Here is a 252720-nt window from a genome sequence, read left to right on the forward strand (position 1 = left end):
TGTTTTACAGCAGAAGTATGAACAGAGCCCTAATTCCAGCATTTACTTGTTGTTTTTCTGCTTTGTGAATTATCACTTCTATAGCACATACATTACACATTTGTTCCACTTAAAGTTATAAAAACATCAAAATCCATCTCTGCGTTGCTAACAAATATGATGGAAATGCTCTGAGCTCATTTTATAAAAAGTGAATAGCATCTCTTCATTTTATTTTTTTTAAACGGTGTAAGGGTCAACTTGGACAAGAGTTCAATGCTGCTTTTTAGAAATACTCTTCTTTACAAATTAGATGGGCTCAGCATTTTATTTGATTTGGGTCAGCTTTTCACAAACAAATACCCTAAGTATAATTTTTCTACTCTGTAAGTTTAAAAAAAGAGAGAGAGAAAAGGTTGAGAAGAAGGAAGAGTAGGAGGAGAGTGGTCAAATCAGTTGAGAATATGTGGCATAGAATTTCCCTGTGGTATTCACAATGCAATTGGTATAGGAGAGGCCCTTAAGAATCTTCCAGTAAGGAAGCCCATTTAACTGCGTTGGGACCAGGGATATTTTACTCTGTGTGTAGCACAGCTCGTAATAAAGGGAAGCACTCTGTCACTTTTCTTGAATGAAGCAGTATTTCCCACACTTTATTTGATCAGACAATCCTTTCTTCTATAACATCTGTTCAACAACCTGCCTATCTGTTCTCAGAAACTGCTGATTTAGGTATTAAAAAATTAAATCAATGCACAGACGATTTGGGGGTTTTTTTAATGCACAGTTTAAAAGCAAAATTGGCATTGCCCAATAAAGAAGAAAAGGGGAAATTTTTATTTTAAAAAAATCACTGAATGCCCTACTGTCAGATGTAGTCACGTCCTTTCTCTGCCATTTAGAGTTCAGCTAAAATGTGGTGAGTTTAGCTGTTTTCAGATTTGGGGACTTTTTGTCTTAGATATCAGGAAGTTCATTAAAATGATATCCTGACTTTTTACCACTGTCATTTCATTTTTTAAATGACAGGGCAAAAAAATAACATGAGAAGCTACAAATTATATATTTTATAGGGGTTGGGAAAGTTCAGTTAATCACAGTCCTTAATTTTAAGATTGATTTTCACAACTTATCTGGTCCCAGAAGGGTCTGGAAATAGGAACTGTCAAGATAGATTAAGGAAGCTAGTCTTCAGCTCTGTAGAACAATTACACAACAAGGATATCAAGTCTTGTGGTACAGCTTCATTCTTTGTGGGGAGGTGAGCAGTAGGAGAGGGTTGAAGGGGTTGCAAGGGTTAGGAAGGCTTTTGGAATCTAGAAGCATTGTCCCCATGGGAAGGCCCACCAGGATGCATGGCTCTCAGTTTCCCTTATCTCCTTGACTGTCCTTTCCTGTCAGAGTTAGGGACATTGAGGAGTCCTACAGGAAGGTTCAGACAACATCCATTTGCCTGCACTCATCAAAAGCACTTCATGGTTCCTCCTCTGTCATGCTGGTTTCCTGGTGGATCACCAGACACAGGAGGGGCGAGTGCATTGGTCTGTCCCAGGCTCATCCCAGAGAGCCAGCCACTCAGGGTTGGGGGGGGAGGGGTCACTTTCCTACAGGATAAAGGAATTCTTATAAGAATTGGTGGGAGGAGCTTGGGAAGTGAAGATGTGAAAGAGCAGGAGAGTTGGAAGATGAGAGGAATCACCAATTAGTCAAATAGAGGAATTAAACCCATTCTGGTGATTGAAAGGGGACTGTGAAGTAGGGCTGTGGGGACATCTATGGGAAGCTCTTGTCTTGGCTGCTTCTGTGGTCTGTAGCCTGGGAGCTGGTGGCAGGCTTAGGGCTGCTATTGGTCAGCACGGCCAGTGATCTGGAAGGATGGGATGCAGAGCAGAGTGAGGATAAGCTTTGTCCATCCGTCACCATACATAACCCCCAAAAGACCTTCAGAAAGCAATGGCCACTGTCTCTGTCTTCTGCTTTTCAAATCTCATGCAGGTTCCACCTCTGGCCAACTGTACCCTGGACTCATGCAAGGAAGGGGATTTGGGGAAACGGTTCCCAGTGAGATAGATTGACACAGATACAACCCACCACACGGTCTATACACTTGGCAGGCTGAAACCTTCAACTACGCATGAGGCCCCATTGACCAGCATGGCCAGGTCACGCTCAGACTCTGTATGGATCCATCATTCCGCCATTCATGGTCTTTGTGCTCCTATCATTTCCAGGGTGGCCCTGGAGACATCATCTCTGTTCAGTGTCACTGATGATCAGAGTACTGCCAAACCTCAAACGGAGTGTCAACAGAGTATCTTTCATAAAAAATATTCTCTTCTCTCTAATTACTCTACTCCAGACTCTCAGAAGCCCATGGAGACGTCTATCTCGCTTCCATGGAAAAAGCCCTGGCTGGACTCAGAGACCAGTCCAGGCCTTTATTCACAAACAAAGTTACCTGGTCTCTGTCTTAGTTTCTCTCTATATAATTTGAGAAGATGTAGACTATCCCTAAGGACATTTCTAGTTCTAACATTCTATAATTCTACATTTGTGGAACTGTTATGTCTGGAGAGGCAAGTCTGTTGCTTTGCACAGAGGATGAGACTCTGCCAATGAAAACCTCCCTCTTGTGGAAAAGAAAAGGCAGTAGTCATCTTTTCTCATTAGCAGTACCAGATTCCGCTACCTCAGCTGCAGGCTGGTCAGTCACCTCCAGTAATAACCTTCATCTCAGCTCCAAGCGGCTGAGGTCTGTGGCTATGAGTCACAAGTTCTTGGAGCCAAGAATCTCAAGGAGACCACGGAAGGCAATTTGCCTTCTGTAGCTGGCTTGCTAAGAACTGATTTCTTCCCCACAGAGAAAATAGTATTTGTGGTTTATGAAATATCACACAGTATTTCCTCCTAAACTCATAGCTCCAGAAATGAATTCTAATCCTCCAACTGGAAAAACTTAGACTTTGGCTTTAGTTATTATGATCAGTTGCTGGATCCGCAGCTCCTTCGTGGGACATTAAGTCATAGCAAATGCCATGCTCAACAGAATACAGTCATTGATACAATCTGCTCCCGTCTGGGAAGTCTGATGAGCCTACTTGTCCTTTTGGCGTTGTCCCTTTGCTCGGTTTTAAGACGTGGGTTCAAACAAGGCTTGGCAACAGCAGCATACCTCTAAGGCCATGCTTCCCTCCCCAACAGTCATGCTCACTTTATCTCCTTGCTGGGCTTCTATGACGTGTCTAATAAGTACTCACGGCTAGTCCTCTCCCTGCAGCTGTTACATGAGACGTCAGGAAGGAGGTGGGGCCAGCCCTACTTTTCACTCACCACACCCAGGTCAGCCTCCGCTGCCTGATTTCCAAGTTTGAGAGGAAACAGGAAATGCAAGTTGCAGACTATAAAAAGAGTTTGGAGAGGATCAAAGGTTGGTAGAAATGGAAACCCAAGTCGTGTCTCCTGTAGAACTAGTACAATGGGCCCCAGGGAATGAGTTGGGGGGGTGGGGGAAGTGTCTTCATGGACAGTGTCACTGCCAGAATTTGGCTACGGGAGATCAAGGGCAAGGCTGAGGGTGGGAGTGTGATCCTGGAAATCCAAAATGAGTACATGAGAGGACAGAAGCACAGAAAAGAATGAGGGAGGAGGCCAAGGAGAGGTGAGGAAGAGCACAAGGAAGCAGTGCGGAATCTAAAGATCAAGCGAGATGCTCCATGATCAGTGCTCTTGCTGAAAGCCTAGCTTCTGAGACATCCCATGGGAAAGGGAGGGGAATGGAAGGTTTTCCCAGAAGATCAATTTTCCTTCCAGCTTCCCAGGGGAGGTGACATCTGTGTTGGTCTCAAAGACTAAGTTGGAGTGACTGATACCACACAGCATAAGAAGCCAGACTACGGGGCTCCAGCCTGTCCCCACTGTGTACTGGCCGTGTCATCTTAGACCTAGCTGTGCCTCGATTTCCTCATCTTTAAAGCTCATTCACTCAACAACACTTTGTTGCTGAGCACCGCAATGTACCGGGTAGCATTCTGATGAAGAAAACAGAAATCTCTACTCCCTGCAGCTTACATTTTAGTGGTTGAGAATAATAGTAGTAATACCTACCTCGTGAGGTTGTCTTGAAGATTAAGGAGCAAACACACGTTGAGCCCATAAAACAATGACAACATATAATAGGTGCTCAACGATACCTATTATTATAGTATTATTATTGACAGTCCCTGACTTAATAATAATGGTTCAACTTACAATTTTTCAGCTTTTTGATGGTGAGAAAGCGATATGCATTCAGAGGAAATCATGCTTCAGATTTCGAATTTTTTTTTTAAAGATTTTATTTATTTGTTTGACAGAGAGAGATAGTGAGAGATAGCGAGAGCAGGAACACAAGCAGGGGGAGTGGGAGAGGGAGAAGCAGGCCTCCTGCCGAGCAGGGAGCCTGATGTGGGGCTCGATCCCAGGACCCTGGGATCATGACCTGAGGCGAAGGCAGACGCTTAACGACTGAGCCACCCAGGGGCCCCCAGATTTTGAATTCTGATCTTTTCCTGGGTTAGCGACATGTGGGGTGATACCCTGGCATGATGCTGGGCAGCAGCGAGATGCAGTTCCTGTGCAGCCAGGCGGTCGTGAGGGTAAACAACTGATACACTTACAACCACTCTGCTTTTCACTTTTAGCACAGTAGGCAATAAATCACATGAGCTATTTAACCCTTTATCATAAAATATTAGATGATTTTGCCTAACTGCAGGCTAATGTAAGTGTTCTGAGCACATTTATGGTAGGCTAGGCTAAGCTATGATGTTCGGTAGGTCGGGTGTATTAAATGCATTTTTGACTTGTATTTTCAACTTATAATGGGTTTATCAGGATGTCACCCTATTGCAAGTCAAGTAGGACCTGTGGTATTATTATTGTTGTTGTTCCTGCTGATGCTGCTGTTTTTGTTATTGTTACAGCAAGAAAGGTGAGAGCCTTCTAGTCAGAGGTGAGTATGGAAAAAGCAAGAAGTTAATTATGGCCACCTTGTTGGGCACCTGGGGTAAAGATACTTGGCCAGTTGATCTAAGAGCACAGTTCCCTGAGCCCTCACTACTTCCTTCTGAGTTTGAATCTCAGATCAATTACTCACTAACCTGCTTACTGTGTGACCTTGGAGAAGTAACTGGAGCTCTCTGTGCTTCTGTTTCCTTCCTCATCTGTATAATGTAGATAATAAGATTTCTTTTACAAAGTTGATTGAGGATTAAGCAAATTAGTATTATGAAGCTCTTAGAAACTTGCTGTTATAATTCAGGAAGCATTTAGGGGTGCCTGGGTGGCTCAGTCGTTAAGCGTCTGCCTTCGACTCAGGTCATGATCCCAGGGTCCTGGGATCGAGCACCACATCGGGCTTCCTGCTCAGCGGGAAGCCTGCTTCTCCCTCTCCCTCTGCCCCACCCCCTGCTTATGCTCTCTCTCTCTCACTGTGTCTCTCTGTCAAATAAATAAATAAAATCTTTAAAAAAAATAATTCAGGAAGCATTTAATAAATCTAAGACACAATTAATCATTGTCATTATTATTTCTATCATCTACCTCAACTCTCCAGTTTACCCATAAGTTCTACATTTTCCTTGTTCTTTGCCTTTCTTTCCTTCTATCTCCAACACAACTCACCAGGAAGCTCTGCCTTTTTCCTGCGTCAGGTCTCTCAAATGCCTCCTTTCTTTCCCTGGGCTGCTTTTCCAGTCTAGGCTCTCACTGCATAGTTCCAAGGATAGAGCAGCAGTTTCCCAGTTGGCCTCTTTTTCTTAAGCTCTCTTTCATCCCAGTCTGTTTTTCACAAAGCTGCCAGAAAAAAACCGTTCTTAAAGAGCATTGTCCACATGTCCATGAACCTATATTGTCTATTGCATATCTTAGCTTTATCCTAGCATTCAAAATAATTTCATTAGCCCTGCTATCCCAACTACCACTGCCACCGTCCTACACCTCCCCTACCCCGCCAGGATGGCTAGCTCAGATGTGAGATAGATAAAGCCACCCTGTTCTCAAGATATTTGACGGCCATCTGCAGCAAAATTGTTGCTATCAGCCAGGGTCTCATCAGGAAACAGATGGTACATTCAAATTGGATAATTTACAAAGCTATGTGCAGGATTTAGGGGAACAAACAATGGAGGGTGTAGTACTCCAGAGCCTGCAATGGTCGGGAACCATTATCACCCACGAGTCCTGAAGGTTCAAGGGCAGGAGGTGGTTATCACAACCTAGAGGAAGGTAGCTGCATGAGAAGAGCTGTTTGATAAGAATTGTGACCCTTCAGGAGAGGGTCAACTCAGAGTGACCTAGCAAGGAAGAAATGATCTGAAATGATCCGAAATGATCCCACCTCACATTCCTCTTGCCCCCTCTCCTCTGCATTCAACCAGAAGACAGATAGCAAGGCAGCCCCTTGGGGTAATTCATACAGGTCTACTTCTTAGGACACAGAGCAAGGAAGGGTGGGACAAGTGGACCAAGAGGAGCAAATGGCAGACACTCAATAGAACTATGATCATAAATATAAATCTATGATGTCCCTACATTTGCACAATAAACAACTTGTGCAGCCCAATGCCGCAGCCCTGACACCATGTTGTGACCAGGATGACCTCCACCTCCAACTACATTACAGTCCCACCATGGTAACCTTTACCAAGGCCAGTGCTTGACTCAAAGGTGTCTTAGTGCAAATTAGAAAAAGGCATGCTTTGGGGCGCCTGGGTGGCTCAGTCAGTTGGACGTCTGCCTTTGGCTCGGGTCATGATCCCAAAGACCTAGGGTCGAGCCCCAAATCGGGCTCCCTGCTCAGCAGGGAGCCTGCTTCTCCCTCTCCTTCTGCTATTCCTCTTGTTTGTGCTCTCTCGTGCTCTCTCTCTCTCTGTCAATTAAATAAAATCTTAAAAAAGAAAAGAGAGGAAAAAAGGCATCCTTTTTCAAGACACTTGACTCTTACCTGATGAAAAAGTTTGGGAACATTCTGAGTTTATTAGAATAAAATATCTCACAGCTATTTGCCAGAAAAATGTTTGTTATTATAAATACGCAAATCTACTATATCTACAATGTGAATGAGGTCCATCGCTTCGGGGTGGCAGCATGAGGAGTCCCAAAGACGCCCACTCCAGAGAAACAAACAAACTGGTAAAAACTATTAAAACAACAACAATAACATTTAAAGTCTCTGAAAATTGTCCAAAAGGCTTACAGCAATTAAAGAAACCTTTATTCAAGAAAATCTACTAAGATTTTATTTCAAAACAGAAAGATCCTATAGTATTTGAACCACAATCCACTTTCTCCCTCCACCTCCCCCTCCATTTCCCCTATGGCCAAAAAGATGGGGATCCCTCTCCCCTCAGCTCTCTATCAGGGATTACCATATCTCACCAGGAGAAGCAGGCCACCGGCTTATCATCTCTTATCCGCTCCAGCTCTGAGTTGCAGAGGCTAAATTCCTGGTGCATGCAGCTGAGAGGATGAGGGCTCTCTTCTACCACCCAGCAGCCTCTCACAGGAGGGGCTCTGCCTATGGCATGCAAGGCCAAGGATCTTGGGACCTGATCCTCCTCACCCCAACTCACCCATAGGGCAGAGGTTCTACCCCAGAAAAAGCAAGCTGAGAAGACCGGAGGCTTCTCACCCAGCGCCCTGTGTAGTGGCTTAGAGAATTTGACCAGGGGGAGAGAAAGTCCTAAAGAAACTGGAGCTGCAATGCTTTTTCTAAAGAAGTTGACTTCCTAAAGAAACAAAATGTAGGAAAGTTCAACTTTAAGCGTGCTCTTGAAAACAGTAGCTCCTCTCAATTAAGAGCAACAAGCTAAACCATAGATCATGGAGTTCGCCAGAGACAACCAAGGAAAGAGACAGCTAAAAAGAGCCTTCCTGGGATTAGAACAAATCCCAAAACTACCCCTGCAAAAGGGCCCAAATTTAATTTGATCAGACTGCTGAATAATTTACACACCGAGCACTATGGGGAAACAATACATCAATCAGCCAGGAAACAGTGGACCTTAACAGCTGAGTGTGGTACCAACGGAGGCAGATGCTTCACAGATTGATCAGAGAAAGAGCCAGAGAGCCCGCTGAAAACACTGTCATACGAGGGGGATGGGGTGCACACTCGCACACTCATCCCCACCCTCTGAAGACCAACACTGGCAGAGGGTGAGACAGAGAGGGAATCTAAATAAACATCACTAAATAAATAAACAAGCAAATTACAGAAGCGATCCCCAGAGATGAGGGAAGGGAATCAGTATCCAAAGTTGCTACAGTACATAACCTAAAATATCCAGTTTTCAACAAAAGATTACAAGACAGGCAAAGAAAGAAGAAAGTATGACCCATACATAGGGGGAAAAAAAGCAGGCAACAAGAATTGCCTTTGATAGGACCCAGATGTTGAATTTAATAGACAAAGTCTTCAAAACAACTGTTATATGGATATTCAAAGAACTAAAAAAGGAAACCACATTTAAAGAAGAAAAGGAAGATACGAGGACCATGTCTCATCAAATACAGAATATTAATAAAGAGACAGAAATTATTCAAAATAATTAAATGGCAATTCTCACATTGAAAAGTGCAATAACTGCAAGGAAAAATTCACTAGAGGGACTCAACAGTAGATTTGAGCTGGGCAAATGAAGAATCAGCAAACTTGAAGTTAGATGGATAGAGATTATTCAATCCAAAGAAGAGAAAAACTAGAATGCAGAAAATTGACAGAGCCTCACAGAAATGCTACACACCTTTAAGTGCAGCAACATAAGCATAATGGGAGTACCACAAAGGGAGGAGAGAAAAAGAAGAAGAAGAAATCATGCCTGAAAACTTCCCCATGTGACCGACACTTTAGATGTGATACATCTTGTGTGGTGCACGACATATACAGCCGTACACTGCAGTCTAAGTTCACGGCCACAGCTGCCACCACCATCACCATCTCTTCATCCCTTTTTCTTCTTCAGGAGAGCGGTTCTGTGCTGGTCGGGTCAGTCTCCCAAACTGTCACCTACACTTTTCTTGGTCATTCTAAGCTACATGACTTTTCCCTTGACATTTCCTATTCTTGGATTACCTTTCTTTTTATCAGTACAAACCCATCATCTCTCCCAAGCCCCCAAATTCATGTATTTTTATCTAATTACTTATATTGCTTACCTGTGTTATGGTAGTTTTTCTATCATTCTATTTAGATGTCTACAAATATTTATCGAATGCCTATTATATTTCAGGCATCCTAGCGGGAACTAGGAAAGAACAATTCAAAGGGCCTGTCCTCATTAGCCCACATCCAAGTAAGCCATCAAGTAGCCTAAGAGTAGTATAGATAGCAATAGGTACTGTGTCAGGTGATAGAGACGACGCGGGGAAGGAGAGCTGTTTCAGATAGTGTCCAGGGAAGGCCTCGTTAATATTTAGGTGGCAGACTAAATGAAGACAAGAAGCCAGCCAGGTGAGAACATGGAGAAAGGACTTTCCAGTCAGGGGGAACAACAGGGCAGAAGGCCTTGGGGCAGGGACATTTGAGGTGGGTATGGAGAAGAGCAAATAGGACAGGGTGACTGGAAGGCAGTGAGCCAGGAGGAAGGGGGTAGGAAGTCGGGGTTGGAGGGATGGTGGGAGCCTCCATCATGTGAGGCCATATTGGTGTGCCTCGCTCTCCTTGGGATGTTAGTCTAGGATTGTAAACCACTTCCTGAAACACTCAAGTTCTACTTCATTCTCCGCCCAGGCCCAGTGTGTCTAGGGAAAGAAGGGTAATTTCCATACCCAGGCCTCAGAGTCCCTGCTCTTAAAAATGAGGACTGTTAGAGCCAAGACTGCCTGAGGAACAGGAGGAGGGGATCAAGAATGATGAGACCCCTGCAAGCTGACAAAAGACATTTCCTGTAATACTGCTTACTACATACTTGGTCTGTGTCGAGACCTCTATATACACAGTGCCATTTAAACTTGACCACAAGCCCGTGACATAGGCACTACCATCCTATTTTATACGGGAAGAACCTGAGACACAAAGATTCCCCACAGTCGCCCTGTTGGTGGTAAAGCTAGTTTAATCATCTGTGTGCCTCCAAAGCCCAAACTTCTAATCGGCCACTACCGCTATGCCCTGGAAGCTCAAAGATTTAACTTAAGAGGACCATGAGAAAGAGAGGAGGAAAGAAAGCAAGCAAGGCATTGAAGAGGAAGAATTCCTCAATTCCTATGACCTGAGAATGTCTAGATAACATGAAGTAAATATTATTGTTTATGGTCAATCTGTACTTCTTGTTTAGCATAAGTAAGCAATCAAATGAGAATTGACTTGAGACTACAGAGACCAAATCTGAGAGTTTTTATTTTAAAACCAGCAAGAAAGTTTTTAGGTTTCCTTTTTGCTTGTTCTTTTTTTTTAAGTTTAAAAAACACAAAGAAGGATAAAGAAGAAAAGTTAAATCACCTAGAGAACACTCATCTATTTGTAAGTGCTGACTTGATGGTCTAGAATCTTCTGGGACCTCATTGTAAATTCTTAGGAGAATCTGATTGGAACAGTTTGGAGCATATGCATCCCTTGATCCAATGACCTGTAGCCAGGGAGGGTGAGGATCATATCTTAGCTGTAGGGATCCACCTCTTTGGGTTTTTAGAGAAGAAGGTCATCAAGAACCCAAAAGAGGTTCAATTAAATCTGCTTTGGGATGGCTATCTCTGAAAGCAATGTGGGAGACGGATTGGGGTGTGCAGGACCAGAGCCAGAGACATGGGGTGGGGGCCGTTGCCATGATCTAGGCTAGAATAGAGGCTCTTCACCTAAGCAGGGTCTGTGGGGAATGAAGGGCTGCAGAAGCATCTGAGGGAAAATTAGTGAGTGGAATCAACTGTCTTTGGTGAGTAATTTGATATGGGAGATGAAAGTGGGGTTAGTAAGAGCACATGAGAATTGGTGACAAGATCACGATTTTGAGGGGCCTATGGGGCATGTAAGCAGACATGTCCAGTAGGCAACTATGTGCCTTCAGACCTTAGGAGAGTGGCCTGGGTTGGAGTGAGGTGGGGTTAAAGCCATGTGTGAAGAGAAGGTAAGAATGTGAGAGGGAGAGAATGTGGGGAGGGAGGAGAAGGCTGAAGCTAGAACCCAGGGGAAACCATTAATGTGTAGGCGACAGATAAACTAGGGAAGAGCTGCCCACAAGGGAGGTTGTGGCGTGACTGGAGGAGGAGGAGCACCAGGTTGGAGTGCTGTCATGGCAGCCAGCACGGGCACTGCCGGGAAGTTAACAGAAAATGCTACAGCCAAATCAATCATCCAGCGCCTGGAAAGAGCCAATACAACTCAGCAGCAAGGTGGATGCACTGGAGGCGGAGGGATAGAGGATAGAGCCCGACCTCGGGGCGAATGCGCAGTGAGAATGGAGATGATATTCCAGAAGCTTGCCCATAAGGGAAGAAGAGAGGTTAAGGGCAGAAGCTGGAATGGAAGGGATCCGGAGGGAGGGGTGCATGAGTGATCGCGAGAGAAGAATGTGGTCTAATGCATTTACGAAGCCTCATTGAGGGTAGGATGCCAGAGATGGAACCCTGAGAACACGGGGAAATGATGTATCCAGGGCTGTAGACCAAAAAGGAGGAGAGATGAATGTGGGTGTAGCTAAGTGTGTAGAAAAAGGAGCAGCAGGCTGAGGGATCTTCGCCTTGAGGCCTCCATTTGCCCAGTAACCAGACAGAGCAGGTCATCTGCTGAGAAGGTGGGAGGAAGGTGGAGAGGACCTGAGGAGCATGAATTCTTTGCATTGTCAATTGAGGATGCACAGAGACATTTCCCACTGGTGTTGGAACCCAGGATGCTGTGGTTCCATCAATCTGAGCCTCGGGATTTCTCTGTAAAACTCAGCATCTGGGGCAGAAGGGAAAAAAATCTGCACAATTAGGTCGATCTGCTTTGGGGTTTTGCTGAGCGTGGGGACAGAGTATCAAAGGGGAAAGAGGGTGAAGGGAGGAAAGGGCTGATGGACCTGAAGAAGATGAAGTAGGAAGTGGGAAAGAGGTATGGCAGGGACCAAGGTGTGACTGAAATGGAAGACAGAGCTCAGGTGATTGAAAATAATCTTGCTCCACCCACGTGTGACTGTATTGGAACAGCTGACAAAGCCCTTTGGTGCTTTAGTGTTGTCGCTCTGTAGTAGGCTTAGATGGTCTGCCCTTGGCTACGGGTCTCCTGCCCACAGCGATAGTGATAAAATCATAATGAACATTTGTGAGCCCTTCAGAACATGTGCGCCCCGGCTTCTCACATTTTACGTTATCTAATTCCCATGACGATCTTGTCCTTATGTTCGGTACTGCCCTCATTTACAGAGGATATTTGGACTCAGAGCTTAATTAACGCCAACATCATGTGAGCTTGGCTGATTTTGTAAAATAGCACCTTCCCCCAAATCAACTGCAAATTGGGTGTTTGCTTCACCTATGGAACATTCTACCAAAGTTCCGACAGCCTCGTATCTCTCCAAATAGCCCCAAATCGATCAAGAAATCTCAAAGGATACTAATTTCGATTTGCATGAATCGAAAGGCCCTGGAAAGAGTGGTCCTGAAGCCCATGGGGACAGGGCAGGGAAGCAGGGCAAGGGACAGGATAGCAAGCTCTCTCAGGGTGCAGACCATGCCCCCCAGAACCGCAGATTCTGAACCCAGTGTATCTGGCAGGAAAGCCCCAGAACGCCTAAAACCTTGAACCCTTTGATCAGTGGCTTTTCTGAAAACTGTTCCTCCCTCCGCCTGCCCGACACATGGAGGACCGAGAAATCTTATTAAAGGCCTTTCAAAAAAAAGCTCCATGTCGTGGAGCATCTGCTTCTGGTGTGCGAGAGATTACACACGAGTGATCTTGGCCAGGGAGACCCAGCCAGCTCCAGGCTCCACCGGGGAGACAGGACTTCAAAAGGGAGGTGCTCAATTAAGGAAGCAGCCTTTCCTGGTCGTGGCTCTGAATCTCATTTCCAGCCTAGGCTCCTCTGGTTAATGATAAGAAGCCAGGGATAAGAGCCTGCTTGTCGCCTGAATGGCTTCCTTCCTGAGGGAGAAAAGAAAAAGGAAAGAAAAAAGATTAGCACAAGTATCAGGCTCCTGATTTAGCTTCCCTTCTGGAAAAAAAAAAATTACAAAGAGCCCTTTACCATCTGAGGCTGTTTGGATTTCTCTTCTTGCACTGCCCCATTCAGGTTATGTTTTATTTCTTATGGTTGACCCTGTGCATTGTGGGGCATTGTGTTCTTTTTCTATGGCAGGCACTTAATGGATTAAACTGAAAAGAGTCAGTGGTAACCAGACATCCATTAGAAGGGTCTATTTACATGCAGTCACTCCTGCCGGTTTTGAAAGGCACAGAATTAAAAGAAAAAATGCCTGGAAAATACAATCATCAGAGTTCTTTGTCCCTCTTGGCTCCACCTCTTTAAACCCCTCCATCTGCTGAGGGGGAGGGGAAGGCACCCGGTAAAGATGGGACCTTGGGAGCATGGGCTCGGCTTCTGGGGTGAAAAGGACATTCAGGACCAACGAGGAGGATGAGGCTCCTCCCTCATAATGTTTTCCATTCCGCTGCTGCTATCATCTGATCTTTTCCCCTAAACTCACAGAAGCTGTCTTGAACGGGCTGGTTCAGGACAACTCCTAAAATCCTTTTTTGGGGCGCCTGAGCAGCTCAGTTGGTTAAGTGTCTGCCTTTGGCTCAGGTCACGATCCCAGGGTCCTGGGATCGAATCCCGCATCGGGCTCCCGGCTCAGCAAGGAGTCTGCTTCTCTCTCTCTCCCACTGCCTCTTCCCTCTGCTCATGCTCTCTTGTGCTCTCTCTTTTTCTCTCAAAAATAAATAAATAAAAATGATTTAAAAGAATAAAATAAAATCCTTTTTTTAATGATTTATCTATTTAGAGAGAGAAAGAGAGCACAAGTGGGAAGGGCAGAGGGAGAGGGAAAGAGAGTCACAAGCCGACTCCTCGCTGAGCACGGAGCCTGATGTGGGGCTCGATCTCATGACCCTGAGATCACTACCTGAGCTGAAACCAGGAGTCAGACACTCAACCGACTGCACCACCCAGGCGCCCCTAAAATCTTTACAGAGAGCAAGGTAGCCTGATTTGAAATCTGATTCAACCCTGTACTTAATATCAACGGGATCCTGGGCCAGAGAGTAACTGACAAGGAAATTCAGGAATGTTGTAGCTCTTACTCCACGGAGGATTTGCACCTATGAATCCTTCATCGAAAAGACTTTTATGATTTGTAATGTTTTGAAATCTACACATTCAGGACTCCGTCTTTTTCGCTTTCAGTGTGCTCTGTGATCTCCGCATGGTTAGCATGGTTGTTAACAGGACACCACTTACTCATTAATGGAGAAGCCTGGTAGCTGACACCTGAGTTACCTTTTTTCTGGGTGACACGCATTATGGACACAGAAACACTCTCTTTGACTTCCAGAAAGCACAAAGCTTAGAGACAAGGCAGAATCAAGGTTCTCATTTGTTAAAAAATAAATTGAGGCGTATTAAAAATTTTAAGAATTTATTGGAACAAACATCGATTTGAATCAGGCAGCATCCAATCTGGCAGGAAGAAAGGAGCTGTAAAACATGAAAGACTTTTACAGCCAGAACGGAGCAGAAACAAGGAAGTTACACTCGGCAAAAAGTGGGTTGGTTGTTGCACTTTCCCTTACGGAAGGGCAGGGGTCCACCGGGCAGATTACCTAACTAGTGCTGATCAGGCAATTCCGGGCTGACTGGTTTAAGATTCTGTTTCTGGGAGAGCCAAAACTGTAGTAAGTTATAGCTTGGTTTGGTGGCTCAGAGCTATAAGTGACTCCATTCTGGGTCTGTTGTCTTTTTAACGCATCTCAAATTACTCTTTAAAGTAGAAAAGCTTGAGGGGTATAGAATTTAAAAATAACAAAAATTCAAAGAGCTTCTGTTAAGGTGTGTTGACAGCCTAAAACAAAACGCAAAACAAAAATCAAGTCAACAAGTATTTGTTGGCTAACTATGCTAGTTGCTTCTAGGAATACACAGATAAATTGAACATGAATGAATGTCAAGTCCTACATTCAGATTCAGTCAATTGCACAAACTCACACTACATGGGACATGGGTGAATTAATCTAAAGTTGACATGAAATAGGCCTTGAACCTTTGATGTGATGGGAGCCAAGGCTGCCCCAGTTGAAGCACAAGGTCTAGTACAAAAGAGGGCTTTTTAAAGAGGACTTTTACAGGGGCGCCTGGGTGGCTCAGTCGGTTAAGCGACTGCCTTCGGCTCAGGTCATGATCCCAGGGTCCTGGGATCGAGTCCCGCATCAGGCTCCCAGCTCAGCGGGCAGCCTGCTTCTCCCTCTGACCCTCTCCCCTCTCATGCTGTTTCTCTCTCTCTCAAATAAATAAATAAATAAAATCTTTAAAAAAAAAAAAAAGAGGACTTTTACAAAGTAGAACCTATGCAAAGGAAGGCATACGTGTGGCTAAAGGTCTTGGGAGACCTATGATATGAGGAACACTTGAGGGAATGGAGATCGTTTAACTTTGAGAGGATCGGAGTTAGGAAAGGACTAGAATCACAGAATTGACAAGAGAGTGACCTACTTTGCATTTTTTCTTTCTAACCCCTGTCTTTTACAGATAAGAGAACAAACCCAGAAAAGGGAAATGCCTCACTGATCTCCATCTGCAGCCTTGCCCAAACCCGCTAGTTTTATTTCCACAGTATCAACTTAGCCAATTCCAATAGGCACTGTATAGCTCTGTTTATGCTTCGGGTCGATTATTGGTTGATTCTTGTTGTCGGAAGGATGGACCTTCCCTGCCTTCAAAGCTATTTTGAGTGTTGGAAAGAAGAGGAGCCAAGAGTCCAATTCTTCTTCTTCCATCATCTGCCTGGCAAATACCTGTTCAACCTCCAAGGCAGCTCAAACGTCATCTCTTCTCTGAGCCTTCACTTACAGCTCTGCCTTAAAAATTAATTACTCTCTCCTCTCATTTCCTTCTGTCTGGAAATAAGTCACTGTAGCATCCTTCACACTGAATTGTAATTATTTATTATAATTACATGTACATTCATCTTTCCATTCGACTCTGAGCACCTGGTCTAGCATGGCTGAAAATCCAGGCCCAGCTGGCATGATGGCTGGCACCTCCCACCATGTCTCAGTGCGACCAAGGCTTCCTCACAGCATGACTGCCTCGGGCCACTCAGTCTCCGAGGGCAAGTTCCAGTGACCAAGGAAGAAGCTACGTGGCCTTTTGTGACTTTGCTTCAGAAGTCGTTCTCGCCATGCCTGCCAAGATTCAGGGTGTGGGGCATAGACCCTACCTCTCTGTGAGAAAAGTGTCCAAGAATTTGCAGCCGTGTGTTAAGACTGCCGCAGGTTGACAGGAAACAAACTGAGAAATACATAAAGTACTGTGTATAATATGTCTAACGGCGATACATTTTATTAAGAGGAATAGAGTAGGGGTGTCTGGGTGACTCAGTGGGTTAATCGTCCAACTCTTGATTTAGGCTCAGGTCATGATCTCAGGATCTCAGGATCGAGTCCCACGTTGGGCTCTGTGCTCAGCACAGAGTCTTCTTGTTCCTCTTCCTCTGTTCCTCCCCCTGCTCTCTCTCTTCCTCTATCTCTGAAATAAATAATAAATAAATAAAATATTTTTAAAAAAGAATTGTGTAAAAAAAAGTGGATAGAGAATACTGTGACTTGAGGAATTAGGAGTGAAATTCTAGGTAGGATGGTCAGAGAAAGCCTTACTGACAAGATGGTGTTTGAGCAAACGGTTTTCACTATTTGGTCTTTAACCCATAGGCTCAACTATCTTTCTTCCACGTTTTTAGGCCATGTTCTTATTGATTTCACAGTACTCAAAGTTGTTCCAACTATAGACTTTTTAAATTTTTATTTTTGTGGCATCGCTATAATAGTCTGCAATGTGGATTCCTTTCTGCCTATTGCTCAGGAGATGCCATACAAGCAATCCTTGTTTTGCACGACACTGTGTTAACAGAAACTCATGCATCTCTGAATCGTGTCCTTGCTGAGATATGTCAGCTACTACAAAACCATGCAAAGGGAGCACACCTTTTCTTCCCATTTGCGTGAGTTTCAGGTAACAGGATACTGTGCATAGCAAAGGAATACCTGTATTCTTTCATTTGTAAAAAAAAAAAAAAAAAACATTATTTCAAGCTTCTCTTCAATACTTAAATATTTCTCTTTTGCATGCACTGCTTGGCATTTTTGAGCCAGGATACTTAGATGTTTGGAATGTCGGGTGTCTTCAAACATAGAAAAGTTCACAAGAGTGAAGGTAGGATAACACATAATATGAACTAAGGTAGCCCCGACCGGTGGATGTTGTGTGTGTGTGCATTTTGGGTCCTCCTACGAGTTCAATGGGGTGTGGTTTTCTGCATTTACCTAGTATTTCTCACAGGTGAAATTGCACATAAGCAAAGGCAAAATTCATGTTATGCTGAAATGATTCCCTAATGTATTGATCATATAAGAACAAATTCACAATTTCAAAATACGTGTTATAGCAGAACTGACTGGATCGACTTTGAGATGCCTATTGTCACACAAGTGGAGACATGCAAATAGGCATTTGTCTCAAATTCAAGCAAGAAATCAAAGTTAGATATATAAATTACAGAGCCATCAATGCCTGAAACTTATGAGTAAGGAAAATAAATTAAAAAGCCATCAGTTTATACATATACTGAAATCCATGAGCTCATACAGAGATTGAGTAGAGATAAAGAGACTCAGGCTGAGGGATTCCAAAATGTAAGGGGTAATGGGACAAGGAGCAACCAGCAAAGGAGACTGAAAACGAGCAGCTGTGAGGTAGGAGTCAAACTGAAGATTGCTTTAGAAACAAGGTAAAAACGTGTTTCAAGGAGAAAAGAACGATCCACTTTGTTCAGCCCTGCTGGTTAGCCAAACAAGATGAGGACAGAGAATTAATCACTGCTGGAGGGGTAAGAGCCAAAGATTAACTGCAGAGAGTTCAAGAGAGTAAGGAAGGGAAGAAACTGGAGACAGCAAGTGCAGATAACTCCACCAGGACTTTTGCTCCATCAGGGAGAGAAGAGAATTGGGGTAATAACTGGACTGGAATATGAGGTCACAAGAGATTTTTTGAGAGGGGAGAAATTATAGCAGACCCATCTGCTGCTGGAAATAGTAAAGGGAAAGGGAAAAATTGAGGACGCCCTGGGAGGAGAAGTACTTGACGGGGGTAAGTCCTTCAGTATAGAGGAAGGGATGGATGAGATTCGGGATTCGGTGCCCAAATTGGGGGCTTGTCACAGATAGGGGTGGACAGTTGAGCTGGGGTAACAAGACGGGAGGCAGAGAACATGGGTACAGGTATAGGTAGGTATGTAATGAGGTGGTGGGAGCTTTCCTCATAGCTCCTTTTTTCTCAGTGAGATAACAAGCAGGTTCATCAACTGAGTGAAGATGGGAGGCATGGCAAGACTGAGGAAAGCTACAAAGGTGTTTAACTGTTATCTGACAGGTGGGAATGAAATAGGAAAATGTGGTAAGGGGTCCAGTGGAGACTAGGGTTCATGAGATGGTAAATTAGTTAATAATCACAGAAAGTGCTTGGCACAGTGCCTGACCCATCACAAGAATGCAATCACTGGTAGTCATTTGTTGTTGTTTTGTTATTATTATTATTATTATTATTATTATTATTATTATTATTATATCGCACTTTTTACTCGAGAAATTTTAAGCAATCTTAAAAAGAGGGGAGAGGAATTTAATATTAAACTAATGGAGCCTCCTTGCGAGAATTTTCCATTACCGCTTGCCAGCACAAGGCTCTGCTTTTAATGAGATCAGGGTTTGTCTACTGACTTAGTCACTTCCCCTCGGGTTGCTGCGCGGGCTGTGTGGGCACCTCCAGGAGTGCCGTTTATATTCAGTATGATGGAACTTGAGCTCTCAGAGAACACCGTGATGCCGGGCACGGTAGTCAGTCTCATGGTAGATCCACGACCCAGGGAGATTCTTCCCCTGTGTTGCTATATAGAATTGAGAGAGAGAGAATTTTCTTTCTCTTGGCATGCCTAAACTGGGAGATGCTCTATACCATTGCCCAGTAATGCTTTCAACAGATCACTGATGTATCTCCAACAGATGGTCTCCATCCCTTCAGAACACCCTGAATAATGCCCACGGTGCTTTGATTACTCACTTGTGGCTTCTAGGCTAGTTCCTTGTTTTCTTATTTCCGCTCCTATCAGTCGAGTTATATTTCTATCAAGAGTCGATTGCATTTGTATCCAAACATGTTTATGATACCTGTTCTTTCCACAATTATGTAACATAGTGTATGCTGTATAAATCAATGATAAATGAATGTGTAAAGAGAATTGTGCCCATGAAGGCTAAGTCAAATGCTGAGGAAAGACTTGAGCAAAGCAAAGCACTACACAGAATATAGTTCCTATCAATTTTTTAAAATTTATTTATTTATTTATTTATTTGAGAGAGAGAGAGAGAGAGGGAGGGAGAGGGAGAGAGAATCTGAAGCAGACTCCATGCTGAACACAGAGCCCGACACAGGGCTCAATCCCATGATTGTGAGATCATGACCTGAGCCAAAACCAAGAGTCAGATGCTTAACTGACTGAGTCACCCAGGTTCCCCTATTGTTGCTATCAATTTAAGTGTGGGCAAGAAAAGATAAGAGATTGAAAGAATCATAAAAATAGGTTTAAAAGCGTCTTTAAATCCTCCTTCCATTATAAAGAAACCAAAATTTAAAATGATAAATTATACACAGTGGAATGGTTTATGCAAGAAAGACGACTGAGAACTGTAATCAAAGAGAACTTGACTCTTTATTGAAAAGTTGGTAAATGAATGTATACGAAAATGTTTTAGGTTAAAATAGAATGTTTAAGAAAAGTACATATCCTTTTTATGATGTTATACTATAATCAACTTTTTAATTTACCTACCAACTCCCAGACCCAATCCCATAGGATGAGCATAATTCTATTGCAGCTTTTGAAAGCTCTATGGTTCCAAATACACTAGGAAGCAAAATATAGACAGTGGGGGATTTTATTAAATAAATGTCATGCAAGAGCAAGCATTGAATGGAAACCTGAGGTCAAGGTCTGATCAGAAGTCCAGTTTACATTAATGTCAGGGATATTCCTTGGTGCCCCCAGAGACCTAACTGGGAAAGAAAACAGTTTGCAAGAATTTAGCAAAAGCTGGAGGGTAAGTGTTTCCAAGAATGATATGTAGATGCAGGAGGTGATGAGACAGGCAGCTGAGTCCCAAGTCAGGACTCATGAGTCATGCAAGCAAAGTGCAGGCATGGAGGTGAGCATAGACCCTAAGGGAGAGGCTTTTTGTTGTCTGCTCCATTTTATGCTGTTAATGGAAGCTACTAACCCTGGGCCTCAAGCTGCTATCCAGAGCCAGAAGGATGTAAAAGACCCTCAAGGTGAATCTTGACCCCATTTGAGAAAGAGCTAGAGATGCTGAGATTAATCACACTGTGAAAGCTTTTGACATTAATTCTTAGTGTGTAGGCTAGTCTTGTTGAACAAAATTATTTGAAGTAGGAAAGCAAGATATTTTCTATTTTGGAAAAATCATTCCAGGACTTATTCATGACTGATAGTTTTCTCTACTTAAAGACAAGTTCATCTATACTCAATGCCAGCAGGCCTAGGAAAGAATTTTTTTAATTCCTTTTCAAAACCATATTAACAGAGCATACCTCACATACCCACCTTGCACTTAATCATTGTCTCCAGAGATAAATCAAACATGGTTACAGGCTTTAAAGTCCTCATCACTTTTACTAAAGAGTCAAAAGACCCTGGGTATTTTGAGTATCATATCATAAAGCCAGATTGCTGACTGATATAAGTCTAATGAATTTTTCTCTACTTTAAGATTAACTCTCCAGAGTTTTATTAGGCTTTCTTAGACAATTTGGCTACTATTTAGGTATAATATTATTTAGCAATAGATTATTACTTTTCTGAAGACATTCATTTGCTATTCATCAAATTAGATAGTTACTGTGGGATCTGCATTTCTTCTTATTTCAACAAGCAATTTAGCAATCACATATGTTCTGTTTTCTTGGACAGATACTAACTTGCTGAGCCTCCTGTTTAGCATCCTGACTAATATTTATCTAAGGCTCTGTGAAGTCAATTTGTCCATCTGCAGGAGAAAGTGACTATAAAAAATATACAGGAGGATCTGGAGGTGTAACAGACTAAGTCCCCCTCTCGCCAGTGTATTTAGATTCACTTCTCAATGGAAATCTGGCAACATAGTTCAGAGGACAAGTGACAAGTTCAATCGAAGGAAGCTTCATAATGATCTTAAGACTGCAATCGAATGTTTTGGGAGCAGTTAAGTTGTAATCTTTTATTCATCCATTGGTTTTCTTCCTTCAATTTTAAACATATCTAAAGGTTTTATGCGCAAGATGTAAAGACAAGATAGAACATACTTACATGGATCTTCGAATGGTGCTCAGTAACATAAAAGCCAAGGCGCAACAAGGTAGTCCATTTTTAATTGCTAGTCATGTGGTGTTGGTCAGTGAGTGTATGAATTAGAAGGACGGAGGAATCCTCATAAGCTAATGTGCAGGCCAACATCTAAGACAGCCTGGAACTTGAGCTGGGTCTTGAAGGAAACACTGGAATCAGGGAGGTGAAATGCATAGGACGAATGAGGAGAAGGAGGGAACAAGGTATGGGCATGGAAATGACCATGCTTGTTTAGACCGCATGGGCTAGCCCAGTCTATCTGCCCGTGGTAGCTGTCTAATATACATTTGTTGCATTTAACTGCTGACGCTTTGGAGGACAGTCCTGGATGCTGGCCGGCAGTAACAATGTCTGAAGTCTCTAGGGCATGGGTTGGCAGGATGCAGTTATGTCAGTGTGGTTCAGGAACAACAGAACAGTGGTCTGGATTGGTTTGATCAGTGCATCAGCCACAGCGATTGGTTCAGGAAAATGGAAATATGTATCAAATTTATCCATTCAAAGTGACCCCCAACGTTTTTGTGTGATGCCTGGAAGACAAATACGTCTCTGTTGTGATGTAGTTCTAGACAATCAGAAATAAATGGAAGTTTTGGCAGAGGGCTCCCAGAAAAACTCCTTTAGAGGTTGGATTCAATAAGCATGTACCATTTTTGCTCTTTTTGTTTTTCCCTTCATTCCTGAAAATGGAAGTGCTGACTGGAACCAAGAAAAAAGAGCCAAGAGGCTCACTGCAACCTTGGCTTTGATGATTTTGAGCCACCCAACCAACAACAGCAAATACCTACCCACCTCCTACCTATTACACGAGGAAAAGTAGAGACTTTTTTTTTTTTTTTAAGATTTTATTTATTTATTTATCAGAGAGAGAGAGCACAAACAGGGGGAGCGGCAGGCAGAGGGAGAAGCAGGCTCCCCGCTGAGCAAGGACCCCGAGGCGGGGCTCGATCCCAGGACCCCAGGATCACGACCTGAGCCGAAGGCAGACGCTTAACCGACTGAGCCACCCAGGCGCCCCAACATGAGGAAAAGTAACGCTTACCTTGTTGAAGCCAGTCATTCGAGTTTTCTGCTACATACAACCAATTTCACCTCTGCTAACTTCTCTTCCTTGATTTTTCAATCTTAAATTTCCAGTTCTCCCCCATCCCATTCCCTTATCCTGCCCTTGCACTGCTGCTCTGTCACGACTCTCTGGTTTCCCAGCAAGCTGTGTCTGCTCACCTGTAGGCCTTGCGTATGCTCTTCCTTCTATTTCTTGTCTCTCCCTCAGACTCGTCTGGCCAATTCCTGTTCGACCTTTATGTCTCCGCATAGGTGGCATTTCTTCCTTGATCACCACCACCTCCACCCCCGCTTCACCCCCATCCAGATTTGAAGACTTCCTATGCATTCCAAAGTATGTGTTACTCTCCATAAGAGAAACAACACCTCCAAGGGGCTGTTCTGAGAACGGCATGCCTTTCAGTAGGCTCACTGTATGCGAAATACAAGGGAGCAAGGCTCACACATCCGCGTTTGCCATCTTCCTTCCGGCTCTCCCAGAGAGCCTCACGGCCTGAAAGCCTGCAAAGAACATTGCAGTGCCTGATTCCATTAGTCCCCAGAGGACATCTTTTACTCAGTAAAGTGGACAGCAAGAAATGGAGCCACTTTGTTCTTATCTTTTATCATTTTGATGCCATAGTCAATTCAAAACATAAGCAGGTTGGGCCTATCCTTTTTCTCCGGTAATTGAACACCAAGCTCGCTCCCTCTTGGTGTGATGTAAAAATATCCAGCAGATTCTGGCCTGTTTTATCTTGGTTTCAACATTTACATCCGTTTATTTTCCATCTAAAAAAGAGGGATTGTGAATGGATGATTTTCTCCACCTTGTATTCTTTCCTTTGTTCTTCCTTCTATCCAAGGAAATAGTCAGTGCTGTTCTCATGGTTTCTAGGTAGGTTTGTAGCAGGGCTGGAAGAGAAGCCGCTTAGAGAAAGGTCTGGCTTTGTCTTACAAAAACCTGAGTCTTAAGGAAGAGGGCCTTTTCTCTCTTGCTTTCTGTCCCTAGATGAGAAAAGGATCTTTTGGCCTATTTGCGGGGAGAAAGAGGAGAAAGAGAGAGAAAGCAAGTGAGCATGAGAAAGGAGACAGAGGTGAAGTCTGAGAGAGGGAGGGCCATAAGCAGAGGGCACCTGTGCGGCTCTTTCTAGAAGCCCTGAGGGGAAATGGCTGCATGGTGCATCTGGGCAAAGGACCACGGGCTTCTGAGCAAACATCCCCTGACCCTAAGCATGTAATGGAAGCAGTAGAGGGCCACCTGTCCTGCAGCAATATGTAGACAAGAACAATGAACATCAGGGGGCCACGTGTGTGGACAACCAGAAGTTGTTTCCCTGCCCTACCGCCTCCCCTTCTTGAGGTCTTGGAAATTCACAGAATCCAAGAACAATGGCACCTACACTGACAGAACTGGGGAGAAGCCCAAGAAGGACGAAGGTTGTCAGGACTACTACATCCATTTGTGCTTGTTGTGTCTTATACAAAAGTGCCTGGCCAAGGGGTGAAGCTGCAGCCTGGGCAAACTCCATGTGTTCCCTACATCCCGAGCCCTGCACCTAGAGAAAGGGGGCTCTGGTGGTTTGTCCATCTAAGGTGTGTTTTGCGATTCTGCTACCTGGAAGAGGGGCTTTTTGGAAATTAGTTGCTAGTGGAGCTCTGAAGGTTTACTCCCACCAACCAAGAGTCGGAAATTAATGTGAGTTCTAGACAAGCTCTGTTCTTCCATACTTACCCTGTAGACGAGATCCGTACCCACTGTGTGACATTTGCCAGGCCGACCTGATAGATCACTGAGAATATCAAATGAGTTCATAGATATGAAGAAAGTGTTTGAAAACTGGTGAAATGCACACAAGCTTAAGGCATTATTATCAACAGCTTTGAGCTTTAGGGCCAGAACACTTTTTTGTGTGTATGATTCATGTGATCAGTATAAAACATTTCATTTCTCTTGGTTGCACTTGGAAGTGTGAAGGAAGGGCTTAGCCTACAAAATTGCATGTGTGCCTCATGCCATTGCATTTGGCCTGTGGAATGGTCATTCTAGGTCCTTAGGTCATTTATTTGTTTAGCAAAGACAATGCATGTTCTATGCACTTATTAAATAAAATTGATGATGGTGACACTAAAATTAAAAATATAAAGCATCATGAAACCCAATTAAATTGTTCTTACAGGACTCTGAAAAGCAATGCCAAAATAATTTCCTCCGTTGGAACACCAGACCACGTTTAAAATGAAAATATTGTATGCATATAAAACTACATGGTTTTGCCCTATACCGACTGTCACAGTAAGATCTGAACCTGGGGACTCTATTTTTGAAACTGGATCCAATAAAACTTCTATTTTGGCCACATAAAGGCCTTTCTCTCTTTCTTGTTCCTGTCTCATTTTATTTTTTAAACTATAACTAAAATTACTTAGTAGAAAAATGTTTGGAGACATGTGAATTCATTTAGAAAGTAGTTCTGCTGTAAAATATCTTTTTGGCATCATTTTCAGTGAGCTCACTCTCCCCTTTTTCTTTTGTTTAAAGACACTGGAAACTCGTAGGAGGAAAAAACGAATGGTGGGGGGAGGGCTGGAGCCCTCAGGACAGGCCGTGGCAGGAAGTCCCAGTGGAACAACCCACAGTTACAGGAAGTGAGGAGCCGTTCTTCCCAGAGTCTTCTGCAGCTGTATGGTTCGAGGAGGCCACATTCCTGGACTGACCTCCACTTAATTACTCTGACCAACAAAGCCCCAAACTTTGTCCTCAAAGCTGTAAGAATATTTTCTGACTGTAAAAAAAGTTTTGACTCCTCACCTCTTCCAGGCCAGCCTTGCCCTGGGCTCCGCCCTCTGATGCAACTCGGAGCCTCTTCTCCCTGAGTCAACTGTCTTCTGGGACTGTTCCCAGGAGGGGGGTGGGGGAAGAGCTTGGTGAAACCAAACAGCCCTTAAAGAAAGATGATCAGACTGAAAGTCTGCCCAATTTTACACATTCCTATTGTCCTCCATTTTCTCTTAGTAAAAGTGTGATATCTCAGGGGATTCCAACCAGTTTTGATAAAGATTTGTATTAATAAATTTTTTTTGATGTTTAGTAGTTAGAGGAAAAAGAAGTTGTCGACCCAGAGTCTGAAGTTACCTATATTGGTCATTTCATTATTTGACTTTTCTAATACCCTGGACAGGATAAAATGTCCCAGCAGGATATGTTTGCCTTTGGCCTACAGAGAAGAAAGGGTTTCAAGCCTCTTCGACGGGAAAAATACCTTTAAGCAAAAAGAAACATGCTGTGTTGAGAGCAGAAGTTTTTCAGGGCTGGGAATGGGATGCTTTTAAAATTCTTGCCTTTGTTTCCTACATTACAGTGCTCAACTACCAAATAAATCAGGGCCTTTGGGGAAGCCATAAAAATTCATCACTTAAAGGCACATTAATTCTTCTAGGTCACTGGGTGTCATTAAGTAAATCACTGGCCCCAAACATCTTAAGGTGCCTTTGGGGCCTGAAAGAATATATATGCTTTCCTCAAAGAAGAACTCAGCCACTGAGAGCTGGCCTGCCTGCCCTTCCTCCTGGGAAAATCAGGACCAGTCTATTTGAAACTCATATTTAATTCTAGGAGGGTGCTGTATGTCAATGCCAGGAGCCACCTTTTGCTGAATTGCAACTGTGTGCTTTGTACAAGGGCTTGATGCACTGATTCCTCACCCTGAAAGTTTCCTAATGTTAGACCAATGTTTCTCAACCTTTTTTTTCATTATTGCTCCCATAAGGAGCCCTTTTGACATTTTTTTTTCCCTCTTTGCTACTCTTCTCCCCAGGAAATTAAATACCAAGGAACAAAGGAATAAGATTTTTGTCAGGCTAGGGTAGAGTCATTTTAATATTTAAGTTACTCTCCTTGTTGAGAATATATGCTTTAGGCCAGCGTCTCAGCTTCACCACTACTGATACCTGGGACCACATAGCTCTTTTGTGGGGGGGGCGGCTGACCACCACACAGTAGGAGGTTTAGAGCATCTCTGGCTCTACCCACTGGATGCCAGTAATTCCCCATTCCTCTGCTCCTATGTGACAACCAAAAATATCTCCAGACACGACCAAATGTTCCTGGAAGACAGAACTGCCCCCGTTTGAGAACCACTGCATTAGACGCATAAATAGGAAGAAAAGCGCGCCTGGGTGGCTCAGTTGGTTAGGTGTCTGCCTTCGGCTCAGGTCATGATCCCAGGGTCCTTGGATCCAGTCCCGCACGGGGCTCCTTGCTCAGCGGAGAGTCTGCTTCTCTCTCATCCACCTCCCACCCCGCTTGTGCGCACACGCATGTGCGCTCTCTCTCTCTCACAAAAATAAAAAGAAATAAGATCTTTAAAAAACACAAGATGGAAATACGTCAATGTGTATGAAAAGTCAGAATAGCATTTTTGGCAAAATTCAGAAGAGACGATTTTTAAAGTGAGAACTAAGGGAAAGACTAGGAAATAGAAGGTGAAATGTAGAAGACAATAGTGAGAAAAGTGAAGTGCAAAAGGCAATGCTGGGGGTGGGGGGTGGGATGGCAGGGAAAGGGAGTGGTTGGGGAAGGAGACCTATTCACTATTTGTCCTGGAGGGTTGCACGCTGATCTCACTCTCTTCACCCAGTCTGCCTCCTCTGCCCTCGGGCTCCCAACACATGGAAGGCCTGGTGCCAGTTTGTTCATTTATGTTTTATTTATAACTCTGTGGATTAGTTTCTTGACTTTTAATCATTAACTCTGCAACTTTGAGAGGCAGAGTCTGGGGGAAGTATTGGCAGTTTGTCCTGGATTGGATTGAGTTGCTAAGCAACCAGGCCTCAGTTTATAGCTGAAGTTAACTGAAGAGAACAAGAATCTTGACTTCCTTGCCAAATCTCTTTTCATAATCTGAAGTATTCATCCCTATAAATTGATTCTCAACAAGTAAAGTGATGATCTAGACCAGTAATTTTGCCTATGGCCTCACCCTTGCTTCAACCAGTACAGCTGGGCTTTGATCTGTGTGAGGTATATTCACGAGATTTTATTTTTTTGAAGAAATAATTCCTCCACTTGAAATGAAAGCATTGGTCATTTAGAGATGGTGTGTGAGAACTTAGAACCTCACTTTGCATGCAGTGCTGCGAATAGAGCTAAAAGTATCAGCGCAAGCACCAATAAGATGCTGTGCATCTGCCTTCTTACATCATATCCCAAGGTGGAATTCTGAGAGACACCTTTTGAAAGCCAGCAATCAGAGGGTTTTGTTGTTAAGGAACCCCGATACTGATGACAGACTCACCCAAGAATGGGCATCAATGGCTAGCATCCCCTAGAACAGCCCTATTTAGATTGCTGTGAGTAGATTTCATCTCTACCTGTAAAAGTTGTAGAAGACTGAGAAAGTTTAGGAAAGTACAGCAGAAATGGGTAGAAATAAGAACCTGAAGGAAAAGATTTAAAAATATCAGTTTTCTTGAAAGAGAAAGGCCAAGAAGTGATTTAATGTAGAAAAGGGAGGAAGACAGTTAATAGTTCAAATGCTTTCTAGGTATCATGAACCTTAGTAATGTAATCTTTACTATAAACTAGAGAGGAAGGCTACTGTTTGCCCCTAATATTCATTCTTTCCTTCTTCCATGGTAATAAAATTTTCAACAGGGCTCATAGCCCTCCAAATATAACACTATATTTTCCAGTCACCTTGTATGTGGCTTTTTATCTGAGTTCTGGTGATTGGGATAAATATTTTGTAGTAGACTTTGAGACTGCTTCTCTCTCTGCTTTTTTCCTCGTTGCTGCTGGACGGAGAGTAGACATAGTTGCTAGAGTGGGAGAAGCCATCTTGGAACTTTAGGGGAGTTTGGGAATGATGTCTTCTACAGACATAGTTGTGAGATGAAAGGAACCTGGGTCCCTAGTATCATGGATTGCCATACTCACTCAGGACCAACCGAAGATAAATAAACTTCTATCTTGTTTGATGCTTTATTATTTGAGATTTTTCTGTCACTCCCAACTTTACCCAATTTCAACTGATAATCCTAGATATGGCCACTATCATCCTTTCAGATTAGGCAGTTGAGTCTCAGAGGTGCTAAATAACCCAGTGCTGAGTCGCTAATAAAGTTCATAGTGCTCTTTGTCCAACACCAAAGTCTATGTGCTTTGTATTACATTACATTTCAACTGCCATATAAATTTACTGTTGGGCAGGTCTTTAGGTAGAATAAAGATTATTTATTGCTATTCTCCATATCAGGACAGAAAGGACATCGGTTTATCTTCGAGTAAAAGCTTGGTAGACCTATCTTATTGCCTGATCCCTAATTAGGAGAAGTCAGACTCCATTATTGAATTTGTATCTGTAGTTTAAGTATAGACTTGCTGGATGAAAAGGAATAATCCAAATGTATCCAATCATCTTGGAACAAATGTCCAATGAGCATCTTCTAACTGCCAGGCACTGTTCTGACACTGGGGAGAGAGCAATGAACAAAGGAGGAGAAACTTTTTTGCCATTATAGGGTTAATTTTTTTTTCTAGTGGAAGTAAATAATAAACAAAATAGTAAAATGATAACATTTTAGATGGTGGTAAGTATTATAAAAAAAACTACAACCGTAAAAGGGAGATAAGGAATGCCAGTGGTGCTGGTGGGGGAAGGAGGAGGGGAGGGTGCCTTTCAAATTAAGTGGTCAGGGAAGCGCTCACTGTGAAGGTGGCAATTGATCCAGCCCAGCCGTGAAGGAGGTGCGGAGCTATGCAGGGTGGACATCTGAAAGAAGAGGGAAGAGCCAGGACTAAGGCCTTGAGACAGGAGTGTATCTACTGTGCTTGAGCACGGCAAGGAGGCAGGTGTGCCTAGGGCATGAGATACAGTTAGCAAGATGATGAGGGAGCCGGACGGTGAGGGACTTGTAGATCATTATAAAGAATTTGGCTGTTATTCTAAATGTAGTCATAAATAAGTGAAGGGTTCTGACCAGAAGAGTGAAGTGATGTGATTTAAATATTAAAAGGCTACCTTGGGCTGCTGGGTAGAAGACAGACTGAAGGGGCAACAGTGGGAGTGGGGAGACCCATCAGGTGCCCAGGGTTATACTCTAGGGAAGAAACGATGGTGTGTTCTGGTTCCAGGAACCGCAGAGGAACACGTATCAGACTAAAGCTGTCATGGATAACAGTTATAAACTCTGGGCAGAATGTTTTTTTAAAATGTAAGCCACTGTCAAGTGGTCAGAAACAGGCAGAAACTGGAAAGAACTGAACCCTTGAAAGAAATCATAATCTGATTGAAAGAAAAGAATCATGAGAAGTGAGATTGTGGGTTTTTCCTGCACAGCAGGCTCCAGTCCGTATAATGGGGGCAGCAAGAACTCACTCAGAAAGCACAGTCTTACTGGTTTGAGGAGTCAGAGGACAGAACTTAGGGACTGCAAGAGCGGCTGGGAATTGAACAGAAAAATCTCAGAAAGAAAGATTCCACAGAGTGGGGAGCCCAAAAATCTACATATAAATTCCATTCCACTCCTTGAATGATTCCTGAACTGTAAACATACGGGGTAAAAATGCCCAGGGGAAAACAAAGGAAGAACAACATAAGAACTGACTGAGAGAGTGCCTGGGTGGCTCAGTCGGTTAAGCGTCTGCCTTCGGCTCTGGTCACGATCCCAGGGTCCTGGGATCGAGCCCCGCATTGGGCTCCCTGCTCAGCGGGGAGTCTGCTTCTCCCTCTGACCCTCTCCCCCGCTCATGCTTTCTCTCAAAAAAAATAAAATAAAATCTTAAAAAAAATTAAAAAAAAAAAAAACAACTGACCAGAGATGTTTACTACTCACAGAAGGGGAGGCAGAGCTTAAAGTTTAAGTTTAGCCAAGTGAATTGTTTGCTAGAATAACTGGATAACAGAATTCAAGAGTCTGCACAATATATCATCCATAATGTCTAGTTTGAAATCCAGATTACTAGATGTGAAAAAAAGATGAAAATGTGACTCGTGGTCAAGTGAAAAAGCTATCAGTAGAAACCAGCTCTGTCCAGATACTGGAATTAACAGGAAACAAATTTAATGCAGCTATTATAACTGTGTTCAAGTACTTAAAGGAAAATGTGGCCATAATTATTGGTGAACCTCAACAGAAAAATGGAAATTTATTAAAAAGGAATAAGTTCTAGAACTGAAAATTATAGTATCTCAAATGAAAAATTTACTAAATGGGCTTAATGACAAGATAGCAGAAGGAAGAGTCTGTGACGTTCAAGATAGAAATTATAATCCATGGAACAGAAAGAAATTAATAGAAATTATCTACTCCATGGCACAGAAAGAAAATAGCTTTGAAAAAAATAGTATTGAAATGACCTGTGAGATAGTAAATGGTGTGATAGCTGTGTACTAGGTGTTCCAGAAGGAGAAGAGAGTATAGAATAGCAGACCTGCACTTCTAAAATGACAAGAGAAGATTTTTTTTTTTTTTTTTAATGAAGAGAAAGGACACCAGATGGAAACAGATTTGCAGGAAGGAATGAGAAGCACTGAAATGGTAAATCAGTGGGTAAAAATAAAAGACCACCTTTTTTTTCTCAGTTTATCTTAAAGATTGCTCACTTTGTAAAGCAAAGAGTATATTGCATTATAGTATTATGGGATTTATGACATATGTAGATATAAAATGTGAGGATAATCCAATTGAACATCAAAATATATAATAAAAGTAATGACATATAATACAACGGGTGTGTCCCCAAGTTCCTACCATTAAAAACAAATGCATAATACATAAATAAATGGGAAAATAGGTAATTTCTTCTGCACAGAATGTTGGCAACTAATAAAGGTAAAGGAATGGTGGATTTTGAAAATCATCAATAGAAGCTAAAACTAGTGGTTGAAAATTTGATGAGAACAGCATCTTTATATATAGTTTTAAACATCTCCCTCCAAACTATTTATGAATTATAAAGGGAAAAATTACTTATTAATTATAAACTTAAGTATATCTTCACACTGTAAAAACAGGTAGATACCACTTTACTCAAGGTTCAGAATAAAATATATGCATGTATATTTATGTGTGTGTGTGCGTTATGTTTGTGTGTTTGAGAAAGGGGAGAAAAGAAAGATGAGTGAATGTAAAGTAATTGAAGGAAACTGGAAAACATTAATGAATCTGAGTAATAGGTATATGGGAGTTCTTTATACAATTTTGGCAACTGTTTTATGTGTTTGAAATTATACTGAAATAAAAGAAAATGATGACAGCTTGACCCCCAGTGGTAGTCATGCATGTCCTAAGAAATGGTCAGATTTCTGAATACATTTTGAAAGTCAAAAGTATTTGCTGATACATTGCCTTTGGGGTGTGAGAGACAGAGAGATATCAAGAATGATCCCAAGATTTGGGATTCAGGCCACTGGAAGGAAGAAGTTGCTTTCTGTTCAGATGGGAAAACTGTGGGTAGAGAAAGTTTGTGGAGGTGGAAATCAGGCACTTGGTCTGGGACATAATAAGTTTGACATGCCTATTAGCCATCCAAGTAGAGCTGTTCAGTAGGCTCTTAGAATTTATATGTGGACATCAGCAGAGAGGTCTGGGCTGCAGATATAAATCTGCTAGTCAACAGTTTATTTAAAGCCACGAGATGATGCAGGGGATCAGCATAGAAGACTGAATTGGGAGACACTCTCGCTGAAGACCTTCCTGCTCTAAATCTACTGACAATACATGAGTCCACAGTCTGTGTTTAACTATTTGCAGACTCATGATGCAGTTTAATATGTTGTTTTGTCTAACTTCCTCACTTAAACTTGATGAAACAAACATTTATTGAGCATCTTCAGTATGCAAGGCACTTGCATGTACCTCTAGTGCAAGTACCAGCACGTCTAAAAGAGTCCACCTAGGTAACATGAGTTTGTAGGTAGCATAAATAAACAATCCAGAGTCACGTATCTTGTCATGCTGCCTAACTGATTCAGAGAAATTTATTGCCCCGATAAATTACAAAGACGTTTTAGGTAATATTAAGCAATGCATTTGCAAGAGAAAACACATAACTCTATTTTCTCACTACTTCTGGGAGAGCCAGGGACGAACCTTATCACTGTTTTGTTTACTTATTTTTAAAAATAAACCTACTGCTCAAGAGAGGTTACAATAAATTGGAGGAAACTTAACCCAAAGTCCCCTAGAAGTGAGTTTTCTATGTCAAATCAACCCATGACCTCTGTGAGGCATTGCCCTCCCAAACTAACAGTTATGGAAAAATTCACTCAATCTTTTAGTTATTTTGTCCTCTTCTTTTTCATCTCCTTTTTAATTTGATTGTAAAATAAAACACTAATGCAGAAAACCACACACATCAAATATAAGGCTTTCTGAATCGTTTGAAGGCCAACACCTCCAAGGTCATGAAACAGAATTTCACCGGTCACCCCAGAAGCCCTTCAAAATGTCCCTCCTTTCCCCATTAGGTTGCAAAAGGGTGATAGTCTAAGTATATGTTTTTTCATTTATTAGTTAGAATACTTTCATAAGAGACACTTCCCTTCATCCAATATTTGGTTACACAGTGATACAGTTCATATAGAGAAGGGAGGATAAATGCTTAGTTCTCTAGCTCTAGATGCCAGGTTTCAAGTTAATGATTTGGCTTCCTATCACCCTCCAAAAAGTAACAATTACTTTTCATAGTTTTATGAGATTGTGGATTTAAATATATTTGCTGAATTTCAATCCACTGCAATTACTATTATAAACTCAAAATTTTCCATCTTTGACCAATGGGAGCCTCTTCAAGTTGACTCCAGAGTCCTTTAGACATAACCCTCATAGTCTTTGACAGCTTCTGTGCCACCTAGTCTGACAAGATGCCCCAGGATCATCTTGCTCATTTCCTACCTTACACCCAGAATCCATCATTTCTCCAAAGAGACCTGGTCCCTTGTAGTGAAAAATGATATTGCAAGACCACAATCTGCATGCTAGAGATGCTCATTGCTATTGTGTAGTTTATTGTTTCTAGGTCTTTTCAAAGGACATATTTGGAAGTAAAATAAGATCAAGTACTTCATGGGTTTATATTGATAGCTCCAGTTTTGAGATCAGAGTTTTTACTTAACCTCTTCTCTACTACTTTAGTATCTTCTTTCTTCCATATCCAGAATCCTGGTTCTTAAGGAACCAGGGATAAATGAGATGATAGAATTGCTCTCAGGTATAAAGGAGATGATAGGATTGAATATCTTGTTAAGTACTCATTTGTTTTATCCCATATTATACACATAACAGTCTCAGGATAGCAGTTATAAGACTAATACCAATGTGATTACTGAAAATATTTTCTCCTCCATTTTGAAACATTTGTATATCTATGCTATCAGAGGATCCAGCTCTGAGCATTGTCTCTTAGCATTTAGTCAGTCAACTTAGTTCTAGGGAAACTCTGTACTGAATGTTCACCAAAATTTCTTATGTCAGACAGTATCTGTCTAGTTATTTTGTTGTTTGAGGTTTATTTTCAAGAAGATTTCACAGGAAGAGCTCATGGAAACATTTTGAGTTCTATCTGTGCCCATTATACTTGAAAGTTACGCTTGATTTAAAAAGTCTTTGATTCACACTAAATTCCTTGAGGATCTTAAATTTGTTAGTCCATATTTTTCTCACATAGAATATTAGTTTCAAAAAGCATAATAATCTAATTTTCTTTTTCTTATAAATTACCTACTTTTTTTTTCTTTTAGATATTCAAGGGATATCTTCTTTTTTTTAAAAGTTGTGTCATCTTAGTAAAATTTTTCTTGCTGTCAATATGGGTCAATATTCCCAGGGTAGATGGTGTGCTCTTTCAATATTCAGTTTTAAGTCCTTTTTTTTTAAAAAAAAATTTTTTCAGGGAAGTTCTCATAATATCCATATGTTCTATCTTCTTTGCCTATCTTTAATATTTATCACATTTTCTCAAATCCTTTTATGTCTTTCATTTCCTTTTTCTCTTCTATTTAAAATACATGGAATTTAAGAAACAAAACAGATGAATATAGGGGAAGGGAGGGAAAAATAAAACAAGATGAAATCAGAGAGGTAGACAAACCATAAGAGACTCTTAACTACAGGAAACAAACTGAGGGTTACTGGAGGGGAGGTTGATAAGCAGATGGGGTAACTGGGTGATGGACATTAAGGAGGGCACATGATGTAATGAGCACTGGGTGTTATATGCAACTGATGAATCACTAATCATTTATTGCATGCTTGGTCTTGACCCACTCGATACCCGTAGCACGCTTCCAGTCTTGACAATCAAAAATGTTTCCAGACATTTTCAAAAGCCCCCTGAGTGAGAGAGAGAATCAATTTCAGCTGAGAACCACTAATGTAAGTTACATATTTTTGGCAAGGATACCACACAAGCATTAGGTATCTTCATAGCATCCCACAGGAGGCATGATTTGCTCCATTACTGGGAAGGTTAACTTTTGATCACTTCATTAAGGTGGTTCTGCCAGAATTCTCTACTGTAAATTTAGTATTTTACCCTTTATAAAAAATAATATGTATCATGTAAGATCATGCAAATACAGTGTTTCTCATCATACTTTCACCTACTAATTTTGGCATTCATTGATTTTTGCCTGAAGCAATCACTACTATAGTTTTTGCCAACATTTCTTTCTACATTTATTACTTACATTTCTACTTTAAGAAAGAGCTTTCCTTTTTCCTCCATTTATTTCTTCATTCAATTATTTATATCAGGATGGACTCATGTATTCTTATTTTATGGGTTATAATTTGTTACCATCATTACACATTTTGTTGCTCAAATTGTCCCCGGTATGGCCATCAGAAGCCTCTGAAGTTGGCTTTTTTAAAAACGTCACTAATTTTATTGATGTATAAAATACAATCCAAGGGGGAAAAAAGATAATTTCTCAATCCCCTCCATTGATTGCTGTCTCTCCCATGTGGGCATTCTGGAGCTGTCCTATTGCCAGGCTATGGGGTTTGGAATTTATTCAGTAGGTAATGGTGATGGGAGTCTTTTTTTTATGTCAAGAGCCAGTTGATCAGGTCTGCAAATAAGAAAACATGGCTCTGAGACAGCCTGAAGTTGGAGACTGAAGGCAGAAAAGGCAAGCACACTCAAGCAGGGGAGTGATCACAGGGAGAAGGGCTTGTTTTAAGAGAAGGGAGGTGCTACAGTGTGGGTACCATAAAAAGAGGTCTGTGATATCACATAACACACAGAGGAAATGTACATGGAGGTCTCGCTGTGCTCCAGGTGCTCTGCCAAGCCCCATCTCACCTGCTCCTCCCAAGAAACCTGTGAGTTCAGTACGATCAGCAGCTGCACCACACACAGCCACCTCTGATGTTTGCCCTGGCACCCTGGCTTTTAGACCCCTGCAGCAGCAGATTGAACTAATCTCTAATAGATCTTGAACGTTGCATTGCTCCCCAAAGACTCCAACTTCCATGAGGGTCTGAGTCACTGTGAAGGTCCTATGGCCACAGTATAGCTCCCAGAGAGGAAAAGATATCTGTGGCTTTACTTTCTGTGGTGGGTCCTGCCTTACTACTCTCTTGTATTTACCTCTAAATGGAAAAGATGTCTGGAGACTGGGCAGCCAAAATGAAAAGGTTGTAATCCAAAATTATACACTTGATCTTAGCCAAAAGGCCGAGAAGCGGTATGTAATCCAAAATTATAGATAATGATGAAAGGAATAGCTTGTTGCTTATTTATAGAATGTTTTGAATTGGTATGACATATTTCACATATCTAGATATATATCTATATATATGTACATATACATATACATATACATATATACATAAATATTTCTAGATCTAGATATATATGTATATGTAGATATAGATAGATAGATAAGTATATATTTCCTTCCAAAAGGATTATACTAATTTGTGTGTAGTGTTTGATATCATGAATTGGTTGATCCACAGTACTTTCCAATCTTTTCTTCTCTTGCTACTTTCTACTGTACAGGCTGGAAAACCAAAGCACTTGAGTTTTCTGGTGCTTTTGCTGCTCATAGTGACTTTCTGATACAACGGGATATAAATAGAAGATTGTGGGGAGGATACTGAAATTTTTTTAAAAAGATGTATTTATTCATTTGAGAGAGAATGGGAGCATGCATGCATGTGCACGTGGGGGTAGGGGCAGAGGGAGAGAATCTTCAAGCAGACTGCCTGCTCAGCGTGGAGCCAGACACATGGCTTGATCCCAGGACCTATGAGATCATGACCCTAGCCACAACCAGGAGTCAGCGCTCAACTGACTGAGCCACCCAGGTGTTGCAAAAGTTTTTGTTTTCTTAATATCATCCTAGGTTTTTGTGTTTTTTTTTTTTTCTGTCTTGAATGCACATGTGATGTCTGGAGATACAGCATCCACTTTGCAACCACGTGGCAGGAAGCAGGACGGAAAGGCCAAGAAAATCAGAGACGCTGCTGTGACATCAACAAGCCAGTGAACCCAAATCAGGACCTACCCCTCCAGGTAGCTTCTGTGAGAAAATAAACCCTTGTTTTTTTGTTCATTGTTTTTGAAAATAACCCTTCTTGGTTTGATTTACTATATAGAGAAACAGAACCAATAAAATGCGTATGTATATAGAAAGCAATTTATTTTCAGAAATTGGTTCACATGATGATAGAAGCTGACAAGTCCAAAATCTGCAGGATGGCCAGCAGGCTGAAGACCCAGGGAAAGACTGGCACTGCGGTTCCAGTCCAAAGGCCATCTGTTGGTAGAATTCCCTCTTGCTCGGGGAGGTCAGTCTTTGTTCTATCAAGGCCTTCAACTGATTGCATGAAGCCCACTCACATTATGGAGGGCAATCTGTTTCACTCAAAGTCAACCAATTTAAATGTTAATCTCATCCCAAAACACCCCCACAGAAACATGCAGAAGAATGTTGGACCAAATATCTGTAGCATGACCCAGTCAGGACGACACATGAAAGTAACTATCACACTCACTCTAATTCAAGTTTGTGTTACTTGCAGCCAAAAGCATTCCTGATACATAGTGCTATTTGAAATATTAGATATTCAAATATTTCTCATCCTAGTTCACCTCAGTCCCAACCACACAAATTATTTCCCTGCTCTGTCTTTATTTATTCTTTACCTCCTACCTTCTTAGCTAAGATCTATGCCTCTGAGAATCCCATCATTCCATTGTATATTAATGTATATTGTATATTAATGGCCCTAGGAAACATTGGATTTAAATGTTAATGATAAAATCTACATATTTTTAGACAGGGGATTAATTTTTTTCTCGTTTTGTTCAAATGTTTGCTATGATATAGGCCTGTGATAATGTATAGGCTTCTAATACAGTAACCATTAGCTACATGTGGCAATTGAGGATTTAAAATGTGAGTAGTTTGAACTGAGATGTGCTGTAAGTAGAAAATACACATTGGATTTTGAAACTTTAATTCAAGAAAAAATGTGAAATATCTCAATAATTTTTTACACTGATTTCATGTTGAACTTTTTAAGATTTTAGATACAGGGGGTCAAATAAAATATATTAAATATATTACTAAAATTAATTTCACTTGATTCTTTTTACTTTATGAATGTGGCTACCAGAAAATCTAAAACTACATACGTGAATTGCATTTGCGGCTCACATCATATTTCTCTTGGACAGGGCATAGAATTTTCTGGAAAATTCACTGTCATTTTTGTAGTTAATTTATCAATATTGTATGTAAATTTTACTTGGGTTTAAAATTTTATTAAGAAATACAAATTGACTTATTTGTTTTAAAAATGGATAGCTGTAGCATTACTCCAAGTTCAGAAGAATAAAAATTATGATGAAAAATCCTATGTATAATGAAAGGTTTATAACAGAGAATCAGCACTTTCTGTCCAAAAATTTAGCAATTTTCCCAGCTAACTGAATTGTGGGAACTCAGCTTTTCCAGGGAATAAATATGCTATTTTTAACATTTTTATTATACAATTTGTCACAGGCTGCCTCATGAGAGTATCAACAATCAGTTTCAGACAGAATCCAACTACAAACACTTCTCCACATGTGACTTGGAACATCTGGTCTGTTCAAGTCCCCATCTACATCAGGCGAGGGCCAGCCTGACCTTGATTCTTAGGCTCCTAAAATCCCTTGTCCCACTTCCCACACTGGGAATGAGGTGGGGTGAAAACCATCTTCAAGGGGCCGGCCCGAAGCAAGTCTGAGTGCGAGGCTTGTGTTTCCCCTCACTTACGGCTGCAAACCCTTTCTGAGGGAGGCATGTGCTGCATTCCAGGGATATCATGAACTCAAAAATGTATGTGGCGCTTTCCCTAACGGGTTGAGAGAAACCTTTTTTAGAAAAACTTTAGCCAGCACCTCCTAGCCAAAGAGAGCATAATACCTGCCCTGAGCAGAATGCTTCAGCAGGAAGTAAAAAAGTCTTGAGAGGTACGGGCCTGCTGTGTTGACGACATTTTTAAGTAATGAAGAAAAGGCTCATGCGTGGAAAAGTGAAGGAAGACGGGCTCACTTAGGTGCCATAAAGCAATGAAAGACACCAAAAGAGGGTGATCTGTCGGGGGCAGCGGGGGTGGGAGGATTACGTAAAGGGAATGCAGGAGTCTTACCCCTCCCCGCTTAAGCAATATCAGTCTTTCTGAGAGTTGGAAACTCAGTATTAAAAATTCACTGATGTTGCTGGCCATCTAAAAAAGCCCCATGGGAAGTTCTTTCCTAAAGGGAAGGGATCTTTAATGAAGCAAAACTATCCCTAAATATGTTTTCCAAGTACAGTTCTCCATACCAGTTTTTCTTCAAATGAGGGGCACATGTAGAAGATTCTAGCTCATAGAAGTGGTAGAGCCTTCAGAATAACACATACTTACAAGTAAATGCTTGTTTGACACTTAGGCTTACCCATATTCAATAGGTGGGACACACCACATTTCTCAACACGCCATGATTGGCACGAGCATATACACACTGAGGTGTTTGCAGCCATGATAACAAGACTCATAAAGCATTTGCCTAAGCAGAAAGCAGATTTCATTTTCAAGAAGCTCATTATCAAAATATTTGAAAATATTTACGCAGAATTGATATGTCATTTCTTCACCATCTTAAATATAGATATGCATGTTGCCTTTGCCACATCCATAATTGTATGAAATAAATGATAGAGAAGATATCGAAAGTTTCTTTTTTTTTAATTTTATTTATTTTTTAGTTTATTTTTTTTTTTAAAGATTTTATTTATTTATCTGAGAGAGAGAATGGGAGACAGAGAGCATGAGAGGGGAAGGGTTAGAGGGAGAAGCAGACCCCCCGCCGAGCAGGGAGCCCGATGAGGGACTCGATCCAGGGACTCCAGAATCATGACCTGAGCCGAAGGCAGTTGCTTAACCAACTGAGCCACCCAGGCGCCCGATATCGAAAGTTTCAATTTGAGTTAGGCTCAATTTTAAGTCCTTGCTACCATAACCTTTAAATTCAGTATTTAACCTCAGTGACGATCAAACATGCTGTATATATATGTGTTTTGTACACAGGGCACGATTTTTATTTTCACACTTTTATGGGGAGTGTTATACACCTTTTATGTTGTTAATTGGTCCTCATAATATTCCTCTCTGTGAGTTTTTGATACATGAATGAATAAATGAAAGGGATGTGATAAGGCAGGAAAATAAAGAAAATAAAAGAAATTCTGTAAAAGCAATGTAGCATTTTCACTGGGAGAAAGTTTTCACAATACGCCTTTCAATTTTAATACCTAACAAGAATTCACATGACTTGATGAAAAGTTTGCCACCTTTTCTAGTTGGTGAATGGTATTCCACACCAACAGAGGTGATAGAAGTTGTGTTGTGTTGGTTTTTTCTTTCGGAAGAATAGACGTCTGAGTCATGGATGGCCAGTAACCCCGGAAGGAGACAGTCCTAACACCTATGTTGCAAAGTCACCATCAAGTTCTTCCTCTTAATAATAATATTCTTGGGGCAGTGAGTAGGCAAAATATTTGCATCGAGTTTTTAAAAAGCCAAGTATTAACACTGCAGTGCTTCTTTCAACATTTCGTTGGGTTTTGCCCACGCTGAAATCCCATCTACTCATGCAGATAGAGTATATTTCTAGAGTTAAGTTCATTATTAGACACAGGAATATCTTTTCTCATAAATTGTTCCAAGTGGTAGTTGGGTTCCTACGCTCACATCCAAAGCTTATTAATATTATAATGTGGCTGAAACACCTCACATTTGCAAAGACACATAGTTGGAAATAATATTATATAATATTAGTCATTAAGAGAGAAAAATAATGAAGTAAAAAAAGGAAATATTTCCGCTTGAAAGCTGGCACATAGGAGAGTTTTAATTAGAAAAAGACAAGGAGATAGAATGCTTATTTTTCAAGAATTTTAGAGCTTAATCATACCAGTTTTTTACGATGCCTGTTTTTAGTTGCTTTTTCTTTTACTTAAAGGAAGACAATTTGATGCATTTTTCAGGTAGAATATAAGCTTCAGGAACTTTTATTTGCTTCTTTTATTTGTCATTATAGCCCCAGCACCTAGGTCAGTATCAGATATATAGTAAGTGCTCAATAGATATTGCATTTATCATTCATTTAGTAATTCAGCAAATATTTATTGAGTATCTATCTGCATTTGCCTGCCACTGTATTGAAACTGGGAAGTTTTTTAAAAAAAGGAGTGAGAAAAATCAGTCTCCACTTTTACCAAGTTCCTCTCTTATACGGGAGAAGGAAACTCACAAAAGACTCTCACTAATGAACTTGAACATTTAAAGATAGCTAAGTGCAAGGGCGCCTGGGTTAAGTGTCTGCCTTCAGCTCAGGTCATGATCCCGGGGTCCTGGGATCGAGTCCCGCATCGGGCTCCCTGCTCCGCGGGAAGCCTGCTCCTCCCTCTCCCACTCCCCCTACTTGTGTTCCCTCTCTCGCTGTGTCTCTGTCAAATAAATTTAAAAGAAGAAAAAAAAGATAGCTAAATGCTCTAAAGGAAAGAGGTACTGAGCCATTACTAGGACACATTTTGGCTCATAAATATCATAAAGATGAAGAAGCTACGTAATTCTTCTGCGAAAACTGAGAAGCTAAGGGGCAAGAAGGAAGGAAAGTCTAAGAGTGTGTGCAAGCAGAAGAGAATAAACTTCTCAGAGTTGCAGTGAACCAAGCTGAACCAACGGGAAGGCAGAGATGAAATGCCACTCCGAGTGGTACGACGTCACTGGGAGGGAGTGGCTGAGAGGAAGCAGGTGTGGGGAGGGGATGTCCTGTCCGCGCACAAAGCACTGTGGCCCAGAGTGGGTCAGCGAGAGTCCACCGGTGGAGGGATGACAGAGGCAAAATACAACCTTATTTAATCATATAGGATGTTTTGTCCCTTAGGAAGTTCCCACATCGTCTTTTTGAAAAGTTAATTTTATGATTTAGACAAATTACTTTTGATTTAATAAAATTATTTTTGTAACTGAGTTCTGGAAGGCTCGTTGGGAGGAGAAATGTAAGGATACAGTGTACACCATTTACTATTTGGAGACTATGGCATCCAACTCAAATGGCCTCTGCCACCACAGCAATGTTCCCTCCCACTCGTCACCAGGCCAAGCCCACATCCTTATACCTGGTAGGTCTGCCTTGCCTGCCGCTCTGGTCACACAGCTTGGCCACACCGCGTCCCTATCTCCATGACGTCATCCTTGGTTGTCCCATCTCTCTTACCCTCTTCTCCACTGGTCTGTCAGAATGGCCTAGAGCCACGCAGGCTAACGCACCAGTCCGCCCTGCAGAGAGCGAAGGAGCATCTTTCGGACGACATGAAAGGAAGCTACATTTTTTCCAGTAGCAGGGAAGGAATTAACAGTGACCTCTAGGGGCCTGGCATCTGGACTTTGGTCGAGGGCGGTGGATGCAGTCCAAGCTAGCATCATGGAATTCTATTTTGTTCTCTTTCTTTTCAAAATTTTAACCCAAGTGTTATGATCTTTGAGGGACAGGACGCGTTGTTTTCAAGGGAAGCAGAAAGATGCAGCTTTATGTTGCAAAATAGTTATAAAAATATCTCCAGTACTTCCTGATTCGAAGCATCACAGATGAGATCTGCCTGTCTGCAAGATGAGGTCAAAGTTCAAAGAAGCAAGCACAAAGCAAAGGTTTTTTGTTTTGTTTTGCTTTGTTTTGATGTATATCCATGTGCCTATGCTCAAGTGCACACACACACACACATGCACCATCCTCAGAACTGAGGGTTCTGGTCACTTTCTATTTTGGAAAACAATTTAGCCACAAGACAGACTGAATCACATGGTTTCAAAGAATCATATACCTTTGCTTGTTTTAAATATCCATCTGTCAGTCACAAGCACATGGAAATCTTATGAACAGTACTGCTAAGTCAAGAAAGGCCCCACATTCAAAATTTAAATGCAAATAAGGCTTCCCTGTTGAATAAGTGCCAGAAATAGAAGGAGTAAGAGTCTCTACAGTTAGCTTCTTTAGCATCTGAGCCCCAAGGCTTTAAAAGGGGAACGGTAGTAAGCTATTCTCTACAAATCTGAAATGAAGCAGAAATTAAGCTCTGCAGATGCAATTATTTCTCTTTATGGTCCAAAGCACCAGCTGTGTGGGTTGAAGAGCCATTTGGTGCTCAGGAAGCAGTTTGCCGCTGTTAGCTGTCAGTCACACCACGTGCTGAAGGACACGCTTGAGATGCTACAGCCACCGTTCTCTGACTCCATGCTTCAGGAGCTGGAGAAATATGTCCAAAGCTGTAGCTCTTTTAGTTGGTGGAAAACAAATATGATCATATTATTCTAATTTTCGTCTACAGCAGAATTATTTTATTAGGGGGTCTAGAAAATAAAAGGGATCCAACAAAGAGAATAATGTCTTCCTTCTTTAAAAAATAAAAAACAAGAACAAAACCACAAAACCACCATGTGCTATGCAGAATGTCCTCATCAATAACAGAATTTATCCGCAGGAGGAGAATACAAACATGTCCTTCTGAGGCATGTTCTGGAAAGGTTAGCATTTTTGCAGATCTTCTTTCTCCTCATTTTATTTTTTAAATTTCTTCCTGATCGCCTGTTTCTGTTCCTGATTTTTCTCTCACTGGAAGTGCAAACATGTCAGCCCGTCCCGAAAGGGAGGAGGCCAGCTGTCACGCCGAAGGGCGCCCACCGTGCGTAGCTCTGGGGCTGCGTTTTCGGGGGGCTGCTGACTGCCTCGCACGCAGGGCACGCAGGGCCAGAATTCCTACCATTCGGGTGAAGAAACAGGGCTATCAGACCCCCACTTCTAAAAGGAGAACACGATGCTGCTGTAGGTTGAAGACAGGTTTCCCCAGAGTTGCTTTAGGAGAGAAGCAAGGTGGACGGCACGGTGGCGGTTTTCATGCCATAGCTCTCCAAACTGTCATCCGTAGCACCTTTTACTGTGTGCTGTTTTAATCTTCCTCGATTTATGATCAATTTATCAAAATGATGAATTTTGGGCTTCGAATTTCTTATGAGAACGTGGTGAACAATCCTCCTTAGGTATCTCAGGATTGCTTCCGGGCCAAACGCCAATGGTGAACCTTTGGGCTCCTGCTGCTTTGTGCCTGTGCCGAGGCTGCAAGGGGCAGGGACTCGAGAGTTGACACAAGTGAGGAGAATAACAGGGCGAAATCTGCAATAGCGAAGGTTTGCCCTTAAAAAACAAACATGAGTCAGGGTGTGCTACCGAAGCCCTGGGCTGTGGGTGTGTGTTTATAAATCAAGATGAAGAGCTAATGGAGCCGATCAACTCTAGCACGAGCTTCTAAACTGCTCCAGAATGCTCCTCCTAGAAGATAAAAACTGTTAGGGCCTCCGAGTTGAAGTAGTGCGAATCTGTACAAATCCCCGTCACTACTTTATCAGAGGTAGCAGGCACTGGCTTATTTCAGACTCACAAAACTCAATCTGTTTCCCTGATCCTTCTTGTTAAATAAATGGTATGTTGTAGCATCCACAATTGTGTGTGCTTTTTAAAAATAAAGTGCGAAGTCTCATTCAGACTTAAATACTATTACTTTACACACGGTCAATACCAAATAAGCTTAAAATCACAGTTCTCTTTAAGAGACCAAATATCTAAATGTCCCATGTCTTTTCAGGCAGCTGAAGATACCTGCTCTCTCCTCTTCCCTACGGGAGAGATCAGAGGAGTATAACCTGGACTTGTCTGGAAGGGCACTGAATCCCGGACTCGATTAATGCCTGGCTCTTCCTGACACAAAGCGCTCCTCCTTGGACATCTCTGTTGGCTCTTGCACAAAAAAAATGAGTCCACTGGGACTCAAAGAACAATTTCATGGACATGAGGAAGATGCAAATGTGTTTCCAAAATGGGTGTTCTTGCTGCAGGATAGTTTTATGTACAATATTAAAGATATAATTTGGTTTTGGAATATTCACCATCTTAATTAGTTTAGAAGTAACTCCTAGAATATTAGAAAAAATGAATAAAGACCAAGGGAAAACTTCTTTCATTGTTTATATCAATGTTACATTCCTTAGAACCGTAAGAAAGTTTCTGAAACGTTTAGGAAACGAGAACAGTCCGTTTGTTTGTACTACTTCCTGCCACAGGGATGGAAGGTGAGTCCAATAAACAATTATTATACTGTTAAAGTTATGGATGGTGGGGAGAGTGGACAGAGGTAGGAACTGAATTATTATAGATAATTATCTTTGGGAAAAGCAAGTTTGAACATTCAACTGTGTAAGAGTGAACAATGCAATGAGAGCTTCCAGCTTGGGGGAATTGGAAACTCAGGGAGGGCAGAGGGTTAGTTATGGAAAAGAAGTTGTGTTTCCATCTGCTCTGTTTATTGAATAACTACTATGGGCCAGGCACTACCAGTTTTGGCTTCTACACTGGGGTCCCATCTTTCCTGCTTACTTTTTGTATTGTGGCATCTTCCATGAATAGCCACCACCGTAAATTCATAAACGACAATACAGGAGGTTGAGTATCTTTTCCTAATCCTGCTAAGGGAGCCTGTGGTGGGGAATGGAAACACCAGAAGATGTGGATTACAGTCTAGTCCTGCCAGTGACCATAAAATGTTAGAACAATCACATCATCTCCCTGGGCCCTGATTTTTCTTATTTGTAAAGCAGAGGGATTGGAGGATATGGATGCACAATTTCCAAACATTGGAGTTTGTGCAAGGAATCTAGGAGTCCATATGAACTAAGCCTGTTGACTGTATTAATAAGACTTGCAGACATATGTAATTCCATTTTGCAAATGTGTTGAGAGGTGCTATGATTAAGAAAATGCGTATTTACTTAAGTCATGCACTTACAAAAATTACGTTATTTACAGAGTCAGAAGATGCTAAAAGCCTGGCCACCACATGCCAGCATTCATGAATAAATTAAGAAGGGGTCTCCATATTAGAAAATGTTGGGAACCACCTTAGATGACAGAGATAATTTCTTAATATTATTTCACTGATATTCTTGAAATTCCATTGTGTAAAGGGAAAATTCTCTTTTTAGATAAGAGTTGAAAGTCTCTTTCCTGCACTAACACTTGTCATCCTCAGCATCCACGGTCTCAATCAAGATGGCAGCCTTTCAGACACGCTCTAAGCACCTTCATTTGAAGGGCAATGTAGTTTCCACCATGCTGACTGGCAGTTTTGTCTAATGATACACATTTGACAAGACTTGTTGAGGTAAAGTCTAAGAGCAAAATGAACCATTCAGGGATCTGATTTTGGTTTAAAAAGTACTTTATAATTGAATATTGAATACATTGAAAAGATCAAGTGGTGATGTAGTTATTGAAAAATAAGTGACTTGATCACATCACAATAGGATTTGGTGGCAAAACTGGAAGAATTCAAACCTCTACCCTCAACATAAAGCAGTTCCTATTACTAGAATGTACCATGTCTCAGCAGAACATAATAAACAAAAATGCTGCAGCGGTTGCCCCAAAGATGAAGTACTGGAAGACAGGTTTGTTTGGGAGGTAAGTGGCAACCATGTGACTAATGAGGGCTTCTGAGCAGACTTGTACCAGTTTCCTAATTAGCCACATATACCCGTCACAAATGGCTTTTTTGTTGTTGTTGTTGTTATGAATGGTGTGTCTACATCTGTATGTATCAAACCACATTCGTGAAGTAAACTCTTTCAAACTGTGTGTGTCTGGTATGGTCTGACGGCAGTTCGAGATGCCACACATGGCATCTTCATCTGTGGGGCTTTTTTTCCAGTGGGAAGAACAAATTGGTGGGTGGATTTCCTTCCCCTTTTATAATGTTTCAGCAACAGCTCCCAAGTGCTTTCCATTTAATGTTACCAGATCCCATTTCTTTTTCAGATCCAAGTCCAAATTGTGCGAGGAAGTAAAGACAGCTGTTACCCGACAATCCAAGATCATCACAAAGGCTAAATCCCAACTATTGCCATTTTCTGGACCACTACCCTAATTTGTGCCAAGTCTGTCTATAACAGTACCCAGACATAAGAACTTTTCGCCCCATTTAACTACGCTAAAGTGAAGGTGTTTTCCAACAGAAATATACCAAAATATCTAAGAATATCTTTCTTTTCATTTTTGTTTAGTCACTCAATTTCTACAAAATAATGCTCAAAATACGAGTAAGTTCTTTCCCCTCCTGTGCAAATGGTATGTTTGGGAGCATTAAACTTGTAAAGCCCTTTTTGAACTTGATTCTCAAAAACGGTCAGGTTGGTCATCTGAATAGAAACTGATTTTCCCCCATCAGAAAGTATTAGGTAGTTTCATTTGAATAAAACAGTGCTGAGTCGAATCTAATAGATACAGTCTTATATTCTGAGAGTTCTAGTCAAAAGCTGTTTCAAACTTTAGGAAATTCGTTTTTGGTTCATTCTTAAGGGCAAAAACGAGAATAAGTTTTGATTACTCTGCTTAAATAGGACACTGCCCCCTTATTAGAAGTTAGGACTTACATAGTGCATTTGTTGTGATGAGCACCAGGTGTTGTTTTAAAGTGTTGAATCACTATGTTGTTCACCTGGAGCTAATATTACACTGTATGTTAACTAGAATTTAAATACAAACTTAAAAAAAAAAGAATGTATACTTGGGAAAGACAGTATCTTTAAATTGTAACATTCATATTCAATATCACAAATAAATATGCTGTATATGTATATTTAATAAATACTGGTGTTGGAAATAATTTCTTAAAAAGACACCAGAATAGCAGTATCACCATATACGTTATATTACCGAATAAAAAAGGAAGGTTGAATTTGTAGGTGAAAGACTACTTGCAGGTTTCGTAAATGAAGTAACATTTTTATTTTCTACTATGCAATGCCTCAACAACTCTGTGGTGACCCTCTGTGTAGGAGCTTAGATTGATACAAACTTACCTCCTATTTGACTTACAGACACTGGAACCTTTCCAGGCAATTGATTTTTATTGTTGCATATAAGATGAAAGGTAAGCATGTTTTCCTTTGCCTACAATTTGCCCCTCTAGGAAAGAAAAGATGCATACGCCTTTAATGCTCCTGAAAAACATGCTACTAATTGCCTTTTCAGTGGTGTTCCTCTCTGTCAATTAAAATTTCAACCTTAGGAAAGCTGAATTTGTAGTGATCATTTTAGAAAAGGCAATTCTGAATTTAGCTCCTAACTGCACACAAGGGATTGGGTGATTACTACGAAGTTATTTAGAAACATTTTTTTTTTTTTTTTAATTAAAAAGAAAGTGTGAGGGTACTAGAGAAGGACTTCACTTCTGGCACCAGCTGACCTCATCTAAAAACTATTATTGCACGAGATAATCAGTTGTAAAAGACTGTAAAAATAGTGTAAAAGTTTGTTAAAGAATTAGAAAAACCACGGAGTTCTCTCACGACCAAAGGAACCACATCTGAGGAAAAGTCTTACCTGAAAACAAAAGGAAAAGGAAATATTCACATGCACTTCTGTAAAATAGTAGTTTTATGAAGATTAGAGAGAAAATTTAAAGTAGGGATAATTAATAATATGGATAGAAACTATTGTATCAATGGAAAACCAAAACAGCATGTAAAATTAGACTTACTTTAAGGAAACATTTAATATTCTCCCCTCATGATCCCATTAAGAACTCCCATGCCCAAAGCCCTGCGGCTGAAGAAAAGGGCTATGTTCATATTTTCAGGACTCTGATGAACTATCACTACTCCAAATACTCGCATGTGTATTTATTAGTTTTAATGCATTATTCCCTGCTTTCATAAGAGTATAGGACCTCTGAGTTACAAATTTCACTTCTACATGACCAGGCCAACAAGTTCTAGAGCTGTAATAATTAACACGGTTTAGTACTGAAACAAAGATAATTAATTTAATATAGAATCTAAAAACAGGGCGCCTGGGTGGCTCAGTTGGTTAAGCGACTGCCTTCGACTCAGGTCATGATCCTGGAGTCCCGGGATCGAGTCCCACATCGGGCTCCCTGCTCAGCAGGGAGTCTACTTCTCCCTCTGACCCTCCTCCCTCTCCTGCTGTCTCTCATTCTCTCTCTCTCAAATAAATAAATAAAATCTTAAAAAAAAATTAAAAAAAATTAAAAAAAGAATCTAAAAACAGTGCAGTGAGGCAAGGATGGCCTTTTTAATTAACGGTACCAGGTCCACTGGCTATCTATATGGGAAAAAAAAAAAATCTTGACTCCCTACTTCACATCATTCAAAAAAAAAAAAAAATCAATTCCAGTAGACTAAAGAGCTAAATATGAAAGGCAGAACAATAAAGCTTCTAAAGGAAACCACAAATACCTTCATAACCTTGAGCAACAAATATTTCTTCAACAGGAAACAAAAAGTATGAACCATAAAGCAAAGAACTGGTAAACTGGACTACACTGAAATGGAGCGTGTTCATCCAAAGACACTGGCAAAAAGGTCGCTGTAGACCGTGCGGAGATACATGCCACACACATATCTGATAAAGATCTTGTATCCAATATATAACTACAAATCAAAGAGAGAAAAGACAATCCCAACATAAAAAAATAAAGGCAAACTACTTGAACAGGTACTTCACAGAAGATGATGTACAAATTGCTAATACTGAAAAAGTATTTGAGCTCATGATCACCGGGAAAATGCAAATTAAAGCTAAGACCCATCAGGGGGACCAAAATTAAAAAGACTGATGACACCAGGTGGGGCAAGGATGTACAGCAAATGCAACCCCAGCAGGCTGCTGGTGCGGAGGTCAACTGGTAGTTCCTTTGGAAGTCAGTTTGATGCAGTCTACTGAAGGTGAACATAAGCTTCCCCTATGACCCGGCAGCTTTATTCCTAGGTATATTCCCAGCAGATATGTGGACGGATATTCACCGACGTGTCCAAGAATGTCTGCAGCAGCAGATGCGTCATAGCCAAATGCCCGTCAACAGCAAAATGGATTACAAAATTGCAGTCTCTGCACACTATGAAGTATTATAGAGACAGAACAAACTTTAGCTACAAGCAACGATGTGAATGAATTCCAGTTATAATACTGAATGGGAAAGGCCAGAGGAAGAGCATATATTGTATGATTCCATCTATATGAAGCAAAAACAAACAAGAAACAGCAAAAAAACAAAACCCAAAACAAAAAAGGACAAAATTAATATATGGTCCTAGAAAACAAGAGAAAGTTACTTTTGTGGGGACTTGTGACTGGGGTGGACAAAGGACCTTCTTGTTTTGGGTGCTAGGTACATGGATGTGTTCACTTTGTAAAAATTCTTTGATAGGTATGTTTCTGGTATGTGTACATTTATTTGTGTATGTCATTTAAAAATACATGTTTCTAAAGAGAATATGCCAGATCCACTAATTAGTGAGAGAAACGAAGTAAGAAAGAAGAGAAAAGGGAAGTTGGGGTGAGTATAAAATAAGTGAACGACCTCGAGAGTAATCTTAAACGTTCTCATCACAAGAAAAGAATTATAACTATATGAGGTGATAGATATTAACTAAACTTACTGTGGCCATCGTTTCACAATATGCGCATATATCAAATCATTATGTTATCCATCTAGAACTAATACAATGTAGCATGTCTATTATATTTCAAAACTGGGCAAAAGAACATTTTTTAAGTAAGTGAAGTAAGGTGGCTGGCTGGCTGATGTTTCTTTCACTCAGTACTGCCAGGCCTTTGGGTGAATATGGAAATAATTCTGTTTTCCTTGGTTACAAAGCTAGATTTTTGCTGGATTTTATGGAGCTGAGCAAAGATCTGGCCACCATGGCAGCAAAAAAAGTTAATGAGGAAGAGATTGTGGTTTATGCTGTACTGTGATTAACTCCAGATTTTGAAAATGATCTTCAAACCAAAGAGAAGGAGGCAAACAATTCCAAGATTTGCAGGAAACCAACTCAAAAGCCATTAATTTTCTACTGAGTGGCTATTGGATTAGAAGCTGATGAGACCAGAAAGTGAGTGCAGGCTTGTCAAGGCCATGGCTTCCTGAAGTTTCGAAAACCAGAACCTGAGAATGGACAGCACATAATGGAATCACTACAGGGAGATCCAAAGAAAGAGCCCCTCCAGTGATAACATATTAACTCCTCAGCATTATACCTTCAAATGGACAATGAAAACTTACAGCTGTTTTTCTCACCAGGAGGAAAGAAGAGCAAAATGACTCTCCCTTCTCTTCCTTTTTATCTCTTGCACCTAATGGTTTGAATGAATCTGAGTGCTGCAGTCGTTAGCAGAAAAACAACCCCCAGCTTAAAAACAAAAGGCTCTTACTACAATGCCTTCTTGTAAAAACGTAATAAACACATTAGGAATTTACAAAATCTTTCCCCAGCAGTATATACCATTTTAAAGAGTGTTTGCGATTGGAGTAGGTTAGAACCTAAACATCTTACCTATTCTGTGCAAAGCAGCATATAAAAGATGTTGTTGTCTATCCTATTTAGACCAAGAATTTTGAACCATATTCTAATTACCATAATTATACTTAATTATATGAATTTGAGAGTTCTCACTCAGCATACTAATTGAGATGGCATAATAAAACCATTTATCCTCCTAGGTATCAGCCAAATCCTCCATACTGACGAGGTGCCTCTGATTCTCAGAACTCTTGGCCCTGGTGCTTTGGTATCATGGAAATACCCCACAACCCCTGCGATATGAGAAAAGGTATTCAAACTCGAGCTCAAGGTTTTACATCCGAGTACCAGGTCCAAGTTATTATTCCAAGAGTGGGGAACCCAAGACTGTAACCAGTCTATTTAGATAGTCACTTTCCCATGTTGCTTCTTGCCCCGTGGTATGTGGAAGTCGAAGTCAAGGATAGCGTGTCACCCACACTGCAAACTTGGGAACGACCATGGTCTGATATTTGGTACTCATTACCTCGTTACTTTTTTTCAAGCACAGTTCTCTCTTCATCTGGGCCTACAGGTCACTCCAGGGGCTGGGCAACGAAGTGGTGGCTGAGAACAAGTTAGGGCCGTGTGGCCAGGCCAGAGCAGAAAATGTGGAGTGCCGCCAATACTTCCATTCCCCATTGCAGGACAGGGGCAGAAATTCAGAGATAAGGGAATACCAGCTGCTCCCCCATTATAATAGGGCAACGGCACGGTTTGTCACTAACCGCTAGCCAGGCACAGGGGGCGGGCGGGAAGCACGGGTAGGGCCGGCCCGAGCTGCGCGGCTAGAGACGCTCCAGGCCAGTTCCAACACCAGAGGGCTGCAGCAGAATCACCTCCCAGAGGACTTGTTAAGACACATGGCTGTGTAGCTGCCGAGAAGCGCTGGTATTTTTCTTGGTGGTTCTCAAACTCCAAGATGCTTAATCACCTGGTGATTTTCTTGTAAGCGCCTATTTCCAAGCTCTGCCCTGGAGATTCTGATTCAGTTGGGAAGGGCTATAGCCCAGGTATCTGCATGGTTGTTTGGTTGAGTTTTAAAAACAAGCTTTCCTTGTGATTCTGACCCCTCTCTAATCTCATGACCAAAGACCAGGGTTTCATATTCTATTTCTGAGCTGAAAATCTCAAAATAATTGCTTGCAACAATTACATTTATCCTAATCACTAGCGCTTGCTCCCTATGGGGAAAAAAGGAGGCAGGGAGGGGGTGGGGGGACGGAGTAATGGGGTGATGGGCATTAAGGAGGGCACGGGATGTAAGGAGCACTGGGTGTTATAGAAGACTGCGGAATCACTGACCTCTCTCTCTGAAACGACAGTACTACACTATACGTTAAGTAATTGAATTTAAATTAAAAAATTTAAAAACAAGGCATCGCTACATGTACTGAAAACATTAAGAACTCTCACTTCCGGTCTGTATTGTTCAAGGGCGCTCTCCCCAGCTGGCGGGCTTGGTTTAGGAAACTCTGAGGAGGCACATTTCACCCTGGTGCACACAGAAGCTTTCTTGCTAAGATTTGGAAAAGCTTTTTCAAGTCAAGTCACAACCCACCCAGAATGAATTTCGTGACCAAAAATTATTGGGTATTTCAATGACAAGACTAGAAGTGATGGATTATATGCAGAAACACTGTCATTTAAAACTACTTTGTAGAGATATTTTTAAATCCATGCAGAACACCTACCACAAAGTCTGAGATTAAATGGCTTCTCTATTGGAAATAAACTCTGGGAAATGTATTGTTGCTAACTGCTATTGTTGCTAATCATCATAATGAACAATCTGCAGAGACGGTATTTAGGAAAATTTAACAAGTAGACCCATGAAATATTGGTCCTCTCTGTCGTGGACTTAAATTTCCATTTGGGAAACAACCCAGTGATGATCAGGAGGGGACTGGATAAACTTATCCATACAACAGAAGACTGTGCCACAGTCAAAAAGAACAAAGATGGGCACCTGGGTGGCTCAGTTGGTTGGGCGACTGCCTTCGGCTCAGGTCATGATCCTGGAGTTCCGGGATCGAGTCCCGCATCGGGCTCCCTGCTCAGCGGGGAGTCTGCTTCTCCCTCTGACCCTCCTCCCTCTCATGTTCTCTGTCTCTCATTCTCTCTCTCTCAAATAAATAAATAAAATCTTAAAAAAAAAAAAAAGAACAAAGAGCAAAAAAGACAAAGTAAAGAACAAAGTCTATATAAAGTATTAGCTTTTGTCTACTAAAGCAGGAGGTAAGAATCTATATTTTTATTTTGTTTTGGAAACATATGCATAAAGCTGTGCAAAAGCAAGTAAAGACAACGGTTAACTTGAGAGGGGGCATGGGAACTGAGCAGATGAGGGAACGATGGGATGGAAAATTTGCATTGTATTTCTATCTATCCTTACTTGCACGTTGAACAGTGTGAATGTATTACATATTTTTTTAAACATTTTTTAAAAACACCTCAGTTCCAGATTTCTAATCACCTATTTCAGGAACTACCAATCTACCGCTCTAGGTACATGATGCGGTAGACTGAGAGAAAGTAATGCTATCCTCTACCAGCACCAATAAACACAAAGGCTTCTGAGAATTTCTTTATGGGAGCGATTTTTTTCAAGTTCAAAAATTAAAAGAAAGTGCCCCCCCCCCAATACTTTCAATGAATGTTTCTGGTTTATAAAAGGTCAGTGAAATTCAATTACACAGAAAACATATAATGTTTGAACGGTAAAGCCTTTCGGTGCAATATTACATTGACACACAACATGAGAACATACCTTGAAAAACAAAAATACAGTTGTGATCCAGGAAATGGCACCAAATTAGAACAGTTTTATTATTTAACATACCAATGTATATACATTATCCTCCCAAATAAGAAACAATTTGATTCCAAAGTTTAAAATGTAGTTTCCAAAAATGAATCCTTATTGTAAATTTGGAAAAAAAAAAAAAAAAAGTCCTGCAAATTAACATACACAATTTTGATCCTTGACTAAAATATGCACCCTGTACCAATCACCCTCTCCTACAAAATGTATATTATAAATAAAACTTTCAAAAAAGATCTTGGATGTTTATTTCACATCATACAGAATGCTTGCCATTATCTGAAAGGCTTTCAGCCCTTGACTGTATTAGCTGTTTAAAATATTTACTCAAATTTGGGTGAAAACAACACTCTGCAAATATTAGCCTATGTAGGATCATATATGAGGCTTACCAGAAACAGGAAAATATAATCTTATTGGACTACTTCTGTCACTTTTTCTACAATAAGAATGACTCTGTTTTCTACTGTTAAAAGCAACGACAAGAGCCGAACAAATTAAAAGTCCTGTTGCAATGTCAGTTTTCTCTTTTCAAATAGAAACCACATGTAGGGGCATTTTACCCGGTCATACATTTCTACTTCCTAGGACCAAGCCCTTCTTGAAGTGGACTGGTTAAGATCACACTACGGGATTCGGAATAATGCTGTCCATCAGCAATAGGTACTGTTTTGGTTTCAACGTCTTCAACCTCTCTTAGCCCTAGTCAGGACAGCACAAGCCAGCCAGATGCCGCGGCCTGAAAAACAAAAAGGCTTCCTAGTCAGTTTTCACGCCATCCAGCACCGTGCCTAGCAAAGAGGAGGCACTCAATAAATATTTGATGAACGAATGCAACTACCGCTTGGGACCATTTCCTCTACTTAGAAATAGTAATGATTTATGAGCAATATGCTGATCGCGGGTACACAGATCTAACATGATGGCTAAACAAAGAACACGTATGACATGGCAGAGACACTGTTAGCTTCTATAATCCTGTCCCAGGACAGACTGTGTAATTTAAGGTTTAAAACTATTCCAATAATAAAAATTGATTAGTCAAATATTTTTTTTTTTTATTTTGCCAAGGGTCTCTAACAGTATTAGCCTTTGGCAATTCCCAAACATACAATGAATCCCAAACAAAACAAAACAAAACAAAACAAAATTGCACTGTTACAAGGAAACAAGTCCGTGAAAGCAGAGAGGAGGAGCCAGTTAAGGAACAGCGACTTCCAGGAGACGGTTGTTTTTTCGTTTGCACGTTGGGACACTCCCATTTTTCTGGTTGCCCTGAATAAACTTCACACATACTTTATCCTGTCTGAACTGCACCAGGAACCTAGAAGAAGAGAATAGGACAAATTAGAGAAAAGCACACACACAAGAGCGGATGATGATACTAACATGAGCTTTTGTTTCTTAATGGATAGTGACCTTGACAAACATTCCTACTTTCTTTCAGCACTTCCTGAAGTCACCACTTAGCCCCAAGGAAACCGAAGTTCATTAACTCACCATATTCCAGCAAGGGGAGAAGGCCTAAGAAGAATTATTTCCATGTTCCAAATGGAAAAAAATCTCCCATTTTTCTCCATTTTTGCATAGCAAAAATATAAGCTGGGGGTCGGGTCCTATTAAATTATCGCCAATTTCAGAAAATGAAATGAAAAATTTCAGGAAAGGGGTCTAGAGATCCTCCAGACTATGATTTCCAGACACTGGTTACTCACCTATTTCCTAAACAATTTTTGTTATATCCACATACTATGCTAATAGTTGTTTCTACCATAAATAAATATGTTTCAAAATAGCTGTGACCTATGGAGTAATAATAATAATAAAATCACAAGTTCAATCTGCCCCTTATGTTTTTCGATATCCACCAAATGGATATTAAATGGATATTAAAATATATATATAATTTATATATATACATAAACTATAAAGTTTACAAAATCTATCAGTGTACACCCAAAGCCCCCTCTTACCCTACCCGTAGTATGTGTGGGACACCGTGGGAAACCATATTCTAGTCCGAATCTTTCCTGTCACAGACCGTCAGGGATCAAGTACTTGTCCGTAAGATTACCCATCACACCTTCCTACCACACACATACCGCCTTCCTCCTGGGCTGGGTGCTGGCTGGGTGCTGGGCGGGGGGAAACCCAGACCTATCCAATGAGGTCCTTGCCCGCAAGGACAGCATATTTGCGGAGGCAGGAGAGTGGCATGGCTGGTCCAGAACCCAGGCTCTCCCAGCTCAAAGCCAGTGCTCTTCTTTCCACCAAAGAGTTACAGCACAATGTTACCACATATCCAGTATGCTTCTCAGGGAACAGTTTTCTGAGTTGTTGGCATATAGCTGAGTCACTCTACCAACCATGTGACAGACTACACGCTCACTGGATCCACCCAAGTGCAAACATCAAAACAGCTCTGTTCTGTGCACATTAGTCTCAGTGTCAAGGTCTACAGAGCCCGTGCTTTGCAAACATTATCTACTGGACTGAAATGTGACACATAAACTCCTGATTTATCAGTTGCTTTAGCAGGATAGTACTTCCGAGCTTCTAAATAGGCTGTTCCTTTTCAACTTGAAGGCACTGAAAAGAAAGAGCTATCATTCTAAAATCGCATCACAGATATAGATACTTATATCTACGCACCTCAAAGAAAGAAAGCACCTTTCAAGTCTAATGCCAATACACACATTTAAAAAATCAGATATTTTGACATTTTAATTTTCAAAGACTACTTTTAGTATAATAAAAGTATAGGGAGTTCTTTTCCCCATAACTTTAGCATTGGCTGTCTTCATGTTCACGATTCATGAGTGCAATTCACTCCAGAAACAACAATAATAGCGAAGATACACAGAGTATTTGCCATGCACGGCACTGTTCTTAGTAAGCTACATATATTAACGCAACTTTGAAATAATCCTATGAGGCAAGTAATGTTTCTATTTCATAGAAGAGAAAACTGAAGCATGGCCTACAGGAAGGACACGGTACTCAGAGAATCATATTCTCCAGCAAACAATAATGTTGAACGCATCCTTTCATAGCATCAATACTAGCAAGAACTTCACAGCGAAAACAATTTAGATGATTCGATTTAAAATATTCACAGAAACAACTGTACCAGTTAAAATGATACGTCTGTGTGTGTATGCATGTACATATATGCACATGTGTTTAAAATGTTTAATAGAACAAATTCACTTTGGGTTTTTTCAACACGTTCAGGACTTCATTTTTAGAAATTTTTTAGAAGTATTACACATTTAAAGTCATCCTTAAAATGCAATCTATTTATGGACTGAAAGGTTTGGGAGTTGAAGGACTGGGAATTACAAAGGAGGTTAAAACTGCTCTAAGGAGTAAATAGGACTTTGCCTCTCCTCCTGGAAATCGACATCCAGTTTATCCAGAATGGCTATGGAGACTGGGTTTGTTAAAATAATTACTTCTACTTCTGAGAAGGACACGCTGAGGAAGGTTTTGGTCACTGAGCTGCACACCGTTTATAATACTAATCTGTAGAGCCGGCACTGAAATGGATTAAAGCCACTTACGGCTGAAAAAAATACATGGGCAGGGGTGCCCATGACTTTATCAAATTTTGTTTAAATTTAAAATGTTCTCCAAGGAGGCGTATAATCCCTGCTCATGAGCTCTCAAGGTCAGGAAACGGGCTCCCTGGGCCCTTGCTCTGCCCCACAGCTCCCTTGCTGCCTGGGCAGGGACCCACCATTGCTACGCGGGGTTCCATCAGCTACTCTGTTTCTGTGAAACCAACCAACAATTAGGAACTGGAGAAAGAAAGGTGTTATGGACTGGTTTACAATGCTACCAAATGTTTTCTTTTCTTCACACGGCCACCCTGTCAACTTGCACGCACACAAGCATGTTTACTGCAAGCTGACACAACCAGAACATCATACCCCACCCCCCCGCCCCCATGACAAGGCAGGGTCTCTGCCACCCACGAGCGAACTCTCCCACAATCATGTGCCTCACCCACAAACCGTGAGAACCACAGAAGGGGCTCTGTGGTTGATTCTGTATGAGGAACACAGCTCACGCTAGCCCGCCCAGCCCCTCAGGAGAGTCATGATGTACGACAGGATGGTGCATCTGGGAAGAGCTGTAGTAAAGAAGGATTATAAATTTCTACCAATGAATACTTTCTTCACAGCAGAGGCAGTGTTCTTAGAATACCAGCTTGGGAAATGCTTTAAAAGTAGCAATCCTTTGTGCCCTGGATGTTGACGTGGCTTTCTCTGTAAAGACAGCCTCGTTAATGGGGTGAGCCAACCAGGAGGCTGCGTCATCCATGTACCAAGGAGCTCCTGCCTCTGGAACAAACAGAATCTTCCCAGGATTGGTGGGAATGATCAGTTCCACCAAAACTGAAGCCCTGCATCTCAAGCTCTAACAAATTTCAGCTAAAGGGAGTTTAAAGTTCTAACGGGCCCTAACAGTTTAAAATCTTAGCTGACTGGAGCATGACTAGTCATTATATTTTTTTTCCCCTAATATGAGAAAGGATCCAATGACAAAAGTTATCTAGTCCAAACTGCAATTTCCAATGTAGAGGATACATAAAGGTCAATCTCCCACCAACTTAAACATCATTCTTAATGTACAATGAGAACAGATGATGGACCTAAGGTTTTGTAAATCCCAAAACATCAAGGAAGGTTAGTCTGGCTTATGCAGGGATAAGAATGGGTATGAAATTATTTTAGAAAGAATTTTAGAGGCACCATCAGCATCACCAGGGAGCTTGTTAGAAAGCAGAGCCTCAGGCCCTGCCATAGGCCCGCTGCATAGGAACCAAACAAGATCCCTGAGTGATTTGTTTGCACATTTAGGCTTGAGAAGCACTGACCTAACCTATCACTCATTCTGAAAGAGCTATTTAAAAAAATTCCTCAGTGATTTGGTTAAAAAAAGGCGTCACAAATATAACACATCCAAAACAGCACTCTTGACTTCACGCCCCCTGGCCACCCCCAAACCCCTCTTTCTTCAGTGTCATCTATTGCAGTAAATGGTACCACCATTTGGGCTGAGGCCCCAAACCTAGCATCTAATCTGTTAATAAGTCCTCTTGTTTTCCTCCAAATTACATTTGGAATATGACTACTTCTCACTACCTCCCACTCCCACCCTAGCCTAAGCCACATCATCCTAGACAGCTCAGAGAAGCTCCTAACTTTTTTCTGCTTCCACTCTTGCCTGCCTAGAGCTATTTTCCACGCTGCAGCCAAAGCGATCTTTGAAAATCACAAATTGGATCATGCCGCCCCCTTGCTTAAATCCCGTAATGGCATTCCATCATCCACAGTAAAATCTCAGCTCCTTAGCTAAGCTCCTCCAGCTCTACATGGCCGGGTCTCCGCCTGTCTCTCCCGAGTCTTTTCCTACCATTTCACTCTGCCACTTTCACTGCTGTCTCAGGGCCTTATACCTGCTGTCCTCTGCCCTGGAAGGCACCTCCCGGGTTGTTGCCTGGCTTGCTCCCTTGATTCCAGTCTTGACTCAAATGTCACGGCATCAAACAAGGCTCCCTGACCTCCCTATCAAAAATAGAGCACCCTCTGGCCCTTACCCTGCTTTGTTTCCCTCCACAGGCACTTGTCACTAACCAAAGTCATATCTCCTATTTCTTATTTATGCCTATTTATCTCTTTCACCAGGATGTCCGGGACATGAAGGCAAGAACTAGACCAGCACCATTCACTGCCCATCCACCATTTAGAACAAACCCCAGACACACTCGCTGCTTAAAGGGAGCGGCTGTATAAACAAATGAGACTGAAGTGCTCGACTACAGCAATAAAGCTAAAAGTGAGATGGCACATTCAAACGATTATGTACATACTCATCAGAAATTTCGATATTGAGCTTCTGTTTGGTTTGGCTGAGAGTCGTCCGATACAGCTTGGTGGCCATTTCAATCAGGTGATCACTACTGAAGAGAAAGTCTCCTTTACTGGCTGCTTCAGACCCCTGCAAGGACAAAGCAAGAGGTAGACTATCATAATTAAGGATAGCTGAGGAGGTAAATGTTTACAAGCTTGGCTGAACACATATTTACAGTCTCTTGAAAACATCAGCTACTGGAGTCCACTCTTCCAAATAAACGATAACAACAAAAGCGGCATTTCTTCCAACTTGCTCCGAGCACTCTTAGTAAGGTTACCTAACCCTGTGCTACCCAAAAGTTGGTAGATGGACCAGAGGCACCATCAGCATCACCCGGGAGCTTGTTAGAAAGCAGAGCCTCAGGCCTTGCCGTAGGCCCGCTGCATAGGAACCAAACAGGATCCCTGAGTGATTTGTTTGCACATTCAGGCTTGAGAAGCACTGACCTAACCTATCACTCATTCTGAAAGAGCTATTTAAAAAAATTCCTCAGTGATTTGGTTAAAAAAAAAAAAAAGAACAACAACAACAACACTCCCAACAAATATCCGAGGGCAGTGACTCTTCACCTAAGCTACACAGGGAGCTTGCAAATAGTAGGATGGTTTTGTGCCCCATTCCAAGAAACTCTGATCTGGTGGGAGTGGGGGGTGGGTGGGGTATGGCCTGGGCATTAGCATTATAAAGTGTAATCAAAGTTGATAATCACTGTCTTAGGATTGGATATGCCGCTTTTAAGTTAAGACCCACAGGAGGGAAAACAGGCTGAACTGAGCATAGAGGATTTTCCTAAGCGTAGAAGCAGCAAGACAGGTGGGCCACCAACTAGATGCATGTCCCTAAATATGATTCATATTTGCTGACATCTACTTATTCAGGGACTATTTATTATATGGTAGGCACCATACATAGTGTCTCATTTACTCCTTATAACAACATTATGAAGTAGTACTAGTATTCTCTCCATTTTAAAGAGGAGAAAAAGTACGTAGGCACATGGAAGTTAAATGACTTGGCCAAGGTCACTGTAAAGTTAGTGAGACCAACTCCAGAGCCTGCATTCTTAGCTACGCCATTCAGATCAGGAGGTCCTAGGTTAAACTAAAAAAGCACAAAACATTAAAAAATCTTTAGGTCAAAATTATTAGGCAATTGTTTTATTGTGGTTGCCTTCTTTAATAAAAAACTCACAAATTAAAGATGAACAAAGGGACATTTACTAAGTTGGTATATAGAATAAACAACAGGAGGAAGCATAAAATATCCTGATACTTCCATGGTTTTTCTCAAAATAATGCACATCACAGTGAGTGCATACCAAAGCTGCTCAGTGAAATTAGAACTCAATGAACAAGTTAATAAATGTGATTAATCAATGCAATTTCAGTTAATCAATTTCAATTACTGAAAAACCAAGCCTGAGATTTTACGTGAGAGTGAATATAGCCAAAATCTGCAAATTAAGGTTATAATGTATAAACTTCAAGTAATAACATTCTTCAGATGTGGAAAATTTTAATTCAGTGGCTCAGAGATTGGGAAAATGCAGAAATCTTTAGGTCAAATCAATAGTTGAACCTTTACCTCTTTGAGGTGGACAGCAAAGAAGCCATCGTTTTGTGAGCTCATCGATACTTTGGTCACATCCACCAAGGGAACCTCTGATTTGATCTGCCCGGACTTTTGATCAGCAAGAAGGAGATTATTATTTGTTAAGAGGAAAATCCGAGATGTGCTCTAAAACAAAACAAAACAAAACAAATAAGGATGTAAAACCAATGATCAAAAATACCCCAAGTGGGTCCATGAGTTTTAAAGCATTCGTTATTTGCAGAAATGCCCATTTGATTCCGTTATCTTTCAGCACACATACCTAGGTAAACTGAGAACACACTAAAAACATAGACAATAGATCTTAAGTCATATAAGTTTCAGAGAACAAGCAAAATTCCACCTAAACTTAAAGGTAAGGGGAAGCAGCTCCCTTTATAGGAACTCTGCTGAGAATATGAAAGGCGAATCGGAATAATCAGAAAACGAAAGATGACTGTCCCAACTGATAAACACTTCTTACAGGTCTTCAGGGTTAGCATTTTTACCTTCCCATTGGCACGGTTAATTTTGTTCACAACTTCAGCAATGATAATCTTTTCTTCAATGGCATCCTTGAGTTTCTTATACTTGGGATTCTTGTTGATTTCCAGGTAAGCTCCTTGGAATGGCTGCCCAACGCTATAGGAAAAAATTCCCTCACATTAGAAACAGTACCAGATGGAGGCATTACTGGAGAAAGGTAACACGTCAGCTAATTCTGAAGCGCATAACTTCATCAAAGTTAATTTTATCCATTTTATTCGTGTCCTAAATACAAGTTGGAAATGAAACCTGGAACCTACTTTAAATATACTTTTGATGGGATCATGGCATTTTGTAGGTAGCACTTTGATAAAAATCTTATCGTCTGGAACAATCAAGCTAGAAACCAGTCACAAGAAAGAGAGTCAGGACCCACGTGCATGATCTCATGTGAAGGGAAAGGCAATTCCTTCCAATCTGGTAATAGAAAGTTAACAGCTGCCCACAAAGGACTTTTAGTGCCTTTCAACAATATGTGGCAATGGAAAAAAGGGCACAGATCATTACCAACACCTGTTTCAAAGGGAAACTTTATTTTCTTGCAGAGAATAAGAAAACCAAGAGGCCGTCCAGGGGAGCATAGATCCAGAGCGAGCACTTTAGAAGAGAACTACAGAGCACTTAATACTATCATGTAACTCTGGCTCTAGATCAGGCCTTTCCTCCAAGGACATGCCCCTAAATGGACAAGGTAAACATTCAGAACCAGAGCGGTTTTCTTTCAGACAAACTCCATCTTACAAGCAGCACAATCATGTACTAAGATGCCCATTTCCCTAAAGGCTTGTGGGGTGACACTTTCAGGGAAGCCTCTTCCAAGACACCAAAAAAAAAAACCCCACACATACACACACACACAAAAACCACCCAAAAAAACACAACCGTGGCTTCATTTTGAGCTATAAAGTTCTGGCAATTTGCAAATACAACTTTAAATGCTTGTGTTGTGGGTGGAGGATCAGGGAAGAAAACTCCACGTAGGTGGTCAGTGTTTCATGGCTCCCAGCATATAAAAGGCTGACACCCACCACAGCGTGAGGGTGTCACTATTCCTCCCCTCCGACTACTGCTGGCTGAGCGCACCACCATCCCTGAAAATGGACAGAATTACCCCAGAAGGACTTGGCTTGACGTTAGTATTTGTTTCCTGTTGTTCACATTAAAACATGTTTTTAATAATAAAAAGTGCTAAGAGCCTTTGAATTTGTTTCTTCACAAATGTATTTTTCTCTTTCCAGTTTCTGAAGTGTCATCCACAGGGATTGTTAATTAAGACAATTACTCTACAATTTAAAAATCTATAAAGAAAAAGTTAAATGAATTAGTTGCTGGAGAGAGTATATAGGCCATTTTCATGTCTGAATGTGCTTTATATAGCAGGCACTTTGGACAACTTTGGATTTAGATGCTACGTTCGACTCAAAGGGAGTACAGACCATCAGCTAACCCAGCAAGTTGGGTCATTTAAAATATTTAAACCACATGAGCCTGGCAACAATGTTTATTTCAACTTTTCAAAGGAAGAGCTTTCAATTGTGTGTAAAGACACTGAGAATATAAACACAGCATATGTAATACATGTGAATATACTTAGCATATAATGCTTTTTCATTTCTAGGCCATCCTTTGGGAGAAGCTAAAAGTTGTTAGAGATTTGGCTTGAAATTGTCCAATCTAACTTTTTTTTTTAGAAACATTGGATGAAAAAGGGGTATGAACTCTGGGGGAGAAATGATGAACTTGGGAGATGTAAGGATATTCAGGTAAGCGGTCTTTACCAACGATTTCACTTGGCAAACTTAACTGGTGTTCCTTCTTTTATTGAGCACTTGGTGTCTACAATAAAGGAACAGATCTGACTGCACAGGCCGCTAACATCGTACCCAAGGACTTAGCCAAGCGAAGGCCATCACAGACCAGGACTGCGGCAATATTCAGAGGGTGATGGGTCACTCTTCATTATCATGCAAATGAGCCTGACCCAGCTTGTTCGAGTAAGACTGGAATGGGATGACAGTAGATTGCCCACAGAAATTGATCCCGCAGGTCTCTGAAAACAATGGAGAACTAACAGGAATTTACAATGTAAATTTATCTTAATAGCCTATGTAATTTGTATTTTAAAGGACAACTTCTAATTATTTAGAGAAGTGTTCAGGCTAACGCCAATGAAGTAAAACCAACAAATGTAATCTCATTTCATTAAAGTATGCTATGAAAGCCATTGCCCAAATGTGTTTATGTATATTCATATCCAGCTGATCATAAAATAATTCATAAAATTAAAAACCTCTTGTGGATTACTAAAATCAAACTCAGCTAGACCTACAAATACATTTGAGAAACTTTTAAAATGCTGACTTTTATGGGTAAAGCAAAGCCATAATACCTAGATGGGTATAAAGCCTTCTTGTCTTTGAAGAGTTCACTGGCTTCTAGTTTTTCTTCATAAATAAGTTTCTGCTGGTCTGTGAATTGGTCCCTGTATTTTTTACACTGTGAGAAATGAAAAAGGGGAGGGAAAAAGATAATCACTTATATAAATAAATCTTTATTCATTCTTAAATATGCTAAGTCCATTTAACAGCATCAAGAGTAAGACTAAATGTGTACAAATACCCATTTAAAAAAACCAAGAGCATTTTTCCTTTCTGGGTTTTAAAAGGTCGGTCTTAGAAAATGTCATAAAAACTATTGTTTGTATTGTGGAACTTGGGATGCTTCTTCAAAACACACAGGGCCTTGCTGCGTGGGTCCTGCTGGGAGTACTGATCCTCCCACTATGATGTCAGCTTCCCCCCAATCCTTTAATCCTTATTAGTCTGTCACACTCTTTCACAAAGACCCGCAATAACAACAACACTGTACATTACAACTCACTGCACACATTTACACACACACAGACAGACAACGGACACAAAAGCTTCATAAGACAATACTTTCAACACGTCCTGTACCCCATTATTTTTATTCTACCATATTTCATTTTACAACCCTGGTCAGTAATCTACTAAAAACTGATTTCATGACTCACAAACATGCTACAACCATTGGTTGGAAAAATCCTTCTCCGCACCCCCCACTACCATCTTAAAGTGTGGACATGGGACCTGAGAAGTCTCCCCTCCACCTGGATTCTGAGATGGCACTGGAGGGAGACAGGGGGTGGCTGGAGGGGCAGGCCAGGTTTTTAGATGAACTCGAAGAAATTCAGGTACAAATGCAGCTGAGAGCCACCGATATAATCGTATAAAGGCACGTCAGCATTGTTGGCCGCCCTTTCAGGACTAAACACATCCCTCTCATTCTTTACCCCCAATGCAAGGGAGGTACGGGCAAGATTCAGGGGCCAGGAGCCAGTGGGGAGCAGAGGCAGAGCAGACCCCTGGCATGAGAGGCTCCCCATCGTTATTCCTGAAAACAGTTCCACCGTCAGACTCCAAAGGGGGGGAGATGAGCACGGAGACATGATGCATCTCACCGAAGTGACTCACTAAGCGAGGGGACGGAAGTGAGAGTCTAGTTCCACATGTTGAGCGGGTACCAATATGACACTAATCAGTGATAATGTCACTCTGCATATGTGACTCTGGTAAGGGACAAGCCTACAGTGCCCGGTAGAAAAGAGCTTCCTGGGAGACATGTCCATCAATCATTCACTTACTAACTAGAAGCCCTTCGACCAATGATACTTGTACAGAGCTAGCATTTAATACATCAACTGACCAAATTATTAAAATAAAGTCAACATCTATACAAGTATCCCATGTACTCACGCTGGGCAACACCTAAACAAAACAGGATGTTTTCATAAAATTAAGGAAGCTAAATTATAAGCCATTATCCAATAGATTTCCAGCTTCCCTTTAATTCAGGTAGAGGGAAACTTGAATCTCTCGAATGTCTCGTGAGGCACTCTAAAGCCTTCTCTTCCAGTCCATCAAAAGGTGGGCACCTTCTCACGAAGGTATCCAATAGGTCTCAGAAAGCAATCTCTTACGATCTGCAGGATTTCACTACCTCGGGTGAAGATGTTCAAACTGTATTATCCTATCTCTGGCAGTATTCCTTCAGATAAAGATGAAAAAAAGAAACAAAGCAAAACAAAACAAAAACCTGAACTCCTTTAAAGCAACTGGAATGTGGAATGAAACCACACACTCTCCGCTCCAGCCAAGGGTGAGAGGAGACAGCCACGGGAGCTCCTGGCTGCTCTGGGAATTCTCACAGAAAGCCAAGTACAAGGCATGGTTCAAAAACACCGTAGTCCTCAGGTGCAGCTCCTCGAGGCTACAGGAAGAATGTGGTTAAAGTGTGCTTTTACTTAACACTTCTCAAACACTCAAAATACACGGTAAGGAGTCTCTGGAAAAAAAAAAAAAAAAACCTAACAAGGCATTTTTTACCCTCCACAGGTGGAAAATCCTTTTTAGCTCCTTGTGAGTAGAATCCAAGAATAGGTAAGGTCTTGGTGGCCAGTTCTTGTCAACTGGGGATAAGGAAGGCATCTTATTTTTCATTTCCAAGAAGTATTTTTGCACCTATGTTGGATTTGACAAAAAAAATGCCAGATGAGTAAAATATGCCAGGATCAAACAGACCAGTCTTTAGTGGAATTTAGCAAGTTTTAGGTGATACAATGTTGTATTTCCTCTGGAAAATCTCTTTTCTACTCTCTGTCTTGGTTGGGAAAATCAAAGCTCCACTAAATGGTTAGGGGAAGAGAAGAATGCTAACACTAACACTAATGTTAATATTAACATGAATACTTACACTAGCTAACACTGGAAAGCTGCATCGTTTAAGAGGTAGCCACTACCCACATGTGGCTGTTGATATTTAAATCTTAAGTAATTAAAAAAATTAAAAATCCAGTTCATCAGTCATATTAGTTACATTTCAAGTTAGCCACACGTGGCTAGAGTTTCCTCTATGGTACCATGAGGATATAGAACATTTTCATCACTGCAGAAAGTTCTATTGGGCAGCACCACTCTAGACTACTGGAGATGGGCCAGCACTGTAAGAGCTTTCTACGACCACAGATGACAAAGTGAGGCTCACAGAAGCAATCTGCTCACGTCACAAATCTGCACGTGGCAGAGCAAGCTGGCTCCAGAGCTTGCACTCTCCACCACTACATACACTTGTCTGGAAGACAGAGGGGAATGTTGGACCCCACCCTGGTTGAGTGGCTCAGCCTGGCTCTCCTTCGCCCCTCCGCCCACTGCCTTGTTTGCCGCAGGGCAGGGGTGGCAAGATGCTGGCATTCTCCTCAAATCCCTATGTTGAAATCCTCGCCCCGCAATGGGACAGTATGAGGAAACGGGGCCTTGGGGAGGAAATTACGTTATAAGGTCACAAGGAGTAGTGCTCCCAGGATTAGTGCCCTTTTCAAGAAGACCCAGGAAAGTGCTTGCTTCTCTTTGTCTTCTCCTGTGAGGGAACCAGGAAAAGGCCCTCACCAGAACCAGAACATACTGTCATTCTGACCCTGGGCTGCCCAGTCTCCAGAACTGTGAGAAATAAATGTTTACTGTTTAAGTCACACAGTCTGTGGTATTTTCATTATAGTAGCCCGAACTAAGATACCTGGCTTGCTTGGGTTCACCTTCCCTAGACTATGTTCTCTCTGTCAAAGAAGAACATTAAAATAAAATGGCACAGGGGGAGGGAGAGGGACAAGCAGACTCCCCGCTGAGCAGGGAGCCCAATGCGGGGCCTCGATCCCACAACCCTGAGACCATGGCCTGAGCCGAAGTCAGATGCTTAACCGACTGAGCCACCCAGGAGCCAGAGAAGAACAATTTATTGATTATTTTATTAATCATATGTGGGCCACTGATAACTTCCTCACACAATTCTACCTGAATTTGGGGGGAAAGGATAAAGAAGACAGAATCCCTCAGTGTCAAAGCTAGGATTTAACCGTTACCAAACAAGTCACTTATTCTTGAGGTGATGCTATTAACTAATTAATCCAATAACGCTAATCAGCTATATAGAAAGTGTAAGGGCGCCTGGGTGGCTCAGTTGGTTGAGCGACTGCCTTCGGCTCAGGTCATGATTCTGGAGTCCTGGGATCGAGTCCTGCATCGGGCTCCCTGCTCGGCAGGGAGTCTGCTTCTCCCTCTGACCCTCCCCCTCTCATGCTCTCTCATTCTCACTGTCAAATAAATAAATAAAATCTTTAAAAAAAAAAAAAAAAAAAGAAAGTGTAAACTTACAATTCTCTGAAGCGTAAATTCATAAATTTTCTTTCCAGCATTGGCTCTGAAGAATTTCCTGTACTCCCTACGTACCTTTAAAAAGAAGCAGCAGAATGTAGAGGTTAATGTGTGGCCGGCAGACGCCCATACGGATGATGCACCTCTATTAGAAGTGAAAACAGGTGGAAGGAGTGAAACCTCTAAGCGATTTTCTGGATACAGTCAAACAACTGAAGCACATTAAGACAATGGATTTTAAATCAGAGAAAAAGAAATTAAGAGATGCAAAGTGGTAATACCAGGGTGTTCTGATGTTTTAAACACTCTTAACTGGTTTTTACAGAGCCTGATGATCTGACAAGAAACACTCTACAGACAGAGCTGCAAACTCATCACAGATCAAAACACATTTCAGAAAAAAATTATCTAAGGTCATTTTCACAAAGATTGTTCTTAAAAGGTAAAAAAAAATGCCTGAAGAACTCCTGCGGTTTCCAAAAGCCTCGCATCCGAAGACAGGACTTCGGTACTGCACACTGAGAACTAAATGTGCCTAAAAATAAGAATTTAAAAAGCAGCTTGTGACCGAACTACCATTATCTTCCGTTTAATTGCATTAATATTTCTCTAATCTCTGCTCCTGCCAAAATTTCTACTAAGTACTATCACAGCACTTAGGACATCACAGTACAGTTTTAGTTCCCCTATTTGCTCCTTGCTAACACTGTCACATTTACTTTGCATACTAATGTCTAACAAATAAAATAACTAGGTGAGGTGTTTACTGTTTGAATGAATGAATGGTACAGTTAAATCTTGAAACTAGGGGAAAATATTTAAAATATTATCATCCAGCCGTAAATGAGAACATTAGATTTCAGCAAAACATTAGCCTATTTGAATAATTCAGACATTATGTACCTTTGTCTTTTGTCTTTAGTTTTCTGGGTTTAACTGCCCATGTTCAAAATATTTCTACATTAGGGCTTATAAGCTAGCCACCTACTAACCAAATTCAGTTTGTAGAAAAATGTTTTATTTGCCTATTTTTAAATTAAGAACTTCACGGGCGCCTGGGTGGCTCAGTTGGTTGAGCGACTGCCTTCGGCTCAGGTCATGATCCTGGAGTCCCTGGATCGAGTCCTGCATCGGGCTCCCTGCTCGGCAGGGAGTCTGCTTCTCCCTCTGACCCTCCCCCCTCTCATGTGCTCTCTCTCATTCTCTCTCTCTCAAATAAATAAATAAAATCTTTAAAAAAAAAAAGAAAGAAAGAAAGAAAGAAAACTTCACATAGGAATTCAGACTGCATGTTTCTCTTGAAATTTTTCTAAGATCTAGCAACAGTGAGCCCCATTCCTACATAACGAGGCCTACGTGGGCCACAGGAGCCGTTGCTGTCTTTACGAGACAGGCATGCTCCAAACTCCTCGAGGCCCCACCATTCCTAATCCACCCGCCCTCTGCTGCTTCCCTCATCCATGTGACCTCCCCGGTCCCGTGGGGCAGATGAGCACCAGACCCATTCTCTACACTTGTGGATTATTAAGGTCTAAAACGTTTCCCATCCATCATACAGGCAGTTTTTCCTTTTGCTCCTATTCTAGGTTACTGCTTATCGTTTTTTCTCTTAGCCAAGGAGCTCCTAGATTCAGAACCATTTCAAATCTCAAACTAATGAAGTTGGAAAGGACAAGGAGAAGAAAAATGAAAATTATTTATTGGCTCCTGGAATTTTAATAGTGTAGGAAAGCAGAGAAGGTAAAGTGAGATTTCATGTAAACACATCCATAGAAATACAGTGGAAATCCTACTGTTTAGTTGAATGTCACTGTGAGTTCACTGTAACATGTTTTTTTTTTTTAAAGATTTTATTTATTTATTTATTTGAGAGAGCGAGGATGAGAGAGAGAGAGAGAGAGCACATGAGAGGGGGAAGGTCAGAGGGAGAAGCAGACTCCCTGCTCAGCAGGGAGCCCGATGTGGGACTCGATCCCAGGACTCCAGGATCATGACCTGAGCTGAAGGCAGTCGCTTAACCAACTGAGCCACCCAGGCACCCTGTAACATGCTTTTTGATATTCACAGGAATATTTTTCCTGAAATATTCTCCGGAATCACAGCTATATACAGAAAAGGCCTGGTGACAACATGCTGGCTACGTGGAATGGGTTCCCCTCGTGGGCTCTGACAGTCCTGAAAGAGTCCACTGAACTCTGTAATCAATTCCACAAGAACTTAATCATTTAAAAGGACAAAACTACTGCTCTTATCAACATCATTCTTTAAAAAAAAGCACAAAATGATTACATTCTTGGACTCCAAAGAAGTCTGACCTTATTTCATAACAATAATAATGGTAACATATTAAAATACTTGTTTTATAAGGAAACTGGTGGAAAAAAAAGCATTACGTCTAGAGGAAGCCCAGTTACCTCCAGCTAAAACCTACAATTCACCTACAAACTGAATTTGATTTATAGGCTGCTAGTATATACCCCTAATATGAAGGTATTTCTGAAACCATACACAGTTAAACCCAGAAAACTAAAGATAAACGTGATGTTGCTGGTAGAAATCATGACACAGAGTAAAAATCCTGACTCGATGTTTTGTTCCTTCTTTTTACGAAAATCAGAACGCAAATTAGAACAAGTGAATAAAATGGGAAATAAAATCCTTTAAAAAAAAGCAGTTATAGAACTTATTCAGAATTAAATAGAACATCTTAAGTTCCTGTTTAAGTTACTTCTTAATTTAAAAATTGCTTGATGAATATTCAGTATAATCAAAAAGGTTAATTTACTAAGAGTTTATAGGCTAAACTTTTAGGAGAAAATGTGGATTATTCAAGAGCAGAATGTACAGATACTGCTAGTGCTCTTTAGATCCAGAGCCAGTGGTTTCCTGGATGGTGTTTAAATATTTAGAAGAAGATGAATTGTTATACTATTACAGCAAAAATAATAAAAGAGGAATAGAATCAAAAGGGGGCCTAAGTATCCCCAAAAGACAATCTGGATGGCACCCTATGGCGATGAGTTATTGAATACTAGGAAGACAGTCTTTACACTGCTTAAAAGTTGTTCTCAAGGTTTTCTGGGGGCTCAGTCATATTTTACCTAAAGGAGTAAGCACCACTTTGAAATGAACCCTGCCCTTAATTAAAAGGCATCTGAATCTAATCTGAATGATCCACTGCCAGGCTTATTTGTCTGAATCTGTACTTTTATGCAAAATCCTTTGGGTTCTATGCTGAACCATGAGAATGGCAGTCCCTCCGCAGAAAGCTCCGCTCCAGGACCCATTACTGGAGCAGAAGAGTCAGACAAGGGGAACCAAGAGCCTGATATCCCCCACGCTGGCCACTGTAGACCGTGGGTCAGCTTTTAAGCTCGTCTACTAAAACTCTGTCTCATGAATTAAAAACAAAAAACAAAACACAAACTTCATCCTCATAAAGATAACATGGAATAGAACTTGGATAACAAAGTGTCTTATTAGATAAAACACGCTACAGTGATATGACTTTAAACCGATTGTTTAAAGAAATACACCACAATAAAATCAGCAAATATTAGTGCACAGGTTTGTTCTCAAAAAGGAACGCAATTAGGCAAGATGACATCGTAAAAGACTGTGCAGACCATAAGCAAGCATAATCGATCATTTTCTCAGGGTTAGTAAGTGCTAGGCTTCGTTGAGTTCACCGTGGGCAGAAAGAAGGGGTGGGGAAGTACCTTCAGTCCAAGCCAGTAAGCCCAAATGACAGCAACTGCATGCTTACGCCTAGCCTCCTCCTTCAAGCGTTTCAATTCCCTTCGAGCCTAGAATGTTTTAGATAGTAAATAAAAGAGACAGCCCAATGCAGACAGCACAAATGACCAGAAAAAGACACCCCACCAAACAGAAGAGCCAACTGATGAGTAAGGATTTCAGAATGATAGAGCAATCGGGCACAATCGTTTAAACCCCAAGAATCAGCGTAAGGCCGGGGCAGGCCCTTGTCTTTTTAGGGCACTGAGCCTCTGTTCCAGGGGAAGGCGATCTGCATGGTACCTGAGGTTAGCACGCCTCTGCGCCCGCACTTCCCTTTGTTTTCCTTCTTCCTTCTGTGGTCTCTCTCCCTCTTCCACTTCCCTCTCTCTCTCCCTTATCCAAACCTTCGAACTGTGAGTGGCAGCTGATGCCTTCAGCAGACTTCCCTCTGCTGCCAGTACACAGGGCTAAAGGGGCTATGAATTTCTGTGTTCATTCATTCAGACATTATTATAAAAAGACAGCTCTTACGAACAAGCGTTTGAAAATAGAAGGAATATGGGCTGTTTCTCTGAAGTTCAAACAAAAAAACAAAACTCAAAATCCTTTCCCATTAGAAAATCAGAAGTAGCCCGTATCGAAATTCAGTGTGAGCTCAAGGCCCCCAACAGTGAACTACACTGACGATAAAAAGTGAAAAGACTTCTAGGTTTAAAAATCAATCCTAGGGAAGAGTCAAACTGAGGCATGTTACTGTGAAAGATGAAACAGGCAGTGACTTTTCATTACCCGGTAGTACTGACTGGGAAATGAGCTCATTCAGCGGGGAAAACCCAGAGATAATTGTCAAAGCGTCTCTCTGCCTGTGCTAGGACATTTCCCTCCACTTACTAAAGGAACTAATCTGTTCTGCACAGATTTTTCAAGCAAAAACACAAACGAACAACGCTGGTGAGTGCTTTCGGCAAATTAGGATCTTCATACAGGCAAATGTTGACTTTTCTCATTTTTCTCACAAGATGGGCTTCTAATGCTGACAAGGCAAATTTAAAAACATAGGACTCTGTTGATATTTATGCTTCTAACCGGAATACACATTTTTAGCAGAGATGACCTTTGATTTCCTAAGTAACAAAAACATCTAAAAGTCTCGTCCCTTGGGGTATGTGAAATGTTCACAGAGCCCACGACTCTGCCTGGGGATTAGTGAGAGTATTTCAGGAGGCCTTTGTTTCTGAACACAAACAGCTGATGCTGAAATTCTTGGGATTCTTCAGTGGCAATTATAGCTAGCTTTGTATGAACACAGCTTTCTGTTAAATCACAAATGATCATTCTTTCCACATACCACATTTTGCTCATAATAATCAATGGCTGCCACAAGGAGCCTACAACACATTTCATTCACGGATTAATATGTTTTAAGGCATGCATTAAAGGTGGTCCTATCATCATCATGTTGCAGAAGACCGACCGAAGCCCAAACCTTAACATTCCCAACATGCCCCCCCGCCCCCCCACCAAACAAAAATCCCTCAAGAAAACTGTCAGTGTATGTTGGGGGGTTGGAGGGAGGGAAGGGGGAGGGGGAAAAAAACCCTAAACTAAACATGCACGTTACTTGAGAGTTTTTTTTTAAAAAGGAGCACTTATACTGGTGCCTCATTAAGAAGCAAGTGGGAGTCTACACATTCGGCCTACACATGCTTAGGGATCCTAATGGGTCCTCTGACACTACCATCCCAGGTTTATCAAATCCGGCTGCTAGGACATGCACCAGTGGGAGCCACCGTTAGCTGGAGTCATTCAGCCCGACAGGCTAAAGATCCAAACTGATCGTGGCGGATTCCGGGACCGAGGGACGGGTTGTGCGAATCAAGTACCTTAGATCCAAGCCAGTAAGCCCAAATAACTGCAATAGCATGTTTATTCCTAGCCTCCTCCTTCAGCCGGCTCAGTTCCCTTCGCGCCTGTGATGCATTTGAAAAGGAGTTATAGAAAAGTTTAAGGCAAGAAAGGTTACTGCTGGTTCCCAAAGGGGAAAGAGGAAGAGAGACACCAGTCACCATCACACAGTGAACGCGAAAGCGTGTGCCTCCACCCCACACCACAATGTCGGAGAGACAGGCAGCTAAAGGCGTGCTCAGTAGCTTAAGCCAGGGAAACATTTCTGGCCCCCGAAGGAGAGGGTCCGTGGCCCCACACGTTACTCCCGACCCACTGCCTTCCCGGGGTGGGGGCGGCTGGGGGGCAGTCTCTGGCCTACCTGGGTCCCACGCCAATACGCCGCAATGGTGGTGGCTGCTTCCTCACATCGCTTTTGGTGCTTCAGTTCCCGCAGGATCTTCCGGGCCTGAGGGGAAGCATCACCCAGGAAAATAGAGAGTTAACCAAAAAAATGGAATTCCATAGTGATTTGGGAAAAAAAATACTTGAGGAGACAGTCATCATATCCGTTCTCAAGTGAAAGATCTACAGCTTAAAGAGAGAAAAAGGAGAACTTGCTTAGTAGGCCTCAACGGACCAGGAGAAGGTGGTAAATGAGGCCGTCGTCGAGCACGACAGTGTAGCCGCCACTCAGACTGAGGTAGCGGCCTCCTGTGCCCTCACGTGTGACAGGAGGAAAATCTGAGCACAAGCAATGGAAGCTGGCGCACATCGGATGGAAGGAACCACTCTCAGAACGTGGTCGGAGGGTCTCCAATGATCCTCCAAAATCTCTTTATCACTTTCATTATTGTTGTATACAGAACGTAACCGGAGCTGTACTTTTTATTCAGAAGAGATGTTTAAAAACTTGCTAAAATAATCTCACTGGTCCAAAACCAGCAGCTCCTTCCCAGTAGCCACCAGGAACTGACTTTGTGGGGGCCAGGGCAGCGCGTGGTTTGGAGGTGGACTCTGAATGTCTGAAGTCTCTAGACTGGAGTCATGGCCCCATGACCCAGTAATGAGGTCAAAGAAGAACTGGCAGGCAGTAATTGCACTTCCTCTATGTGTTTGGATTTGTATTTTGGCATCTGCTGTGGGACAACGACCAAAGTGTCCCACGGGCCTAGACGAAAGTCAATCGATGCCGCTGGACTCCCGGCCCAGGGCTCTACCCTCTGAAGGGGCCCTGGGCCTGGGAACTACCTTGGAGTAGCCCCTCTGGACCCAGCTCACCCCACAAAATCTCCCAATAGGAAAGTGGTCAGGAGAGGCCCTGAAGGATCTTCGACCTGGAGCAGGGGTCAATAACCTTTCTGTAGAAGGCCAGACGGGTAGTATTTCCGGCTTTCCAGGTTTTACGTCTCTATCACAACTACTCAGTCCTGATGTGAGAGCACTAAAGCAGCCACTCGCAAGATGTAAATAAATAAGCAAGGTTTGTACCAATAAAACTTTATATGAACTTTGTAATTATATTTGTATATATATTTATATATGTATTTTATATTTGTATATATATTTACACAAAATTTGTATCCCATATAATTTTTAACACCTCATGAGATGGTTCTTCTTTTGTTTTAAACAATGCTTTAAAAAATATAAAAGCCGGGCGCCTGGGTGGCTCAGTCGGTTAAGCGACTGCCTTCGGCTCAGGTCATGATCCTGGAGTCCCGGGATCGAGTCCGGCATCGGGCTCCCTGCTCGGCGGGGAGCCTGCTTCTCCCTCTGACCCTTCTCCGTCTTGTGCTCTCTGTCTCTCATTCTCTCTCTCTCTCAAATAAATAAATAAATAAAATCTTTAAAAATAAATAAATAAATAAATAAAAAATATAAAAGCCATTCTTTGCACAAAAACAGGCATAGGCTTGATTTGGTCCAGAGGCTGTAGTCTGCTGACCTCCGAACCAAGCTTGTAGGAAGGACCTGGAACTCGGTGATGGGTGCGCTGTGATCCCCACTAGAATGGCCAGAGCTCAGGATGTTTTGTTCATTACGGGGCAGCCCACAAGACAGTCACCAGGAAGTTACGGAAGGGAGCCAGGCTGGGGGTGCTGAGGTCCGGCAGGACACACAGGTACAGAGGCAACAGTGTGAGAGACAGCCCTCTGGGCTACACTTCCCTGACAAACAGGGGGCAAGAGGATACTGAAATCATGTACGGTATTATTTTAAGGACTTCCTGCTCAGAGAACAAAGCTCTTGAAAAGAGAGCCGGTTGGAAGGATGCAGCCAAGACATGGTCACAAGGGCCCCAGCGTCGCCCATAATATTTATTCTTTCTATCTGACTGTTTACAGGGTAGGCAGGAGACGAGGAGCTCTCCCCTGCAGGGTGACCTTAAAGACATCATCCTTTGTGAAGAACCTGAAAACCCCAAATAAATAAGGCTCACTTCTTTCAAACTTACCTTCCAACCCCGGATATAAGACTGAATTACCAAGGCAGAACTCTTGATCTGCTGATACCTCTTTTGTTGCTGTAGGACGAAAGGGAAAGATATTAGTGGTTCTATTTACACATCTGTAACACACACACTGCAAGGATTGAGAAAGAGGACTTGCTCACTTAGTGAGCAATTAACCCTTGCAATTAACCCTTCATCTCCCATATTCCTTCTGGGAACCAATATGTAAAGAAATCAAAATATCAAACGATCCAAAATTATTACAGTTAATCCAGAGAATGCTTTAAGGATGCTAAATATAATTCAATGATCATCACTTTAATAGAACTGTGGGGATATAAACGTGAATCCAACCCCACTCCTGCACCCAAGGACTTGCAGTGGACACCAGTCGGCGATGTGAAACAGAAACAGCATCTTGGGAGAGTCGAGTGAGCACCAAGTAGGTTCAGATACAGCCAAGGTCGCCTCCGGGTGGGGAAGGTTAAAGCAAACCCAGTGAGCCTCCAAGAAGGAGGCCCCAGGCCAAATGTTGGCACAGCAAGCTCAATGCCCGGAGGCCCTTTTTAGTTCTAGGGCTGATGCCTCAGAGAGTGGAGGCGATTGGAATCCTACCCCTAGAAACGTGAGCTCTTACTGTATTTAATGTGGAATATTCCCTGGCACATGTGCATCTGGGGTGAAATTTCAGCTTTTCAATGTACTGAAGTCATGTTGTGCTTCTTTCACTTTGGAAATGCTAGATTGCTCAGCTCCCTTTACTGGGGGGGCAGACATGCCTTTTGGCACCCTAGGTTGTATTTTGGAAGCTCAGAGGAAACACGGTGATGTGATCAACACATGAGCAGCAAAGCAAGAGAACACCAGAGACAAAGACCTTGGACAAGTCACTACCTTCTCTGGGTCTCCATCTCCTCATCTGTCAAATGAGGAGCTGCAAACCCCTCCCCGCCCCCAGATTCCTCACAGAAGAATATTCCGTGCTGTACAACAAACTACACCCACCGTCTCTGACCATCACTTCTGACATCCATTTGGTACCTCACTGTTCTCTTCTGAAACTCCTAAATGGCTTGAAAAGAACTCTATCTCACTTGAAAATTCATCTCATAGAGCCATTAAAAAGGACAGAATATGGATTTTAAAATAATCAGCAACTGAAAACAGGCATGGAGAAAGTGTTGGGAGTTATCTGATTGAGGAAAAATACTGAGTTTAATCCCTGGCGTGGATAACACGTAGTTAACTGGTTGAGGTGTTTAGCTCAACTTCTGAAGCAGATTTAACACTAGGGCAAAATTAATACTTTCTCTGAAAGTTAGGCTATTATTTGTTTCTATTCTCCAAATCAGTATTCATCGTCACTCTCCCCATCATGATTTAATGGTACATTACATGGTGGCTCTTTTATTCGTCTGGAGACACAGGGAGGAAAGGCCACAGATGGTACCTGCTTTTCCTGGTTCATTGCCCTGTTTCTTCGCAGACTTCTGATGAAATGCCGCCTTCCAGAGGTCTTCTTGACCTTGCTATCTAAATTTGTATCTTATATTTACATCCTAATTCTCCACTATCCTTTATCTCAGTACTCTTGGTTTCCTTCCTAGCACTGACTACGATCTGTAATTGTTCCGATTATTCACTTGCTTACACCCATATTGTCCCTTACTAGATATAAACTCTAGGAGGTCAGGGAATTAGGTTGTTTTGTTCATGGTGCTCTCCCCAGAGCCTGGAAGAGTAGGTGTTGGCAAAAGCATTCGTAGGATTCAAGGTAGATGAATTCACTACACTCCCAAACGTGGATTTTCTTAATGATCTCAAAAATAAATGATGAAAAGGGCCCCTGAGGACTGGTGATTTCTCAGTCCCCCCTTTCTCAGGCGAATACAAAATAGAGCATTATGAATCTGCAGAAATGCCAAGTGCCATTGCTGTGTGCACGGAAGAGAATCCACCACAGCCAGGTTGCTGACAACCGTCCTCTGCGCCTTTGCAGATTACATAGGAATACAACCATCATCGTGACTGGACAGGTCCATACGTCCACACCCATACTACTGGTTGTACCCTTTCGACTAGAGGAGGCAATTGTAAAGGTACTCTCTTAAAGATCAAGCAGTTTTTTTTCTTTGGCTTAATCATTTAAGTATGTCCTTAATTTCTCAAACTTGGACGTATTACGCTAAAACACATGACATGAGACTAGGTCAGCAACACTATGTCCTGGTTACACACCGTCTCCTAGTAAGATGTTTCTAGAGCAGAGAAACAGAATACCCTAAAGGAGATCTGACTGCAAATTCAATTCATCTTCCGACTCACTCTCTAGAGCAAACGCATAGATTGAAAAAGCACTTGGGAGTAGTGTTTTTATCACTAAAATTCATTTGTGAGAACACAGCCCAGGTTTAAGCTAGCCTAAAGGCAAACCTCCGGGCTTCCGTCAAACATGTTACTCCTTCAATGAAACATCTATAATCAAGTGAGAAAGAAAATCCCAAAAAGAAATGCCATGTCTATTAAGTAAACAAACTGTATTTTTGAGTTTTTTCCCCTAGTTAATAAGACCAGCTATCTGAGGACTGAAGGAAATTGAACTCTTGCACCAAACCCAGAATTCTACTACAATGGGGCATTAGTTTTCTGGAACGAAGCCATTTTCAGCGCTGCTACAATACACAGAGAACAGCCAATTATTCTGGAAAATTGACCCTACGATATGAAGAGAGTTAAATGACACTGCCTCTTCAAATGTGATGAGCAATTTCAAGATTTCAATCTCTCACTACATGTATCTATATCAGGGAAGGCAGTGTCGTGACATACTAAACTTGAGCTTTAAAGTTGTCCTGGATGCAAACCTCATCTCTGCTGCTTAGTGGCTGTTTGCCCACGGGCAAGTTACTTGACGCCTCATGCCTCAGTTTCCCTGTCTTTAACAAAGGTACCACAAGAGCACTCATTCCATGAAGTTGCTGGGGGAACCGAATATGTAAAAATGACATACACAGTTAACTACATAACGAATACTTGCAAATAAGCCTCATTATTACAGATGAGAAAGGTCGGAGGCTCTTACCGCGTATCTCCTATACCAGGCGGCTACCACGATCTGGCTTTTTCTCATTAGCAGGAAGTGTGTACGGCATTTCCACCCCCGATAAATCTTCTGAATGAGAGTGGCCAAGTCCTCAAGACGCTGTTTCCTCAGGTCTTCTAGTTTGAATAACTAATAAGAAAGGGTAGATGGATTTATCAAAAGTCTACCAAAACCTTATGACATGCATGAAAGACATCTCCAGGAGGAAAAAGTTCACAATGTTAGAATCAACCACATTGAGAAAAAAAATGCATAACCATCTTAATTACAGATGATAGGAATAACAACCCACGAGAAGACCTATTTTGATGAATTCATACAAGATCCACTATTTACAATAGGGCGATGTAGAATTTGACGAATCAGAGAGGGGCTGAACTGGAAGCTCAGATTTACCTTCACGCTATCCACGGGAATGCAACTACTAAGCGCAGGGGGATTCTGATAATGTTTCTCTCTTGAACAATTCAAACATTTGCCAAATTCTCCAAATTACCAAAGACACTGCTATGTTAATTATACTTCATCCTAGTCTATATTCATTTACAAAAAAACGTTCCCTTGGAGTTCCTACGTAGAATTTTAAGTGTCCTTTTCACCTTAAAAATTTTTTCAATAGGAATGCTTTCACGTACCTTAAAATAACAGGGTTGTCTTTCCTAAAATTATTACATAATTCAGCTATAATCAATACAGACTGAATTTACCCCCAATTCCTATGAATTAGGGAGGTTTTATTGCTGTAATAACCGTTTCTCTAGTAAGTGGTGTACAATCTATCAGTTCAAAGATTTTGATGTTTCATTAAAAAAACCACGTTAGGGCGCCTAGGTGGCTCAGTTGGTTAGGCGACTGCCTTCGGCTCAGGTCATGATCCCGGGGTCCTGGGATCAAGTCCCGCATCGGGCTCCCTGCTCTGCAGGCAGCCTGCTTCTCCCTCTCCTGCTCCCCCTGCTTGTGTTCCCTCTCTCGCTGTGTCTCTCTCTGTCAAATAAATAAAATCTTTAAAAAAAACGAAACAAAACAAAAAAAACCCACGTTCTTCTACTGCCCTCCTACTTGCCCATCCTCCTGGAGGTCTGCAGAAAAAACAAGAATGTGGGCCTCCTGGCAGCATCTCTGGTGATGTTATGAAGTTAAATATCCTTTAAGGACTTGCCTATATGATTATAACGTAAGTTCAGAGTGTCAAGATTTTGGTTACTTACTGTTCTCGGGTTCCGGATGAATATCTTTGATCTACCAAAGGAGTATTCTTCCACAGGAATCTCTAATTCATTAAACAGAACCTCCACGCCAGCCCTATAAAAATAAATAAAAACAGTGAGTTTTCTGAGTTATAAAAAGAGGTTATCTTCTCTTCAATCATGGTATCAGGTTCTTAGCAGCATAAAAAAATAGCTTTATTTCCAAGTACAATTGGTCTTTCAGTAAGCAGTCTTTTGTGAAAGATTTTTCAGACTGAACTCCACAAATTAAACCAAATCCAGTAACGCTGAAAGAGTAAATTTGGGTTCGGAACTATGTAGTCTAGGAAAGTACGGCATTAAAACCAGTATCTTGATTTCATTAACAGAGGCAATCTTTGTATCAAATATACCCATAACAAAGCCCCAACCAGGATCAGGAGGGGATACAAGAAATTCACATCTATTTTTGAGCCCGCTCAGTTAATTCTTGAAAATATTTTTAATATTGCGCTCATGCCTCACAGCATGGGCAGAACCCAAGAGACAGTGCTAAGTGCCAGATCAATGGGGTGGAATGAAGCAGAGGCCTTATGCGATGGGAGCAAGGCCTGAGCTGGGCTCTGACTTCTCCATCCTGGACCCCGCTTTCAACATCAATCTTTAACGAAACTTCAGCCCTCCAACTTAGGGCCTAGGTGCCAAGCAGAGATTGAAGGCATGTTCTGTGCATTATGGTAAATACTGACCATTCTACCGTGGCAATTAGCAATGGGAACAAACAGTACGCAGATCCCACACTGCCTGGGTATTGACCTGTGGCATCGGAGGCCACATCATATGTCTGGAGTTCATCTCCTTGTAATACAGGGTGAGTGTCCTATTCCAGGCCATGTCCAGTGAGAATGTGGAGGCAATACCAGTACGGTGAAATCAAATCCCTAGTGCCTGCACAGGCCCGTAAAACAGACACGGCGGCCTTCCTGTGGTGGTTGGGAGAGCTTCTGCCACCTGTAGAGAAGGGGCAACTTCTCCGCCAGGCAAGAGCTGAAGAAAGCGCAGTGGACAGCCGAAGCCTGCTTTCTCTTCTGCAGCAGCCCCCTGGCAGTACACAGGTTCTGTCTGCATGTGGAGAGCTCACAGGGGCTGCTCCTGCAGGGGTCCGTCGCTCTGTCTGGGACTAGATGCCTGAGTGCAATTCAGCGAAGATGGGCGGAAAGCCGCAGGACCTGGATTCCACCATGTTCTCCAATCCAGCTTCACCAGCAATAACACTGACTCTGAGTCCTATCTGCTCCTGTATCTATTTCTCAGTTGGTGCAGACCCAGGCGAAGAGTAAGACCCTCACCCCCACTCACCGTCTGTCTCTGGGGTTAATTCCCCAGAAAAAAAAAACCCAAAAAGCAAAGAGCAGTGATCCGAGATGCCTCTAACTCCTTTCATGATTCTACACAAATATATTTAGCAATTACAAATCCCCTCCTACGAACTTGCCACAGCATATTTTTAAAATTCTATTGACATACAAGTTCCAAATGTGGATAAGCCCTGTTCAGACCTTACAATCGAGGCCTCTATAATCAATCACTGATTGGCACAAAATGGTACCCTAATGGAAGAGGGTCCAACACAGAGGAAGCATCCAACTTGCCACAGAATTGTTTTACTAACAGCAGGTGAAGAAAATAGCATGGGATTTGTAGGCTTTAAAACTTCATTATTAAATGTGATCAATGCATTTCTTACCTTGCTGGTCCTTTCCAATGAGGCCATGTTTGTTTACAAAGCATTTTGTATCTTTCTAGGCACGGTTCATAGGCCTGCCTGAAGGCGTAGCCTGCCCTCCTCACTCGAACATTCTCCAAAAGACCCAGGTACCTGATCTGATGACACACTAGAGCCTCGGTGAAGATGTGTGCTGCTTTTTTATCATTTGGTTTGATGCACCTAAAATATCACACAGATTTTAGGTTTTAAACTCTGTCTCTTGAGGATAGATCTGTGTTTTACAAAGTAGAGTATATAATTATTTTGCAATAATTATTTATTATCCTTGGGAAACCTAGTCATATCTTTTTAAATTATTTTAAACTGTTTTACAGAAACCTAAAAATGAATATGACATACATACAAGGCACTTAAAGAATATACTAATACATACAATAATAACAGGGATGAATATCACTGACGTTCTGTTGATTGAAATAAGTTTGACATAAAAGAGTATATATTTTTTAATTCCATTTATATGAAGTTCAAGAAAAACAAATCTATGATTAGAAATCAGTATTGCTGTTACCTCTGGGGAGAGGTAGGGGTGCAGATCGACAGAGAAGGGGCACAAAGGAACCTTCGGGGATGATGGGCACAGGTGTATACATATATAAAAACTTCAACAAGCTGTGCAATTAAGATTCATATACTTTACTGTACCGTATGATATAACTCACTGAAACTATTAAAAACACTACTGTTTCCCTATTGCCCTGTATCTCCCTCCTTTTTAACAGGGCATTTTGCTGTCCAAGGAACAACGAACATTTCCCAGCCTCTTTTGCAAGTAGGTGTGGCCATGTGATCAAAAGTCTGGCCACCAGGATCACAACAGAATTAATATATGGCATTTCTGAGTGTCCTTAAAAGGAAGGGACTTGCACTCCCCTTGTTCTTCTCTAACCGCTGGCTGGGAATATAGAGCCATGGTAGAAAGCCATCTTTGACAATATGGATGAGGGAAACACCCTGGGAACCACAGAGCCACAAAATAGAAGAAAATGCTGGATTAGCTCCAAAATCCTTATACTCAGAAGTTACATAAGGAATAAGTGAGTCTTGTTTAAGCCATTGTTATGTTTGGATCTTATGGAAGCAATCTCTATATCTTAATTAATACACTATTAAACATTTATGGTTATATCTGCCTACTTACAAGTGTTAAATAAATTCACACATATATAATATGTGAACAATTAAGTCTTACCTAGTTTGACTTTGGTGTTTTTATGCTTCTCCTTTTACATTTACAAAAAATAATGTCCACCCTTTGGCTTAAAAATAGACAACCAGATCAATGGGAACAGCCTAGTGAGTTTAGACCTAAACACTTACACATGTTTTCAACTGATTTTCAATAAAGGCATCAAGATAACTGAATAAAAAATAGCGATTTTTTTTCTTTTCAATATATGGTGCCAGAGCAACAGGATATCTATATGGAAAAATATGGACCTTAACATGAAATCTGAAACTACAAAGACTCTAGAAAAAAATATAATATATTCACAAGCTTATAGTTTATTAAGACTTCTTAGAGATACAATAAAGTCACTAAAAAGGAAGGAAGATGAAGGAACATTCTGGGGTGATAGAATATTCCTTATGTTGACCAGGGTGGTGGTTGTCAAAGTGAATACAACGATGAAAAAATAACTGAGCTATTCACCTAGGATCTGTGCATATCACATCATGTAAATTATTATTAAATAGTAACTTTTTAAAAGTCCACTTAATTGAGAATAACAAAAGCAACTGACCACAGAAAGTTTCCTGGGCTTTTTTTCTTTTTTGAAACTAGGATCTTTGCCTGCTATATGTTCCAACCTGATTGCAATCAAACCAGGGGGTTTTGACTATTTATATTTGTTACCAATATAAATATTAGGTAAACAAACCACACAGAATGTTCTTCCCGCTAGGTTCCTCACAATGGCATTTTCAAAGACAGTTATGGAAAGGATGTGTGAGTGTGTGTGCGCTATACGAAACCTGACCTGTTAGATACACATCCCCCATTACCTACTTCACCAAATACACAGATTGAAAACTCCAATCCTCATTGGGCTTTACTGAATCTTGAGATCTAAGGTGCCCTGGAAACAGGAAAAAAAGACCAGATGCTTCTGAAGGAATTCTTTCTGTTGCTTTGAAAAATTTAAGAATGTTTTGGGAGTCATTCCTTTCTCCAAATCTGTAAGTCTCAGGAAGAAAGAGACATATTTTCTAACACCAAAGTTGGAACTAAAGCCCCACTTGCTTTAATGCTGTGCTCTAAGTTAATGTAAGAAGATGAATCCAACAGAAGAGTTTTCTGCAAAACCTTTACCAGAAAAAACGCTTACATTTCTGAACATGTCATGAAACAAAGATATAAAAAGTGAAAAATCCTATGTGCGAACAATGCAATTTCATTAAATATCTATCCCCCCCGCTTTTTTAAATTCCTTGCTTGAAGGGGTGGGAGGGGCACTGGAGTATTTTTTAAGCGAACCCAAGATACCACATTATTTGATGGGTAAGAACTTGGGTTATCCTCTGTGGGGGTTATATTCTGATTTAGGCAAACAGGGAAATGATCTCCCTTGAAAGCACCTTCCTAATGAACCTGTCAAAGCATTTTATGTGCCAGAAATACCTAATGTAGTTTGGATTCTTGGTCTGGAGGTTTTTCATCAGTGTGGCCACAGACGCCTTGAACTGAGAGCCTGCTGTAGGAGGCCTTTTCAGGTTGATCTTGGCGGGGTTCCCTTCGGGGAACAGAGACTTGATGAGGGTGTGGCCAGCTTTCCACATGGCTTGGGACAGGTCTCGATAGAGAAGATCATTGTTTTTGTCAACAAATCCTTCCACTTGATACAGCACCTATGAGCAGCACATGAAACTCAACAGCTGACATACTGCAGTCCCGGGCATCACACAACTGTTAAAAATATTCCAAGACTATCTATAATGCAGCCTCTACTTTCCCCATCAACCCCCCCCCCCCCCCGGCACATTAGTCACACTCCTAATACCGAATTAGCCTCCAAGTTTAAATTCCATCTGTCTAAATCACAGAAGAGTTCAAAATAAATTCTATTACACTTCAGGATTTGCAAGAATAAACTCCAAAAAATGCTATCGTAACATTTTCAAAGGATTGTAGGCTTTTTTGGTGTTTGAGCACATTTTTGAGGTTTTCCTTTTCTTTCTTTTTTTTTAGTTCACATGTGCCAATTCTAGTCTGCTTAAAAGTAGGAGAAAATAGAGATAGCACTGATATTTTCAGACCTCCTAAGCGGGCAAAGAAACTGACCAGAAAAGTAGCTTTTAATAACATAAGCTAGCAAAAAAAAAAAAAAAAAAAAGAAGTACTAAGTTTCAACTTTTTGAAATTAACAGAAATTTGGGTACCATATACTTAATTTTTACTAAATATATAAATAAGAATGTTTTCCTCTTTGGAATTTGCAAACTTATGTAAAAGAAAGGAGGTATTAACGTCAACTGATACTCTTTCAGGACTCTAAAAATTAAGCTGTTGTCAAAATTGGTTTTAACATTATCTTTATAGATCTTAGGTGGCATAAAATTAATTCCCTCAAATATTAAGCAAATGAGTAAGTGCTTTTTTTTTTTAAGACTGTATTTATTTATTTGTCAGAGAGAGAGAGAGCACAAGAAGGGGGAGAGGCAGAGGGAGAAGCAGGCTCCCCACTGAGCAGGGAGCCCGATGTGGGACTCGATCCCCTGAGCCGAAGGCAGACACTTAACCGACTGAGCCACCCAGGCATCCCAATAAGTGTTTTTTTAAAGAAGTAGGTATTTTCCCCACTGTTGTTTCAAAATCTCAATCTAAGAATTCATTGTTTTTGCTAAGTGATCTGTGCTTCTAAAACCTTACTGTCAGTCGTTAGTGACTCCTAATTTTTACTAGCAAGTCTCCTTTTATTCATGTTGAGAGATCTATTTTTATAGGATAAGAGAGAGCTTGGAAACAATAACATCGATTTTTAAAATACATTTGAGCTCTTTCATTCAGACCACTGGCTTTTCCTTTCAGCTCTCAGTTAAGATTTTGACTCAACACGATCCAGATTCTACCTCTATTAAACAATTTACTGATCCTACGATTTCAGCGACTCATCCTTACAAGTTGGCACTGGTCCAAATGCCACCTGAGGCATGGCCTCCTCAAGGGAAGGACGACTGCAGGCCCACTGGGTGCTCGCAGCTCCCCCGTACCTTGCCAGCATAGTGCTGAATTCTGAAACAGCTGTGAGGCAGGGATGTGTCATTAAGAAACCTAGAGCTCTTGCTCATCCTGCTCTCAAAGTGCTGGTGAGTGGCGCAGACTTGGTTGAGCTTCTCCAAGAAGGTCTCATCGGTGACCGTGCCAGGTCTCAGGCACTCCTCATCCAGCATGGCCAGGATCCCATTTGTGTTCTGCGAGAAAGGAAGTAAAAAAGATCTCTTTCCTTCCTCACTGTATTGTTTAAATAATTATTCCTAATTACACCGTCAAACACAATTAACTTAGTCACAAGAAAATTCCGCTCGGTTACAACAAAAAGCAGAGAATCAAAACAAGCCACAAAAAGCCACAGGAGTCCCGGCCCCCTTCCACAGTCCCAGGTGTGTGTCCCTGCTGGGGGCGGGGGGGAAGGATCTCTATCCGTCTCCCTCCCCCACTCTGCCCCCCCACCCCCCCACAGAACAGGACTTAGGAGTCACCTCAGCTACCTCAGTGGGCTGATGACTGAAATCCACATTGTTCAAAAAAGGCAAATCAGACCTCGTATTCCAAACACACTCAAACACAAATCTAAACATCAGAAACTACATGTGACAATGCAATCTCTACGACATGTGGTCATAAATCACAAAGCACAGTCTTCTAAGGCCATTATTTGATCCATAGCTTCAGAAGGAAATTGGTTTCAGATGTTTTCAGATTGTTCATGTGTTCAAAATAGTTTACTTTCTAGCAAAAAAAAAAAAAAATGTGATTTGGGATCAAGGCAATCAAGTTGTGTTTCAAGAATATCTGTTTAGAATAAAATTCTTCCACATAAAATTTCGAAATGAATGTTGAACACGAGTGAGAATTTGTTGTGTATTCAGACCTTATGGTCCTATTTATCCTAAGAGCAGTCCGCCCAGTTAAACTGAATCAAAAATCCAGAATCTTCTACTTTGCTAAATAAAGGCCGCTCTTCCTTGGATTGCCCCTATGGGCCCATATGTCTCCACTCCAAAGAGAACAATCCACTTTACTGACCATCAGCCCCACCCACTTCCACCGGGCCAAAGCTCCTGGTTCCTCTCCCCTTCTCCTCACAAGGCCATGACATCCTCTGACCAGCATTTGCTCATTCCACACAAAACCCCAGGGGAAGTGTGGACTCTCAAGGATCAAGTGTGGTCACAACAGCCCCAGAGTAAATATTATTGTTAGGTAACACCGGAAGGAAACATTTCCTTTATGTACCCAGGCTTCTACGTGAACCTGAGTTTCTTCAAGCATATATGCAAGGGGATTTGGAGCTGAGATAATCTAGTTAAATTAAGTATATTACCATGGTTCTCTCTCTCTGTTTTTCCTTCTTGAAGGGAAAATAATTAAGTTCAATGTTATATTTATGAAGGAAAATGTACTAGTCATGACTTCTGAAAGTTAAAGTTCTCACAGCAAATTACTTTGGTCACAAAATTTACAAGCAAAAAATTTTCAGTAAATTCACTGATTTTTCTGGATATTAGAGTTTTGAATTGCTTTAGGTGGAATGTTAGCATTCACCTTCCGAAACTGTTCAAATATTTCAAAGCAAAGTTTACTTAAACAGTCATACTTCAGAATATTCAATTTAATGTTCCATTTAATTCAAGGTGCAGCCTTCAGGAGTATCTTAAAAACCGAGGGAAGAGATACTGGCTAATTACATAATGTCCAAAAGGTCTTGTTACAGATGAACAGAAAGTGACTTGCTGGACATTTAGAGCCTGTGATTCTATTCCAGCACTCACCTACCACTGACAACTAAAAAGACTGCAGGACAATAAAGTTTACGCATTATTTCAAACAATTTTCAATAACTTTGTTATTGAGGCCAAGAGTGTGAGTAATCTTAAGCCTAAAAAAAGGGCTCCCAAGTTTTCACATACAAATTAATCTTCCTGCAATCAATTCATTTATAATAAACTACAGACTACGATGTAAAAAAAATATTTAGTAACCTTTTGGAATCTAAGATTTATCTGGTAATTTTTCACACTTTAAGCCTTTTCACATACATACAGCCATAGCTGGTCACCTGAAAATTCCCGTGGCCCTTGGCCACCTGCAAAGTCACACACACACAATATCCCCCACGTAGGCAATCTGAACCAAGGCCGGGTCTGTAGTGGAGCTGCTCCTGGGGTCCCACTTAGCTCAGCTCCCATGATTGTCCCTTTATCCTCCTTTATCTTAACTCAAAGAAGTGTTTTTTGTTATCTTACTTGAACATGTAGCTGGAAGAGCATGCCCCTTTATCCTCCTTTACCTAAACTTGAAGAGCATGTTTGTTGTTCTTTATTAATTTATTTTAACAATGTTTTCCAGCTTTAGTGAGATACAGTTGACATATAACACTGTAGAATTTTAAGGTATACAAGGTGATAATTTGATATACTTTTACACTGCAAAATGATTACCACGATAAGCCTTAGTTAACACCTCTATCATGTCACATAGTTACCATTTTTTTTTTGTGATGAGAACATTTAAGACCTGCTCTCCTATTTTCAAATATATAACATAGCATTGTTAACTGTAATCACCATGCTATGTATTAGATCTCTGGAACTTATTCATCTTGTAACTAGAAGTCTGTACCCTTTGACGGACATCTCCCCATTTCCCCCACCTCAGCCCCTAGCAACCACCATCCTATTGTTTCTTTGGCTTTTTTAGATTCTACATATAAGTGATATCACCCAGCATTTGTCTTTCTCTGCCTAACTTATTTCCCTTAGCACAATGCCCTCAAGGTCCATCTGTTTTGTCACAAATGGCAGGATTTCCTTCTTTCTCAAGTCTGAATAATATCCCATTGTATATACACACCACATCTTCTTTATCCATTCATCTATAGACGGACACTTAGGTTGTTTCCATATCTTGGCTATTGTGAATAATGCTGCAATTAACACGGGAGTAAAGATACCCCTTTGAGATCCTGATTCTGCTTCCTTTGCATATATATATACCCAGAAGTGGAACTGCTGGATCACACAACAGTTCTATTTTTAATTTTTTGAGGAATTTCCATGCTGCTTTCTATTATGGCTGCACTAATTTACACTCCCAGCAATCGTGCACATTTTCACACATCCTCACCGATAATTCTCTTTTTGGTAATAACCACTAAACAGTGTATTAAGTGGTTCCTGGAATTTTGGAAATGAAATGGATATATGATTGGGCAAAAACGTTTTGCCCGAGCCTCCTCTGACCAGTGCTCATATTCCCAGGAGCCGGGGACTGGACCTGGGCTCCCGGCAAGAATGGGGCGTGCATTGAGGGCATGGCATCTGAACGTCATGCATGGGCTCTGTGATGTGGCCATGGGACGAGACTGAAAATCCTAGCCAAGGATCAAAATGTCCAGCTGTCTATGTGTGTGTTCAAGAACCGTGCATGATCTCTGATGGCTATAATAGAGTCTCCAGAACTCTGCAGTTCTGTAAAGAAAAGTGTCAAAATAGCAAAAATGCTACAGCTTAACACCGAAGCCTGCGAGATCTTCTGTGCAGGATATTATTACTAAGCAATTTTTATACTCACATTTTCTATTAGGTCACAAATGATAGCATTATTGAAATAGTCAATGTGTGTCCATTCTATGCCCTGAGAAACAAAAGAGAACAAAATCAGATTCCATATGATGAGGCCACACACCACCATCTATAAATCAGCCACTGTGCCACCTTACTATGCTTCATGTCCTCTCTGGGTATTTCCTTTATAAAATCAGTGCTGCAAAATGTCATCTTCCGGTTCCCAAAACTTCCTTAATTTCAGCGGTCTACCACTAACATGATGTGACTAAAGTGCACGCCCTTGACCTGTTCTGAGACCGCCTCCCATTCCACTCTCCCATCTGTGGCAATTTCCCATGCACTTCATTGGCTCTGTGCCAAACATTTACTCAACAGGCCCTTGGGTCAATATTACTTTGTGTATATTTACAATGTTTATAAGGAAATAAGTCAGAACTTGATCCCAGGAATCTAAGGCCCACATTTTTTCTGTTCTTAATTTGTAACCACAAGGAAAAATTAATTTTAGAGTCAATCCCATGTTGTAGGGCAGTTGACTATTCAAATGTAAAAACATCCCAGTGCTAAGACAAAATATTTCTAATGTAAGGAAAGACATAAAAATCGACCCACTGGTTCTGAGGCTAGCTACAAAGCCAAATCTGTGAGGCTAAATGTCATCATTCTGGATCTGCTTACACTCTGCCTGTAAGTGTAAACATTTATTTTTCTTCTAAGGGGAACTTAATTCATACAGCAAGCTAGGGATCTCCCTATATATTCTTAGACATGTTTTAGACAATCTGTACCAACTGTTTTAAGTTACAGATCAAAGTTTGGGCAATCTATTTATGATGAGAAGACAGGAAGAGAATGAATCTGGCTTTTAGGATGTTTACGTTAAAAAAGGTGCCAGCCAAGTATGAAATGTTTCTAAAGCATGGTGATCATTCTAAAAGAAAGATGAAATATTTATGATTTAGCTTTCGAGTACCTGGGTTATTTTATTAAGACACTGGGGATAATAATCACATTAGAAAATTCTGTACTGAAGCAAAAAAAAGGAAAGAAAAAAGGATTCAGTGTCTTTAGTGATTTACAGTTAACACTATAGAAAATGAAAAAAAATAGGTAATACCATTATTAAAATATTAAAGCAAATAAATAAAAAGAAACAAAAATGTAATACAATATAGACACAATACAATAATTCCTCCTTTTGTTTGAAATAATTTTATACTTCAAAAAACATTATTTAAAAAATGAAAGCGTGAAAACCACACATGGTCATACAATTAAGGATGAAACTTCATAAACATTACTTCTGATTATTTTCAAATTACATTAAGTGAGATCATTTACACAGTGCTAGTACAACACCTGGCAATATAGTAAGCACTCAACAAATATTACCTGTTCTTATTATAAAATCTTAGAAAATCAATGCCGCTTTGCCTTTTCTCGAACAACGTATCATGGAATCCTAGGATACACAGACTTTTGAATCTGGCTTCCTTCCTTTAGCATAATGCATTTGAGATTCCTTATGTCACTGTGTTTATCAATTGCTTGTTCCTTTTTTTTTTTTTGACAGTGGACTGACATTTTTATTATTTTTTTCTTTCATTTTTAATGCGTTTTATTCTGGAGTAGCCAATTCTTCAGATAAGTCCTTGATCAACTATATGTTGGTTTGAAAAAAAAACTGCTTTTGAGTATAGCTGACACACAGTGTTACGTTAGTCTCAGGCGTACAACACAGTGATCCAGCTTCTCCATACCTTACGCTGTGCGCTCCATGAGCGCAGCTCCCGTCTGTCACCATGCAGTAAGATTACAATCCCATGGACTGTATTCCCTATATGCTGTGCCTTCCATTCCTGTGACTGGCTCATTCCGTAACTGGAAGCCGGTATCTCCCATTCTCCCTCACCTGTTTTGCCCATTCTCTACCCCTCTTCCCTCTGGCAACCATCAGCTGGTTCTCTGTGCTTATCGGTCTGATTCCACCTTTTATTTATTCATCTGTTTTGTTTTTTAGGTTCCACATGAGTGAAATCATATGGTATTTGTCCTTCTCAGTCCGACTTATTTCACTTAGCATAATACCCTCCAGGTCCATCCATGTTGTTGCAAATGGTGTTTGTTCCTTTTTATTGCCTGGTATGGATGTACCACTGCTGTTTGCTCATTCATCTGAATCTTTTTTTAACACACTATTATTTTACATCATTACAGTAGAATCCGCTAAGACTCGAGCCAGTCAACTGATACTTCCTGAGCATCTACTATGTGCCAGGCACTGTTCTAGGCTCTAGCAGCAGGGCAGTAAGATAATCCCAGTGAGCTTAGATGTCCTAACAAATGCACTTTTAAAAGACAAAATATGGCTAAACTTAGATAAATCTGATTTTAGGGTCCTGTTTATAGCGACTTCTGAATCCACAATTTGTATGATGAGTAAAAAAAGGAACCTTTAACAAAATGTACTTTAACATTACCTCCCGTATATATTCCTCCTGCTCTTCTTTAAGAGTCAGTTCAATGAAGATTTGTTGTAGCTTTTCATTACAATAATTAATAATGAACTGCTCAAAGCTGTTGTCCTACATGGAGAAAAATGAAGAGCGCGTTATAAGCCATGCCATTAGGTCTCACACAGCAGTGACACTCTTACCACCGCAATCCACAAGAAACGTCACACACACACACCGTCTGGCGGATTTAACTGTGGCCCAGCACACAGCTCCCGGGACGCCGAGGCCCAGCACACACAGGCTTGCACGCTGCAGGCACTCGAGAAATGGTTCATGAGTCAAGCGGGTGAATGAAGTATACACAAGTTACGTAGTATTTTGAAAGATGAGGATTTTTAGTTGACAGAGAAGCACCCCACACATGTATGTATAAATAAATAAATAAATAGTTTCCCCAAAAGGATCCAAAATGGAACAGCGAAATTTATAATCTCTGTCACCCAAGTTCTCAATCGGCCATTCTCGGGTGAAACTCTGCAACTCAAGAAAGTCTTCTTGACCTGACCGCTTGTTCCCCTATGCAGGGTCAGCTCCCTCATTCTGACTCTTAGATACCAGGACTTTCTAAAAATCACGCTCTGTGTATATGCGTGTGGGCATGTGTGTACACGTGTATCGATTAGTTTCAGCCCTGTCTCACTAGACGGGCAAGGACTGACTGCGTGTCTCTTCTGTTCACCAGTGTAAGCCCGTGCCTCGCACAGCACTTTGCGCCCAGCAAGTTCTCCACATGACTTGATGAGTGAATGAATGAGCGAAGTGCCGAAAAAATAGAGATTCAAGGGAATCAGCACATCAAAATCATTTCCCTAGTGAGAAACTCTCTTCTCAGAAGGCTCATGATTTATTGCTCGTATGGTTCTCAGCAGCTTCTCCTTCATATTATAGTTATCTCCTAAAACTCCGGTGAAGATTCATGCCTAAATCATCTCTGGACCATCCGCAGGGCTTAATGTATTGCCGTAGATACTGAGGGCACAAAGTCCATGTCTGTTGAATGAATACACCCCACCAAGAACCACACCATCCAGGAAGAGGTAGATCTGGTAGTAAGACGTGTTATTTTCACCTCGGTCGTCTGTCTTTGTGGAGAGGAGATGGTGGCCATGGGAGCAAGGGACAGTACGACCCCACCACTGATAAACCTGACTCTTCTCCTACCGAGGTGGCCAGTCCTGGCCCTAACGAGCTGCGAGCCACGAGCATCCCGGCGTGAAACTGAAGCTCATCGCTTCTCATGAATACCCAGAGCAACTGACCTTCAAATCTCTCTGTAAATGATGAAAGCAAAAAAGTCATAGAGCTTTTCAAAAGCTGAACTTTCAAAATCAACTTTGCTCCTATGTAGGACAAATTTTAAAATGAGACTTATGATGCTGATACCTGACTACATTCTTTCTTGGAATTCACCTAAGGGTTTCCTATCGCCAGTGATGAACTCATTAATCAGGGAGAACTTTTAACTCTAAACCATAAATGACACATACACACGATCATTGGTTAATCTTTCAAATGTTAAGTCCGGTCAAGGAAAAGAGTTTTTTGGTTTTTTGTTTTTAATCATGAAGGTTTTTACTAAAGGGAATACATTTCTTTTCAATACTTTCAACAAATGGTCTGAGACACAAAGGGCATTCCCCATTTTCACAAAGTTTTAAAAGCCATGCGCTCCAATCTTCGGAGCTTAACAATTTTGCTTAGAAGCTGATGTCAATCTGGCCTAGATGCCTTATTACGATTATGATCAGGATAAGGCCATTTCTCTACGAGGGAGTCTGGCTTTCTTTGTTTGGTAAAATATATCCTTATATAATACTACTACCCCAATTTAAAAACTTATAAATAAAATTAAAGTTTTAATGGTTTATTTAACGGTTAAAATCCTTTCTGTTATTTAAGAAGTCTATACTCATGGAGCTATTTAAACAAAATTATGCTAAGTCTTCAAATGGTAACTAATGAGGAGAAGCAAGAGCAGAATAGTGTCCTGAGACACATGACACGGCCTGAACAGCTGGAGGTATGCTTTGCAACAGGACTACGAAATACACACAGGCAGGTTAGAAATCAGATGCAAAGCTTCACAATTACAACACAACTTCAGGGGTAAGTTAGACCCAAGCTAGATTTCCCCTCAATATTTAAAAATTCCTGTATGAATTCTATTTCATATCCGCACACAGGTAATCAATGGCCATTTACTGCAAAATCCACACAGCTGGAGAAGCCAATCACACAGGAGCATGCAACAGACTGTCACTGCAAACAGTTCATACTTACTGCATTCTGGTGCGAAAAGGGACAGATTACACAAAATGCAGTCAGTTCTTAATTTGCAATAAACCTCTAAAAGTAAACACTTATTGACAGTTATTCATTGGTGCAAATGACAGATTTCACCATTCAAGCTATGTTTCTGATTGGCATAAAACTTGAAATCAAGACACATGTCCAATCAGTTCAAAAAACGGGCCCCCGATACCTACATGCGGTGTCTGAACTGTGGTTCTGCTAGGTGTGAGCTACGCAGGATAAAAACAGTTTGACTCAAATAATGCCTCACGTAACTTGCTTGAAGTCCCAAGCCTTCGGGATCTAACGCTTCTAATTCTAAATTCTCAGGAAAAATAAATGACACATCCCCCTCCCCAAAGAGTCACTGAAAGAGGCAAATGGCAGGTCACAAAAAGAACGAAGAGATCCAGCAAAATCCAAAAGCACCTCCTCTTTCTCACCACAGCAACCCACCCCGTGCTGTCCCTGCGAGGTCTCCCCTCAAACATAAACAATGTGGTAAGGAGAGAACGTTCTGGAGACGGCCTAAGAAAAAAACCTGTCTCTCCTACCTCATCCTGCTGTCTAAAGAACAACAACAAAAAAACAGAATAGCACGAGCATCAAGGCAGAAACCAGCTGACTTCCCCTCCGAAGTATCTCTACATCTACTGCAAACACACCTCATGGTCTGCAAAACGTGTCACGAATCACCAGAGCAATCGTCATTGCCAAACGCGAAGGCAATCCCATCTCTCATGATCTATGTTTACATTGTGGACATCGTCCTATGTTTTGGGAAACGGGACTTCACAAATCATTAAAAATAACATACAAACATTTATAATTTGCAAAAAATTAAGGAACGTCCTGGTAACAGTTCGTATAGCTCCAAATCGCTTCGGTCCAGAACATGCCTTCATGTACACAGGCACTAAAAATCACTGGGGTTTCCTCTTGGGTCATTTTCCCCTTTAGAAAATAGCTAAACTGGGTCTAGGAACCACCCCATGAATCTCAAGACCCCAAGGTAATTTGGTATTTGGATACTTTTGTGTCAAGAACTGTGGGTGGCAGCGATCCCTGAGGCAGGCGCTGTCTCCCACATGTCAGTCTCATGAATCAAAGTCTCCTCAGGAGGAAGTGGGCAGGAGCTTGAATGACTCAGCTCCGCACTCTCTCTCTCCAGTGTTCTACCCATGCCCCACGCATGGAATGTGTCTCCACTGCCTAACTCATATTTATCCCTAAAGGCTGAGGTTATGATAAAACTAAAACTTTGGGGAACATCTTCGAACAAGCATTTCCAGAATTTTCCATCACACAGTCTCCCTGTGTGAAGCCCAGAACCATCACCACCCCCACCGGACTGCTCTAGGGAAGACAGATACACAGCAAGGTGTCTAGGTTCTATGCTGTTTTATACTGTATTCACCAAGTGTAGACTGGGGTGGGAAGAACTTGCTAGGTTTAGAAATAAAATAATAGACCAAAACTTCAAAATCTAGGGCTTCTTTAAAGAATTCCTGAGTTCAGGGCGCCTGGGTGGCTCAGTTGGTTAAGCGACTGCCTTCAGCTCAGGTCATGATCCCGGAGTCCTGGGATCGAGTCCCACATCGGGCTCCTGGCTCAGCAGGGAGCCTGTTTCTCCCTCTGACCCTCTCCGCTCTCATGCTGTTTCTCTCTCTCTCTCTCTCAAGTAAATAAATCAATAAAATCATAAAAAAAAAAAAAAGAAGAATTCCTGAGTTTGAGTCCACCTTTTCAACATCAAACAAACAGAAAACCATACTCCCAGTGAAGTTCACAACTACTTTATACTCTTAAGTATCAATTATGAACTTCCCGCCTGGAAGGATTTTGAAAGATGGGTCAAAAATACCTGCCTGTTACTAATTTATCTGTATTTTCTCGGCAATAGAGGCGGCTAATGATACCTTATGCTCTTTAAGACAGGTAGATATTTAAGTCTTGCACTCTCTAAATACATAACATTTTTCTTCCTAGTACATATTAAAATATGGTAAATTTTAAGAAAAACAACATTATAGTGCTTTTCTTATATAAAATAAGCTTTGACTTAAAAAGCAAGAGTCATGATGTACAGATACATATTATGAACCATATTATTTCCCATCATTTCCATTCTAAAATGTACTTTAAAAATTCTCCTTCCTCTTTAAGTTCTCTAGCACACGAAGAACAAAATTAAAGGAAAAAAGCTGGAACAAAAGGTATTACCTATAACCAGAATCAATTTTCTTTTAAAATCAATTTAGAAAACAAATCTCATCATCATGAGAAGACTTACCAGGCTACACTGACTGACTCTTGTTCACCTATTAGGTTCTTTTATTTGGAACAATCATTGCATCCAGCCTATCATATTCTTACTGTATATGGGTCACTTTCATTGAGGTTCATAAGGGCAAGATGAACAAAGAGTGCTTGATTCAAAATAACTTTGGATATATGAAACCAGCTCAACTGTATGAAAAGTGAAATATCCAGCCTGCTGTTCTGCTTTGGTCTATAGCACACTAATAATTCGTTAGATTTTCCCAGTAAACTACCTGCCATTTTTAGTACTTCTTAGATAAGCACTTAGAAAAAAGCTGAATCAGTTTAGATGGCTCAACTTCGCTCTGAATTTAATTTTTTCATTTGTTATTTTATGGTGACGCTATAAATGTTTCTGAGAGCAGTTATAAGAACATCCAAACTTAATTGTGTGGAATTGGAGTGTCTGGATTATAGAACTCTCTTCCTTTGCAAAACTGGACTTACATTCAACGAGGATTTATAGCTAGATTTTTCTTCTCTATGAGTTTTAACTCACTTCCTCTTATTTTTGGTATCAGTGTGTTCCACTAATCTGTTTTCCAAACTGACATCAGATCACATGCGGCCAGCAAGGCAGGGCTATTCATGCAGCTGGCCCTGGAATGCTTTGCAGTCAAATCCATGGGTCATCATCCCATGGTTTAATGCATCAGTTTCCCTCTTCCATTTAGAGACAGACCAAAATGAATGAAAGGTTTCCACCAGCTCAGCTGAAAAACGTTTTCATGGCAACTGTCAATGGGGTCATGAGGCAGAATTAGAAACATTAAAATTTTTTTTTTCTGAACCTTCACAGTCCAATTTTTAAAGTGATGCCCAGGGTGTTCTAAAAGGTAGAACACTTAATTCTTGCAGTCAAGTTTCATGGAAAAACGAAGGCAGAATTCTCTCTATACTCCATCAGTTTCTTTTTCACTTGGGTATACAATAACATAGAAATTTTCATTTGTGCACTGATGAGGATTCAGAATACTTCTTCCCAAGTCAGACTTTGAGCTTATACTTCAGCTTCTGGTACTTTTAAGTCCTTAATTGCCTGGCTCCCTCATGTTCAATACGATGGACTTCCTGATGTTTCCATGTGTTCTAATTTTGCTGAGAATCCAGGAAAATGTAGAATGGCACCTGAGGCATGCATGTGAATACATTAAAAAAAAAAAGCCTCTCTAATTCCGTATCAAAAAGCAGGTAAAGTATCTAAAAGTGTGCAACCAGGGGCGCCTAGGTGGCTTAGTCGTTGAGTGTCTGCCTTCGGCTCAGGTCATGATCCCAGAGTCCTGGGATCAAGCCCTGCATCACGTTCCCTGCTCTGTGGGAAGCCTGCTTCTCCCTCTCCCACTCCCCCTGCTTGTGTTCCCTCTCTTGCTATCTCTCTCTCTGTCAAATAAATAAATAAAATCTTAAAAAAAAAAAAAAGTGTGCAACCAAATCTCTATTCTGACTTCACCCAAGTAAATTTAATTGTAAAATAAATCATTAAGCAGATTATTAATAATCAGGATGTTTGGAAGATCTGAGAAGGTTTAGACAGGAAAATGAAGAGAACAGTTAGTTACAATGAAAGACAAATCTTAATTCTCTCAAAGAACTGGGAAAAAAAATCAAAGCATTTACTGCATGGAGAAGGAAAATTAATTTCTCATGATTTTAGGTACATCATAAGATCTGCTATAGACATGACTGGTTAGATTTGGTCTTGGTTCAAAGTTCTGATTTGGGGGGCTTTTTTAGAAAAGAATTTTTCTATTTCAGGGTAGTTCTGAGTATATTCAAGCAATTCTCCTAACTCACAAACCTCAAATTCTTCCCTATTACCAAGAGCCTAGAAGCCTTCCTTTGCAGAGTCTGCTAAAGGGGCACCAATATAAGCAGACATTGTGCTGAAGAGCATCTTCGGGGGGCAGGGCGGGAGGTGGGGGGCCGGCAGCAGCCAGCACACGGCACAGGTGCCCCACACTCGGCCACCAGCACACCAAAGAACCCCAGGGGGGCTCCCCGTGCTGGCCAGCTCAGAATGATGACAAGTGCACAGAAATATGGGGCATCAGAAACTTAACACATTTGCGTTTTCTCCTTATTTTCAGGTACTGGGGACCTTATGAGTTTGGAGAGAAAAGTGCCCTATAGGAGATCTTTTATTATTTATTAAGGAGGCCTAGGGTTTAGGTCCTGAGTTTGCCCTTTGGTAACCATGTAACCTTGGGAGCTACTTGACCTTCAGAGCCTCACCTCCTCACCTGTAAAATAGGAATAACTGCAGCAATTTCATGACATTTTTGTGAAAATTAAATCCAACAATATATGTACCACTTACCACAATGCTTACACACAGGTAGCCCTCAATAACTGGCCTCAATATGGACTGTGGTCAAGCAGGGAGAAGGTACTATCACAGAAATAAATGTTGTAAGAAAAAGACATTTGCTAGAAAGGCCTAGCTTAGCACAGGGAATGGGCTGATGTTTTTTTGCTATTCTGTGAACCTGATAATTTGGAACACGTGAAGGCTTTGGGTGGTCATTCTGGGCACAGACTGCTTATTTAAAGGAATTCACAAATCATTACTTACGGGGAGAATAAAAAAAGGAGGAGCCTGATCTACTTGTTATTTTTCCAAACCAAACTAAAATACCACTCCTAAAAGTAAGAGTACATGCTTTAAAAGGTCCTTAAAATGGGGGAGGGGGCAAAAAAAAAAAAAAAAGTCCTTAAAATGGCTTCTAAATGTCAAAGTTAGCAAGAGGATAAATGGGAAATTCAAATATAAGTATATAATGTTTAAATATTTAATCTGTAATAGGCATGGAGTCTTTTTAAAAAAATTCATTATGAACTTCCACTGAAATTCTTTCAACCTTTGCAACAGAACTCCTATCGAAAGACTGCAGTTGGATGAGACCCAACACATCACCCAGTCGAGACCGTCTCTGCCTGAGTCCAGCGGGGATGAGGTGACCAGCTCCAGCCAGGCCACAGCCGGCATCCGGCTCCTGGGCTCCGTGCTTTCTCAGGGCACCATCTTGCTTCCCTTTCTTACAAATGAACGAATGACTAAGGCCCAATGTCCATATACCTTGTTAGCAATTTCACAGGAAGAATTCTGAATTTGCAATTACAAAAATCAAATACTGCTACAAGAAGTTCTTCCTTTGACAGCACTGGCACCAAAATGCTGGCTCTCAGCACTCAAAACACACACACACACACACACACACACTTTGTTACATCCGCAAAAAGGCTTCTTTGTAGATTCAAAGTTATATTAATTAAATTAAATGTGGTCTATAGAATATACAATGTAATTTCCAACTATTCCACATAAATAAAGATAATACAAAAGCTAGGAAAAAAGCTTACCTCAAAAATTTCAAAGCCATAGATGTCCAAAACACCCATGACCTTCTTTCTCACTTTGGTCTGTGCCTTAAAAAAAGTTTAAAATTGATGGGTTAATTCAGGCCTGAAATAGAACACTAAAAGCATACTAAGGAATACAGACATACATTATAAATTAATTGCATTTCACAACTAGGAGAATAACTGTAATTTAGTTTAGTTTAGTTTTTTTTTTTTTTTAATGTATGAGATAGAATATTGGTATGGAATCTTCCAGAAATTTTAATAGGTGACTTATTTAAAGATGGTATTAGTGATGCTTTATTATAATAAAAGATTGCTCAATGTTATGATCTAGGTAGGGCCTTTCAAAATCACACTACTCCAATACCCTCATTTTACTGAAGAACGTATCAGTAGCTAGAGAGGTCAAGTGACCTTTTCAGCCAAGTGCATAAACTAGATAGATGAACCACAACCAAGACCTAGGATGCTCTCAGAGTAACTCTGCAAAGACCACTAGACCACTGACGGGTGAGATTTCTTACAACATACATGGCAAAACAAAATAAATAGAATCCTGACAAATTTCAATCCTATGCAAGGTAAATTCTTTTCAAGGAACAACTTTGTAAGTCATAATCAATTATCTGATTATAGAATTAAAGTATTTTTAACTTAATGTTTATACTCTGAATACCATTTATTACAACTGATTTATCTGGTTATTGAAATTCAGTACCTTAATGCTTTCATTGATTCGATTTACCAACCATGAGAACAATCTGCTGTAGAGGTTTTTAGCCAGAGCATCACGGGCGTAATATGCCTATTAATAAAAAAAAAAAAAGAAGAAGAAGAAGAAAGAAAAAGAAAAACTCAGCACCCACAATTGTCACAATGCTTAATTTCAATAAAATAATAAAGGCATTTCTTTAAATATTTAAAGCTGTTTTATTTCCAATTTCTTTTCAGAGCCAGTCTTCATTATACTCTGGATGAACAGTCAAACCGTTAAGAGAATTGGGCAAATTATTTATACCCAATTATTATGCTTTTTTGCATCCCAGGAAATGAATTCAAAACATTACAAACACTTTCTCCAGAAAGATATCCATCTCAGTATTACAGAAGAGAGGAAAATCAGAGGCAATTTAGAAGTCCAACAACAGTAGAATAGCAAAATGAATAAATGAATGCCCACTGAAAGGGAAGTTACACAGTTATCACAGAATGATCATTATAAAAATTAGCTAATAAAATGGAAAATGCTTATGTTGTATGAAAATAAGAAACTACATTTTATACGAAGACTCTATCTTTTCAACCCCTACACATAGGAAAGGAAACTCAAAGAAAAAACGTGAAAATGGGTCTCACTGATGTGATCTGCAAATTTTTTCCTTCATTCAACCCTCTGAACATTTAAAAAAAAATTCCATAACGACTAGTGTCACAATACACTGTTAGACAATGTGCTGGATAAAACAGAAATCACATGCTTTTATTTGCTTATTCATTTACTTGAAGCTGTTCAGACGTACCTGACAAAGAAGGGGCAGAAGACAGAGTGTCGCTGACTCTGACCTAGAATGCACGCACTGGAGAAAGGGAGCCTTGCTGGGGCGAACCTAAGAGTCCCTACAGGCATCGGGTGCCACGTGGGTACCTCAAGCACGCACCAACAAGAGATGTGTGAGGCAGTGCTCCCGGGGAGGCCCGCGGATGAGCGTCAGCAGCCTCGGGGAGCAGAACTGGAGGGTTTGCTCCTATTCCTAACACTCTGGCCCTATGTGTGCATTTCACTGCTGGTAAGTAGAAATGTGGGCATTACTACAAAAGCAAACCATTCCATTTTTATCTTATAAAGAATTAGGTTATATGGAAGTTCTTTTTCCACGTTTCTTTCTAAATGAAGTGTAACAACTTTAATCACACAGTCACCTTGCTGGCAACGTACGGCAGCTTTAGAGCACCTTCTCCCTTCATCTGACACTTCCATGCTAATCCCAAATCTCTCTCCCTACATCTCAGGCAGCCACTCCAGTGAGAGCTAGAAAATCCACTGAGAAGTTGGCAGACAAATAGAACCCAACTGCACAATGTTGTCTTGGAGGGTGATGGTTAATGATCCCATTGCAGAAAATGCATGTAAATGCTGAGATAGAGAAAGAAGCCTGGGTTTAGACAAACACCTTTTCTCTACCCTCCTTCCTTCTAGGTTTTACTTTCTTCAAATAGGCCATACAAGTGCCTAGAACAGTGCCTGGCACACAGTCTTTTTTTTTTTTTTTTTTAAAGATTTTATTTATTTGACAGAGAGAGACACAGCGAGAGAGGGAACACAAGCAGGGGGAGGGGGAGAGGGAGAAGCAGGCTTCCCGTGGAGCAGGGAGCCCGATGCAGGGCTCGATCCCAGGACTCTGGGATCATGACCTGAGCCGAAGGCAGACGCTTAACGACTGAGCCACCCAGGCGCCCCTACACAGTAAGTCTATACATGTTATTTATATCATGATTTCTGAAGTATCTTCTTCCTTTCCCACTCGTGCGCCTATAGAATTCTTTCTTCATCCTCTCCGCTTTCTTCTTACAAATTCCATTTACCTGAAAACACCGCATAATCTCAAAACATCACTTATTTGCAAACAGAATGTCATCATAATGGCATCTGGTTTTTCTCGTGGTATGCTACCGGCTTCCAAAAAACCACCATTTCAATATGCAATCGAACTAATAGTGACAACTTATTCTGGCACTACATTGTATTTTTTAAAGTGTATTCACAGCCAATGTATTAATCTTCTTTGCTGCCTTCAAACAAATTATTTATTCCAGAAGTCTCAAACTCAAATGTCCCCAGGGAGCTGCCCATCTCCCAGGCCTGACTTCCTGAGTCTGATTCATGCCACTTCATTTCCACACTAATGTCCTCCAAAGTAGGGGAAGGAATATTTACTCTCACTTAAGGATCACCAATGAGGTGTACAGAAATAAGGAAGACACCGAATGCACCGATTCACCATCTCAGATTCTAAGCACCATATGAGGAGACTACACGTTTCTGCAGCTGTGTGAAGCTTACTGAGAAAGATCCCCAGTGGATGTGCTTCGGACATGACCGCTATTAGTCTATGGCCCAGGTGAAGGAGATACACAGATGTATGGCTGTAGGGCCCACTCGGTAGAAGCTTACAGTGTGGCGGTGGAGATCAAACCAAGATGAATGGAACAATCAGAGAGCAAGTGCCCAACAGCAAGAGAAAAAGGAATTCAGGGAAGGGAGAAGAGGGGGCCAATGGGATCTAGGAAGGCTTCCTGGATGAGGTGTAATTAGATGGACCATTCAGACAGACAGGAAGAATGAGCCATGGCATGTGGGTAAAGGAGAAGTAGGAGCAAAGGAACTGGGTAAAAAGAAGTATGGCATTTAGAGAACTCAGCACAGGGAATAAACTGAGATCAATTGTGTAGGGTCAGATTACCAAGGGCCCGAGGGCCGAGGGCCGTGGAAGGCAGGGAGGGAGGATGTGGCCGAAGCTGAAAGACAGCTCTGTCTTGAGTGTCTATCATTTCACTATTCCTTGCTGTATCTGAGGAAAGATCGAAATGCCTTGAGGAGAATGAGGAACGGGGCAATAAAGATGATCATGGGGCCCAAGAATTGAAGCTATGAGGAAATGTTAATAAAACAAATTACTTCCTGCTGGAATTGAAACCTTTTAGGCAGTAAGATTGGTAGAAACCTAAATCCTCCATTAAAAAAGAACTTGAATAAGGAGCTGAAAAACCAAGGATCTCAAGCAAAATTCTTTCATGCCAAAGGTTAAAAGAATGTGGAAAAGTTTAACCTAGGGATGCAAGGTGACTCAAGCTCATTAAGTAGGAGGCACCTGGGCCTGGTTTCCGTAGAGGATGATTAAAAGGCAAGAGTAAAACTACACAATAAAAACACCACAATATAGCCACATATACATTCCATATATATCCATATATATGTGGATATTCCTAAAGGGCTTCTTAAGCAGCAGGCCTTTTCTCTTTGCAACAGCGTATATTTAACCATCACCACTCTGGCTATTGAAAATGTCTACACTCAGTGTGACCTTCAATACAGTGGTTCTCAAAATGTGGTCCCTGGACCAGCAGCAGCACTGACCTTGTGAGACGCGCACATTCTTCAGTCCTACCGCAGACCTACTGAATCCAACGCTCCAGAGACACGGCCTGCAAACCAGGTTTGGCAAACCCTCCAGGGGGTCCTGATGTGCACTCAAGTTTGAGAACCGCCTCCACACTTAACCTTTCCAGCCCCATTTCTCTGAACCCATGTCACAAGCCTAAAGCTACAGCCGAGCCCGACCAACCCTCCCCAAGATGTGGACTCCTCTTCTCACTGTTTTCTTTTTGAAATGTGCTTTTGCCCATTCTTTGTACACCTAAATCCTTCAAGACTGGCTCAGAAACCATCTTCTCCATGAAGTCTTCTTTCATCCCTTATGCCCCTGCTAACGGTCTACATGGGGGCCTGTGCTGAGCAGGCTCAACGAATTTTTCTTGATTAAGTCAGTCGCTCACCATCTGACTTTGCATTAGTAAGGTTGCCCTGGAAAGACAGGACAGCAGAAGTAGTACTTTAGAAGGAGGACACACAACAGTTATAGCTAGAAAATTTTACATATACACAAAGTTATAGTATTTTTCATAGTCAAAACAGCTCACCTAAGATAAGAAATCAACACTGAAAGAAAACTACAGACACACAGGCATCCCTGGGTCAGTAGCAGAGCCTAGTTCAGAGCAGCCAAGAGAAAGAGGAAATCCACCTACTGTCTTACAGATGCTTAAAGCCACTTACAAAGAGGGGGAGAACACAGTTGGACTATGGGGGGAGAATAAAGTAGGGCTCTGTGGGAACAGTCCCGAATTAGTCCTTTAATTCCAGCCCAGATCAGCACTGACCAGTTGGAAAATGTCTAAGCCGTAGAACAAAGGGTTTATATTGGAAAGGGTTCCAGAAGCTGCCTGGGTATAACATCCACACACACATCCATCCATCCCTTCATCCACTTAACCTGAACCAAAAGAGAGAAGAAATAAGCAACTCAGACTGTCTCAGAAAGACTTCACTGGCTTCAGATGGACAGTAGACAAGAAGGAAGGAGGGAGGCCAATTTGGCCATTTGACCACACACTGGCTTCTCCCACCGTGTTCTCCAAATCTGTGAAGGGCAATTCTATTTTCCCAGTTGCTTAGGTGAAAAGTGCTGGGAGTCATCCTTGACCCTTCTCTTTCTCTCATACCGACTATCAAGCCAGCAGCACGTCCTGTGGCCTCTACCTTCAAACGATACCCAGAGGTGACCACTTCTCACTCTACGGCTACGACCTGGTTCAGCCACCATCATTTCTAGCTTAGCACACATTTCTTACAGCTCCCCAGTGCCATGAACTGAAAGTATGTGTAGTCCCTTCACCCCACCCCAAATTCCATGTAGAAGCCCTAATCCCCAATGGGATGGTATTTGGAGGGGGAGCCTTTAGGAGAGAGTTAGGTTTAGATGTCGGATGACATCATGAGGGGAGAGCTCCCATGATGGATTAGTGTTCCTTATAAGGGGATGAGGACACCTGCATGCATTCTCCCTTCCTCCACCCCCTGCTGTGTGAAGCGGATACAGCAAGAGGGTGGCTGTCTGTCTACCAGGAAGATGGCCCTCACCGAGAATGCGACCGCGCTAGCCCCCTGATCTCAGACTTTTAGCCTCCAGAACTATGAGGAATAAACGGGTTTTTTTGTTTAAGTCACCCAGACTATGGTATCCTGTTACAGCAGCCCAAACTAAGACACCCTGCTTGTGCTCCTCCCCACTCCCCACTCTGCTCGCCACACTGCAGCCACAAGGACCCTTTGCAATACAAGGCAGGTCACGCCACTGGTGTCATTTCCCCGCTCGCTCAGAGCCGACTTCCCCGCCCCAGCACTGTGGGTCTCCCTTTGCTGCTCTAGTTTTTCTCTTTGTCTGCTGCTAGCTTGCTATATAAATTGATTTATTGACTAGGTCAACTGGCTATTGTCGGACTCCTCTTCTTGCCAAAAGTTTAAGCTCCACAAGGGCAGGGATCCTTATCTGCTTAGTTTGCTGCTCTGCCCCGAGTGCTCAGAACAATGCCTGCAACCGTATGACAGTTCATATAATAGCCTGCAAAATAAAATTTTTGTTTCCACTTAAATACAAATATCACAGACTTTTTAAAAACTTTCTTCTGGGCATTATGTTTCACCCACCTGAGCCACATTCAGTGTAGTTGAAACCTTCTCCTGTTTGGCCTCCACCGTTCGGAAACTGAATGCTCGTTCTAGAACTGACTGATCAATGCCGGTCAACTCACAGATTTCCTTTAACTCTGTAGGGGGGATGGACACAAAAAGTGACTGCCTGTGTGCTGCTAAAAATCATTTTCAAGGCTTACGGTGTTCCTTCTAAATCACATTCAAATCAAACAGTAGAAAATGTATAACTCGAAAGACTTAACACTCTGCTCTAATTATGTTTCTGTTCAGTTTCACTGGAAAGTGTTTTCGAACCCATGAAAAGCAAAAGTTTTACTTTCTAGATTAAAAATTGGGCAGAAGTTCAAAGCAAGTTTGCTAAACAAGGCTGAGTCTCCACCGACTTACCATTTTTGTCTTTGATTTTGCTTTCATCTAAACCATTCACTCGAGATTCGGGCTTGAACTCGATGTTCCCCAGTTTCAACACCGCGGCCACCACCTCCAAGACAGACTCAGCTTCATGATCCATAAAACCCACAATCTGCATGGCGTTCTGCGAGGGGTGGGGGGGGAGAAAAACAGCTGTTTTCTTTCTGCCATTCTCTTATCATTATTATTATTTTTTTTTTTTTTACTAAATCTGATAACAGATTCGTTTCTGGAAAAAAAAAAAAAAAACAAATGAAAAGACCAAGGGTCGGAGAATAAGCTCTCCGAAGGGCAAACCTATTAACAGACCTGATGCAGCACCAGTGTGGGGCTCTAACTTGTTCAGTGGTTTCATGCTGTGATTCAAGGATCCCCAGGGCACTTGGCATGCTGTGGCAAGGGGGTGCAGGAGTACAAAGAGGAAGATGGAGGAAAAAGAGGCTGGGAGCCGGGCCTTGAGTTCTAACCCATTTAATCTGCAGCAGCTCAGAGAGAGAGAGAGAGAGAGAGAGAGAGAGAGAGTGTGTGTGTGTGTGTGTGTGTACATGTGTATATGTATCTTTTTTTATACTGGGTTCTGATGCTAGGAAGAAAACCAAACAAAAAGCTCTTTATAACCTAATCCTACATAAAACCCTCCTCGTTTATTTCACCTGAGAAAAACTGATTTGCAAAGGTGAAGTGCCTGACCCAAGGCATTATAGGTAACAAGGAACATTCCATCAGTCATAAACTTTTACTGAGTGCTGATGATTTGCCAGGCAAAGCATTACAGAACTGGACTTGAACCGAACGCTTAAATCACGTCCAAAAATCAATAGGATTCCCGTACGGGGATGTTTACAGAGTTTTAACAAATTACATACTCAAGGAAATACTTTCTTTTTGAAAATAGCCCAGCTTTTTTGTTTTCTTTTCTTTGTTTGTGATGAGGCTACCTAGTGAAGGGAGTCATGTGCATTTCTTCTCATGGAAAATTTCAAACATATACAATAATAGAGCAGGAAAGAACCCCACGTCATTTTCACTCAGCCGTGAAGATGAACTGATGCCAGTCCTGTTTCAGCTGATCTGACCTCCTCCCCCGCCTCCTCACCACCACAGCTGTCCCATTCGGAAGTGAAGTACAGTTACAATAGCATGTCCTACTAGGAGTAATTTTCAAAGTTAGGATAGTGTTTAAAATAATCTATTTTCTAATGAGCATGAAATGCCAATCATTCTGGCTTACATATGATTTGTGGAAAAATATATAAAAACATGACTTTCTGTCTCAAAAACAGTATTCATTTAATGCTTTCCTAGGACAGTTTTCACAGCTGGACATTAACTACTAAGCAATCACCATGAAAATATATGATTTAAATACAGCATTAAAAGACTCAGGATAATAGAGTAAGAAAGCTCCTTTTGATAAATAGTAAAATCGCATGCTCTAGGAAAGCGTGGGCCTTCACAATATTGTATAATTTTAATAAGAATACAAGAAATTCTTGTGCAATTCTAAAACCTTAGGGTGCATGAGTTAGACCTCTGAGAAAACTCAGAATTGTTATCAATTCCAAATGAGCAATATACAGTGTTGCCCATTTTAAAGAATAATGAAAGGATTGTATCTTGCTTACCCTGACAGTTCTGAAATTTGCTGCGTCGTCCACTCCATTAACTTTGGCAGAGTCCAAACTTAGGTAGTTATATCTGCTGAAATCCCGCTCGAGTGTAAGTTTATCTATTGAATCACGCATACAAGTTGGTAAGTTACTTCAATAAATCTAAGCATCTTTAATATCTCATTCCTTAAGACCTCCAGATAAAACGACTTTCATATTAGGGACTCAATCAACAGAACAAAAATTGATACCCAAATACTAATAGCATTTTTCTAAAATCTACCTTTACACCACTGTTGTACATATTTCAAACTGCTTTTTTTTTTACATTTATTCATAGTAAGGCCCCTTCCATATTTTTATAACTTAACCATCTTCAATGCACTATTTCATTGTAACACATGAGGTCTGCCAAGTGATTCCCATGCCATTGGACACGAGAGCAGTGATAAAGGTCTTCATATAAAGTGTTCTTTGGATTCTTTTGAATTACTTCATTGGGATCTATTCCAAAAAAAATGGTGCGCCTGGGCAGTGGGCTCTGATCATTTCATGACTTATTCTGGATTGCTAACTAGTCCCCAGGAAGAAGTCCTCACTTGGAAGTGACACCCACAAGCTCTAAGCAGACCAGGGCCCGATAATTCTGCCAGGTTAGTCCTTTTTTGTGACTTCTGCTAATATATGTACAGCGAATGTATCAGTGCTTTTGGTTTATGCTTGCTGATTATCAGTGAGGATGATTCTTCCCCAAATGTCATTTACTTCCCATAGTTCCCATTTGGACTATTTGTTCAAAAATTTCATCACTTAGCTTATTGGATACTATTCTGATAGACTTATATTAATTCCCTAAAATAGCCAAAGGTCAGATTTTTAACTCTTTTATCAATTACAAATGTTTTCCCACTATGTTTAATTTTCACTGAGCAATTTTTTTTTATAGTTGTTTTCATCTACTGCTCCCTGTTAATTTCTTCTTCCTGAGTGGAACAATCATATACTTCCATTTTATTGTTTAAATTTATGATTCCCTCCCCCTCACCTCCCTAATATTTAGTTAGCTCTTTGAGTTAGCCTTCTGAGACCTGTGCACAGCATCTGGTGAGGTACAGGGATACAGAGCAAACAAATACTGGGGCAGGATGACAGGAGCAAACAGACCATGTTCTGCACTTCAACCACAGGCATGGAACATTTTTAAGAACATGAAAAAGAATGTTTTGGGAAATGCTGTGACACTAAAAATTAAAGCACAGACACAGGGACTTACTGAGGAGCTCTTCAGAGGCACCAGAGAGCAGCTGATAGAACACATGGAAGTTTCTTTCACCCCTTGGTTGCTTCACAACTCGAGACTTCTCTAAAAGATCTAAAGAGAAGAGTCAAATCATCGTATATTGTTAATTTTGCTTTCAAATCCAGCGTAGTTCTTCTCTTCCACCCCCCTCACTTTCTTTTTCACTTTCTGTTTTGTATTAATGAAATAGTAACAGAAGCTAAATTTTCCGTTCTTCCTTCAGGAAGAAGCCCAGCTCCAACTAAGATCACCAAGTTAAACAAACCAGGTTCTTGTCATACAACAGTGAATATGCAAAATAAGTTCAACAATACATTCGACGAGCTGATTAAAGAAAACGATACAGTTTGTATATTAAGGTTCTCTTGGTTTTATGTAATATGTGAGGACATTAAGTTCTTCAAAACACAGCATTACAAAGCTAAGCAATGGAATTCAGCCATTCAGTTATGAATCCACTTAATAATTATAAAGTTAGTGTTTCTGAGATCTTATTATGTGCTAAGTGCTTTATATCTCATTATCTCACTGAATCCTCGTAGCCATTTTATCAAATATTATTTAACAGATGAAAAAAACAGTCCAAGAGTTTAAGTAGGATTTGAAATCAGGCCATCTGATATAATGCAAGGCCCACCTCATCATATCCATACACCCTGCCCACCTGGGATAAGGGAAGTATATTTTCTGGATATTTCAAAGTCTTAGAGAATGAAAGGTGATTTTCATCTCATGGAATTTGGTGTTGTTATTTGGCAGCATACTTTCCTTGGTTCCAGATACTTTTTCACCCAATAATTTGATGTCTTATCAAGTTTTCAAACTTTTATCCAAAATTGAAGAAAGGAAGGAAGGGAGGGAAAAAAGGAGGAAGAAAGAAGCCAACCAACCAGAAAAGAGCCATTGTGGCAATATACAAGAGATGCCAAAGTACAATAGCAGAGCTATTTCACCTGAAGTCCTGCTTATATAAAAGTGATATAAAGAGGGTCTAGATCCTGCAGGCAAAAGCCAAATTGAGTTGTAAAATTCTGAATCAGTGATCCCATTATTAACTCTAGAGAACAGACACATTTGATTTCTAATCAGGTTGAAATCTAAACATTATCAAAGGAATGAGGGAGAGATGTGCAATTTCTCTGGGAACGGTCACTGAACTTCTCAGTGTGTGTTTCTGGAATCCACACTAGCATGTAAAGAGGAGCTTAGGGAGAGATAAAGAGTGCAGATTTGATGAAATGAGAAGTCCTAGGGGCCTCCCAATACCGGAGGTCACTTGTAAGAATGAAGAGATGGGTTGCAAGGACACATAAAATTAAAAACGAGAACAAAAATACGTAAATTCAAAAATGATAAGAACAGGATGCTCTAGAGTTTCAATTTTCATCTCCAGCTCTCATTTCATTTGGATGACTGCCAATGCCCTCAAATCATACACAGAAATCACGAAGACTTCATATTTAGCAAAAAGAAAGAAAACAGAAATCGAAAAGCACGAGTGAGACAAAATGTCGAAAAGAAGGGATCGTGTACTATTCATCATCTCGAAGGACTGCATGTTTCGGTTTGTAAGTAAAGACTGACATACAAAGCAGAAGGCAGAATAAGCAGGGAAGATAAAAACGCAGTATGACTGTACTTATTAGCATGTGACCAAGATCCTGTGGGGTCCTAGGGGTACAGGCAGTTTTAGAAGAAAAAATCCACAGAGCACGGGCAGATTCTTCATTGGGAAGCTAATCTTTAGAGGAAATTCCTCAAGTCTAGAAGGAAGTAACTCAACTACGTGAAAAATATAAACAAATGCTACAGTTCACTTTATCTGTTCATGTACAATTCCTTCAGTCAGCTCGCTTAATGCTCACCCACTACGTGCCGGGAACAATCTAGAAACGCACCCAGCACCAACTGCAAATATGAAGACCTTCTCCCTCATGGCCTACAAGAGTCACACACGCTCTGACAACTCCCACCACCCAAATCAACAGCAGCAGTTCTTTCCAAGGTGGGATGCCTAGTTCCTCAAGAGAGAGCAGGAAATGGAGTGAGGAAGGCAGAATGACTATGCATTTGGGGTCAAAGCCCACGAACCCCCAGGCTCTTCCCATAGCGGTAGGAGTTCTGCCACACAGTCCTCTCATTTCACAGGGGCACCTTAATCATGATGACAATTGTTCAATGGCACTCATCCAATCACATTCTAACAAGCCAACCGTGGTACTTCAAGACATTCAATAATGCCCTCAACGCATGACACAGCCACCCTGCACGAGAGGCACACTCTGGCCAGCCTCAGGTCTGGCACTTTTTGGACAAATGCTCACAGAAAGTGGAGAGTCTGAAACAGCAATGGCTAGAAGATTCAGCAGACATCAGCCACCAGGTTAAAGAAGAATATTCATATGTGCACAGTGTGGAAAGGAATGCTGGCCAATGTACTTCTTGAACCACACATGCTGATATGATCAGTGATTACCATCACATTCAAACGTGAAGCATAATATGAGGTGTTTAAAAGGAAAGGTGCAGAGGGGAAGGAGGAAAGGAACTTTCACTGACCTTTTGCTATGCATTTGGTGCTTTTCATTCATCATCATATTCGGCCCCAAACACCTCCCCTGAGGTTGGTTTTATAATCCCTATTTTATAGATGAGTAAACAAGGCTCATATCACATTGTTACCAAGTGACAAGAGCCAGAATTCAAAGCTTTAGGTGACTAAAGTTACAGTTTGTAATTTTCCAGTAAAAAGAATGCAAAATCCATAAACACTGATTTCACCTAAGCAACTCAATCACAAAATGAGAAAACTTTTATTAAAGGCAGTTGAAGGTTTTAGCACCTAAAATGCTTAGTCTATTACTCTAGAGCCTCTCATGTCTTTATGACTTTTCTCGTACGTTACAAGCTTTCAGGTAGAAGAGTAATCAGGGAAAAGGTCTGCCCCAAAATAATTTACTAATGCTTAAAACCATTCCCTATTCATTTTTAATGGGCATGCACCAACATAATCTAAGAGTACGAAGCCATATCAAATAATTACTCCAAGTACAGAACATATAAAGACTTGCCACCTGCCCATTTTAATTTACTGAATGTTCCCCTGAATTAGTCAAAGCAAACACTGGCTCAGCCTTCCCTGTGGCTTTACACGCTTCTGCCACCACTGACTGAGCCTCTGCTAACAAGATTTAGTAAAGAAGAGTGCAGGATATGCCGAGCATTTAGTAGAGAAGAGAGTATAAGTCTCTGTGTATTCCAATGCAGATACATTTCCCTCTCAAAATGTCAATTTAAGTTCATATTAATTAGTATCCTGGTTTTGACTAATTACTAATGTGACTAGTCAAGGGCAGGGACACGTGCCTGTGCACAGCATAGGCCAACCTCCCCACAGTACAAGACATGAAAGGAGTAAAAGGTCCATATTTGCACCTGCTAGAGAAGGAAGTCTTTTAACTGGCACAGGAATAGCAAGATAAGTAGCAGTTGGGAAGAAAAAAACTTGACATTACTTTAGAATATAACAGATGAAAGATTAGATAGTTTGATCCAATTTATTTTATGTATTGTCTCCCTTCCTGAAAAAAAAAAACCAACCAAAACCAGTCCAAGTCCAAGGCTTAAAGAATAATCAGCTTGGGGGCACCTGGGTGGCTCAGTCGTTAAGCGTCTGCCTTCGGCTCAGGTCATGATCCCAGGGTCCTGGAATCCAGCCCTGAATTGGGTTCCCTGCTCAGCAGGAAGCCTGCTTCTCCCTCTCCCACTCCCCTACTTGTGTTCCCTCTCTCGCTGTGTCTCTCTCTGTCAAATAAATAAATAAAATCTTGAAAAAAAAAAAAAAAGAATAATCAGCTTGGTCTCAGTTTTGCCAAGACCGGAATGACAACGGAAGCACCATGATGCACAACTCTGACCAAGCCCCAGAGATCCTGTGCTCCTCTCCAGTTGCTCAAAGATAAATATTATGAAAAAAGTGTTTGAGCGGCATTTAGGCTTTTCCAATTAATGTATGCCCCTTCACTGCTGCTTTAGCAAAAACGATGGGCCTGCAATCTAAGTAACCGGTGTGTTCGCACAACCGATGGCAGTCTCAGTGGAAAACGGACTATGAGCTTAAGTCTGCTCATGTAGTAGGGCATACACTCCAAAGTCAACCCTCTACTTTTTCTGGAAATAGACAACAAAACCCTCAAGGCTGACTGACAATCAGGAAGTTTCACTAATAACAAATTTCAAAGTCAAAAAGACGGGGTGGGGGTACGTGGGTGGCTCAGTCGGTTAAGCGTCTGCCTTCGGCTCAGGTCATGGTCCCAGGGTCCTGGGATCGAGCCCTGCATCGGGCTCCCTGCTCTGCGGGGAGTCTGCTTCTGCCTCTCCCTCTGCCCCTTCCCCTGTTTGTGCTCTCTCAAATAAATAAATAAAATCTTAAAAAAAAAAAAAAGGGCGAAGGTCTTCTTACAAAGCACTCACTGCACACGTGTGTTACGGTGAACCAGAGCACCTGTGAACAGTCGCCACGGGGCTCTCTCTCAGCCTGGGCATCACATGGAGCTCCATCTACCTGCGGGTCAATGGCTGTGAGACATGTGAACCACCTGGCATGCCACGACATTACGATTTTCCCTTACCTCCACCTCCACCAAAAAAAATGGGAATTTTTAAGAAATCAGCTTCAAGTTTCACTCCAAAGTCAGTATCCTAAAGTTATAAAATCAGCTCTAACGATAGCTGCACCTGCTCCGTGGGAAGCTGTGAAAAGGTGTCTGGTGTCTGCACATGAAACATTAATTGGGGCTTTAAAACACCAGGAAAAGTTGGCTTATTATCTACTTAATCAACAACTGGTTTTTATTAGGATCTGTTTATATACCTATAGCATATATACGTATTTTCACAACAGATTTCTTCCTAACAAATTTAATGTTTAATAATTAAAAATTTACTCATATATGTACATGTCTGAATCTAAAACTCCATCTCCAACCCTGAAATAAAATTAATGAAATATAGGCCATAGTATCATATTATTAGATATATTATCCTAATTAATTTAGACATATTTAATATCTGATGTCTTCTGTATTTGTATATAATCTTGTTTCGTGGCAAACAAATAGTCTTTTTTCACAGTAAACATATTTTTGTAATAGAAAAACCACCGAAGTAAAATTGAGATGAAGGAAAGCATCCATTTTTATACAAAGCCATCCACTACAGAGTAACAGCACTGCTCTTTGAAATTTGTTTTATTGCTAAGGATACTTCACAACCAATGGTGGATTATTTCTGTCTTCTGAATATTAGAGCACTCTGAATACTGAAGCACTAAGAAAGCCCAGCCCTGTGTTATAAACTAGACAATGCATTGTCTTTGTTTTCGGTGAATTTTGATCCTAAAGAAGACAGGTTAAAAACAGACACTGTTTATTGATGAATATTGACTAGCTGTTGAGAAATGACTCATGTATGGCTAGTCTCCAATGCTACCTCAATCTCTATGTATTCTCAGAAAACAAAGCAGTGCAGAGTTTCCTTTAGGGAGTGTTCCAACAAGCCGTTTTGCTCCTAACTTGTCATCAATAACATCAAAGATATGATATAAAAGGAAAAACAAAGCTATAAATCTCAAACCATTTAAAAGAGTACAATTGGGGGCGCCTGGGTGGCTCAGTTGGTTAAGCGACTGCCTTCGGCTCAGGTCATGATCCTGGAGTCCCTGGATCGAGTCCCGCATCGGGCTCCCTGCTCGGCGGGGAGTCTGCTTCTCTCTCTGACCCTCCCCCCTCTCATGTGTTCTCTCTCTCCTCTCATCCTCTCTCTCAAATAAATAAATAAATAAAATCTTAAAAAAAAATAAAAAATAAAAAATAAAAATAAAAGAGTACAATTGTATTCCATATCCTACAAATGGCATGGATGTGTCATATATACAAACATGTCATGAGACAGCACATAAAAGTGCAAGCCAATTGCATCATAAATTCAAAAGAAATCTAGAAGAGGAATTCCAAGAGATTCGCTCCATCTCCCATCTGCCCTGTGAGTGGGGTGGATGTTCCCTCCTGCTCTATTGATTCCTAGTGGGAGGCTCTCCTTAGACTAACTCCCTCGCCTCTCTCAGCCCCTTACTCACTCCTCACCTGGGCAGAAGGAAGGACATCTCTGAGCAGGGCGACTGAGACAGGGAAATGAGCAGGCACATACAGTTCAGCCCTCTAGGTCCCCACGCCGTATTCCCAATTGGCTCTGCTCACCGGCGCGGTCTAAGAGAACTGGAGCACTGCGCACAGGAGGAGGTCAGAGGTTGCTTAAGGCTGTCAGTGCCTGCCTAACTTCCAGGCTCCTTAAGGCTGTCAATGCCTGCCTAACTTCCAGGCTCCCAGCACACCTGCATACGCGAGAAACCAAAAGCCACTTCTCACAGTAATAAAGCTGCTTCCTCTCCAGCTTGATTCCTGTGCCTGTTTCTCATGATGCCAAACCGGGGGTAGGAAAGTAGGTTATCTATTGGACCTCTGAATCAGTTAGTTTTTGCCGCACAACAAACTGTCCCAACACTTAGCAGCTTAGAACAGTACCATTTATCAGTTCATGAGTCTGAGCATCAGCTTTGTAGTTCTGGTCTGAGCCAGCTCAGCTGATCTCTCCTGGGCTTGCTCACAGGCTGGCGGACTGCCAGCAGCTGGCTGATCTCAGGTGCCCTCACCCTTACCTCTGGTGGTTCACTCCATGTGGTCTCTCACCATCCAGGAGCCTAGCCCAGGTTCATTCGCATGGTGGTAAGGAGAGCGTTCCCAAGAGGAGCATGAGAGGACAAGCTCCAATATATGACCAACTTTCAAGTCTTTGGTTGTGCCATGTTTACTAATTGTTCAATGGACCAAAATAAATCCCATGGCCAAACTCTGAGTCACTGAGACAGAGGACTACCCAAGGGTGTAGACACAAGGGGAGAGATTATTGTGACCATTTCTGAAAACAACCCATCAGATTGAGGCTGTTTAAAATGGTCACAAGTTATTTGACACTCTTCCCATTGAGAGGTGGAATCTTCATGCCCCATCCCCAACTCTGGGCAAGCTTGTGCTGACTTTGACTTCATGGAGTTCTGCAGAAGTGACACTGTCTGATCTCCCAGGCTACTGCAGGCTTCCTCTTGGTTCTCTATCAGGATGGTTTCCTGTTGGAACACTCTCCTTCAGGACCTAGCCATCTGTGAGAAGCCCAAACCACATGAGGCCACATATAGGTGGCTCTAGTCAACAGTCCCAACTCAGCACACACTTTGAATCATCCTAGCCCAGGAGCCTGACATGTGACATACGATAAAGCTTCCAGAAGATTCCAGCATTCACTCATGCAAGTCATTCCCAATCATTTGTCTTCCCTGCTGAAGCCCCATGTATCATGGAGACAAGCCAACCCTACTGTGCCCCATCTGAATTCTTGACCCACAGCATCCAACAGCATAAAAGAGGGCCACTGTTTTACTCTACTAAGTTTGGAGTGGTTTACTGGGCTGTATTAATAGGTAGACTAATTTCAACACTTGCTTTCCCTCATAATTCACAAGATATTATTTCTTTCAAGCTGAAAAGAGAAGGCAGTGACAGATGAAGTTTGAATACCAATAATTCTGCTGCCTTTCTGGGATTTAGAAAAAGCACTTAAAAATGATTAGCATAGTATATTCGACATATAAAATAAATAAGTCATGAGGATGTACCGTACAGCATATCAACTATAGTTAATAATACTCTGCTGCATGTTTGAAAGTTGCTAAGAGAGCAGACCTTAAAAGTCTCATCACAAGAAAAAAAAAGTTTTTGTAACTATGTATGGTGATGGATGGTAACTAGACTTATTGTGGTGATCATCTTGCAATGTATACAGATATGAAATCATGATGTGGTACACCTGAAACTAACATAATGTTGTACATCAATTACAGCTCAATAAAAAATTGTTTTAAATACTCAGATAAAATTATCCAATAAAGCAGGAGTTTTATTTCTCAATAAAGTTTTCTATGTCACAGTTATGTCACTTATTATTCATTGTGTACTTGTGTAGTTATTAATTAATTCAAGAAATATATTTCAGGTGTCAGACTGTTTTTGTTGCTGTCATTCAGCAATGAGCCACACAAACTAAGTCTCTGTCCTTATAGGACATATATTTGGCGAGGGGCTGGAGACCATAAGCCGTAAGTATATAATAATGAAAAAAAAAAGCAAACATTTATTCAATGTTTACTGGGTGCCAGGCACCATTCCACGCACTTTAGATGTTAACAAATAATTTACACCTTTTCATAACCCTATAAGATCAGTAATATTATTATCCTATTTCAAAGATGAAGAAATGGAGGCACAGAAAAATGAGTCACTTGTTGTCTTGTTTAGACATTAAAAACCACATGAGAAGAGTTGCATAAGTAACATCATAGGTTTGCCCCAAATAATGGAGCAGGGAAAGGGAGGGCCTGCCTATATATAACCAATTCTATCCTCACCTCAGCATTTACTGAGCACCTACGGTGTATCAGGTATGACAGGAGGCTCTTGATACCCTACCGTGAACAGGAAAGCCATACCTCCTGCTTTAACCTGGAAGGACAGGTATATATGCCACCTGAAATCGTAAGGCTTTTTCACAGCATATCTGCCTCTGTGCTGTTCTCCTTTTAGGAGATAAAATCCCCAGAGACTTGTACCGCATTTTCTCCGCAGTGAAAACTGCCATCAAGTGCCACAGCTGTAAGAAAGTGCCTACGACTACCAATTAAAGCAACAGGTGTCCAAGGTTTCTAGTTCATAACACTAGGCCCCGAATCCTCAAATATAAATGCATACATCTTATGATACTTACAAGCATTAACAAAGTAGCAGCAATATTATCTCACAGAAGCCAAGACCTGCTAGATGTGCTTCCACACTGTATCTTCTGTGCTGAAGCAGCTGTGTCATTTTCTATTTTTGCAACACCCCTGGCCGAATGGTACCAACTCCAGGGATACATGGTTTTCAGGTGAATTCAAGACTTGTTTTCGGGCACACCTCTTTTAGGAAGAGAAAGTTACTGGGCTTTCTCTTAAATTCCCTGGCAACCCAGCTGGCTTGAGTGATCGTGTGTCTTCTTCCAGGTGATCAGTACAACGGACAACAACCTACGCTGTTACTACACGGCTGCTGGAAATCGAGACAAAACACACTTCCCACAAAATGGCATGTCCTTTCTTCCCTTCTAGACTCCAAGAAGCTGACTTTCGGCAGCTTGCAGAGGACAAGAATGGGTTTGCCCATTGCTCTACACCCCGGAAGCCAGCGCACAGCAACTCCCACTGACCACCTATGAGTCAGTCCTGTATCTACACAGGGTGAAATTTCCTGCTCTTACCGCAAACGTACTCCTTTCCTTCCCAAAGCAAAGGGTACTCTAAAATACAGGGTGTTCCCACTACCACAGATTTCCATATAATTTCATTGTGGGAACAAACGGTAACAAACACCATATGAAATCCATTCATGATGTTATATTAATCTTAACTGGAAAAGAACTGAGTGTTTAATATTTATTCTCCATGGATACTGCAAGAATTAGTTAGGGGGCAGGAAGACATTTCTACTTGGAACTTAAACTTCAAAATGTAAAACCTAAGTTATTTTCTAAAATTTACAAGAAAGTAATCCTTAAATATTTTCCTAGAGTCCTCAAAAGCAATTATAATTCAATCATTCCACAATGTTTAGATGCATTACCCTCATTTAAAAAACAGTGTATTAAATTAATAATGAGAACTAATCCGTCTTGTAAAAAGTTAAGTGTTAACGACTTAGGAGTATCTTTCAGAATAAAAGTTAATCCTTCCTTAAAATGGTGGTCTTAAAACTGAGGCCCACCTCTTCCCTCACAATCATGCAGGAAGCTTGGTGGGTTGGTCCTCAGTGCTTCTGGTTATATCACATCCGGTTCGCAGGAGTACTTTTGCTTCCATATTTGACACATAACCTAAGTAGCACTATCCCAGCCAATTTCATTTCGTAGTAAAGCTTTCTCTTCAAACCCTTCTTGAACAATTATATATTTTTACAAATATGGCTGGTCCCAATGCATGGCACACAATGTGGAAACTAAAATGGAATATTAAACTATTTACGAACTACATTAGAGTGGAAACAGGAAGAACCAAAGAGTTCATCCAGTTCAATCCCATTGTTTCAAAGATGAGGAAACTTTAGCCCTAGGTTTCTCTATGAATCGTGTTTTAAAAACTTAAAAAAAAAAAAAAATCAGCTGCATACTTTCCTCAAATCACTTAAAACACTGATTTCAAACGGCAGTCCTCTGGTTCTAGAGTTCATCAGCAAAGATCTCAGGGGCCACCTGGGGGCCAAGGGGTTCTGGCTACTCATCTTCTCTTCAACCAGGTCAGATCTTGTTTTCTCTATTTCTTATTTGGGGTTCAGCATGAAATTTCTTTTGAAGAAGGAATTGCACTGCTGTAACAAATCTAATGAGCATTGCTTTGGATACCTGAGCCAATTCATTACTTTTTTTCTAGTGCAAACTTAGGTTTTTTTTTTTCAATCCCAATAGCACCACTGGGTGGTGAGGAGGCCAGCAGTGATGGGAGGTTCCGTGGTGTGGCCCCAAAAATCACAGGAGAATTCAAGAGGATGACCAGGCCGTGGTTCCAGGAGGACGTGCACAAACCCTAAGGTGTCATCTTCGATCTTCCAAACAAATCAACTACGAAATCAGCAGAAGCAGAAGCTTCAGGGCGGGCCGCACATACCGCGGGTGCAAAGTACTGTTGACAAAGCCATATTTACAAATACCATCACACCCACTTTAGAGAACTCTGGACTTGGGGCTGTTCAGCAGACTCGCCAGACACTGTTCATTTTTTTACCTTTGACAAAAACATTTCATTTCCATAATCACCAATCATGACTTAAGGAGGCTAAGAAATCTGTATTTCTACCTACCAGGTTTACCACATTTCAATGATGTAAATACACAAAGACAAGCAAAATTTCCCACAATAAAATGTGAAGTACAAGTCCACTCATTTTATTGAGCAAATGTTACCCAAAAAGTTACTAAAAAGTTATTAAATTAAAATCAACTATTTATATTTTATTTTTAATCATAAAATAATTTTGTTAAAGAAAATAACCACTAGAGGATCCTTTATTAATGAATTGACTTAAAAACCTATAGAACATAAAATACAGTTGGACTAATTCTTATTTGTTTAGCAAAATTTTAAAGATTTTCAACAGTAAAGACTTTAAGAGATCTTTAAAAAAGATTTAGGAGGGGCGCCTGGATGGCTCAGTTGGTTAAGCGTCCAACTCTTGATTTCAGCTCAGGTCATGATCCCACAGTCATGAGATAGAGCCCTGAGTCGGGCTCTGCGCTCCAGCAAGGAGTCTGCTTGAGATTCGCTCTCCCTCTCCCTCTGCCCCTCCACCAGCTTACATGCATGCTCACACTATAGTCTAACACATAGTCTGAAACGCATTGTCTAAGGAAAAGAAATTATAGTCTTATGTCTATCTCTTAAAGACTCAATTATCCTAAATCTTCTAATATATGTTTTGCTATTCTGAACTTCTCTAAAAGGATTCAAGGAAAATACTCACAGTTACTTATCACTCCTCCCAGTGGATCGCCTTTAAAATCAAATTCAATATCCATATATTTGCCCTGCCAAAGAAAGACTTTGTGAGTTTTCAAGATTACCTCAAAATATTCAGTCAGCATATCTTCTTAGAGAACAGCATGCTAACACTTTACACATTTGTTCAAATGTAATTAACACACAATTTATGTAACCATGAGGCAAAACAATATGCCTCCATAAATAATTTATACTAAATACCACATTAGCTCAAAGCTAACATATCATGTTGCTAATTTAGGAATAGATCTTAGCCAGCATGTGACTTTTTCATTTCAGATACGTGTTTCAAATGTCTCAAGAGTGTGTGTGTATTCAATTCAAGAATAAAAACTGGGAAAAGTAAGTATTCCTTGTATATGCACTAGTTGGGAATATAAATTATTTCATTTTTATAAGCAAAATGTGTTTTAAGTCATGGCTAGAAACTCCAAGTATACTGGACAGTGGATAGAATGGAACACATAAAGTTCTGTTTTTATATCTACTCAAATCAAATGCATGCTTATACATTGTGACCAATCTGGAATCGAAGACTGACCATTATCACTCTCTTTGGCTTTTGATCTAGATTATACAGTAATACATATATCCCAGTTTCCTATTACATTTTATAGATGGTATCTTAAACACACAGAAACACACGTGGAGTTTCATACTGTGATTTTGAAAGAACTGGTCTATAACTGTCTAGTTAAAGAGTAACAAGCGTAACAGAACAACCCTGACAGCTGGTTTTTGTTTGAAAAAGGATGTGTTGGGTCTAATAAGTGGTCTTTGCTTTTGTTTCATGTTCTACTTTAGTAATAATCACATAGATGGCTTGTAAATAAGTCTCCCAAAGAATGACTACTTTAACGCCTTCTATTTTCAAAATAAACATAGGGGGTCAGAAACGTGATTATACGGCACTCAGTCAACAATGCGGTCTGTGACCTTTTATTAGCTTATACATGCTCTCTTGCCTTTCTTTTCTTCATTGTCAAGGCTCACCTGTCCTTTTCAAAAGTATTCTCTTATTCATTAAGCAAATGTCTACCAAGCATTTCTTAGATACTTAAAGTAGGCACAAGGGAAAGCAAGGCATAGTACCTGCCCTCAAGGAACTTCCAGCCTGAAGGGAATTGAGCCAGATAAACAGGACGTTACTGTGTATGGAGACAGATCCTACAGTGAGGCAGGGTGCTTGCTATGCACGAAGAGTAGGAGACAAAGGCTGAGGTCCACCCCAGCTCAAATGTGAAGTATCAGGGTTAAGTCAGGCAGCAAGAAGGCGAGACAGCAGGAAGGAGGGCCATAAGAATAGGTATCTGTGAGGCTGGTGAGGGAAGCTGGCACACCTCATGGCATCAAGACACTTTCCTGACAGCAAAGTCCTGTCATTAAAGATTCTAAACAAGGAAGCCATGATCAGACTTGCCTATTTACAAGATCACCCTAGATAACGTGGGATGGACTGGAAAGGAGCAAAACCAGACACAGCTGACAGGAGGTGGCAGGAGTCATGGGAGAAATGTTGATGGCTTTAAGCAGGAGTGAGCAAAATCGGGCAGAGTAAGCAGAGCTGAGAGCTCCCCAGAGAGTCACCATGACAGATCCCGGTTTGACGTAGGAGGTTAAGAAAGGAGCAGGGCTGTGATTAGAAAGTCCAGGCAAACGAGTAGATAGCTATGCTAAGGAGGGGAGAAAGAGTAACTTCACAGGAGAGTCAGAGGTTGACCATATAAGAGGAGGTGATTTTGATGGAAGGTGCTTCCTGGACAGAGGAAGTCACCAGATCCAGAGCACAGGTGGAGGGATTAGCAAAAGATGGGAGTTGAGACTCTCCCAGTGTGACAGAAGGGTGTCTCTACAGATTCAGGGACAGGTGAGGCCCCAAAGCTGAGGACGTGGATGAGGAGGAGGAGCAAGGTGCTGATGACAATGATTTCCACGAAGTAAGCCTCCTGTCATCAGTTGAGAGTAAAGGATAGGGGCTCTGCCGACAGTACGATAAACCCCGTACAGAGTGGGAAAGGAAGCTGACCAGGGATAAACGAAAGGACAGCACTGAGAATTCAGATGATCTTGGAATGGTATTCTTCCCATGAGCTTGTCATGAGTCTTCTCAGAGAAGACCAATGCCTTCCCACTGCCTAGAAAATAAAACCCAAGACCCTGAACCTGATACTCGAAGCCCTCCAGGGGAGGCCCCGACCCATCTCTCCAGGCCTTTGGCCCATGGCTCCCTTCACAGATCCTCTTGTCCCACCACTGACATGGACCAGGGCAGGTCCATTCTGGTCTCTCTCCTCGGCTTCCCCATACCAGCTCTCCTGGCTTTCTACTCGATTTTGGCACATTTCAATCTTACAGGCCCACTCAGAATTGCCCCCTGCCCCAGACTCCTCCAGCTTCTCTATTCGGAATTTCCATAAAGCTATTTTTGGAACTTACTCATGGGGAACTTACTATTTTATGTGTTGTGTTATAATTACTTTTAGACATGTCCATTTTTTTCTGACTCGTCTATAAGCTTCTTAAAAATATTCATTCGTCAATGTTTTCTGAGTATCTACTATGACACCAGGCACCGTTCTATGACACAAGAAGGCCGAGCTCCTTGCTCCCATGGCTCCTCCTCTCTAAGGTCCACGATCAGAGAGAAACAGAGAAAGTGAATGTAATCTTTCCAGAGTTTAACGAGTGCCTGAAAAAGTTAAAAGCACGATGAAATCAGAGTCTAGAAGAGGCATCATAGAAGTAACACTTGAGGTGAGACCTAAATGATGCAGGACAGTGGCCATGCAGCGATCTGGACGCAGAGCACATCATGCAGGAGGACCAGCAACTGCAAAGATCTAAGGCAAGAAGGCGCTCAGTGCTCCTGTCACAAAGGCCTGTGCTGCCAAGGCGGGGCATGCAAGGGTGGGGAGGGGCGTGCAGGGGCGGGGCGTGCAAGGGTGGGGCGGGGCTGCAGGGGCGGGGCGGGGCGTGCAAGGGCGGAGCGGGGCGTGCAAGGGCAGGGCGGGGCGTGCAAGGGCGGGGCGGGGCAGAGCCGGCCACCGCTCAGGCAGGCCGGCGTGGGAAGCTCTGGGAGGAGCCTGTACTGCACTCCAGGTGCAAGGAGGAGCCACCGAGGGCTTTCAGAAGAGCAGCAGTGAGACAGGTTTGTAAAGATCACTCTGGATGCCAGTAGGGAAAGGTCTGTAGGCTGCAAGAGGAGGTGCAGGGAGACCCATGCGTAATTAACTTTTCAAAAAACAAAAACAAAAACCAGAGGTTTCAAACAAATGAATACATTGTACGGGTTTTTTTTTATTCTTACTGAATGAAAGGTTTGGTAACGGAATTTTCCGGACCCTATGCCTTCTCTCCTAGCTTGGCTCTCTGCAGATGGTAGACGCTCCACTATTACTCCTCTTCCCTCCCCTGAATCCCTTGGTCGAGAATAGTGACTTCCAAAGCCTTAAATGTCTCTTTTCAAAAACAGTGGGGGTCACTTCCTTAATAGAAGTTCAATATGTGGGGCGCCTGGGTGGCTCAGTTGGTTAAGCGACTGCCTTCGGCTCAGGTCATGATCCTGGAGTCCCTGGATCGAGTCCCGCATCGGGCTCCCTGCTCGGCAGGGAGCCTGCTTCTGCCTCTGACCCTCCCCCCTCTCATGTGCTCTCTCTCTCTCATTCTCTCTGTCTCAAATAAATAAAATCTTTTAAAAAAAAAAGAAGTTCAATATGTCAAACTAGAGGTACTTGGGGGGTAGAGAGCAATGTGAGGTACCTCTCTGAGAACACTCGTCTGATATGTCAGTGGCAATGAGCATGCGTAACTACACCACCACACCACCGTCTACCACACTGCTCAGTGAAGAGATCAAGAAGTTCATCAAACACAAAGGAAATGCAATTTCCCCAGAGTACAAATGTTTAATACATAAACCACTGTTCTATACAGTAGTGACTGTAAATATAGTAGAGTCCTGTCAAATTATAACGTGGATTTGAGTATATTACTGATCAAGTCACAGACCACCAAGCAGAGAAATTACTAAAAACTGGGTATGAAATGATTTAGTCTATAATCAAGTATTAATCTCGTATCCTAACACCCATGTTATAATAGGATTTCAAGTTACTTATTAAGCCAAATCACCTGCCAAGTCTTTCACTAGATTTCAAACATCACAAAGTAGTAATGACTCTTTAGGCAATATGGTTTTCTGCATTTTTGTAGTCTATAGACTAAATAATTTAGACATTTTTAAAAAGTGTATGTGTACATTTCCAACAAGCAAAAAAAAAAAAAAGTCTTCACAAAGGAGTTTGATCTCTTAGAATTACTTCTATCTGCCCACACCTTGCTTCTAAGTCTATTTATATAATGAGATTAGCCATGTTACAACAGGCATGGCTCAAATCAGCTATAACCACGTAAAGGGCTAATCCAATGGAAAAAATTTACAGTCCTGGAATTAGGAACCTCAGCCCTCCACTTTCCAAGCTACTAAAACTACCTCTACCTGAGGTCACTGTCTTGCCTTGAGCACTGGATAACTCTAACGAGAAAAAAGCAAAAAGGGAGACTAAAAGAAGTGATGGGGAGAAAGGGCAGGAAGGGTCCCTGGCAGAGAAGCATAAAAATCACCCAAAATGGTCCCAAGTAATGTATATAAGAAGAGCTTATAAAGTAAATGACCTTTTATTATAAAATTTATAAGATAGGTTAAACTGTAGAAAAAAGGGGCCAATTTCAAAGTATCACCATCACACTCAACGCACTTCCCCCAACCGCCATCAGGCCATGTCTGTGTCTCCATAAAGACCAAAGCAGGACAGCGCGTGCTCAGCAGGAGAGACCCCAGCGGGCTGCTGAGGGCAGTACATGCTGGGGAGAGCCGGGAGAGGAGACCACGAAGGTGTGTCTTCCCGCACTCAGCATTTTCCAACTCAACCAAACTCGAAACATCAATCAGCTGCAGTTTTTACCTCTGTAAAGTTTCAGTGTACCCTTCCATCCTTCCTTGTCCCACTGAATAAAGGACAAAAGCTGTAGAGTACAAAAACTTGACACCCGGTTTCTCCTTCCTTCTACTTAATCTGATTCTTAATTGTGATTTCTAAATGCCAAAACTCAGGTAAGTAAAGAGTTCTTCTAAAGAGCCTCCTTTCAATTGCCCATGGAATTCTATGATAGATGACAAGAAACTATGAAAGTCTGGCTGTCACTCCAAAAAGAATTAAAAAGAAAAATCCCAGAAAGCAAAAAGTAGTCCTTAGAGAACTTTCTGTGTCTCAACAGCAGGGGTGTTCTTATTTTTCAAATGTGTATATTAAGAAATACTAAACATCTACTGGTTGTTTAAACATACATGAGCTAAATATTAGTGTTAACACTTATGCTTATACAAATACTTACAAATCTAGAGGAGTTGTCATTCCTTACAGTCTTGGCATTTCCAAAAGCTAGTAAGAAAGAAACAGATGCATGGGTAAAATTGACAGAAAAATAATTTCAAGCAGAAATTTAAAGCAAATGAATATTTGATAGCTATAAATCTTAGAAAATACAACTTGCAGCAATGACATTTCTGTCCAAGCTTCCCATAGAAACATAACACAAGTCTTAAGAAAGCTTCCACGTCTTATGACAAGTTCATAGAAAAGGAGAGTCATTCCTATGATTCATGGAATTTTTTCAAATATTACTATAAATGGAATCTTGTCTAATTAAATAACCTTTTACTGTTTTAAAAGTAGTCAGTTGAGTGGATAGCAAGCAAGGCTTGTATTCTCCACCATTACCATCAGTGTAAATAAGATTATTTCAGAGATGACTGACTACTTAGTATTATCAAAGGCTTCATGGAACTTGATGAGGTTTCCAGATGGAAAAGGCACAAGAAACTTTAAATTATTTAATTAATTTAAAAATAAAGCTACTGAAATGTGATTACATATGTAACTGTGAAATACAGAAAGAGTAAGAGATTTGGAAACTAACATCATCTCCAATAGGCTAAAAATACTACATAGTTTCTTTAGTTCATACCCATCGGACCTAAGTGAAACTTTCCAGAAAAGAAAGAAAACCAAATGGGCCCATAATGCAGAATCCAAGTTTATTCCAAACTTAGCTGCTGTGAGGAGCCCAGTCTCCCACAGGAGTCCCTTTTAAGAAAATAAGGGCACCTAAGAACCACAGGTTGATGCCACCCCAGGCACAGAATGCTCCCGTTCAATATAGGTAGTTCATGGCGTCATAAAGAAAAAGGTCTGTTTCACCAAGCTTGTGCACAAAGTAGGGGCAAATTAATCTGGGCCACAGTAGCAGAGAATTAAGCTGAATAAATATAAGGCATATAAGCAGAAGGATCCCCGTTTGATTGCTTTGGAAGAAGCCCAGCAGTGTACCTCTAACCTCAACATGCAAACCAGTCACCTAAGGATCTTGTTCAATGGGTCTGGGATGGTCATGAAATTCTGCATTTCTCCCAATACTCCCCAACCCACCCGCCGCTGTTACTAGGATCCCTGGGCCCGCTGCAGCTAACAGGGACAGAAGACTACTCAGTAATGTGGCAACCAGAAAAATGAATCTTGAGATTAAGAAGCCAGGCATCAAACCTCTGGAAGCCTCCATAGCTTCATTAAACAGAGGGAAGATTAGAGTAACAGGAGTTCAAATGGTTACCAAGGGCTAAAAGCTGATCCAAGTTTTGAGAGCAGTCGCGTGATCAAGGTGCGACCGTGGGTTTCTGTTGAAGTTCACTTGGATATTCAGTAGCCAAACCCGATGCGTTATATTTCACGTTTGCTGGCTTTTTTTGTGTTTTTGATTTTTTAAAAATAGTTGGTTCCGGCTCAGTTCAGTAGAAATTTACAAAGTCAACACAGGGAAAGTTCTTCGTATCAGCGATTAAGGTTGGGAGGGGTATAGTTTGGTAGGTCCCTGATGCCAAATTCTCTCCTTAATAGAAAATCAGCTGAGAGGCTCTACTGAGTGGGGAAACCTGCACACAGGAAATACTCAAAAGGATGCTTACTGAAGAGGCTCACATCATTATCCATGTCCACCACCAGCTAAGAGGCTTTAATAAATGCAACCCTGAAAAGGCTGAGTGTTGCCCCAGTGGTCATGAAGACCACGACATTTCTCGTGTTTTAACAGGCTAGTCTTCCCGGTGGGTGTGAATATGTAGGGGGGCCAAGTTAACTAACTTGCATAGCCCCAAAGTCCAGCTTGAGATGCTGATGCATAAAGGACAGTTTATTGTGGCTTGAAGGTCAAGGGCAAGTGAAGGAATTGCTTCAAAAAAACTTTATTCAAGGGGCCATTTGCACGCCATAAACCATCTTTTCATCAAACAAATCTTGAGTTGCACACACAGCTCTAAACACTAAAGTCTTTTATTGTGAGCCACAGAATCAAAAACAAGTGTTTCATTATAGAACACTTGAGACACATTCCTCAATTGTTTTTTTAAGTTCATTGTTCTAAATGTTCATTTACAGTAGCAGTTCCAGCTAAAAAGTAAAGCATTCCCATAAAAGATAATACATGCCCACAGCAGACATTTCTTCCATTTCCTGCACTGGGGCCTAGTTCTAAATACCATCAAATAAAGGGCCAGATTCTCATCACAGATGCAAGCTGTAGCATTCCACAGTGCTTCTCCTTTAGATCACAGCGTTCTTAAAATAAGCATATACAGAAATACACGTACAGCACCCTAACTTAAAGGCAAAAGGGAAAGTAAACAAAAAGTCAAATACTGGAACAATAAAATGAAGATACAGCACTTTCCGTAATAGCGTCTTTATTCGTTAAGGTACCGAAGGGAACGAAAGATTGGTATAACAACAGAATAGGTGTTTCAGGTTTTGCTTTTCACAACTTAAAGTATTTTCACTAGTCTTATCTCACTATCTGAGGGGTGAAGAGGCGGAAGGAGGGGCTAGGTCTAGGTAACAAAGAAAATAGGCAGGGCTCTGTCCCTCCACACTGGGGGGCATCTTACTCACCCCAAAGCAGTTCTGCTTTAATCCATGCTAAATCTTGACCCTCCATGACTGTGAACAAAGAGTTAAACCAAACTACTCTTCTAGACCAAAGACTCTGATCAGGGCTGGTTCTGACCCTTGACATTTGGCAGTGTCCAGTGACATTTTCAGAGCTAACAACTAGGGCCAGGCGTGCCTCTGGAACCTAGTGGGTAGAGGCCTGGGATGCAGCTAAACATCTTACAATGAATGCACAGGACAGCACTCCATAGCAGAGATTTATGCAGTCCAAAATGAGGTTGAGAAACCCTACTCTATCCCAACAACTATATGAGTGACAATAAAGACAGGCTTACAATATAAAGCAAAAATCAAGGACTTGCCATCAATAGGGAAAGACTGATTTACTGTTTCCAAAGCAAACAATGGTTTATGCCTTTGGTTTATGCCAACCTCCATGGCTTTAGGGGGACTCACCTCTGGCTTTTTCTGATGGTAGTATGGACTCCATGTATGTGTCCCCCACCAATTTTTATGTTGAAGTCCTAACCCCAATGTGATTGTGTTTAGAGTTGGGGTCTTTGGGAAGTAATTAGGGTTCTACGAGGTCATGAGCCAACCAGGGTTCCTGCCCCCAGCCACCACACACAAAGGAGAGATCATGTGATCCCACAGCAAGATGGTGGCTACCAGCAAGCCAAGAGGCCTACCTTGCCAGCACCTTCATCTAGACTCCTGAGCCTCTAGAAGTGTAAGAAAACAAATATCTGTGGTTTAAGCCACCCGGCCTATGGTATTTTGTTAGAGCAGCCTGAGCTAACTAACACAGATGGCCAACCATAGAATCTGAACTCCAGAGACAGGTTTAGGCTTTCTGTGATCCTGAAAAAAACTGTCCTTTAGATGTTTCTCTGGCACGGCCTTTCTGACAACAGAAATAAGCAGCCACAGGTGTTATCCCAAATGATAAAATAGCACTGCACTCATGCGGCGCTTTTTCACCAAGGTCTTCCTAGCCATCAAGTCAAATGCAAATATCAGGTGATTATTTTTAGGCAAAATTGAAGTAATTCAAATAAAAATTGAAAGGGAAAAAAAATGAATGTAAGTGGGAAAGCTCCTTTTGGATGAGTAAACTGTTTCCTCCTTTAAGCACCTGAAGCCAAGAGTTCTTAGGACACAGCTCATTTGCCCTGCAGGTCCGGGCCTGAACCTTCCTCTTTCCCTGCCTCCCCCCAGCTCCACTGCCAGCCCACCAGGTACCTGAAGAGCCCTGCAAACTGGATCACACTGACCCGATGTACACAGGAAATCCTACCTTCCAGGACTGGGTTGGACTGTAAAAGCTGTTCTTTGACTTGGTTCACTTCTGCTCCTTTTCCACAAACGGCCGCTACATACGACATGACAAGCTTGCTGGCCTCTGTGGATGAAAACAAATCCTATCAATAAATTAAGCAGAAATCTGGAAACAAATTTTAGAGGAAGGAAATAGGGTGTAGAAGATCCATTAATGTTTTCAAATGCCTTTATACCTGGGACTAAATAATGTTTTGGATATCTTTTAAAATTTGTGTGCTTTCCACCAGTCAGAATGGCTAAAATTAACAACACGGGGAACAACAGTGTTGGCGAGGATGCAGAGAAAGGGGAACCCTCCTACACTGTTGCTGGGAATGCAAACTGGTGTAGCCATTCTGGAAAACAGTACGGAGTTTCCTCAAAAAGTTAAAAATAGAACTACCTTACGATCCAGCAATTGCACTACTAGGTATTTCCCAAAGGATACAGAAATACTGAATTGAAGGGGCACCTGCACCTCGATGTTTACAGCAGCATTATCAACAATAGCCAAACTATGGAAAGAGCCCAAGTGTCCACTGACAGATGAATGGATAAAGAAGATATGGTGAATATATCCAATGGAATATTACTCAGCCATCAAAACGAATCAAGTCTATCCATTTTGCAATGATGTGGCTGGAGTTAGAGAGTATTATGCTGAGTGAAATACGTCAGTCAGGGAAAGACAAATACTGTATGATTTTACTTGTATGTGGAATCTAAGAAACAAAACAAATGATCAGAGAAGGGAAAAATAGAGAGGCAAACCAAGAAACAGACTCTTTTTTTAAGATTTTATTTATTTATTTGACAGACAGTGAGAGAGGGAACACAAGCAGGGGGAGTGGGAGAGGGAGAAGTAGGCTTCTCCACTGAGCAGGGAGCCCAATGCGGGGCTCGATCCCAGGATCCTGGGACCATGACCTGAGCTGAAGGCAGACGCTTAATGACTGAGCCACCCAGGCACCCCAGACTCTTTAACTATAGAGAACAAACTGATGGTCACCAGAGGGCATGGGGGTTGGGGGATGGGTTAAATGGGTGATAGGGATTAAGGAGTGTACTGGTTATGATGAGCATCGGGTATTGTATCTAAGTGCTGAATCACTAAATTATATACCTAAAACTAATATTATACTGTGTGTTAACTGGAATTTAAATAAAAGCAAAAAAATTAAAAATTAAAAAAAATATTTGTGCTTTCTTTTCAATGACGTCCTTACTTCAGATATAATAGGAATTGTGCTTGAAGATTATCACCAGTATGAAAAAAAATTTGCTGAGTAATAGAGCCAACAACATGTCAGAAGAACTATCTTAAAGCAATCATTCACACATAATTACAATATTATACACAGATAATTCAAGGCAAAAATAACCTGGTAACCTGGGTAGCTTTACAAAGTATTTTTATTTATTTATTTATTTATTTATTTTATTTATTTTTTTTTTTTGCTTTAAATATTTTTTGGGGGGAAAGGACACCACACTTCTACTCAATTGAGAGAAACATTTTTACAGTCTTGAGGTCTTTTGTTTTCTTTACATTTATCATGCCATGAATTCATAGGGAATGGGTTCCAGCAGTTCGGGCTCCTTTCCATTGGTTCTCACAAAGTGTGCTTCTCTGGGTGGGGCAGGCTGGCGCTTCAGCTGAACCCAAGTACCTTTCTCTTTGGCTTCCTTCTTTTTCTGATCATTTTCCTTCACACGCTTCAGGAAGCTGTCTCGGCTCTTTGAGTGTTTAATATGCTCAATGCGTACATTAATTCTCTTGGCAAGAATCTTGCCCTTAACTTGTTTGTTTACAAAAATGCCATCAGCATGCTGGGTGACCCTGTAGACTCTTCCAGTTTTGCCATGGTAAGATTTGTGGGGCATTCCTTTTGGAACAGAGCCCATTCCCTTGATGTCCACAATATCACCTTTTTTATAGATTCGCATGTATGTGGCCAAAGGAACAACTCCATGTTTTCTAAAAGGTCTAGAGAACATATAGCGGGTACCTCTCCTCTTTCCCTTTGTGTTGGTCATTTTGGTGAATTACTGGAAGATGGCGGTTCCGGCCGAAAGGCTACAAAAGTATTTTTAAAGTTTAAAAGAACTGTCCTCCTCAAAAATAGTTTCTAAATCAAACTAGTTTGCTCACAACTAGACTAAATTAGTTACTCTTCAACTCAATTAAAAAACTAAGCCACTAATGTAAGGATTTGGTAACAAGAAAGCTAGCTTTTATTGGGCACAGTTGTTTTCAAAGGTTTCACCAGGAACTCTGAAAGGTAAGCTGCTAAAAGAAGCTGGCCACCCTGAAGCATACAAAGAATTCTTAGCTCAAAGGTGGGCAAGATTTGTTTTTGGTGGTTTTATCTTTTGGTGTCTATCAGCCTGTGTCCTCTCTCAGCATCTGCTTCTTAGGACCTGATCTTTTGAATAGTGCCTTCCAAGGAATATTAATAGATATTCAGGGAAAATGATGTCCGAAGTTAAATGAATTAGATGAAATGAAATAGGTTTCTTTTTAAAGGGTTTCCTGGAGGATCACATGCATGGTGGAATTCTGGAAAAGGCTCGAGAATGCTACACTTCCCAGACTGGTTTGCCATGGAATCTGTTTCTCACTGAGCTGTCCTCATTCTGATTTTCCATAACCAGGGAAGGGCTCAACTATTAACTGTCAGCAGAATTCAACACACACCTTCATTTGGGCGGCCGAGGTAAGGAGACTCATCAGAAGTCTTGCTTTCTCTGAAGTCTGCGCACGAGTGCCACCGTCTGAGAGCAGGAAGGCTTCCTCAGATCTGAGTGATGATACCTCTGCCCACAGGCATAAGGGGGCAGATCTCAACACTGCCATTTCTCATACAGAGACCGACAGGTGGCTTCCAGTCCCACTGCCCACCACGAAGAAGCAATAAATGAACAACCGGAATTCACCTTGGGCACACTGCCTGGCACTTGCTTTAGGACTTTAGAACAACCCCAAAGCATTGACTAACAAGCCACTGAGCACCAAGAATCTATATCAGGTCACACAAAGTTCTCTAGGCCTGAGGCAGGAGCAAATAGGGTAGAGGGAAAGCAAACAATCTCATGGAACCCTGAGAAATGAGGTGGGAGACTGGGTATTTCTGCCATGCTTGCAGTTAAGTCTTCCTTCAACGTGCTTTCTGGGTAATGAAAATGGGTCCACACAGGTTCTCTGGTGGTCTGTGATGGCTGATTTCTATTGTCTCCTTTTAGGGGCTGCAACTGAGAAATGCCAATCTCTTCATCTCTGTGATTCTCTTCCTCCAAAGGGCACTGTTCCTTCACACACCTTCCACTGTGTAAAGTTTCTGAACTACATTTCCCACTGTTCTCAGGGTTTCAGCATCTAAAAGCTGGTGAATTATATATGGACAAAGAGTTTATATGCTATCACATGTCATTTGACTTCCTGGTGCCACAATTCCCTCTACCCATCGGTCCGAGCTGGAACTCTTCTTCTGGTCACTTCAGGATACTTTCTTTCTAGGCTCTATGGCTTTCAAGTTCAGGAGAGGCTGCCCTCCCAGGAAATTCCTGACATCCTGTGCTGTCTGGTCTCCAATGCTGGGCCACCTCTCCTCAGTTACCCACACATCCCAACTCAGCAGTCTGGCCTTTGAAGCAACTCACCTCCAGGCCTGCTTTCTCATCATTCCACTTTCTCATTGGTACCTCCGCTCCCCATCCTCGCCTCTACCCTCACATATGTTATTATATCCCTAACAAGAATTTCTGGCCTTTCTACCCATTACACTATGGCAAGACTGAAAGCATTTAGAGGCACAATAACGGTCTCAGATTGTGGCAAATACACACACACACACACATATACTTTAGATGAAAAGGTAAGTTTCCTTTTAGGTAAACTGACAATAAATATTAAAAGTCCAGGTCAGGCTGTTTTGCTTATTCCAGTGATTATGGACCTCACTGTAGCCAAACATCAAGTTTAGCTACACGACCACACCGAGTTCTCTGGAAATCCAGTTCTGGACCAGGATGGACTCTTAGGGACAAAATGCTGGGGTGGGGGTGGGACACAGGAATCAACCAAGAATCAAAATTCTCTGGCGGCTGTTGATTTGGTCTCAGAGACTTTTTAATGGCCAGTATGAAAAGAATCAAGTTTTCTCAGGGTCAAATCTGTTTAAAAATGGTACAAGGAGCAGATCTTTTGGAATCTGGATTGAACTTACATCTGGTTGTTAAACTGTGTATAAACCCACAATATCTATTGAGATAGAAAGAGGACTTAATTGAAATTAGGAATGACTTTTATTAACCTTAAAATCTATTTAAGTAATTCAAATATAATTTTTAAATATAGTTCAAGGATACTTATTCCTAAATTGTTAAAAAGTTTGTATATTCAATTCTTCACTATCTTCAGGAAATCTAATCCTGGATTCATTTTGATAATTCATTTTTGGAAGCCGGGATTAAGAGTAGTTTTCTTTAAACAGTCTCATTATCTAAAAGAGACAACTCTTATAATATTTTTTCTTGACATAATACTTGATCTTTAACTTAAGCAGCTCATGAGATACTCACTACTTCAGAGAAATAAATAGAACAGTAAGGATATGTTGCAAGGTCCAACATAGTTTAGAAGACTGTTCTTGTAATATTTCACCATGCTGGAAACAGGAAATAAGATTATCTCATGAAGCTTTCTGCTTCATTTCCTTTTGGCCCTTCTGTACTAAAGTTCAAATAAATTTGTATCTTTATTCAAGTACTTAGATATTTATCCAAATCAAAGCTTCATGTAATAACCTCTATGAATGAAATATATTTCTAAGAATCAAGAATTATCATCTTCCATATCTCAAAGTCCAGTTTTTGGATTATGTAGATTGTTACAGAAACCAACTAAACATGACCTTGGCAATCACGGTATACAATTATAAGCATTTTCCAAAACAACACTCTTGAACAGACCGTGGATACTTTAATCCAGTAATCATACTCTTCAATGACAATGTCTTTCATGTACATTGTAAAAACAGAAAATGATTCTACTTGAGACAAAAAAGTATACTCTTCATGTATACACAAAACTCTGAAAAGCACAACTATTTTAGACCTAAAAACACTGGCATTTAAAACTGGCAAAACATAACAGCATTTGCTTAGAATCAATTCTTAGTTCATCGTTTTCTCTCACTCGTAGATACTTCACATATGTAAATTTATGTACATATATATGTTTGAATGTGACTTGAATCCTAAAATTCATCAACAGTCAGACAAACATAATATTAAGTCTTCGAAGTAAAGTCTCTTCTCACCAGAAAATGGTAGGACATCTAGGGTTGAACAGATATTCTGCACTAATGGGCAAATGGCCTGTCACAAAATACTTCTAAATCTGAATATCTGGATCAGATTCATATCAACGAAAGGGGTTACAGAAGATAGAGATTTGGGCATTTTAAATTCCTGATAAGGAAAAAATGAGAATTTAACTCTGTATTCTCTGGTACCTTGTAAAAGACTGTGAACAATATGTATCATCTGTTATTATGCAATTATTACATAATCATATAATTACGTAATAACTTTTTTTATGAAAGAAAGCACGGCAAAGTAGTAGTAGGTGGATGAGAAAGGAAAAACATTTCAGTGAAAGACATTTGCGCTCATGAGGACAGCAGGATGGGAATCTTGCTGCTAAAACTGCAAAACCTGTGCATGTTAACTGAGCAGGCTCCCATGGATTCAATCATGGTATCAGGAACAAAAAAAAACCAAAAACGTATGGGTACAAGCAAGGCTTATTCGAGTTTTCTTCACAGAACTTCCCGTAATTTATCCAGGAGTTAATAGGTATCCATGTATGCATTCATAGTACATGCAACACCATGCATGTCACGTATAGATCACATAACACACATATATGTCATAAAGCAAACAGAGCCACACATTTCCACACACACATATACTGATATATTTATCTGCTTCTATACTTCTCTAACTCCTTGGTTAAAATATCCAAGTTTTTCCGGGCACCTGGGTGGCTCAGTTTGGTTAAGCGTCTGCCTTCGGTTCAGGTCATGATCCCAGGGTCCTGGGATCGAGTCCCGCATCGGGCTCCCTGCTCAGCGGGGAGTCTGCTTCTTCCCTCTCCCTCTGTCCCTCCCTGTGCTTGTGCTCCTCCCCCCCAAATAAATACATAAAATCTAAAAAAAGAAAAAAGATCCAAGTTTTTCTAGAGACTGAGCTTACATAGGTCTCACGGTCCAGTGACCTAAAGAGTAAGACTACCTCAATCAGTGAGGCCACCTCTGTGTACAATGAAAGAGAGATTCTGCAACCCAGAGGCACACCCTTCTTAGCAGCCACGAGCCTGCAAGGCTGTACAGCAAGCCAGCTGCAGCCTATCCAAACTAACCAGACAGGTGACCTCAAACCGTTCCAGTTGTGGTACAAAGAGCCTGGGTCTCGCGATGAGCAATACGGCTTTTCCTCTAAGAGGAGTCATGACGGGCAGTGTTTTCACTGAAATACAACGCTATATACAAGTTGCTCTGCTTCCGAAAGTTTGGCCACGAGATCTCTGATAATGAATATAAAACATGTGGATCAAGAGAGGCCTTTCTCACACGGGGAAGAAACAAAACAAAAGCTCACTATATTTGGGGCTTCAGTCTGCTTAGCTGTTCTGCCTCCCTGGGACACCTCCGTAAGGAGATGTAAAGTCGTACAAGGTCAGTTGGGGTTCAGAACCAAAAGTCTTAATGAGCAGGGCAGGCTTCATAACTCTCCTAGCTGATGGTTGGAGAGTTCCTAGAAACTGATGTAACTGTAAAATTAGAAACCAAATGATTTATGCTGTTTTCTTATGTCAGGATCATCTTCTTAGGCCCACAGATTTATTGTAATGTCTTTGAAACAATGTAGTTATGATGGTTCCTTCACGTTCTACGTCCCCTGCCCCCATCAGCTCTTGAATGATTCTCCACAAACTATCTGTATTCACAGTAGTGAATTCTGAGTTCACTGCCTAGAAATACTTGGGCACTTTTATGAGGCATGATGAATTTTTTATTTAGCACAGCAGTAATGAATTAAATAGGACCCCAAAGGACTCAAAGAGTTCATGCCTCTCCCTGAATGCCCATATTATATAACCGTGCAGCATAAGAATATCTCCACTGCTTAAGGCCAATAACATCATCATCCGCCAAGGGGGTTTACAACCTCATTAAATTAATTACTTCTTGTAAAATAAGCCCTCTAATACTGCAGGGTAGTCCTGTATAAGCTATCAAGTAAAGATTCTTACCAAAAAGACATACTGTGCATAAACTCTACAGCGCATTCTAGGCCCTCCATAAATGTTAGTTCTCTTCTTCTTTCATTTAATTACCAACAAAATCTTTAATAACGATGTGTACTCAAAAACAATTTCAGTGGTCAAGATAATGGGGCATTTCAAAAGTGCCCTGGCATCCCTCTTCCCCACAGAACTGACAAAACCCCATCTCCAAACTCCTCACACTACCATGCTACAATCTGTGTATTATTTTCCATCATTTCATTTTCCCGTAAGTAATCTCCATGAACCAGAGACATTAATCAACACATAAATTCTATGCTTTACTCAGATGGATAGTGTAATGACAACTAAAACCATAATAAATTTTGAGGCAATTTTTGTACCACTCCTTGCAAAGTGAAAGAAAAGTAGAAAAAGATGAATCAGTAAGTGAAGCACTAAATGTCCCTGGGGACAGAGATGTAGGAGATGCTGTTGGGATCTGTAAATGAAAAGGAAGAGCTTATTAGCAGCTACCAAAGAGTGTATTTGAGTGGATATTTTAAAACAGCAGCTCTCACTCAGGACTAGGGTCCACCTCCCAGCACTAGGAGGTTTAATGACAATGGACAGCTGAAGATCACAAGATCCAGGAATCACAGTAGCTCAAAAATAAGACAAATGCATCAAATGACCTCTAGGCAGTGCTATTCAAAGTATGATCCAAAAACCATCACTATTCAAAGTTGGTAGGTCCATGGACTATTCCCAGTCTACACATGAGAATAGGTTTTTATAAGTTTTTATAGCAATTTGGTCTTTTATTTTGTCTCTTTAAATGAAAAACAATTAGAGATTGGTTCTTCTATGTCTTCTTTTATTTCATTTTTCTGGTATCAGTCAGGAACAGGTTTGGGGAGGAGAGAGACCAGTGTTTCACGGTGGAAGGTTCGAGAAGCACTGCTTGAGAATGGCTATGGTACCCTCCTCCAGCTTCCCACCTGAAGCAGCACCTCACCTTGTGTGCTGTAAATAGAACAGCCCTACCAGAGGGAAAAAAGCAAAGGCCAAGAAGCAGCTGTCCGTTCTTATGACAGAGGGCAAAGGGATCCTAGGAAGGACAAAATCTGGGGAGGATGATAGGGAGAAAAGGATTCCAAGTGGTGAGTGGGATACTGAAACCCAAAGGACAAGTTATTACATAACAAAATATCAAGAGAAGAGAAAAACTACAGAACAGAAGAATGAACTCCATCCCACTAGATTTCTACCAGAGGAATGAGGTGCTTTTGTTTTTCTTGGAAAAGACTGAACACCAACCCAGTACCATCAACCTCCACTTAGCTTTTCAATAAGAAAGACACGTGAATCCACTGGGAGATGGAAACTCACTGCAGGAGGGGGCAGTGTGGTTTAGAACTCTCTGAGAAGGAGGTGGTCACGCGCTGACATGGCTCATTAGTGGATGTGTTGTCTTCTTGGAATGTATGTTCCAGAGGAGATGAAGACGTGGCCAACACCAGTCAAGCCAGTGACCACAACCCACTTTTTTTTTTTATTATTCTTATGTTAATCCCCATACATTATTACATCATTAGTTTTAGATGAGGTGTTCCATGATTAATTGTTTGTGCACAACACCCAGTGCTCCATGCAGAATGTGCCCTCCTCAATACCCACCACCAGGCTAACCCATCCTCCCACCCCCCTCCCCTCTAGAACCCTGTTTGTTTTTCAGAGTCCATCGTCTCTCATGGTTCGTCTACCCCTCCGATTTCCCCCGCTTCATTCTTCCCCTCCCGCTACCTTCTTCTTCTTCTTTTTTTTTCTTAACATATATTGCATTATTTGTTTCAGAGGTACAGATCTGAGATTCAACAGTCTTGCACAATTCACAGCACTTACCAGAGCACATACCCTCCCCAGTGTCTATCACCCAGCCACCCCATCCCTCCCACCCCACCCCCCACTCCAACAACACTCAGTTTGTTTCCTGCGATTAAGAATTCCTCATATCAGTGAGATCATATGATACATGTCTTTCTCTGTTTGACTTATTTCACTCAACATAATACCCTCCAGTTCCATCCACGTCGTTACAAATGGCAAGATCTCATTCCTTTTGATGGCTGCATAATATTCCATTGTATATATATACCACCTCTTCTTTATCCATTCATCTGTCGATGGACATCTTGGCTCTTTCCACAGTTTGGCTATTGTGGACATTGCTGCTATAAACATCGGGGTGCACGTACCCCTTCGGATCCCTACTTTTGTATCTTTGGGGTAAATACCCAGTAGTGCAATTGCTGGATCATATGGTAGCTCTATTTTCAACTTTTTGAGGAACCTCCATACAGTTTTCCAGAGTGCCTGCACCAGCTTGCATTCCCACCAACAGTGTAGGAGGGTTCCCCTTTCTCTGCATCCCCGCCAACATCTGTCGTTTCCTGACTTGTTAATTTTAGCCATTCTGACTGGTGTGAGGTGGTATCTCATTGAGGTTTTGATTTGGATTTCCCTGATGCTGAGCGATATTGAGCACTTTTTCATGTGTCACAACCCACTTCTGATGACTCACTTAGGAACAAAGTGATACAATCAGACTCTCAAAAAATGTATCTTTAGTCATGATGAAGAATTAGTAAAAACCTAAAAAAAATTAATAGCCATAGGAATAATTTCATCTCTTCCTCCCTCATGCTTAAATGAAAAGAAAGGTATGAAGTGACTAGGCTTGTAGATACAGTCAAAAGGATCGAGGTAAGGAGTGGGGGGGCATGAGATACACCACTACAAATGCCTCCTGTCAAGAGACATGGTTTTTAACTTGCCTTGCAACATTTCCATTGGTCAGCTTGGAAAGTAACAAGAAGCTGTACTACTTCTAAGAATTTAATTGTTTCATAAGAAAGAACTGGTTAGTGACAGAAGAGAGGCAAAAACTTTCTCGCAAGACACCAGTGTCCTTTTAAAGAGAGAGTTCTGAATGGCTAAAGATGTCACAAATTTCTGAGCAAACAGAGGTTTAGAGCCCATACCCAGAGATTCAGATGAATGATCTGAAAAGGGATAGGAAACTATATATAGTTTTATATGTCTATATATAATAGAGAGCAAAACTTTTAATGAAAAGTAGCACAAGCTGCAATTATTGAAAAGGAGAAAAGCAAGAGAGAAAGGTGCAGAAGTAGGTAGGGACTAGATCACACAGAATCTTATATAGCAAGCACAATGGACTTGACATTTATTTTAGTGCAATAGAAACCATTAAAATGTTTATACAAAAGTATCTTGAGACAAATGAAAATGGAAAAACAATGTATCAAAACTTAGGAGATGCAACTTTTAGGAGGAAAGTTTATCACAAATGTATACATCAAGAATAAAGAAAGATCTCAAACAAACCTAGTATTACACCTCAAGGAACCAAAAAAGAGTAACAAACTAAGCCCAAAGTTAGCAGAAAGAAGGAAATAATATCAATTAGAAGTAAATGAAACACAGAACTGGAAAATGACAGAAAAGATCAATAAAACTAAGAGATGGTTCTTTGAAAAGATAAACCAAACTGACAAACCTTTAAACTAACCAAGAAAAAAGAGAGGTCTCAAATAAATAAAATTATAAATGAAAGAGGAGACATTCAACAAATACCATATAAATACAAAGAACCTTAAGAGGCTACTATGAACAATTACATGCCAACAAATTGGACAACCTAGAAGAAATGGATAAATTCCTAGAAACATACAAACTACCAAGACTGAACTGTGGTAAACAGAACAGTAACAAGTAAGATTGAATCAATAATCAAAAACCTCCCCAAAAAGAAAAACCCAAAATTAGATGGTTTCACTGTTGAATTCTACCAAACATTTAGGGGAGAATTAACACCAATCCCTCTCACTCTTCCAAAACACTGAAGAAGAGGTAACACTTCCAAACTCATTTTATAAAGCCAAACTTACACTGATACCAAAGCCAGATAAAGATACTACAAGAAAACTACAGATCAATATCCCTGATGAAAAAAGATGCTAAAATTCTCAAAAAATACTACCAAACTGAATTCAAAGACTTTTAGGATCATACACTGGGGTGCCTGGGTGGCTCAGTCAGTTGAGCGTCCCACTCTTGATTTCGGCTAAGGTCATGATCTCAGGGTCCTGGGATCAAGCCCTGCATCAGGCTCCATGCTCAGTGGGAAGTCTTGCTTCTGGATTCTCTCCCTCTCCTTCTGCCCCTCCCCCCACTCACATAATCAACAGCTCTCTCTCAAAATAAATAAATCTTAAAAAAAAAAAAAAAAAGGATCATACTTCATGATCAATTGATATTATCCCTAAGATGCAAAGATGGTTTAACATGTGCAAATCAATAAAAGTGATACATCACATTAACAGAATAAAAGATAAAAATATGACCATCTCAATAGATGCAAAAAGGCATTTGATGAAATTTAAAAACCTTTCATGATAAAAACTCTCAACTGATTGGGTATAGAAGGAACGTACCTCAACATAGAAAAGGACATAAATGACAAGCCCACAGCTGACATCATACTCAATGGTGAAAGGTTGAGAGCTTTTCCTCTAAGATGAGGAACAGGACAAAGTTGCCCACTCTCACCACTCCTATTCGACATGGTAGTGGAAGCTAGAGCAATTATGCAAGGAAAAGAAATAAAAGACACCAGAATCAGAAAGAAGTAAAATTGTCTCTGTAGAGGACATGATCTTACATATAGAAAACTCTGAAGATGCCACCAAAAGAACTGTTAGAACTAATAAACTAATTCAATGAAGTTGCAGGATACAAGATAAACATACAAAATCAGTTGTGTTTCTTTATACTAACAACAAAGTATCTGAAAAAGAAATAAAACAATCCTATTCACAATAACATCAAAAACAATAAAATACTTAGGAAAAACTTAACCAAGGAGGTGAAAGATCTCATAAGACACTCATGAAAGAAAATTAAAGACACAAATAAATGGAAAAATACCCTATATTCACAGATTGAAAGAATTTATGGTATTAAAATGTCCATACTACCCAAAGTAATCTATAGATTCAATGTAATCCCTATCAAAATTCCAATGGCATTTTTCACAGAAAAAGAAAAAAACAATCCTAAGATTTATACAGAACTACAAAGAGACTACAAACAGCCAAAGCAATCTTCAGAAAGAAGAATAAACCTAGAAGCACTATAATTCCTGATTTCAAACCACTACAAAGCTATAGTAAATAGTATGGTACTTGCATAAAAATAGATACATAGACCAAAAAAACAGAACAGAGGAGCCCAGAAATAAAACCGTGCATATGCAGTCAACTAATATTTCACAAGGGAGCCAAGAATACTCAATAGGGAAAAGACAGTCTTTTCAATAAATGGTGTTGGCAAAATAGGATATTCACATGCAAAATAAATCTGAACCCTATCTTATACCACTCACAAAAAGTAACTCAAAATGGATTAAAGACCTAACTCTAAAACCTGAAGCCATAAAAAATCCTAAAAGAAAACATAAGGCAAAAGTTCTTTGACATTGGTCTTAGCAATGATTTCTTGGCCATGACATGCGAAGTATAAACAGCAAAAGTAACAAGTGGGACTGCATCAAACTAAAAAGCTCTGTAGAGCCAAAGAAACAATCAATAAATGGAAAGGCAACCTACAAAATGCAGGAAATACTTGACAAGTCATGTATCTGATAAACAGTTAATACGTAACTCATACAACTCAATAGCAATAAATAATAATAATAATCTGATGTAAAAATAAGCAAAGGACTTGAATAGGTATTTTTCCAAATAAGACACTGAAATGGCTAACAGGTACCTGAGGATGTGCTCCATATCAGCAGAGAAATGCAATTCAAAATAACAACCTGGTACTTGTCAGAATGGCTATTATCAAGAAAAGCAAGAGGTAACAAGCGCTGGAGAAAATGTGAAAAGGAAAGCCCTGTGCACTGTTGGTGGGAATGTAAATTGGTACGACCACCATGGAGGACAGTACAGAGGTTCCTCAAAAACTCACAAACTTCCAGTGATGGGATTAGTGTGCTTATCTCACTCTCACTCATCCTCTCTCTGTCTCTATCTCTCTCTCTGTCTCTATCTCTATCTCTCCCATGTGCAACACAGATAGAAGGTTTTCACCAGGAACCAAATCAGCAAGCACTTTGATCTTGGACTTCCCAGCCTCCAGGACTGTGAGAAATAAATATCTGTTGTTTAAGCCACCCAGTCTACGGCATTTTGTTAAATCAGGCGGAACTGACTAAGACAAGTGGGGACTCTAGAGCTTTATATATACCTGTGTTCAAAATCCCAGCTCTGTCACTTTCTCACTAGGAAGTTTGGACAAGTTGGTTAACCTTTCTGTGGCTCAATTTCCCCATGATAAAAATGGGGATAAGAAGAATACTTACGCATGTAATATGCTAAAGCACAATGCCCAGCACAATGTGTACTTATGCAGGGTAGCTAGTGTTATTACCCAATGGCACAACAGTGGTTCTACGGGAGGGAACAGAATCAGAATTTGTCAGTTTCACAAGCGGCTTTAACAATGGTCTAAAATTTATAAAAATAAATAAAAGATTCTACATTTAAGCTTACAATAACTTTGATGGACAATACTAGATTGAGCATATCTGACTTAACAGAAGTGGATTCAAAAAACCTACAATATCGGGCGCCTGGGTGGCTCAGTTGGTTAAGCGACTGCCTTCGGCTCAGGTCATGATCCCAGGGTCCTGGGATCGAGTCCCACATCGGGCTCCCGGCTCGGCGGGGAGCCTGCTTCTCCCTCTGACCCTCTCCTCTCTCATGCTGTTTCTCTCTCGCTCGCTCTCTAATAAGTAAATAAATAAAATCTTTAAACAAAAACAAAAACCTACAATATCTTGCTTGATGAAAAGACTGGTATGATTCCATACATGTGTCATATTAACAGAAGCCTGGTAGCCATATTAAAAGGGGGAATAGTTCCACTATAACCAAGACCAAACTTGAAGTATTTATTTTGTCTCTCTCTCTTCTTGGGATGTAATTTTGTGAAGCATATAGACAAAATGGGATTATTCCAGAATAATAGGACCATGATAGTCAGGGATTGGAGAATGAGATCTAATCCTCCTATTAAATGCTCTTAAAAGCACCCTCTACTTTTGCTTCACTGCACTTAACATTTTGTATATAGACTATATGTATACATGCATACATACAATATATGTATATGTGTATATTTAGTATATATACTATGTACATGTATATAAAACACAGAGCTATCGTCTATCTCCTCCACTAGTTTACAAATTCTATAAGGACCAGGATGGCGTCTGGCTCACCAATGTACCACTAGTACTTAGCACAGTACCTTTCACCTTATTAGTATTCCTACTGGTCCTCAAAAATTATTTCCCAGGGGCTCATGGGTGGCTCAGCCGGTAGAGTGGCTGAGTTGGTTTTGGCTCAGGTCATGGTCTCGCGGTCCTGGGACTGGGCCCCGTGTCGGGAAGTCTGCTTGAGGATTCTCTCCTCCTGCCCCTCCCTACCCCTCTAAAATAAATAAATAAATCTTAGAAGAAAATTATTTCCTGGATGAATGAATAAATGAATGTGCATTACATGGGAAATTTGTGAAGACAAGGGATGTTTAGCCCTAGGGAGACACGATGGATGACTTCAAATAACTGAGTGACTGCCCCATAGAAAAGAAAGTACACTAACTGGATAAGGTTCCAGACTGCAGAGGTAAGACCACTCGGTAGAGGCAGAATCCAACTCTAGGTAAGAAAGAACTTGTGTTAGCTGAACCTGTATGGCAAGTGTAGGAGTCGGCTTTGCAAAGCAGTGAGCCCTCCATCACTACAAAAGAAGGGAGTCTGGCTGTTCTATGGGAAGGACCCTACAGTAGGCAGTGTACAACTACAATCCCTTCCAATATGAGACTATGCTTTCTGTTACTTTCCATTCTTTTTTTTTTTTTTAAGATTTTATTTATTTATGTGAGAGAGAGCAAGTGAGCACAAACGGGGTGGGGCAGCGGGAGAGGGAGAAGCAGAGTCCCCACTGAGCAGGGAGCCCAACACTGGGCTCAATCCCAGGACTCCAGGATCATGACTGAGCCAAAAGCCAAAGGCAGACACTTAACCGACTGAGCCACTCAGGCGCCCCTGTTACTTTCCATTCTTACATGTCAGTCAATAAGACTTCAAAGGCACAAATTTTAGGAGGGGCTTATGAACAAAATATCCATTTCGGTCAGATGACTGAAATAACCATGGACAATTTTCTTCTCTTAATAATCAGAGACTCAAAGTATGCTAATCTGATCACTTAATAGCCAAGCAAAGTAGAAATGTTTAAATCCCTTTTTAGCAAACTAGTAGATTCATCAGAGTCTTGCGTATAAAACGAGAACATTTTACAGATAAAATGGCTGTGAAAATACCATCTCCCTCATCATCCTCCTCCTTCAGGGACTTATCAGTTCCATCAAAGAAACTCACTGACAACAGTGGTTTTAACCTGCCCAAGTCTGGACTCACAGAGCACAGCTCTTCTAAATTTTTTCCAGGTTAGCTGGGCATCAAGTGTAAAATCATCTTTTCACTCAAAAGCATCATCAATCACACGAATTGTTTTTATTACAAGCACAAGAAAAAAAGCATAATCTCTCCATTCAAGGGTTTGTGTTACGGGGAGGTTGCTAGCCTATCTAGAAATATATAGAAAATCTCAATTCCTTAGGCTTCAAAGTCTTTAGAGTAAAATTAAGCATTTTTCTGGTATATTCCCTCCTCACTCTTTAGCAGAGGTAAGATGTGCCTGTGGCCTCTCAAAGCCCAAACAATCTGTCATTCATCAAAGAAGTGGTAAGACCTCAAAGGTCTGGGGCCTTGGAGGAAAGGTAAAAGACCTTGAAGTAGATCTGGAATCCAGAAATAGACTCCCATACTGGTTGGAATCCCTTTGACAGTTACCCGTTTCTTCAAGTGAGAGATGTTAAGTCCTTCCCAGAGAACAGCCCATGATCTTAATCAGCAGCCTCCTGCAAAGGAGCCATCACAGTGGCCCTGTGCAGCTACATGCTAATGAGCCCCGCCCTCTGCTCGAACATCATCTGTGCCGCATTTACCTTCTAGAGAGGAGAAAGGAAGGTTGTCCAGGGCTGGCCTTACCTGTTTTTCCTGCTCCGCTCTCCCCAGTAATGAGAATACATTGGTCCTTATCTTGATCTCTCAGGGATCTGTATGCTTCATCTGACAGGGCAAAGCTGCAGGGGATAATGGGAGAAAAGTCCTTAAAATTCAGCTCATTATCATGTGTTTATCAGATGCAACCACAGGCTCTTTAAAGGACACTGATATGCTTTAGATAGGAAGCTGAGACATCAGATTTTATTTCCTTCAAATTCTTAAAGGAAAAAATAAACCCATCCATCATTGTGGCCCATGTTACCTTTTCCTTCGAATTCTCTAGTAAACAAAATGGTACCAATTTACTGTACTCTTTAGATTTGCTTTATTCAACCCACATGTGATACTTAAGGTTCACTGTATTAAAATCTGGACAATTCAGAGAACCAAGGAGAAAATGTCACATCACATGCCCAAAACTGGACGATGTAGAGGTTTTCAGAACAATACACTCGTTTCAAAACAACAAGAAAAAAATTTTTTCGAACATTAGAAAAACGTTATCAAATACCAAATAGCTGGTATTAGCATCATTAAGCTAAAGACAGAACTACTGCCTTCCCAGACACATAAGTGAAGCTAACCACCCACCAGAGGCCAGAGGTATCATGCGTCTGCCAGGGGTCTTGTCCAGTCCCAGGCCCTCAAGCTCCTCACTGGGCCCTGTGATGACAAAGGGCCCCCTATCGAGGACCAAGTCAGTCCTCAGGTTGATCTTCCCTGCCTCGAAATCTACAAACAAGGTAAAATGTGCCCCCTCTAGCTAACTGAAAAATAATTTTGACAATATGGTACTGTGTTTAAAATAGGTAAAGTCCCTCTTCTAATTCATTTATCAACGAGTACTTATCGAGAATCTACCTTGTGTAAAGAACATGCTGGAAATGTAAAGATAAGTTAGACTCAACTGTGTCTCAGGAATTCTCAGTCAAAGGCAGGGGAGAGAGAGAGAAACAGAAAACAGCAACCCAGCAAGTTAAAAGCAATGAGAAAGATATGTGCAAACGTTGCAGAACAAGACAGAGGCCTCAGGGGATGGGGAATGGAGCTGCACAATCTTCAGGGGTAGAAAAACCAGTCCTCAAGAATATAGTAGCAAGACTCAGGGCTTTTAGGGAACAAAGCAAAAGACAAATAACCTAGGCGGGGTGGGGGAGGGGGGTTATGAGCAGTTCTTGCTACTGGAAGGCAAAGCCTAAGGAAGGGACAGATGAGTGACAAGGTAGAGAGAGAGATGGGCAGACTCCAAATTAGAACAGAGATGATAGGGAACTACACTCCAGGACTGTAAGCAGGAGAGTGGCAGGACTGGATAAGAAGTAGATAGTAATGAGAGCTAAAAATAGCAACATTTACCAGCACTGCCCCAAGCCCTTCCTCTTTAATCATTTTAAATCTCACAACAAAACTACTAATAAATTATTACTAATCCCACTCCAGATGATGAAACTGTGGCATGGAAGACGTGACATACCAAGGTCACACGGCCAGTGGGACACAGTAGAGCCAGATCTGAGCCCTGCTCCTGACCACCCAGATATACCGCCTCTGCATTTGGGACCAGGCCACAAGAGTGCACAGGAGACCAATCTGGAGACCAGGAGGCCAGTGAAGGGCTAGGCTCCAGGGAGGGTTTAAATTTGGCTAACCAAACCACAGACAGCCTTTCAATCAATGACTTTGGCTTTTCTTGAGAAAGTGTGTCATACCATTAATACTGACAATTTACTGAGCACCTTCGATGTGCCAGGATGAGACGCTCGCATATTCACAATCAGATTTGACCCTTAAAACCGTTCTATGAAGTAAGTGTTAGCCTCCTTAAAGAAAAATGATCCAACTCAGACTGAGACATGACTTGATGCGTCTGTGATTCCTTTCCCAGGAAAGTTGTAACTTGCACCCAGAAATACCACGTACCACATTCTTCCCCTCTTGTCACATCCTCCTAGGACTATTTGTGATCTTATCTTCCGGCTGGACTACTGCGGGGCCCTCAAAGAGCCACCACGAGCCTTATTCTTAAACCGTGATTTCAATGAATCCAATGCCTTGCCCATAAGTATACTCTAAATGCATTTGCCGAATCAATGTATGAATAAGAAAAAAGAATGGAAATATCTGGCACAAGGGACTTTTTTTGAGTAGCAGGTGGCTTTAGCCTGTTTCTGTGACCAGTGCATGGTGATCTCCTTTTGCCCAGCAAGGTCTTACTCACCCCTCAAATCCCTCCCAGCCATTCCCTATCTAACCAGCACCTTGCTCACCCCCCAAGACCAATCAGCATCCTTCTCTCATGTTCTCTGATGCCCCCAGGTGAAAACAGGCATGCTCCCATGTGCACCACGCATACCAGGGAAAGTGAAAAACACAGTGACTGTGGGAGAAGACACCCTGGGTAGGATTCTCTAGGCCCCAGACCCACAGCTTACCACCTGCCTGACCTTGAGCAAGTCCCTCACCCTGGCCAAACAGCAGTTTCTTCACGTACAAATTGGAGAATGGAGCCACATACTTTAGCTGAGAAGGCTATATAAAAGCTCTTTAAGTGTTGTAAAGTCCTAAATAAACGTGTGAAATCTTTGTGTTACAATTAGTTATGTACACATCTTCTTATCCCTTACCAGAAGGTAAGCTCCTCTAGGGCACAGCCTTTCTGTCTAATTCATCTCTGTGCCATCCTGCACAGTTATAAACATAAGACACCGCCAATATCAAAATACGAAAGAATGAACGAGTGAATTCTCGCCAAGTATTGACAAAGTCACTACTGGAGTGAGCCCCACAGAATGGTAATCAGGAAATTCATTTCTTCTCATGACCTTCCTGCAAGAAAGAAAAGCAGTGCTTCCATTTCTTATCAGTCTCCCTCCCCTTCCTGTTCCTCGCACCTCCAGACAACAGTGCAGAGATGACACTGTCATTATCCTCATTGGCAAGAAATGCTGGAAAACACATCACGGCAACTACAAGTGAACTTTTCCAAATCCATATGCACTGACTTCATGGGTTAACATACACCTCTCCTATGCTCCTAAGACTGCAAGTTAGTTTTATATACTACACCATTCACAGATCCCAAATGATGCAAAATTACTGCTAACATGAATAACGATATAGGATTGTGTGTGTGCATGTGTATGCCATGCGCACTCACACACACACACACACACACACACACACACGAAGCTTTAGAAGATCACCAAGGGACCCTGCCATGCGTTTCTTTCACATCAAAACACTTAAGTTAAACACTTAGGTTTTTTTTCTTGTCTGTCCAGACAGAAATACTTAACTGCTGTCCCCCAGACTGGGCTTGATTCATCTAACAGAGTATATTTTCATATAAGATAAAGGTGAAAAGGGATAGTTATTCTTTCAAGATTCTAGACAGCCACTGAGTTCAAAGTGCCTCGAAAATACACCAACTGAGGTACATAAGCACGGGAAAAACTGGCTTAGGCCTCTGACACGCCCATCCCCAGCACAGTACACCTGTGATCATACACTTACGACGTATAAACTCAGATCGTGACTTGACTTATTTAAAACGATGACCAAGGGGGGCAGGCCATCAAGGACACAAGCCCTGCTCCCGGTCTCGTTCTTTTTCTCTCTGGCAACATCAGCAAGGACCCAGCACCAAGGCCAACATTTATAACTATAAACTGAAACCACACGCCAGTCCTCCAAACCACTCTGTAATTAAGGAACCTAAATAAATCTTTAGAGAAGTTTTTACTTCAAAACACTTGCGATCCATATGCTTCACATTATTTTGTGAGCATGTCAGCATTGTTAGTCACCACAGGCAGAAATGAACGGTTTATTCTGATGCCAGGACGACAGCGTCAGGTCCCAGCATGGGTTTTATGCCCCGCCACATCAAGGGCGCGGTTTCATCCACATCTTCTGTCCTCTAGTTGAGCTCTAAGAATAGAGACGGCCTGACACTTGAAAGCCAGTCTCCCCTTCATTTCCAGGTCAGCTACACGGCTGTTCTGTTCGTGGAGAGCCAAACTTTCCCCAACACCAAGGATGCTCACTGCACATTCCCAAACGGCTCTATCTACCGCTTTTCGGTTTTAGGACTTTGGTTTAGGGCTCATCTGTTATTTCCCATCAGGGCGGAATGTTGGGTTGCGTGTTCAAAATTATCTAGTCAGTATTTGTGTTCCTCCCCCATCGTCTTTCTGTTCAGAATGTTAATCTCCAGTTCTGCTTTCATGGTCACCAAAGGTGATGGCAGGGCTTCTTTGCCCAAAACTCCATGCTCTCCACCCTGCAGTCTCCTTTCTAAGTTTATTTCATCTACAATGCAAAGCAGGAAAGATGTCACAGCAAAAACATCACCGCCACCACCTAAAGCTTATGTGCTTCCCAGCAGACCTCTAGTTTGCACTCTCTCTCCATCTCCCATAATGAGTTGCTTGAGATCTTTCCCTACAGCAGGCTAATCCATTTTAGTCAGTCATCTCCCATGAGCCAAAGTTTAACAGAACAAAATTTGTCTCAGGAAACTTTCCTGAATTTAGGTAACTGTTTCTACTGATTTGTTTCATGACATTTTCTTCAAAAGCTCTCAAAATGGTATTGCCTTTCATTCAATCCGGAATTCTAGAATATTTTTGAATCACACTAGGAAAATTCTGCTTCTGACTTTAATCTTCTTAGGATAGCCAGTCTCAAAATTCTCATCTACAATTGAGATCTACAAACCTCCACTATTGCTTTTCTTTCTAGCTCTGGCTCAGCCCTAAAAACTAGGTTTTTCTAAAATTATGTAACACACACACACACACACACACACAAAAAGTGTTTTTAAAAAATTCCTAAACTCCAAGTGTTCCACCAATTTCTAAGTTCATCTGAACCTGATCAAGGGTTGAGAGAGTCCACAAGAAGGACAGAGAAGAGAAGGAAAAGGAGAAAGGGAATTATGTGTGGTGTGTTTTGCATGGAAACCATGAGGATTGTTTATTTGCCTGCTTATTTTTGAGGAGAGGCAAAATGTTGGCCTTTCTTGTAAAACACTATTGCAGTTATCTGTACATCAATCATTGCCTCATATTCCTAAGTCAGAAAATATTCACCCACTTGAAAACATTACCTTGTTAAATTAGTATTATGCTCTACCACCAGACATTCACCGTATAATATCTGAAGGGAAAACTTCAGGGAAAGTAAGAAACTATAACTTTTTATTCTGGAAAGCTTTATTACATTCTGTCCTATGCCGGCATAAACACGGTAAATTAACACATTTTCACAATACAGTTATGCCCTCGTAGCCACATTATTGGTAAGCTGTTCTCACAATCCAAGCCTCAGAACAACAGAAGACAGACAACAAAAATAAGCCTCTCCTCAAAATAAACATCAATGGGCAAAATGTTCACTACGAAGCAAAAAGGAAAGAATATGAAAACAAACATAAAGAACAGGATTGGGGGAAGAGGGATGGACCTACATGGCTGCAAGATTCCTTTATTTTACAATAAAGTAGGACAATATTAACTCAATAATGGTCCTGAAAAGTATATTATAATACCTGGAACAACAACTAAAATAATAACACAAAGAGCACAAAATAACTAAAAAATTAAAATGGAATTCTTAAAAAAAAAAAAAAAAATTTCAAATAATTCCCTAAAAAAAGGCTGGAAAAGAAGAAAAAACATGGAGGGGACAAACAGAAAATAAATTATTAAATGGTAGACTTAAATTCAACCATACTGATAACTACATTAAATGTGAATGGACAAAAATACTCCAATTAAAAGACAGAGGATGTTAGAATGGATAGAAGAGCAAAATCCAACGATATGCTGCCCATAGGAGCCACGTTTAAAATATGAAGACATAGATAGGCTGAAAGAAAATAAGATAAAAAAAGATATACTAGGCCAAAATGATTGGTTAAGAAAAAAATGGCACCGTACTTTTTAAAAATACATTTAAATTCGAAGAGGTCCCTAGTTGCCATGTAAGAGGGACACTACGTGGTGACACGGCATATGGCGTAGAGCAAATGAGACTTAGTTATCTTGAAAAATGAGCTACAATCATTTTTTAATAATTTTATCAATGCTTAATTTTCTAAATCCATAGACATCTGTATATCCTAAACATAAGGAGCCACACTGATTTCTTTTGGCTACATAATATTTTTTTTAAGATTTTATTTATTTATTTGACAGAGAGAGACACAGTGAGAGAGGGAACACAAGCAGGGGAAGTGGGAGAGGGAGAAGCAGGCTTCCCGTGGAGCAGGGAGCCCAATATGGGGCTCGATCCCAGGACCCTGGGATCATGACCTGAGCTGAAGGCAGATGCTTAACTGACTGAGCCACCCAGATGCCCCGATTTGGCTACATAATTGAAAAGGGCTTGTTTCTATTAGCTACAAAACAGAAATAATCTCATCAGGGATGAATCATTTTAACATGACATCTGTTCTGAAGTGACACAAGTAAAGCATCATATAAAGCTCAAAAGTCAGGCTTTAAAATAGGGTATGACAAATAGGCACAAAAAGTTTCTTCTTCCTTTAGAATTACATTGGTTTTTGAAAAATAGACTCCCACACAGTATTTTTGTGAAATTCTATAGACTGCCTGAGTCAACCTCAATGTACACCCAGCCTCTCATTATTTCTTAATGGGTCATTCAAAAATATTTTTTAATCTTTAACAATCAAATGTAACCACCAAGGTGACAAAAATCATAGTATTTGAATGTTTTATATATATAAAATTGTTCACTTGTGTTATAATGTTTTAAGGAACAACAGAAATCCCTATGTAGTTGGACAAGAAATTCTTCTTAGAATTTACAAAGCTCTTTATTTCAAATGTTCACATGCTAATTATGGAATATAATCCAAAATTAACAGCAAAGAGCACTTAAGAAGTCATCTTTCAAGATTTTAGAAATCTTATTTATAATCCTCTTGTGATGAAGAAGCTTTGGGGGATACCCAAATTCTTCTGACCCTATATGCCTAACCATTATCAAAATCACAATGGGATATCCCATGTGTACCCCATCCAGGGCCAGCCAGCCAAGAGTCACTTCTTCTAGAGAGTGCTACCAAGGGGGACTGGGCCAAGGGGTGACACTTTCAAAGACTGCAAAAGCCAGGTACTGGAGACATGCATTAGGAAGAGACAAGAGGTTTAGAGAGACTAAATTATGCCAGGAAGGAAAAGGACTGGACTCAAGATATGAAAGCAGTGAGGAGGAAACATCTGTTTTCAGGGCCTGGAAGCCGCTCTTTGGAATTTAGCACAAATCCCTTGTACTGATCAGGACTTCCTTCTGAAAATGGTGCCCAGAGCATGAGCTGCCACAGGGGGAAAGCCCTCCAGTGGCGCAGCATCCTGCTTGGGGTTTGGCAGGCACCCAGAAGCAAAGAGGCTGATTCCGCGTCATCAGTGTCTGCAGCCACAGGGCCTTATCTCACAAATTAACGAAGAATGAATGGCTTCTACCATTCAAGATCTAATCAATCCCCTAAATAAGTAAAATGAAGAGTGTGTGGAGGATGGAGACCATCCACAAGGCCAGGGTTCCCAGGGAGTTCACAGGCACCCATGAGAGAAGAGACATCGTACTCACGGTGTGGGTTCTGAGGATGATGATTAGGAAAATCTGTCCTCTAGAAGCTTAACATCTAACAGGAAAGACACTGAAGTCCCCCAAAATGGAGGTGGGAGAAGGTAATTAACACATCAGCAATCTCCTAAAGACATTCAGAAAAGGAAAAAATGACTTTTATTGAGAAAGCTGTGTCACGGAAAGCTGCAAAACTCCACGGCATATGCAAGGACAGAGGCTGGGGGGACATGGATGGCAAGGAGGAAATTATGTTATTTCCCCTGTCCAGAAATTAACAAAACACACCTGATTTGGAGGAAAGAGCAGACAATTGGGCTCTCAATTCAAATTCAGTAAGCCCTTTAAGTATTTTTAGTATCCCTCTTAACAAAAGAATACTAACAATCACCCGACTTTTATCACCCGATTCTCATAAAAATAATTACACACTTACAATCTATAAAAATAGCCTTTCCTGCTCAAGGTAAACACAATTTAAATAAATTCCCAACACAACTGTTTCTAAGCTTTTTGGAAAAACAGATTATTTCAACTAATTTCATAGTCCATTTTTATGACTTTATTACAGGCAACCAAATCCTGGAAGAACTTCTCCCAAGAGAAGTTATTCCAAAGACCTTCCTAATTACCCTTAGGATTTCATGTTTTATTCATTAAAGTAAACGGAATGATTTCAAATTCTCAAGATGCTGATTTTCCAGATAGATGTTCCTTAACTGAGTTAAAGCCTGAAGATGTGCCACTTCCTACATCACTCTGTGTGTCTTTGTCTAGCTTGGCACAGATACTCTGATCTAAGGTATCTCACATCGACATCCCGAAGAGTTAAGCCTGTTCAGTAAAGTGAACCTTTCAGGTTTACGATATTCAAATATAAGCCCGTATCATTTAACTTGGATAGCCCCTCAGCGCCTGCTGTGCACCCAGGATACAATGAGGCTGAGCTCCAGCCTTCCTCCAGTAGAAGCAAGAGACACAGGGGATGCTTATCCACAATAGAAGATGCTGTGCTGGGGGCCCTACTCTGCACCCCGTACTGAAGAAGTGCAGAGAAATCTGGTTGCGCTTATCACAGAAGGCATCGGATGGAGATAGCATCGGAATGGGAACCCCAAGTACACACTGCTTTGGTTTATTTTTTTTTTTTAATGCACAGAGGAGGGAGTGGGCAGTAGTGGAAGGTTGGTATCAACTTCTTCCAGCTCTGTGCTTCCAGTCTACGGAGCTGTACAGGGGAGGCTTATACAGCACCACGTTCCATGTCTGAAATGGAGCAGGCCCTTGATAAAGGACTAAAAGGCCAGCGGGGGCTAAGTCTGCATGGTTACCTTCTAGAATCAAGGTCACAAATCAATTCACATTTTGGGACGCGAGATCTGCCACCATTTCGTAGAGTGGACGCGAAATTCAATGAAATCAACAAATTTTAACAGGATGCCTGATAATAAGTAGACAGATGCACACACACATGCAGACCACTGTATATATGTAATGAAGCATCGGGGTTTGCACACATTACATACATTATTATGGAGAAGGGGAACTGAATAAGGGGGGGGGAGGAAAAAGAAGAGGAAGAGGAAGAAGAAGAAAAAGAAGACGATGACGACCTCGGTTATTAGCTAAACACACATCATGATACCATAAGAGAGGAAACATTTTGGAAATAATTTAAAGAGAATTCAGCATTCACTTATTCAATAAGAGCATTCTATGTGTCTGGCAGAGGAATACAAATGATATCATCCCTACCCCCACACACTCAGTGTAGAGAGATCATGTACTATCTAACTAGATAATAATCTAATCATGTAAGGACAAGTCGTTTGGTCTATGTGGCTTACTTAAAAACAACAACAAAACCTTTCCCTGAGGCATGAGGGAGACTGGCACCAGGAAAAAAATTTTTTGAATTAAAATTTTGCTTGACTCTTTCATCCAGGTACCCAACACCTTTCAAATCCACCCCTTCGTCTCCTCCCCACTACCGGTTTTTTATTGCCTTAGACAAGTTCCTCATTTCTGGCCTGAGCTTCAGTAACTCTTAAAGGGTATATATATATATATATATATATATATATTCTTTATCTCCAACAAGACATTTTCACAAGTCATCTTGATACAAGACTGTCAAAATACAATGTTATTTATAAACCATGACTCTTTCTCCATCCCTAATCCTGACCTCCCTACAGCCAGATTTGACTTCTTGCTTTTATGCGTTTCTGTAACAAAGTTTATTAAAGTCTGCTTCTGTAAAGAAAAATGTGTGAAAGCTCAAAGCAAGACTATAGATTCTCATCTTCCAAAACTAGGGTTCTATGGAATACTCTCAATTTTAAGTATCACACACTTATATTGTTCAGGTATCAGAGAGAAGTGTTAGATACGTGTTCGAGGATTTCCTAGGAGTCTGGACTGAACTGAAGTGATCCTAGTGGCCCATAGGCTCCCCACCCTCCCACACCCCCAGGGTTTTAATATGGGGTTTAAAATCTATTCAAATGAAGTTTGCAAATTCAGGACATAGATAAAATGCAGAAACCTTTCCTCTCGATTTCCATAAGGAAAACAAATGAGTCCATTATTACACAGCCAAATCTTTGTCTTGATTTAAAAAAAAAAAACAAAAAAACCCCCAGTGATTGGAGCACCTGGGTGGCACAGTTGGTTAAGGGTCCGACTCTTGGTTTCAGCTCAGGTCATGATCTCAGGGTCCTGAGATTGAGCCTGCTTTGGGCTCTGTGCTCAGCAGGGAGTCTGCTTATGAGTCTCTCCCTCTGCCCCTCCCCTGCTTGTGCGCGCGCTCTCTCTCTCCCCTACACTCCCTCCCTAAAATAAATAAATAAATCTTAAAAAACAAAACTCAGTGATTGAAGGGGGGAAATCAGAGGACCACAAATCAGACCATGAAGATAGAACCCCTCCCCCACTTACCGCACCCCTCCCCCGCCACCCCCTGCAACCCAAAAAGTAGGCTCTGGGCTTGGGATGACTGATAGTCCTCTCTGAGAAAACCCAGCTTGGTGAACAAAGGATGACTACTCTTTACTGGGTGTGTTTTGCAGATGGTTCTACTCCCACTCCCTCCCTTACCCTTGGTTCTGGTCCCCACCCAAGGGAAAGGACTCCATGATAAGGTAAGGAAGGCTCAAGATGCCAGGTCTGTTCTGCACAGTAGTTACTTACTGTTTTTTTACATGTTGTTTGTTTCTTTTAATGTTAAAATGTTTGCCTTTTTAAAATGGCTTCAGAGTGGCCACATAAGAATGGGTAAACCAAAAATACCATAGTCCACTCAGCCCGCAGTCTGGCTTCCCTGCAACCCTCCTCCTTCTAAAATGTGAATGGGTCATTCCCTCCTTGACAAGCTTCCCTGGCTCTGCACCACCCCGGCAGAGCATAGTCCAGCACTTTCGCAGGAAATGATGGAACAGCAACGCTTCTGCTGCAAAAAGGTTCAATGTGGATCCGGAGAAAGTGTCCTGACACTCCCAAAAGGGTCTGATACAACTCCTGCACCGTTCCATCCTACCACAGCACAGTTCCAAGGTGACCTCAAGGACAGAGCACTCAAACGTCTGCTTTCAAGTACTTTAAGCCATGTCACTCTGTCGGCAAGGTGGCCACAAGAAAACGGCTGCACTGACAGGTCACATACACAGATCACATATTTATGTGAGAGAAAGAAACATTCGGATCTGCAAACAGGCAGGTAGTATTCATCACCAGATGTCGGCATCTGATAAAGGCATGGTCCTTAGAGACCAATCTTCGAGAAACTAAGAACAAAGTCCTGAAAGCCAGCAACAACCCTCCCATATCAGCAGGGTAGTGGCGAGAGAGCCCAGATGAGAACCGACTACGCCTAAGGCACTCTGGATACAAACACTGGGTCCTTGAGACCTATGCATAGTGCCAGTGGATGTTTTTATTACAGAATAGAAGCTCAAGACAAGCTTCTATCTTCAATGCAAAATCTTGAACTTAAAAACTTCATGTGTCTCTTGAATGGTTCCTGCTTACCTCGAGAGGTAAAGATAAGGCAGGGACTTATCTTCACATAGAATCCAGTCTCTAGGAGCTTTGCTTCTCATGGGTGGACTACATGTTAAAAAGCAAGCAAGGCTCTTTCCAGGAGCGGGTTTAGCTCTCTCTCCTGGTTCATCTCCCTATCGGTTCCCCCCTGCTCCACTGCCCCCACCAAATAGCCTCTTCCCTTGGAAGCCCTCCCTGGGTGATTCCCCTTGCTCCAGGAGCTCCCTGCCTGTATACCTATAAAATCCCCTTTATATATCTATTATATCCCTAGCATATGGTGTTTTAATTTTTGGACTTTTTTTATTACAGTTTCTCTCCCTTGAGAGCAGGAATTATGACTCACCATCTCCGTGCCTGACATATAGTATATGCTCAGAATAAATTTCTGTAATGAATCCTAACAGTCTTTTCTCCTGCTCATGCAAGAAATTGACAAAATTAATTTATGGCATTTTCAAAGTCTGTGTTTGCTTACCAACTATTTATTAAAAAAAAAAAAAACCTAATAGAGGAGAAATCCAAAGAAATGTTACTGAAGTATGCATATGTAAGTGCACATTCATATCTTTACAAGAAAGAGCTCCATGGATTTGAAATACTCAAAGAAGAAAGTTAAAGATGGATGGGATTCTACTTTACACTTGCTCGCTGAAATTCTTCATTTAGATTATGTCTTCGTATTCGGCAATTCTCTCTAATGCTGGTCTGTATACATTCTATTTGAAGACACAGGCAAATGATCACCTAAAATCTTCTGCCTTAGAAAGGCAAAGTGCGATTATATTTGCACTAGTAACACTCCAGATCCTTGCTAGTTCCTAAACTAAGAGGCAGAAGCCAATTAGTCATTTCCAGGACTGGCTGCTGAGAATAGTCTGCTCCTACCCTTCCTAGAAACCCACCTTTTATATGACCTTTCTTCTCCAAAAGAGTTTTACAGGCACTTTTCTAGGTTCCCCTTGAGCAAATTATCCTGTTTATCCTTAATTTCCTTGCAGAGTTTGGTAGTCACTAGCTACGGGGTGCCTACAATCCGCCAGGAACTGGCCTGGCAGCAGAGGGTGTAAAAATGAAAATGAGGCTGTCTCTGCTCTCCAGACTCTCAAGTTCAAGCCTCTCCCTCCACCATGGCCTTTTAAGAGTCACACTCATCACAGACCCCTTCTGCCCCTCAAACAAAAAACCTCCGCCCTGGAAGAAGGCATAGAGTTAATGTCCCGCAATTTATGTTCTTCAGGACAGATTTTCTGCACCAAGAAAATCACTGGGACTTGCAGAGGTGGGGCACTCAACATTTTTGTCAGATGAATAAACCAATAAATCTTCAAAAACTCCTCACACATTAAATCTTCCTAACTCAAATGGGTAAAAACACCGCCTACAAAGCCTGTGGCAATGGCCCTCTGCCCCTTTCCCTGGGCCTTTCTCGCCCCTGAGATCTAGCATGCTACTGAATCCAACAGATTTAGTGACAGGTCCGAGAATCATGCCCAGTTACCCCCACTGGAGCTTTCTATATGCCAACAGTAGGCTTAGTGGCAGAGAAGGAAATCTACAGTATTTGGAACAAAGACGTGTTTCTCAGGAGGTTTCAGAACCGTGAACATTTATCGGAGGAGGATTTCCCTGCAATCTATATAAAACAGTCATTTGGACAGGGAATCCTGATTCCTAAAAATACTTTCTGGTTCCTAACCTTAGTGCTAAGGTTTAAAAATAGAAAACACACACACATGTGCATGCACATATATAACTGCTCTCCCCTAGTGTGTGTATGTCAAAACCTTGCTGACGGAGAAAATACCTGAGTCTGCAATCGCTCTCCAGGTGGGTGATGGGCCCGAAGACTGGGACCATCCCCCTGCCCTACACAATTGCCTAATCATCATCACAAACTAGTGCCAGTCTAGACAATTTTCTATTTATCTTGTCCTATGGCCCACATCTCTACAGAGAGGAGGGGGCCATCGATTCAAACAAGTCTTGGTTGTTGTCAATTTTCATAAAATGATAACAGCCCCACCTATCACTCAGCAGGTTTAAAATTAAGGCTCTGGGGACGCCTGGGTGGCTCAGTTGGTTAAGTGTCTGCCCTGGGCTCAGGTCATGATCCTGGGGTCCTGGGATCGAGTCCCACATTGGGCACCTTGCTCAGCAGGTGAGTCTGCTTCTCCCTCTGCCTGCCACTCCCCCTGATTGTGTGCTTGCTCTCTCTGACAAATAAATAAATTTTTTAAAATCACATAAATCCTTAAAAAAAAATTAAGGCTCTGTCTTTTCTTGACAACAGAAAGTGTATACTCTGGGACTCTTCCAGAGAATACAACTCTAAATGTCTGCAGAACACCTTTAGTTCAAAGCCCAGTTATGAGGAAACAGAAACCAAATAAAGAGAACATATAAAACTGTCACAGAAGTATCACCGGAAGGAGAAAGTGCAATCTCCCTGTTCCTTGCATTCCTGAATCAACTCAAACCACCAATAAGCTAGGCCCTTGTACTGGTGGTTCTTCACCTTGGATGCATGTTGGAGCACCTCAGGCGCTGATGCCTTGTTCCTCGGTGCCCCACAACTCCACAGATTCTGGTCAAGTTCTGCAGTGGTCCTACTGAGCACCCCAGAATGACAACCACTGCCTTACGTGTCCTATAGACTTCCTCTTCCTCACCCATGCTCTGGGTGCTATGTCCTCTTTAGTGGCTTAGCTTAGCTTCCAGGGAAGCAGCATCAGAAGCAGCTATATAAAATTCACCACTCTATTTTCTGCAGGGAAATTTTGAGAGGTGTTCAAGATGACATTCTTCACATCCTCAGTCCCAGAAGTTTCTTTTAAATCTAACTGGTAAGGAGAACTTTACTTCTCTTGAGCAAGTCAAGTGCTTTGATCTTATGTGCAAAAATAATTTTGTAACTGATCATATTTTCCTTTTGGTTTTCACTACCAGGATATGAAAATCCAAATTCAATAACCGTACAGGACATCATGGTATTAACTTTTGCTTGGGTCTCATTTACTTTGTTTCCTTTACTCTACTTTAAAAAAGCTAGTCATTTTATAATATTGGCTATAAATTAGTAAGCTGTCTCCTGTCAATTTTCAATGTGTGTGGGGGGGATATAATAACTAGCTCCTAGTCACATTCCTCACACATTTTTGAACTATAAAAAGCCAAATAATGCAATTAGTGTAACTAAAATCCATGTAAAAGGTAACAGCTCTTCTTTGGGTGTTTGTTTGGTGGGGGGAGATGATACATTGATGGATGGATAGATAAGTAGTTAGGTAGATAGACAGGTAGATAAATCTGCTTCAAAATATATGAGCCCCCTTATAAGCATAACTAAGAAAGGCAATTTCTCAAAAATTTTTCAGTTATTCACTTAAAACTCTGACATTCAAAACTATTACAAGTCTTCAGTGTCAAGCAGAATAAATTATAGCAACGCTGAGTTGACAGAAACTTCAAAGGGCTTTTGCCCTGCCACGTGCTATGGAAACAGGAATTCTGAATGCATGACTGTTGACATGGATTTTGTATCTATTGAAATTATTTGCACATTCCTAATTTTGTGCTTTATCCCCTAATTCCCTCACCCAACCACCTCAAACGTCCTCAATTTTTCTGCAAAAATCCAGTATTCTTCTCCTTTCTTGCGAATTCCAAGAGGACTCTTGCCTTATATGCTTTTGTGGAGATACTAAAAAGGAAGCATATGCTTATGAGAATCTATTGATCCATTCACTAAGATCTCCAATGTAAATAAACCAACTCTCAGCCACCGATAACTCAAAAACAGTTAAAACTTATTTCTTGAGAGTCGTCTCTAAAAAGAGAATTGGAAAATATTTGCCTTCTTTTTAATGCAAATAAGGCCTCTCAGTTACATCTCCAAGTTACTAGAAGAATCTCTGTCACAAGTGACAGAGTTGACAATGAAGGGCAAAACCAAGCTTCATATCTAGATTTGTTAGTAATCTTTGATTACTCAAATGTAGACCATGACCTCTGGTTAAACTCCATAGAATGAAATGGCCCCACACACGCCCCATTAACTATTCTAGACAACTGAAGCAAACCTTTCATAATGTTAAAAACAATTTCTAATGATTTGTTTTCCTAAAATATACCATGCATTTCTCACAAAAGAGAACCATATACCCATAGAATTTTACATTTGAAAGGAACCCTAGAATTAAATATTTCCCATTCATAAATTCTTTGTTGACATCCACAACTCAAACACCACAAATAATTGTACTGACAGTGCAAGTTAATCTGTGAATATTTAACTATAATATTCTCAAGATACACTCAAACCTCATACTTGAATAACTTTATTATTTTCCATTCTCCATTATGAATATGTAAAGGAGTTATTTCCTATACTTTAAAATTATATTAAACCATTTGAAGTTCCACTCTCCTCTCTTTTCCTTTGCTTGCAGCAGTCACTAAATATCAAGCTAAGACAAAGTCTTTACAATTTGGCTTCATCTTTTGAGATGAATTCCTGGAACATGAGATATTTTTTAACATGTGATTAAGGCTTATTGGATCTAGTTAAATGATATTACAGACCATCTGCCACGGGCCAGCCGCTGTTATGGGCACCAGGAATACACTGAACATTCTACGGCATGAGGTGCAGGGGGAAGGCAGGCAATAAAGAAGATAAGTAAAGTACAGCTTGCCGGAAGGTGGTGAGAAGAGAAATAAAGCAGGCACGAGGAAGAGTGAGTGCCGGGACAGGGCAGAAAAGGGGAGCAGGCTGCGACCCTTAGAAAGGATACAATGAGAAGGTGACATTTGAGCAAAGACTTGAAGGAGGTGAGGAAGAAGGACATGTGGAGATGACAGATAGAGGCATACAGAGAAGGTCAGTAGATGACTGATAGACACACACACACATGCACACGCACACGCACACACACAGGTTGAGGGGCTAGGACATTCCAAGCAGAAAGAACAGTTAAGTACAAAGCTCCCAACATCCAAGCGTGCATCTGGCTTAACAGTTAAACAGAATCCTATTCCAATTATCCATGCTACTTTAGTGCTCTCTTTAATGCCTTCAAAGAGCTGGTTGGCAATGATTTTTAACCATACCTTTGGGTACACTGACCTACAAATATTAATAGTGACAATGAGCGGGACACTTAATTTGGCACTCTTGTACCATTCAAAGACAGTAGAAAATTTAGTCTATTCCCAAAAGGAGACACTGTATTGTAGGTAAAACACGATATGTACACATAAGATAACCCCCTTTTTAATAAATGCGTAGAGATATATAAACAGGAGCTTGCTTTTTATATTTAATAAAACAATTTACAAAAACAGGGATATTTTTCCAGATTAAGAGAATACAAGAAAAGTATATAAAGGATATACTTCAATTTTTTTGCAAGGGGCACCTGGGTGGCTCAGTTGTTAAGCGTCTGCCTTCGGCTCAGGTCATGATCCCAAGGTCCTGGAATCGAGCCCCGCATCGGGCTCCCTGCTCCGCAGGAAGCCTGCTTCTCCCTCTCCCACTCCCCCTGCTTGTGTTCCCTCTCTCGCTGTGTCTCTCTCTGTCAAATACATAAAATCTTTAAAAATATATATTTTTTTGCAAGTACTTGATCATGACCAAAATTAACAAGAGAATGACTGGTATAAATTTGGAAGTAAAATTCAGAAGCAACATATTATCTACATTGTCTAAGATGAAAATATAGAGTGACATTATATTAGGGGTGAAAAGGTGGGTTTTGGTTTTCCCACCATGAAAATTATTATTATTGCCTTAAAATTAAAATTTGTTGGTCAAAAATAATATCAAAATTCTTCTGTAATCATTTCTAAAATTTTAATACTTCTTCACCTTCCATCTTTGACTGCATCCATATTTGGAAAAAGAAATTAACTACAGTTGTCCTTAAGCACGATTTAAACTCCCCAGTGTGGGGGAAATTCAGTTTTATTTATTCACCACCCATCTGGGAAGAGTTGAGTCCAAAAACATTAACATTGCACTGGCTTCAATTTCAAAGCTGGTTAGAACCATTTTGCCACAATTCCCAATAGATGAATACGTAAATTAATATAGACGAGGTCAGCAAATTTTCTAAAACTCCCAGTAAACATATTGGTTCCAAGAAAATCAATAATATGGGAGTTGCACCAAAGATAGACATATTGCTACAAACTATCAAAGCACTTAAACACATCTTCAAATATTCACATATTAACTACTCCTGTAAACAAGAACAATGAAATGTGACACGACTAAAAACCTTTGTTCATAATAAACCAGTAAGCAACTAACCTCTATGCCAAACAGCAATGTGAAGAAAAAAAGGAACAACAGGAACATGAAAAATGAGTGAACAGTTGTACTTTTTAAAAAAAAAATATTTTATTTATTTATTTGAGAGAGAGAGAGAGCACGCACGAGTGGGGAGGAGGGGTAAAGGGAGAGGGAGAAGCAGACGCAGGGCTCCATTCCAGGACCCAAAGATCATGACCTGAGCTGAAAGGCAGATGCTTAAGGGACTGAGCCACCCAGGCACCCCGGACAGTTTTACTTTTATAATTTAAAATGCATTCACCCCACAATGAGTGTAGAGATAACTTAAAAAGTAAATAAAAATTAAAGATTAAAAAAAGAGAAAAAATCTTTAATAAAATTAAAATGCATTCAAATAAGATTAAAGTGGAAATGTGAAAATGCACCGTGATTACAGTCATGACGAGGAAAAAATATTTGAAAGTACTTTAAAAGGACCTGTTTTCTTTCGAAATTATATTACTGACCTCGTGTTTAAATTCATGCAGAGGCGTACTTTACACAGTACCCAGGATCCCAGCAAACAGGAAGCCCTGCAACATATTTACTAAATCCCAGAACTTATTCCCCTCCCCAGGCACACAGGGGAAGCATGTATTTCCCAGCTGCCTCTGCAGTTAGGTTGAGCTCATGTGACCACACACTGACCAGAGAATAAGGCCTGACCATGCTCTCTCTTCACCTACCACAGCAAACCCTAAAAGCCACGTGTTGCAGCTATTACAATTACGAGACAGAAGCAGGCTGGGCATGTGTCACCACTTGGAGGAGAGCCTCTGAGGAAATCCATCTGATCCTCATCAGACTGTACCATCGGTGAGAAACAAACCTTCATGTGTCATATCTTGAGATGTAAAGGTTTGTTACCCAAGCATAACCTACCTTAGTCAGCCTATAATTCTGATTTTCACTTGGACAGCCAGAAATGTTAGCAACCAGCACAGAATTGCTGAAGGTTAAAAATAAGTATTTCCTGAGTACCTAACATGTCCCAAACACTAGGCCTCCAAAGTGAGGTCTGGGACCAGGGCATGCTCAAGATGAACCACTGGAGTATGGATATAAAATGTGAGAACTTCTATCTTTATGTCTTTATTCATCTTTTTCCCCCCATACTTGTGTATGTTTTATAAGGTACATAGTACAGTGGTATTACATGAAGTTAACTATATATAAGCAAACATACTGGATGGATTTTAAGACCACCGATCTTAAGGGAACAAAAAGAGTACAATGTATAGTCTCTGTTCAAAAGATGCTTCCTCTTGCATAAATCCAATCCATAAGTAGGAAACAATTAATGAAATATATACGATAGCACACGATACCCTGCCATATAATCGCGACATAATGCATGCTATAGAAAAGATGCGTTTAGGGTCCTGAAGAGACATTTTAGGAAGAAGCTTCAAAATGCAGATGTACGCCTCCTACATCTCGAAAGATGAGAAGCACGTGAAGATGCAGAGAAGTGTGGAATGAGGGGTAACAAAATGCAAGGCCAGGGTGAACGGAGAGAAGGAGAAATGAAAGAAAGAGTGGAGCAGGCAAGAAGAGGCCAAGTGAAAGAGAGCTCACAACCGACTGGTCACCAGCTACAACGTACTCCAACTCCACTTCTCCATTTCCACAGCCAAAATGTTCACATGGGACTGATTTTAACTGTGAAAGTCCTATTCAAGATCCATGCCAGACATATGCAAGCCCCAAAGAAAAGTTAAAGTCCCTACATATAAAAAAATGACAGGGCTTTTCAAGTTTTCAGATTCCTTTATGCCCCCTTAACTGTGCCTGCAAGGCAAAGAATGACATTCACAATCACAGACACAATACCACGATGGTGAAAATTATGTCACATTATGAAAAGGAAGCAAATATGCAAAGCATTACGTAGCGTTTTCTATTTGTTTTGGGAACAATGTCCAACAAACACCGGTACACATCTCCACACTCCCTCCTTCCTTATAGCCCCCTTCCAGGTAATGAGTAACCAGCTGGCAATGACTCACCCACATCACGTAGCTTTAATAGCCACACGTGTTCATTGTGCAAGTTAGGTCTTAACATCTTGATACTTCAGGAATACCTTTTTTTTTTTAAGATTTTATTTATTTATTTGACAGAGAGAGACACAGCGAGAGAGGGAACACAAGCAGGGGGAGTGGGAGAGGGAGAAGCAGGCTTCCCGCGGAACAGGGAGCCCGATGCAGGGCTCGATCCCAGGACCCTGGGATCATGACCTGAGCCGAAGGCAGACACTTAGCAACTGAGCCACCCAGGCGCCCCAGGAACACCTTTAATACATTTCTGTGACCTCTGAGGGGGTTCTGCCATTTTCAACGTCATTCCTGGTTTTTATCCGTAATGTTATTTACATGAGCAAATTATGTATCAGCCTCTCTTCTTAATAATGGCCAAGGTAATTATAAATATAGACAGAAGTGGCAGCAACACCGTAGGACGGAATGCAAGGGAGGGTACATGAGTATGAGAATGTCTTTTGAAAGCAATCAAAGCAGTAGTTTAAAAACAAGCAACACCTAAAGAAACATCCAAGAGCCCTAGAGATGTGTACTTCATGAAAATAGAATATGAAAGAGGGAATGGACCCCTCTGATGGCGATCTAAGGTTTTAAGTAGGCAACCCAAAGCACATGCCTGCATGCATTTCCCAAAGGAAACCAGCCAAATCCTCCCTCCCTCCAGGTGCTTTCTCATTTTTTGCTGTTGAGGTGGACTGAAGGAAAAAGATTAGTAGAAAACGTATACATTCTAATTTATTCCTCTATCGCTAATTTTTTTTTTAATTAGGCTAAGCCATCTATAAGGCTTAGGATGTTCTTAATGTAACTGAGGGTCTAATTTTCAGACCTCAAGCTGAACACCCATGCATCCAGACACCGAACAGTATCCTAAGGGAAGGGCTTCATATCCAAAGGAGTGTGCATCCTTTGCAGAAGTCAATAATGGCCCCAAATCAGTATATTGATTTTGATCATATTACATGTTCCTCCTCCTGAATAACCTGATTCATCACCAATAGCAACCAGAGGTTCTGTCATAAAACATAATGAATTAACATCTGTTTCCACTTATAAGTCATTTCAACATTCAGTCATTCACCACTCATTCATTAAAACATTGCATTTATACACATACATATTTAGGCATATTTAACAAGTCTGAAATTTTTTTCCAGTTGGTGACTGAAAATGCAAGATGACAATTTTTCCACACAAAAAAGCTTGTAATTTTAAGGGCCACCCTCACCTCAAACTCTCCTCCTATTACTTTGGAGTAACCTTCATAATCCTTCAATCCGCCCAAGAATTCAAGTAGACTGATATCGGAATGTTTTATTTAGAAAATGAAAAAAAGTTCTACATGTAGCTATCACCTCAACTCAAATGCCTTTTCCCCCATCCTCAGATTCCCAGTTCCCTGTGCCACAGCCCAAACTGGCCTCTGGCTTTATCTTCTCTATAGCTAGTTACCACACCATAACAGCTACCTATTTCTACAAGTCCTTCTGAAACACTCAACACAGGTGGGGCCTTCAGAATCCCTGAACACCCACCAATTTTTCTGTACTCCCAACTTATTCTCTGTCATTGCAAGTATGCTATTATATTAAAATGACCCATTTATCTAGCCATTCCCTCTCCTCCCTCCAACTAGCCTGGAAAATTCTTGAAGACAAAGGCCATGTGGTGTCTTTTACACACAGCTTCTGCGCACAAGTAGTAGGCCCCCAAATTCATTCATCCATCCACTCACCCAACAAATATTTATGGAGTGGCTGCTCTTTGCCAGGCATTATTCCAACTGCTGTGGATACATGGATATGCAAAATAAACAAGGCCCCTGCTCTCATGGAGATGGCATTCCAGGACAGGAGACAAATAATAAAGACATCAATGAATGAACACCTAGAGAAATGTCAGATAACGATTAACAAGGAAGAGTACAATAGTCTAACGGGATGATGCATGACTGGGGCAGGGTCTGCTATTTTAGGCAGTGTCAACAATTAAGACATTTCCTGGGGTGCCTGGGTGGCTCAGTCAGTTAAATATCAGCCTTTGGCTCAGGTCACGATCCCAGGGTCCTGGGATGGAGCCCCACGTCGGGCTCCCTGCTCAGCAGAGAGCCTGCTTCCTCTCTGCCTCAGCCCCTCCCCCTGCTTGTGCGCACTCTCCCTCTCTCTCTCAAATAAATAAATAAAATCTTTTTTTTTTTTTAAAGACATTCCTAACTGGATTGGGAGAACACATCAACCCCTAGATGCGAGAGGAGTAATGCAGCATCTGGCATGCTAGAGGAGCTGCTGGGGGACCAGTGTGAGAGCAGCAAGCAGGTGGGAGGTCATATATGCAGTCAGCTGGTCAGTACCTACACCAAGAGGAGCCCTGAAGGACACATGGGAGCTACTACAGGATCCTGAGCAGCAAAGAAAAACAATATGATGGGCATCCTCAAGAAAAATCACTTTAGCCAGTAGCTGTAACATTCATGGAGGAAAGACGGCTAGGGGGTGAGCTGTGGGAGGAGGAGACAACAGTAGAAGTGAGGTAAAGGGACCAGTTAGGAAGCTCCTCCAATAAACTAAGCAACACAGGATGGCGGCAATGGAGGTGGTAAGACTGGGTTTATCAAGGGAAAGTCAACGTGACCTGATGATCGGTTGAATGTGGGGTGGAAGAGAAAAGAAAGAAAGGGTGTGGCATGAGCAGCCAAAGATAGTGCTGCCACAGGCTGGGATGGGAACGAAGAGAGGGAGCAGGGCAGTCTGAAGTCTGGTTTGACACATACAACTGAACTTCCAGATGCCCCTTGGACAGCCAAGGAGATTCGGAAGAGGTGAATGTAGCTAACGGCTAGGAGCCCAGGGAAGAAGTCCTACTAGAGACCTAATTCTGGATGCAGCAGCACCTTGAGGGTATTTAAAGCCCACGTGGGCTCCTGGAACTAATGCCCACAAAGGCAAAAGTAAGGGCCCAGAACCAGGCCCTCGGATGCACCAACATTCAGAGGTAGGAGAAGAGGCGCATCCAGCGGAGGCCAGAGATGGAGCAGCCCGCAGGCTAGGGGAAAACAGGAAGGTGTGGAGGCCAGAAGGCCAAATTCTAAGAAAGGGTTTTGCGAAGGAACTGGTGATACTGTCAAATATTACTGATAATTAAAGGAAGAGAAGGGCTCAAAACTGACAGCTGGGTGTGACAACATGGAGGTCACAGGTGATCTTGTCATTGAGTGAGGAGATGAAAGTCCAACACAACAAGGGTATGCAACTTTTTCAGAGTTTTGTAATCGAGGGAAACAAATGGTGTGATAGCTAGGAGACATGGAATCACAAGGAATAGTACAGCACGTATGTGGGTGGGAATGGATGCGGGAGAAGGAAGAGTTGAGAATACAGTGGAGAAGGGGGATAATGGCACAGTGAGATCCTTCAGGACTACAGAAGGGCTGGATGGGACCCAGGGCCCATGTGGAGGGGCTGCCTACTACAAGGGGAGCTAACAGTCAGGTCTGGATGACACTCTGTTTATTGAATTGAACTGGTGAACTACGTTCAAGACAGTTCTGGAAAAAAAGGAGGCCCACTAATTCCAGTTTCCAGGGCACCATACAGAAACTCCAGCATTAACTTGGTTTCAGGAAGCTAACACTCAAGAATGAAGTAGGCACATGTCCACATCTGTGGTATAAGAAATGTAGTGGGTCTCTGTGTCTGATTCCTAACACAGAGTTCCTGAAACCCTTGGAATTTCCTGAGTAATAGGAATGGGGTTTTTTTGTTATTCATAACAAGTGCCTTTCACACACACCTGAGTTTTTGCTAATGAGGTGACTCACGGTGGGATCCCTGCATAGCTTCAGGATGAGGGCTGGTCACCAGAAAGACCAAAGGCATGATTAAAGGGTGGGAACTTTCAGTCCCATCTCCCCACCTCCAGGAAGGGAAGGAGGAGCTTCAGAGTGGATTATAAAAACTTTTGAACAAAGAATTTTGGGAGCTGATGGCGAAAGCAGCAGTGGGTTGATGAGCTGGCACGCCCAGAGAGGGCATGGAGACTGTGCGCGCCCCCCCTCCCCCGCCACTTTGCCCTATGCATTGCTTCCATTTGGTTGTTCCTGAGTTGTAGCCTTTATAATAAATCAACAGATGGAAATAAAGTGTTTTCTGAGTTCTAGGAGTCATGCTAGCACATTACTGAACCTGAGCAAGATCGTGGAAACACCCAAATTTGTAATCAGCTGGGTAGAAGTGTGGGAAACCCGGGTACTCTGCTCTCAGCAGGCATCCAAAGCAGGGCTGTCTTGTGGGAAATCTACACTAACTCTGGGTAGTGTCAGAGTTGAAGAGAATCATTAGACTGGTGTCAGAGAATTAGCTGGTGTTAGAAAAAAACAAACATTTGGTGTCAGAAAACATACAATATCTGCTCTTGGGCCATGGAGGTTGAAAAGAAACAAGAGATCAGGGACATGGAAAATGATGGCAGGAGGGAATGTCTCAATGTTGACATCTTAAGCAATCAGGTTTGAGGAATAAAAAAACAACACGAAAAAAAAACAAAAAACAAAACCTGTACTCTCTTAGTAATATACACATGTAGGGGTGCCTGGGAGGATCGGTGGGTTGAGCATCTGACTCTTGATTTCGGCTCAGGTCGTGATCTCGGGGTCATGGGATGGAACCCCGCACAGGGCTCTGCGTTCAGTGGGGAGTCTGCTTGAGATTCTCTCTCTCCCTCTGCCCCTCCCCTGCCCCGCCCCTGTGCATGCATGCACATGCTCTCTCTAATAAATAAATAAATCTTAAAAATAGGTAGGTAAATAAATAAGTAAATAAATAAATGTATACACATCTACCCAAGGACCCTGAATGCAGAAAACACGGGGGTGGGGAGTTAGCACACAGCAAAGCTGGTCTATCTGCTTCCCAAATCTTACTCACTTGATGAGGAAGTTCAGATCAAAGCAACACAGAGCGAGCAAGTTATGAGGCCTGGACAACTGGACACGAACAAATTATTACCTTAAAAATAAAACAGCTACATGGTGAGTTCATACATCAATGAGGAATTCAAATTTTACCTAAAACCTTTCAGAAGCACTATTATAAAAACAGTAAATGCTATGTGACTGAGCATGAGCAGGAAGAATCCAATATTGGGAATGTGTGCCTTGATACGCATCCTCTTCCCTAAGTCCACACAGGCCACTGTGCCCCCACACTGGGAATCAGGGGACACGAGAGTGGCAGAGAGGAAGCCCAGCCACTCCCCGGAGCATCTGTCACAATCTAAAACATCCTTTATTTTATTTACTTCTCTTGCTTACTGTCTCTCTCCCTTCTAGAACAGAAGCCCAAAGGGGCTGAGATTTTGCACAGCACCTGAAGAACTCGTACTTGGCGCACGGCAGGCACTCAAGTAGCAAATACTGAATGACGGAACCAACACTGCTTCCTCGAATGGGAAAATTATTTCCTGGGCCTAGAATCCTATTCCTTATCTATATGGCAGATTCATCATACAAGACTCCCACTGTCCCGTCTTCTAGCTCCTCAGGCAGGACTGCACACCTTTTCCCGACATGCCCAAGCACCTTACCCACTGGGGGCCCAAACTCAGACACCTCTGGGAATGCAAGGGGCACTATCAATAATTACGAGGATTCAACAGGAATGCCAGGCTGTCTGGGGCAAATTATAACATGTGCTCTTTCTATATCTCCCACCCTTTTTTTTTTTAAGTTTTTGGTTTTTTTTAAAGATTTCACTTATTTATTTGAAAGAGCGAGCACGAGAGGGAAGAGGGTCAGAGGGAGAAGCAGACTCCCTGCTGAGCAGGGAGCCCGATGTGGGACTTGATCCCGGGACTCCAGGATCATGACCTGAGCCGAAGGCAGTCGCTTAACCAACTGAGCCACCCAGGTGCCCCAAGAAGTTTTTTTTTTAAGAGAGAGCAGGGGAGAGGGAGAGGGAGAGGATTTTTTTTTCTTAAGATTTTATTTAGATTAAGATTTATTTGAGAGAGGGGCGCCTGGGTGGCTCTGCCTTCGGCTCAGGTCATGATCCCAGGGTCCTGGGATCGAGCCTCGCATCGGGCTCCCTGCTCGGCGGGAAGCCTGCTTCTCCCTCCATCACTCTCCCTGCTTGTGCTCCTGCTCTTGCTATTTCTCTCTCTGTCAAATAAATAAATAAAATCTTTAAAAAAAAAAAAAGATTTATTTGAGAGAGAGGGTGAGTGTGAGAGAGAGCACAAGCTTGGGGGAGAGGCAGAGGGAGAGGGAAAAGCAGACTCCCTGCTGAGCAGGGAGCCCAACGCAGGACTCAATCCCAGGACCCTGAGATCATGATCTGAATCGAAATCAAGAGTCAGGTGCTCAACCAACTGAGCCACCCAGGTGCCACACTATATCTCCCACCTTTTTCATGGAAGTTCTCTCCCTTCGGTAGTTATTTATTGGTCTCCTCCCATAGCAGGCTGTGCATCCTTAAGGACAAATTTGCATTGTATCCACAGGATCTCACACACATTGTGGCTGCTTAATAAAGCTGAATGAATGAATGAACAATCACTTCCATGTAGGGATCTGGGATCCCAGAGACAGGCTGGAGCTGGGAAGGAAGCACATCTTGGACAATGCAGGCAGCATCAAGTCCCCTCCTGAGCCTGGGACACCAGGGCCTATTCCCCTTTGTATGGATTTCTGTCCTAGGACAGTCCCAGGACACACTCCTGCTTCTCCAGTCTCCTAAGTCTGGGACCCTACATGATTTACCGAACTGTTTCCATTATCTCTGGCTTTGTTAACTGCAGACTGGATCAGGACTAGCATTTGCTGATCCCTGTTTAGACAAACTCCCACACAGCTCCCTTTGCCCTAGCTACTCTGTCCTACTGCCAAACAAGTCCCAGCAACAGACCTTGGTCATCCTTCTTATTTCAACAACAGAGGGGGTGCCTCTCTGACCCTAAACACTAGATAGGGCTACCCACATGGGCTCCAACTATAGTTCTCTTTGTTGGGGATGAAGTGTTAGGTTAATCATTTTCCAGGCTGAGGCCTCAGTGCCACTCCTTTGGATGAAACGGATCTCTTCTAGAATGTTGTAGACTTTCTCAGGGCCTGTCAAAGATCTGTAACATTCCGGCAGGAATCTGTTAGCTGAGAACCAAAGTTTTCCCTTTAAGATGGTATCACTGAAATAACTATGTATGCTGGTATGAATGTGTGCTTGGCACTGCAAACAGACTTTTCAAAATAAACTTCCAAGTCTGAGATGTGCATTTTGTGAGACGTGAAATAAATTTTCATTAGAGGGGCGCCTGGGTGGCTCAGTTGGTTAAGCGACTGCCTTTGGTTCAGGTCATGATCCCAGGATCCTGGGATCAAGTCCCACATTGGGCTCCCCTGCTCTACAGGGAGGCTGCTTCTCCTTCTCCCTCTGCTACTCCCCCTGCTCGCTCTCTCTCTCTCTGTCAAATAAATAAAATCTTTAAAAAATTAAAAAAAAAACAAAAAACGGTTCGTAATCTGAAAGACAAATTAGCTGAGGTATCTTTCTGCCAAGAGTATACACCCAATGGGGCGCCTGGGTGGCTCAGTCGTTAAGCGTCTGCCTTCGGCTCAGGTCATGATCCCAGGGCCCTGGGATCGAGCCCCGCATCGGGCTCCCTGCTTGGCGGGAAGCCTGCTTCTCCCTCTCCCACTCCCCCTGCTTGTGTTCCCTCTCTCGCTATGCCTCTCTCTGTCAAATAAATAAATAAAATCTTTAAAAAAAAAAAAAGAGTATACACCCAGTAAAACGATAAAATGAGAATAAAAGCTTGAGAGTAAAAGCCAGTAAGTTCAGTACAAGGAGCTTTGTAAAAGCTGGATATGTGCTAGGCCCACAAATGTTTCTTCTCACCGCACGGCCTTGGGAAGCCTTCAATTAAATGGCCGTCCTTCACCACCACATCGCCGCTGCCCAACTACAATCAAACTCTCTACTCCCCCTCCTCCTCTAGTAGTCCCTCTAAATCAACAAGTTTTCTAGTCCGTGGTTGTCCAGAATCAAACAAATATCTGCCAAGACTGAAAGCAAACACAGGACTGCCTTCTGCTTATTTTGACTCATGAGAGTCATGCAGAAAGATGAAAGGCAATTTCAACTATTTTCAAGACAGTGTCATTCCAATAGGAAATGTTAGCTTAAGGAGTCTACACCAGAACTCACAACAGAGTATGGACTCTGTCCTGCGCAAGTCACTCGTCCAGGTCAGAGGCCTACACAGATGTAAAACCTTGCAGACCACAACCTATCAGCTCCTGACTCAAACCACACAAGAGGACAGGGATCAATGGTGCTTTCTAAGATTAACTATCGACATTCATTTTGTCTTCCACAAAAGCTTCCCTCCCTTTGCTCTATCCTTCGCCCTCCTAACTGATGGTTGGAACAATCTTGGTTTCTGTAAACTTAAGTTAGGAGAAGACAGTGTCTCCATCAAGAAGACAGGAATTTTATCTGCTTTGTTCACAACCGCATCCCGGTGCCTAACAGACAGCGTGGAACATGGGTGAGGGCTCAATAAATATTTGCTCAGTTAATGAGTAACTTTTCCAAAGCAGGAAGTAGAAAGAACGCTAGGTGGGAAAGCACAAAATCTGATTCTGCAAGTGAGTTTTGGAGAGGTACAGAATCAGTTAAAGGCTCAGTTATTCCAAAAACTGAAATGAGAGCAATACTACAAAAGTCTCAGCAACATAACATCACATCAACTAACTTTCTCTCTCTCTTTCTCCTTAAGAAAGCACTTTCACGGGGCACCTGGGTGGCTCAGTTGGTTAAGCGACTGCCTTCGGCTCGGGTCATGATCCTGGAGTCCCGGGATCGAGTCCCGCATCGGGCTACCTGCTCGGCGGGGAGTCTGCTTCTCCCTCTGACCAAATAATCTTTAAAAAAAAAAAAAAAGCACTTTCACACTCTGTTATACAAACAACCTCTATGAGAATTCAGGGTCTAACTGTCCTAAGAGTTCTCAATTCTGGACTTCACAGAATTCCAACTCTGCTGTAGAGAAAAATACTGGTATTATAAAAGGTAGAACATCCAGATCTTCTGTCCTGGACTTTTCTCCTAAGCTCTGGACACCCACAGCACTAGTACATTGTGAGATATAGTTGGAAATATTCTTTATAACATTTATCTGGTCTACCTTCGAGTAAAATGGTAATGAGAGTAACAAAGACGTAAAATACACAAGCCTTCCAGCAATGTCACGCTACAGGCAATGGCATGTGGTCCTGCAAAATCAATCTGGCCCAGAATTAGAGACCAAAAGTTCCCTAGTGACAGAGGGCTCATGTCTGGAACACTGACATGAGCACTGTCCAAATCCTCCCATTAATTACTTTCTCATTTTTTAGGTGAGAATAGCAAAATTGTTCGAAGCCTCAAGCCATTTTCCTCAGTTTTTAAAACTTGTTGCAGGGTTTTTCATTTACTAAGAGAGAAGACTGCTTGCTTCAAATGGTGCTCGTAATGCCTAATGTAATATGGCTACCACATTCTATCCTAAGCTAAAGACACACTTCCGCTTGCTCTTGGGCTGTGACCACCCGGAGGGGATTCTGGCAGGGGTTACAACACACTCTTCCTTCTACGTTGCCATGTTCCCTTGGCTAGACTCTTCATCAGACGGTAAAAGTTCTCTAGATCATGAATAAATGGAACCTGAACACTCAGGATTGAAGAGTACCATAAAAATAGTATTAAATATTGGCTTACATTTTTTATAAGAATGAGAAGAAATTCTCATTATACTCCACGAAATTCTGAATGAACACTGCAAATATCCTACTAAGAACGGTTTGATTTCATTAAACTACCAGAGATGAGATAACACAGGTAAAATGAAATGAAAAATGATTTAAAACCTCTTTTGGTCTATAGTCACTGAGCTCTTAAGAGAAAAGCCATGAAAGAGCCACAGACATATGCAGGGAAAGGATGCTGACCTCTAGAAGTTGCCATCTCATTAAAGAGGATGACACAGAAACACAAGGAGGGGTTCCTTTAACTCAGAGGGAGAAGTCACTTGTGCATTGAGCTTTCAGACAGCCCCGAGGAGACTGGCCAGGTTTTAACAGTAGACAGGGTATGCAGTAGGAGTGGAAAGAAGAAGACGTAAAAAGCTGGGACTCAAAAGGAAGTTCCATGAAGAAGCTTGGTGTGTGGGCCTGGAAAGGTGCGCCGAGGCTGGAATGCACAGAGCTTGAACACCAAGCCACGAAACTTCGAGTTCACTCAAACAGTAATAGGGAGCCCATGAAGGTTTCTGGGAAGGGAAGTAGCATGCTCTGATTTTAGGAAGATCCACAGGATAAGAATAAACTGTATCTAGTGCTGCAAGGTCAAAAAGCAATCACCCAACAAAAGGCCAGTGGATTTGGTAAATAAAATATCAGGTGGATTGTCATGGTGCTATTCTAACTGAGTGGAGGGTAACTAAGTAGTTTAATTATTTTCCTCATCTCTTCCCTATCATTCTTTCCTATCTATGCGGTTGGGTGATCTGAGGTACTTCTCCATGAATACAGTTCTTGAGTTATCTGAAGGTACTAAGTCCTCACCGGGATACGTAAAAAAAAAATTCCTAATGTCCAAAGAACCTTAGAATCACATTGGAGAGGCACTCTTTACACAATGGAAAGGCAAACGGTGTCATCTAAGCTGCCCCATGGACGCCTCCTTTTTCTGGACATGACCCCCAGGGATACCACACTCAAGGTGTGGCTCCGAACACAGAGGGGGGAGGAGTTCAGAGAAGAAGGGAGCAGGAGAAGAGGTATGCCAGCAGAAAATACCTTTGAAAAGGAATATAGGTACGAAACCACTGTTTATTTTCATTTTACTCATTTATACACGGCCACTATCTCAAAGTCACATACCCACATGAAATGTAAATATTTTTCAATGATCTGAAATTTAAAGAAAGATAATTTCTGGACACCTTCAAAAATACATGAGCTAGAAGAGAAGTACCTGGATATTTCCGAAGACTAACAGTCAATATCCAGGTCAAATTAAATTCCAAATGTCATCTGGGGTAAATTAATTGGCAAAATTTTCAAAGTATACGTGGTCTGAGCAGCTGTTTAAGTTTTTTATTCCAATTGGGATCAAGTTCTTAAAAGAGTTACCATTAGAATACATCAAAAGCCTAAAGTCATCTATCTTATTATACTGCAAAATTCCTATTTGAGAATGTCGGACTAGGTTTTAGTAAGAAACCTAGCTAGCACGAACCCCATTTCAGACACTATTAAAGTTGGACATTCACAAAGAATGATGCAGGGAAAATGCTTTAAAGGAAGTGGAGGGGCGCCTGGGTGGTGCAGTCGGTTAAGCATCCGACTCTTGGTTTCGGCTCAGGTGAGGATCTCAGGGTCTTGAGATTGAGCCTCGGGCTCCATGGTCAGCATGGAGTCTGCTTGAGATTCTCTCTCCATTTCCTTCTAACCCTCCCATTCGAGCTTTCTTTCTCGCTCTCTCTCAAATAAATAATCTTTTAAAAAAATAAATAAATAAAGGAAGTAGAAAATGTCCCACCATGGAGGAGAAACTGGTAAGAAAGGGCATGTTAGGATGCTCAAAATGTGTTCCATACTTCTCATTATTACAATAATTACATTTATCACTGTTAATAGCAGCTGCTCTCCTTTACTACAAGGCTGTGGCCCATTCCATACTAAGCACTTGACATATACCAGATAATTATATTATCTAAATATCTACTAGATAGTTACCCCTCACAAAAATCCTAGGAGTTAATAATTATTTTCCCACTGAACAGAGCAAATTGCTTAATTTCTGAGTTGAAGTTTTTTTCAAGTAATTTGCTCAAGATTACATAGCTTGCGAGTGGAAGAGCTGGGACTCGAGTCCCAAGTCCTGTTCAATATATTCCCAGCACTTAACTTACTTTGAGGCACTAATAACGTTATGGTGAGCTGGCATACCAGGTGAGGCTGACATGAATCAAAAAATCCCATAAAGCAATATTAACCTGGAACTGTGACAAGGGCAATGGATCTGACCTTGGCCGGGAGGGGGCAAGGGACGGTCCTTCCCTGAGGAGGTCTAAGGCAATCTGAGAACTAGCAGAAGAACAGGAGTTGCCTGGGGAAAAGGGAGGGAAAAGCATTCCAGGAAGAAGGTACAGAATGTGGAAATATGACCCGGTGGAAAGGAGTGTGGTGAGGACTTAAAGAACAAAGCAAGATGGGAAGGCGGGTGTGATACAAATCTGGCAAATTCAGATTCATTAGATAAACCTGGACTTTGCACCGCCACCCCATGCACGGTGTTTCATAGACCATGGTAAAAAGTTTTGTTGCCTAACTCAATCTAACAAACATTTACTGAGTAAAAAAAAATTGTACACTGGATAATTATCTTATAGCTCATCGTGGCTATTTCCCTTGGGAAGTAAGGGGGTAAACGAGGGCAGCAGTGCCACAGAGACTCTTAGAAATCTTCCAGGGGTGGGGATAAAAATGGATATTACAGAGCATGAACTTCTGTGTTCTAGAATAGACATCTGTTATATATCTAAACATCCCCAAACTGGAGATTAAAGCTGCAAATGGAAGAATGACAGGCAGTCTCTGGAGATAAAGTGAGGCACAGCTAAGGTGACCTTGGAGGGCCTGGAGTGCTGATGGAGGTGCACAGCAAGAGGCCCTGCCAAGAAAATGGCAAAACCCATCTCTAGCTGAGAGGCACTGTTTTCACAGCCCAGCTCCCCACCCATGAGCTGCATGGCTTTGGGAAAATTTCCCCATTTGTAATAATACCTACACCTCACAGAATTATTCTGAGAATAAAATGAGTTATCATACATGTAAATAATAAATAACAAACCATTATTATATTATGAAGACTGCTTGCATAAAGATCATGATTTGCTATAAGCAGTTAAGGAAAGGAAAATATTGGTAAATATACATCTAAGACAACATGTTCTCACACTTGCACGTACATAAGAATCACCTGGAAAGCTTGTGAAAAATGTAGATTCCTGGCTTGCTAGAGTTAAGGCCTAGGAAACTAGATATTTCATAAGCTCCTGGGGGATTCTAACACCCCTGATCTAAGCATCTTACTCTGGGAAGCATGGTTTCAAGGCCTAGAATTTAAAACAAATAGTCATCAAATAAAGTATTTCTGGTTCCATACAAATTGCCAACAGACACATGAAAAAGTGCTCAACATCGCTCTGCATCAGGGAAATCCAAATCAAAACCTCAATGAGATACCACCTCACACCAGTCAGAGTGGCTAAAATTAACAAGTCAGGAAACGACAGATGTTGGCAAGGATGCGGAGAAAGGGGAACCCTCCTCCACTGTTGGTGGGAATGCAAACTGGTGCAGCCACTCTGGAAAACAGTATGGAGGTTCCTCAAAAAGCTGAAAATAGAGCTACCATACGATCCAGCAATTGCACTACCAGGTATTTACCCCAAAGATAGAAATGTAGGGATCCAAAGGGGTATGTGCACCCCGATGTTTATAGCAGCAATGTCCACAATAGCCAAACTATGGAAAGAGCCAAGCTGTCCATCGACAGATGAATGGATAAAAAAGATGTGGTATATATATATATATATACACACACATATACACACACACAATGGAATATTATGCAGCCATCAAAAGGAATGAAATCTTGCCATTTGCAACGACATGGATAGAACTGGAGGGTATTATGCTGAGCGAAATAAGTCAATCAGAGGAAGACATGTATCATATGACCTCACTGATATGAGGAATTCTTAATCTCAGGAAACAAACTGAGGGCTGCTGGAGTGGTGGGGGGTGGGAGGGATGGGGTGGCTGGGGATGGACATTGGGGAGGGTATGTGCTATGGGGAGCGCTGTGAATTGTGTAAGACTGTTGAATCACAGACCTGTACCTCTGAAACAAATAATACATTATATGTTAAAAAAAAAGAAGAGAGTAAGAAGGGAAAAATGAAGGAGGGGAAATTGGAGGGGAGGCGAACCATGAGAGACTATGGACTCTGAGAAACAAACTGAAGGTTCTAGAGGGGATGGGGGTGAGGGGATGGGTTAGCCTGGTGATGGGTATTAAAAAGGACAAGTACTGAATGGAGCCCTGGGTGTTATACACAAACAATGAATTATGGAACACTACATCAAAAACTAATGATGTAATGTATGGTGATTAACATAACATAATAAAATTTTTTAAAATGCAAAAAAAAAAAAAAAGGGCGCCTGGGTGGCTCAGATGGTTAAGCGTCTGCCTTCGGCTCAGGTCATGATCTCAGGGTCCTGGGATCAAGTCCTGCATCGGGCTTCCTGCTCCTTGGGAGCCTGCTTCTCCCTCTGCCTCTCTCTCTCTCTCTGTCTCTCATGAATGAATAAATAAAATCTTTTAAAAAATAAAAAAATAATAAAAATAAAAATAAATAAAATGCAGAAAAAAATAAAGTATTTCATTACAGGGACTTAACTACAGGGATAACTTTATAAAACAAATTTCAAGATTTTATTTTTCTCCAGGCAAAACGAAACAAGATGACTTGCAAAATCCACTTGTAGACAAAAACAGAATAATCAGAATCTACTTGATTGGCAAAATATACAGTATTTAGCTTTTAACAACCATTTTCAGGAATTAACTTAAATTTTTAGTTCCAAACAGTCCAAAAATGTCAGTATGTGCTACGCTATCAAGAGAAACATCTAAGACTGGGGTATATATATATTCTTTAATTATTAGATTTTATTTTCTATCAAAAGTAACAGAGCCCATAGCTCATCTTCAATCAGAGAGAGAAAATTCTTTTCTGCTAGACCACAACTAAAAGTCTACAGGCTCTTTCACTTTAGTTCAGAGTTCTTCAACCTTGGCGCTATGTAATTATTGTAGCTTGTTATTTATAGAAATTCTTTACACTAACAAGTGACCTTCAGAAAAAAATCAAACAAGTGACTATCTTTGGGGAAGGTGAAATCATTGGCCTCATATACACATCTGGTGAACAATGTCAATGTCTATGAAGATTTATAAACTGAAGGTATTATCTATTCCTTTTGCTGAAAAACCATTACACAACCCAACACTTGGGATCTTTCTTGACCCAACCCACGAAAATGCTGCTTGGGCTCTTTAAAAGAATAAACAATGTACATTCTTGTTTTATTTGCAAAAATAATTAGCAGCAGCTGCTACTTATACACAATTTGCAATAGAACATATTTTACATACTGAACCCAAATATATCAGAACTTGAAGAGTCTGACGCCAAATGAAGTATTCTGCCTTTTTTGAAATTTAAAATAAGGCATAACAATTGACTTTCACATTCCTTCCTCTAATTTTAAAAAATGACGACAACATTTTCCTGAGACTCGAGGGAAACAGCTGGACGCATCTGTCAACTACACATCCCTGCAGTGAAAGAGAAACTTAGCGCCTCAATCCCGTACTTACATGTGAGGGCTCAGTTCATAAAAATTTCTATTCCTGTAATCTTCTACTTTCTCCGGTGAATAAATGGGTAAGGACCGGTATGGGTTAACCGATATAACCACACTTCCAATGTACGTCTGGCAAAAGAAAGAACAAAAAATATCCTCATTATTACACAGGACATGTTTTAACATCTTAAATCACAGTGTCTCATGGTTTCATCCTTTTAAAAACAAAACTAGTTCTACTGCGTGACCATTCATACTTTTCAAGAACACTTAATATCTCCAAAGACACATGGTCAATAATGTTTATTCATTTTGCTGATAAATGGAAGGCACAGATTTATACATTGAAAATACCTTTCAAAATAAATCTCTAGATTAATTTAAGGTCCTGGGTAAGAGTTCACAGTCCTGTCACACTTGCCAAAAGTTTCGTCACCAACCACAGCTAATTTTGAGCAACAGCTATGCTTTCTCTTATTCCGGTTAGAACTGGTGTCTCCTTCTCTCATCTTTATCCTGCCGTCCACTGTAACCCAGGATTTCCCTCCGCCTGAACCACATCCATACCTATCAACTAGGGCCTTTACTTTGGGACTGGCCTTACCCCAGCCCGTCAATCTCTCCAATGGGCTCTGACAGCAGACAGCTCCGTATGAGAGCCACGTTGATCCCTTGGGCGTTCAAACAACATAATCTCATATTCTATCTAACATACTGTAACATCAGAATTTAAATGTACTTTCTAAAGGAGAGTATATTTAATGTCAAATTTAAATTCAATGTGGAATGTAAATGTACTTCTAGAGGGATCGATACTGTATTTTAGCAGACATGAACCCTCTCACACTACAAACTGGAACGCTATTAATCTTCCTTTTCATTTTGATCTGGATTCCTGGCAGCAAGAGTAGTCCGATTCAGTTCATTCCGTACAAAGACTAGCACCAGGCCATGAGCAAAAGTCACGTAACTGAAACTCATTTTAGTGGCTTCATTTTTCCTTTCAGTTTCAACATCATGAGGGAGGGGGGCAGCGTGGAGACATGAACAAAAACAGGTAAGTGATAAAAATTTTTTTAAGAAAGAGGTAAAAGAAAAAAAGAAAGGAAAAAAGTCAACTCTAACTTTCCCACCTTTCCAGTGTCATGCAACAAAAGGTGGCATTTTTTAGAGCAACAAATTTTTCCCGTATTGCCACCACTGGATTCAAGATTGTCAGATCTTTCTAGAAAACTGAACGGAATAGCAAACAGAACAGTATGAACGTTCTGATTTTTTTTAACATAGGTCACAATTATTTTAATTACAAAAGACTTCTCCCTGAACCCGGAAAACTGAACAGGTCATTTCTACACATACTTTTTCATCCTCTCAAGCATAGACAAGACCCCTGTTGTGAAAGACAACTCTGTTCCCACGCAGTTTCTACATTTATTTCTGACATTCATTTCTGACATTCTATCACTAGGACCAATTAATCTAGCCTGACGAGAAATGATTCCAAGTTTCCTAACTTTCTGCATTTTCAAAAAGGTTTCTTCCCACTCCAACCTACCTGGGCAAGGAGGTGGGAGATGCTGGAGACTGAGTAATGGTCTCAATCGCTTCTAGCGAATATACTAGAATTAGCTACAATGGTAGAGATGAAAATGTAATGGCTGGTTATTCTTTTAATATCTGCTGATTAAAAGACCAGCCTTCTTCAGCAGAAAAGCACATGACTCACCTTTTTTAGGTAATTTCTAGAACCACAATAATTGAGACAGATATTTGCTCTCGGCAGAGAAACCAATGGTCAAGCTGCTCTTTAAAACCAAACTTAACAGCAGCTACATTCTTGATAAAAATCTGCCTCTGTAGCATTCTGACAAATTGAACAACTCTGCTGCCTCAAACCCAAAATCAAAAGCCACACGACTGAGTTATAAGTTTCTCTTTGTTACTTGTGACTTTTATACACACTGAATTATGTGTGCTTCCCCCCCACCAGCTCTTCCCCTAACACCTCGAAACGGCCTGGCCCATTAATGATGCCCCGTAAATATTTGTTAACTGAATGACTGATTTGTACAGGGCCAGCTCGTCACTAAGAAAGTGACTCTCATATAATTATTCTTCTGTTGAAATAAAATAGCAAGTACACTGCATACAGTGCCTAAGATTTTATGAAACCTATATGCCACGTGTTGCCACCGAACAAACCTTTAAACTATATCCTTTCCCCTCAGGTTCCTACTGTGGGATATTGTTTGCAAAGATGGCTAGAACAATTCCTTCCACCCCTGTAGGCATACATCCCTTTGACATGTGACTTTGCCACTCTTTCTATCAAAAGATCATTTATTCCTCCAGTCCTTCAGTTTGGACTCGTCCGTGTGACCTGACTGTCAAATATCCAGTGGGACATTATAAGATGAGACATAAGCAGAGGCGTGAAAAGTACCTGTGTAGGAGGAACCCCTTTTTTATGGCCGTGGCTGGAAGCCATGATGTGAATGGGCTTGAGCCACATGCATGGCTGAGGTGCCCTGAGCTGCAGATCCTGACACCCAGCTTTGAGCGAAGCCATTTAGGCCACCCAGGCCCGGTCAGGCCACCAGATGCCTAAAGTCAGATGCATGATGCCGGCTGAGACCAGCAGAAGACACCTCAACCTAAAGTCCACCTAAACTGCTATCCCAGAGAACTGGGCACAAATAAATGGTTGTTGTTTTAGGCCACTAATTTGGGGAGCTGGCTTGTTACCCAGCAACAATTACTGGTACTCCAACACAGTTCAAAACAAATCAGAAAAGGGGTCAAGCAGGACGAGCTTTATCAATCTAAATAAGGAAACAGTAAAAGAAACCGCACTATCTCCCCATTCTACTTTATGTGTATGTTTCAGATATGTATCCTCTAATCTTGAATTCCTAACTAGATTTGTCCTCTACCATGACGCCTACCCTTGCTGTTTATGGGTTTCTTCTTTGAAGGGTCTACGTGCATTCGTCAAAGATTTAAATATTCCCACACTGTGTCAACAAATAACTCAAATGTTCAGTCGCAGTTCTCCTTTCTCTGAGACCCGGAAGAATTCCTGATAGCAGCTGACTGACTGAGTAGAGTTTATGATTCTTCTCTGGTCTTGGGCAGCTATCCATTCTACATTCAGGTAACTGCAATAGCAGATTACACCTCCTTTTTGGGGATCAGAACAATGGCGACCAGATAGTTCATGTTTACATCAATTAACATTTGGACTGACAAATGAGAATACATTATTATTTTTTTAACAAGCAACTGCATATGATTTAAAGTTGGTATCTTCTCATTGTGCCATGCTCTAAAAAGAACTATAAACTAACTCACTTAGTAACCACTGGCATTAAGAGGTTGGACTAACTAATGGCATTAAGAGTTTTTTAAAGTCAGATATGTACGTGAAAGGGCTGGGTGTGTCCACTTTATTCTGAATATGCCCCGGAGAAAAATAGAAAAAGAAAAGCTTATGTCTTTACAAAAGGGAGTGGCAAACAGGATTCATCCCTTGCCCCCCGGAGTTCCACTCACTTACTGGACTGGTAATAAGAGGTGTGTGTATTCTGTGTCCAGGATACACTACTACTCTGGAGCTCGGATAATGCCCATACCAATGGCGCCCACTAAAAGGCCTCCCGCGGCTCAGTTCATTTCCCAGCAGGCCACTGGATGGCTGCACCCACACCTCGCTTTTGTCCCTGGGCCCCAAAGAACCCAGAGAAAAACTCCTACTGGAATCCAGAGGATGTTCTCCCATTAAGTGAATTACACTGAAAGGGACTCCTTCCCCGTAATGGCCAAGACTATCTCCCAGTTAGGTTCTATCTACCTTCTCCAACAGAGACAAGCCTGGCTCTCATTTCCCTTGTATGTATGTATTTGCTCAATCAATGTACTTACTTACTCGATGTAATCAACCTCCTAACCATCTCAGCCCCTTCCCAGCTCACCACACCTCCAGGTTCCCAGCCTTTGCACCCCAAGTACTCAGGCATATGCACACCACCACTATGACACTGGAAAGCCCCCTTTAGTCCCACTGCCCTGTGGGACCAGCCTCTGACATCTGGGAAGGAAAAAGGAAGTGGAGGGGAGGGGAAGGGGAGAGAGGAGAGGAGGGGAGGAGGAGGGGGAAGGATGCTGGGGGAGGGGGAGGGGAAAACTCTAACTTTTTATAAATGACATTCGATTAGCAACTTTTTCATTTCTCAAGGGCAGACATTAAATCAAGAATGTACAAACATTCCTAAGTCAAAACAATCTCCGTCTTCATATTTCAGATATCTGTAGCATTCCAGAACAAATGCCTTGTGAATAACCAAATAATACTCAGAGTATTCCTATTGTGAACACAGTGAAAACTGAAGTATTTTCTGGAGTACGTGCATCCAGCAATTCAGAACCCAGAAGAAAGACCCCTGATATATGTAATCTAAACCCCAGTCTCTCCAGTTGTGGCTCAGTCGGTTAAGCGTCTGCCTTTGGCTCAGGTCATGAACCTGGGGTCCTGGGACCAAGCCGTGTTGGCCTCCCTGCTCAGCGCGGAGTTCTCCTTTTCCCTTTCCCTCTGCCCCTCCCCCTCACATCCCGCCCAGCTCATGCTTTCTCTTGCTATCTCTCTCTCAAATAAACAAATAAATAAAATCTTCTAAAACAAAATTTTAAGTCTCCCTAAAAGTCATGTGTAACCACAGGTGAAAACCACCGCTTGTGGTCTTCACCTTCAGGACCCACGGAAGCGTGTTTTACTATTGATGGCAGCAGCCGTGACACTGTCGCTCTTGACCTACCTTCTATCTTACTTTCCTCTTTAAATATTCCGATGTAATCAATCCTGTAAACATTTCAAAACAGGAGAGAAAATCCTTCTGGCCTCACTTACTTTCATTTTAGCCACATTTCTAATAAACTCGGCACACTCCAGAGAAAGAGCAACAACATCTCTAAATTGGGGCCATTCTGTAGCAGCGTATTTCAAATGTTTCACTAAGAAATAGATTTTCATCACGACGAAGTATGTGTTTAAGTGTATATTTACATACACGTACACACATATGTATGAAGCAAAACTTCCACAAAACCCTAAATACTCTTACCGTATGTGATACGCTGATAGGATTTGTTCAATTCTATTCATTACAAATTTTTTTTAAAACTGCTGGTCTTAACCCATCAAGTGGTTTTGATCACCCATTAACAGGTTGAAACTTACAGTTCAAAAAATACCTCTACAGAGCACTTCTTAACCTTTTTTTAGTTGTAGATCCCTTTGAAATGCCAATGAAAGCTACAAAACTTCTCCCCAGAAAAAAAACACACATATAATAGGCACATAAAAGTTTGCATACAGTTGACAGACTGAGTTAAGAACTCCTACCCTCAGGGAAGAAACAATGGCCACTAATGGAAAAAGGAAAAGAGATAGAGGGAAAGAGAAGCAAAGAAAGAAAGAAAAGGAGTAAGAAGTGATCACAATAATTTTGCAAGCATAACAATGAAGAGCTGTTTAGAGTAAGAGCCAGCAGCTCAGCTCAGCGGGCCCTGAGCGCTGCTTTATTACACGGCACCAACTCAGAACACAGCATGACAATCAAAGGCCAAAATGAGAGACAGTATTCTGGTTTTGATGACAAGGATATACACAATACATTTTGGAAAGATATCTAGCCAAAGAAACTTTTTTCAAGTTAAATAGTGAAGCACAGTTTGGATATTTTTCGAGTCTCAATTATGTGGAACTGTACGCAGACTCGACTGCAATACTAAATGAACGAAACATTAGTGTCCATACGCAGGAAAGTCAGAAGAGATCTGTTATCATAGTTCTTCCCCGGGGCAACATTAAGACCTTCGGAAGCTCTAAATTCTGAAAGTTTACATTCCAATTCCCCATATGAAACTGAAAATAAAACTATAACTAAACCGCAAAATACACGTACGGTAATCTTACAATGACTTGTTTTCACCATCATGACTATTTGACGCTGCTTTCAATATCAATTTCTTCCAAAATATATTTTTTAAAGCCCCTGCTTTGCTGAGGCTCTAACCAGGCATCCCATCTGCCTATCTACCAGCTTCCTGATTTTCTTCAGAATGAATTTTAGTTATTTGTGTTACCATCTCCAGTTACTTAACAACTCATCCCCAAACCTATTAAAGTGCTCGCACAGGGGCGCCCGGGTGGCTCAGTTGGTTAAGCATCTGCCTTCAGCTCAGGTCGTGATCTCAGGGTGCTGGGATCGAGCCCCACGTCAGGCTCCCTGATCGGTGGGGGGGGGAGGGTTCTGCTTCTCCTCCTCCTTCTCCCTCTGCCTCCTCCCCCCAACCATGCTTGCTCTTGTTCTCTCAAATAAATAAAATCTCAAAAAAAAAAAAAAAAGTGCTGGCATAAAACATGCACTTAAACACCTTTTTACTAAACTCTCCCTCAATCCCCATGAGATAGATATGAATTCTCCACCTTAATGTGCATAACAATGGAACACAAAGAAGTTAAGTGGTATGACCACATTATCTAACAGAAGTGCAATCAGGACAAGGAGCCAAGAGTCCACTCCTTTTTCATCAGAGCACACCATCCATGCTATTCTTTAGGCCTGTGAAGCTTGGGGAAGAAGTGGCCAAGCAGAATGCCTAATCACAGAAACTTGTGTTGTGCAATGCCTTCCAAGAGCATCTTCACCCTTGTATCACAGAGACCCACTCTGTTGGGCAGAAGCCTCCTCTATGACTCCCTGAGGAATGCTGAAACCCTCATGCCACCAGGGATAAACGAAAAAGGAGGAGGGGGGAGGAAAAGATGTAGTTACAGGAAAAATGTCTCATCTCAATAGAAAAGATTTTTTTTTAATGTTTATCCTAGTACACAAAGTGTGTGCCTCCATCATGAAGAAATGCAAGACCCGTATAATAATCATCCTTGAATGTCAGAAATAAACCAGGAGAGTGGCAAGGCAACAGGAAATATTTCATGAAATATCTTACTTAATGCTAACGATTTAGTCTAAAATGGCACCAAAGAAGTATTAAAGAATGTGTAGGATCCCTCCAAATCCCAGGATGCTAGCCACGTTTCTCCAAGCCACTCTCGCCTGCACAGCAATAACACTTCAAATTCAGCATGGATCAGGACACAGGTAAAAATACCTCTTCCCACGGCTACACAGCTGCACCAACTGCCTTGACAGAATTCAGGCTACAACCACTGAAGAAGCAAGCAACACGGTTACTGAGAGCCTTCTTTACGCACAACATCATGTTAGGCACAGTGGGAACCACAAGACACTCCTATGGTCTGGGCTCCTGAGTGGCTTATACTCGAGCTTAGGAGGTGAGACGTCTATATCATCAAACGTAAATCTTAAAGAGTTGTCTAGCCACAAAAAGAGATGAAATAAGATTTAAGCAATTCCTGGTTAAATGAGTCATTCGTCTTCTTATTGCCTAGGTGAGTGCTTTGGGTCTACGTGAGGGAACGATCACTGTGAACTGCAGAGGTCCAAGAACAATCCAGAAAGTCAGAAGATGTGAGCAGGTCTAAAAGGATGGGCATGACTGACACAAAGTAATGTGCCCCCAAAGAGTGGCATAAGAGAATTCGGGTTTTAGGTAATAATTGAACTCCTCTTTTTTCCTTCAAAAAAAATTTTTTTAAGTATGAATTGCCAGAGACTCAAAACAGTTATCTGTATACGCCCAGGTCCACCGCAGCATTGTTCCCCAAAGGTGGAAGCAGCCCAAGTGTCCAGTGATGGAAGAATGGATAAACAACATGAGGTACAGAGATACAATGGAATATATTCAGTCTTACAAAGGAAGGAAATTCTGGCACATGCTCCAACATGGATTAAAACATAGAGGCACAAAGGCCTACCCACCCATATTTCAAAGACAAGAATGAGACAGCTTGCCTAGAGCAAAGACCTCCAGTGAGTAATAGCCCAGAAAATAAGACTGGGATCAAACTGCAGAGAGCCTCAAATGTCAGGGTGAGGAGACTGAGCTCCATCAAGTTTGAGAGCAGTTCTGAAGTAAGAGTCAGTGTGTGCTCTCTCGCTCTCTCCCTCTCTCTCAAATAAATAAATAAATCTTTAAAAAAGGCGTGCCTGGGTGGCTCAGTCGGTTAAGCATCTGACTCTTGGTTTTGCCTTGGGTCCTGATCTCAGGGTTGTGAGATCAATCCCGGCATTAGGCTCCCCACTCAGTGGGGAATCTGCTTGGGATTCTCTCCTCTGCCACCCCCCACACCCCCGGCCTCACAAGCATGCACTCATGCTCTCTCTCAAATAAATAAATAAATCTTAAAAAAAAAAAAAAAAGAGTCAGTGTGTGGAGTGAGGGGGTTAGATGCTGAAACAGACTGACTCGTTCTTGAGCTCTTCACTCAGATTCTATGTCATACAGAATTTAATGCTTTAAATGCATTTGAAATACTGTGTGAACCTTGGTTCCAAGTTATCTGGCGAAGTTTTTCAGTTTTGGGTGAACCTGGGTAATATACTTAACTTCTCCAAACCCATTTCCTCATCTGAACAAGAAGGAGAACACTGGTTCCTCCGTCATCTAATTCTGAGGATTAAATGGGATTCTGTGTTAAACTAGGAAACACAGCACCCGATGCACAGCAAGTGTCCCATAAATACTACCTATTGTGATCACGGAAACTCACAGTTTGGCTCTGTTGGAATCTGCTGGCCACTGTAAAATAACCAAGGCAGGACTTGAAAACCTATGACATCGCTCATATCTCAGTGAAATTCATTAAGGAGTCCCATAATGTGCAAGTCTTACAAAATGGTCTTTGTATACAGGGACTTGAAGAGTTTTCAGATGAGCACATGAGGTCTGTCTTAATGAAACTAACATTGAAAGCCTAGGAACCCAAGAAAATGATTACACAAGACAAGCTGGTGGAATCTTCAGAGACGACAAGAGGCTATTCACTTCATGAGGAGGAATATACCCTCTTCTTGGGTCTCATATCCTGGGAATTGGATCACAAGACATCAAGACATTATGTGCCACAGTGTTTTTAATTAGCCATTTGTAAGATTTCCCAGATTCCCTGGAAGAGGACTTTTGTCTTATTTGGTTTTTTAAAAACACAGTTTGGTCTAGCAAACACTTTGGTTGGTTTTTTAGACACCGTTCAAAACTGTGAAAAATGGCCCGAGTGAAAAAATTACAAATGTAAGGTCAATAACCGTGTAGCCTACTATCTGGGTCTTCTATCCAACATAGTGTCATTCACATGTGTGCCTCATATACACAGTCTAAGAACATATTTGGGATTTTTTTGGTTTTGTTTTTTTTTTAAAGATTTTATTTATTTGAGAGAGAGATCATGAGAAAGAGAGCACAAGCAAGGGGGAGGGGAAGAGGGAAAAGCAGGCTCTTTGCTGAGCAGGGAGCCCCACGTGGGGCTCGATCCCAGGACCTTGGGATCATGACCTGAGCTGAAGGCAGACGCTTAACCCACTGAACCGCCCAGGTGCCCCTAAGAACATATTTGTGATACATAAGCAAAATATATATATAACTCATACTAATAATAGCCTATTTTCACAGAAGAAGAAACCGAAGGCATTTAAAGGTTTTTAAAACTTGCCCAAGGTTGGGGACTGGGTGGCTCAGGTGGTTAAGTGTCTGCCTTTGGCTCAGGTCATGAGCCCAGGGTCCTGGGATCCAGTCCTGTGTCGGGCTTCCTGCTCAGCAGGGAGTCTGCTTCTCCCTTTCCCTCTGCCTCTCTCTCTCTCTCAAATAAAAAGTGAAATCTTAAAAAAAAAAAAAAAAAAAAAAAGAGAGACTTGCCCAAGATCTCACCATTAGTGTCAGAGATCGTTTCAAGTCAAAGCTCTACACCAAAGTCTGTGACATTGGAACAGAGAAATGTGATTTGGGCAGGCTCTTTGAGCTGCTCAGCACAGAGATGCTGTCAAGTTACATCAAGCGCTGAGTTTTACCGTACTAAGGAACACACCCAGGAACCCCTGGACAACCTATCAGCAAGCTGCAAGAAAGGCTGGGACCCAAGAGTGAGTATGGGTGCAGGGCGGCACTATGCCAAGCGGAGCGGGTTGGTGAAGGCTTCCGTCCGGTTCCACGATCAATGTGCTCATCCCCTGCTCATGTTTCTGCTGCTTCTGGGCCTGCCACTAACTGGTTTTCTCACTGTCTACTCCATAGCTGGTCTACTTCAAAGATGCTTTTTCATAGTTTCTGCTTGCAACATGGCCCATCATGGCCTCACTATATCATGACTGCCAGGATCTGCTTTCATTGATATTTTATTTTTTCTGTATTTCTCAATTCAAAGTTTGAGGAAAGAAATAAGCCCTGTTCATCTTTTTACCTCTGCTGTGCCATAAATCACTGGTCTTAGACCTGGAGCCCATACACAGGCCTGGGGTCACCCAAACCACGGCTGCCGAGGGAGGCCAGCTAGCTGGTCAGGCATGGTCACTGTCAGTCCAAGGCTTGACTAAACTACCATCTGTTCCTGTGTTATAATCCTCTGTTCCTGTGCTGCCAGTCATTTCAGACTATGCATTAAAGAACTATATATGAGTTCTATGCCACACGAAAATACTAGCTAAAAATATCATCTCAGGCAGCCTTTATTTTAGAGCAGGGTAACACAATACTATAATATCATTGTTGAGACAAACTCTATTATGAGACAAGTATTTCCAAATATGTATCGTTCTCCAGACCTAATAAAACTCTCTTAGCTAAGGCACAGAGTGGTCCTGGTTACAGGTATACTACGAGCTGAAAACAGTATTTGTGGCTAATTAAAGCAGTAATACAACAAAAATGGAATCTGTTCAATGAATACCAAAGAGGAAGGGGGGTAGGGAAAAGAGGGAGGAAGAGAGTGGGAGACAGGGAGGGAACGAGAGTTGGGGGAGGGGAGAAAGACTGTAATTACAAGGAAATCTCAGTATCTGAAACCTTCAAGAAAACTCATTCTGGGTTTCCAGGGTTTTCAAATGGTCATGGCACCTGCCAGGTCCTCCACACCTACTATGTGCCAGGCACCAGGCAGAGGCCCCTTAATCTCCATCACGACTCAACAAGATAAGCATCATGATACCTACTGTGTGGATGAGAAAACTGACTCTCAATTACTCACACTGGTCCCAGTGGTTGTGAGAGGCCAAGATTCAACCGTAGGTCTATGTGCCAAAGGCCTGTGCCTTTTCCAACATGCCACATTGCATGTCAGCCGCCAGCCCTCCAAAACGGAGTCTGAAAACTCTTTAGAAATTAGGACTGCCATGAACATAGATCTGTGGTATAGCTGTCACCCCAGAAATAGGTGCCTGGGGGTGGGGGTGGCTGAGCTGGTCACGCGACTTGGCCACATGCCCCTTGTGCTGATCTGCTCCCCCTCCTCTATTTTGTGCTCATAAAGGTGAAGGACCTCATGCAGCTGTCAATCTCCCGCCATCCAGTGAACATGATAAAAACAGTCCCCTCCCAAGGTCTTCTCCCACCTTCCAGAGGGGGAGAGCATCATCCCAACGGTTGCGACCACTTTTCTTGGATCAGTGAGCGCCTATGCCTTTAGAACGGAACGCACTCGCTGTCGCACTAGATCAGGTCACTGCACTGCTGAATGCTAACTCAACATGTGGCAGGAATGCTGACTATCATCTCAATTATGTGTCTGGATTGTGGAGACTGCCTCGTTCCAAATCTATACATTCTTCAATAGCACACTTAATTATTTTGAACAGCACACTGCAGACTGTGACTACCTGGACTTCAGCGGTATCACGGAATGCTCCGAGCAACCATGTACAGTCAACGGGACTAGTATTAAAAGCATGAGCTCTGGAGCTGGACGTCCTGGGCGTGAAGCCCAGCTTTATCACCTACTTGCCATGTGACCTTGGACAAGTTAATTTGTCTTCCTAAGCCTCAGTTTCCTTAGAGTAAAATGAAGGTAATTTAAAAACCTACAATGCGTAGAACTTTAGTAAAAATTAAATGAACAGGGGCGCCTGGGTGGCTCAGTTGGTTAAGCGACTGCCTTCGGCTCGGGTCGTGATCCTGGAGTCCCGGGATCGAGTCCCGCATCGGGCTCCCTGCTTGGCAGGGAGTCTGCTTCTCCCTCTGACCCTCCCCGCTCTCATGCTCTCTCTATCTCAAATAAATAAATAAAATCTTAAAAAAAGGGGCGCCTGGGTGGCTCAGTTGGTTAAGCGACTGCCTTCGACTCAGGTCATGATCCTGGAGTCCCGGGATCGAGTCCCGCATCGGGCTCCAGTCCCGCATCGGGCTCCCTGCTCGGCAGGGAGTCTGCTTCTCCCTCTGACCCTCCCCCCTCTCATGTACTCGCTCTCTCTCATTCTCTCTCTCTCAAATAAATAAATAAAATCTTTAAAAAAAAAAATTAAATGAACAAATATATGTAAAGTGCTTAGAATAGCACACTGTAGGGGCACCTGGGTGGCTCAGTCGGTTAAGTGTCTGCCTTCAGCTGAGGTCATGATCTCAGGGTCCTGGGATCGAGCCCTACATCGGGCTCCCTGCTCAGTGGGGAGTCTGCTTCTCTCTCTCCCTCTCCCTCTGTGTGTATGCTCTCTCTCACTCTCACTCTCTCAAATAAATAAAAAAATCTTAAAAAAAAAAAAAGAATAGTACACAGTACCTATAAGGCTTAATAAAAGTGAGTTGTTACCATTTACCATTTTACCAATAATAAAACAGTCTCCGGGAGTTAAGGCACTTGCCCTCGGTGTCACAGACAGTAAGTGGTAGAGTCAGGACTGGAGCTCTGGTCTCTGCTTCTAGTACCCACCACAAAGCCATCCAAACGTAACACCGCTGCAAGCCTGAGGTCAGGCCTTCATTTCCTCCAAATCAAACCTCAAATATGGCTTCACCAAGAACATTTAAATTAATGTATTATAAATACTATACAAATATTTCAAGTACTGCTGAGTGCCTGCATGATGAAATGAAGAAATAAAAGAAATTTTCCAGTCACCAAAGGTTTTAAGAGAGCTGAGGCAGGTTGAAACTGGGGAGTTGTCACCAAAAATGATTGTTTGGAAAAATATGATAAAACTGTCCAAGAGATACTGTGCTCAGAAATTAGACACAACATTTCTCGTTAGCCTTGTGATTGCTCTTTTTCACCAGCTTTATCTGGCCTTCTAATGCTGTCTCCATTCCAAACCCTAAAGCTATACTCTGGGAAACACACGCAATGTGTTCTTCACGTCTCCTGAAGGTCTACCTTTTCAGTGAGCCCAGGAGGCAGAGTCCGCTCATGGTGAACCACCTGTACACTACGAAGTCTAGCAGTCTCATGTTGCCAAGTCAGGGAATCCCTCCCTAAATGGTCTAGGTGGGATGGGCGAAGACAATAAAAATGGTTCTTTTTTCACTCAAACATTTATGGGTCTGGGTTCACTGGGTAAAGAGCCATCCTCTTCCTACTTCCAACTCTAGAAAAAAATTTGATTTGTTCATCAAGCTAACAGAATCTGGAAAATGACCCACCACTCTCTTAACTACTATTAACTTCTAGAAATGAGACTGGGTAACTGGGCTGAGAAAATCACATTTTTATGTTACGCATTTCTGTACCATCTGAATTATTTTTTCCAAAAGCATAATTGTAATTTTTTTAAAAATGGACTTTTTAAAGCAAATTTTAAAAAGAAAAAAAGATCGGAGAATGTCCGGGTAGCAGGAATGACATTAAACTGGATGTCTGAACACCTGCCCGCTCTCAGCCAACATCCCCGTGAGCTTGGAAAAGGACCAAGCCTCCCGTGAGCCTGTAGACCTGGCCGGCACCCCAATGACAGACTGGTAAAACCCTGAGCAGAGGACTCAGGTCAGCCATGCCCCAACACCTGACCCACAGAAATAATGAGATAAGAAATGTATGTTATTGGGGCGCCTGGATGGCTCAGTCGTTAAGCGTCTGCCTTCAGCTCAGGTCATGATCCCAGGGTCCTGGGATCGAGCCCCACATCGGGCTCCCTGCTCCGCGGGAAGCCTGCTTCTCCCTCTCCCACTCCCCCTGCTTGTGTTCCCTCTCTCGCTGTGTCTCTCTCTGTCAAATAAATAAATAAAATCTTAAAAAAAAAAAAAAAAGAAATGTATGCTATTACAAGTTGTGAAGTTTGGGGGAAATCTGTCATGCAGCAATAAAAACTAGTAAGTCATTAACGCCAAATTCCCAGGAATATACTATACTCATAAGTTATATAACTGGAAAGTGTTTTTGAAACTTCAAATAATTATATAAATGTTAGCTAGTATTATTCATTTACTTTGCACTATTTTAAACCGAACAGATTGGGCACTTCTAGTTACATAACTTTGATAACAGCATCTGATTTCATCCTTATGGGGATCTTAATTCTAGTACTAACTTCTAAAAATTAAGACAATTTTTACTAGACTTTCAAACCAGTCACTTCTACATCTACAATTAGTTTAACTTAAGATCCTAAAATTGGACTAATTCAGCCCCCTCTGGATGATCCTCAACCTAACAATTCAGATAGAAAACAAACTGAATCGACTTGTCAGCACCAAAAATACTTCTTGTCAGAGAACAGACACCTTGGTGCTTTAGTTTCCAAATTTGCCCTGGTCCTTGCTCTCGCCTAAATTGTAGCTTTCCTGTTCCTGAACAGAACCACAGTCCTGACCAGCCACCCTAAAAACAGAATCGTGTCTGGGTGGGTCTCCTCCATGAAATTCTGCCACCATTCTGTCTGGCCAGGGGCAGGGGGGGCGGGGGGGGGGGGGGCGGAAGAAGTTCTGACAAAGTGCTCAGTTATGTCACAACCAGCATTTCCCAACACTGACCCCACACAGACTGTGAGACCAAAAGGCACATCCTGCAACTTGTCCCAGCCAGAACCGCACTCTGTCAAGAGGGAGGAATAAAAGGAGAGTCTCTGACCCTGCCTGTTACCCCATTGGGCCAACATTTCCTCTCTCTACTCTCACCTGATCCTCCTCCATGTCCAACTGAACAGCTCTTACTGCACAGATCACATGAACGTCTGGAACTGTCCCAGATTTAGGGACTCTGCCTAGCCACAAACAGGATGATGAACCAACTAGGGGCTTCGGTGCGTGAACCCCCTTCAAAGCAAAGAATGGATGTTGCTGGAGCATGCCCTTGAGTATCTTTCATCGAAGTATCTGATCCCATCTTTATGGGGATCCTGATTCCTAGTACTAACTTCTAAAAATTAAGACAACTTTTACTCAACTTTCAAAGCAGTCGCTCACAATTAAAATTGGTTTAACTTAAGATCCTAAAGTTGGACTAATTCAGCCCTCTATATCAGGATGTCGCCCGATCTGACAATTCATATAGAAAACAAACTAAACGGGGGCGCCTGGGTGGCTCAGTCGTTAAGCGTCTGCCTTCGGCTCAGGTCATGATCCCAGGGTCCTGGGATCGAGCCCCACGTCGGGCTCCCTGCTCCACGGAGAGCCTGCTTCTCCCTCTCCCACTCCCCCTGCTTCTGTTCCTGCTCTCGCTATCTCTCTCTGTCAAATAAATAAATAAAATCTTTTTAAAAAAATGTTTAAAAAAGAAAACAAACTAAATGTACCTGTCAGCACCAAAAATACGTATTAATCAAAGGGTTTGCAAGGAGCAGTATTAGACAAAAACAAACCCATATGCATTACAGAACAGAATAAAACTGAATTATTTTGGAAGCAAATATCTCAACAAAATTTCTCTGAAGTGGATGGACTTCAACTATGTTCCCAGAGTTCCTGGGGCACCTATTTATTTACTCTTTTCTGCCATTAGGAGCTCTTCAGTAGAAAGTGTGAGAAGAATGCCTTTGGGCGCCTAGAAGCCTGAGGCCTAGAACTCAAATGATATACGTATGCTTCCCATGGGGCATATTCTTTTGGTATCAACATCCACAAAGCCTCTTCATTACAAACTCCCTACCATACATGTGATAGATTTACAGCAGTGACCTCATCAGCATTAATTCCCCTTTCTTTCTCTCCTCTTCTTAACATGTTAATCAATATATCTGTTTGGTTATTCACCTACTTACATATAGCCCATCTACTCTGGAAAAAGCTGACCCTACCCCAATCTTAGGGGTGGACATCATTTTCTTAAGCCACCCAGTTCATTCTGGTCACCAGACCACAGACAGTGGTTCAGGAGTATGTGCGTAAATCAGCTGGTCTACCCAGAGCTTTTGGTTTATTATGACAGGATCACATGGGATTCTACTTCCAAAGTCAGCTGCCAGGAGATCCAGAAAATCACTAAGTTATGAATGCTCTAGAAAGTTGATAACTTATATCTAGAGGCCAAGCAGTCCCTTGTGAGAGCTCTGTGAAGGCAGGGACTATTTCTTATCTCCAGATACTGGGGGTGTGGGGGCGAGTGGATAGATGGCAGGATGGAAGAAGAGGGTCCCCTGATCTTGAGCTGGTTCACAAAGGGGCTGCTAAGTCTGTAGGGATAACCAGAGTTCAAAAGTCCGAACTAAGGTCCTTCCATTTGCTGGCCCCCTTATCAACCATGGCTTCTGCAGTCAAATGCTCTAACCCTGAGCTATACCCCCTCAACCATGGCTTCTGAACATACAAATGACTGTTCAGTTTTTTCATATGATGGGTCATCGTGGACCATCACCCACTTTTACAGTATAAAACTATGAGACTACAAAAGAGATTTAAAAAAACAAAACAAAACTGTACTTTCATTGTCTGGGAAACAATTTAAAAAAAGAGTGAAGTACAAGATAGTAAAATATTACATGTCATATTAACTTGGCCTCTGGCATCAGGCTCAACAATTCTGCAGCGACATATGAACAAAAGCAAAGCAGGAATAGTATCAAAGTAAGAGCCAGAAACAGATTTCTCAAGGCTGGTGTACATGACATATGGGGTTGCAGAGGTGTGGTGATCAAATTTAGTGTATAGTATTTTTTTATTACCAAAAACAATACATGCTTGACTTAATGAGTTCTATAACACAGAGACCTAAAAGGGTAACCCTTCCCTGTCCCCCATATCTCATCCCACCCTGCTGTGGTGCCCAAAGTTAGCATGGCTTTCTCTATGTGCGTACAAGTATATAAACACACGTGTGCATCCATAAACCCCCCAATAAAAAAAGGATCATACTATACACAATTGCTCTATAACCTTTTTCTTTCTGCTTAAAATAGAGAATGCCCAACCTTCCATGATGATGTATGTTTCGTTATAAAATGAAGGCCCATATCTCATGGAAATGATAGCCCTCACATACCTTGGAAAACAATTGATATGAATACCTGGAATCTGAAAGCCATTTTTCTGCTTTGGTTTTTGTAATGCCAGAAAGGGCATTCCTCAAATGGTTAGAAAATAAAATTAGGTAGGGCTGAAACCCAGACATTTCGTCTGCTGAAGACCCAGGAACATTAACATTTGGCGTTTTGTTAAAAAGGGCATTGTTTTATCTTAGTGGGCATAAAAAATCAGGTATGTGAATGCATATAATGTGCTGTTCTCCATCCCATTTTCAATCCCGCTAAAAGTGATCTGTGCTTCTTCGAGCCAAAAAGAAAAATGATCGGCAGTGTTGCTTACGATAGAATTGATTCCTCCTATCTCCATCTCAAAGACCAATGTTTAAAAGTCTGTCTTTTATTCAGTATCAGACCACACTTTGAATGAAAGCCACAGAGCTGTAAGGTTTCCCACCTGAAAGCTGAGCTGCTCCACTCTGCGGGAAGGTAACGCCGGCCTCCTGGCCAAACCACACGGTACCTCCTCCCCGCCCTACAGCAGCACTTTATACCTTTGCCATCTGAATCAACATTTCACATAACTACATCTCTGAGCTTAGGATCTGGTTGTAGCACTAATATTCCAAAAGCAGTATCCACATATCTCAAGTGGTTGTCAACCTCACCTACTTTAAGCAACACAAATCAAGAAAGATAAAAAGTTCAAGTCCCAGATGATGACTACCATTTCCTTAAGAAATGACTTATCCTGGGGCGCCTGGGTGGCTCAGTCGGTTAAGCGTCCAACTCTTGATTTTCGCTCGGGTCATGATCTCAGGGTCGTGAGACTGAGTCCCTCATCAGGCTCCATGTTGTGTGTGGAGCCTCCCTAAGATTTTGTCTCTCCCTCTCCCTCTGCCCCTTCCCGCACAAAAAAAGAAATTAATTATCCAAAGTCATCCCTGAAACATAACTGGCTAACTGGAAAGGAAAACTGTATGTGGCATAAAATAATATGGCTTTGCATATCACTTTTTAAAATATATTCATTCCACAAAAGTAATAATTGATCATACTCCTATCGGTTACAAGCTCTCTTTTTACTTATATTTCTTCTTACTCTTCCCACATTGACAGACAGAAAAATACAAAGCATGTCCCAATAATCCAATTCATCTCCAAACACAGATACACTATAAAAAGAGGGGGAAAGAACTCAGGAGCAAGGCAGAATCTAGTAAAACCACTTCCGTCCAATGCATCTGGTTTCCTTCTCAGCTGCTGGGACAGGGGATCAGCAACCCCCTTTTCTTGGTTTAGTTAACAACATAACTCTACCTGAAGAGATATAAACTTCTGGGCTTTATGCAAATTCCTCAAAAGCTGCATACGAATGTATTTTTTACTCATGTTTTAAATATATGTAAGGAACTCGACAGGCTAAACTAACAATATGAAATCCTTTATAAAGAATTTGTACAACACAAACGTTCTCCTATTATTATATATCTTCACATGTTTTCATTTTTGTATATGACACTATACTTCTGTGTAGTGGGACAGGACTATTCCCAAATCTCCAGGGAGCAACCATATATCCTTATCTGATAGTCTGCTTCTGTCTCTCTACTAACAACAAATGTCAACAAGTTTCATGTCTTTTTTGACAGTTCGCTGCCTTGCATTTTAATGAGTAGCTTCTCAGAGGTTAGAATGCTAATTTTATGAAGGCATCCAAGAAGATGCCTACGGATTTTACAACACCTCCTGAATATCTGTTCCTCAGAGATAGGAACTCAGTATTCCTCTTGCTTTCCAATGCCTCCAACATCCAGTACGATACTCTGCACACGGTCGTCCCTCCATAAACACCATATGGAAAACAGACTCACTTGACTCTAACCGATATTACTCATGTGCCAAATGAGTAAAACGAAACTCATTCTGAGAGTATACACAAATACCCCTGGACTCTAATAAACAAATAGAAGAATTTTCTAGAGAAGAGAAGCCAGCTCTCGGCCACAAAATACAAAGTCTTAACCCACAGATGACCTTCGGTGTATACTCACGTATATTTCATTATGGTCAAAGCGCTTCTTGAGGTTGTTGATGAAGGTCTCCTCGTTGAGAGGCTCTAAAAGAACCATATCTCCAACCCCAATCATATTGTCCAGAAGTGACGTTTTCACCTCCATTTTGGCCATTGTCTCTTCCTGTAAGAAAGAGGGGGGGCGAAGGGGAAAATGTAAATGGGCAAAATTATTTCAGATGGGTTCTTAGTACCACTGGAGAAATGAAACACGGGTAGTTTTAAATGGCGCTCATCTGCCTCTCAAATGCCGAAACCTCCCCTCCAACCTACGTCAGAAGCCCCGGAGCTAGCCGCAGTCACTGCCAGCCCACTAGAAGCCCCATATGCTCGAACCTCCCTCCCAGTCCAGGCTAAGTCCATCGACAGAAGGAGCCACTAGGAAACCAGGCTCTCCGTTTTCTTTTTGTTTTTCTTAACTGAAGTATAGCTGACACACAATATTATATTAGTTTCAGGTGTACAACATAGTGATTCAACATGTACATACATTACAAAATGCTCACCACAGTAAGTGTTCTTACAGTATTATTATAAAGTTACTATGGTATTATTGATTACATTCCCTATGCTGTATTTCTCATCCCTGTGACTTTCTTTTGTAAGTGGAAGTTTGTGTCTCTTTAGACCATCCCCTCTCCCCAGCCAGAGGTTGCAAAACTCTAGCAAGAGAACCCAACCCACCCCTTTCCACCAGCCCTTGCATACCCATGTCAGACTTGAACCTGTAAGAAACTGCTTCCCCCAAGATGGCATCTCTCAGTACTTCATGATGAAATTCGGAATGTATTTTCCCAGGAAATAATGGTCTTAAGATGATACTAACATTTGAGCACTTGCTACATATCAGACACTGTATCAAGAACTTTACATGCATTCATTCATTTCATCTTCACAAAAACTCTATGAGGTAGATACTGGTATCATTATCCCCATTTTTAGATAAGGAAGCTCAGAGAGATAAGAAATTTTGCTTATGATGACTTAAGAGCGCATTACATTTTGTGTTAACTCAATCACCACTTCTAACACAACACCTACGGGGGGAAATTTCATTCCAGGCATCAGCACTGACTCATAAAGGAACACAACCCCACTGTAAATCAGAGGTTGCCTATATAACCTGCCAAGACTGACCTCGATGTTCTTCATTCTCATCCCAACACACACACCACTACAACAGCAAAATCAAATCAACATCCAATGAATAGACCAGAAACACTAGTTTCCCCCCAGCTCAGTCTGCAAGCCTACCAAGCGGAACAATCAAACCTTTGCACGCTACAAAGGCAGCATTCTTCCCGTTCCACTAATGCGAATGGTACCACCCAAAAGTAGAATGTTAAATCCCCATGCCTTCAAATCTGATCGCTGTCAAGAGCACTAGAATTCTGGGGCGACTGGGTAGCTCAGTTGGTTGGGCGTCTGCCTTCGGCTCAGGTCATGATGCCAGGGTCCTGGGATCAAGTCCCGCATCGGGCTCCCTGCTCAGTGGGGAGTGTCTGCCTCTCCCTCTACTCCTCCCCCTGCTTGTGCACTCTCTCTCTCTGACAAATAAATAAATTTTTTTTAAAAAGAGAGTACTACTGGGTATTTACCCCAAAGATAGAAATGTAGTGATCCAAAGGGGTACGTGCACCCCAATGTTTTTGGCAGTGATGTCCACAATAGCCAAACTGTGGAAAGAGCCAAGATGTCCATCGACAGATGAATGGGTAAAGAAGAAGTGGTATATATATACAATGCAATATTATGCAGCCATCAAAGGGAATGAGATCTTGCCATTTGCAATGACGTGGATGGAACTGGAGGGTGTTATGCTGTGTGAAATAAGTCAATTAGAGAAAGACATGTATCATATGACCTCACTGATATGAGGAATTCTTAATCTCAGGAAACAAACTGAGGGTTGCTGGAGTGGTGGGGGGTGGGAGGGATGGGGTGGCTGGGTGATAGACACTGGGGAGGGTATGTGCTATGGTGAGCGCTGTGAATTGTGCAAGACTGTTGAATCACAGACCTGTACCTCTGAAACAAATAATACATTATATGTTAAAAAAAAAAGAAGAAGGAGATGATAGCAGGAGGGGAAGAATGAAGGGGGGGAATCCGAGGAGGAGATGAACCATGAGAGACTATGGACTCTGAGAAACGAACTGAGGGTTCTAGAGGGGAGGGGGTTGGAGGGGGGATGGGTTAGCCTGGTGATGGGTATTAAAGAGGGTACGTATTGAATGGAGCACTGGGTGTTATACGCAAACAATGAACCATGGAACACTTCATCAAAAACTAATGATGTAATATATGGTGACTGACATAAAATAATAAAAAAATTAATCAATTAATTAATTTTAAAAAAAGAGAGTACTAAAATTCTTTCATTATATATGAACAAGGGAAAGTAGAGTGTTTTATGTTACTTTTTTCAATGTTACCAGGATGTACAACCACATTCATCTGAGACATTCCCTCTAAATGCTTCCGATGCAGAAGTCAATTTTGTATACTTTCAGTATAATAATACTAACCAATACTTCAGGATACTAATAAATACTCACATATATTCATGCCCCTAATACTCAGGAGAAAGTACATTTAACTCTTCTCACTAAGGAGTTAGCCAGGCATATTAATCTTACACAAAGGTTGGTCTGCTTGCTTAGGATACAGCAATTTAAATAAATGCCTTCCTATTCTAGCCTAGAACACCTAGTAGGTCTCCTAGAGGCAACAGAAACTATATTTACTTGGGCTATTTGCAAGAGAACTGAGAAGCGGGCGCCTGGGTGGTTCAGTTGGGTAAGCGACTGCCTTCGGCTCAGGTCATGATCCTGGAGTCCCTGGATCGAGTCCCGCATCGGGCTCCCTGCTCGGCAGGGAGTCTGCTTCTCCCTCTGACCCTCCTCCCTCTCATGCTCTCTGTCTCTCATTCTCTCTCTCTCAAATAAATAAATAAAATCTTTAAAAAAAAAAAAAAAGAGAACTGAGAAAGGATGAGAATTATATGATTCTTTATTATGATGATGATTTATATGAATCCACAAATACATCCTTTATTTCTGAACTTATTAGAAAAAAAATTTTAAGTGTGCACTGAAAAGCCAAAAAAGGGAGACCAAAAGAAGCAGAGAGGAAAGACCTCTCATAAACAAAAACAACCCATTAAGGAAGTATTTAATATTCAAAAGAAGAAAAATGGAGTTAACTTTTTCGTTAATATATACTTCTTTTTTTCATGCCAACTACACCTAGAAAAAGGGCCCTAGGTATCACTAAATGGTTTCAGTAGAATGGTTCCATGCATTCTGAACTAGGCCATAGGCCAGACTCTGTTTTAAAACAAAATGGCTGGGAGAGGGGGCACCTGCCGCTCTCTGGAGAGGCAACGGAAGCAGGGAGAACATCTGGTCTCATGCCAAGTCCATGGAAAGACATGCACAGGAACAGGAACATGAGTGCCCAACCTTTGTCGCAATAAATTAACATTTAAATCAAATTTCAAGTTCTCAGACTCATGAAATGCCAAAAGCACTCTAGCTGTGATGCATTACATATAATTTGGCAGATGAGGGAAGAAGGTTTAGGGATTAAGGGGGAAGTCAACCTGAGAAGGGTTTCAAAAATAACCACCTCAAACCAGCAATTTAAATTGAGCAAAGAGGCTGAAAGGGAACTCTGCCCCAGGGGTTGGATCTGAAGGCTATTTATGGAAACCACAGCAGCAAGACAAGGACCTCACTGCAGGTAACAGTAATTAAGCAATCTTTCTCTGTAATTAAACCCGATTTACCATCTTTTCAAATACAAGTTTCAAGCAGGTTTGTATGGATTCTAATTTTTACACTTCTACCCAACTTCATAATCCAAAGCGGGGGAGAGGACAGAACAAAGGCTGAGCTGTACAACAGGGAATTGGTAAAAGTAAAAATTCTGAAAACACGACCTTTGCAAACCAAAACACACCAATAAAGTAAATCCGCTGAAAAGGTGATACTAACATTCATTTAGTTATTCAAGCATAGTTCTGTTCCATTCCGGGTTTGTTTTGTTTTGTCATTTTTAGCATCCAAGTACTTTGCTGGAGGAAACAATAACGCCCACCCCCCCATTCTCAGGGTAAAAATGGACATGGAGAGAAACCGCATAGAGACACTTCCCTCGCATCCTACAAATGGACTGAGTGAGTCCCCTTACTGCGACTACTGGATCCAGCCTTAGTTTGGTTCAGAATCACTAACTTAAGATTTCCATAAACTATCAGAGGAAGTCACATGGGAGAATCCAATGAGCTCAAACGCAAAGCACTGAGGATATGTCTTATTTGACACATTTAGTCTATCTTCATCCTTCCCAAGACCCCCACAGAAACCCATGTTGTTCTGAGGAAGGCAATTTTATCCCATGTGCCAGTAATGTAGCAAATAATCGATCTAGACACATAGACAACCAACACATTACCATCTTCCAGCCACTGTCATCGATTCAGGGCTGGTTGAAAAACTGAGCCTCAGGCTTCTATCCACCTCTGGATGGCAAGATTTACAGATGTGATACGTGGAACCGACATGGTCATGTCTACTTCAACGGCGGGGGGGGGGGGGTTGTCTGCGGAGGATGGCAACACATGGAGGAAAGCAGGGAAAAAAAAACAAAAACAAAACTGAGAATTAGGCAGGAGCCCTAATGACATCACAAACCTCTAGATCAAGTTGCATTTGAAACCTGCTCCGCAGCTCCTAACTCTACACACACGGAGGCCAATTAATTCTCCTTACTGTTTAAGCTGCTTGAGTTGGATTTTCTATTATTTGCAACAGAAAACACCTTACCTAATAGAAGCAGCTGGTACAAGGAAGTGGAGTGTTAGAAGTAACACAGGAGCATGGACCGGCTGAGCTAAGGCCACAAGGGGGAGGGTGTGAGGACCTCCCATCTTGGATTGGCAAGATGATCACCTCTGATATGTGACAGTAAACAACTGATTAAAACCGTGGCTTCTCGTGCCTTACGTCTTGGACCTTGTGCCTCCAACCCGACAGCATTTGCGAAAAATTCAGATGCTGGAGTATGTGTTGGCTACTTAAGGATCTACGAGAAAAAGACAGGCTTGTCGTGAAACTGGCCGGTGTGAAAACCAGAGCGGAGGGCGCCTGGGTGGCTCAGTTGGTTAAGCGACTGCCTTCGGCTCAGGTCATGATCCTGGAGTCCCGGGATCGAGTCCCACATCGGGCTCCCTGCTCGGCAGGGAGTCTGCTTCTCCCTCTGACCCTCCCCCCTCTCATGTGCTTGCTCTCTCTCATTCCCTCTCTCTCAAATAAATAAATAAAATCTTTTAAAAAAATAAATAAATAAAAAATAAAAATAAATAAAAAAAAAAAAACCAGAGCGGAGAACAGGGCGGGGGGCTGCTAAATGGAGCCACTCTGGCTGGAGGTGGGGAATGCGGAGGAAAGCGACTTGTGCTAAGCACCACCTGTTCTGTCTCTATGGCCTGAGGCAGGGACAGCACTCCCACCATGAAGATGCAGCACATGAGAGGCATGACCCACTCTACGGCTTCGTCCACTTCCTAACTGTTCCTGGCGGATTCCATCAACCAAGAGCTAAGACACTGCAGCTCATCCATGGCTAGATCCCACTGCCAAGAAACAAGTTCTCAGACCAAGTTCTAGGTTCGGAACCTTGGGAGTTGGCAGTATCTCTAATGTTGGTTACTAGTCCATGGACGCAAGGACGCAAGGAAATCTTAAAAGCCAACACACTTTTGAGGGATCCATGCTGCCAAAGAAGTCTGGCTGACAGGACTTAACATGACTTGATCCGTAAGGCAGTTAAGCCCAAGACCTCCAACCCCTAAGAACCACGACGACAAACCGCTACAATACTGCAGCCCCTGCCAAACCCATCTTGCCCAACGCTCATCTCAAATGTGGCCACAGAAGACAGGGGACAAAGGAGAGCTTCTCAAAGAGCACAACCTCTGAAGAGGGCGTGGCTATGCTTCTAGCCATACAGGAAAGAGCTGCATCTTGTGGGCCAGGGCACGTTATTTTCATAACCATAAGTACGGTGAGAAAGGTGTATGTGAACACTGGGCAGCCAAAGGGGACAGCCACTGTAGACATTTGTCTTTCTTTTCAAAGGGACATTCTCCAGGACACAGTCCTACTCCTATTGGTACCCAATCTCCCTTTGAGGGAGTCCCCAGTTAGCTTATGATGACAAGTAATCTAGCGAGTAGTAGTACCGAGTTCCCACTGCAGAATTCACAGGAGGCAGATCTGCTCTCTCCACCCCAAGGCACAGAGCTTATGCACAGCCGATCACATCGTCCTGGGTTGGGAGTCCTAGGTGATGGTGAATGCTGGGGGTGACGGCTGGAGGGAATACTCATCACTCACCATAGCAACAGCCACAGCACGAAGCCCAGGGGTTCCTGCGCCAAGGCTTCTGCTATGGATCCTGCTGCCCAGCCCTCCAGCCCTTCTTTGGTTCCTGCCTATCTTCCAAGCCTGTATCCTTCCTGGTCTTCCAACCTCTCTGCAGTTTTGTGAGTCTCTACATCCTTTCTGCATTGCACACAATCAAGATCCCTAACTGACAGGAACACTTCGTACAGTACCCAACACACAGGATTATACCACTGTTACAGCTTCATTATTGTGTAAAACCTAACCTTTTTCCCCCAGCATTGGTGAAAGCAATCTACAAAATACAATCATGGGGGTAGCCTTTGGAACAACCCCAGAGGAGCCTGGAAGCAGGGTCTCTTTATCTAAGGATGCTGATCTAGCTCAGCCACCAGCCCACCTACAGCTCCAGCTTTCCCACCTGCTTGTCCAATCAAGAAAAACAAAATATATGATTGCAACTATTCTTTCCCTGACCTACTCTCATCTCATAAACTTCCAAAGTTACTACCCATATTTCAGTGTATACCAATTCATTTACTGGCATCTTTCCCAGTGTAAAAATACCATTTAAAATATTGAAAGCATCATTTCAAAAATTCCTCAAAATCCAAAAAAAAATACAGCATAAACATCCTATAGCATCTTAAAATGGCCACCTGGAGCCTAATATTTAAATATACGTAGTCTACCCCAGTCACCAGCCCTAAATTCCAAGCCACTTGTAATGTTAATGTCATCTGTGTTTGGGAGTCAAGACCAGCATTCTCCGAGCCAACAGCCCCCTGCACACAGACACAGCCAGACCAGAGTGCTCATCCCTGTGAAATGCACGGTTATTCCATTTGATATCAAACAGCAACAGTGAAAAACTATTCCAAGTTAATAATTAATTAATTTAGTAACAACTGAATAACAACAAAGAAAAAATGCAGGATAAGCTAAAATAAAGCAACCAGTGGTCTCCCATGTTATTCAAAGTTCTTGGGGTAACACAGATGAGAACAAACACGTTTTTAAGTTGAAACAGTTTTACTGTAAAACTGGAAAGGACATTCACAGATCAGAACTGAGGATGCAATGATTAACAAGGATTAATATCAAGTCATTAGCATAATTTTAAAGTTGAGGGAACTTTTTTTTTTAAGATTTTATTTATTTTGACAGAGAGAAACACAGAGAGAGAGGGAACACACGCAGGGGGCGAGGGAGAGGGAGAAGCAGGCTTCCTGCTGAGCAGGGAGCCCGATGCAGGGCTCGATCCCAGGACCCTGGGATCATGACCTGAGCCGAAGGCAGATGCTTAAAGACTGAGCCACCCAGGCGCCCCAAGTTGAGGGAACTTTTAAAGCAAAGCCATAAAAACCACTTGCTAGAAAACTTAATGAAAGCAGACCTCTATTGCTTCGGCAACTGGAAATGAGGATGTTGAAAACACATCTACTGCAATGTCATTAGCAGTATACGTCGGAGGCAACACCTTCGGGGAGTCTCCTTAGCATAATAACAATTGTTCGTATCTGACTCTGGTTCCATTCCTGACCTCCTTGGGGGGGAAGGGGGTCATGGATGCATGATGGCCCCTTTTCCGGAGAATCAGCTCTCTGGTGTCAGGAGTCACAGCTTATTCACCTTTATTTCCCCAAAGGCACAGTGCACTGCCTTAGCACATGGTAGGCATTCAGAGAAATACAAAGGGAAAACAAGTACGCAAATTTACGACTGACAACTGAATCATTCGATAATTCAAGCTCTTGCGGCCGCCATGGCTGGTCTGACCAGAAGGCAAAAAATGACTGCCACTTCAAGCCACTTTGATCCATTCCTCTGAAAACATAATATTACCCACAAAGGACAGGAAACAGAATTGAGCCATCTGACTCCCAAAGAGATCACTAAAGCTTTTAAGAATAACATGAGAAGCACATTTAAGTAACCAAACTGGGCCAATGTGGCAAGATTTCATGAACAAAATAAATCTCAGCAAATCCTGGTGGCAAAACAAAGGCAAAAGAGGGGCCGAGTCTATAGGATGTTGTTCAGAACCTAATACAATGAGCTTAAATGACTAAGAAAAACTGGAATTTCCTTCCTCGATCTTTTAAAATAGTATGCATCTCCTCTCTGAGAGCAGTCAGATTAAATTTCCATGCAATTCAGCTCAACCACCACTTACAATATTGAACCCTGTTGGTCTCTGGTGTTGTGTTAAGTGCTCCGGACATGCTGCGGATCATCAGGGCACCCCCCCACACCACCTCCTCCAGGACCCCACAGTCCAGTAAGAGTCAGGAAAAGAAAATAAACCACTTCTGAAATTTCAAATAACCTTTTAATGATTAGAAACAACACATATTCACTATAGGAAAAAAAATTTAAAAATGTAGCTGAGCAAAATACAAGCCAAATTCAACACCCTCACATTTTAGTCTAAATCCTTTTGAATTCATTAGGATCCTGATGAAACCTGATTTTTATAACCAAAGAATTGGCCATCATTTCTGGTTTGATAAGTTTTGATATAAATTCTGATACATTTCTAAATTTTTTTTTTTTTTTTTTTTGACAGAGAGAGACACAGCGAGAGAGGGAACACAAGCAGGGGGAGTGGGAGAGGGAGAAGCAGGCTCCACGCAGAGCAGGGAGCCCGATGTGGGACTCGATCCCAGGACCCTGGGATCATGACCTGAGCCGAAGGCAGTCGCTTAACTGACTGAGCCACCCAGGCGCCCCATTTCTAAATTTTGATATATGTTTGCCTCCAGGTAGGAATGTGAAAGAGATCTGGAAGACCTGTGAAACTTAATGAAGGTACACCAATAACACCCCCACTGTTTTTAAATTCAACCAAGTTGCCTGACCATCTGCCCCTTGATTCTTTACCTTCTCCCCTCCCTCAAATGAGCAACCCAGATTGTCAACAGCCTGCCCACCAACCATCTCTCCCACTTGGCTGAGTCTAACATCTCAACACATGTCCAAACCTTCTATCTCCTACCATCCTATAGCAAAATACCCCCCCAAAAAAACCAAAACCCTCTTATTCTCCCTAGATCCCACAAAGTCACAAGAGACCCAGTTTCTCACCCCCGGCCTCTCCCTGCCTGTTACCTTCTCCCCCCCAAAGCCAACCTGTCTCTCGATTACATCAGCGTCATCACTCGCAATCCTACCCCTTCCCCCCTCTTCCCCACTGTGACTGCCCTAGCCCGCCTTCATCTTTCCTCACTGGAAGGCAACAGCCTTCTCTGTGGTCTCTCTCTGTCTTGTCTCGCCACCACAGCCTCTGCCATCCCTCTCCTTCCCCCATGCATGGGCCACACTTCCCAAGTCGCCCCTCTAGATCACAACCTGATCAGGTAAGCCTTGCTTTAAAGCCTCCAATAGCTCTCAATAAGCCTATAAGCCAATATTCAAATTCCTCAGCAGACCCTGAAAATCATAAAACATGCAATCACCCTATAACCCAGCAATTCCATTCTGGGGTATAAAAGCAGGAATTCAAAAAGATATTTGCACACCCATATTCAAAGCAGCATCATTCCCAACAGTCAAAAGGGGGAAGCCACCCAAATGTCCACCCACGGATGAACGGATAAACAAAATGTGGTGTGTGCATACAATGCAATAGTATTCAGGCTTAAAAAATCAGGAAATTCTGACACATGCCACCAAATGGATGCAACTGGACGACATCACACTAAGTGAAACAAGCCACTTGCCAAAGGGCAAACGCTTTATGAGTCCACTTATGTGAGGTACTAGAGTCACCAAATTCATAGAGACAGAAAGCAGAATGCTGGTCACCAGACAGAATGGGAAGCTGTAGTTTAATGAGCACAGAGCTTCAGTTTGGGAAGACAAAAAAGTTCTGGAGAGGGACCGTGGTAATGGCTGCACAACAGGGTGAGGGCACTTCACATCCCAGAACCGTGCACTTAAAAAGGCTAAAATGTTGGGGCGCGTGGGTGGCTCAGTCAGTTAAGTGTCTGCCTTCGGCTCAGGTCATGATCCCAGGGTCCTGGGATCGAGCCCCGCATCTGGCTCCTTGCTCAGCGGGGAGCCTGTTTCTCCCTCTGCCTGCCGCTCCCCTGCTTATGCTCTCTCTCTCTCGTTCTCTCTCTGGCAAATAAATAAAATCTTTAAAAAAAAAAAAAAAAGGCTAAAATGCTAAGTTTTACGCTATCTACCTTTAACCATACACACAATAATTCCTTGCCAGAGATGGAGACTTCACAACCCGACTCTGGCCTTCCTCCCCAGTCTCACCTCTCCCCGGTGAGCCCCCCACCCAAGGCAACACACACAACACACACAGATGCCAGGCCCCCGATGGCTCCGTCAGCCAGGCCACTGCTAACGGCGCTGTGGCTATACACCAGCCCAAACAATGCCGGCTTCCAAGGTTCTCGAATGAGGACAGAGACTATCAGCAGGTGGCTATGACAAAGTCAGCGTGGATCCAGAGGACGGGGTGTCCCGTTCAGGGGAGCCTCTGCCAGTCTCTGGACTTCCTCTGAAGCTAATCCGAGAAGAGGAATGACGTGGGTGCACAGAGAAGCAGCTTGGGACCACAGGGGACAGACAGAAAAGCTGCTTTGGGTCCTCAGAGTGGTTCTAGTAGTAGGCTCTCAAGGGGTTTAGCCAAGGTTCATGCCTTAAATCAATCCTCCCTGACCAAAACCAGAATGAGTGGCCACTCCTCACCGGCAGCGTGTGCTGAGCAAGCCAAGAGATCCCCTGCACAGCGGTGCGTCTGCTGGTCTCCTCGTCCCTGGAGAAGGCCTGAGTGACCTCCCCCCCGCCCCCACCGGCTGGCACATCAGAGATACATAGGCTGCTCTTCCTGCCAAGACTGTTTCTGTCAACTCTACCCTTCCCATCCAGCTCACAACAGACAGAGGATAATCAGAGAACTTCAACTGATACACAAGGAATGGAAAGACTCGGGATAGAAACCAACGGGCAAGACGGTTTCTCAGTATTTACCAACCTAAAGGGCAAGTGGTAGGACAATTTACTCAAGTAGCACGGTTTTCAAAGAAGAGAGTTGGGGGGAGGGGCAGAGAACCACAGTGGGTGCTTTGCAGGGCTCCCCAGAGTAAATGAGAAGGTGGGCCCCAGCATGCAGGTATGAAAGGGCTCAGTGATGCTGATTTGCACTCCTATCAAACACTTCCTTACGGAAACTCGCAGAAGGTGTGTTGATTCACAGCATTTACTACATAAAATACCATTATCTGATTTCCCAATAATTTATTCTATGGTTAAAACCACTTCATCTTGAAGGTCCCCCCCCCCGCCACCATGGCTTTTTGTTATAAATATTTAATGGATTGCTGGTAGGTTGGTTTTGTTAGGATCTTGGATTAGGGAAGAAATAGGCCCAACTACTGGCAATTCCCATCCAGTAAGCTGTCTTGTGTTCAAACTCTGGGTAATACAAAGAACATTAAATTATCAGACAATGATAAAGTAGAATAGATTTGGACAGGGGCTGAAAACAAATAGCTAAAAGCATACAGAAGTCCATAAGCCAGGAAGCCAGACTCAGATCCTAAAAAGCTCTGTGAATGGGAGGGGCAATTAATTCAACATTCTGGTGATCTAAGAGTTAACACCCCTGGGTGGCTCAGATGGTTAAGCGTCTGCCTTCGGCTCAGGTCATGATCCCAGGGTCCTGGGATCGAGCCCCACAATGGGCTCCTGACCCAGCAGGGAGCCTGCTTCTCCCTCTCCCTCTGCCTCTCTCCCTGCTCATGCTCTCTCTCTCTCTCTCTATCTCTGTGTCTCAAATGAATAAATAAAATCTTTAAAAAAAAAAAAAAAGGATGTGAAAGATAGCATAGAACTTTACAATTGTAAAGTGACTGGTTAAAAACAAAGTTTTTCCAACTGTGAAAACGGGGACTATATTATCTAGACTAATCAGAAGGATTTTTGAGTCAAACAGGACAGTGGCTACTATGGCAACATCGAAGGTTTGGGACGACAAGATACAAACTCTCTCTTCTGATGTCTGAGCAAAATCTGTTAGGATCCCAGGCAAGCCCTTCTGTTAGAAGAGAGAGAAATGGACCCAGGAGGTGTGGCACACCTGGTTTCTGGAAGAGGCAGGGCATGGAGAAAGCGTTCCTGACTGCTCTGAGCGGTCTTTCACACCTATTACATTGCATGCACCCATCAACCTCATTCCCAAGTCAGCAAACTTATCGCAACACACCCAGTTTTTTGGGGTTTTTTTATTTTTTTATTTTTTAATATTTTATTTATTTGACAGAGAGAGACACAGAGCGAGAGGGAACACAAGCAGGGGGAGCGGGAGAGGGAGAAGCAGGCTTCCCGCCGAGCAGGAAGCCCAATGCGGGGCTCGATCCCAGGACCCTGGGATCATGACCCGAGCTGAAGCCAGAAGCTTAACCAGCTGAGCCACCCAGGCACCCCAACACACCCAGTTTTTTAAAGAGACGCTTCGCTTCCACACTGGGAAGAGTCATTTGCTACAGAAGTTTGGTAACAAGAGTTTACCATCACTGAGAATTCCCTATTGATCTGCCCCAATACAGGACACCACAGGCTTTGGATCACTGTCTTAGGCTCGAATCCAAGGGAATTAATTCATCTCTGGAATTTGAATTTCTGATCTAAAAGCTCAGGGATGACAACATCCATTCCCCAGGGTTCTGAGGCAGGCTGGCTAAGAAAGCAAAGCCCCTAAGAGGGCAGGATCTCACTGGATGCTAGCTCCCTCCTTCCCCATGCCCATTTCTCCTGACCCTGAAGAGCTCACCTACCAGCATGTGCATCCGGCATGTGTATCCAAGGTCAAAAACCAAGAGAGTTGCCTCATTTGCAAAAGTCATCCCATGGGGTTCAATACCCTGAGGAGTAAAAGCAGCCAAAGTCACTGTCCCCAACATCATTTCCTGGAGGAAGCTCTGCAGAGTCATGGCAGGAACGATGCCAAAGGGCAAGGCAACATCGGAGAATGCCATCCACCACCAAAACTGGGTCCGAAAGCCACCCCCGCCCTCCCTCTCCGCCCATCTCCCACCCCCAACTTGGCAGCCGTCACCGGCCAAAATTCTAGAAAGTCTAGAATGGACATCAAGCAGTCTCTGGCTCTAGGGGGAACCTATGGCCACGCTATCTTACTCACACTGGGTCTGAGAAGAATTAATGAGCTAACGTCTGAAAAGTGCTCTGAGTTCCTCCGGGACAAGGTAGCCAAAAACCATAAACCTCTGTTACGGCCAGAAACACAAACTCAGCTGCACGTGCGGTGTGCTAATTATAACCCACAGACTTCTCAATGTGTTCCCTCAAGGTAGATAAAAAAATTCCAATAAGCCAAATGTGTTTAGATTGGCAAACCTGAGGCCCCAGGACCCCTAGGTGAATGTAAAAGTGCTCAAATTTAACTGACACACCCGACAGCTCAGACTTGTTCCTGGCCGGTGCACAGATACCAAGTGCGACCAATGAGTATTAAACTGAATACAAGCACCCAGGGAAAACCAACTTTCCTTCCAAATGAACTGGCTTGTTAATCAGAGGGTCCAGATCCCATCCCATGTGCTAAGAGCCTCACCAAGTCATTCTGTCCCTTGCCCCACTTCACCTCCTGACACTGCCTGTAGATTCGTTCTTTCTGTTCTCTTTATACTTGATCCTACCATCCCATCACTCAAGGTACTCCCTTATAATTAAAAGACCAGTGCATTGCCCCTGGTGAGCACTCACAGAGGATTTCCTGTACCCGTCAGTTTGGGGAGTCCCTATGGATTGGTTTTTTTAAGACATCTGGCTGAACAAGATGCCCACAAGAAAACAGCCCATGGTACCCCAGAGCAGACTTAAAAAGGCACCTTCCCATCATTCAGGCTCTTTTAAGGGACAATAGAGGGAAATGTGTTGAATTTAGTGCACTTGTTCTTTGGGGCAAGGAAGCAAGTCAGTCCTCAGGGAAACATCAGCTGTTGCTGTCTGCAAATCACAGAGGTTAGAATGACTACTAGAGTGGCTCCAGAAAAAACACCCAGAAGATCCAAGTCGTAGACTCAGCTCTGCAGCTGGCTCAGAGTGAGACCTTGGGCATACTGCCAATGCTGAGCCTCAGTTTCCCCACAAAGGGGGAATACATCATCTCCTAAGATCCTGTCCCAGTCTGTCATCACCGATTCAACAAAAAAATGCTCAAATCTGCAAAGACTGAGTTCCTTAATTTTTCGGTGAATATTCATCCTGTCTCTGGTTATAAAGAATGTTAAAGACCAAGAATGCCAGTCCACAAGAATCTTTCTCAGTGACATTTACTCAGAGGTTAAGGAAAGTAGCTCTTTATTCTGACCTCACCAGCAAAAAAATGTATTAAGGGTCTAACCATACACAGCACAGTAGGAAATGCACGGAGTCAACTGGATCTTCCTAACTACAGGCATCAAGGCATGAGTGAATGTGTTCTGTTTACAACTATATGGCTAGTTGCAAAATGGCACTGACTATTTTAGTGAGTTAATCTAGTTATGAAAGCAAAACGGGGCCTAAAGATTACAAAATTAAGAAACCTATATAGTAAAAGGAGAAAAATATGCATCACTCAACACTGCATTTTGGTAATGTCTCTGTACTTGTGGTTAAGAAAAAGGTTTTTAGAATAATAAAAATTCAGAAACTTCCTCAAGCAGTGAATATTCACTGAAACAAAGTCTAATAAATCAACTATGTAATCAAAGGGAGAGATGTTTATACATTTACATTAGGATTTCATGAGTGCTTATTACTTGAGAATTGATCAAACAAAAATAGCTAAGATGTTTCCAAAAAAGACAATGATGATGTAAATTGAGAAAGAGGAACTACTTTGTCATTAAAAAAGAATTTTTAAAGAAAAGAGCTAAATTGCAGTGGGTTACTTTACCTAAGTTGATTAAAATCAACAATCAGAATTGGGAAGTATTTTTTTTTTTTTTAAAGATTTTATTTATTTGACAGAGAGAGAGAGAGAGAGAGCAGGAACACAAGCAGGGGGTGGTGGGAGAGGGAGAAGCAGGTTTCCCGCCGAGCAGGGAGCCTGATGCAGGGCTCGATCCCAGGACCCTGGGATCATGACCTGAGCCAAAGGCAGACGCTTAACGACTGAGCCACTCAGGCGCCCCTGGGAAGTATTTTCTGAGCCAAAGTTTTTCTAATTTTTCTCATGTTGGAAGCAATACTGAATTTAAAGTCAAATGCATGCACCATAATACATATCTTAGATATCTCTAAGTACATTCTGAAGTATTTATGAAGAACTAAAACATACACGATACAGCAAATCAACATATAAGGCATGCTATAACATAACTTTTTAAGTCATAAATTAAAATGTTTACTAAAATTTGACTAAATTTAAATTTATAAATGTTAACTAAATTTGAATAATAGTTCTCATTTCCAAAAGTTCTGTAAGACATAGCAATTATTCATATGTTTATATGAGGATACAAACATACAAATGTCCCCCCCCCCACACACACACACACACTATTTTTTTTACTAGAATATAAGCACACACTTAACCTGTAAAGCTACACAAAAATCAATTTTTAAAGTTAATCAGTTTGGCCATGTATAAAATAAATTTTCAATAAATTTTCCCAAGGGAAATTTGGGTAAGAAATAAGATATTCGGGGCGCCTGGGTGGCTCAGTCGTTAAGCGTCTGCCTTCGGCTCAGGTCATGATCCCAGGGTCCTGGGATCGAGCCCCGCATCGGGCTCCCTGCTCCACAGGAAGCCTGCTTCTCCCTCTCCTACTCCCCCTGCTTGTGTTCCCTCTCTCGCTGTGTCTCTCTCTGTCAAATAAATAAATAAAATCTTTAAAAAAAAAAAGGAATAAGATATTCAATAGTCAACCACACTGGATATGCCTGATTAAGAAAAATTCATTTCCCTCTCCCAGTAATTTATCAAAATAAGAGGTCTTCAAAATATCATATTATTACATTTTAAGTCATTGAATTAAAAGGCATAAAAACTTAAAATTCACAATCCACCCTTAATCATGTCTCTCAATAAGTAGGCAGGCAGGCAGATAGATTAAAAGGAAACTATAAAGTTCTTTCTAAACGACATAATTGTAAGGTCCCCTAGTTTAGGAATTAAATAAAACTGCTTACCAACTTTTCTTCTCCATTGTTTTTTCCACTGATTTAACTAGTACTTTAGCATTCCGTTCATATGAAAGGAAGAGACAAACATTCGTTGTGACAGGGAGAACACACTAAGTACAACAAATATTTTGCACAGAGATAAGAAGAGGAAACTAGGTCAATATCCTGTGGCCGGGAAGAAGCAGCCTGAGCTTCCATCCAGAACTGTATTATATGATTAACCAAGCTAGACTCTCTTCTCTCCAGGCTACTGCTCTGACCCATGCACCTGGGATACACAGACTCTGGGAGAAAGGAATAAGAGACGCATCTACGACTTCCCAGCCTTTGGCAATCTAATTGGGGAAAGAAAACACATTAAGAGCCGAATAACTCATAAAACAAGTGTCACACAGGGCAAGGTGATTCACCGCAGAAAGAGGAATATAGAGACTCAGGTTTATGATTAGAGGCAGAGCTATTACTATGGTGTAGGAGGATCAGACAAGGATGGCTAAAGAGGAGAAACTTGACCTGGACTTTCTGAGGATGAGCAGTATGTGGTCCAGCAGAAGAACTTTAACACAAGAAGAACAAACCAGAAGAGAGTGATTAGGAAGAACGACAGCAGAAGACAGCTGGGGCGGGGCCCTGGTGGATCGTGAGGCTGGGAGGAAAGGTAAGCTGAGACAAGACAAGAGAGTCCAAGCTGAGGAGCTTACAGCTGGGAATGTGGTGGGAATGGGTGGGAGAGGAGAGGGAAGAGTATCTATTGTGTCTATGCTGCAGTCAGTGCATCCAGAGGGCCACAAGTGTGACTAAGAGTCACTGGTGACAGTATGATGGAAAATAAGATCGAAGATAGTCATTATAGATTATGGGGAGTCATCAAAAATGTCTTGAGCAGCGACAGACAACAAAAAATGTAAAGGTTGTTTACTTAGTGAATAGTCCAAATTAGCTGGGAGAAAGCTAGAAGCAAGAAGCAAAATTGCTCTGTGCAGTTGTTCAGTTTGTGCACTGCATAAAAAGCCAAGGGGGAAAGTGGGCACTGACTTCAAGTGGACCTCTGTGGGATAGTGTCTGCCCTGAAGGGTACCTTTTTCCAATTGTACAGTAAAGGTACCATACTAGCTAGCAGCAGGGAAACCAGCTAGGGCACAAATCTAGAACTAGGGTATAACTAATGGAAGTGAAACAGGTGGATAAGTGCAAGAGAAATAACAGACGACTCTATCATAAAAGGCAGAACACTAATTGATGGAGGGGGCAAGAGAGACAGGAGGGTTTAAGACTAAAGTAGCCTCTCTCATCCAAATGCATAAGGATTGACAGTTTGGCTGCTTGGTTTAAAGGAAAAAAAAAGTCAAAGTTGGAAGACATTTAAAAAGATAAATACCAAAACATATTTTTTTAAATTAAACCCTATCATCATACATTTATTTGCCCGTGTTTTGCTGTAATGCTGAGGCCTTTTCTCCACGTCTATGTCCACCAGCTGCAGTACCCAGCGGTACTTTCTTTTATAAACCATCTCAAGGCATCACCCTTTTAAAGGTCAAATTTCTTTCAAGAAATGGTGAGGCTGTAAAGACACCAGAGAAACAGTGCAGATGCTCACTACTACTCGGTGAGAAGGTTATCTACCTCGCCGAATGCAGGCAGGGTCACGCAGGCTTCCCCGCGGTCTTTCCCTCCACCCAAGAGGTCAGCAGGGTTCCAGAGGGGGCTGCTTCATCACACTGTGTCCCCTAGTATGGACGAGGACGACACAGAGCAGAGCCATGGACCTGGCCGTCGGTGAACGCACCAAGTGAGCGCAGATTATTGCTCTGAACCACTAAGATTCCTGGGTCTTACATAATCACAGCTGAACCCACCTATCCTGAATGGCTGACAATATTAGTGGGAACACTCTTCTTTTAGGACTCCCCAACTCCTTTACAGTTACCTCAGCCACTCTAAAATCAGCCGCCATTCCGTTTCAGAAACTTACTTTTTATCAGGTGCTTTCCAAAACATTCAAACGAATTCAAATAAATTGTCACAAAAACAGTAATTACTTTTGCACATATATTTAAAATCTTTATATTAAATAGAGGAGTAAGTACAACTGGCATAAACAGGTTTGGGGAGGGCGCCTGGGTGGCTCAGTTGGTTAAGCAACTGCCTTCGGCTCAGGTCATGATCCTGGAGTCCCTGGATCGAGTCCCGCATCGGGCTCTCTGCTAGGCAGGGAGCCTGCTTCTCCCTCTGACCCTCCCCCCTCTCATGTGCTCTCTCTCTCTCTCATTCTCTCTGTCTCAAATAAATAAATAAAATCTTTAAAAAAAAAAAAAAACAGGTTTGGGGAGAAGGAAAAAAAGCTGAGTCTGGACACTCACACATGTCCATGTGGGAACAGAAACCCAAGGGCAGGGCGCCCGGGTGACTCAGTTGGTTAAGCGTCTGCCTTCGGCTCAGGTCATGATCCCAGGTCCTGGGATCGAGTCCTGCACTGGGCTCCCTGCTCAGCGGGGAGCTCTCCTTCTGCCCCTCCCCCCACTTATGCTCTCTCATGCACTCTCTCAAAGAGAGAAAATCTTAAAAAAAGAAAAAGAACAAGAAACCCAGGAAGACACAACAGGGGAGCCCTGTAGCTTTGACCATTTCATGTGTTATGGACATCAGTTGATATATTTTGCAGAGAAAAAGAACACCAACTAATCCAGCAAGTCTGGAGGTCCCTAAGACCTTATACCATTTTCTAAAGCTGTGAGCCTAGAAAATTATAATAATGAAGAGTACTATCGTATTACCAGGTTAAAAATCTAGCCGGTTTTTCAAAACTATATCCAACTGCCATATTTTTTCTGTCCCAAATGTACAGTCAGAAGTGCTTAAGTCATTTAAGAAAGCACAAAAATAACACTGCAAACCCACAACCAGACACAGAGTCAAGAGTACAAAGTCACATGTCATTCCATAACCCGGCTCTTAAAGATAGAATAAACACATAAGTTACTATTAAAAACTAAATTTGAGTTTCATACTTTAAAATTACATACTGCTTTAAAATTGTCAACAGAGATAAATGTTTCTCTCAAGGTTGCCTAGTAAAATCTGGGTGCTTCCATTTTGGGTGGCCAAACAGTCAATCTATCCATAATTTACATACTTTAGAAATCTGATACTCAGCCTCTTCAATAAAAATATGAACTTTATGCAGAAATCATATTGATATATTTCAAAAGATTATTGAGAGAAACACTATGCAAATACATATACACCAGAAACTCCAAAACAACCAACCATAGTTTAAATAACATCCTCCACAAGTCAACCTTGTTCCCTTCACCAATATGCACACGAAGCCTCCCTCCTAGGCATCAAACAGGATAATCTTAACCTCTATAGCTTTAAAAACAAACAAAAAACCTCCATCTGGAAACAAAAAGGCAGTAATACCACACCTGCCAAAATAATTCTGCCCCATACTCTACTGAGATAGCAACCCATTCAGTCTTATTTTAACCAAGGCAGACCCTTAAAAAGAAAGGGAGAAAAACACTAATTTGTGAAATATGAGGTGAACTCAAATATAAAGTTTTCCTGAACCCTGACCTAAATCAATGTTCCCACCATTTTTTTTTTTTTAACTGTGAGATAAGCAACCATGAGGACAGGATCACAAAATGGTTTAGTCTTCTCATAAAATAAAACAATCAATCAATCAATCATCATCATCATCAAAATAAAACAAGAGTTAATCTGACACCTGGAAGGAGGAATACTTTGCTACAGGATGAGGAGTTGCCATTGAGGAGTTGAAGACAGACAGAGGAACCTGACTTCAGGAAGAGAAGAGGGCCAAGGCCCAAACCCTGCAGGATGTGGACACCAAGGGGGTCAGGAGGAGCTGAGGGTTGAGACCAGAAGAACACAGGTCACCAAAGCCAAGACACACATATGACAAGAAGGAGCAGATGATCAACCATGTGAAGGATGGGAAGGAGCACAGAGCAAGGAAGGAGACGGGGTTATCAGGCCTAGAAGCCATGTGTTAGGGGCCGAATTGTGTCCCCCTCCCAAATTCATATGTTGAGGCCCTAACCCCCAGGACCTCAGAATGTGACTGTACTTGGAGAAAGGGCCTTTAAAGAGGTGATTAAGTTAAAACCAGACCATTATTGTGGGCTCTTACCCAATATGACTGGTGTCCCTATAAGAAGAGAAGACTGGGACACAGACGACACAGATGGAGGGACAACCAGATGAGGACACAGAGAGAAGGTGACTGTTTGCAAGCCAAAGAGAGGCCTTGGAAGAAACTACAGCTGCTGACACCTTATTCTTGGATTTACAGCCTCCAGAACTGTGAGAAAATACGTTTCTATTGTTTCCACTACTCAGTCTGTGGTGTTTTGTTATGGCGGCCCTAGCAGACTAATAAACCATCCTACGACCCCTTCTGGCAATTGCCTACTTCCAGTCTCTTCCTCCATACAGCTAAGGTTTCTGACAAGGCCTATCTTTGACACTTGCCACATGCCACTGAAACAGCTTCAGATAAAATGTCACCACCTGTTCGTTGCCCACTGCACTCTCTCCTTAAGCGCTCTCCTGCCCTGGCTTCCATAGAGCCATTTCTTCCTGGCTGCCCACTTCCTACCTCCATCACTCCTTATTCTTAGCGGCCTCTCCTTCCTCTAGTCACAAAACAATGTTCCCCAGAGTTCTATCACCCACCTTCCTCTCTCCTCATTCCACCCTCCAAGCAATCTTAACATCTTCAACCAGATGCCGGCGATCCCTTCATTGGACCTCAGGCCCTGGCTTGTCCCTGAGCTCTAGGCCCTGTACCTCGGCAGTCTGCCGAGCCTCACTCACTGCCCTGAGGCCCCGTATCCCAAAGAGAACCCGTCCCCTTCGGGCCTGTGTGTGCCAGCCATTCCTGACCTCTCAAAGGAACCGGGGAACCCTCCCACATTCCAACTATCACTGTTCTCAACATCTACTGTCAGAAGATCAATATTCGAAATACGGAAAAAGTTCTATGTACAACAATGTTAATCAATGTATTACTCACAACAGCAAAATGTGGAGGCAACCCAAATGCCCAACTGTAAGAAATGTTTGAGGACATTACGGTACGCAGTGGAATAATACACAACTATAAAATTGATTTCAAAAACTCGGCAGCAATACAGATCTTAAAACACAGGCATAAAAAGCGTGGAAAGGAATATTCAGAAATGACCAGAGTTGATAGTTCCTCCATTTTCCAAACTTTCTGGAATGTTCCTAAGATGACTCTCTAGTATACAATGTCCCAATGAGAGTTCCAGCCATCTTGGACTTTCAGAATTGCTTGGCTGAAGGATAAATGGGAGGTTTACTCCAGACCTGCCTTCAGCTGTCATTCCACATCCGCGCTACATCTGTTGCAACGTCCAATGCAAACTCCCATTAAATAAATTTCCCCTTAAATCCTACTATCCTTGTAGCCCTCAGCATGAGATCCTAAAAAAACTGATTCATTCTTTCGAGAAATCCAACTGGACATATAAACAGCTGTACGACTGTGGAACCGAGCTCCCAACATCTGCCATGGTTATTAAGTGTTCTAGTAAGAAAAGATCATCATCACACGCATGCTGCTGCCAGGAGAGCAAATGTCAAGCTGGAAGCTAAATCACAGAAGGTGAAGCCATCTCCATATCCAATGTCCACCAGGTAAAGAGGGACATGTTCTCCATCCGAAGAGGAAAGACACTGACAGCTCTTCCATCCGGGAGTCCATGAGACAGAAACCTGGTCGCCCCCTAAGGACGTCAATTGGTACGGTTCCTTTAATATTTTACCTACACCTTTTTGTTTGTTTCCCACATTGGCAACAAATGGCAAGTATTAAGGTGGGGCTGACAGTTTTACCTTTATTTCTTCAACCCTCACGCCCTATCCTTGGATGCCTCATACCAACAAACTCAACAAATTTCTCCTCCTCCATTTTTGGGTTAAATGAAATGAAACAGGCAAGAGCCACCCAAATCACGCCCGCACCTGGGAGCGTCTGTGCCAAAACGTGGTGTGCAGCAGAGGTGTACGTACAGACATACCTTCTCGGACGGCTGCCTCACTCAGAAGTGGTGTAGATAGTGTTTCTGATGCAAAGGACTCCTATGATGAAACCTGTTGAAAAATAAATATGAACTCCTAATTACACCCATTCTATAAAGCTAGGTTTTACTGCAATTGTACAGACTTCCTTAACGCACAGAAGGAATGCTCATAAATATTTATGTTACATTCAAATTGGGCATTTGTGGTTAGAGATGAAAAACATTATAAACTGTGAAATCAGGTATAGGAAGGCATCACCTCATTTAAATCCCCTCAACTAGATTTCACATTCAGCTGTGAAATGTCACTGCAATCGGCAATATTTCTCAAGGAAAAGAGCTCTTCCACTCAGGCCAGGCAACACTGCTGTCATCTCCTCTCTGAAATCTGTGTCAGTATTATTTTGGGATACTTAGAGGATGCCACAGCTTACAGATAAATTCCTGCAGATAAAACGAACTTAGCAGGAAAGCCCATTTCTTCTCCGATCATAATTATACAAGAGGGCACGAAAGGAAAGCTGGAAAGCTCACTGAACTTTTTAAAAAGTAATTAAAATCAACAGGCTTTTGAGGAAATGTGTCAGATTTGGCAACATTTTCTTTGTAAAAATGCATTTTGGTAATTTTCCAGAATTCTGTTCTTCCAGTTGGGAAAGGCCCAAAAATTCTGACACATAATGAAATGGTAACAATACTGATCACCCTAATCAAAATAGGGAAAGAGGAAAAACTTAACTTCAGCATTCCCTCACTCTTCCCTTGCTCTCAGCCTCCCAATCCCCCAAGATTCCTGGTGCTTTTAGGAGGCACAGGACACCCCCCCACACAGAGGTTAAGGAGTTAGTTAGTAAGTAAATCAATCAATCAATTATTTAATTATAGCTGTGAGTAAACAAAAGGCTGCTCAATTTAGATTTTTCAGGGCAACAAGTTACATTTAGTTTTACAATTAATAATAAATAAAATTTACTCTTTGAATTATAGAAATGTATGCATCACTTCTACAGGACAGCAAGGAAAGGAGAAAGATGGGGGATTAAAAGGAACAATATTCAAGGGGGAGGGGAGTAAGAGGAGCCCAAAGGAGAGTGAGTAACAGATGGCTGGAGGCCCACTCAGGGAGTGCAAGAAGGAACAAAAAAGGAAAACAAAGACAGAAAAAGAAACAGAGAATAAAGGGTTCCAGGAGGAACTGCATCCCCCCACCGTCTAACTTACTGGGATAGTTCTACTAAGGGCTTTTAATAAATACTGTTGTATTTCTCCAACAGTAAGCATATATGGGAAAGTACTCCACCACCTCATGTAAATGCAATCCAAGGAGGTGGAACCCAGGCGCCCCCCTCTTCCAGCCCCACTTCAACGGCCCACTAGGGCAACTGCCAGCCTAGCCTTTTTTCATAAGGTTTTATCATATTATTATTTGTACAGAAGTAACATAACCAGATTAGAGAAGATGCATAAAATCAGAGGGGTAACAGCAAGTCACCAGAGTATACTGCCCTAACACAATCACTGATAGCATTTTGGTTTATTTCTTTGCCATCTCTATTCCTTCATCTTTTTCAGGCGTAACCAGAGTGCCGTATCAAATCATAAATTATACGCGCTGCTTGGATTCAAACGGATCTGAGCATCTGGCTGGGAAGAGGAAGAACCCCAGGAACCCATTTTCAGGAAAGACCAAGAAGAAGTAACCAACATTTACATGGAGTGTTTGCTGACACTCTTCTAGACACACACACGTTAACACACTGAATCCTACCCCCGGAAGAAGGCTCTGTTATGACCCGCATTTTGCAGATGAGAAAGCAGAGGCAAATTAAGCAACATGCCCCAAGTCATGGACTCCTAAGCAGAAGAGTCAAGTCTCCAAACCAATACTTTGTCCAGAGCCGGCCTGTAACCACGACACCACACTGCCTCCCACTGAGGCCTGTAAGAGTGAACCACGCTCCATCACACTTGTCCCAGGCGCAAAGCCTCAACGACCAAAGAGCCATTATTCCAGTGGAGTGAGGTGTGTGTAACTCACACCGGACCCCTCCACTACCCCCAAAGCCTTCAGTGTGTATTTGGAGAAGGTGCCAGAGAGAGGGGGGCAAGGGCTTAGCCACTGCAAGAGCCAAAGGTGGCCCTGCTCAAGACCCATCCCAGTAAGGGCAGACAGGGCTTCTCCAGACTCAGAGAGCAAGGCCCCAGTCTGAGCAGGACCCCGATGTGTCTAGCAGAAGCCAGTGCGTGGGGTAATGGCAGCACTCAGATGGGGGGGTCGGGGGGGTCGGGGATGGAGGATGGACCGTAGCCCAGTTCAAGCCACATCACAGAGGTAGCTCTCTTCACTTGAGCAGTTTCATTTGAGGAGGAAGGAGAACATACTGATCCAAAATAAATATTTTCATGTCATCGCAATTCACACAGTATGTAATACCACTAGGATGATGGTTTACTAAGAGGCAATAACAAAAAATTTAAGTCATTGATTACTAAAATTTCCATCTATCTACCATTCACAGCAGAGCCCCATCTCAGGGCTTCTGAGCTTGGTTTGGTTTTCACTGCCTGGAAAGCTCTTCAGGCTTCTCTCCCCTCCAGCACCAACTCAGCCCCCAAGTGGTTGCACAAATGTCAGTGTCCTCAGACCCGCCCTCCCTGTATCCACAATCTAGTGTCACCTCTCCCCACCCTTCTTATACTCACAGCCCCCTGTCCTTTTCCTTCACAGCACCCATCACAACTCATAAATATGTCATAAATATCTGCATTCATTTCTGCAAAGTCTCTCCCTCCTCATACGCCGTGAGAGCAGAAACCATGTCTGCTTGATCACCAGTAAAGATTCAGCACCTAGTGTAGTAGTGCGCACTAGGCGCCCAAACATCTGATGAATGAATGAATGCATACATTAAAGAACGAAAAGTCACCTCCCTTTACTTCTAAAGGTATTACAGTAATTTTATTTATTTTTTTTAAAGGAACAGTTTTTATTTTATTTTTTTATTATTTTTTTTAGTAATCTCTGCACCCAACGTGGGGCTCAAACCCACAACCCTGAGATCAAGAGTCTCATGCTCTTCTGACTGAGCCAGCCAGGCATCCCTACAGTAATTTTAAAAACTGTGACATTTCCGGGGCGCCTGGGTGGCTCAGTCGTTAAGCGTCAGCCTTCGGCTCAGGTCATGATCCCAGGGTCCTGGGATCAAGCCCCGCGTCGGGCTCCCTGCTCAGCGGGAAGCCTGCTTCTCCCTCTCCACTCCCCCTGCTTGTGTTCCCTCTCTCACTGTGTCTCTCTCTGTCAAATAAGTCAATAAAATCTTAAAAAAAAAACTGTGACATTTCCATTACAGGTTGGTATTTTGTGCTCTATTAGATAAGCCACCCAACTTCAGGCTCTAAGAACAAACAAAAGTTTAAATGTACACTTGATCAGCCAAGAACCATCGATAAACAAATACAAAATCAACACCATTCTTGTACACCAGTGACACCAGTCAGAAATATGACACGCAATTCAATTCCCATGACCATTCACAATGACCACAAAAACCATAAAGCACCTTGGCACAAATCTAACAGAAGACATAAAAGAGTTTTACATGTAAAATTATAAAATTTCATTGAAGGACATAAAAGACATAGATAAATAGAGAGGTGTATCAGTTTGCAGATGGCAAGCCATGAAGCCCCAAAGATGGCAATTCTCCCTGAATACTATCTAAATGCAATGCAACACCAACAACACAAAATTTAAACACAAAAACAAAAACAAGCCCCATGCTTGGGTAACATGTACAAGTTTACCAGTGGAGAAAGAGAAGAATACAATGTGTGTGTGATCCCTCAACAGACACAAATATGGAAAATGCCACCTTTGCGAATTCCAGCAATTTAACTATTATAGGTACGCAATGTTACTTTCAATATTCTGACTGTTTCAAATATTTTCTCTTTTTTTTAAGCCGTGAACTTACATAAATGCTGTAAGTTCAGAAGAGCAAGAGTCTGGGGGAAACCGACAAAAATGATTAACACAACTGGGTTGTGAAAGCTGTGTAACAGGCGGAGAGGGGCTTCCAGGGGGAAGGAAAGACCCAGGAGAATAAATGAGGAAACAAGGATAAGATACATCTGAGAGTGAACCAAGTGTGGCTCACATCAAACAAGTATTCTCACAAAAAGTCAGCTAGTAATGGATCTAGAAATGGTACCGTGAAGGAATGATAGCAGTGTGATCATATAATGGGCCCGCCCAGAGTGGTCCAATGGTCACACAACGGGGACACGTGCATATTGTATCTCTCTCTGGGATAATCACAGTCTGCAGTCACAAATAAAAGGCCATGAGAAGCCTTTCTGCAAAGAAACTTATTCAAAATGTTGTTTAGCCAACACCTACTTCTCCAAGGATACCTTTATCACTATACACCATTTACTCACTTTATGGGTATTTTTTCAACTTACTAATTTTTATGGAACAACCCACTTTGGAAATTGCTACATTCTACTAACCCAGCCTTTTAGAGGGCTGAGCCAGAATAGAGGCTTAAGGATTTGGAAATAAAAGGCAACAATCAACCAAACATAACAACCGACTGGATGAATGGACGGGTCACAGAAAATCGGGAAGTAGGTAATGCTTCTGGAATCCCAAGCCCAGATGATGATTAGGAATGCTAACAGTACAAACAGTGAAGTCAAAAGAGGATCAACTATTAGGGAATGGGCACTAAGCTTGAATTTAGATGGGTTTGGGGAGACAGTGAGATAGTCCCCTAGAAGGAAAATTGAGCAAGAAGAGACTACAATCAAGTTCCCAGGTCTATCCCCAGTCAACTTTATGAGCCTGAACAACTCTTAAATACAATGAAGGGGTTACAGCGGTGACCTTTAGGCTCTTTCAACTTTAACACTCTACCATTCCAAAAATTGGGCACTTGGAAGTCAAAATACCAGTACTATCAAGTTCTACCTTTAAAGGTGTGAAATGTATAGAATATAGAATAAAAATAAACAATTCAAGAATTTGAACATAATGAACTTAAATATATCAATGAGAAAAGGCTTTTAAGAGATTATGTAATTATAGATGTTGAAGAGATCCAGGAACCCTACAAAGCCATGAAGTTTAACTCTGTGCCTCCCCGCCGACAACGTCACAGAATACTTGGTATTCTGTTGCTGCACAAGGCCAACGCCTGAATCTGACCCAGCGTGGCAGTTCATTTATTTTTATGAATACATCTCAACACCCTGAAGATTTCGAGGCAAATGAGAACTTTCTCCTAGATGGCTCACCACATCAGGGTAGATCAAAACTGTGGTCAACTTATTACAACTGTGAGCACAGTGCCTACAAAGCACTAGCCTTGTGCACTGGGTTATAAAAATTTATAAGCCCAGGGTTTACAAAAATTAAGCTTTTCATAAGAGCACTTAAGCTGGGATTCTAAAATGAATAAAATCGTGATGATCCTTTTGAAGTACTTTCAAAGGAAAAAATGATCAGCTAAGAACTGCGAATAGCATTGCAGGGTCTAATAATAAAGAAATTTCAAAGGAAGCAGCTCTCAGGGAGGAGAGAGAAGAGATATTGGAAAATGCACGCAGGGCTGGCAGGGATTTTTTAATCAAGGTCGAAAATTTTTTGGAAAAAAAACAAGAGTTTTTGTTGTTGTTGTTTGTTTTGGTTGAAGTGTATGAAAAATGCTTTTACGAAACCAGCAGGAAAATGACAGGCACACACAGAGTTAACAAAAGCCAATCGTTAACAATCTGTTCCATTGTCTTTTCAATCCCATTTTCGAAGAGCTCTTTAAGGATGCTGAATTTTTTTTTTTAACAAGTTTAAAACTGTGTAAGATACAATTTCGAATTGTACTCTCATTTTCACACGGCAAGATGAAGCCACCTGGGCAATTTCCAAGCCTCCCGAGTCCTCGCAGGATCGATGGGAAAGTCCCTGGAAGGTACACACCTGGGTTCCTCTTGGCCTCTCAAGCTATCAAGGAAAGCCAGGCACCTGGTATTTTTAGAAGCTCAGAGTTTATCTGATAAGCAAAGTAAGAATGTCAATTTTCACTTTTCTCCAGACTTCAACTTCTAAAACTGCCTGTCTTGAAAGAATATAAATTCCATACCAACCCTCTTCCTCCCCGCCTTGTCCAAAGTCTTACTCCCTAAGCCCCAGCTAGGCAGTGGTGCTCACACCATTTCATTCATATACATCAGACCCTGAACTCCAGCTGGATGCCCAGCAGCATACATACTGCTCTTGGATAGACTGGAGACCAGAGGACCAGACAAAGCCCCTGGAAACTCCCAAATGGCCATCTAATTCCTGTAGCTAAGGAAGTGCTGGGAGAGGGTAAGAAAGATCACCAGGCAAGCTGGATCCTCACCAGCAGGCTGAATCTTGTTCACCAAGTCACCCTCATTTGGGGGAGAATGAGGCACCATGGAGAGCCAAGCACAAGGCCCAGAAAAGGAGAAACCGAGAAGCATTTCAACCAACCCGCCCAGCTCTGGACTGGCCAAGGACACCCACAGGAACCCTGACTCCAGGTGACAAAGGAAGCAAGCCAGGAGGGAGAGACTGTCAGAGCAGGCTCTCCCTCGAACTCCTTAAAACAACTTCCTTAAGAGTGGCCCAAAGCTTCAAAGAACACTGCACCATGAGCAACATGTTCTGGAAAGCACACAGTCTTGGGCTTAATCTCTACCAGCCCTGGGTAAATTACTCAGTTCCCTCATCCACAAGTATCTCCTACTGAAGGACTGCAGTGAGGATTAAATAAACAAGCTACAGAAAATATCCAGGGGGCGCCTGGGTGGCTCAGTCCGTTAAGATTCAGACTCTTGATCTCAGCTCAGGTCTGGATCCCAGAGCTGTGAGTTCGAGGTAGACAGGAACTCCACTGGATGTGGAGCCTACCTTAAAAAGAAAAGAAAACAAAGTGCCCAGGATGAGGCCTGACACAAAGAAAGCACCCAACACTTGACGAACAATAGCATGAACATCATATAAATATGAATGATTCATTCTTTGGGGACTCGGCATTTCTTGTCCACAAGGCAAATATGGCTGAAGTCCGTGAACAGCCTTAGCAGGAGTGACTCGCCAGCCAGGCTGACCACAGAATGAGGACAGGATGCTGGCAGGTGGAGAGGGGAGGAAGCGGGAGCCACCAAGGACCTACCCGGGGCCAGAGCCAGCCACGTGACTCGGGGCCTTCTCCCATGGAATGGCACTTTATACATCCTCAGAATCCAAACAGGATCCCCCACGCTCTCCTCCAGGATGCTGCTTCCTAACATCCCAACCAACCCAACCTTCAGAGGCAGGTGTTCGGAGACCTGACCCCTTTCACGCCACCAGAGGCTGGAGGAAATGAAACCACCGAGGACAAAGCCGGAGCGGGCACCGTGCTCGGTCTCCTCCCACTCTCTCGCTTTTGTTTGTTTTCAGCTTTTGTCTGGGCAGCGAGTGTTGGTGTGGCCTTGGTCACCACAGCTGTCACAGTCATTTTCTTCATTTCCCCAACATCCACTCTGGGCACGGTGGCCTGCCCTGCTGTGTCCTTTGAGGCACAATGGATTTCCTTTATTGCTTTTTAATGCATGGCCTCCCATCAACCATGTGCTTAATAAAATATGGATGGATGAAGAAGGTACTGACAGCGGAGAAGAAATCTACGAAAGGTTATAGGAGCGAGATGCTGTGGGGCATCCTTTATCCTGCTCAGCGGGTAAGCTGGAAGGTGGTCCCTGATAGAGCCCAGCAGACCACGTGTCTGCCTTCCTCCAAATATCCAGTGAAGGGGGATTTAATGACAAGAGACAAAAGTTACTGCACCTACACCACAGTCCCTGAAGACCCCAACTGATGTCCTATCATTATTTGAAATAATTAAACAAGTAAAGATAGAACTTTCAGTCTTTACAATCTTATCTTTGAAACAAACAAACAAAAAAACCCAAAAAACCAATATTGACTTTTCCATTTGCCCAGGAGCATTCTAGAGAAACCCATAAACAATCAATGATGCCAAGTGTTAAAATCCATTCCGCTCCTGCACTCGGCAGTCACTCATGGGTCAAGGTCAGGTGTCTCCTGCCCACGACCACTCTCCATGCCACCCCCAGGACTGGAAACCACTTCCATTCCCTTTTCACACGGACACCTAAGCTCACTTCCCCTGTGGGTACAGGATGAGCCCAGAAATTCCATGGAATATGTGTTCCCATGAGCACAGAAATTTGATGATCTCAGAGGTACTGTAAAGAAAGACCCCTGACACTTCCCTAAGGAAGAATGTCTTCTGTAAAAGGCGACTGCCAGGCCCAAAATGTGCTGGGAAAATCCACGGCCTGCTGCTGCGTATGTTTCCAATTCTGATGTCCCACTTCCTCCTTATAATCACATTCCTTTCCTCCGTATTTCTCTTCTAAAAAGACACTCTGGCATTGGGTCTCCAAAGTGTGCTATTCTATGAAAGGCTGTAATATAAAAAGAGCTAAAATGGATTTCGATAAATATGAAATGCTTAGACACTATGTAAGATCTATTCCATTCCACCCACTTTTAAATGTTTCCAAAAAAGAACTTATTTTTAAATGTTGGCAGCCTAACTTCTTAAAAATAAAGTTGCCTTCGCTTAAAGCTTATTCACACAGGCCATCACACAGCATAAAGCTTTTTAGCAAATACACTTTTAAGAGTTGTGACGTAACTAACTGTGACTTCCAAACCTATCTCAGGGGTTTCTCTCTTTTTTTTTTAAGATTTTATTTATTTATTTGACAGAGAGAAAGAGAGAACACGGCAGAGGAAGGGGCAGAGGGAAAGGGAGAAGCTGCAAGGAGCTCACCATGGGGCTGAATCCCAGGACCCTGGGATCATGACCTGAGCCAAAAACAGATGCTTAACCGACTGAGCCATCCAGGCGTCCCCAGAGAGGTTTCTGAAAGGATCGAATATGGTAATACTCGGGAAAGTGGTAAGAAATTTGCAAAAGGCCAATCAAATAGATATTCAAGCTGCTGTTATTCCAGTTTTTTTTAAAGATACCATACCATACAGCATTTACTTAAAAAGAATATGGACTTTGGAATCAGAGATGGGAGTTCCAATTTCACCTCCAACATTTACTAGTTACCTACACAAGTAGGGTGTTAAGAGGCAAGCTGGTAAACTCCCTCAGCCTCGCTTCAACTGTCAAGTGGATATAATACCCACTTTAGCAAGTTGTGAGGATTCCTACAGTAATGTATGCAAAACCCATTATACATAGTAAACACTTACTAAATGATAGTGACAATTATTGTTAGGCTATTTAATGAAAATCCAAATATCCAGCTATTAAAAAATAGGAGAAAGGAGGGGGGAAGAGGGAAGAACCTCACCCAAAGGGGGGACAAATGCTAAAAACATGGATCTCACACTCTGAGGATCCCTTCTTCGCCAAACCACTCCTACCCCCCACTCCTTCCCCACTGAGGTCAGAAGCTCCTCTTTGCTTTGCATAACTGTGCAGCAACCCGGGAGAGTGAGTCTTTAACACCAGGCTTGACAAAGTGATGATTCATCCCAACCCATGAAGGGGGTGCAGCCAGTAGTCAGCCTCACCACACAATGGGAGACCCACGGGGAGAGCCTGTGGCCAGAGACAAGCTATGTAAGAGAACCCCCCCACCCCCACCTCTGTGTCTCCAGGAGCAGTTAACACAGTCTCGGGCTTCCTTGTTGTTAATGTATATTCCGATGAGTAGCTGGGAGGAATCCAACTGTGCTATATTTTACAAAACAATTCACAACATAAATGAAAAGTCCAAAATGGCAACAACAACAATAACGAAGTCTCCCTCTGTTCCCTCTGTTTGCTGCCTGTGGCACCATGTTTTGCTAGGCAGTGTGTTAGTTATAACAACAAACAGCTTGATGGTTGGACAACATCCCACTTCAACTTCACAGCATAATGGCTCCTGAGGACAAGTCCCACTGCTTCTCAGCCTGGCCTGAAAATGTAACCGCATCCCCCACGAAAAAAGACAAACCCTCAGCAGCAGCTTTATACAGCTCTTTTCCATTACCACTTCGTGGGCAGGAAACATTTTTTCCCCCTGGAGTAAGCTCCTAATTCCCCTTCTAAGGTTAAGAGGCTTTCAGACTTGGTTGTCTTAAATTGAATGCCCAGTGGGGCGGTTTAACCGTGGGTCCTCAGAGTTGTCAAAGAGCAAGCGCTGGGTCATCTGCCACCCCTGCCTGCAGCCAGACGACTAGAACTGGATGTCTCCTCAATTATCACCACAGTAATTCGAACCTTCAGTCCGACTTTGGGATCCTTCCACCAGTGTCCCATAGGCACAAACCATGAATGCCTGGAAATGTCAGCCTCCTCCCCAAACTGTTTCGCTTGGAATATCCCATTCAAAGACACTCATCATTCAATCCCCCTGGCTCCCTCCCCGGGTCAACCCTTCCTCCTGGGTTTCTTGATTCCAATCTAGAAAAGGGTCACTCAACAAATGTCCACCATATTACATTTAATTCTACCTCCCCCTAAAAAAAAAAAATTCCCATTGACCATAATGGTATGAGTTCTCTTTCTTATTCCGGGTGGCCCACACTAGGGAGTGAAAGCACAGAAGCAGTGGGTCTTCAACTCAAACTCCGGACACTGGGGTGTGTGGGGTGTGTTTTCTGAGAAAACCTGCAAAAGGGTTTTTCAACTCAGTGTTACATAATCTGATTCATTTATTTAGCAATGTCTAATTTTATAGCGGTTTCCCCTCAAACATTCCCGGAAAATTGTTAAACTATATTACAATGGAGAAAATTATTTTATGTCAAAATCAATTCTATAAAATTTGCCTCCTACCCATTCAAGCCAATATCCACTAGCTACACACACAGGTCCACGGGCACACAAATACCCTGATCCCTAACAAGAACAAAAACAAACGTCTTCTTCCAAAGTAACTAAGATTTGACTTCAGCAAACTAACCCTGGGAGCGCCTAGAACTCAAGGAAGTGCACAACTTATTACGGCAATAAACGCTCGGCCGGTCTGAACAAAGCATTACAAAGGAGCTCCAGAAACCCACACGGCCCGTGGACAAAATGTTGTGTGTTGGCAATGAATTCTCCAATGCACTCTCATCAACCCCTTCCCAACCCTCTTCCCAGCCCCAGCAAGCACCCTCCAGGACTCCGGTTCCTAATCTGGTTTTCATTCCGGCCCCGCTCCCTCCCCTTCTCTCCCAACGACCGTGAATCAATCCCATCCCGGGCAGGAAACGAGACCCAGGGCAGCCCCCTCCGCCGCGGCGGAACAAAGGAGCACAGCGCAGCTGCACGCGCGGGACGCCCCATCGGGTGCTGGACCCCCTCTCCGCTGCCGCCGCCGCCGCCGGGGCACGCCGCACCTGAACCCCACTCCCCAGGACGCCCCATTGTTCTCCCTACGCTTTCCTTCCCTGAGGCGGCCACTCCGTGCCCTCCATAGAACCAGGGGGCCAGGAAACAGCTGTGGGCCAGAGAAAAGGAGGGGGTGTGGGTGAGAACGAGGAAGATCTGGGTTCCACTTTGCCCACAGGTACAAGGAGGATGGCGCAAAGTAAGAGCAACTTAGTTTGCAATCCTTCTTCTCCCCACCCGCCCCCGAAGCAACTGCGGAGTCACGACCACCCCGCGCGACCTCCAGCGTGCGCGGGTTCTCGCCGCAGCGCCGCCGCGCCCGGAGGAGCGCGCCTCAGCCCCCGCTGCCCCGTGCCCCGCGGGCTGCGGCGGGGCCACGGGCACCTCGGGCACAAAGGCACGAGGCGCCCGCTCTACTGCCCCTGGCGGGCCGCGGCCGGAGCGAGCGGACAGGGCAGGGGAGAGGGGGGAAAGCGCTCGCGCTACCTCGCCGGGCGCCGCTCCGCCTCCTGGTCGTCCTCGCGCTCCCGGACGCGGGCCCACCGCGAAGCTGCGGAGCTCCCGCGGCGGCTGCTCGACGGAGGCTGCTGCGCGGACGCTGTCCCGCGGCTGCCGGCCCTCTGCGCGCCCCGCGCTCCCACACCGCCTCCACGCGCCGCGGCTGGGCTCCGGTGCGCGCCCGACTGCGGAGTGCTGGGCGCCTGCGGAGAGCTCGGCGGCGGCGGGAGGCGTGCGGCCACTCCCCTCTCCCCCGCAGACGGAGGGGCTGGCCGAGGGGCGGGGGCGGCGACCTCGCCGCCTGGGATTCGCCCCTCCGCGCACGGGCAGGACCCGGAGCCACCGCCTCCGAGCCGACTCACCTCCGGGCGCCCGGTGCCGGCTGCACAGCGCCCCCCGGTGAGCGCGAGCGGCAGCCTGCGCACCCGAGGGCTAGCCTAGATGGGGCCAGGAACGGAAGAGAAGAAAGAAAGGGGAGGCGTCCTCGCTCAGCACCCACGGAGAGAGCACGGCCCCTATACCTGTTTTACTCCTGAATTTACTGACATCAAACAAGAAATGTAATAACTGGGAAGGGGGGACAACTAGGCGGCAGCCTGGGGGCGAATGCCAGCAAAGACTGGGAGTGTTCTCAATTGCTCCTTCTGCCCTAGATGAAAAAGTTCGGCTACCCAAGAATATCAGAAAGGATTAATTTGACCGAAAGAGAAAGGAATTGTATTGAGTAGCAAAGTATCCTTTTACTTACAGGGTTTTTAATATCTCACATTATGCTCAGTAGAAACTGGCCAATTCTCTGCTACAAAAAAAATACAAGATAGATAAAAGGAATTTTAAATACCCATATGTATCTGAAAATAGGGCATCCATGGCCACTGGGTAATGATCAATGATGGGGTATTAGTCCGCATATTATTTAAGCATGTTGGAGGGACCAGAGAGTCAGAACCTCCAGCTTCTCACTCCAGCCTGCCTCTTGCCTCCTGGTGCAATTTAGAACAAGCCACTTGACCCAGGTCCCGGTTTCCTCATCCCGGGGGAGGGCAGGGTGCTCCTCCAACCTTACTCACTGGGTGAGGTGAGGATTACTTGGCTAAGGTGTTCAAAGCAATGTGGGCACAGTAATTATTACTCATGATTCTAACTACTTTATCCTGTAATGAAATAAATTGCCATAAATGGGGCCAGGTTTAAATGGACTGACCTATATCTGGAAACTGTCACTAAAATGAGGTGAACCAAAGAATTCATACCATATATAGTAACTCTGTTCCCAGAGGCATAAGAACCACAGGCACTGGGATTTGTCAAATGTCACCAGTAGAGTTTGGAAAGGTGGCAATTGCCCAGACTCTATCGGCTTAGAAGTGTATCATCACTGATGACACTATCTGCATCAAGTCAGATCCGCGGAAGACATGATAATGGGGTAAAGCTAAGGTATATTGAGTATCAGGTACTGTTCCATTCTTGTTTAATCCTCACCAAAACCTGACGTAGGTTTCTTTCTTGCTCTTATTTTATGGGCAAGGAAAGCCGAAACCAGAGAGGTCTTCCAGCTAATACGTGGCAATGGTGGTTTGAAGATAAGTCCACAAATTCTTTGACACTCCTCCCATTAGAGAGTGGAGTCTGATTGCCTTCCTCTTGAATATGGCTGAACTTAGTGGCTTGATTCTAATGAATAGAACGCAGCAGGAGCGATGCTGTATGACTTCTGATTCTAGGTGGTAAAAGGAGCTACAGCTTTCAAACCTGGCCCTCTCTTGGAGCACTCACCCTTGGATCGTGGCTGCCATGCGATGAGGAAGCTCAGTCTACATGCAAGGTCAGGGCTAGATGTTCCAGCGGATGGTGCCAACTGAGAACCCAGCCTACAGCCAGATATGTGAGCTCCTAAGGCTTTGGGATGACCCCAGCCCCAGTCACTGACTGACCACAGTGCATAAGAGACCTGGAGAGAGGGCACCTGGGTGGCTCAGTCGGTTAAGCGACTGCCTTCGGCTCAGGTCATGATCCTGGAGTCCCGGGATCGAGTCCCGCATCGGGCTCCCTGCTCGGCAGGGAGTCTGCTTCTCCCTCTGACCCTCCTCCCTCTCATGCTGTCTCTCATTCTCGCTCTCAAATAAATAAAATCTTTAAAAAAAAAAAAAAAAAAAAAAGAGAGAGACCTGGAGAGAAACCCTAACTGAACCTCGTCAGTGCCCAGAATCAGACACAACAATATTGAGAGATTGTCTTTGGAGGGGTCGTTACATAGCAGCTGACCCTGGGAACAGTGGCAGAGATGGGATTTGAACCCAGGCAGTCTGACTCCACAGTCTCCACCACAGTCACACTGCCTCGGACGGACCTTGCTAACCTAGACTGATGCACACCAGCCTTCCCAACAGTGTATGGACCTGCTACCCGATGACACATTTAGACTCACTTTTCCATTTTGCCCGTCTGATTTCTGGTTCCAAACAGGTTACTTATAGCAGCTTGACAATAAGGAAGCCTCTGACCTCTCTATCTGGTCCAGCTTTCCAAAAAATAACAAGTTCAAATGGCAGGTTCACAAATACCAAATGTAAACAAATGGTTTGAAAGAGTGGGGGAAATCTATCATCTTATCATCTTTGAATAGGGCCAAGTTTTCTTAAAAAGTAGGTTTGGAACAAGTATGTGCTGTTAGGACTCCTGAGAAAGCTACACTTAGGAAGATTTTGGAGCTCCTGCCCAAGGAAAAGATAGGGAATTTAGTTATGTGGAAACAATTCTGCCTCTAGAAGGATCTAGCTCTCTCTCCCTGGTTTTCAGCAAATTCAGAAAGGAAAATATTAGAAACTGTTGAACTCATCCTAATAATCACTGAGAAAATGAACCAAGAAGCTATTAGAAAGCCAAAAGTCTTTCTAGAGCAAAGTTCTGCTTCTCTTTCAAAAACACCATTAACCTAGTTTTCATAAATCTCAAAATCCAAACTCCTGAAGACATACCATGAGGTTTTTAAATACTTTTTACCTTCTTGGCTATTCTTTTCAAAAGTCAATCAATCAACAACTTTTGGATTTAAGAGAAGCAGATTACAGTTCTAGTAACTGTCAAGAATGGGTAATAAATCCACCAACTACAAAAGCATTTTTTACTTTCCTATCAGTCTATTTAAAGGAAGCAGAACATATGAAGAAGCAGAAAGACTATTATTATGATTTTAGGGTGAAAAACATACATTTTCAAATTACAGGAGTGAAAAGAATATAAGAAGTATACTTTAGGTCAATGAAAACATGCAATGATTTAAATTAAAACAAAAGAAATCCTGCAATCCTTGTGGGGAAATGTAGATATAAAAGTACATTTGTGGGGCGCCTGGGTGGCTCAGTCGTTAAGCGTCTGCCTTCGACTCAGGTCATGATCCCAGGGTCCTGGGATCGAGCCCCGCATCGGGCTCTCTGCTCGGCAGGAGGCCTGCTTCACCCTCTTCCATTCCCCCCTGCTTGTGTTCCCTCTCTCGCTGTCTCTCTCTCTCTGTCAAAATAAATAAATAAAATCTTAAAAAAAAAAAAAAGTACATTTGTGTGTTCCCAGGAAGAGAATTACCACTAAATGTGTAGGGTTTGTTGTTTTTCTTTTATCTTAGGTGTTTTTAACTTGAGCCCTTTTTATTTTATTTTATTTTATTTATTTTATTTTATTTTATCTTATTTTATTTTATCTTATTTTATTTTATTTGACAGAGAGAGCAAGAGAGCACAAGCAGGGCGAGCAATAGAGGGTGAGGGAGAAGCAGGCTCCCTGCCAAACAGGGAGCCCGATGCGGGGCTCGATCCCAGGACCCTCGGATCACGACCTGAGTGAAAGGCAGACACTTAACTCTCTGCGCCACTGAGGCATCCCTACTTGAGCCTTTCTTTAAAAAAAAATTTTTAAATTCAACTTTTGGGGGAAATAAACCACAAAAGGCCCACACGACCTGCTTCTACCTCATTTTGGTGTAGCAAAAGAAATAATGAGCCAAAAGTCATAATTTTATGCGTTCTCACTGGCCCCATCTACAGCTAAATTTAGAATTTTAACCAGAAGGCTCAAGCTGTCTGTCCTTAGTTATTTTACACCATCTTTAAGGGCCTCCAGTTCTAAAAAAAAATCTAAGAGTCTTTGTTTTGGCCATCTTCTCTCTCATCTACCTACCCAAACACTTAGTTTTCACCCACTTTACTTATCCTTTGAGACCAAACTCAGTTCTCACCTATTCATGACCCTCTTCTTTTTTTTTTTTTTAAGATTTTATTTATTTATTTGACAGAGAGAGACAGAGCGAGAGAGGGAACACAAGCAGGGGGAGTGGGAGAGGGAGAAGCAGACTCCCCGCAGAGCAGGGAGCCCGACGCGGGACTCGATCCCAGGACCCTGGGATCATGACCTGAGCTGAAGGCAGTCGCTTAACCAACTGAGCCACCCAGGCGCCCCCATGACCCTCTTCTTGAATTGGATCCTGCCCTCTCCTCCATGGTAACATCTTGATGCCAGATCCTCTCAGTACCTATTAATTTGTTCCAGGTTCTAAAATCTTTCTAGTTGTTCTCTTATAAATGTTTGGCCTCTCCAACTACATGGTAGATCTCTAGATCAAAGGAGTGATTCAATTAGAAAGCACCAGGCCCATGACAATAAGAACAATCTTCGAGAGCTTACTCTGTTTTCAAAAGTGTTCTTGGGGGGCCTGGCTGGCTCAGCTGGTTGGGAGTCCAAATCTTGGTTTCAGCTCAGGTCGTCATCTCAGGGTCATGGGATCGAGCTACAGGTCAGGCTCCTCGCTCAGGTGGGAGTCTGCTGGAGATTCTCTCTCTCCCTCTTCCCCTGCCCCTCCCCCTGCTTTCATTCTCTCTGTCTCTCTCTCTCTCAAATAAATAAATAAAATCTTTAAGTCCAGTAAACACTGAATTAGTATATCTTACATAGTTTCATGCAAAAGAAACTTTTTTATGTATTTAAAGAGTGGTTTGAAAATAAATGCTTCATTGTCTGCCTTCGGCTCAGGTCATGATCCCAGGGTCCTGGGATCAAGCCCCATGTCAGGCTCCCCCCTCAGCAAGGGAGTCTGCTTCTCCCTCTCCCTCTGCTGCTCGGCCTGCTTGCGCACTCTCTCTCTATCTCTCTCTGTTAAATACATAAATAAAATCTTAAAAAAAGAAAAGAAATGCTTAATACAGTATTATTTGAAATTCACATTAGGTATTATAAAAAATATTTCTATGACATTTTCAGCCTCCAGGACAATAAACACTACTCTTAGTCTAAGTACTTAAGAAGCTGTAGATAGAAAGTGGCTAGGAGAGTGGATCTTAAAAATTCTCATTTTCAATGAGAATGAAAAAAATAAGATGATTTGAACTACATATGATGATAGATGTTGACTGAACTGTCAACTAGTGATCCCTTTGCAATACATACAAATATCAAAATATTACATTGTACACCTCAAACTAACATCATGTTATGTCAATTATAATCCAATAAAAAATAAAATTAATTTAAAAAATTAAAAACACTAGATAAATGCCAACAAGAATCTTAAAGGATAAAATAGCTGATAGAATTTCTCCCAGGCAGGAAAATTCGCTAAAGCTTTTTGAAGATAAAAAAAGGAAGAATTCAAAGACCTCACAGATAGGGTTCCTTATAGGTACTGGCCTATGGGAAGATCAAAAGCAACTTTTCTTTATAAAAACATAACAATGTAATTGAGCACTAAAGTCAGGCAGGGAAATGCCAAGTGTAATTTTTTCCTCCACAAAATGCATTTGTCCATAGCTCAGAATACTCTGATCCTTCAAATAAATTGTAGACCCATTGCCAGGAAATTTAAATTGCCTGCATTTCCCACCCCCCGACATTTTACAATTTTGCGTTCTGTCATTTTAACTAGTAAAATAATTGTCTTTTTTATTTTCTCTCAAGCTGTAGCATGTTAGTACCATTATGGCAAAAACTTGCTGTAAAACAATAAATCAATCTGAAAAATAGCTAGACTTTTTTCCAATCTTTTTAAAAAAGCATTTTCATTTTTCTAATGATAACTGGGGAGCTTGTCATCTTGTTGCTGAGGAGACTCGAGGAGGACTGTAAGGAAAAGCAAAGGAAAAAAAAATACCGGCTGTCTATCCCAAATGAAGAGCCATTTAGCAAACATGAAAAGTAAGACTCGGTTTCTGCTGTAGTCCCTAAAACTGAATGTCCATTTATTTATTCCTATCAGCACAGGAAAATGTTGATAGAGAAAGATAATTGCTTAACAAAAAAAATGTAATTTATTAACAACTAAGATGACATATAATCCAGGCTAAGGTGCTATTGACTAGATAAATCAAAATTTAACTTGGAAATATGAGCCAAGGCTTGGTAGCAGGTTTGCTCATTGCTTCAGCAGTGTTCTCAATCTTAACATCTTCTGTACAAGTTGAGAAGCTCCATGAAGGCAGAATTTTTGTCTCTTTGGTTCACTGTTGTATCCCCAGAGCCTAGGAACATACAAGATATTCAATAAACATTGTTGAACTGGTGAACGAATTTCATATATTATTACTTTAAGTAAATTGAACTGGCCTGTCATCTCAGTTATTATTTCCAGATGGATCTTAGAGCAATTTTAAAGACTTTCTCAGCAAGGTAGAACAAAGCAGGTCCTATGAAGGCTTCACAGTGGTGATCTATTTCAATTCCAACTAAAGCTGGAAAAACTTTTAAGAGAGTAGCAGCAAGGCAGAGTCTACCTTATACAGAGGAAGAAGTGGGCCACATGAGCCAGGGCATTGAAAAGTAATCCAACTTCCAAAGCAAGCATAACTTCTACTAAAGAGATGCATAACCTCCTTTCCCATCAGACACACCAAAATGTGGGTATTTCTCCCCCAATCCATACATGTCAATATGACTCAGAGAAGGGAGCAGACGTTTATGTCTTTGACCCCCTGGGGCCCTCTTGCCAAGCCTGCCCTCACCTGCCCCAACCCCCATCTCAGCAAGTGGGTGCTTGACAAGTTCTACCCAAATCTTAGATGACCCCGACACAGCTCAGGGTCAAATACCTTCCTCAAATGCCTTCCTCTGGGGCTTTGGGTCTATAAATTGCTTCAAAAATTCCTACTCTTCTGAAGTCTTCTTAAAACTCGTATGAAAACTAGCATCTACTCTGGGAGGGGTCCTGCAGGGTCTAACATGCTTCTACAAGTCCACAGTTCCATTAAATTGAAAAGCATGTTAAAAACTTTTCGATATTCTTTGTGAATCTTTATCAGCCTAAAGCAGTTATCATCACCCAGATTTAGCTTGGGTATGAGAAAGAGAATCTCTTTATTTCTTGCCACATGGGCTCTTCCATGCCTAAATGGTTTGGTCCCACTGAGTGATTTTGATTGGTGTGTAATTACTCTAGATTATCAGCCGTAGAAGAGGTTCAAACTTGGGGACTCCCATTCTTGCCTGTGGTCAGGCATCATTACTCCAAGGCCAAAGAGTGAAGTAGATGACACTTGACCTACATTAAGAGGTATTTGAGTGCCTACTCAGGCCTATGCTGGCTCCATTACTAGGATGGGATGGTGAACATGATGGTCAAGGTCTGGAACCTTCCAGGAATGTACGGTCTAGCTTCAGGTCTTTGGCACCTTCATCCCATGGATATAACTCCCCTCTCCTTTGTAATGCCCTCCAAGTCCTACAGGCAATGAGATCCCTCATGCTGCCCCAGGACACTGCTAGGCCTCAGCATCTGCTTATCGTTCTCTTTCACTACACTGAGACAATCTTGAAGACAGAATCACATCTTATTATTTCCTTATTCCCATGTTTAACATGGTTCCCAGAATATAGTAGGTACTCAATAAATTCTTGTTTCATGCATGTACGCATGAATGAATGAATACAAATTTTTTCCAGTATCTTCTTTTGTGGGTCCTGCATAGCTCTTATTGCTCAATTTGAAAGATTACCTCTTTCCTCTTATAGCAAACCTCACGAAATTTAGTGTATTATCCTCTTCCACAACAAATAGCTATAGATGGTTTTTTAAAAGCTATTTTTCATTTTTAATCCATCTTGGAACTGGTGTCTCCTATACTTCTACCATACAGTTCCATATTTTGATGCTAAAGGATTCTTATTTCTGTAGAAAGAGGTACCCATGCTGACCTCATTCGGCTTATCATGAATGTTCTCCACTGCTTTCCATCTCATATGTTTTCCCCAGCCTTCCTGTGCAAGTCAATTCATAAATATTTTTAATCCATGAACTTTTTAAACTCAAAAAGATTTATTGGGCCACTTTAAATACTTATTTCTTGCTTACGTGGGTCTGAAAGATCACAATGGCTCAGGATCAATTGCATTTCATTTTTCAGGACTTATTTCACAGCTGAGCACTTCTCAGAGTTATGAACATGAGTCCAGTCCCTGACAAGCCATAGCAAAGGCCAAAAGAATGAGGAAAATTATCCACCCTGGAACCCACATGGGATAGCAGGGACCAAATAGGCAGCATCTGTCGTGACTTATTACAGCCTACATGTTACACTAGGCCCCAGATCAATCCCAAAACGGAAGTCTTGTGTTATGGGTCTTTCACCACAGGAAAGCAACATAAACATACATTCAACAATAACACTCCGTAAATCTCTGCCCCAATTATAGAACTTTATCTCATGTGGTGCCAATAAGAAAGACAGATATCTCAAAACAGCAGGAAATTACTGTTTCATGTGCAGAAACATTGAATACCACTGTAGAGAAATCTTTTAACATAAGTAAGACATGGAACTTTCTGCCTCAGGATAAATCCAAAATAAGGAAGACTGTCTCCAAATAGTGTCTAATAGATTTTTGTATTTTTAAAAAATGGGTGAAAGGGAAGAAAATAAATTCTTTCTAAAACTGCATCCATAGGCCATACCCAGGGCATCTTGATTATGGATAGAAGAGTAATATGTGACCAAGAACTGTGTGGCAGGTTGGGGGAATGAGAGATTTTTTTTTTTTTTAAGATTTTATTTATTTATTTGAGAGAGAGAATGAGAGAGAGCGAGCACATGAGAGGGGGGAGGGTCAGAGGGAGAAGCAGACTCCCGGCTGAGCAGGGAGCCCGATGCGGGACTCGATCCCGGGACTCCAGGATCATGACCTGAGCCGAAGGCAGTCGCTTAACCAACTAAGCCACCCAGGCGCCCCAAGAGATTCTTAATCCGGGATCAATAATCCTACTGGGATTTACGTCAAAGTGTGTGTGTGTGTGTGTGTGTTTTGCATGTGAACGTGTGTGTGCACATGCTTGCTTACAATTGTGTCACAAAGGCGTATTTCTCTGGGGGGAGGATTCTGCCAGTCCTCAGATTCTCCCAAAAGGCTCTTGACTTCACCGAGGGCTACCAGCCACTGTTGTATAGCAAATATTTCCCAGACTCATAAACAGAGATATGTTACTATCAGGGGAGGTTCAAGATGACTGACCAAAACCCTATCACTGGAGTCAGAGGCAGCGATGCCAACAGCCGGACGTGCCCACTCAGATGGGAATGAGAATCCTACTAACACATTCGCCTAAACACGTTTACCTGCTGATTGAGTTGTACACAAGGAAGATTGCATTACCACTGTAAATCTGATAATCTCATCAGTCCAAAAATCAATTAAAATTTGCATACGTATATATGATTATTATTTATATAAGTTACACTTTCTAGATTTAAGCTGTTGCTTAAGTATTATCTCTTCTCCAAGGATCACTCACATTCTCCTCTGGTAGAGTGAAATAAGCAGTTGTAACAAATAACCATCCAAATATACAGCGGCATGAAAGCAATAATTGTTTCTTTCTTGTGCGTGTGTCCGTTTGAGGTTCCTGTTCAGTAGACTGCGCCCTGCCACGTGGTCATTTAGGATTCACTCCATGTTAAGGCTCTGCTATTCTCTGACTTCTTGTCATCTGCATTCAGCTTATGAGGACTTCGTAAGACTTGAGAGATTCAGGGAAGGTTATAATCTTCTTAAATTGATTTTAAATTACTGGTTTATTGTAAAAGGATATAACTCAGGAGCAGCCAGATGGAAGAGACACATGGGATCAAATATGTGGAAAGGGGTGCAGAACTTCCATGCTCTCTCCAAGCACACCTCTCTCCCAGCACCTCCACGTGTGCCCCAAGGTGGAAGCTCCCGCTGTTTATTATTGCTATAATCTGGAGCCCCCCGTTCGGTCAGGACCCAGATGAGAAAACAGAAACTTCTAGAGGTGTTTCAAACGAAGGGATTTTAATTCAGGAACTTGTTATACATGTGATGGAAGAAGCAGAACCAAAGAGTTGAGTAGAGATGGTGAGGCTGATCTAAAGATTAACAAAAGTCAGAAGCCATCGACCTCCTCAGGCTGGAGGAACCCAGGGAGAGCCTGGAAGAAAGAATCCTCACAGAGAAGTTAGAAGCGCAGAGGGAGGCTTCCTGGCAGATGCTGAGACCACGAAGGGAGGGGCTATTTGACAGCAGTTGGAATCATGAAGAAGCAGCCACTGCCAGAGAAACCACTCCAAACAGAAAGAAAGAAAGAGAAACTCCCAGCTCTCCCCTCAACCTTCTACCCATTCCTCCCATTGGCTCAGCCTATGTGGAAACCAGAAAGCAAAAAAGCTGGAAAAGGTAGTCCTCTATGATGGAGAACAGAGCAAGGGAAATGCCAGAGCAACCAGGCAAATGACCAGCACATTCTTCTTTATGAAGACAGTGCTGAGATGAGTCTGAAGAGAAAAGCCACATGGCTATGGAGTTCTTCATTGATGGACAGAAAGGAAGGAAGGGAGGTCAAAGGAAGAAAGGGAGGAAAGGAAGAGGAGGGGGCAAAGATTGGAATTCAAGAAGAGATAGAAAGGGAGGATCTCCCTCCAAGTCTGCTAGAGCAATAGCTCATCAGAGGCTCCATTCATGCCCATGTACAGTGGTTTCTAGAACAGGCCAATAGGAGAATTGCAGTCCTAAAAACCAAGAGAGTACTAAAATCCAGACTTTGATGTAACTGAAGTTTGTTTGGACTCAATGCATAATGGATTGAAATTAACGTGAATTTAATTCTTTCCTGTCAAAATGGAATTTAAATGTCTTTCAAGAGACTTATAAAGAGATTTCAGAAAGTCAAACCGCTGCAGGTCCTCATGTTGAGCACAAAGGCAAAAAGAACTGAGAACAAACAACGCAGCAGAAAAAAATGTGTGTGGGGGGATAGGGTGTGGGAGAAGGGAGCCCAAGGGATTTCTTTAGTAATGTTTGTTTATTGCTGCTTCTAATTAGGGAACTAATTTTGGACTGGGGAATAAATAAAGTAGTTCCCTGAGAAATAGAAGACTCTGGCTAAGAACACCGCACTGCCTGTAGTTAAGTGGGGGGAAACAGTCTATTTACACTCACACCTGGCTTGTTTATTTTGTGATGTTAATGCGCCTTTTTCTTTTACAGATTTCATGTATTTGAGAGAGAGAGGGGGAGAGAGAGAGTTTGTGCGCAAGTGGGGGAGGGGCAGAGGGAGAGAATCTCAAGCAGGCGCCCAGCTGAGCAGAGGGCCTGACAGGAGGCTCCATCTCACGATCGATGAGGTCATGACCTGAGCCGAAACCAACAGTCTGACACTCAAACCACTGAGCCACCCAGGCACCCCTTGCATTATTTTTCTTAATGTTTTCTGTTTATCTTCTATGCAGATAAATAACTGGTACCTCTGTCTTTCTTCACTCAGGTCCTTGTTGAGACCATCTTTTTAGAAGAAACAGGAGAAATGGGCATGATTAATTTACCTTTCACTTAGAGTTTCTGTGAGGACTAAATGAAGTAAACACTTCAGGCTTATAGGAGGCACTTGAGAACTTGTAGGTATAATGATTACCTTTTTAAGAAGCTGTAGGGGTGGAGAAGAGAAGAGAACCACTGAGCTCATAACTCAGGTTGGGGAGTTAGCTGATCGTCATGTTCCATACCCCTGGAACGTGTATCAGTTTTGGGGGGCACCATTCAGTAGCGCTTGAAGGCCCAGTACTGGATTTCTGGTCCTGTAGACTGTACTTCATGGGCTGGTGTATGTGATTTTTGCCAGATGCGCAAAGACGTCTGGGCCCAACAGTATACTGTGGTTCAGAGCCTAGTGGAAGGTGTACATGGAACACTTGACGGGGTTTTGAATGAGGCCGGGTGTCTGGTGTGACGCAGCACCTCCCAGCAGGCTAGCTGGAGCACCGGGAAGGGCGCACCTCGGCTGTGGGCGTGCGGTTTGCACAGATTCCACCCCACTGTTCACTGGGCCACGCTCAGCTGCCTAAGAAAGGAAGCAGAGAACCTGCCGGAAGCTCTACAGTGTATCACAAACTAATTTTGCCAAGATGAAGACCTCACCCAGGAATAGTTTTAGTTTTGACGTTTGGTTTTTGAGTCACTCAAAGAGACTATTGCTATGGGAAATTCCCAGTTAATATTCAGCCTCATCAAGTGAGTTTATTAATAGAAAGTAGTTCATGGCAACCATTTTTAAGGTACTGATAAATGCCTCATGTTAAAACAGCCAATGAGAGACACTGATCTTCCTACATGGATTTTCTTAAAATAGCAGCTTTGGTTCGACCTTTTACAATGTTGAAACCAGCCATTTCTGAAACACATCGCCTTGGCCATTCTTGTTGTAGTTTACAGGACACATTTTTCGAACTCATGAACGTATGGGTTCACACTAGGGAAAAGCGATGTTGGTAGCACAGAGAGCATGAGATGCTATTCCTACCTTAAGGAGTTTATGACGATCAGCTAAATCACCAACCTGAGTTATGAGCTCAGTGGTTCTCATTCTCTTCTCCACCCCTAAAGCTTCTTAAAAAGGTAATCATTATACCCACGAGTTCTCAAGTGCCTCCTATAAGCCTGAAGTATTTACTTCATTTAGTCCTCACAGAAACTCTAAGTGAAAGGTAAATTAATCATGCCCATTTTAGAAAAATGGACTCTCAAATTCACAGATATTAAGTAATTTTCCCAAGAGGCACACAATTACGAAGCGGTGGGGCTGGGATTCAAACTCTTGATTTCAAAGCTCGTGCTCTTCACCACTATACTCAGGACGACCTTCCCCACTTGTGCACAGGGCCTGATATCTAGAAGGGGACCATGCTTGGTTTAATGCTCTGCTGTCAACTGTCTTGAAATTCTTAATGATTCTTAAGTGGTCCTTCATGTTTATTTCGCACTGGGTCCCACAAATCCTGCAACTGGCCCTGAGCATACTACATTTTCTGACATACTAGATGAATACTATATGTAGGAGTTTAAAATTCTTCAACAGTTCCTTCTCTAAAAGGTAGATCCAAATTCCCACTCCCCACTTGACTGTGGACTGGTCTTAATCACTCACTTCTAATGAACAAAAGATGGCAGAAGTGATGGTATGTGTCTTCGTGATCAATTTTAAATAAAAGTAATTGTGGCTCCTGCCTTGTTCTTGGGTCACCGGCTCTGGGAAAAGACAGCTGCCATGTCATGAGGACATTTGAGCAGCCCCTGGAGAGGCCCGTGTGGTGAGGACTGAGGCCTCCTGTCAGCAGCCATGTGAGTGAGCCATCTTGGAAGCATTCAGACAAGCATTCAGATGTCTACACCCCCTGGCCCAGAGCTCACCAGCAGCCTTGTGAGAAAGGCCATGAGGTAGAGCCATCCAGAGAAGCCACTCCTTGATTCCTGACCCTCAGCAACTGTGTGAGATACGTCAGTTGTTTTAAGCTAGGAAAACTTTTCATGCAGCGATACATAACAAATACACCACATAATCTTGGAACCCAAGAAAAGAGAGGAAACTTTGATTAAAAGGTGAATACATGCATCGGTATTTGGTGCAACATTCAAATGAATGTTATTGTCTCTCTTGTTTTATTCTAGGGGACATAATAGCCATGTTCTCCAGTGAGTGTCAGAGGCTTCCTTCCACATGATCATTGTGTGAAGGTCTTCCTTTAATTTGGGGGCACAGCTTTTGATCATAACTCTTGACACTCTGTCCTGATTTTTAATCCACAGACTACCACACACCTTTTTTCCACAAGGACCACTTCCCTCCTGACGAAGCAGTCTCTTGATCTTGGTGCTCCTAATCCTGCCACACTTATGCCACATGGCCCGGAGTTGTCAGGGGGTCTGAATGTGTTTCTTCCACCTGCCTAGCACGGAATGGGGCCCCCTGGGCTTGCCCCCCTACAGCTGCCTGGCTTTCCTGCTGCCACCCAACTCTGTGTGGTCCTGCCGAGGGCAGTAAGAAGGGGGTAAGTAGTCCTTACATGCTGCTGGACTGGCTCTGTTCCACACCCTTGTTCTTCAGGATCCAGTCCCACAGGTTCATGGGAAAGGTAACAGTGGCTCACACGTGACAACAGTCGACTCACTTGGAAAATAAATTCAACACCGTCTGTGCAATAACATCCAAACATGGCGTCATACATGTGAGTTCTAATTCAACAGCCCGGACGTTTAAAGTCTGATGCTGGAAGTCAAGCAATGCAGTTAGGGACTTCCCCGACGCTGCAAAACTTGAAGGGCTTGCCTGAACTAGAACCGTTGGCAACAAATGAAACCAGACTTTGGCTCCCTCCTTCTGCATGGTAGAAAACTTTTATACATAAAAGGCAAATTATGACAACTTTCACATGGGAAGTTAGAGGAACGTAGCACCTTTTTTACAGAGCCACAAATGACATGAAATGACGTGAAAATTGTCTTGCATCAGAGGATGATGTGGGCTAGCCTTGTTGAAAATGCAGACTCCACACCCTGATTCTTACTCAATTATAGTATATAAAGCAAAACGAGGGAGGATTGTGGTGATAAAAGTGGGGAGGAGGGGCAGTGAGGGAAGATATCTGTAGAACCAATCAGATACTCATTGTCACTTTAAAATGACTGCTTTTTCAAATAAATAAATAAATAAATAAATAAATAAATAAATAAATAAATAAATAAATAAATAAATAAA

The 252720-nt window shown here is 42.0% G+C and overlaps 2 protein-coding genes across 5 annotated transcripts; both read right to left on the bottom strand.

Annotated features, from left to right (window-relative positions):
- Positions 1 to 53839: 53839 nt before the first annotated feature.
- Positions 53840 to 237922, bottom strand: MYO1B (myosin IB). 4 transcript variants are annotated; one of them, XM_035007504.1, is made up of 32 exons: positions 237690 to 237922; positions 225781 to 225853; positions 203122 to 203265; positions 183793 to 183908; positions 148253 to 148347; positions 131731 to 131835; positions 127828 to 127874; positions 122396 to 122459; positions 110715 to 110813; positions 109457 to 109560; positions 107808 to 107955; positions 107415 to 107533; positions 101868 to 101954; positions 101147 to 101212; positions 93137 to 93241; positions 90661 to 90723; positions 87078 to 87278; positions 85489 to 85715; positions 82824 to 83024; positions 81098 to 81191; positions 79869 to 80018; positions 76790 to 76858; positions 74714 to 74800; positions 74331 to 74417; positions 72429 to 72515; positions 68710 to 68784; positions 66889 to 67023; positions 64872 to 64978; positions 62446 to 62578; positions 61931 to 62083; positions 60303 to 60430; positions 53840 to 55748 (listed from the first exon to the last, which is right to left on the bottom strand). In XM_035007504.1, the coding sequence occupies exons 3-32, from the start codon at positions 203254 to 203256 to the stop codon at positions 55625 to 55627; spliced, it is 3411 nt and encodes a 1136-aa protein (XP_034863395.1). In that variant the 5' UTR covers positions 203257 to 203265; positions 225781 to 225853; positions 237690 to 237922; the 3' UTR covers positions 53840 to 55624. The 4 variants fall into 4 exon arrangements, with proteins under 4 accessions (XP_034863395.1, XP_034863396.1, XP_034863393.1 ...); XM_035007505.1 differs by lacking the exon at positions 225781 to 225853; XM_035007502.1 differs by lacking the exons at positions 74331 to 74417; positions 225781 to 225853; positions 237690 to 237922.
- LOC118012202 (60S ribosomal protein L21-like) lies at positions 133213 to 136075 on the bottom strand. The gene has a single exon (XM_035007506.1). It carries the CDS (start codon positions 133788 to 133790, stop codon positions 133308 to 133310), a length of 483 nt encoding a protein of 160 aa, XP_034863397.1. The 5' UTR covers positions 133791 to 136075; the 3' UTR covers positions 133213 to 133307.
- Positions 237923 to 252720: the final 14798 nt, after the last annotated feature.

This window comes from Mirounga leonina, unplaced genomic scaffold, assembly GCF_011800145.1.
Source record: "Mirounga leonina isolate KUSES-001 unplaced genomic scaffold, KU_Mleo_1.0 Mir_151, whole genome shotgun sequence".
Classification (NCBI taxonomy): Eukaryota; Metazoa; Chordata; class Mammalia; order Carnivora; family Phocidae; genus Mirounga; species Mirounga leonina.

Coding starts and splice junctions, on each gene's coding strand:
- LOC118012202 (XM_035007506.1), bottom strand. CDS start 133,790: ATGACCAACACAAAGGGAAAGAGGAGAGGTACCCGCTATATGTTCTCT.
- MYO1B (XM_035007505.1), bottom strand. CDS start 203,256: ATGGCCAAAATGGAGGTGAAAACGTCACTTCTGGACAATATGATTGGG. Junction 131,836..148,252: donor GAGCGGAGCAGGAAAAACAG/GTAAGGCCAGCC, acceptor TTTCATCCACAG/AGGCCAGCAAGCTTGTCATG. Junction 107,956..109,456: donor CAAATTTCAGAACTGTCAGG/GTAAGCAAGATA, acceptor CACCCCTCGCAG/AACGCCATGCAGATTGTGGG.